We start from the raw sequence: 288,358 nt of genomic DNA, 5'->3' as shown, positions 1-288,358 counted from the left end.
CCCTCTTTTTTTTTTAAATTCTTTATTTATCTTTTTTTTTATTTTTTTTAACAGATATATAACAAATAGAACCCAGAAAAAATAGCAATTAACTCTACCAAGTACCATTTGTAGACCTCCCACCACTCCCCCTCCTAAAAAAATTAAAAATAAAAAAAAGGAAAAAAGTCAAGTGTTATCAGTTTTAAAGGGGTACTCCACCCCTAGACATCTTATCCCTAATCCAAAGGATAGGGGATAAGATGTCTGATCGTGGGGGTCCCGCCACTGGGGACCCACGCAATATAGCAGAAACAGGTGGGTGCCGCATGCTATATTGCGGGGGTCTCCAGCGGCGGGATAAGATGTCTAGGGGTGGAGTACCCCTTTAATATCACAGACAGTATTTGTGAGATTCTTGAAACCTTAACCAGGGGAACCATGTTTTAAGAGTAGTTGAGGTCAGGGGATGATATTTATCAAGATCATTTCTCGGATCACCCCAGACCCAAGTTGTCAGGGGTCTCTCCGACACAACAATCCGCTGAACAAGGTAAGGTTCCTATGCTGCCATTTTGTTAAGTCTGATTTAATTGAACGTATAATGGGGGTAAAGTTAGCTTCAAATATGTCCAATATTTTAGATGTTAGATTGATTCCCAAGTATTTTAACCATGTTGTTGACCATTGAAGTGGAAAAGCCTCCGAGAGAGGCCACCATTGTAGGGGGAAGGGAAATGTTCATTGCTTCCGATTTTTAACATTAACCTTATAATTGGAAAAATTTGTATATTTCCTGATTTCTGACATTAAGTTCTGGAGAGAGACAATTGGATTTGTGATAAAAACAATAAGTCATCGGCATATGCTGCCACCTTATGTTCCATCTCCCCTACCCCCACTCCTGCTATATTCTTATTGTTTCTTACATGATTCAGGAAAGATTCCATAACTAAATTAACAATAAGCGGGGACAGGGGACAACCCTGTTGGGTCCCATTTGAAATAGAAAAGATCTTCGAGCTTATACCATTTATTGACACCAGTGCAGTGGGAACAGAGTACAAAGCTCCTATCCACCGACACGTATTGAGACCAAGCCTAATTTGTAGGAGAGTCCCCTTTTTCTGCATCGGTGGATGGGAGCATTGCTGGGTATGAACCAGAGGAGACATAGTGAATAAGGTTCAGGGCCCTGACCGTATTGCCCCTTGCCTCCCAAGAGGGCATAAAACCTGTCTGATGTAGATGAATAATTCCCAGGAGAAAAGGGACAAGGCAGTCAGCGGAACCCTAGAAAAAATCTTAAGATCGACATTGAATAGGGAGATCGGCCTTTAGTTAGAACAGATTGATAAAGCTTTTCCTTCTTTTGGAATCACCCTAATACCAGCTCGCAAAAAGTCCAGTGGAGGAGTTTGTCCCGACGCAAAGGAATTTAATCAACTGGTCAGATGTTCCTGGATTGTTGGAAGAAATGTTTCATAATAAAATAAGGTAAGGCCATCAGGGCCTGGTGCTTTCCCCCTCTTCATGGCCTGTACCGCATCATGAAGCAACGCGGCCTCCTTCAGGTAGTCTGTCACTTCCTGAGAGCGAAGTTTATCTGCATCATGTGATCGTTTTGTATCTAAGTTATATAGGGTCTGATAATAAGACCGAAAGGAAAGGCTATTTTTGATGGCAGTGACACTTTCTCTCCCCCTGAACTTGGATATGTGAAATAAAAGATTGAGCCCATATTTTACTTGGTTAACCACCAAATTCATAGATTGTCTGCTTGCATTTTGCAATAGCAATATCTGCTTTGGCTTTATTGAGGATCTCATGTCGTAGCTTAACCCTTAGGATTTGCAATTCATCTCACACCTGCAAGGCCAGAGATCTTTTATGAATTGCTTCTAGTTCTGCAATTTTAGAGAGTAATGCCATCCCCCATGCTGCCCGTTCCCTCTTCATATGTGTGGCGATTTTTATGAAAGTCCCTCTGATAAAGCCTTTATGAGTTTCCCAGAGGGTAGGAGGTGTCACCTCCTGAGATTTATTCAGCTCAAAAAAGATTATGGCTCCTCTGTGATTGATATAATCACCTCTAGTGCAAAAAGGTTCTCATTCAAACATCATTGCCAGGGTTGCTTGGTTCTAGTTGTCACCTCTATTGTCAGGTGGATCATGGCGTGGTCCGAAAAGATGATAGAATCGATACTTGCAGCCACCACCAAGGAGAGAAAAGCATGAGAAATAAACAGGTAGTCTAGTCTAGAATAAAGGTTGTGGGGATAAGAAGGGTCAGAAGGGTGGAGGAATCGCCATGTATCTATTAGCTTATATGAATTAAGAGTGCGTTTGATCCTACGAAGGTCCGAAAAAGAGAAAGAAGAAGAGCCAGAAGAGGTGTCCACCAAAGGATCCAATGCTATATTAAGGTCCCCCCCCAAGAACTACCATGCCGTCCAAAAATTCCTCCACTCCTGCCAAAGTGCTCTCCAGTACCCTGACTTGACCCATATTAGGGAGGTAAACTGACCCTAATGTACACAAAAAACCCTGTAATTTCCCTTTTACAAAGAGCCTCCGGCCCTCCTCAGCTCCACACTGATCTAGAAACTCCCTTTGCAATTGTTTTGAAATCAGCATAGCTACCCCTTTTACTTTTGCTAATTGGGAATAGCTATAGTAAGCTTCTTAAAAAGGCTGGTTAGTCAGAGAGTGTGTTTGAACACACCAAAAGGAAATCTAAAAAGTGGACCCATAGGGTAGGTCAAGAGGGGGCCACATTGGGCAATGCCATAGTATTAGCAACCAGTATGGAAAGAACAAATAGTATATTGTCTCGAAACAGTTATTTAATTTCTCCCTCAACTATTCCTGTATGCCAATAATAACCCAAGAATCATTAATATTAACAACTTTAAGTTATTTATATATATATATATATGTATATATATATATATATATATATATATGAGATTATTGGCGCAATGTAGGTACAGATGGTCCAAGAACTGGGTAAAAAAAAAACTGTTGTGCCACCCATAAGTCTCGACTCTTTTGGGGTAGTAGTTTCAGGGCTGTCCAATCTTGAATGTCCAAATACTCAGAGTCCAGGAATTTAAATGCCTCCGCCAAGTCTGCTGGATCTGCGGAGGACTAGGTGGAAGGGATGTCCCCACTGGTAAGTCCCCCCCCCCCACTGCTTTTGTTTTACCCAACAACGGTTTTAATATCTGTCTCATGGCCAGAGTTCTTCTGGAGAGGTCTGGTAGGAGATGTATCTGAGAGCCATCCAGCTCCATGGGGCCCATATCCCATGCTTTCCCCATGATTGTTTCTTTTATCTGTATCTTTTATATGAGATTATTGGCGCAATGTAGGTACAGATGGTCCAAGAACTGGGGTAAAAAAAAACTGTTGTGCCACCCATAAGTCTCGACTTTTTTGGGGTAGTAGTTTCAGGGCTGTCCAATCTTGAATGTCCAAATACTCAGAGTCCAGGAATTTAAATGCCTCCGCCAAGTCTGCTGGATCTGCGGAGGACTAGGTGGAAGGGATGTCCCCACTGGTAAGTCCCCCCCCCCCACTGCTTTTGTTTTACCCAACAACGGTTTTAATATCTGTCTCATGGCCAGAGTTCTTCTGGAGAGGTCTGATAGGAGATGTATCTGAGAGCCATCCAGCTCAATGGGGCCCATATCCCATGCTTTCCCCATGATTGTTTCTTTTATCTGTTAAAAGTGTATCCTACAAAGAACATCATGGGGTCTGTTTCTTTCTAGTGTATGGGGTCCAGAGGTTCTATGTACTCAATCCAGCTCCATCTTGGTGTCATCAGGCCTTCCCAAATAACGATTGAAAATGGCCCTAACAGCCTTATGCAGCATGTCTCCACTCTTAGACTCTGATAGGCCCCTCACTTTTATGTTATTTCATCGATTTTCAAGATCGTCCACCTGTATGATAAGCTCTCTTAGGATAACTGTATGTGTTGTAGCCTGTTTGGTAAGATTATTATGGGCTGAGCCCAGTGCCACTTGCTGTTGTGACAGATTGAAGACCGTTTCCCCCAGTGATGCCAATGATTGTCTAATTTCATCCATATCTTGTGCATGTATTTATCGGCATATAACATGCACCCCAATTTTAACAGGGAAATTTAAGTAAAAAAAATAAATGTAAAATAAATGACTTGGACTCCCCTGAACCTCAGTTTGGTCCCGTCCCCCCAGTATCACATCACATTGGAGTAGGACCAGAATCAGGGACATGCAAAAACCCCTGAAGAGACAGTACGTGCATGCGTGAGCCCCCTACAGCATGCACCAGTAACTATAGCCATCTGCGATAGTACAGAGGTGGAAGTCCGGAGACTGCAGCAGGAAGGGGAAGCGAGCAACGCAGCCAAGGTAAATAGCTGGAAACACTGCATGTGTCAGGAAATCAACTTGGGCACAGCCCTGCATACACGATGCATACAGTGACAATGCTAGGTTGTGTTTCAGTGAAGTGTATGAATTATGAAAAGTACGGCGTGTTGAAATACAAACCAGTATACAGTTTAATGTAAACAGTAAAAAGGTTGTGGTGCTTACCTTAACTAAAATAGCTGATTGGCAGCGGGAACCTAGAATTAGACCCCTACCAATCTAATATTAATGGCCTACCCTGAAGATGAATCATCAATTTTAAAGCCTGCAAAAAAAAGTAAACAGTGACTAAGATCATATCACAATATCTGTATAAAAAAATAAATATTAAACAGTTAGATAATAGAAATGTACTGTTGTATATGACATGTATTCATGGCGACTTAATAAGTATTCATTTTTAAGATGAAGACTGTTATAAGAAACGATATATAGGCTTTCCTGGAGCTGTTACATATGCAACACCTATATATTAGTGTACAGCTGCTGGCGTTCAGATGAGAGGACAACTACATGAAAAGCACAGTACATGTAGTGATGGAAAGATAATGCAATACTCCACTCTCCCATTGTGTAATTAATTTACAAAGCTTTTAAACTCACTAGTATTTAGGAAAATGTAATTGATTAAATAGGAGCATCAATTAGGAGTCTTTTAAGGGATGGCTGTTTGACCGGCAAACAAATGTATGTATTCTTCATTTAAGGCTGTAGTGACTTATTTCTTTATAAGGGTAGGAAATATTTAAGAGAGGTATCTATCTATCTAATGTGGATATGAGGTGACTTATAGAGAAATCTAACTGTTGAGAAGTTGCTTTAACACTTAAGATCGTACTATGTTAGACTATAATTATTGTACACAAAGACTGCAAAGAACACATTTTAGGCTGGGTTCCCACAATGTAAATTTTAGTGCTTTTATAAACAGATATCACGCAAAAGGCAGGCACATATTTTTTTCCCTGAACTCAATTTAAATATTACTACCAAATTTTTCTGAAAATCTTCACCTAAATTAAAATATGCTATAGTACAGCATTAAACAATAATTTTCCAAATTATTAGAATATGACGTTAAGTAAAATGCATGGTCAATCACGTAAACCTAAAAAAAATACAGAAGTCCAATTTCACGTATGGGCATGGAAGAGTAAAGCCCGGAACTCACCCGCTCTTGCTTGCCCTGCCTACTTGCGTACCTGCCCAGGCGATGGGTCCACAACCACGGTGACAGTCCCTGCGTCAACAAAATAAACTTACAATACATATGGAGGATGGGACACAGTATGGAATAACACAAACTAACAGAAATAATAACTAAACACAATATCTCACAAGCCACAAGCCAAGTCAGTACCAAGAAATAACAGAAAAGCCAAATCGCAGAAACAGGAGTAGAGTGATAGAGCGGAGCCAATGGATCAAATATGCCAGAAATACAAGATACAGTACAAACGCTAGCTAGGAGCAATAGCTCTTTAGCAGGCAAGGTGTGATAGCAGACTACCAGCTTATATAGGAGCCAGAACAGGTGCTCCAATCAAGGTCAGCTGACCAGTCTCAGCATACAGGTGTAACCACAGCAACAAGAATAAACAAAACAGTACAAACGCTAGCTAAGAGTATGAGCTCTTTCGCAGGCAAGGTGTGAGAGCAGACTGCCAGCTTATATAGGAGCAAGAACAGGTGCTTCAATCAAGGTCAGCTGACCAGTCTCAGCACACAGGCATAACCACAGCAAAAAGAATAACCTCTTAAGGACCAGTCCCATTTTGGCCTTAAGGACCAGGCCAATTTTATTTTTGCATTTTTGTTTTTTCCATCCACAGACCTTACGAGGCCTTGTTTTTTTCATCACCAATTTTACTCTGTAATGACATCACTTATTTTACCATAAAATGTACGGCACAACCCCCCCCCCCCCCCAAAAAAAAATTTTTTGGGATGCTTTTGTTTTCACAGTGTACACTTTATGGTAAAAATGACATGTTCTCTTTATTCTGTGGGTTAATACGATTAAAATGATACCCATGTTATATGCTTTTCTATAATTGTACTGCTTAAAAAAAAATTCAAACAATTTTAACAAAATTAGTATGTTTGAAATTGCCCTATTTTGACCACCTATAGCTTTCAAATTTTTCCGTATACGGGGCGGTATGAGGGCTAATTGTTTTGCACCGTGATCAGTAGTTTTTATTGGTACCACTTTTGCTTAGGCTTTATTTTTTATACATTTTTTATTAATTTTTTTGGGAATAAAATGTGACAAAAAATTGCAATAATTTTGGATTTTTAATTTTTTTTTACGTTTACACCGTTCACCATACGGAATAATTAACAAAATATTTTGAAAGTTTAGACTTTTACGCATGCAGTGATACCAAATATGTTTATTAAAAATTTTTTTACGCTTTTTTGGAGGAAAAATGGGAAAAAACATTATTATTTATAGCAATCATTTTATTGCTAACAGTGTTCAGTGCTATGCATAGGGCATAGCACTGATCAATGTGATCGGTGATCTTCTGTTCTGGTCTGCCTGATCTTAGACGAGAGCAGAAGACCCCTGGAGACGGACAGAGGCAGGTGAGGGTACCTCCGTCCGCCATTATGGATGATCGGATCCCCGCTGCAGCGCTGTGGGCGATCCGATCATCCATTTAAAGTACCACACTGCCGCAGATGCCGTGATCTGTATTGATCACGGCATCTGAGGGGTTATTGGCGGACACCACACAATCACGGATGCCCGTCATTACCGGTGGGTCCCTGGCTGCTGATAGCAGCCGGGACCTGCCACGCATGACGGGAACACCGGTCCAGTGCTCGTGGTCATGGCGAGGCGTAAATGTACATCATAGTGCGCTAAGTACCATGGCACCATGGCGTACATTTATCTCCATTGTCGATTAAGGGAATAAATGAAAGCTCTCAGTACAGATTAACCCTTCAGGTTCTTACATCCAAGGTGCATATTTTTGGTCACTTCATATACTAGAAAATAATTAATAAAAAGAGATCAAAAAGTCCCACCCAAACAAAAATGGTACCGATAAAAACTACAGATCGTGGCGCAAAAAAAAGCGCACTCATACATCCCTGTAAATGGAAAAATGAATGAGTTATTGGGGTCAGAATAGGACAATTTTAAGCATACTGATTTTCCAATAAAAAGTTATAATTTTTTTAAAAGTGGTAATATGAAACAACACCAATGTAAATTAGGTATAATTTTAATCATATGGACCTACAGAATAAAGATTACATGTCATTTAAAAAAAAAAAAAAAAAGAGCACTCCCCCTATATCCCCTTCATTGCTTACACAGATTTAGAACATCATTAACAGTAATACAATTTTAATGGACATTTTGGGGGCTTTGGGGTGCTGAGATAGCACTCACTTCAAGCCCTGGTGTCTGGGGGAGCTCAAAGTGATTGTGAGAAACCAGTATTAAAAAATACACATTCAAATTCACATACAAATGCACACTACGTTTGCAGACTACTGCTGCCGTGTTCGGCTGGGAATTTTCAAAACCGGCGCTCCCATGATCACAAAATCAGATACGGGGCAAAAATGAGCCAACCGGTGTCACTATGTGACTCTGGTCGGCTCATTAAAGAGAATGGGAAGGTACGCAGGTCCATAGGCTGCAAACATAATGTAAATGCACCCTTACAGATCTTGCATCAGGGCCCAGGTGCTTCAGGTTATTGGGATTATTTTTGGGATCCCCAATGGGCCCTTAATTAGGAAAGGAGATATTAAGACTGAAGGACCTCTTTACACCATTATTCTTAATTCAATTTTTCTTAGAATACGTTTTTGGTGGAGAAATGTATTGTAGATCACAGCAGTGTGAAGATTGAGTCATTGTGGATATGCTTACATTGTACATTGTGACACCTTTGAAAACAGAAGATTTCAAGTTTTCATGTCTCTTCTATTTATCATAGTTTGTATCACTAAAGTTTGTCATCTGAAATACTGTGATGTTTTGGGGAAAGGCATTTTAAGAATCTTTGTGGTGCCTGTATTACCCATTAACTCTTCTGTTTGACTTTAGAGGACATCCATTTAACATTGTGATTTTTAGGACTTCCCTACAACATTCAGCCTCCTATTGCAATAGGAAAAATGCTAAACAAAATTAATCTTTTTTTTTTGTTATTGATCACAGAAAAATATTAGTATTTTGTGGGACAAGAAATAGAAAAGAAATCTGACATCACCTGCACTAACCTTCTTATGCTGGCTAATAGTGTTGGTGACACTCATTACTAGGGACTTTAACTTTTTTCCTATGTGGTGCTGTTCCTGAGGTATGGGCAAAAATCCTAATATGTAAATGTGGTTCTTTGGTGCACTTGCGGCGTTCTCTAGTCCCTTGGTGCACTGGTATGTCTATCCAGCTGCCCCCATGTACAACATCCCCATAAAAATTCACAACTCTGCCCTGAAGTACCTAGGTGGTGTTGTCCAGAGTAAACAGCAACTGTAGCTCTATATAAGCAGGCTAACATGGCATGCTGGGAGTTGTAGAACTTTGCAGAGAATGGCATCACAAACTGCTACACTGAACGACACTAACATAGCATACATATAAAGTGTGACATAAGCTCTACCTTATGTGTATAGAGAATATTTTTCCCATGCAACATGTGTCAGAAATTCCTTCAGTAGCCATGGATTTCTGCTGCCTACTTTGACACTTTGGGCTGCATTTTTAATTGTGTGAAATTAAGTGAGAAATCAAACTGTTACATTCCACCCACCAAAATCACAACACTTACCTCAGGTCAGAGAGTGCTCTTTCTGCATCACTACCTTATTGTAAGATTCGCTGGCCTGGGCTCTCCTTCATAAAAACCTACAAGAAGCAGCCTGTTTGGTCACAATTGGTTGGGGACCGCAGGAAGAACTGGAGTATGGCACTGGGAGGAGGCATGAACTTGATAAAAGAAAATGTGGATATTGGGGGAAGGACACAATCCCAGTTTCTAATGTGTTGATGGCAACATCATGGCAAATTGAAAAACGGCGGGACCCTCATGATCAGGCATCTTATCCCCTATCCTTTGGATAGGGGATGAGATTTCTTAGCGCCGGAGTACCCCTTTAAATAGCATACATCTATAAATATAATGCACTAAACCATATCTAAATCTGTTCTAATTTGGTTTCTATATTTCTGTGGGTTAGCATTTAATGGCACATGTATGGCCTTTATTATTTACACATGAAGTGGGGCAAAAAAGTATTTAGTCAGCCATCAATTGTGCAAGTTGTCCCCCTTAAAAAGATGAGAGAGGCCTGTAATTTTCATCATAGGTATACCTCAACTATGAGAGACATAATGTGAAAAAATCACATTGTCTGATTCTTAAAGAATTTACAGTATTTGCAAATTATGATGGAAAATAAGTATTTGGTCAATAACAAAAGTTCATCTCAATACTTTGCTGTATACCCTTTGTTGGCAATGACAGAGGTCAAACGTTTTCTGTAAGTCTTCACGAGGTTTTCACACACTGTTTCTGGTATTTTGGCCCATTTCTCCATGCAGATCTCCTCTAGAGCAGTGATGTTTTGGGGCTGTCGCTGGGCAGCACGGACTTTCAACTCCCTACAAAGGTTTTCGATGGTATTGAGATCTGGAGACTGGCTAGGCAACTCCAGGACCTTGAAATGCTTCTTACGAAGCCACTCCTTCATTGCCCTGGTGGTGTGTTTGGGATCATTGTTATGCTGAAAGACCCAGCCAAGTTTCATATTCAATGCACTCGTTGATGGAAGGAGGTTTTCACTCAAAATCTCACCATTCATGACCCTATTCATTCTTTCCTTTACACGGATCAGTAGTCCTGGTCCTTTAGCAGAAAAACAGCCCCAAAGCATGATGTGTTCCCCCCCATGCTTCCCAGTAGGTATGGTGTTCTTTGGATGCAACCCAGCATTCTTTCTCCTCCAAACACGACGAGGTGAGTTTTTACCAAAAAGTTCTACTTTGGTTTCATCTGACCATATGACATGCTCCCAATCCTCTTCTGGCCCAACCAAATGCTCTCTAGCAAACTTCAGATGGGCCCGGACATGTACTGGCTTAAGCAGAGGGACACGTCTGGCACTGCATGATTTGAGTCCCTGCCGGCATAGTGTGTTACTGATGGTAGCCTTTGTTACTTTGGTCCCAGCTCTCTGCAAGTCATTCACTAGGTCCCACCGTGTGGCTCTGCCATTTTTTCCCACCGTTCTTGCGATCATTTTGACACAACAGGGTGAGATCTTGTGTGGAGCCCCAGATCGAGGGAGATTATGATTTATCTTGTATGCCTTCCATTTTCTGATAATTGCTCCCACAGTTGATTTCTTCACACCAAGCTGCTTGCCTATTGCAGATTCAGTCTTCCCTGCCTGGAGCAGGTCTACAATTTTGTTTCTGGTGTTCTTCAACAGCTCTTTGGTCTTGGCCATAGTGGAGTTTGGAGTGTGACTGTTTGAGGTTGTGGACAGGTGTTTTTTATACTGATAACAAGTTCAAACAGGTGCCATTAATACATGTAACGGGTGGAGGACAGAGGAGACCCTTAGAGGGGTACTCCGGTGCTAAGACATCTTATCCCCTATCCAAAGGATAGGGGATAAGATGCCTGATCACGGGGGTCCCCAGCGGCGGGACCCCCGTGATCTTGCACGCAGGACCCCGTTACAATCAGTCCCCGGAGCATGTTCACTCCGGATCTGATTACTGGTGATTACGGGGGGCTGGAGCATTGTGATGTCATGGCCCCGCCCCCGCGTGATGTCATGCTCCGCCCCCTCAATGCAAGCTTATGCAGGCATTTTATCAATGCAGGCATTTTATCACCTATCCTTTGGATAGAGGATAAGATGTCTTAGCGCCGGAGTACCCCTTTAACCCCAGGACGTCCTGGCGCTTTCCGGTCCCTGCTGCGCGCCGGGCAGAGATCAGAAGCAGATGCCTGCTGAAATGCTTTAGCAGGCATCCAGGGCAAACGGCGAGGGGGGCCATGTCAGCCCCCCATGTCGGTGATCGTCGCAGATCGCGAGGGAAATCACCCCTGCGATCTGCGGCGTTACCGGGCTGATCGGGTCTCTGGGACCCATCCTTCCGGTAATTTTGCATGATCCCAGTTGTCACAGACAGCCAGGACCATGCCGAAGTATAGGAGCGAGGTGACAAGCCTGCCACCTACTCCTATCCCCTGCGATTCCTCGGTTAGCTAACCGACCAATCGACCAATCGTTTACTTCCTCCCGCCCTGCCCGGCCCCTGGAAGTTCGAAGAGAACGGGAGGAAGACCGGAGGACGCGGCGGGGGACGGGGGAGTGCTAGGGCCCGGCTCCGGTACTTATCTCGTCCCTGAAGACCCGGATCCCAGCGGCGGTGGCTACAGGTGAGTAGATCTTTGGCGGCGTTGCCGGACCTTTGCAGCAGTCCAGACTGCCGTAAAGCGATCTGGACTGCTCCATCTGGTCCCCTTACACTACAACTCCCAGCATGCCCAGACAGCCCTTGCCATCTGGGCATGCTGGGAGTTGCAGTTTTGCAACATCTGGAGGTCCACAGTTTGGAGACCACTGTGCCCTTCCAGATTTTGCAAAACAACACATCCTCAGCATCCCCTTACTGTCCAGGCATGCTGGGAGTTGTAGTTCTGTAACATCTGGCCTTTCAGATGTTGCAGAACTACAACTCCCAGCATGCCTGGACAGTTTTGGCATACTGGGAGTTGTAGTTTTGCAACATCTGGAAGGGCACAGATTGGGAACCACTGTATTAGTGGTCTGCAAACTGTAGTCCTCCAGATGTTGCAAAACTACAACTCCAAGCATGTTCAGACTGCCCAGGCATGCTGGGAGTTGTAGTTCGGCAACATCTGGCTCTAAAGATGTTGCCGAACTACTACTTCCAGCATGCCTGAGAATGTTTGGGAGTTGTGGTTTTGCAACAACTGAAGGCACACTGGTTGGGAAACATTGTTTGTTTCCTAACTAAGTGTTTCCCAACCCGTGTGCCTCCAGCTGTTGCAAAACTATAACTACAAACACGCTCCGTGCTCCCTTCAGTCATGGCCCATGACTGCAGGGAGCACGGAGCATGTTTTCACCTATGCTGCTTCAATGTATTGCTGCTAACCTGATGTCCTGCGAGACAACGAACCACTTGAAAATACTTGAATAAACCGAAAAGAAATTTTCTACTAAACAGTGAGTCACTTATGATATGTGTACACTCACCTAAGTCCTAGTTGCCGGCGTGTCAGCTGGAATTGTGCCCTATACACATGTGTCTAATTATTTCCAAAATGGAGTCTCCAGCTGTTGCAAAACAACAACTCCCAGTATTGCCGGACAGCCTTTAACTGTCCAAGCATGCTGGGAGTTTTGCAACAGCTGGAGGCACCCTGTTTGGGGATCACTGGCGTAGAATACCCCTATGTCCACCCCTATGTAAATCCCTAATTCAGGCCTCAAATGCACATGGCGCTCTCACTTCGGAGCCCTGTCGTATTTCAAGGCAACAGTTTAGGGCCACATATGGGGTATCGCCGTACTCTGGAGAAATTGCCCAACAAATTTTGGGGGGCTTTTTCTCCTTTCACCCCTTATGAAAAGGTGAAGTTGCGGTCTACACCAGCATGTTAGTGTAAAAAAATATTTTTTTTAACACTAACATGCTGGTGTTGCCCTATACTTTTCATTTTGACAAGAGGTTAAAGGGAAAAAGCGCCCCAAAATTTGTAATGCAATTTCTCCCAACTATGGAGATACCCCATATGTGGGTGCAAAGTGCTCTGGGGGCGCACAACAAGGCCCAGAAGGGAGAGTGCGCCATGTACATTTGAGGTGATTTGCACAGGGGAGGCTGATTGTTACAGCGGTTTTGACAAACGCAAAAAAAACAAAACCCCACATGTGACCCCATTTCGGAAACTACACCCCTCACGGAATGTAATAAGGGGTGCAGTGAGAATTTACACCCAACTGGTGTCTGACAGATCTTTGGAACAGTGGGCTGTACAAATTAAAAATTCTGACCCTGATGTCCCCATAGAACAGGTCCCATTTCTAACAACTTGTCTGGAAACAGTCCTTAAAAATAATTTTTTCCAATATGATGGACAAACATTCCATCAAATACGCGGCACTGCCATGGGCACGAGAGTAGCCCCTGCGTATGCCAACCTATTCATGGGGCGTTTCGAAGATACGTTTATTACCAGCAACCCCCTGTTCACCAAATATGCCAGACTATAGACAACCTCTTTATCCTATGGCAAGGTCCGATGGACAAAATAAACCAATTGGTGGCAAAGATTAATAACAACGACTGGGAGATTACCCTCACCCCAAATTTCTCCGCAGAAAAAGTGGAGTTTTTGGATTTGGAGATCACCCATAAGGAGGGAGCTATTATAACATCTACGTTCTTCAAAACTGTGGACTCAAACAGTTACATCTCTTTCCACAGTGGCCATTACAAAAAATGGAGGGAAAATACACCCTTCGGACAATACAAAAGGGTCAGAAAAAATTGTACACGACCTTCGTGACCCAGGCTAAGACACTGGAAAAACGCTTTGTGGCCAAAGGATACCTGAAAACACTGATCCAAAATGCTTATTGCAGGACCAAGGCACTAAGCCAAGAGGAGTGCATGGATAAAAAAACAAAACCACCGACCCAGCAAAAAGAAAGGAGCGATGCAAAAAAGAACCCCTACAACTGCAACTTCATCACAACATACTCTGCCGGCCAACAAGTCGTAAAAAACATTCTACAGAAGCACTGGCACATTTTACAGTCTGATCCCTACGTGAAAGAAATCGTCGCAACCAAACCCAGGATTACATTCCGCCGAGCTCCCGCCCTTAAAGGAATGATTGCCCCAAGCAAATTTAAAAGACATACCCTAAAACAGGAACAGGGACATCAAAGGAATAAAGGATCATTCCGGTGCAACAAACCAAGATGCCTATGTTGCCAAACCATCCGTCATGACGAATCACACTTCAGAAAAGTTCAGATGTTCAGATGTTTTGGATCTTCAGCCTGAATTCCTTACAGCCTCAGGGCCTGAATGAAATAACAGAATTAATACACTGACCTCTACATCAATTTTCTCCTCTCCGTCCTACAAATTGAGCATCCCCAGAAATATCCCAAAACATTGAGTCTATGCCAGGAGCTAAACCCCCAACTCCTCGGCCCCTAAGTCTTACACCGTTTCATTCTGCCCTTAGACAGGCATGCATATCTGGACTGAGCAATGCATCCGATCCAGGACACTTCCACTCCCGAGCTGCCCCACTTAGGCACCCTAGACTTGTATGCACTACATCCAATAACACATGTCCACGTCTACTAATCACCATACCTTGGTGATTATTCCTACCATGATATGCGCCTAATAATACCACCCACTAGGACATATAAACCTTTGACCCACTGTTTCATGCTTCTGAACAGTAGATGTCCACATCATGGGCACCTACTGTGCAGTATTTATGGGTACCCACATCTTGCTGTCATCTTGCCAGCATGCCACCTAGATGTGCATTATACCAGCACATATTACACAGATACCTCTTCACCCCCGTGTATTATGCCACTGACAATATGTGGTACTCTGACTCCAGCGCCACTGATAATATGTGGGACTGCGAACCCAGCGCTCATAACTGCAAACTGATACATTGTCCTAATTGCTTTATGAGTACAATCCTTCTGCTAAAGTTGTAGTAAACATCTGTTACAATATGTCCCATCTTGTAATTGCCGACAGCGTAATCTTCTTGAATCTGCGATCCACTTACTTTCACTCAGCCTCGCTGACAGACGTCCGCCCGCGCATGCGCAGGACAGCGGTGGTCCGCAGGCAGGGAGACTACAGCGGCTTCCAGGCACCTTTATAGCCCCCTGCACGCCGACCCTCCGACTTGCCAACTGCAGCGGAGAATGGCGGCAGTCACCAGGGACCCCAACAACATCACAGACACGCAGCACCAGCACGCGCCTATGATTGGTGGACACTGGGTATCAGCATTGGACTATCTGACACCTGGTGAATCTACCTCCATAGAAACATCACAAAACTCAAAATCACCTAGCAAACTTGTTCCTCTCTTTCATATACCTACAGAATAATGACTTTATGATAATTTTTAATACTGTTGTCAACATAGCAAAGCACATGGTTCCTTTGTTTTACCTTTTCTTTCTGTTCCTCCCTTACACACACGCATGCCAGTGACGTCACCCGACCTGCCCACATACCGAGCTTTTTCCCGGGTTTTTTTGAATATAAAAAGCATTATGTTATCTGTCACTGTACCCATGACCTTAGGAAGAGGGGCGACCCCTCAAAATGCGTTGTCAGTTTTATATGAAGAAATAAAGACTGCATTCTTTATCAAACCTGAAGTCTTCACCTGATTGTCTACTAATACGGATCCTGCGAGCGCCAGAGAAGTGTCTACTTTTGATCTGTGACCTCTGCCATGAGCACAGAACTTGCATCTTGACTGGACCACCTCGACTATTTGAGAAACGGAAGGACACAGGCTGCTGCGGATCATCATCATTCTATACAAAGCCTACAACGGTGTCACGCTCGCAGCGCGACACCACAAGGTGAGCAGTATTATTCCCATTTCACTTTACTCTAATCCCCATGAGGTAACGGCACAGGGTGCGCTGGTTTTTGTCCCCTTTTTTTTGTTTTTTTTCTCGAATCAAGGCAACAGTTTAGGGCCACATATGGGGTATCGCCGTACTCGGGAGAAATTGCCTAACGAATTTTGGGGGTCTTTTTCTCCTTTCACCCCTTATGAAAAGGTGAAGTTGCGGTCTACACCAGCATGTTAGTGTAAAAAAATTATTTTTTTACACTAACATGCTGGTGTTGCCCTATACTTTTCATTTTGACAAGAGGTAAAAGGGAAAAAAGCCCCCCAAAATATGTAATGCAATTTCTCCCGACTACAGAGATACCCCATATGTGGGCGCAAAGTGCTCTGGGGGCGCACAACAAGGCCCAGAAGGGAGAGTGCACCATGTACATTTGAGGTGATTTGCACAGGGGTAGCCGATTGCTACAGCGGTTTTGACAAATGCAAAAAAAAAACCCCGACATGTGACCCCATTTCGGAAACTACACTCCTCACGGAATGTAATAAGGTAGTGTCTGACAGATCTTTGGAACAGTGGGCTGTGCAAATAAAAAATTTTGTACAGCCCACTGTTCCAAAGATCTGACAGACACCAGTGGGGGGTAAATGCTCACTGTACCCCTTGTTACGTTCCCCAAGGGGTCTAGTTTCCAAAATGGTATGCCACGTGGGGGTTATTTTGCTGTCTTTGCACCATAGGGGCTTCCTAAATGCGACATGCCCACCAAGCAAAATTTGCTCTCAAAAAGCCAAATATGACTCCTTCTCTTCTGAGCATTTTAGTTCGCCCGTAGTGCACTTCAGGTCAACTTATGGATACCTCCATACTCAGAAGAGATGGGGTTACAAAAATGCTATTAACCCTTGCAAAAATGTGAAATTTGGGGAGAAACACACATTTTAGTGAAAATGATTATTTTTTTTTTTACATATGCAAAAGTCGTGAAACACCTGTGGGGTATTAAGGCTCACTTTATTCCTTGTTACGTTCCTCAAGGGGTATAGTTTCCAAAATGGTATGGCATGTGTTTTTTTTTTTTGCAGTTCTGGCACCATAGGGGCTTTCTAAATGCAACATGCCCCCAAAAACCATTTCAGAAAAATGTACTCTCTAAAATCCCCTTGTCGCTTCTGAGCCCTCTACTGCGCCCGCCGAACACTTTACATAGACATATGAGGTATGTCCTTACTCGAGAGAAATTGGGCTACAAATATAAGTATACATTTTCTCCTTTTACCCCTTGTAAGAATTAAAAAATTGGGTCTGCAAGAACATGGGAGTGTAAAAAATGAAGATTGTGAATTTTCTCCTTCACTTTGCTGCTATTCCTGTGAAACACCTAAAGGGTTAAAACACTGACTGAATGTCATTTTGAATACTTTGGGGGTTGCAGTTTTTATGATGGGGTCATTCGTGGGGTATTTCTAAGATGAATACCCTTCAAATCCACTTCAAACCTGAACTGGTCCCTGAAAAATAGTGAGTTAGAAAATTTTGTGAAAATTTGTAAAATTGCTGCTGAACTTTGAAGCCCTCTGGTGTCTTCCAAAAGTAAAAACATGTCAACTTTATGATGCAAACATAAAGTAGACATATTGTATATGTGAATTAAAAAAATTATTTGGAATATCCATTTTCCTTACAAGCAGAGAGCTTCAAAGTTAGAAAAATGCAAATTTTTCAAATTTTTCATCAAATTTGGGGATTTTTCACCAAGAAAGGATGCAAGTTACCACAACATTTTACCACTATGTAAAAGTAGAATATGTCACGAAAAAACAATCTCGGAATCAGAATGATAACTAAAAGCATTCCAGAGTTATTAATGTTTAAAGTGACAGTGGTCAGATATGCAAAAAATGGCCGGGTCCTAAGGTGTAAAATGGCTGGGCCCTTAAGGGGTTAAAGAAGTTATAGGTCTGTGAGAGCCAGAAATCTTGCTTGTTTGTAGGTGACCAAATACTCATTTTCCACCAAATTTGCAAATAAATTCTTTAAATCAGACATTGTGATTTTATGGATTTTTTTTTCTCATTATGTCTCTAATAGTTGAGGTATACCTGTCACGATTCGGCTTCCAGGTAGTGGATCCTCTGTGTCAGCGAGGGATTGGCGTGGACCGTGCTAGTGGACCGGTTCTAAGAGGCTACTGGTTTTCACCAGAGCCCGCCGCAAAGCGGGATGGTCTTGCTGCGGCAGTAGCAACCAGGTCGTATCCACTAGCAACGGCTCTACCTCGCTGACTGCTGAGAAGGCGTGGGACAGAAGGACTAGGCAGAGGCAAGGTCAGACGTAGCAGAAGGTCGGGGGCAGGCGGCAAGGTTCGTAGTCAGGATGGGTAGCAGAAGTTCAGGTACACAGGCTTTGGACACACTAAACGCTTTCACTGGCACAAGGCAACAAGATCCGGCAAGGGAGTGCATGGGAGGAGGTCAGATAAAGGCAGGGAGCAGGTGGAAGCCAATTAAGCTAATTGGGCCAGGCACCAATCATTGGTGCACTGGCCCTTTAAGTCTCAGAGAGCTGGCGCGCGCGCGCCCTAGAGAGCGGAGCCGCGCGCGCCAGCACATGACAGCAGGGGACCGGGACGGGTAAGTGACCTGGGATGCGATTCGCGAGCGGGCGCGTCCCGCTGTGCGAATCGCATCCCCAACGGCCAAGACAGTGCAGCGCTCCCGGTCAGCGGGACTGACCGGGGCGCTGCAGGGAGAAAGACGCCGTGAGCGCTCCGGGGAGGAGCGGGGACCCGGAGCGCTAGGCGTAACAGTACCCCCCCCCTTAGGTCTCCCCTTCTCTTTGTCCGGTAACTGCCTCCCCTGGGATGAGGACACCGGGAAAGAATGGAGGGTTTCCTCAACGGCAGGCAGTACAGCAGGAGTGGGAATGGGGAGGGAGGGCAGAGGGCGAGGCCTGGCACGGGGCAGTGTGACACCAGGACGGGGGCCATGGGGAGGCACAGAGGCTTGCCTGACGGGACTGGGAGGGGGGGAGAGGCACTTCCTGTGGCAGGCAGAGTCCCAGTTCCTGATCTCCCCGGTGGTCCAATCAATGGTGGGGGAATGAAGCCGGAGCCAAGGCAGACCGAGGAGGACCTCAGAGGTACAGTTGGGGAGAATGAAGAACTCAATCCTTTCGTGGTGGGGTCCGATAGACATCAGGAGGGGTTCTGTGCGGTAACGCACGGTGCAGTCCAATCTGGCTCCGTTGACCGCGGAAATATAGAGCGGTTTGACGAGACGGGTCACCGGGATGCTGAATTTATTAACAAAGGACTCCAGAATAAAATTTCCAGAGGCACCGGAGTCCAAGCAGGCCACGGCTGAGAGGGAGGAGTTGGCTGTAGAAGAAATCCGCACGGGCACCGTGAGACGTGGAGAAGAAGACTTAGAACCAAAAGATGCAACACCCACGTGAGCTGGGTGCGTGCGTGCGTTTCCCAGGCGTGGAGGACGGATAGGGCAATCCACCAAGAAATGCTCAGTACTGGCACAGTACAGACAGAGATTTTCTTCTCTACGGCGATTCCTCTCTTCCTGGGTCAGGCGAGACCGATCCACTTGCATGGCCTCCTCGGCGGGAGGCCCAGGCGAAGACTGCAAAGGATGCTGTGGGAGAGGTGCCCAGAGATCTAAGTCTTTTTCCTGGCGGTGCTCTTGGTGTCGCTCAGAAAAACGCATGTCAATGCGGGTAGCCAAATGGATGAGTTCTGGGAGGTTGGCAGGAATCTCTCGTGCGGCCAGCACATCCTTGATGCGACTGGATAGGCCTTTTTTAAAGGTCGCGCAGAGGGCCTCGTTATTCCATGATAACTCGGAGGCAAGAGTACGAAATTGGATGGCGTACTCGCCAACGGAAGAATTACCCTGGACCAGGTTCAGTAAGGCAGTCTCAGCAGAAGAGGCTCGGGCAGGTTCCTCGAAGACACTTCGGACTTCAGCGAAGAAGGACTGGACTGTGGCTGTGGCAGGATCATTGCGGTCCCAGAGCGGTGTGGCCCAAGACAAGGCCTTTCCTGAAAGAAGGCTTACTACGAACGCCACCTTAGACCGTTCTGTAGGAAACAAGTCCGACAACATCTCCATATGCAGGGAACACTGAGACAAAAATCCACGGCAGAGTTTAGAGTCCCCATCAAATTTGTCCGGCAGGGACAAGCGTAGGTTAGGAGCGGCCACTCGCTGCGGAGGAGGTGCAGGAGCTGGCGGAGGAGATGGTTGCTGCTGTAGCAGAGGCAGAAGTTGCTGTAACATGGCGGTCAACTGCGACAGCTGCTGTCCTTGTTGGGCAATCTGCTGCGATTGCTGAGCGACCACCGTGGGAAGATCAGCGAGACTTGGCAGCGGCACCTCAGCGGGATCCATGGCCGGATCTACTGTCACGATTCGGCTTCCAGGTAGTGGATCCTCTGTGTCAGCGAGGGATTGGCGTGGACCGTGCTAGTGGACCGGTTCTAAGAGGCTACTGGTTTTCACCAGAGCCCGCCGCAAAGCGGGATGGTCTTGCTGCGGCAGTAGCAACCAGGTCGTATCCACTAGCAACGGCTCTACCTCGCTGACTGCTGAGAAGGCGTGGGACAGAAGGACTAGGCAGAGGCAAGGTCAGACGTAGCAGAAGGTCGGGGGCAGGCGGCAAGGTTCGTAGTCAGGATGGGTAGCAGAAGTTCAGGTACACAGGCTTTGGACACACTAAACGCTTTCACTGGCACAAGGCAACAAGATCCGGCAAGGGAGTGCATGGGAGGAGGTCAGATAAAGGCAGGGAGCAGGTGGAAGCCAATTAAGCTAATTGGGCCAGGCACCAATCATTGGTGCACTGGCCCTTTAAGTCTCAGAGAGCTGGCGCGCGCGCGCCCTAGAGAGCGGAGCCGCGCGCGCCAGCACATGACAGCAGGGGACCGGGACGGGTAAGTGACCTGGGATGCGATTCGCGAGCGGGCGCGTCCCGCTGTGCGAATCGCATCCCCAACGGCCAAGACAGTGCAGCGCTCCCGGTCAGCGGGACTGACCGGGGCGCTGCAGGGAGAAAGACGCCGTGAGCGCTCCGGGGAGGAGCGGGGACCCGGAGCGCTAGGCGTAACAATACCTATGATGAAAATTACAGGCCTCTCTCATCTTTTTAACCTCTTAAGGACCCAGGGCGTACGGGGACGTCCCCGCACCCTGGGCCTTAAGGACCCAGGACGTCCCCGTACGTCCTGGCGTTTTCCGGTCTCTGCCGCGCGCCGGGCAGAGATCGGAACTGGATGCCTGCTGAAATCCTTCAGCAGGCATCCAGGGCAAACGCCTAGGGGGGCCATGTATGCCCCCCATGTCGGCGATCGCCGCAAATCGCAAGGGAAATCGCCCTTGCGATCTGCGGCAATACCGGGCTGATCGGGTCTCTGGGACCTGACCGCCCGGTAATTTCGCATGATCCCGGCTGTCACAGACAGCCAGGACCATGCTAATGTATAGGAGCGAGGTGGCAAGCCTGCCACCTCCTCCTATTCCCTGCGATCTGTCGGTTAGTTAACCGACCAATCGCAGGAGGGTGGGCGGTTACTTCCTCCCGTCCTGCCCGGCCCCTGAAAGTCGGAGAGGACGGGAGGAAGACCGGAGGACGCGGCGGGGGACGGGGGAGTGCTGGGGACCGGCCCCGGTACTTACCTCGTCCCTGAAGACCCGGATCCCGGCGAGGAAGATGGCGGCGGCGGCGACAGGCGAGTAGATCTTCAGCCGCGGTCGGGCCCTTTACAGCAATGCACGTCGCCGTAAAGCGACATGCATTGCTGTATTGGGACCCTGTAAACTACAACTCCCAGCATGCCCAGACAGCCCTTGGCGTCTGGGCATGCTGGGAGTTGCAGTTTTGCAACATATGGAGGTCCACAGTTTGGAGACCACTGTGCCCTTCCAGATGTTGCAAAACTACACATCCTCAGCATGCCCTTACTGTCCAGGCATGCTGGGAGTTGTAGTGCTGTAACATCTGGCCCTTCAGATGTTGCAGAACTACAACTCCCAGCATGCCTGGACAGTTTTGGCATACTGGGGGTTGTAGTTTTGCAACATCTGGAAGGGCACAGATTGGGAACCACTGTATTAGTGGTCTGCAAACTGTAGTCCTCCAGATGTTGCAAAACTACAACTCCAAGCATGCTGGGAGTTGTAGTTCGGCAACATCTGGCTCTAAAGATGTTGCCGAACTACTACTCCCAGCATACCTGAGAATGTTTGGGAGTTGTGGTTTTGCAACAGCTGGAGGCACACTGGTTGGGAAACATTGTTTCCTAACTCAGTGTTTCCCAACCCGTGTTCCTCCAGCTGTTGCAAAACCACAACTCCCAAACATTTTCAGGCATGCTGGGAGTAGTAGTTTTGCAACAGCTGGAGGTCCCCCCCCTGTGAATGTACAGGGTACATTCACATGGGCAGGGGGCTTACAGTGAGTATCGGGCTGCAAGTTTGCAATGCATCAAATTTTGCGCGGCAGCTCAAACTCGCTGTAATCCCCGGCCCGTGTGACTGTAGGCTAAGTGTATGCTGGGAGTTTTGCAACAGCTGGAGGCACCCTGTTTGGGAATCACTGGCGTAGAATACCCCTATGTCCATCCCTATGCAAATCCCTAATTCAGGCCTCAAATGCACATGGCGCTCTCACTTTGGAGCCCTGTCGTTTTTCAAGGCAACAGTTTAGGGCCACATATGGGGTATCGCCGTACTCGGGAGAAATTGACTAACAAATCTTAGGGGTCTTTTTCTCCTTTCACCCCTTATGAAAAGGGGAAGTTGGGGTCTACTCCAGCATGTTAGTGTAAAAAAAATAAACTTTTTACACTAACATGCTGGTGTTGCCCTATACTTTTCATTTTGACAAGAGGTAAAGGGGAAAAAAGCCCCCCAAAATTTGTAACGCAATTTCTCCCGAGTACGGAGATACCTCATATGTGAGCGCAAACTGCTCTGGGGGCGCACAACAAGGCCCAGAAGGGAGAGCGCACCATGTACATTTGAGGTGATTTGCACAGGGGTGGCTGATTGTTACAGCGGTTTTGACAAACGCAAAAATAAACAAAACCCCACATGTGACCCCATTTCGGAAACTACACCCCTCACGGAATGTAATGAGGGGTGCAGTGAGAATTTACACCCCACAGGTGTCTGACAGATCTTTGGAACAGTGGGCTGTGCAAATTAAAAATGTTGTACAGCCCACTGTTCCAAAGATATGACAGACACCAGTGGGGGGTAAATGCTCACTATACACCTATTTACGTTCCTCAAGGGGTCTAGTTTCCAAAATGGTATGCCATGTTGGGGTTATTTTGCTGTCCTGGCACCATATGGGCTTCCTAAATGCGACATGCCCCCCGAGCAAAATTTGCTCTCAAAAAGCCAAATATGACTCCTTCTCTTCTGAGCATTGTAGTTCGCCCGTAGTGCACTTCAGGTCAACTTATGGGGTACCTCCATACTCAGAAGAGATGGGGTTACAAATTTTGGGGGGTATTTTCTGCTATTAACCCTTGCAAAAATGTCAAATTTGGGGGGCAAACACACCTTTTAGTGAAATTTTATTTTTATTTTTTTACATATGCAAAAGTCGTGAAACTCCTGTGGGGTATTAAGGCTCACTTTATTCCTTGTTACGTACCTCAAGGGGTCTAGTTTCCAAAATGGTATGCCATGTGGGGGATTTTTGCTGTCCTGGCACCATAGGGGCTTCCTAAATGCGACATGCCCCCGAGCAAAATTTGCTCTCAAAAAGCCAAATATGACTCCTTCTCTTCTGAGCAGTGTAGTTCACCCATAGTACACCTCAGGTCAACTTATGGGGTACCGTCATACTCAGAAGAGATGGGGTTACAATGTTTGGGGGGTATTTTCTGCTATTAACCCTTGCACAAATGTGAAATTTGGGGGGAAACACACATTTTAGTGACATTTTATTTTTATTTTTTTACATATGCAAAAGTCGTGAAACTCCTGTGGGGTATTAAGGCTCACTTTATTCCTTGTTACGTATCTCAAGGGGTCTAGTTTCCAAAATGGTATGCCATGTGGGGGATTTTTGCTGTTCTGGCACCATAGGGGCTTCCTAAATGCAACATGCCCCCCAAAAACCATTTAAAAAAAACGTACTCTCCAAAATCCCCTTGTCGCTCCTTCGCTTCTGAGCCCTCTACTGCGCCCGCCGAACACTTTACATAGACATATGAGGTATGTGCTTACTCGAGAGAAATTGGGCTACAAATATAAGTGTACATTTTCTCCTTTTACCCCTTGTAAAAATTCAAAAATTGGGTCTACAAGAACATGCAAGTGTAAAAAATGGAGATTGTGAATTTTCTCCTTCACTTTGCTGCTATTCCTGTGAAACACCTAAAGGGTTAAAACGCGGACTGAATGTAGTTTTGAATACTTTGGGGGGTGCAGTTTTTATAATGGGGTCATTTGTGGGGTATTTCTAATATGAAGACCATTCAAATCCACTTCAAACCTGAACTGGTCCATGAAAAATTGTGAGTTTGGAAATTTTGTGAAAAATTTTAAAATTGCTGCTGAACTTTGAAGCCCCCTGGTGTCTTCCAAAAGTAAAAACACGTCAATTTTATGATGCAAACATAAAATAGACATATTGTATATGTGAAAAAAAAAATTATTTGGAATATCCATTTTCCTTACAAGCAGAGAGCTTCAAAGTTAGAAAAATGCAAAATTTTAAAATTTTTCATAAATATTTGGGATTTTTCACCAAGAAAGGATGCAAGATACCACAAAATTTTACCACTATGTTAAAGTAGAATATGTCACGAAAAAACAATCTCGGAATCAGAATGATAACTAAAAGCATTCCAGAGTTATAAATGTTTAAAGTGACAGTGGCCAGATGTGCAAAAAATGGCCGGGTCCTGAGGTGTAAAATGGCTGGGTCCTTAAGGGGTTAAACCACATCTGGCAAGTCTTTCACAATGGGAAAGCTGCCACAGACTCTCGACCACAGTGGGCATTGATAATTCTAACAGAGCTGCACTGCTATTTGTGTAACAACCTGAAGCCTTTATGAAAGCTAATCATCGTTTGTTTACCTTTATTAAATAGATTTTACTGTTGTAATTGTCTGTATATCTCTCTGCAATTCTTGTAACATGTTGTGTTACACTATGCCCCTTTAATACTCCAGGAATGCTGAAATGTGTAGGTAAATATTACTTAAAGGGGTACTCCGGTGGAAAACTTTTTTCTTTTCTTCAAATGAACTGGTGTCAGAAAGTTAAACAGATTTGTAAATGACTTCTATTAAAAAATCTTTACCCTTCCAGTACTTACTATCAGTTGTATGCTACAGAGGAAATTCTATAATTTTTTTCTTTTTTTCTTTTCTTTTTTGTGTCCACAGTGCTCTCTGCTGACACCTCAGTTCGTGTCAGAAACTGTTCAGAGCAGCATAGGTTTGCTATGGGGATTTTCTCCTGCTCTGGACAGTTCCTGATATGGGCATCAGGTGTCAGCAGAGAGCACTGTGGACAAGACAAAAAAAGAAATTAAAAAAGAATATAATTTCCTCTGTAGCATATAGCTGTGAATAAGTACTGGAAGGGGAAAGATTTTTTTTCAAAGTAGAAGTTTTATTGTTTTCAAAAATGGTATACAAGTGAAAAAATGTTAATCAATAAACATAAAAGTAACTCGCTCCATATACAGATAGAAGAACCTTTCCGTGACACAACTGAATTCAGCAAACCTATTAAGCTAGGTCTTGCAGTAAGACAATATAATAGATGAACAGCAATTAGCAAATTAAACAGCAATGGTATGGATAACCCAAAGTCAGCCAGGCAAATGGAGGATGAGGAAGGGCTATCACGTAGGACTATTTGAGTGGTCCAAGTGTTCAGGGAGGGATAGAGTGGCGTAGATGGGAAAAGAAAGGCATAGAAAGAAAGAGGAGAGAAAAAGGACAGATGGGGAAAAAGCAGGAGTACATACCTCACAAACTGGGCCAGTACCAGTCCCCTCCAGATCTGAAACTGCAACGGTAGAGCATTACCCAGTACAATGACTCTAAATGAAAGGACCCAAAATCCGCAGACCCCATAAAAGAAAGCAAGGGACCCCAAATAGCCTGGAATTTGTCAGCCTGCTGTCTTGAATCAACAAGTAACTCCTCCATCCTACATATACGTGAAATCTCCTGAAGCAAGGACGAGAGCGTAGGAGGGTGGGTAGATGGGTAAAGAATTTTTAATAGAAGTAATTTACAAATCTGTTAAATTTCTGGCACCAGTTGATTAAAAAAAATAAAAAATGTTTTCCACCGGAGTACCCCTTTATAAGAAATCTGTCATCAGTGTCATCTGCACTAACCTGGCGGTACAGACACTGTAGGTGACACTGATGACAATGATGCTTACCTGGCCCGTTCTGTTCTGTGGTTCTCTGGCTATCCTCTTCGGTATTTTCAGCTCTGGACCCAACTTGGAGCATGAGTGGAGCTTAGTGACGTCACCGCTGCTGTTTGCTAGCAGTGGGACCCAGCAGTGGTGACATCATTAAGCTCCTCCCATGCTCCAAGTTGAGCCCGAGGCGGAAGATACCGAAGAGGACAGCCAGAGATCCACAGCATGGAACAGGATCAGGTAACAGGTTAGGTGACACTGATGACAGATTTCCTTTAAAGGGAACCAACCATCAGATTTTACCATATATAACACTTGGCAAAGTGTTATATAGGGTAAAGTCTTTATCTTTACCATCCCCGGGGGACACTCCTGCCTGCGGGGATGGTGAGGATATGAACTTATAAACTGTGACTTACGGGCGCGGCGGGGAGCTCCTCTCTAAAATCTTTATCCTCACCATCCTCAGGGGACATTCCTGCCTGCAGGAATGGGTAGGATATGAACTTATAAACTGCTCCTCTCATCTAGTCCTGTGTCTTCGGCAGGCAGCAATGCCCCTTCTGCTTGATTGACAAGCCGCATCATTGTTCTGCTCACTGAACAGAAAGAGCAGAGCGATGATGCGCCTCATCAATCAAGCGGAGGGGGCATCGCTGCCGGCCGAAGACACAGGACTAGGTGAGAGGAGCAGTTTATAAGTTCATATCCTACCCATTCCTGCAGGCAGGAATGTCCCCTGAGGATGGTGAGGATAAAGATTTTACCCTATATAACGCTTTGCCAAGCATTATATAGGGTAAAATCTGATGATTTGTTCCCTTTAAACAAAATCTGTCCGCTGTATTTGCTGCTAAAAGCTGCAGACACTGTTAGACTGTTACGGTATAAAAGCAACTTGAACCTTTCCCATAGCTGATGGTGGTTTCGAAAATAATAAAAGCCTAATTGGCAAAGACAAGCTGCCACAGCCTGGCATGCCTTTTTGACCACGCTCACCTCGCAGCCTCACCTTGACTAAGGTACAGAGCTCTGTCCATCAGTGAAGGAGGAGCTGGGGCAAAGTGAAGGCATGCCAGCTTATCTCTGCCAACTTGACACTTTACTGAGAAATACAAAGGCAATGCAAAGGCAAAAATTCTAAGTATTTTTTTTTATATAGAAACATTTAGTCATTTAATTACTTATATGTCCAATTTTAACCGGCAAATACACCAGGCATTACCCTTGAAGGGTAAATTCTATACTTCATGATTAATGGCCTATCCACACGATAGGCTATCAATCTGGTGATCAGCAGGGTGCCAACATATGTCAGTCCTGACAATCAGCTCTTCACAATACAGTGATTGGGGATTGACGCCATGTGCCGTTCGTTGTATATGTGGTGGCACCAGGTAACTGTAGCTCAGCTCTCATTCAAGTGATGACGACGAAGGAGAGCGCCGGCAATGGACGGGATCCCGAAGAGGATGCTCCGGAGCCCCGAGGACAGGTAGGAGACCATCACCGGAGCACACGAGGCACCGTAAACGGCTATCCGGCAGCAGCTGAAGCAGTCAGCACTGCCGGATAGCCGTTTATGCGATGGCCCCGACATACAAAGCATTGTATGAAATTATCGTATGTCGGGGCCATCGTAGGTCGGGGGGGGGGGGGTCACTGTATATATAAAACTTAATGTGTGTGTGTATATGTGTGTGTGTGTATGTTCCAGCATCAAGTCCAAACAGATAAAGTTATTAACATGAAACTTGGCACACATGTTACTTTTATGTCAACAACAAAAATAGGATAGGTAATTTAACCCTTACCCACCCCCATTTGCCAGGGTCAGGGTTTTTGTTTAAAGTCCCATACAAGTCTATGGGAAATATATGTTACTGCATAACTTCCAAACAGCTGGAGATATTTCGATAATACTTGGTCACAGGTTACTTATATGTCCACTTAAAATATAGGATAGTTAATTTAACCCTTAAATACCCCCATTTGTGAGGGTCGGGTTTTTTGTTTAAAGTCCCTTGCAAATCAATAGGAAATGTATGTTCCCACATAACTTCCGTACGGCTGGAGATATTTCAATGATACCTGGTACACATATTACTTATATGTCAAATAAAAATATATAATAGTTAAATTAACCCTTACCTACACCCTTATATAAAAGATGGGTTTTTATTTCAAGTCCCATGCAAGTATATGCGACTTCCAGTACCTCACTCCACAAGCTCCGCCCTGCATCTCCTGGTGAATGTGTCAGTTCGGCTTGCAAGCCACACCTCATCTCACAAAGACGTGCCCACAGTTTAAGCACCATCCCTTTATTATCTACCCTTTTTGTGAATCGGTCTGGCTTGCAAATCACGCCCAGTCCCACAAAGACCCATCCCCTTCTATTTTCAGCTTACAATATCTTCAACACAAATCAGTCCCACCTGAGGACAGGATATAAGGATGGGACATAAGGACGGGATATGAGGTCGAGATGTGAGGACGGGATATGAGGACGGGATGTGAGGTCGGGATATGAGGACGGGATATGAGGACGGGATATGAGGTCCGGGATATGAGGACGGGATGTGAGGTCGGGATATAAGGACGGGATAGGAGATTGGGATAGGAGGACAGGATATGAAGTCGGGATATGAGGTTGGGATATGAGGTCAAGATAGGAGGACAGGATAGGAGGTCAGGATGTGAGGACAGGATATGAGGTCTAGATAGGAGGTCAGGATAGGAGGAAAGGATATGAGGATGGGATATGAGGATGGGATATGAGGTCGAGATATGAGGACAGAATAGAAGGATGGAATATGAGGTTGGGATAGGAGGTTGGGAAATGAGGACGGGATATCAGGACGGGATATGAGGTAGGGATATGAGGTCGGGATATGAGGATAGGATGTGAGGACAGGACATGAGGTCGAGATAGGAGGACGGGATAAGAGGTCAGGATATGAGGATGGGATATGAGGTCAGGATATGAGGACAGGATATGAGGTCGAGATAGGAGGACAGGGTAGGAGGTTGGGATATGAGCATGGGATAGGAGGTCATGATATGAGGTCAAGATATGATGACGGGATATGAGGACGGGATATGAGGTTGGGATATGAGGATGGGATATGAGGTTGAGATATGAGGACGGGATATGGGGATGGGATATGGGGATGGGATATGACAACAATATATGAGGATGGGATATTAAGTCAAAAGCTTCCTTCTTTGTTGATTTTCCTCCCCAAAAAGATTCGGAAGGAAAAACCGGGGCAACACCAGGTACTCAGCTAGTTCCCTATTTAGCTGATCGACAGGGTTGCTGGGTGATGGCACCCTAAAGATCAGCGATTGATGGCCTTTTCTGTGGATAAGCCATCAATCATAAAGTCTCAGAATACCCCTTTTAACATACATAGGAAAAAATGACAACATGCAGCACAACAATATAATTTTTTAATACATTTTAGTAGTGATTGAATGTCCCACATATTTGGCGTTGGCAGCACTATTGTATTTGCTTATTTTACAGAAACCAAAAATAAAAAACACCACAAAATGAAGACAAACCATACAAATTATCTTAGTATTTTATTACCAAAAAGTATGTAAAAGGCTGGAACCCATTTTATAAGTGTTGTGCACTCAGATGATTTTCCTCAGTCTATGTTTTGTGAGCGAGAATGGTGTTAGAAATGCTGTTAGTTTCAAAGGGACAATATGTGAGAGGCCAGACTGCTTCCTTGACGGAGGCTTTTATCGACTGTTTCAGTTCTCTGTGGCCAGATGATTTTCAAAGAGCCGCTTAGAGATTTAAAACACTGATGTGACACAGCTCTTTGATTTTAATGCTTCTAACTTCATCTTGCTGCCAATGTTTATGCACACTCAAGGAAAACTGCCACTACTGTTCACTTCTCTCATTTTTCAGTTTCTTGCGTTAATACAGTCTGGATCTAACAGCATATTAAGGCAGCCACTGGAGAAGCTATTTTGTATGTTAAATGCAAGCATACTTTTATAACCTATAAACTAATGACAGACAGAGACACACAGAGACATACACACACACACACACACACACATATATATATATATATATATATATATATATATATATATAAAACTCAACGTGTGTGTGTATGTATGTATGTGTGTATGTTACATAGTTAGTATGGTTGAAAAAAGACATATGTCCATCAAGTTCAACCAGGGAATTGAATGGTAGGGGTGTGGTGCGATATTGGGGAAGGGATGGGATTTTATATTTCTTCATAAGCATTAATGTTATTTTGTTCCAGGAATGTATCTAATCCTGTTTTAGAGCTGTTAATTTTTCCTGCTGTGACCAGTTCCTGAGGTAGACTGTTCCATAAGTTCACAGTTCTCATGGTAAAGAAGGCGTGTCGCCCCTTGAGACTAAACTTTTTCTTCGTCAGACGGAGGGAGTGCCCCCTCGTCCTTTGGGGGAGTTTAACCTGGAACAGTTTTTCTCCATATTTTTTGTATGGGCCATTAATATACATTTATCATATCCCCCCCTTAAACGTCTCTTCTCAAGACTAAACAATTGTAACTCCTTCAATCGCTCCTCATAGCTAACATGTTCCATGCCCCACATTAGTTTAGTCGCTTCTCTGCACCCTTTCCAGCTCCACAGTGTCCCTTTTATGGACTGGTGCCCAAAACTGAACAGCATATTCCAGGTGAGGCCGTACCAATGCTTTATAAAGGGGGGAGTATTATGTCCCTGTCCCTCGAGTCCATGCCTCTTTTTATACATGACAATATCCTGCCGGCCTTGGAAGCAGCAGCCTGACATTGCATGCTATTCTGTAGTCTGTGATCTACAAATACACCCAGATCCTTCTCTACCAGTGACTCTGCCAGTTTAACACCCCCTTAGACATACGACGCATGCAGGTTATTAGTACCCAGATGCATAACTTTACATTTATCCACACTGAACCTCATATGCCAAGTGGATGCCCAGACACTTAGTCTATCCAAGTCATCTTGTAACCTATACACATCCTCTATAGACTGTACCGTGCTACAAAGCTTGGTGTCATCTGCAAAGATAGAAACAGAGCTATTAATGCCATCCTCTATATCATTGATAAATACATTAAACAGCAGCAGGCCCAGTACTGAACCTTGGGGTACACCATTAATAACCGGGGACCAATCAGAGTACGAATCATTGACCACCACTCTCTGGGTACGATCCATGAGCCAGTGTTCAATCCAGTTACAAACTAAAATTTCCAAACCCAAAGACCTTAACTTACCTGTCAGACGTCTATGAGGGACAGTATCAAACGCTTTAGCAAAATCCAAAAACACTATATCCACAGCCATTCCTCTGTCAAGGCTTCTACTCACCTCTTCATAAAAGCAAATTAGATTGGTTTGACAACTTCTATCCTTAGTAAACCCATGCTGGCTATCACTTATAATACAATTATCCCCTATGTATTCCTGTATGTAATCCCTTATAAGTCCTTCAAACAATTTACCCACAATGCACGTTAAACTTACCCGTCTATAGTTTCCTGGGGAAGACCTAGAGCCCTTTTTGAAGATTGGCATCACATTCGCCTTGGCGCCAGTCCCTTGGCACAATACCAGACACCAGTGAATCTTGTTTTTTTGTTGTTTATTGCTCTTTTAACCCCTTAAGGACATAGGGCGTATCCATACGTCCCCGTTTCCAAGTCCTTAAGGACCGAGGGCGTATGGTTACGCCCTGAGCATTTCCGGCCCCCGCCGCTAGCTGGAGCGGAGCCGGTGCCGGATGCCGGCATATCGCCCAGGGGGGTCATTATGTCCCCCCATGTCGGCGATTGCTGCAGATCGCTGGACAATTCAGTCCAGAGATCTGCGGCGGATTCCGGGTCAATCGGGTCTCCAGTGACCCGGTGACCCGGAATTATTGGCTGATCGGGGCCGTCAGAGACGGCCCCGAACAGCCAGAGCCAACAGGGGTGAGGTGGCACCGGTGCCACCTCACGGTCGGCCTGATTCGTCGGCCGGATTACCGGCCGACCAATCAGGGCGCCTGCTTCGGGTGTCACTCCCGCAACCCGCGCCTCCCCTCTTCCGGAGGACGTGAGCGGGTGCGGGACGTGCACCCCGGGTGCTGGGGACCCCGATCCCCGGCGTCCCTGTTAGGATCGGGGCCCCAGGAGCAGCGGCGGCGAGGGACTGACCTGATGCGGCTGGATCGTTGGAGGTGAGTGACAGCCTCCTGCTGTTGCTTAGCAACAGCTCCCAGCATGCAAAAAGGGCAGTTATGCAACAGCAGGAGGCAGACCACCACAACTCCCAGCATGCCCTTATGGGCATGCTGGGACTTGTAGTTTTGCAACAGCTGGAGGCACATTTTTCTATGGAAAAGTGTACCTTCAGCTGTTGTATAACTACAATTCCCAGCTTGCACAATCAGCTAAAGTGCATGCTGGGAGTTGTAGTGGTGCATCTGCTGGTTGCATAACTACAACTCCCAGCATGCCCGTTGGCTGTCGGTGACTGCTGAGAGTTGTAGTTTTGCAACAGCTGAAGGCACACTGAGTTAAGCAGCAAATCAGTGTGTCTCCAGCTGTTGCGTAACTACAATCCCCAGCATCCCCAGCCAAAGTAGTATGCCTCCGGCTGTTGCATAACTACAAGACCTAGCATGCCCTTCCGCTGTCTGTACATGCTAGGGTTTGTAGCTTTTGCAACAGCTGAAGGCACACTGGTTGCAAAACACTGAGTTTGTTACCAAACTCGGTGTTTCACAACCTGTGTGCCTCCAGCTGTTGCAAAACTACAACTCCCAGCATGCACTGATAGACCGTACATGCTGGGAGTTGTAGTTTTGCAACAGCTGCATGTTTCTCCCCCCCCCCAATGTGAACGTACAGGGTACACTCACGTGGGCAGAGGATTACAGTAAGTATCTGGCTGCAAGTTTGAGCTGCGGCAAATTTTCTTCCGCAGCTCAAACTGCCAGCGAGAAACTACTGTGAACCCCCGCCCGTGCGACTGTACCCTAAAAACACTACACTACACTAACAAAAAATAAAATAAAAAGTAAAAAATACTACATATGCACATACCCCTACACAGCCACCCTCCCCAATAAAAATGAAAAACATCTGGTACGTCACTGTTTCCAAAACGGAGCCTCCAGCGGTTGCAAAACTACAACTCCCAGCATGCACTGATAGACCGCACATGCTGGGAGTTGTAGTTTTGCAACAGCTGGTACACTCACATGGGCGAAGGTTTACAGTAAGTATCCGGCTGCACGTTTGAGCTGTGGCAAATTTTCTGCTGCAGCTCAAGCTGCCAGCGAGAAACTACTGTGAACCCCCCGCCCGTGCGACTGTACCCTAAAAACACTACACTAACAAAAAATAAAATAAAAATAAAAAAACACTACATATACACATACCCCTACACAGCCCCCCTCCCCTCCCCAATAAAAATGAAATTGTCTGGTACGCCACTGTTTCCAGAACGGAGCCTCCAGCTGTTGCAAAACAACTACTCCCAGTATTGCCAGATAGCCACTGACTGTCTAGGCATGCTGGGAGTTTTACAACAGCTGGAGGCACCCTGTTTGGGAATCACTGGCGTAGAATACCCCTATGTCCACCCCTATGCAAGTCCCTAATTTAGGCCTCAAATGCGCATGGTGCTCTCACTTTGGAGCCCTGCCGTATTTCAAGGCAACTGTTTTTAAAAATGTAAATTTTTGGGAAAACAAGCATTTTAGGTAAAAAAAAAAATTTTTTTTTTACATATACAAAAGTCATGAAACACCTGTGGGGTATAAAGGTTCACTTAACCTCTTGTTATGTTCCCCGAGGGGTCTAGTTTCCAAAATGGTATGCCATGTGTTTTTTTTTTGCTGTCCTGGCACCATAGGGACTTCCTAAATGCGGCATGCCCCCAGAGCAAAATTTGCTTTCAAAAAGCCAAATGTGACTCCTTCTCTTCTGAGACCTGTAGTGCGCCAGCAGAGCACTTTTCACCCCCATATGGGGTGTTTTCTGAATTGGGAGAAATTGGGCTTCAAATTTTGGGGGGTATTTTCTGCTATTACCCTTTTTAAAAAGGTAAAAATTTTGGGAAACCAAGCATATTAGGTAAAAAATATTTTTTTTTTTTACATATGCAAAAGTTGTTAAACACCTGTAGGGTATTAAGGTTCACATTACCCCTTGTTACGTTCCCCGAGGGGTCTAGTTTCCAAAATGGTATGCCATGTTTTTTTTTTTGCTGTTCTGGCACCGTAGGGGTTTCCTAAATGCGGCATGCCCCCAGAGCAAAATTTGCTTTCAAAAAGCCAAACGTGACTCCTTCTCTTCTGAGACCTGTAGTGCGCCAGCAGAGCAATTTTCACCCCCATATGGGGAGTTTTCTGAATCGGGAGAAATTGGGTTTCAAATTTTGGGGGGTATTTTCTGCTATTACCCTTTTTAAAAATGTAAAATTTTTGGGAAACCAAGCATTTTAGGTAAAAAAACAATTTTTTTTTTTTACATATGCAAAAGTCGTGAATCACCTGTGGGGTATTAAGGTTCACTTTACCCCTTGTTACGTTTCCTGAGGGGTCTAGTTTCCAAAATGGTATTCTGGCACCACAGGGGCTTCCTAAAGGTGACATGCCCCCCAAAAACCATTTGTCGCTCCTTCCCTTCTGAGCCCTCTACTGCGCCCACTGAACACTTTACATAGACATATGAGGTATGTCCTTACTCGAGAGAAATTTGGTTTCAAATACAAGTAAAAATTTTCTCCTTTTTACCCCTTGCAAAAATTCAAAAATTGGGTCTACAAGAACATACGAGTGTAAAAAATGAAGATTTTGAATTTTCTCCTTCACTTTGCTGCTATTCCTGTGAAACACCTAAAGGGTTAAAACACTTACTGAATGTCATTTTGAATACTTTGGGGGGTTTAGTTTTTATAATGGGTTTTTTTTATGGGGTATTTCTAATATGAAGACCCTTCAAATCACCTTCAAAACTGAACTGGTCCCTGAAAAATAGTGAGTTTGAAAATTTTGTGAAAAATTTCAAAACTGCTGCTGAACTTTGAAGCCCTCTGGTGTCTTCCAAAAGTAAAAACTCATAACTTTTATGATGCAAACATAAAGTAGACATATTGTATATGTGAACCCCAAAAAAATGTATTTTGAATATCCATTTTCCTTACAAGCAGAGAGCTTCAAAGTTAGAAAAATTCAAAATTTTCATTTTTTTTTCATCAAATTTGGGGATTTTTCACCAAGAAAGGATGCAAGTTACCTTAAAATTTTACCACTAAGTTAAAGTAGAATATGTCATGAAAAAACAATCTCGGAATCAGAATGATAACTAAAAGCATTCCAGAGTTATTAATGTTTAAAGTGACAGTGTCAGATTTGCAAAAAACGCTCTGGTCCTTAAGGTGTAAAATGGCCTGGTCCTTAAGGGGTTAACATCATTTGTCAGCCATGTAGGATTTAGTTTTAATCGTTTATATTTGTTCCCCTTTGGTATATATTTAACTGTATAGTTATTTAGAGTTGATTTAAAGATGTCCCATTTACCTCCTGTATCAGTATTTGAGAACACCTCCCCCCAGTCTATGTCCTGTAGTGCAGATCTCAGCCCAGGGAAATTTGCCTTTTTAAAGTTATATGTTTTTGCTTTCCCCGCCTGTCTTTGTTTTCTACATTTTAAGTCAAAAGTAACTATATTGTGGTCGCTATTACCAAGGTTTTCCCTCACAGTTACATTACCAACCAGCTCTGCGTTGTTGGAAATGATCAGATCCAACAAGGCATCACTTCTTGTTGGGTCATCCACAAACTGGCCCATAAAATTATCCTGCAATAAATTTAGGAATTGTCGCCCCTTTGTAGTTTTAGCCAACCCCGGACCCCAATCTATATCTGGATAGTTAAAATCTCCAATTATTACCACTGTACCTGCCCGGATGGCCCTCTCTATTTGTTTATGCAGCTGACCTTCTATCTCTTCAGTGATATTAGGGGGTCTGTAGATTACACCAAGTATTATTTTTTCAGTATTTCCCTCCTTTTGTAATTCTACCCACAGTGATTCCACATCCTCAGAATCATCCCATCATCCCACACACTATGGCATCGTTCACACTGACTTTCATACCACTTCTAACATACAGACAGACTCCACCACCTTTTCTGTTCATTCTATCTTTGCAAAACAATGTAAACCCCTGCAGATTGACAGCCCAGTCATGCGAGGAGTCCAGCCATGTCTCAGTGACCCCAACTATATCAATATGTTTCTCCAGTATCAAGGCCTCAAGCTCCCCAATTTTATTTGCTAGGCTTCTGGCATTTGTGAACATACACTTTACATTTCCATCCTTTATGTTATTGGAGTTAAGGGGATTCAATGGTGTAAGTTTTATTTTCCTATGAAGCCTATTCCTATTAACTATTCTAACCCCTCCCTCCGCTCCACCCCCAGGTACATTTATAATTCCCAGCTCTCTATCTTCACTATCTTCCCCCTCTTTGCTGTAGGTTCCCTCCCCCCAAGTCCCTAGTTTAAATACTCCTCCACCCTTCTAGCCATCTTCTCCCCAAGCACAGCTGCACCCTCCCCATTGAGGTGCAGCCCGTCCCTACGGTAGAGCCGGTAACCGACAGCGAAGTCAGCCCAGTTCTCCATGAACCCAAACCCCTCCTTCTTACACCAGCTTCTGAGCCACTTGTTTACCTCCCTGATCTCCCGCTGCCTCTCTGGTGCGGCTCGTGGTACTGGCAGTATTTCAGAAAATACTACCTTAAAGGTGCTTGTCTTAAGCTTGCGGCCTAAGTCCCTGAAATCATTTTTAAGGACACTCCACCTACCTCTTACTTTGTCATTGGTGCCAATATGTACCATGACTGCTGGGTGCTCTCCAGCCCCGCCCAGCAACCTGTCAACCCGATCCGTGATGTACCGAACTCGTGCACCAGGCACCTCCCATCTGTCCCATGTTTAATGGGACACTCATGTTGACTCCATGCGGGGAGCCCAGTCTCCCAACCCTAGGTTTATGTCTCAACCTAGGGCCCAGTCCGACAGGCGAGGCTGGGAAAGAAAGTTGCCAATATAACTTGTGTACAGTAACTTCACCAAATTTGGTTGTATGACTAATTGACTTGTGTGTGTAAGTACAAACTCTTGTTGTTCCAGGTTCTACAGTATAGTTTAAGCATCACGCATGACGAACTAGTCAAGAAAGTTTTTGCAGTAACCAAGCTAGTAAGTGTTGTGCCCGGCTATGGTCGTGATTCTCAGGAACCTGACAGAGTATGAACTCTACAGAGTATTTGGACTGTTGAGCAATACACGGACATTTGTGTAAATATGTCATAGTAATATATTTTGCTCACCGTTATGCACAAGGAAAATGTGGTCGGTCTTGCACTATAATTGTTGTAGTGTAATAAAATGTATATAATTTGTTGTACTCCAAAAAGTCATAGTGTACCGTATTCTCGAATATCTGGTAGTTTTCTTGGAGGGGTTGTCCTGAACCAATTGGGAGAAGAAACAATTGGGAGAAGAAACATTTCACCCCATCATCAGCATCACGTTTCAGAAGACAGGAACACCGGTGGATGTGGATCCGCTGGACCTGTGTGGCAGATGACACGGACCGTACCAGGGTGCAGAGTCTAAGGTGTCGCTGGTTTTCACCAGAGTCCAAAGTGGGATGGACTTGCTGCGGCAGGCGGCACCCAGGTCGCTAACCCTGGCACGCCTCGACCACACTGGCGGCTGAGGAGATGTGAGGAACAGGAGGGATAAGGCAGCTCGTAGTCAGGACAGCAGAAGGTCAGTGCAGGCGGTACAGTAGCGTAGTCAGGACGTAGCAGGAGGTCAGTAGGTCGGCGGCAGAGGAGCAAGGTCAGGTCACAGAGCAAAGGATCAGATACACGGCAAGGCAACTCTCAGGTATGCTTTCTCTTAGGCACAAGGCAACAAAGATCTGGCAGGGAAGGGAGGAGGAAGAATATATCAATGAGCCACAGGTTTACTACACTTATGGGTGCACTGGCCCTTTAAATCCCAAAGCTCCGGTGTGTGCGCACCCTAGGTGGTGGGGACACGTGCGCCAGAGCAGAGAGGCAGAGGCAGGGGCAGGAGAAGCACCTGGTGAGTGATGGATTGGGATTCACATGCGGGGCGCGTCCCTTGATGCAAATCCCAGCCCTGCCAGCAGCAGCAGGTAAAGGGACCATACGCTCCCAGCCAGCGCGTGCGGCCGGAGCGCATAACGTAACACAGTAAACAGTAAAGTCGTGTACTACACAAAGTCATGTACAGAGGCGGCTCTAGACTTTTTGAGGCCTTAGGCGAAAATAAATCTGAGGCCCCCCCAAGCGCGATAAAAAGAAGAGAAAAAAAAAAAGTAAGCAGGCAATATTAAAATGGCACTGTATAACTGTATAAATTGCAAAAAAAAAAAAAAATGTTTTCTAATTCCAATATCTATTTATCAGTGGGTATGTAGTTTAAAGTGCTGCTTTATACAGCAACTCACATATGACGTCTTCTCTGATCAGCATCGTTCTTCTGGTCTGGACTGTCCTGACCACTTCTTCCAGCCACAACTCTTCACCGTTAAACCTGCAAAACAAATCTATTAGGCTCCGCACTTTACCAGCATCAGCCTCCAGATTCCCTTTTTACAAGTGAAGAGGAATACAGGGGCGTATAGGTGTAAAGGGGTAACAGAGGGGTGTACATGGGAGACAGGTGTAGAGGAGGGCTGTAGAGGAGTGTACATGGGTGACAGAGGGGTGTAGAGGAGTGTACATGGGTGACAGAGGGGTGTAGAGGAGTGTACATGGGTGACAGGGGGGTAGAGGAGTGTACATGGGTGACAGGGGTTTAGAGGAGTGTACATGGGTGGCAGAGTGGTGTAGAGGTGTGTACATGGGTGGCAGAGGGGTGTAAAACACTGTACATGGGTGACAGGGGGCGTCAGGGGTGACAGGAGTGACAAGGTGGTAACAGGGGGGGCAGAGGGGTGTACATGGATGACAGAGGGGTATAGAGGAGTGTACATGGGAGGCAGAGGGGTGTAGAAGAGTGTACATGTGTGACAGAGGGGTATAGAGGTGTGTACATGGGTCACAGAGGGGTGTAGAGGAGTGTACATGGGTGACAGAGGGGTGTAGAGGAGTGTACATGGGTGGTAGAGGGGTATAGAGGAGTGTACATGGGTGGCAGAGGGGTGTAGAACAGTGTACATGGGTGACAGAGGGGTGTAGAGGAGTGTACATGGGTGAAAGAGGGGTGTAGAGGAGTGTACATGGGTGGCAGAGGGGTATAGAGGAGTGTACATGGGTGGCAGAGGGGTGTAGAAGAGTGCACATGGCTGACAGAGAGGTGTAGAGGGGTGTACATGGGTGACAGGGGGGCGTTGGGGGTGACATTGGGTGGACAGGAGTGACAAGGTGGTAACAAGGATGACAAAGGGACAGAGGGGTGTATATGGGTGACAAGGATGTAGTCAGAGGGGTGGACAATGAGGGGTGAACATGGGTGACACAGGGATGGACAGGGATGACAGAGTGATGGACAAGGGTGACAAGCGGTTAAAAGAGGGGTGGACTGGAGTGACAGAGGGGTGAATGGAGGGTGGACATAGGTGAAAGGTGTAGACTGGGGGGTGGTCAGAGGGGTGGACAGGGGTGGCCAAGGTGGACATGGATGACAGTAGGGTGGACATGGGAGATATGGGGGTAAACAGGGATGACAGGAGGGTGGACAAGGATGACAAGGGGGATAAAAGAGGGGGACAGAGGGGTGAATAGGGGGGGTGGATATGGGTGACAGGGGGGTGAACATGGATGGACAGGGGGGTGGACAAGGATGAAAGGAGGATAAATATGGGTGGGGGGGAGGATGAACATGGGTGAGGGGGGATGGACATGGGTGAGAGGAGGGGATGGACATGGGTGAGAGGGGGATGGACATGGGTGAGAAGGGGGGGATGGACATGGGTGAGAGGGGGGGTGGACATGCGTGAGAGGGGGGTGGTGGACATGGGTGAGAGGGGGGGTGGACATGGGTGAGAGGGGGGGGGATGGACATGGTACAGTACCTTCAGCAGGCCATTTTTCTTCCCCGTTTTCCCCTCTCCGGCAGGGCACCAACTCAGGACTCCGGCAGGGCAATCATTCACTGTGCCACGGGAGGGAGGGGGACGCTGGGGCACAGGGCACTACACTGGGCTGGCGCAGCTTCCGCATACTTCCCCTCTCCGGGCAACAGGGGGGAGAGTGAAGCTAAGGGACGCCTGGGGACGTAGGGGTACGCTGAGGGCTAGAACAGCAGCCCCTGATCATCAGCATTAATATTTAGGGGTGGCACATGGGGGGGCCAGTGACAAAAGTGGGGGGGCAATTTTAAAAGGTATACACACACACCATGCAGAACATGTTTCATAAAAAAAAATAAAGTTTCCCTCTGCAGACTTTACTCTCATATCCACCATATCCCTGCATACACACATATACACAGCCCTGCATACGCACATATACACAGCCCTGCATACACACATATACACAGCCCTGCATACACACATTTACACACATATACACAGCCCTCCATACACACATCTACACAGCCCTGCATACACACATATACACAGCCCTGCATACACACAGCCTATCCCCATATACACCACACCCATCCTCATATACACAGCCCCCATCCTCATATACACAGCCCTCATAAGTAAATACCTCATGTGTAATTACTTTTGCCACGGCCCTTGGATGTTTTCAGCGATTGAATGCCTGTACAGTGCTGATCATGTGACTCCTCCTCCTCCATGTGACTGATCACATGACGGTGACATCATTGCAGGTCCTGTTACAGCCTCAGGCCAGCGCACACAAACTTCCCTTCCCCTGCGGCGACGGGGAGGGAAAGCACTGCTCTAATTACATGATTTAGGCGGCCGCGAGGCCCCTTTTAGCGCGAAGCCTTAGGCGGCCGCCTAAATCCCCTAATTAGAGAGCCGCCTCTGGTCATGTACACATAGAAGTCATGTACATTAGGACTGTAACGCTCACAACCACACAGTCCATACAAATGTCATGTTTCAAATGTCAAATGCGATATTTCTTGTGTTCTCGTGCTCAGGATGCTTTCCTGGCCAGAAGATATTCCTGTTACTTCCAGAAGCACGTAATAAAAGTGAAAGGTAACAGAATGTCAAATGTTATCTACAAAAATGTCTAGCATAAGAAAATTTCTAGCATAAAAATGACTAGGGTTCTGGGAAGAAGTGTGTTATGCCAAGGGACCCCAGTAGCCAAGGATTTGGGCAGAGAGCCTCCGGCAACCCAATCCGCCGGTGACATGTCTAGTCTTGTATAAAGTATTGTTATAGTCAAATCTCATAATATGCATAGTCAACTGTCATAGTATATATAGTCATAGTCCATAAGTCTTGTTATACCATAGTCATAGGTATGTTGTTATCCTCTGTTAAAAAAAAAAGTCTACCAGAGCATGTAGGGACCTTTATACACAGACTCTGTTGCATTATCAGTTTTCGTTAAACAACATCCTGGAAATAGAAGTTGGGTTACAATGTCCCAGGACTGCATTCAGCCCCAAGGCCGCTTCGCTCCTTCAGCCCGACAGAACTATTCGTCGAGGGCGACTTCTGTTAAGTAGGGGAATTGTGATGTCCCAGTACGGGATGTAGTCCCATACATTACTTAGACCCTGTCAGGTCGAGTCCCTCTGTGTCCTAGGGGCTCTCCTGCAGTATCTCCCCCATAGTAATATATATCATGTATAGTGTTATGTGTGTTATGTATAAAGGACCTTTAAGGACCTTTGAATTAGTCACATGATAATGTGTTCACATGATGTGTTTGTTACCCAGAGAGCACAGCTAACCAGGTGACCTGCAGCTTGACCTATGGGCTTCTGGCTCAGCCCCCCTTTATAATTGGGGAAGCCATTACAATCTCTCTCTTGTCACTCCTGCTGGGTAACAGTAAAGTCCAGACGTCTAAGAACTAGTGTCCAGCACATCTGGAGGCCTCTGTCATCTGTCACTACCTACAGTCAAGTCAAGTCTATGGTCAAGTCTATTATAGTCAGCGTGGCTGTCCTAAAGTTTGTCAAAGTCACTACAAGTCCCAGCAAGTTGCAAGGTCCCCTCTGTGTTACTGGCCACCTCTCTGGGATCCTGGCCTAGCTGTAAAGACTATTATCATCTGTCTACCTCAGTAAAGCTACCGTTAACCCTAACCTGGTCTTGGAATATTATTACCTTGCCAAACCTAGGGATATCGGTGCTACTGTTTGGGTGGTTACCGGGAAAACCACGCCCTGGCATCACAAACATTTAGTGGTTAACCCCTTAAGGACTCAGCCCATTTTGGCCTTAAGGACAATTTAATTTTTACGTTTTCATTTTTTCCTCCTTGCCTTCTAAAAATCATAACTCTTTTATATTTTCATCCACAGACTAGTATGAGGGCTTGTTTTTTGCGCGACCAGTTGTCCTTTGTAATGACATCACTCATTATATCATAAAATGTATGGCGCAACCAAAAAACACTATTTTTGTGGGGAAATTAAAACGAAAAATGCAATTTTGCTAATTTTGGAAGGTTTCGTTTTCACGCCGTACAATTTATGGTAAAAATGACGTGTGTTCTTTATTCTGAGGGTCAATACGATTAAAATGATACCCATTATTACTTACTTTTATATTATTGTTGCGCTTAAAAAAAATCACAAACTTTTTAACCAAATTGGTACGTTTATAATCCCTTTATTTTGATGACCTATAACTTTTTTATTTTTCCGTATAAGCGGCGGTATGGGGGCTCATTTTTTGCGCCATGATCTGTACTTTTTTTTTATACCACATTTGCATATAAAAAACTTTTAATACATTTTTTATAATTTTTTTTAAATAAAATTTATTAAAAAAGTAGGAATTTTGGACTATTTTTTTTTTCGTTCACGCCGTTAACCGTACGGGATTATTAACATTTTATTTTAATAGTTCGGACATTTACGCACGCGGCGATACCAAATATGTCTATAAAAAATTTTTTTTACGCTTTTTGGGGGTAAAATTGGAAAAAACGGACGTTTTACTTTTTTATTGGGGGAGGGGATTTTTCACTTTTTTTTTACTTTAACTTTTACATTTTTTTTTATTTTTTTTTACACTTGAATAGTCCCCATAGGGGACTATTCATAGCAATACCATGATTGCTAATACTGATCTGTTCTATGTATAGGACATAGACCAGAGCAGGAGACGCCGGGAGCCGCACGGAGGAAGGAGAGGGGACCTCCGTGCGGCGTTATGAATGATCGGATCCCCGCAGCAGCGCTGCGGGCGATCCGATCATTCATTGAAATCGAGCACTGCCGCAGATGCCGGGATCTGTATTGATCCCGGCACCTGAGGGGTTAATGGCGGACGCCCGTGAGATCGCGGGCGTCGGCCATTGCCGGCGGGTCCCTGGCTGCGATCAGCAGCCGGGATCAGCTGCGCATGACACGGGCATCGCTCCGATGCCCGCGGTTATGCTTAGGACGTAAATGTACGTCCTGGTGCGTTAAGTACCACCGCACCAGGACATACATTTACGTCCTGCGTCCTTAAGGGGTTAATGGGGTACTCCGGTGAAAACCTGTTTTCTTTTAAATCAACTGGTGGCAGAAAGGTAAACATATTTGTAAATTACTTCCATTAAAAAATCTTATTCCTTCCAGTACTTATTAGCTGCTGAATGCTACAGATGAAATTCCTTTCTTTTTGGAACACTGATGACATCACGAGCACAGTGCTCTCTGCTGACATCTCTGTCCATTTGAACAACCATGCATAGCAGATGTAAGCTAAGGGCAGCATGGTGGCTCAGTGGTTAGCACAGCTGCTTTGCAGTGCTGGCGTCTTGGGTTCAAATCCCACTAAGGACAACAATAAATAAAGCGTTATTATTATTATAAAAATGTCAGCAGAGAGAACTGTGCTTGTGATGTCATCAGAGAGCATTCCAAAAAGAAAAGAATTTCCTCTGTAGTATTCAGCAGCTAATAAGTACAGGAAGGATTAAGAATTTTAATAGAAGTAATTTACAAATATGTTTAACTTTCTGCCACCAGTTGATTTAAAAGAAAAAAGGTTTTCACCGGAGTACCCCTTTAATAACACCTGCCCCAGGGCTACAACATCTGCCCCATACACCTCACCTTCACACCCCGTGGCTCACCACAAAAATCTTAACCCTTCCAGTACTTATCAGCTGCTATATGCTCCACAGGAAGTTCTTTTCTTTTTTAATTTACTTTCTGTCTGACCACAGTGCTCTCTGCTGACACCTCTGTCCAGAGTAGGAGCAAATCCCCATCGCAAACTTATCCTGCTCTAGACAGTTCCTAAAATGGGCATAGGGGCCAGCAGAGAGCACTGTGCTGAGGCAGAAAGGAAATTCAAAAAGAAAAGAACTTCCTGTGGAGCATACAGAAGCTGATAAGTACTGGAAGGATTAAGTAATTTACAAATCTGTTTAACTTTCTGGCACCAGTTGATTAAAAAAAAAGCCAGCTTTGAGTTTGAATAGATTTCTGCAGCTAATGCATGAGAAAGCCTCAGATGTGCCATGATTTATCAATCGGCATGTATCTCTTGATAAACCCACTAACAAACCATACTGGTGGGGGTTTACTTTAGGCATGCATATAATATCTCTTGGTAAATCCAGTCTTGGTAAATCCCCCCCTATTGGCCCTGATTTATTAAACTGGAAAGATTTTTCCTACAGTGACCAATCACAGCTCAGCTTTCACTTTACCAGAGCTTGGTAGGATAGGAAAGCTGAGCTGTGATTGGTTGTTATGGTAAGATCACTCCAACTTTTAATTTACAACTAAGTGTCACAGTAACGAGTTCAGTCTCATGACGTCACCGCTGACTGGATGTTTACACCTTTCAAAAAAAAAAAAAACAGAGTCTGCTTTGAAATGAGCGTAATTCAGATGTATTATGGGCGCAATCCTAACTTGAATGTGGGTAATGACCCAAACTGACAGCATTGGCCTGAGGCTATGTTTTCACAGTTTTTTCAGCCATTGTTTGTTTTTATTTACTTTTTTTCTCCGCAATTTGCAGCTCAGAAAATGGCAAAAAATAGTGTGTATAAAGACATTTTGAATATGTATGCTTAACAGTCTAGCATAATTATCACAGATGCAAAATTGAACTGAACGTGGCTTGACAGACGTTTTACCAAAAAAAATCAGTTATTTGGCTGTTTATAAACACCTTTATACCACCTTCTAGCCATTTTTATTTTCTACAATCTGGTAGCAACATCACATTTGTCAATGGGGGTCTTATACAAGATTACAAGATAAACTCTGGTGAGGTGTTTAGGGGGTATACCTGTTATATACCTGGTTGTACCTATATTTGAGACCAGTTTGGATGATTCTAGAAGAAGTAGGGTGAAATGGGTTGCAGTAGGGGTCCCTGAAAATGGGTTCCATGAGAACAAATCTATCCATTAGCTGTGGTAGGGGAATTGATAGTCCACTTTAGTGAGGCCTGGTGGGACCCGTAGAAGGAGATAGCCTATTGTGCAATGATATGGGGGCAAATTACGTCTAGATCAGTGATCTGGAGAAAAGATTCTATCAAAAGAAAGTAGATGTCAGATATTAGGGGGAAACTGAGAAATGCATGTGGTCTTGGGTGAAGTAACACAGACCTGGGAGGAACTCCTGTGAAAGAACAGGAACCTGAGACTAAATGAATTGCTGAATATTGATATTTTTTTGGGAAAATGTATAATCATAAATGTATAGTAAAATTGCAGCCTAGTGTAACTGGAACCACTTAGTGTTTGTGCTTTGCAACCACCAAGATTGTTGTGCCACATATGAGCTTAAAGGGGTACTCCTGTGGTAAATTACTTCTATTTCAAAATCTTAATCTTTCCAGTACTTATCAGCTGATGTATGCTCCAGAGGAAGTTATTTTCTTTTCTGTCTGATCACTGTGCTCTCTGCTGACACCTCTGTCCATGTTAAGAACTGTCCAGAGCAGGAGAGGTTTGTTATGAGTATTTGTTGCTGCTCTGGACAGTTACTGACATGGACAGAGGTGTTTGCAGAGAGCAGTGTGGTCAGACTGAAAAGAACTCCAGAAAGAAATACAACTTCCTCTGTAGTATGCAGCAGCTGATAAGTACTGGAAGGATTATATTAACTTTGTGGCACCAGTTGATTTAAAAAATAAAACATTTTTTTTCACTGGAGTACCCCTTCAAGACTAAACCCCATTCTGCAAGTGAATTAGTGTGGGTTTTCTGTTAGGACAAACCCTATATTAGTTGGGACATTTAAACATCTTAGTGAGTGATCTGTTGACCTTCTTTTATAAACCAGAGAAGAGAGCTGCTAATAATCTTATTATGTATCATTATTATGTATATTGTTTTTACATTGTGTGTCTTTGCATTGTGTGTCTGTGTGTGCCACACTAAGCATGGACAACAGAAAGAGGAGAAGAGAACTGTCTGAGGACTTGAGAACCAAAATTGTGGAAAAATATCAACAATCTCAAAATTACAAGTCCATCTCCAGAGATCTAGATTTGCCTTTGTCCACAGTGCACAACATTATCAAGAAGTTTGTAACCCATGGCACTTTAACTAATCTCACTGGGCGTAAGGAAGAGAAAAATTGATGAAAGGTGTCAATGCAGGATAGTCCGCATGGTGGATAAGCAGCCCCAAACAAGTTCCAAAGATATTCAAGCTGTCCTGCAGGCTCAGGGAGCATCAGTGTTAGCGCAAACTATCCTTCGACATTTCATTGAAATGAAACGCTATGGCAGGAGACCCAGGAGGACACCACTGCTGACACAGAGACATAAAAAAGCAAGACTACATTTTGCCAAAATTCTTCTGGGAAAACATCTTGTGGACAGATGAGACCAAGATAGAACTTTTTGGTAAAGCACATCATTCTACTGTTTACCGAAAACAGAATGAGGCCTACAAAGAAAAGAACACAGTACCTACAGTGGAAAATGGTGGAGGTTCAATGATGTTTTGGGGTTGTTTTGCTGCCTCTGGCACTGGGTGCCTTGAATGTGTGCAAGGCATCATGAAATGTGAGGATTACCAATGGATTTTGGGTCACACTGTACAGCCCAGTGTCAGAAAGCTTGGTTTTGGTCCGAGATCTTGGGTCTTCCAGCAGGACAATGACCCCAAACATATGTCAAAAAAGCACCCAGAAATGGATGGCAATTAAAGGGGTACTCCGGTGAAAACCTTTTTTTCTTTTAAATCAACTGGTGGCAGAAAGTAAAACATATTTGTAAATTACTTCTATTAAAAAAATCTTAATCCTTCCTGTACTTATTAGCTGCTGAATACTACAGAGGAAATTATTTTCTTTTTGGAATGCTCTCTGATGACATCACGAGCACAGTTCTCTCTGCTGACATTTTTATAATAAAAATAACGCTTTATTTATTGTTGTCCTTAGTGGGATTTGAACTCAAGACCCCAGCTCTGCAAGGCAGCAGTGCTAACCACTGAGCCACCATGCTGCCCTTAGCATACATCTGCTATGCATCTGCTATGCATGGTTGCTCAAATGGACAGAGATGTCAGCAGAGAGCACTGTGCTCGTGATGCCATCGGTGTTCCAAAAAGAAAGGAATTTCCTCTGTAGCATTCAGCAGCTAATAAGTACTGGAAGGAATAAGATTTTTTAATGGAAGCAATTTACAAATATGTTTAACTTTCTGCCACCAGTTGATTTAAAAGAAAAAAGGTTTTCACCGGAGTACACCTTTAAGTGCTGAAGAGTTCTGAAGTGGCCAGCAATGAGTCCAGATCTAAATCCCATTGAACACCTGTGGATAGATCTTAAAATTGCTGTTGGGAAAAGGTGCCCTTCCAATAAGAGAGACCTGGAGCAGTTTACAAAGGAAGAATGGTACAACATTCCGGCTGAGAGGTGTAAGAAGCTTATTGATGGTTATAGGAAGCGACTGATTTCAGTTATTTTTTCCAAAGGGTGTACAACCAAATATTAAGTTAAGGGTGCCAATAATTTTGTCCAGCCCATTTTTGGAGTTTGGTGTGACATTATGTTCAATTAGCTTTTTTCCTCCCTTTTTTGGTTTAGTTCCAATACACACAAAGGGAAGAAACATGTGTATAGCAAAAAATGTGTTACTGCAATCCTTTTCTATGAGAAATACTTCATTTTCTTGAAAAATTTCTGAGGTGACAACATTTACTGCCATGACTGTATATATATAGACTGTATATATGTTAGTCCAATAAAAAAGGTATTACAAGATACTGCAACTACCGATGATTTTGCTTTTTGCATCACTGGACTAATACGGCTACTCCTAACTAATATATATATATAATTTTATTAATGTATGCAGCTAAAGTATTTCAAAAGGTGGTTTGCCCTAGTGATGACCTTTCACTCTCTACCACTTTTTAAACCTCAGCCATTAGTGTTACGCCTAGCGCTCCGGGTCCCCGCTCCTCCCCGGAGCGCTCACGGCGTCTTTCTCCCTGCAGCGCCCCGGTCAGTCCCGCTGACCGGGAGCGCTGCACTGTCTTGGCCGTTGGGGATGCGATTCGCACAGCGGGACGCGCCCGCTCGCGAATCGCATCCCAGGTCACTTACCCGTCCCGGTCCCCTGCTGTCATGTGCTGGCGCGCGCGGCTCCGCTCTCTAGGGCGCGCGCGCGCCAGCTCTCTGAGACTTAAAGGGCCAGTGCACCAATGATTGGTGCCTGGCCCAATTAGCTTAATTGGTTCCCACCTGTTCCCTGCCTATATCTAGTCTCCTCCCTTGCACTCCCTGGCCGGATCTTGTTGCCTTGTGCCAGTGAAAGCGTTTAGTGTGTCCAAAGCCTGTGTACCTGAACTTCTGCTACCCATCCTGACTACGAACCTTGCCGCCTGCCCCCGACCTTCTGCTACGTCTGACCTTGCTTCTGCCTACTCCCTTGTACCGCGCCTATCTTCAGCAGCCAGAGAGGTGAGCCGTTGCTAGTGGATACGACCTGGTCACTACCGCCGCAGCAAGACCATCCCGCTTTGCGGCGGGCTCTGGTGAAAACCAGTAGTGGCTTAGAACCGGTCCACTAGCACGGTCCACGCCAATCCCTCTCTGGCACAGAGGATCCACTACCTGGAAGCCGAACCGTGTCAGTAGATCCGGCCATGGATCCCGCTGAGGTGCCGCTGCCAAGTCTCGCTGATCTTCCCACGGTGGTCGCTCAGCAATCGCAGCAGATTGCCCAACAAGGACAGCAGCTGTCGCAGTTGACCGCCATGTTACAGCAAATTCTGCCTCTGCTACAGCAGCAACCATCTCCTCCGCCAGCTCCTGCACCTCCTCCGCAGCGAGTGGCCGCTCCTAACCTCCGCTTGTCCCTGCCGGACAAATTTGATGGGGACTCCAGACTCTGCCGTGGATTTTTGTCTCAGTGTTCCCTGCATATGGAGATGTTGTCAGACTTGTTTCCTACAGAACGGTCTAAGGTGGCGTTCGTAGTAAGTCTTCTTTCAGGAAAGGCCTTGTCTTGGGCCACACCGCTCTGGGACCGCAATGATCCTGCCACAGCCACAGTCCAGTCCTTCTTTGCTGAAGTCCGAAGTGTCTTTGAGGAACCTGCCCGAGCCTCTTCTGCTGAGACTGCCTTGCTGAACCTGGTCCAGGGTAATTCTTCCGTTGGCGAGTACGCCATACAATTCCGTACTTTTGCTTCTGAACTATCCTGGAATAATGAGGCTCTCTGCGCGACCTTTAAAAAAGGCCTATCCAGTCGCATCAAGGATGTGCTGGCCGCACGAGAGATTCCTGCCAACCTCCAAGAACTCATCCATTTGGCTACCCGCATTGACATGCGTTTTTCTGAGCGACACCAAGAGCTCCGCCAGGAAAAAGACTTAGATCTCTGGGCTCCTCTCCCACAGCATCCTTTGCAGTCTTCGCCTGGGCCTCCCGCCGAGGAGGCCATGCAAGTGGATCGGTCTCGCCTGACCCAGGAAGAGAGGAATCGCCGTAGAGAAGAAAATCTCTGTCTGTATTGTGCCAGTACTGAGCATTTCTTGGTGGATTGCCCTATCCGTCCTCCACGCCTGGGAAACGCACGCACGCACCCAGCTCACGTGGGTGTGGCATCTTTTGCTTCTAAGTCTTCTTCTCCACGTCTCACGGTGCCCGTGCGGATTTCCCCTACAGCCAACTCCTCCATCTCAGCCGTGGCCTGCTTGGACTCTGGTGCCTCCGGGAATTTTATGTTGGAGTCCTTTGTTAATAGATTCAGCATCCCGGTGACCCGTCTCGTCAAACCGCTCTACATTTCCGCGGTCAATGGAGCCAGATTGGACTGCACCGTGCGTTACCGCACAGAACCCCTCCTGATGTCTATCGGACCCCACCACGAAAGGATTGAGTTCTTCATTCTCCCCAACTGTACCTCTGAGGTCCTCCTCGGTCTGCCTTGGCTCCGGCTTCATTCCCCCACCATTGATTGGACCACCGGGGAGATCAGGAACTGGGACTCTGCCTGCCACAGGAAGTGCCTCTCCCCCCCTCCCAGTCCCATCAGGCAAGCCTCTGTGCCTCCCCATGGCCCCCGTCCTGGTGTCACACTGCCCCGTGCCAGGCCTCGCCCTCTGCCCTCCCTCCCCATTCCCACTCCTGCTGTACTGCCTGCCGTTGAGGAAACCCTCCATTCTTTCCAGGTGTCCTCATCCCAGGGGAGGCAGTTACCGGACAAAGAGAAGGGGAGACCTAAGGGGGGGGGTACTGTTACGCCTAGCGCTCCGGGTCCCCGCTCCTCCCCGGAGCGCTCACGGCGTCTTTCTCCCTGCAGCGCCCCGGTCAGTCCCGCTGACCGGGAGCGCTGCACTGTCTTGGCCGTTGGGGATGCGATTCGCACAGCGGGACGCGCCCGCTCGCGAATCGCATCCCAGGTCACTTACCCGTCCCGGTCCCCTGCTGTCATGTGCTGGCGCGCGCGGCTCCGCTCTCTAGGGCGCGCGCGCGCCAGCTCTCTGAGACTTAAAGGGCCAGTGCACCAATGATTGGTGCCTGGCCCAATTAGCTTAATTGGTTCCCACCTGTTCCCTGCCTATATCTAGTCTCCTCCCTTGCACTCCCTGGCCGGATCTTGTTGCCTTGTGCCAGTGAAAGCGTTTAGTGTGTCCAAAGCCTGTGTACCTGAACTTCTGCTACCCATCCTGACTACGAACCTTGCCGCCTGCCCCCGACCTTCTGCTACGTCTGACCTTGCTTCTGCCTACTCCCTTGTACCGCGCCTATCTTCAGCAGCCAGAGAGGTGAGCCGTTGCTAGTGGATACGACCTGGTCACTACCGCCGCAGCAAGACCATCCCGCTTTGCGGCGGGCTCTGGTGAAAACCAGTAGTGGCTTAGAACCGGTCCACTAGCACGGTCCACGCCAATCCCTCTCTGGCACAGAGGATCCACTACCTGGAAGCCGAACCGTGACAATTAGTTGATAAATATATATTTTGTATAAAGATATATGTCATCTAAAATGAAGTACACATCATCATGAAATGATTCGGCAGGATGTCCTGTTTAATAGAAAAGGCACTGTGTACAAATTCCATTAGCTTTCATTTTAAAATTGCAAACTACGTTTTAAAATTCTAGATTGGTTCCAATGATCTTTTCAGTGATGCTTTTTTAGAGTTTAACTCTTGGCTTTCAGAAGATCAGCTTTTAAATTAAGGGCACTTTCAGTGATTCCAGTAATGGAAATGGAAATCCTGCTTGTCCTCATTACCATCATTAAAGTTATCATTGTCATCGCTCCTTCTTTACCACAGCTATGTGTGTCTTACATACACAAAGCTTATGCCATTTTAATAGTGGAAAAATATTCCCTGAAGAAACAGAACTTTACTGGGTTTGGATTTATCCACTCAAGATAAAGTTGAATGCATTAGTAAACACTGTAAAACATGTAAACCTAGAGAGGAAGTCACCATCAGAAATCTTCAATTCACCAAAGATGGAATGCAAGGTAAATGGGGGCCCAATGGCACATTTCAAAGATAGCTCAAAGATCAAAGGTCATGCTGTAGGTCATCCAGCGAACAATACATTCACACATCCATTCTGTTTGCAAAAGGAAAGTCAAAGTGCTGTCAAGCACCTAGACATTTCTAGTTCTATGATCATGGCTAGAGATGAGTGAATTTTTGAAAAATTTAATTTGGCCGATTCGCCGAATTTTCCCAAAATCGCTGTTAACTCCCTAAGGACCAAGCCCATTTTCACCTTAAGGACCAGAGTGTTTTTTACAATTCTGACCACTGTCACTTTAAGCATTAATAACTCTGGGATGCTTTTACTTTTCATTCTGATATTATTTTTTCGTGACATGTTCTACTTTATGTTAGTGGTAAATTTTCGTCGATACTTGCATCACTTCTTGGTGAAAAATACCCAAATTTCATGAAAATGTAGAAAATGTAGCACCCCCTTTTCCCAAATTCCAGATAAAAAAATATATAAGCATAATAAAAATAAAGATATGTGGTATTGCCGCGTGCATAAATGTCTGAACTATAAAAATATATAATTAATTAAACCGCATGGTCAATGGCGTACGCGCAAAATAATTCCAAAGTCCAAAATAGTGTATTTTTGGTCCCTTTAAAAAAAAAAAATGAATGAAATGCGATCGAAAAGTCTGATCAAAACAAAAATGCTACCGATAAAAAACTTCAGATCATGGCTGAATGACAGTGTGGAGGTGGTGGCCGCAGGAGGAGAACATATAGTGGCTGAGTGACAAAGCCTGGAGGTGACAGCAGCATGAGGAGAACATATGGTGGCAGTATGAGACATCTCGGAGCTGGTCTCAGCATGAGGAGAACATATGGTGGCAGAATGAGAGAGCCTGTAGATGGCATCAGCACAAGGAGAACATATGGTGGCAGAATGAGACAGCCTGGAGGTGGCAGCAGTAGCATCAGAAGTCCTGAAAGTGACCCTGTGACAGAGTGGTGTGGTTGGTGGCAATACCAGTACCCGGTGACGATGGTGGGTGAAAAAAGGAGAACTTGGCATCAGATGTGTGGCATCAGGTGGGTGGCAGGATCAGAATAGTAGCTGAGACAGGTCGGCAGAAGAAAATTGTCTTTTTTGTAAAAGTGTTAGTGTGCACAAGTAAGTATTGAGGATATGCATTACGTAAAACGTAACTTTTAATAATATGCTTAGGATAAAATATATGGACCCAAATTTTTTTTTTAAATCAAACAAAAGGAAAGGTGTGCAAAAAACACCATGTGCCACCTACACCACCAAGTATTGATGTGATGCAAAGACCTCTAAAAGGTGGAAGGGAACAACGTATGGTTCATTTTAACCGGTGGGGGTAAAAACTTCCCTTGTAAGGCTCTACTCTCGCATTATTAACACCTTAAGGATCATGGACGTGTATACATGTCCAGGCTTGATGCACGTTCCGCCATTAGGACTTGTATACTCGTCCATGGTTCTCGTGGGTGCTGCCCAGTGCACCCACGAGATCGCGGCAGGGACTCGGCTCTAACACACAGCCGGGACCCTGCCGCACTGCCGGGACCTGCAGTTTAATCCTTACAGCAGCGGTCGGAAGTTACCACTGCCTGTAAGTGTTATGACAGAGGGAGGGAGCTCCCTCTGTCTTCCCTGCAGCACCCCCCCAGCAGTTTAACCCTTACAGCCGCAGTTGGAAGCGACAGCGAGCTGTAAGGAGTTTTGACAGAGGTAGGGGGGTTCCCTCTGTCTCTCTCCTGTAGCACCCTGCAACGATCGTGGGTGGTGCTGGTTACCTGGGCAGCCAGGGGTCTTTACAAGGACCTCTAGGTCTGCCCGGTTATTGCCTGTCAGGACGTGCCGGAGGCAGCATATTTTTGCACTGCTTTGGAATACTAAGTATTCCAAAGCATTAAAAAAAGTGAAAAAAAATAAAGTAAATAAAAGTGTATAAAAACAATAAGTATAAAAAAGTGTAAAAAGTGTACAAAAAAGTGTAAAAAGTGTACAAAAAAGTGTAAAAAAATTGTAAAAAAAAATTGTAAAAATACATTTATTAAATAAATATAATGAAAAATAAAAATGTATAATGGGTAGGATCATACGTGCACATCCGCAGCATATTACATGCTGCGGATGCCTGCCAACAGTCACAATAATGAGCTCCCTGCTGCGGCTGGGTAGCTTTGCGTGTCCACTTATAGCGGAGGATTTCCCGCCGGCGGTCATGAGCGGACACACTGAGCTACCCAGTCACAGCAGGGATCTCTCCCTTGTGACTGTTGGGGGGCATCCGCTGGGTGAAATATGCTACGGATGCGCTCTATGTGAAACTACACTGCGTCCTGTTCATACTACGTTTCCGCAGTGTTAGAGGTATCCGTCAGCATCACGTCAAAAAGAGTGATGCTGACGTATACTGTAGCAGCTCCATTCATTTCTGAATGAGACTGCTACCGTATACTTTGACATCCCTTTTTTAACATGACAACAGACACCTATACTGCAGAAATGCAGTATGAATGGGGACTATTCATATAATGATTCCCTGAAAGCCAAAGGGGGCTCCTCTCCTTCTTAGTCCTACCAGGCAGTCAGGCAACCAGATAAGGCCTAAGAAGGGGTACTGCCTGGCCCGGGACGAACAGGGTGATAAAATGATGGGCGTATTTCCTCCATTTCAAAAGCGACATACCAAAATGATGTCCCACAAATAAAGAATTTGTGGGAAAAAAAGCTAATTGCTATTTTTTCCACTGACTTTGAAATAATTCTAGCCATGCAATAAGGGCTCAACGTACTCACTTTTGCCCTAGGTGAATACTTTAGGGGGTGTAGTTTTGAAAATCGGGTCACATCTGGGGGTGAAGTATTGTTCTGACAGCTAGAATGCTTTGCAAGATGAAGTGCGGCCTATAATTTGTATATTGATATCCTGAAAGCCAAATGGTGCTCCTCTCCTTTTGGATCCCACCATGTGGCCATGCAACCAAATATGGCCTAAGCGTATTACCGAACACGGGACAAACAGCGTAATAAAATATGGGGTGCATTTTCTACTTTTCAGATGCAATGTACAAAAAATATGTCCCACAAATAATGCATTTGTGAAGAAAAAAAAAGAAAATAAAATTTTTTCCACTGAATTTGTATCCATTCCAGCCACACAAAAAGGACTCAAAGTACTCACTTTTGGTCTAGATGAATACTTTAGGGGGTGTAGTTTCCAAAATGGGGTCCCTTGTGGGGGTTCTGTATGGTTCTGACAGCTAAAACCCTTTGCAGGCATGAAATGCGGCCTATAATCCATTCGGCCTAAAATGATGATGATGTGAAAAAATGCAAATTTCGAATTTTCAACACTGACTTTGTAATAATTCCCGCCAAAAAACTATGGTATTAAAATACTCACTGTACCCCCTAGCGAATACCTTGAGGGGTCTAGTTTTTAAAATGGGGTCATTTGGGGGGGGGGGTGTTCCAATGTTCTACAACCTTCAAATGTCTGCAACCTTGCATAGCACAGAATAAAAACATATACTTTTCAAATTTTCTAAATTTTCTAAATTTCTAGTTAAATTGTTAGTCTTCTAATTAATTTAAAATGTTAATTAACCCCTTAAGGACCAAGGACGTACTGGTCCTGCTCCGGTGATATAACGCGGGGTTACACGGTAACCCCGCATCATATCACGGCGGGCCCGGCGTCATAGTGAAGCCGGGACCCGCCGCTAATAGCCGATCGCGGCGCCGTGCGCTATTAACCCTTTAGCCGCGCGCTCAGAGCTGAGCCGCGCGGCTAAAAGCGAAAGTGAAAATTGCCGGTTAACTCAGTGGGCTGTTCGGGATAGCTGCAGCGAAATCGCGGCATCCCGAACAGCTTACAGGACAGCGGCTAAAAGCGAAAGTGAAAGTTGCCGGTTAACTCAGTGGGCTGTTCGGGATAGCTGCAGCGAAATCGTGGCATCCCGAACAGCTTACAGGAAAGGGGCTAAAAGCGAAAGTGAAAGTTGCCGGTTAACTGAGTGGGCTGTTCGGGATAGCTGCAGCGAAATCGTGGCATCCCGAACAGCTTACAGGACAGCGGCTAAAAGCGAAAGTGAAAGTTGCTGGTTAACTCAGTGGGCTGTTCGGGATAGCTGCAGCGAAATCGCGGCATCCCGAACAGCTTACAGGACAGCGGCAGGTAGGGCCCCTACCTGCCTCCTCGCTGTCCGATCGCCGAATGACTGCTCAGTGCCTGAGATCCAGGCATAAGCAGTCATGCGGCAGAATCATCGATCACTGGTTTCCTATGAGAAACCAGTGATCAATGATAAAGATCAGTGTGTGCAGTATTATAGGTCCCTATGGGAGCTATAACACTGCAAAAAAAAAAGTAAAAAAAAAAGTGAATGAATATAATTTAACCCATCCCCTATTAAAAGTTTGAATCACCCCCCTTTTCCCATAAAAAAAAACACAGTGTAAATAAAAATAAACATATATGGTATCACCGCGTGCGGAAATGTCCAAATTATAAAAATATATCATTAATTAAACCGCTCTGTCAAGGGCGTGCGCGCAAAAAAATTCCAAAGTCCAAAATAGTGCATTTTTGGTCACTTTTTATATAATTTAAAAAGGAATAAAAAGAGATCAATAAGTCCTATCAATGCAAAAATGGAACCGTTAAAAACTTCAGATCACGGCGCAAAAAATGAGCCCTCATACCGCCCCATATACGGAAAAATAAAAAAGTTATAGGGGTCAGAAGATGACAATTTTAAACGTATTAATTTTCCTGCATGTAGTTATGATTTTTTCCAGAAGTACGACAAAATCAAACCTATATAAGTAGGGTATCATTTTAATCGTATGGACCTACAGAATAAAGATAAGGTGTCATTTTTACCGAAAAATGTACTACGTAGAAACGGAAGCCCCCAAAAGTTACAAAACTGCGTTTTTTTTCCAATTTTGTCGCACAATGATTTTTTTCCCGTTTCACCGTAGATTTTTGGGCAAAATGACTGACGTCATTACAACGTAGAATTGGTGGCGCAAAAATAAGCAATCATATGGATTTTAGGTGCAAAATTGAAAGAGTTATGATTTTTTAAAGGCAAGGAGCAAAAAACGAAAATGCAAAAACGGAAAAAACCCCGGCCCTTAAGGGGTTAAAAACAAAAAAATGCTGTCAAAATAAAGTAGACATCTGAAAGTATAAGTTTCATAAACTATTTGGTCAGTAAGTATAAATATATGTAACCTTTAGTGTTAAAATAGCCAAAAATCGTAATAAAAAAAAAAATGTCATGATTTTTAGCATTGTAAAAAAAAACTACAAATGATATCGGCTTACTTTTACTATGTACATGAAGGACAACTTGTGACAAAAAAACAGTGTCAGAATTATCGAGATTGGCAAAACGTTACCAGAGTTATTCTCTAATAAAGACAGACATCCCCGATTTAAAAAATCAGGCCTGGTCTTTCAGGGGCATACAGGTTTATTTGTATTGGTCCTTTAGGGGTTAATTCCCTTCTTGGCAAGTGTTACTCGCCCTAAAAAGGGCGGCCCCACACAGGAACTTCTCCCTATTTTCACCTACAAACACTGCCATTTCCCAGGGTTTTAAGGTGGAAGTAGGGATTGGTACTTATTTGGTTACATATATTTTATCCTGAGAAACGTTAAGTTTTAGCTAATGCATATCCTCAATACTTACTGGTGGTCTGATGCGGAGGAATGTCTGTATCTGGGGAGCAGCACATTAGATATGTTTAGCACTATCCATATTTGTGAAGTGTTGTTGTGGCACCATGGTCAATCTACTCTGATGCATCAGGCATTGGTGGGTGGAAATCCTGGCTGATCCATCCCTGATTCATCTTCACAAAGGTCAGTCTCCCCACATTTTTCGTGGACAGACGAGTTCTCCTTGGGGTTACCATGGCCCTTGCCCCACTAAACACCCGCTCTGATGGCTCACTACTGGCCTGGCAGGACAGCTTTTCCAGGGCAAACTCTGCTAGTTGCGGCCACAAATCAAGTTTGGCTGCCCACAAATCCAGCGGATCTTCAAGGTGTGTTGGCATGGTCATGTCAAGGTATGCCACCACCTGCTGGTTCATGTCCTGCTCCAGGTCTACCTGCTGCTGATGGTGTTGCTTCACTATGCGGGTGAAGAAAGCTACTCATCAGCGACAGTAGACTCAGGCTGCTGCTGATGGAGCTGGTGCTGCTCCTGCCACCCCACCCCTCCCAAGCAGCCATGGCAGTGGAAGGTGAGCAAAGAGGGCCCCCCGAGTCAGACCTGCGAGGGGAACGACGATGGCTCAGATAGGCATCGGCCAACTGACTGCGTAGGATGTCTCTGTAGTAGATGAGTTTGTCCGCCCTCTCATTGGGTGTAAAAAAGGCCCCCAATAAGGTCCAATAAGGTGGAGAGACAGAAGTCACCCCGCTGCCAAATGGTGACAATTTGACGGTCACTACGCAAGCGAGCATGCATCGTGCCATTTGGGCCCTGCCTCCATCTCCACTGCAAACTGCCACGGTGTGTCTGGGTCCTCTGTCTCGCCTTCCTCTTAACCCTCTAGCTTCTCTGGCTGCTTCTGCTCCTCCTCTCGTGCCAAATGACTAGAAAAACTGCCCATCTCAGAAAACCTAAACTGTGCTCCACTCCGCCCCCCCCCCCCCCGTCTCCAGTTCAGCCCCCACAGGGCTCATGTGGCCCTGAGATGTAGGCACCACATCTCCAGTACCCTGACCAGCCATCGTTTTCAACACGTGTTGAAGTAGATGAAGCATAGGAATGACGTTGTTCATCCCGTAATTCTGGCAACTGACTAATAATGTGGCTTCCTCAAAGAGCCTGAGCAAACGGCAGGTGTCACGTATGAGCTGCCACTGGTTGACATTGAAGTTACAAAGGGGATGGCTTTTCAGTGATGGCTTTTCTCTGTTCGTATAGTCGGTCCAACATATGGAGGGTGGCATTCCATGTGTGCAAACGTTGCAAATCAGACTATGTTGGTGGATGCCGTTTTGACGGCAGGGTGTGCTTTGTGGTGTACGAGTGGCTGAAGTGCATGCAAAGTTTCCTTCCCATTGTTAGGATGCCTTGTAGATTGGGGTACACTTCAGGAACCGCATGACAACCAAATTGAACACGTGTGCCATGCAGGGCGCATGGCTCAGGCTCCCTTGTTGCAGCACAGACAAGATTCTCTTCCCGTTGTCGGTCTCCATGGTTCCGATTTTCAGTTTTCGTGGAGTAAGACATGATTCGATTTCTTGATGAATTACTTTTAGAAGTTCCTCTCCTGTGTGACTCAGTTTGCCAAGACAAACCATTTGAAGAACAGCGTGACACCGCCGTGCCCTGCACACATGGTATGCTGGTGGGGCACTGAGACTTATCCGTGCAGTGGAGGCTGAGGACATGGTGGAGGATGAGGAGTTGGAGTCATACACTGTAACAGGACTAACGGCCTGAGAGCGTGGAGGCGTGGGGACTGGTCCCGGGCCATGCCAAACTGAGGGTTGTCTCTGAGGAACCCACCGACTGTTGACTGGGGGTGTCAGATGTCACTTGTGATGATGTGGGTGACCGTGTTAACCAATTAATGATGGCAGATGGGTTGCTGATTGAGACACGACCACTAGCTGATACGGGAGCTCAGGCCTCTCACTGCGACTCCTGCTGCTACTTGCCCTAGTCTGCTGCGACCTCAGCCTGATGAATTTAGGCCTCTGCCACTCCTCTGTGCATGTCCTGGCACTTCTCTGCCTGACACACTTAGTGCGTAATTAAGGGAGGACAATGCGCTTCACCACGCCTAAAACAGTATTTGTCTACAACACCACAGGTGTGTACTTTTGGCTGGCCTTTCACAGTATCTAAGCCCTTAAGACTTTAACAGGAACAAAATAGTACACCACCGAGAAGTACGTATGTGGTAGGCATTTATAAGGGGAGGACAATGCGCTCCAGTAAGCTTAACACAGTATTTGTGTACAACACCAGCCAGGTGATATTCGCATTTGCATTTGTTGCGAATCAAATCTTTCCTGGAATTCGTAACAAATTCAGATTCCTCAGATTCGATTTGCTCATCCCAAATCATGGCCTCTGTGAAAAATGTTATGGTCACCTATTGGGATGACTAATAAAATGTAATATTTAAAGCAATGCACTATATAAATCTAGAGCCAATGATGCAAGTTCCTAAAGATCTCCAAAAACATTAGAGTTAGCAAAAATAAAAAAAAGAAGTAAGGCGAGGTCACAATTTACAGTCTGAGGATACCAAAACTAAGATAGGGCTCAATGAGGTGGTTGTAAAGGAGCAAAGGTTAACAACTACAAAGGGCAGGGGTTAACAATGAGGTAATTTGTCTTTTAACTATGAAGGGTAGGTAGACAAGTCGCTGAAAGTGGCCATGATCAGACAGCACAGACGTCGTTCCATGGTAAGGAAATCTTGATAATAAGACCATGTTTCCTTTCAGTATTTTGTGACAAATAATTTTCCGTTCATAATTTTTACAGCTGCAGGCTATTAGCTGCAATTTTATGGCTGGCTCAAAAAACATGTATTTTGTTTTTGTTAGCAAACACAGCTGATATTATATCCGTATTTTTAAAGACCCATTCACATGGCAAAATATCCAACATTTTGTGCAAGGCAGGACCACTCGGACTAGCGCCAAGTCCTTAGATGTCTTTTTTGGTACATTTATTTCCCAAAATACAGAAATGTTTTTTAGCTGCATGTATTTAGGGCTGTATATCTCACAATAAAAATTTAGATTTTTAGGTTATAGCTTTTGCTATAAATGGCCATAAAAATAGATAGAAAAACAGGCCAAAAATTACTCTAAAACAAGAAACTGCTGAAAATACAGTTATCATTTCAACCATTTTTTTTTTACTTTTTATCATTACAGCTCAAAAGCGCAGTCCTACCTCTGGACGGAGGTAAAGTGCAGTCCTACTTCTGGACGTAGATTCCATAGTGTAAACCTAACCTTAGTGTAAATAGTCTCTGACCAAAATTGGGATATTGTGGCCAAACTGTGGAGACAGAAGGGGGCATATTCAAAAACTTTGTTTTACGTAGACTAGGCAGTCTAATATTGCATCAGATTTTAATAGTGACAATCTAGTACATCTTACACTGAATGCTCATTCTACACCACCTCTGAGGTGGCATAGTTAAAGAATAGAGGATAAGATGTCTGATTGCGGTGGTCCCGCAACTGGGTCCCGCAATCTCAGTGCAGCACCTGCCATTCTAAACAGTATGTTTAGACTGCTAGGTTCCCGCGATGGGGGTCATCATGTCACACCAAGCTCTCGTGACATAGCTTAAATTGCGCCAAACTTTTGAAAGTCTGTGCAAATAAAAAAAAAGTCCCTAAAGAGGTACTTCGCCCCTAGGCATCTTATCCCTTATCCAAAGGATAGGGGATAAGATGTCTGATCACGGGGGTCCCTTAGAAATGAATGGGTGGGGCGCGGTGCGACATCACGACCCCCACCGTGGGAACACACTGTTCAGAATGCCAGGTGCTGCACAGTGATCGGGGGGGGGGGGGGGGGGGGGGGAGCCCTGTGATCAGACATCTTATCCCCTCTCCTTTGGATAGAGGATAAGATGTCTAGGGGCGGAGCACCCTTTTAAGAATTTTGCGCAGACTTTCAAAAATTTGTGGCAAATTAAGCCATTTCCCATTTTATGAGGTCAAGCACATGGTGCAAACAAGGCAAAACATTTTTTTTAAATGTGTGTGCACCACTGTTTTAACAAATCTGGTGCAGTCTACACAAAAGACGACTTAGTATTGAAAATTCCCCCCAGACATCATTAGCTGTATGGATACTTTAAAAGTTTGCTGTTTTAACAACTTTTCCTGCTCCCAATGTAGCCATGCATATGACATAGCTGTCGGCAGATCCCACCATAAACATATAAGTTCAGCTTGGCCAAGTGTTCATGTGTTCTGAATGGAAGGGAGTGACCATTTCCAGACTTCGATAGCTCCGGCCTACCTCAAGAACAAAAGGATAGCAGAATTTAATTTCAGCACGTCTGATCCATCTCTCCTCAAATTTTGGAGTTTGGAGGCCCCACCAACATTAGATCTGGGGGATTGAATGTGCTGATGTCAGCTGACACATGTCTGATGTGTTTGAAAGCCCCAACATGTTTTGTCTATTGTAATTTGCCATCAAGAGACAAGTTTATATCTCTTTTATTTTATTTTACTGCATTTTAAAGTAAATGCTCAATATTAAACGGGTATTCCAGTGTGGGAAAACATTTATATATTGCTTACCTACCTCCAGTCATCTGCTAATCCCACAGTATGTTTCATTCCAGTCCTTTCGGTCACTCCTTGCTTCTGTCTTCTTCCTGCTTCCAAGATAAGAGCTTGGTGCAGGACCTGCCCTCTCAGCAATTCACTGGCCACCGTGGAGTCCCATCCTGGCCAGTGTTTAGCTGAGAGGGCAGGTCATGCTCCTAGCTCTCGTCTCTGGAGCAGAAGACAGGAGCATCAAGGGAACTTAACTGGAGGGAGATGAACAGGGGGGACAATACTTGGTAGAACCCCCTTTGACTGCATATGAAAGCAACACTTTTCAGATTTGTATTTGTAAATAATTTTAAAATCCATATAATATTTCCCCCACTTCCAATGGACTATTTTGTGTTGGTCAAATAAGTAAAAATGCAATCAAATAAATTTGAATTTGTTATACCACAACAAAATGTACAAAATAGTTAAAGACTTATGCAAGGCACTGTAAGCATTTTTTTTTCCATTTTACTACCTCCCCAGCACAATATACATTTTTGCCCACACTGGAATACCCTTTTTACTTTTTATCCTCTATGAGATTAAGAATGTTCACCTTTAGGGTTGTAAACTCTCCTTTATGTTTGAGGATGTCATTTCTTTGTTCTATACAGTTTTGTGTTTCCATTATTTTGAGGACCTGTTAGGGATTTTGATATTTGTAGGACACATTAAAGGAAATCTGTCATCAGTTTAACCTGTACTAACCTGTCGGTACAGACAGGTAGTGCAGGTGACACTGATGACAATACTTACCTAGTCCTATTCTGTGCTCTGTTTCTCTGGCTATCCTCTTCGGTATCTTCCGCTTGGGGCCTGACTTGGAACAGAAAATGTCCATTCATTAAAGTTTAAACTGTTGTAGAAACAAACATACTTGCTTCCACAATACCCCATTGTAATTTTCACGCACACAAATTTCTGCTACATGTGAACTTCAAGTATGTGTATAACTTTTTCTCTACATTTTTACATGTGGTAAATGATTGATGGATCAATTGACCGATAATAAATATACTGGTTTGTGCCCCTTTGTGCTCAACAATATATTTTTTTCTTTTTTGAAGTGTTAATCCTTTGATGATTATCACTTTGCTGAGGTTACACCAGATCACCTGGTTATGGTTGTCTAGGTAGTTGCAAAGAAACTCTGTGCCACATATACATTAGCAACAAAATCAAAGGGAAACATTTTGTGCACTTATTGTACAGTAACCCCCCGACATGCGATGGCCCTGACATATGATCAAATCGACATACGATGGCCTCTCAGAGGCCATCGCATGTTGATGTCAGCATCGTCATACGATGCTTTTACATGTCGGGGCCATCGCATTAACTGCTATCCGACAGCGCAAAATGCTTAAACTGCTGTCGGATAGCAGTTTAAGCATCCCGGACAGGTTCACTTACCTATTCCCCCTGCTCCGGGTCCACTTCGCCGGCCCGGACACCGGAGAAGATGCGGGAGAAGCCGGAGGATCCCGAAGAAGATGCCGGAGCAGCGGGACAACATCGGGAGCCCCTGGGACAGCATCGGGAGTGGTGAGGACGCGGTCCGACGCAGCGGGGACAGGTGAGTATTAAATGCACTTTTTACATTGCACGAATCCCTCAACATACGATGGATTCGACAAACGATGGGTCGTTTGGAACGAATTACCATTGTATGTTGAGGAACCACTGTACACAGTTGAATGTTGCTTTGTTCACCTGCTACTCCTGGCCAATGATTGCAGATCCTAGAGTTTCTAAATAAACCTCTCCGGAAAAAAGAGGAGGACCTAAACCTGTTAGAATTAAAGGGGTACTATGACCCTAAGACATCTTATCCCCTATCGAAAGCATAGGGGATAAGATGTCTGATCGTGGAGGTCCCGCTGCTGGGGGACCTCACGCCCCCTCACATAGACTTGCATTGTGGGGGCGAGACATAACGTCACATGGGGTCGGAGTCGTGATGTCACTTTACTCCGGCCCCATAGTTGTGACCCGGCAGAGGCTGCAGCGCTGCGTGCAGCTCCCACAGGTGGGTGCTGCATGCAAGATTGCGGGGGTCCCCAGCAGCAGGACTCTCGTAATCAGACATTTTATCCTCTATCCCCTTTATCCCCTAGATGTCTTAGGGCCAGAGTACCCCTTTAATCCAGGCCTGGCTTTGGCCAGAGTAACATCTCCTAGTCCTGTACTTGCTGAGAGTTCCAGTCAGCCAGCAAAGTGTCCATTTCCTAGCCCCTGCTATTGCTAGACATACACCAAATCCACATGTCTTTTACCTAGGTTTATAATCAAGTCATTGTTCCTGCTCCTTTGTCGCTGTGAGGATACCACCTTACAAGTTTTCGGTCTCCAAGAGAAATAATGTTGTCATTGCAAGAGAAGAGAAGTTAAACAAGGGCTTTCCTGAATCAAATTGATCTTTGTAGTCAATACTGCCTGGTTGCAACATTAGGAAGACTTCCCTGGATGTCACAGAAAAGGTTGAATATACATTCTTCTGGATGACAAGTTGTAACATTCTGAGCAATTCCAAAATAACTGCATGTTAACTGAACTGCACCAGAATTGTGACAAATGTTTTACAAGTTTCTTCACTGAATCCTAATGTCCAGTGGTCTAATTCCTGCACTTTGTATACTTCAACAGCTTCATTGGCAAAAAGGGAAGGATCACAGAGGAACACTGAGTTAGTACGCCACTCTGTCATGTGACTTATACATTGAGTACTACTACTCCCAACATAACCCTTAGCATCTCACTAACTACCACTCATCCATGGCAAATAATAAGTGTTGTCACAACTATTAATATTCTAGTAGAACTGTGAAGAACAGTTGTTTATCATCTAAAGCTAAACCACAAGTGATTATTGGAAAATAGAAGAAATAACACAAACAATACAATGCCGTTTCATCTACATTAAAAATGCCTATGGAAAATAAAAAAGTAAACAGCCGGGTTTTTTTAAAAGAACACAAGAAAATACAATTATATTCATTATTGTTTCAGAGGACCTGATAATAACAATGGAATATGTCCTGCTCATGAACCATAAGAATTCTTAAGGTGCACATACACCTTAGACCAGGGGTCTCAAACTCGCGGCCTTCGGGCTATTTGCGGCCCGTGGAACGAAATTTTGCGTCCCGCTGCACAGGGCAAAATGGAGCTACAGCTCCAGGCTCCTATATTAAAATAGGCCCAGAGGCCCGCATAGGGGGCCTGCTGCATAGGCCGCCAGGCGCTTGCACTGCGTCTGCCGTTGCGACCGAGGTCACAGAGCACTGACTGCTGCCGTGAGTGGTGTTAATAGAGCTTGTAGTGGCGTGACTGCTGCCACACATCAAACGTAGAGCTTGTATGCTTGTACGTCAGTGGGCAGAGTCTAGCTGCGCCGCGCTGAGGACGGGGCCGACGTCCGGAAGGAAGACAGCATTATCAAACACAGCATCAGTGGAGCCACAGGAGCCTGCTTGGTACGTTACATAGTGGTTGTTTTAGGGTAGATCGGGCATGGGGAACAGTAATATAGAGAAGGGGGTGAGGGAGTGCAGGAAGAAGGCACAGTGAAAGGGTGTGAGAGCAGTGCAAGATTGAAGAACTGTAATGGAGGGAAAGGGGGATGCAGGCATGAGGCACAGTTATGAAGGAGGTGCAGGCAGGAGGTACAGTAATGGAGGGGAAGAGGGGGTGCAGACATGAGGAACAGTATTGGATAGGAAGAGGGGGTGCAGGTATGAGGAACAGTATTGGAAGGGGAAGGGGGGATGCAGGCATGAGGAACAGTATTGGATAGGAACAGGGGGTGCAGGCATGAGGAACAGTATTGGCTAGGAAGAGGGGGTGCAGGCATGAGGAACAGTAATGGAGGGGAAGGGGGGATGCAGGCATGAGGAACAGTATTGGATAGGAAGAGGGGGTGCAGGCATGAGGAACAGTAATGGAGGGGAAGGGGGGATGTAGGCATGAGGCAGAGTTATGAAGTAGGTGCAGACAGGAGGCACAGTAATGGAGGGGAAGAGGGGGTGCAGGCATGAGGAACAATTTTGGATAGGAAGAGGGGGTGCAGGTATGAGGAACAGTAATGGAGGGGAAGGGGGGTGAAGGCGTGAAGCATTTTAATGTGTATAAATTCAGAGGGCGCAGAATGTGACAATATTATACTCATAGGACGCAGTGTGTGGTATTATTATATTTATAGGATGCAGTGTGTGGCAGAACAGGATAAGGGCATTATATGTGAGGGGTGCATGATGGGGGCATTATATGTGAAGGGCACATGATGGGGGAATTATATGTGAGGGGCGCATGATGGGGGCATTATATGTGAGGGGCGCATTATGGGGGCATTATATGTGAGGGGCTCATTATGGGGGCATTATATGTGAGTGGCGCCTGATGGGGCATTATATCTGAGGGGCGTATGATGGGGGCATTATATGTGAAGGGCACATGATGGGGGAATTATATGTGAGGGGCGCATGATGGGGGCATTATATGTGAGGGGCGCATGATGGGGGCATTATATGTGAGGGGGGCATTATATGTGAGGGGCGCATGATGGGAGACTTATATGTGAGGGGCGCATGATGGGGCATTATACGTGAGGGGTGCATGATGAGGGCATTATATATGAGGGGTGCATGATGGGGGCATTATATGTGAGGGGCGCATGATGGGGCATTATATGTGAGGGGCGTATGATGGAGCATTATATGTGAAGGGCGCATTATGGGGGCATTATATGTGAGGGGGCATGATGGGGCATTATATGTGAGGGGGGCATGATGGGGCATTATATGTGAGGGGCGTATGATGGGGGCATTATATGTGAGGGGGCATGATGGGAGCATTATATCTGAGGGGGGCATGATGGGAGCATTATATGTGAGGGGCACATGCGGCCCAGCCTCACCCAGGTGCTACCTCCAGTGGCCCCCAGATTATTTTAGTTTGGGACCCCTGCTTTAGACCAAATGTGGTGACTGACTGTCTAAGGTGTATGGCGGTCTCCCGAAGGGGGTGTTGGATTTTTTCCACCCAACCAAATATATATCATGTGATATTTCAATGTAGCTGTTGGGTGGCTCCCTAGAATTAATTCCCCTGGTGGATGACCAATGTGGACAGAGACATGCTGAGTAATTGAGTCCTAAAAACAAAACAAAAACCTTTAAAAAAAAAATAACAAAGATCCTTACAAAACTGACACAAGCTGATGTATTTTTTTTAATAATTTACGTTTATAGAATTGTTAAATATTTTACCATTTTTAATAGATGTCAAAAACTGTACAGGCAACCGTTAGTGTGAATGGGGAATTAATTAGTGTTAATATATATATCGCTTTGTGAGCAGCTTCTGAAGTTATACAACTGTTTCATGGAAAACAAAATTCTAAGATTAAATCTGACAGACTGCTGACACACCATCATAGGCCAATAAAATGATCAAAGCCCTGCTAACTAAGAATGAAGGTACACCTGTTCCTGAGGGACATGTTTTGTGCTAAGAATAAGCCAAGCTCATGTTTTCCCTAAATCTAGACTGTATTGACAGGAGTATCACTAAACCAATGAATATCAGATTACAAAAATAGGTATAATATTATCTAATGAGGATGTTACTATAGATGTGATATATTTGATTTTTGGAAATATCTGACACAGTTCATGTGCACAACTGTTGAGTATAAAATGTGTAAGTAAGGGTGCGCTCACATATGTGTATCTTTCATTTCATGTCCCCCTGTCTTAATAGTGACCTCATTTTTAGGTATAAATACATTCAGGATTAAAGGGGTACTCCACTCCCCAAAGTCCGGAACATTTAGTCCCGAATGTCACACCGCACTCCCTCAATGCAAGCCTAGGGGAAGGGGGCATGACGACCGTCATAGACTTGCATTGAGGGGGCGTGGTGTGACATCACTGGGGCGGAGCGTGACATCACAAGGGGGCGGGTGACCATGGAAGCCCGCACCCAGCGTTCGGAACTAAATGTTCCGGATGCTGGGGAGCAGAGTACCCCTTTCATAGAAATATTTCTCATATAATCTGAAAAATCATAGAAAGGGGGCATCAGCTTGTCCAGAATGGTCATGTTCATTAATGTTATGCAAAGTGGTTATACAGTAAGTGCAATAAAGTAAAATACCCTTCCACTAGGAAAATTAGCAAAATCTATAGCAGAACTGAAAATAAGGACAAGACACCTACAACTAACAGTTTTTAAATGCTAATGGGAGGTTTGGAATTAACTTAAAGGGGCATTTAAGTATCATAGTTTAAAAAATATATATATTTAATGCTGGGGATGTGATGAAAAAAAAGTTATACTTCCCTATCCCCATCCATTGCAGCAACTCCTGTCCCTGCTGGTCCCTGCTGGTCACACCGGTCATTGCCGGTGTCCTGCCAGTAATGGGCTGAGTGGGCAGGACAAGCTGAGATTGCTTGCTTCAAAAGAAACCAGCAGGGAAAGGAAGCTGCTGAAAAGGGTGATGCAGAGTAGTGGGGTAGGAAATAATAAAAAAAATGTTTTACCCCATGCCCAGGATCTTTAGTTGAGAACAGGCTGGGACAGAATAATGGCAGCAAATGACATTAGAAGATGACTTTCACTTACCACTGTGGTCTGTTTCTTATTGGTTGATTCACAAATAATCTATTAATGTATTCTACATATAAAAAGCATCAACCAGCACCAGTAGAGAAAAAGTGATAGCTCTGGACGAGAGTGAGAGGGGTATAACTATATTGGGCACAGCCGTTGCAGTCATATGCAGACCCTGTGGGCTTCAGGTTATGCCTCTGGGTAAGAGTTACCTTTTAGAATTGAGTGCATTTAACTTGTACATTTAACTCATAATACTCCATATCACTCCATAGTTCACCTTCATAAATATAGCTACAGATGTTTACCACATCTGGTAGGGAGTGAAATGTTTCACTTAGTTCTTTTCTGCAATAATAAATCTCTCTTTGATTCAATCACCCATACATATGCATACACGTGTTCATAGTCATGAAAAAGATATCAGTCAGCACATGAGTATGTAAAATATAATAATATAAACATCATAATGCTAAGGTTCTACAATGACATGTAAATCATTTTCCTGAGCATAGAATTTGTTTGTATTTCTTTAGTGATTTTCAAAACACATAATATTAAAGGGGTATTCCACCTCTAGACATGTTATCTCCTATCCAAATGATAGGGAATAAGATGTCTGATTGACCCCCACGATCTTGGCTGTGGCACCGTGCTGGATGACTGGCGATGCGGGGTGGAGGCTCGTGATGTCACGGCCATGCCCCGCTGATGATGTCATGGCCCCTTCCATTAAATGCAAGTCTATGGGAGGGGCTTGACGGCCATCACAGCTGTGGCTGTGATGTCACGAGCCTCCAGCGCTGCACCCGATGCTCTAAACGAATGTCGGGTGCAGCAGGGAGATCGCGGGGGTCCCTTTGGATAGGGGATAAGATGTCTAGGGCAAGAGTGCCCCTTTAAGGGGATATTATACTGGAATTCATTTGTAGCCCAGAGGCAACAATTCGAATTGGGTGCTACTTTCCGATACTGTGTATGCCATAAGGCAATCTTGCTTCCCTAAACCAATTGCAGGTGAGGGGGGGGGAGCGGAGTTAGTAGAAATTGTCAAGATGCACTCTCCTATTTGCATCTTTAACAACATCAATAATTGTGTAATAGCGGCATGGCTGCTAATTGTGTTGATTTTCAACAGTATAGACACTAAAGATGCCTGAACCCAATAATCTATAACAAGATCTCTAGTGCACAAGGAGAGTACTTCCCTAACCTTTAGCTCTACCTCCATCAGCACAATGGAAATGGGTAAACATTCTTAACATTTTTCTAACCTTTTTAAGTTGACTGGGTTCTACTTTAAAACACAAAGTAAACGAGAAGTATTTAAGCACAGTAGACAGCCATATTGAATATGCCTCATCTTTCAATGGAATTGCTATGGAGCAGATCACATCTGTTATAACAAGATTTCAAATGACAAACTCATTGGAACATTAGCGGACGGTTAAATGCTAATTAGCTAAGTCACTGCTAATCTTTCTCAGTCCAGTTCACAGACACATGTGTCAATTAAACAGAAGTCAGTCCCTGAAGAGAAGAGAGGTCATAGGGTAGTGCTCAGTCAGCTGTGAGATCAAATTAAAACAGATTGAGCTGTTATAATCTCAACAGGAGATAAAGGCGACTTTTCCATGCTCACTGTGTAATAAAATAGTGCTACAGTATGCATAGTATTAGCAAACAGCAGCTGTATGACTTGCATTGACTAGTGTCAAGTCTCAGATGCTTTGGAGATCACTTGGATAAAGGGAAAGTCGGTTGTTAGATTTTTTGCTCACCAAATCATCTGTCCTATTTATCAAGATTGAAATATGGTCAATGAACCGGGGTACAATGTACACAGCAAATGTCTTACTGTATCAGCAGTACATTTTCAACGGACCTGACAGAATGTCCACGATTTAGAATAGTAATAATAATAATCATCATCATAACAATAATTATATTAATGATTTTACTGCACTGTAATGGGGAATGTCATTATTCACATCAGTCCATGTCCTCAGTGGGGCTCCATAATTTAAATTCTGGATAATCTATCAGTATTCTGTCGTTTGTTTTATGGAGTATGGAAGTAAAGGGTAATACCTGGAAAAACCCAAATAAACATACAAAAACAGGACCCGGGTTCTGCAAGGTCAAATTGGTAACCACTGTGCCTCCATGCTGCCAGCCTTGAATTTAATTTATTCTAAATATATTCAACGTTCTTTGGTGATCCCAATCCCATACAGCCATAGCCATACAGGGAAATTATAATATTCAGGATGCCTCTGTAAACAAATAAAAAACAAACAACAGTCTCTTAGCACCATTTCTGCAGGTTTTTAGGGTATTAAAGGGGTACTCCGCCCCTAGACATCTTATCCCCTATCCAAAGGATAGGGGATAAGATGTCAGATCGCCGGGGTCCTGCTGCTGGGAACCCCTGGGATCTACCATGCAGCATCTGCCTTTAGCGGCTTCCGGTACCTCTGGGGGTCCTCAGGCTGAGTCCATCTCGACCACGAGGATGGAAGATCGTGATGTCACGACTCCGCCCCGTGTGACGTCACACCCCTCAATGCAAGTCTATGGGAGGGGGCGTGACAGCTAATAAGATATCTAGGGGCGGAGTACCCCTTTAAGTAAGGGCATAACTGTATAAGGCTTTTGGGGGTGATTCATCAAGACCTGTGCTGAGAAAAGTTGGCCAGTTGCCCGTAGAAACAATCAGATTGCTTCATCGCTTCTTTTGTTTTTCAGAGGCCTTTTTTTTTTAAATTAAATAAGAGACTAGGCAATTGGTCAAGTTATCCTCACTTTTTATAACAGAATTTAGAGATAGGCTTTACAGCAAGCCCCATGGACATAGACAACAAAACAAGGATAGGAGAGATTTCTGTAAGTACTCTGTGGCCTGGTTGTAAGCTTCATTTATTATTGTCTTTTCTATCTACTGGTGACACCTTTCACTGGAATATGTGATGATAAGGAAGAGACTGCTGAAAAGGGATCTGTACAGAACAAGAATTCTCAGTTTAGTTTTAGGCTTAGTGGTCAGAATGAAAACTTCAAGATTTCAGGAGTATTTTATAGTATAGATAGTAATATTAAAAATTTGAAAAAATATAAAAAAAATAGGTTTAACATAGTGTAAATGTGATATAAACAATAGGTCATCGACATAGTCCCTTTAAATCCCTGTGTAAATAAAGGCCAAGCACTCACCAAGTATGTTCTGGAATAAGGAACTTTATTGCATATCCTTCAAATCAAACAGGAAGGCTACAGCCGAAACGCTTCCTGTTTGATTTGAAGGACATGCAATAAAGCTTCTTGTTCTTGAATATACTTGGAGAGTGCTGAGATTTTATTTACACTGTTTCTTGACCTGATCCACCTATAACCTTTAAATCCCTGACTGAAGAGAAGAAAATCGACAGTATAAATGTGATTGAACAAAGTTTATCCAATTCAGAATGGAAAGCTGGGGATATTGTTGAAATATGATATATAGTTGCCTAAAATTAAAATAAATAAATAAATAAAATAAATAAATAAAGAATGTGTTTTCTCTTTAAAGTTAAAGAGTTAGCGTATTTTTCACCCTATAGGACGCTCCGGCATATAAGACGCACCCTATTTTAAATGAGGAAAATCTAGAATACAATGTAAAGTATAGGTCACAGTGATCTTCAACCAGCGGACCTCCAGATGTTGCAAAACTACAACTCCCAGCATGCCTGGACAGCCGTTGGCTGTCCGGGCATGCCAGGAGTTGTAGTTTTGCAACATCTGGAGGTCCGCAGGTTGAAGACCACTGGTATAGGAGGTAATACTCATGTGTCCCTGCCGCTCCGGACCCGTCACCGCTTGTCACCGCTGCCCTGGATGTCGCCGCGTCCCCGGGGTGTCCCCGTCGCTCCGGAACGTCTCTGCTGCCCGGTATCCTCGCTCTCCGTCGCGGCCATCACATCGCTACGCACACCGCTACGCACGCCGCTCCTATTGGATGAGGAGGCGCCATGCGCGACAACGTGATGATGACGAAGGAGAGTGCCGGCCATGCAGGAGATCCCGGCACAGAGCAGACACCGAGGATGCAGGTAAGGTCCCTCCCGATGCAGCCGGGTTAGTGTCACTTTCGCTACATAGTGTCACTTTCGCTTCGTCTGAAGGGTTATTACAGGGCATCACCACGATCGGTGATGTCCTGTATTAGTCGCGGGTCCCGGCAGTTGATGGCCTCAGGAACCGCCGTGATAGGTGTGTATTCGCCGTATAAGACGCACCAACTTTTCTGCCCCAGTTTTGGGGAAGAAAAAGTGTGTCTTATGTGGCGAAAAATACGGTATGTGTTGAGCATGATAAACAATCATGCTAAGGTGTTTAACCTTGTGAACTTTCCTCACTTTTAAGTTGCATTATTTCCCAAAAATATATTATGTATCTTTTAAGAAATAATGGCTTAGCTGTTTTTTTTTTCTGTTAGCTCAATAATTCTGTGCTATAATCCCTAGGATTATGCATAAAATCTTAATGTAGCCCTAATGTCTGTAGAATATACAGTACATACTGAAAGATGAGATGTATTACTCACAAGAGATAAACTCTCAGCATCTCAAGAAACTATTAGCGTTCAGCAGATTTCTCACTAGTCCATTTACTAATGATTAGTGGAAGGAATGTCAACTATGTAAGTGATAGCATAAGCAGGGGAGTTGTAAACACAAATAATAGAAATGTCTGTCAAGTTGGCACATGCCAAAGAGAAACTGACATGTTTATCCCGCTTGTCAGCAGTCTGCTAGCCACTTTCCCAATTCTACCCATTTCATAGAGACATCTATTAAGATTATTTCACATTCTCTTGAGCAGTCAGAAAGACTGTACTGATAAGTCTGTAGAACAGATGCCTATATATATATATATATATATATATATATATATATATATATATATATATATATATATATATGTTTCTATAGCTAAAGTATGATATTTCAAATTGAAAGAAACAGAAAAAAATATATGCCATGTTTCTACACAAGCAAAAACCATTTGATCAAAAGATAATATATAAGGGCCCAGAATGTAAGTAGGTCTTCTGCACGTGGATCACTAAAGATCCGTTCTACACCGTGTAAACAGAGAGATTGCAGTGTTTGAGCTTTGGTCTATGTGTTAATACTATGTGAAGTGGAACCTGGAGCACCCTTTAAAGTGGTCATCCAGGATTAGAAATAACATGGCTACTTACTTCCAGAAGCAGCATCCCTCTTATTCTCAGTTTCTGTATGACATTGATGCTCAGTTTAATTAAAAAGAATGTCCAATATAAAAAAAACGTATCCTTATCCGGCGGATAGGGGAGGAGGGAGGGGGATGTTTCTTATTTTTCCACTGGACATCTCCTGTATAAGGACTCAGCTTGGCCCAGGCTCTGCTAGTGTGATGATGTTTATTTACAGTAAATTTAGCCAAGTTGTAATACCACACACGACCTGAGGACAGTTGTGGCCCTTTTGTTTTTAGGAAAGCAGTTATGTTTTTCCAACCCTGGATAAACACTTTAATGCTTTATAACAGTTAACAGTTGTCTTCAAACTGTGGACCTCCGTATGTTGCAAAGCTTCAACTGGTAAACCAGTTTAGAGAGAGAGAGAGAGAGGGGGGGGGGGGGGGTTATCAAAACCTGGGTAGAGGAAGTGTGAAGCAGATGTCTATGGCAGCCAAATAGATTGATCCTTTCATTTTTAGCAAGGACACTTTCTCTCTGTTTTCATAAATCTCTCCCTGAGAGTCTGCTACTGCCTGTACTTAGCTGTGTATGGGCAGTAGCAGGGGATGCCGGAGCTGCGTGAGATATAGAGGCCTAAGCCAAGAACAGTGAGCCTATAGTGTAGCGAGTGCATATTGCAGCTTTGCTACTGCCTGTATACAGATGGTATAGGGACCGTAACTCTCATAGTCCAGGATACCCTTAAAGTCCATCTAAACTGAAATAGAAAGTTTCTACTCAAAGGCTCCTGTTCTGAATTACATCTGGTGTAAACCACAAAGAGCAGACAGTACTTAAAAATGAAAAGATTGAAAGGCAATAATGTTTAAACAAAGTACAATTCATTTCAATATATTAAAAAATATTCACTGATCATTAAATTGGCACTGTCAGATACAAAAACTTTTGATATGTTGTAAAGCATGCAAAACTTATAGGTTTTGCATTTGCTTTCATTAGAAAAGGTTCAGTATTTCATACCGAAAAAGCCAGTCAAACAACTGCCCCCCCTGCCTGCTTGGACACATTCTAGTCCTGCAGTGTCCATGCATTACCCATGTCATGGACACACTTCCTTGATTGACAGCTGTGAGTGCAGGGCTCTCAGCTGGAGGAAAAATCCTCCCACTGTCAGCTTGTGTCCCGCTATTGATACGCTCATAGAGGGAGGAAGCAAACTGTCTTCCTGCTGTGAGTGTGCTGTGCTCGGGCACACAAGTTGCTTCTGCGGGGAACATTTCTCAGCATCTGTACCCCTGATCTCCACACTTGGGGATTGGGGGACAGACGTGCTGCACTGTGGGGGAGATAACCAACATGTGTTCCCAGTGGGGATACATTGCGCTGAAGCCGGGTGACAGGTTACTTTCACTTTGCCCGCTCCGCCACTCACTTTCAGCCTCTGGCGCCGCTGGCTCTCTGCCGGCATCTCACTGTCCGCCACTCACTGTCCGCCGCTCACATCTTTTCCCCCTGCCCCCCCTCTCCCCACTCACTGTCTGCCTGCCCGCCGCTCACATCTCCCCTAGGGTTAGCTATACTACAACACCCAGCATGCCTTGACACTGTGCACATGCTGGGAATTTTAGTTTTGCTAATGATAGGGGAGATGTAACCATTTGCCTGCTCACATCTCCCGTAGCATTAGCAAAACTACAACTCCAAGCATGCCCTGACAGTGAGGACAAGCTGGGAGTTGTAGTTTTGCTAATACTAGGGGAGATGTGAGCAGACAGCATACTGAGGGAATGGGCGGAGACCTGCACAGTGAGGCCACGCCCCTCCCTTTGAGATGAATTCATACTAGTGAGCATTAAAAGTGTAATAAAAAAATAAATAAAGGTGCTAGACACATACAAATTAGATGTACATGGTCAGGATTAGGTACTGAGTGATATATTTAAATTTAAATTTAAATTTGTTGGATCTGCAAGGTACGCTTTAAATAAAAATGATACAAATAAAAAAATCCCCAGTTTTTTTATGTTTTCATTATTCAGCAGTGCTACAGCTAATATTTACTTCTGTGATTGTTGCTTCTTTGATACTTTGTAATGTTGTCTACCATTGTTTATTTCATATAGTTACTAAATTATAACTACATTTAATTCCTTAAAGGGGGACTCTGGTGGTCAATGTGTTTTTCCGTTTGTGACTTACCCTATTGACTTACCCTATTTGTTTTGTTTAATTTCTATTCTTGTTGTTTAGCCTACTCTATTGCCGTTCTTTGTTGTCTTTTTATCCCCCACTTTGTTTTCCTATCTTTGCTTCTATTTCCTGTTTCTTGCTGTACTGAAAACTACAAATCCCAGCATGCCACATGCCTTGCTGGTTTGGGGCGGCTCCATTTTTTTTTTGTTTGTTTGTTCCGCACTTTACCCATCCTACTACTTTCCCGGGTCAGCCCCCTTATACACAGCACACTAATATAATCAGCCTTGGTTGGGATACACTGGCATACACACACAAAAGGGACTACAACTCCCAGCATGTGTCATTCAGGAGTCTTCAGTCTGTGGTATAACACCAGCATGCTGCCTCTGTAGTCTCCTGGGGTTTGTAGTTCACCACACCTCTGTAGGGCATACACCAGTGTTTCCCAACCAGGTTGCCTCCAGGTGTTGAAAAATTACAACTCCCAGCATGCCCTGACAGACTTTGGGCATGGTAGGAGTTGTAGTTTTGCAACAGCTAGAGGCACACTGGTTGGGAAACACTGGTGTAACATGATGTGTATGCTGAATAGGCTAGAACAGTGTTTCCCAACCAGTGTGCCTCCAGCTGTTGCAAATCTCCAACTCCCAGCATGCCCAATGTCTGTCAGGGCATGCTGGGAGTTGTAGTTTTGCAACAGCTGGAGGCACACTGGTTTGTAAACACTAGCATGCACACACACAACAGGGACTACAACTCCCAGCATGTGTCATTCAGGAGTCCCCCCTCCCCCTTCACATATAGAGATCATTCCCAGTGTGAGATTTATTCCCCTGCAGTCCATACATCCCCAGCCCGTGCACCTTCTCATCCTCCCCTTCAGATAACACTTATCTTCTCTGTGAGGTCCTTCTCCTGTGCAGACCTGTGTCCTTAGAATACAGAGCAGGGGAAGGGGAGGTGAGGAGCTGTGTACTCAGCTGGATGAGATGAGGGGCGTGGCTTATTCCTCTCATGCAGACAGAGGAAAAAAAAAAAAAAGCTGTGACATCTTGTCCACAACAGACTCAGAACTGCGGACAACAGTAAAAGAAAACCCTCTGAACTACAGAACTTCCTGCCCAACAAACAGGTAAGAAAAACACATACATGCTGCCAATGCTGAGTGAGACATATATATTCATCTCATGCAATTGCAGCAGGTCATTTATCACTGACTTTTATAGTTTACGTTGCCTTAGTTAGAGATGGCATCTTACTTTTATCTTAGGTTCTTCAGTTGATTCCCCAATATTTATCACAGACATCGGGCTCTATGGTACTATAGAGACTGTTAATAATACTCCTAAAAAATCATATCACAGACGGAAGAAAAGGTATTACTAAAACTTAACTTTTAATTGCAGATAGCTAAAAGGTCATTCACACTAACCCGTGGTGATATGGACAAGACCCTCAGGTCAGAAATACATGTACATCCATGTTAAAGGGGTATTCCAGGAAAAAACTATTTTTTTATATATCAACTGGCTCCAGAAAGTTAAACAGATTTGTAAATTACTTCTATTAAAAAATCTTAATCCTTTCAGTACTTATGAGCTTCTGAAGTTTAGGTTGTTCCTTTCTGTCTAAGTGCTCTCTGATGACATGTGTCTCGGGAAACGCCCAGTTTAGAAGCAAATCCCCATAGCAAACCTCTTCTAAACTGGGCGGTTCCCGAGACACGTGTCATCAGAGATTACTTAGACAGAAAAGAACAACCTAAACTTCATAAGCTCATAAGTACTGAAAGGATTAAGATTTTTTAATAGAAGTAATTTACAAATCTGTTTAACTTTCTGGAGCCAGTTGATATATAAAAAAAAAGTTTTTTCCTGGATAACCCCTTAACGACGCAGGACGTATATTTACGTCCTGCGCCGGCTCCCGCGATATGAAGCGGGATCGCGCCGCGATCCCGCATCATATCGCGTCGGTCCCGGCTCTAATCAACGGCCGGGACCCGCGGCTAATACCACACATCGCCGATCGCGGCGATGTGCGGTATTAACCCTTTAGAAGCGGCGGTCAAAGCTGACCGCCGCTTCTAAAGTGAAAGTGAAAGTGACCCGGCTGCTCAGTCGGGCTGTTCGGGACCGCCGCGGTGAAATCGCGGCGTCCGGAACAGCTGATCGGACACCGGGAGGGCCCTTACCTGCCTCCCCGGTGTCCGATCGACGAATGACTGCTCCGTGCCTGAGATCCAGGCAGGAGCAGTCAAGCGCCGATAATGCTGATCACAGGCGTGTTAATGCACGCCTGTGATCAGCATAGGAGATCAGTGTGTGCAGTGTTATAGGTCCCTATGGGACCTATAACACTGCAAAAAAAATGTTAAAAAAAAGTGTTAATAAAGGTCATTTAACCCCTTCCCTAATAAAAGTTTGAATCACCCCCCTTTTCCCATAAAAAAAATAAAACAGTGTAAAAAAAATAAAAAATAAACATATGTGGTATCGCCGCGTGCGTAAATGTCCGAACTATAAAAATATATCATTAATTAAGCCGTACGGTCAATGGCGTACGCGCAAAAAAAATCCAAAGTCCAAAAAAGCGTATTTTGGTCACTTTTTATACCATTAAAAAATGAATAAAAAGTGATCAAAAAGTTCGATCAAAACAAAAATCATACCGATAAAAACTTAAGATCACGGCGCAAAAAATGAGCCCTCATACCACCCCATATGTGGAAAAATAAAAAAGTTATAGGGGTCAGAAGATGACATTTTTAAACGTATACATTTTCCTGCATGTAGTTATGATTTTTTCCAGAAGTGCGACAAAATCAAACCTATATAAGTAGGGTATCATTTTAACCGTATGGACCTACAGAATAATGATAAGGTGTAATTTTTACCGAAATATGCACTGCGTAGAAACGAAAGCCCCCAAAAGTTACAAAATGGCGTTTTTTTTTCGATTTTGTCGCACAATGATTTTTTTTTCCGTTTCGCCGTGCATTTTTGGGTAAAATGACTAATGTCACTGCAAAGTAGAATTGGCGACGCAAAAAATAAGCCATAATATGGATTTTTAGGTGGAAAATTGAAAGGGTTATGATTTTTAAAAGGTAAGGAGGAAAAAACGAAAGTGCAAAAACGGAAAAACCCTGAGTCCTTAAGGGGCTAAGCAAGACAAAACTCACGAAATGAATGAAAATGCCCCAATTGCCATAGCACACCAATGTATCGGCATGAACCGATCAATCGTAAGGTAAATGCCCCTGGCTAAACGGTAAGGGCAAAAACACAGTACTTATGATGCGTAACTATACAACAACCCAATGTATTTCCCACCAACAATAGACAAGCTTCATCAGGGGTGTGTATCTAAAAAGGGAAATAAGTATCCCAGCAATTCTTGCTACAAATGAAATCTTAGTAAGTAAATAAAATACGGTCCTCTGGAGGACCACTCACTCAGACACCCATGAGCCTGTAGTGATGTAGTGATGCAGCAGGATAATTTCCGCAGGTACAGTCCCAGCCTGTCATAATGTTGATGAAAATCCCCAGTAGCTGCACGTGGGATATTTGGAGCAGAAGCTTCCCCCAAAACACGCGATCCCAAGTCATTCCTGTGTTCATGGGTAGCTATTCACTTAATGCGCACGCAGGCGCACTGGTCAGACATGGACCGTGCTCACCGCCTGCTTCTACTCCGTGGGCCCAAATCAGACGCACACGAACAGACTTGAGGTGCATGCCCCCAAGTCAGCCACACGTAAACAAACCAGAGGCGCATGCGCCGATGATGTAAACAGTGGACATGTGTGCCAGATTATTCAAGAGTCGGGTGCACGACCATCTCCACCCTGTATGATACGAAGAACAGCACGGAGTATTGCTACATGCACATGCACCATTAAGCCAAGCTGTGACCATGCTCTTATGATAATGTAGGAATCAATGTATCAGATATTAAGAGAATAACAAAATTACCAAATGTAAACATAAGATAATAATATACAACTATAATAATATACAGTTAATCAGTGAGTATAGACAACTATTCAATGGGTATAGGTGAATTATCTCACAAATGTACCCCATGATAATGGTACCAAACAGTGTAAGACAACAAGTCTATACCTAGGAGGTCTTTATTAACTATGGTCAATAGACTGTGCCAAGTGGGTTAAACTACCAGAACTACAATACTTTAGTAACCATGTGCTGTGTACTTAATTAAAGGGGTATTCCAGGAAAAAATATATTTTTTTTATATATATCAACTGGCTCCAGAAAATTAAACAGATTTGTAAATTACTTCTATTAAAAAATCTTAATCCTTCCAATAATTATCAGCTGCTGAAGTTGAGTTGTTCTTTTCTGACAACAGTGCTCTCTGCTGACAACTCTGTCTGTCTTAGGAACTGCACAGAGTAGGATAGGTTTTCTATGGGGATTTACTTCTACTCTGGACAGTTCCCGAGACAGGTGTCATTAGAGAGCACTTAGAAAAGAACAATTCAACTTCAGCAGCTCATAAGTACTGAAAGGAATAAGATTTTTTAATAGAAGTAATTTACAAATCGGTTTAACTTTCTGGAGCCAGTTGATATATATATATCTATATATATATATATATATATATATATATATAATTTTTTTTCCTGGATAACCCCTTTAAGATATAGTACATGTTGGTTGAATGAACAGCCCTGAGGATGGGTAGGGCATGCCCATGTGAGGAAAGGACATGTCAAGGGGGAAGGGGGAGGGGAACGGTGGAGGGGCGGGGAAACAAAAAGGTTGTCAGGTGAATCGGATGGGGTCAAAAGGAGTGGTGTGGAGGTTGATAACGAAAAGTCGGTATGGGGATGATATGGGATTTTGGAGTAGGTCCAATGGACGAAAAATAGTAGTGTAGAAGTCTGAGATAATACAGTTCAGCATGCCATGTGTAGACAATAAAAATAATAAGCTAATAATGGCACATATAACTTGGAGGCAAAACACAATAATAGTAACTGTGGGTTTAAGGCCACAGGGTAACCACCCAATTAGAGTGGGGTAATTAGCCCTATCTACTGCGGGGCAAACGTCCTAAGAAGGACGACCCCACCAGGAACCTTTCCCTCAAATGTCCCTACCTATCTAACACAGAGCACTTCCCCTTAAAAGGGCGACCCCGTCCAGAACCTGACCCTAAAGAAGAACCCTATTGTACCGTAACGATGACATAGGAGGTATAAGCAATGGGAAGGGTGGTTAGGGACATTAGGCTGGTAAGAGGTCATGCATAGACCCATGGGATTCTCAGAGTAACCGGTCCCCAGCGGACCAATGGGGAGGGCAAAAAGTGTTTGTAATAACCCGACAGTTGCCCATCCCATTGAAATGAAACCAGGGGGTTGTGCATTTATGCACTGTAGACCCCACAATATATAGGCAGATCTACAAAATTAGTAGCTTCACAGAATATGAAGAAAAGAACGGAGCATATACCACTTTTATGATGCCTTCATTATCTTTATTGCTTCACATCGGGGTGAACGGTGCAGGGTTCAGGAGGGTGGACGGGTGCTTGGGGGGAGCCATGGGCGATGGTCCATATCATGCTAGATTGCGCTTCATCAGGGCCTGATGAAGCACGATCTAGCGTGATACGGACCATTGCCCGTGGCTCCCCCAAAGCACCCATCTGCCCTCCTGACCCCTGCACCGCTCACCCCGATGTGATACAATAAAGATAATGAAGGCATCATGAACGTGGTATGTGCTCCATTCTTTTCTTCATATTCTGTGAAGCTACTATGTTTATATGGAACTGTTTAGATGCGTGAGCACTACCTAGCATTGCCTGAAGAGGGGAAGTCTATGCACACAGGTGCTTCATACCATAAGGTTGCTAATTACGACAGGAGACTCATATCTTGCTATGTTGTGAGATCTACAAAATTATATGACAAAATATAAATTAACAATAGAAGGTGAAGCTAGAGAAAGTAAGGAATAAACATAAAGGGAAATACTTCATTAGTCAACATTCTATAAAGGCCGTAAAAACGACCAAAATCGTTATATCCGGGCGGCCTCCTTTTGCAGTATAGCATTATCAAAATCACCTCCCCGGAGGGATGGCCTTATCACCTCAAGGACTGAGAAATTGAGGACTCTATTACTGCCCTTGTGTACCTCATTGACATGCCTAGTTACCGACGTATCCCTCTGGTGCCGGATGTCCCCTAGGTGCTCACGGATAGGTCTACGCAGCTCTCTTTTGGTTTTCCCTACATAGTTCATAGGGCAAGTGCAGCTACATAGGTAAACCACTCCCTTAGTCTTACTGTTAGCATAATCACTTATGGTGTAAGTATTACCCGTTACCGCACTTTTGACCATTTTAGTAACATTAATCAAGGGACATGCCAAACAACCACCGCACCTAAACATCCCCAGTGGTTTGCGATCTAGCCAAGTATCCTGAGGGGGAGGCCATTGATAGTGGCTATAAACCAGACGATCTCTTAGACTCCTCCCCCTTCGGTATGTAACACTTGGGTTGTTCTGATATCATTGTCACCTCTCAGGATCGGCCAGTACTGCCTCATGATTTCTTTAATCCTCCGGGACTGGTCATCAAAGGTACCAATCAACCTAATTTGATTAGTCTTGGCGATCTTGACCAGTGGCATACCTATACACCTTCATAAGAGGTATCAAGGGATAGTCCCTTTTAAGGAACCTTCTATTTAAGTCATTGGCTTGCCTGTGGTACTCACTCTCTGAGGAACAGTGTGTGGGGGAGGGGGGGGTTCTGTCTCCTTTTGGTGCCAAGGATGGGACATTTAAGTAGCGATCCACAGATCCCACGTGCGTCTACTGGGGATTTTCATCAACATTTTGGCCGGCTGGGACTGTACCTGCGGAAAGTATCCTGCTGCATCACTTCATCACTAAACGAGGTGCACGGGCTCATGGGTGCCTGAGTGAGTGGTTCTCCAGCAGACCGTATTTTATTTACTTACCAATATTCCATTTATAGCAAGAATTGCTGGGATACTTATTTCCCTTTTTAGATACACACCCCTGATGAACCCTGTCTATTGTTGGGGGAAACGTGTTGGGTTGTTGTATAGTTGCAAGTTGTAAGTACTGTATTTTTGCCATTGTTGTTTAGTCAGTTACTGAACCCCCTCACCTGCTATGCAAAGCAGTGGTCAGTAACCAAGATTTACACCTGTAAACAAGTGAGAGAGAAGTGAGCCTTTCTTAACACATAACATACAGTTACATCATTGGTCAGGTGGGGAAGTATGGCACAGGCTCAGGAGCTGCCATCAATGACTGGCATCGGAGATCCCTTTAATGCTGGACATTCAGTTGTATTTCCTAATCAATAGATCAATGTATTGCATTGATCTATACAGTATAAGCAATTAAAAGATGATTACAATAGTTTCCTAAAAAAAACTTTTTTAATATTAAAAACCCCTATAAAACCCCTAAATAAAAAATTTGAATAAAAAAATGAACATGCTTGATGTCACTACATGCCAAATTTTTTCAAACGATTAAAATATAATGTTGTTGAATTTTGATCCTGTATTACTGGTGTAAGTGACAAAAAATACCAAATGGCAGAATTGCTAATTTTAGGAATAAAAATCAAATAGTCAACTCTACCCCAATATGGTACTGACAAAACTACAGATCATGGAGTACTCTGTCCCTCAGTGTAATATGAAATATAGGTCCCTTTTTTCAAACAATAGTAAAGTAAAATTTGTGGCATTTATCATTGTCCTAAATCACAATAGTTTGGAGTGCGTGAAAGAGCGACAGAAATGGTGGTCAGGGATTGGTATATTTTCCCCACCCTGACCCCCATAAAAATTCATAAGTTTTTTTTTTTCCATCCACAGACCCATATGAGGGCTTTTTTTTTTTTGCGTAACTAATTGTACTTTGTAATGACACCTTTTATTTTACCATAAAATGTATGACACAACCCAAAATTATTTTGTGGGGAAATTAAAAAGAAAACCACAATTTTGCAACTTTTGGAGGGTTGTGTTAATGCGTAGTGCACTTTATGGTAAAAATTACATGTTTTATTTATTGTCAGTTAACACCATTAATGTGATACCCATGTTTACATGCTTTACTATTATTGTACTACTTAAAAAAATATATATATTTTTAAACAAAATTAGTATGGTTTAATTTTCTCTACTCTGACGACTCTAATTCTCCCATTTTTTTGTGCAGTGATCCTTAGCTTTTATTAGTAAAATTTTTGCATATATGTAACTTTTTGATCACTTTTTATTATACTTTTTTCTGGGATGTGATTTGGCCAAAAAGCTGTAATTTCTGACTTTTTTTTACATTTACGCCATTCACTGTACGGGATCATTAACATTATATTTCACTGTACGGGATCATTAACATTGATACTGTTCAGTGCTATGCACCAGCTTCTACTGCACCCAAAGTTCCCAAAAGCATAGTAGCCCCCACAATTGTTAAAGGGAGGAAGTTTGAAACAACCAGGATGCTTTCTTAAACTGGCCTCCCACCAAACAAAGTAATCAGAGGAGACGAGCCTTCCAGAAGGTCAACCATCACCGCAGTCCTCCCCCAAACCAACCAACATGAGTTTATGGCAGAATGGTCAGAAATAAGCCTATCCTCAGTACAAGACACATGAAAGGCCACCTGGAGTTTGCAAAAAAACAAAACAAAACAAAAAAAAAGCATCTAAAGGCCTCTCAGACTGTGATAAACAAGATTTTCTGATATGAGAAAACCAAATTAAACTTACATTCTAAGTGTCATGTCTGGAAAAAACAGGCACTTCTCATCACCTACCAAATCCGATCCCTACAGTGAATCATGGTTGTACATGGTTGTACAATGCTGTGGGTGTGTTTTTCAGTGGCTGGTACAGGAAGACTAGTCATGGTTGAGGGAAAGCCTAATGGAGCAAAGTATAGAGGTATTGTTAATGAAAACTTGATCCAGAGTGCTCTTCAGACTGGGCAGGAGGTTTACCTTCCAACAAGACAATGGAGGAGATTTATCAAAACCTGTCCAGAGGAAAAGTTGCTGAGTTGCCCACAGCAACCAATCAGCTTGCTTATTTTATTGTTTACCCTGTTAAAGGGGTACTCCGCTGCACACATCTTATACCCTATCCAAAGGATGTTAGATCGCAAGGGTTCCGCCGCTGGGGACCCCTGCGATCTCGGGCCGGCACCCCTCATTCGGGGCACGGAGCAAACTCCGCTTCGTGCTTGATGACTGGGGATGCAGGCTGCCAGGCCCCCTCTATTCAAGCCTATGGGAGGAGGCGTGATGGCTCTGTACTAGCCGTCACACCCCACCTCCCATAGCTATGAATGGAGGGGGCGGGGCGTGGAAGCTGCAAGCCGGAGACTGGGGACCCCCGCTATCTAACATCTTATCACCTATCCTTTAGTACCTCTTTAAGGACAAAGGGTGTACCTGTAAGCCCTAATTCCTTAAGTGTATTTGAAGATCCCAGATGACGGTGCAAAAAATTAGCCCTATACATAGTTATGGGGGTCAAAAAAAGAACAATTTTATGCATATGAATTTTGTTAAAACAAAGTTTGCATTTTTTTAAAAGTAGTACAATAAAAGAAAAACGATATACATTGGGTGTTGTGTTTATCGCATTGACCTACAGAATAAAGATAATGTATCATTTCTACCATAAAGTGCACTGCGTAAAAACCAAACCCCCCAAAAGTTGAAAAATTGCAGTTTATCATAAACTTCCGCTCACAAATATAATTTTTGGGGTTTCATGGTACATCTTATGGTAAAATGAAAGAGGTCACTACGAAGTACTTTTGGTCTTGCAAAAAAAACAAGCCCTAATATGAGTCTGTAGGTGAAAAAATTAAAAAAATTAAAGAGAGGAGGAAAAAACTAAATGCAAAAATTAAAATTGCCCTGGTCCTTAAATGGCCACTGTGACAAAATTTTTTTTGTTCAATATAATGCAGTCGTGGCGGTTTGGAAATTCTTTATGCCTACCAAACAGCAGCGTTTGCATTTTTCCTCTATTTTGCACTTCCTTTTGTTTATCTGCACCCTAGGGTAAGCGGAAATGGGCCTTAAGTTGCATACTGTCCATACGAAAAACATTATATTTATTTTTGAGTTGGGTTTAAGACATAGTCTGACCCAGTAAGGTCAGTACAGCACCACTGGTGTGGTGGTGGGTCAATTATATCTGGCAATATTACACAAGGGAGCGCCCTGGTGTTTTTCTCCCTTTTTCTGCTTCCGAGATAAGCACCTGACCTGCCTGCTCAGTCAGTTATTGGCCACAGTGGTGTCTGGTTTCAGTGATGTCCTGATACAGGAAGAAGAGAAAAGATCGGGGGACCAGATGGAGCCAAATGGGAGCTGTGGGAACCAGCTGTGGACTAGGGCTGGGTAAGTATGCCCCCCTTCACCCAGCAGCAAATTGTTTATTTTAGCCAACACTAGTTAACCCCTTTAAGGTCAAAACAGTAACGGCTATCCTGATTGTGAAGCATTTGGACTTTCCTGCTTTAATAACCTCTTCTGGCCTTGGAGAAATTTCCATTCACTAACAAAATAATAAACTTAAAGTCTCTGAGAAAGTTTCACAGCAAATGTGTCAATGACACAAGAGTAAATTTGCCATTCACATGACATTAGACAATACAGTTTGCAGACTGAGTTTGATTACAAAGGATGTTATCAGCTGTTGGAGAGGTCCTGTCCATTTTAAGACACAAGCCTTTTTCCCCATGATCAGGTTTACTAACTTAATGTAAAATGAGAGATATGTGATAAGACCTGGAGTCCAACAATGCCGTACCTTGCCTATCTACACACTATGTGGCATATTTTCCACAAGGCCGCTCTTGGAAAGTCTGTTTTTGGATTATGTCTAGCAGAACTAAGTTAAAAACCGAATAAGTGGTTCAAGTAAACTTCCTTTTACAGTCCCTCTGGGAAATGGCATCTCCAGTATAGAAAAAAAAACTATTTTGGTTCTGCTTTTAAGTGGAGCCAGACTTCTCTGCATGGAGCCATGAAGAGAGCAGGAGTGAGTAAGGGAAAGCGACAGACTGCCTATCAGTAAATCCCTGCCAGAGATTAGCAAGCAGGAAAAGCCTGTAGTCTATACTAGTGATACCAATGGCCTCCATTGGCCTCACCAATAAAATATTTGACTCTTTCCTACAGGAAGACGCTGGTGTGAAATGACAGCAGCTGCTTAAGAGAATATAACAGAATATATTATACAGTGTGTACACAAATATCACATATTGGAATGGAGAAATTATATTTCTATATAGACAGCTAAACAGGGTGACTGGACTTTATGGGGAATAAGATAAAAATAATTTATACCAGTTTTTAAATAATTCTAAGCAAAATATTCCCAATAAATCTATAAATAAAAGGTACATGACGACAGTTATTTTATGATACTGATATTGAACGATGAACCTTAATTCAAATTATTATTCTACATTTTTTTTTTATAATTGCATAGTACCAGTAACATTGATTCTAATAATACTATGCCACATTTACTGTACTACCCCCTACCTGGGCCTTCTATATGTAATGTACTGTCCACTGTTCTGTATGTATATTGTATTGATCTCAACATGAGCTGCATCTACTGTACTATTATCTATTTGTGCTACCTTCATTATATTGCTCTCTACCTATTTTTCATGTGAACTGCGATCTATATATATATATAAGATAGAAAGTGATCCATTGTCTTCCAGTAGCTCAATATGACTTTTACATAACATTTTCCAATATCAGTTATGTGATCAATTTACTAATTGTTTTCAGGCTAAAGATTTTAAGGCTTTGAAGCCATGTATCAGTTTTTCCCTGAGTCTCAAGTTGAAATATTTTCAAGTAGCAAAGGTTGCCCTGTGAGGCATTATTACTGTAAATTCGGCAATTAATACACTTATATTCATAACGTGTTCTTTTGGTTGTTAATATAATGCAGAATTAACAAATATACAATAAAGCTGTAAAACAATGAAGGTTAGAACTAATCAGATCTGTCTGTGTACACCAGGTTAATGGTGGCTGAACCTGCCATTCTCATTGGGACCGACCACTCTTCTTATGTGTTAAGAGGTCTGATCATTCTGTCCCAGTGACCGATTTCTGAAAAGAGAAGGATAAACTACCATAAAACATGCCTGACATCATCCTGCTCCACTCTTCCCATTCAGAACGCTTGGCAGAGTATAATAGGGGGAACTCAGGAGAGTATCTAAAGTGTATCGCCAGCTATTCTGCCTAGTGCACTGGCTCCAATTGAAGAATTAAACCATGTTTTCAACATTAAAGAAAAGTAAATAACTAGCAATATTGAAGTATTACGGTATATACTAGGCTGGTTACTAATACACTGCATGATGCTATGCAAAAGCTTTATGTACATATTAAACAGTGTTAATATCATTTTTATTATTACCACCACTAACTTATTGTTCATTAAATAAAATAAATAATCTGTAAAATAACCAATCATATAAGTTATCAAACTTTCTGTCTCGAGTTCTGTCTCCGAGCAAAGGCAGACATCACGCTATCAAACCTTCAGACAAGTAAAGAACTAATTAGTGACATTATCACTTAGAAGAGAAATAGCATAAACTTGCCAAGTACGTCTCTGGTACATATCATGTTGAACATGACATGATCACAAGGTACATACAGTAATATAGGGACAAGTCATTTATGCAGGACAAGAGCTAAAAAAAAAAAAAATTGCGTCACCTTTTATTTGCATGCATGTTATTTAAGTGTATTAAAATTGTAATGGATATTTATGTATGATCACTTTATTATTAATATTATTTAGAATATTACAAAAATATGTTTTTTAATATGTTAATAACTTGTTATTAAGCTGCTCTCTTACAGTGTTTCTGTACTTTAAATTGTATAAAAAAGAAAAAGGTGAGACGAATTGCACAACTATGTGCCGTTACTCAAACATAGGTAAAATCGTGAACAAAAGATATGGTTATGCTAGCATTAAGATGTTATACTAAGAGCACAACATCTAATGAAGCGTAGAGCCCAATCCATTGGGCGAATAACCGGGAAGCTGCCAGGAGATGTCTCGTGCCGGAGAAAGCCTCGGGTCGGTGGAGCGCAGCTTAGAAAGATCCCACGAAAGCAGGTATAGAAATATCCTCCTAATGGCGCTCACCCGTGGTAGTCGTATTCTTTATAAAGAACTGCATCAATGGGAAATGACCAATGCGGACAACTGAAATAATAAATAAATAGGGTTTAATCGATAACAGCTCTAGGACTATACGCTGTTTTATACACATAAAAAGCACACGAAAATAAGCGGTATTAAATAATAATACATATTCAATTACAAATACTGTATATACTCGAGTATAAGACGAGTTTTTCAGCACGATTTTTCGTGCTGAAAACGCTCCCCTCGGCTTATACTCGAGTGAACTTTCCGCCTTTCAATCCCTTCTCAGTGGTCTTCAACCTGCGGACCTCCAGATGTTGCAAAACTACAACTTCCAGCATGCCCGGACAGCCATTGGCTGTCCAGGCATGCTGGGAGTTGTAGTTTTGAAACCTCTGGAGGTCCGCAGGTTGAAGACCACTGCCGCCTTCATCCAGACCCCCCCTTTAGTTTTCTACTCACCTCCCCTCGGTGGGAAGGGGGAGCTGGTCCGGGCCATCTATGCTGCAGGGACCGTCCGGTGGGGAGGGTTAGTCATTCCGGGCTGTCCATTTTCACCGGGGGGGGGGGGGCCTCTTCTCCGCGCTCCGGGTCTGCCCCGGACTAGTGATGTTGCCTTGACGACGACGCACAGGGACGCGCGAAAACTAAAGGGGGGTCTGGATGATGACGAAGGCCGCAGTGGTCTTCAACCTGCGGACCTCCAGAGGTTTCAAAACTAAAAGTCCCAGCATGCCCCGACAGCCGATTGCTGAAGGGATTGACAGGCGGGGATGATGAAGGGGGGGGATGATGACGGGGGTCTGGATGATGACGGGGGTCTGGATGATGACATGGAGGGGATAATGTATTTCCCACCCTAGGCTTATAGTCGAGTCAATATTTTTTCCTGGGTTTTCGAGGTGAAATTAGGGGCCTCGGCTTATATTCGGGTCGGCTTATACTCGAGTATATACGGTAGTGAAAAGATGTAAAAACACAGTAAGTTAAAACCAACAGGCTTATAATGCAACATTAATATAAAACTCAGAGCAGTAGGTGAAAATAATATTATATTTGTATGAATTGCTATTTGCTGCCTTCTGAAAGAATTGAAGCTGCAGCTCACAGGGTCCATTCACTGGTCCCGTGCAGAATTCGCAGCGGCAGTGACTCAGGCTAAAATCATATGGGAGTCAGCAAGTTTACTAACAAGCAACTCCTAAAATATGTATCCAAGAAGACCTGTTGCGATTTTCAACCAGTCACTTCCACAGATCATCTTTTTAAAGTAAGTATTCTGAATAACACAAAGCATCCAATAACATGATCGCATCCTAAGGGGAGAGAGCAGCAAAATGGACACCAGTGCATGGAAAATAACGTGGGGCCGTGCACAAAAAATCTGCAGAGCTCCCAAACAATGTGGAAAAAGTAGCCAAATACACAAATATTTTCGTGGGTTTTTTATGTGTATAAAATGACACCATTTAATACTGACCAATCATTGGACCTGAAAGAACAGGGGGTCCCACTCCTTGAAACACGTAGTCCTAGCGCTTTTATTGATTAAACCCTTTTTATTTATTATTTCAATTGTCTGCATCGGTCATTTCCCATTGATGCAGTTCTTTATAAAGAATATGACGACCACAAGTGAGCGCCATTAGGAGGATATTTTTATACCTGCTTTCGTGGGATCTTTCCAAGCTTACAGTGTTTCTGTCATTCAAAAATGTACTTTTTAAAAACCTGCATTGCTTTGCAGGATTTACCTTTTAGAGTGGGGATAAGGTGTTTTTCATGCTCCATCTACTGTTATTGAGCATCTAAAAAGAGCGTCCCTCATGTTGCACAGCTATTTCTACTTCTCTACATTTTAGGCAATGAGACCAGTGCTGCGTTGTTTGCCAGTAGTACACACACAGGTTCTTCTTTTCCTGGCTTCTCTGGCCACAGCACATTCTCCTCTTTGCTATGTCATAACATAGTTTTGGTGAAAGTACGCTGAAAGTATGCTGGTAAATGAGTTGCACAGTACACTACAATAGATGGCAAGTGGAGGAAGAAGGGGTTACTGATGTACTGCATTTGCAGTTGCTGTTTTAGCATAATGGACAGAAACAACAGCAAAGAAGGGGTTACACTAAGCACTGAGCTACTGCTGCAGGTGCTGCTGAGAATTTCAAAGAAGGACAACATTGCAGCACTATGTATATACAGCAGTAAGCATGCAGATATTTCCCAGGACTTTTCGGGTGATGAGAGGAAAGCCTTGATTCACCCGTCAAGAACAATGTGGATCATCTTCAGAAGGTAAACTGACTCAGCTTACAGGTACACAGCCAGGCTTTCTCTGGCTCTCTCTCATGTACATAGCACATGTAAATCCCTGTCCCTTCCTGTGTTTTGTATCGCTATGTTTGTTACTAGAGACAGATTTCCCCTAACAACAGGCAGTGGACAGAAAATTGCAGAGAATGGAGACATCTATTAGCCAAGACTTTATGTCTATGTTAAAGAGTCATTTTTGGTTATTGAAATCATTTACTAATATGTTAGGAATTACCTAAACTATGACAAGGAAGGAAGTTGTTTAAATTAACAGTGACCATTTAGTAGTTTTTGTAAAGGGGCTGTCTGGTTTAGTCTTTGATTCAGGTCCCTCATCTATAAGCCTTAGCAGAGAGCAGCTACAAAGGGCATCTCTTGCTTTGGAGTACATGTGCATTACATGGGTAACTCATTGATTTCAAACCATGAACCATGTAAAAGGCTATAATTATCAATTATAAAGAGATTTTTGGAAAAACTCTTTTGACTGATTGAAAGGGATATGGTCCTGAGGAGAAAATATTCCAATGAGTTCCATGGGAAAACATTTATGCTGCAAAACTCATAAGAAAATTTCATGTGAAATATCCCTTCAAAATTTAGAAAATCTATTTAGGTAAGGGAACGACCAGTGGCCACTGATAAAGGGGAATCAACCACGCCATAAGAGCAGACAACTATATATCAACATGTAACTGTAACTTTTGCATCTTTTTTGAGACAGGAGAGATGGCCACGTGTGAGCATTACCCGTCTTAATAAGGAGTTGTGGATAGCGGTGAATAGTTTGTGGAAATACAAAAAGAGTCCAAATTAGGGAAACCTCGTTGTTAAAGAAACAATAGATGCTATCACATTGTACATCCCAATGATAAGAGTAAAGTGAGGCATTAAATGTATGGCAAAAGGAAGAGTTTAACTGAAAAGGAAATTAGATGTGATCAGAACTGTCTCTGTAAACATAGCTGCATGAGATGGTGCCAGAGACAAAACAAACAAGCATTAAAAGGGTGATTTCATAAGGAAGTAGAAGGAAAGAATTGCTTTAGAACAGACTATGGGCAGAGCAAAGAAAGAAGCTTAGGCAATGGGTAAAACAGAAAACTAAGAATCAGCCTATACATTACAAAAGTTCACGTAAAGGTACAGGTATTGAAAATAATTTATTTCCAAATCATAACAATGATTTAGTTAATGGCAAATGAGACACTTTACTAAAGCAAACTTGTCTCAACCAGCATCACTCTTTCATCCTTGCTTGCAGAGCTACTATAACATTTAGCACAAATAACAAATAGCACATGAATATGCATCAATTACATTATTATTCTTATCATAGTAATATTGTATCAATCCAATTTTCTACAATTTAGTTTAAAAACTTAAAGTATGGAATTAGGATGTCTTTGCTCAAATGAGCTTACAATTTACGGTACTGGGGGATCTTCTTCTTTAGGTATGTGCAGGCACTACCAACAAACAATTCATTATAGACACTGGAGTAGTGTTTGTGCGTATGGGAAGCCACAGCAGTGCTTACCTTGTGCGCAAAAGTCTTAAGGATGCATAATGTGACATGTAATGCATTCTCTAAACTGGTCCAGAAAACGTGAATCGAGTGGTGATGCATACAGTGTATGCATTGCCATGTATGCAATGTCGCTTACTTGGCAGGCTGGGTGCTCATGCACCTGGCCCAGTGAATGTGAATAGAATGGCAATGCATAGTGTATACATTGCTGATCAGTACTGTATAGGAGCAGGGAGTCTTGTGATAAACAGGAGTTCCAGTTCCTGTACATAAATTCTGTGGTGCACTACACTGTACTGTATGCATTACTGCTCACTTTACTGGCGAGGCAAATTTTGCGCCCCCCTGACACATGTCAATTGAGCAGCGATGCATACATTGTATGCTTTACCACTCACTTTACCTTTATATTAGTTAGCTTAGGTTAGAAAGTGGAATACTTACCTTGCCTCAGGCACTGGCAACCCACCCGACACCACTGAGGGAAACATATATATGTGACAACATGATTTCCAAATTTAATATGCATATCAAAGAAATAATAACTTTTTCTAGTTAATGAAGTAGTACTGTTGTCCCCCATGTTTACAAGTGTTACATATCTATGCTTATAGTGCTTCCATAGATACCCTAAAAGAATATTTTGTTATTGAGTATTTTGATAGAAAAATATCAGTAGTTTATATTCCAAATACATGTCTTCTTTTTAACAAGAAAAATATACTCAATTATTCATTTTTCGAAGGCAATAGACCTATTTATGCTTTTGGAGTGTGAATGGAGACCTTTATACCCAAATGAAACTTACACAAGCCCTAAGCAAATAGGTAATTTTAAGTATTGTTCACAAGTGTAATATGACTCTATACAACCTCTAAGATGTACAGTGCTGTACTATGGCACCCATTGAGTGCTATGAAGCCCTAATGTACATACATATGCCCCAGTTTCAGATTCCATTTAAAAACATGTATTTTTCTAGAAGATTATATCTATGTAATGCAGAGAAGTATGGAAATACAATACAGCATGTGTGCCTCTGTCCAGCCATTGTCCACATAGTTTTACTGTGTACAAGAATCACAAATCGAATAATTCTTAATACTGTTTTATACCTTATACTAGTGGTTAAAATAATATTACATTGAGCAGGCTAGAATATAAAACCTGCAAGATAAAGACAAAATAATAATAGGGCGAAACTATGAATAGTATTGAAAAACATGGACAATAAATACCCCAAGATTTTTATTACTGCATTGGTGACCAGCAGCCATCCCATCTAAAAATGATGAATTTAAACAATGATCCCTCTATAGTGGATGTTTGTGTTGGCTTGGACACTAGTATGAAGTTATTCAAGTGCTGTTCAAAAACCACAGTGCACATAAATATTATTTATCAGAATATGTTTTTGTGTAAAAATAATAATATAAAATAATAAAATATAACATACAGTGAAAACTCCCAAGAAGTCCACCCCTTAAAGAAAACCCCACCCCAATCTAGCTCACTTGTTGTATGACCAATTTTTCTATTATTCGTGTATGAGAGCTGCCCTCTATAAGTGGACCACCGTATCTGACCAAAGACCGCTTTTTAGGGCAAATTTTTCGGTTGGAACTGCTTTGAAAAAAACAATAGACTTACATGCGCGCTCAATCATCTGAAAGTAGAACCACATTGTACCACATCAACAACCCAAAGGAGGGGGATGCTGCATTGGGCTACATTATTGTCGCTAATAAGGCAGGAGAAAGCCTTCAGAAATGTAAAGGGTGCAGCACACGTCAATTGCAATGGGAATGGAAGCCATGATGGGGATAAAAAAAAAAAACGACACAATAAGCCATACTGGGGGCCAACAATGAAAGGTAAAGCCATGCTGGGGGCCAGAAATAAGAGATGGGGCTATACATAGAGCCAGGAATGAAAAAGGGAGTAATGCTGGTTGGTCAGGAACGGAAGGGGAGCCATGTTGGGAATCAGGAACGAGAGAGACAGCAATGCTGGGGATTAGGAATGAGATAGGAGCCATATTGGAAACTAAGAATGAGAGGGGGAGCCATGCTGGGGAGCCTAAATGAGATGAGAAGCTATGATGGGGACTTGCAAAGCTATGGGGAGCCATGCTGGGTTCTAGGCATGAGATGGGAAGCAGGGTTTTAGGAATAAATATGAGAGCCATGCTGGGGGCCATAAATGAGACGGGGAGCAATGCTAGGGACTAGGAATGAGAGGGGAATCATGCTGGGGACCATAATTGGGAGGCCGTACCATGCTGGGGAAACATTATTTATACTGTATGTGTGCTTACTGACTATATATATAGTGTACTGTATATAGTGATACTGTAACCAGCATTCTGTATACTTTGTGAAGACCACCCGCATAAAGACCACTTTTTGTGCAAGTTTGGGTGGTTGACAGAAATATGTTTTACTGTACACCAAATTGATGCATAAAAGAAAAGCTCAATATTCTGTGTAACTAGTCACAGTAAATATTGAATTCATAGAGAGAAAAGAATAATGTTGCTTTAGTCATAAAGTTTAACCTTACTTGACATTATGTTTTGCATACTATGTTCTAGAAATTATTTCTTTGTTTTCTTTATCTTTAGGTGATAATAAAAAAAAAAACAGGAAAACTTGAAGGAATGAAAGGCTTCAAATTATGTCATAGCACATCAACACCTTTAGGTCAGGAAATGGGCTGGAGGAAAAGAGCTTGTCCAGTCACAGACACAATTACTGTAATTCATCACTTGCAGCTCTTTGTCCTCCTCATTGTCCCTTACAAAAATCTGGTTTCACTTTTTTCTTCTTCTCACTCTTTTTTTCTTCTAAAGAGGTCAGGTTAAGTTAATTTCCAGTTCTTCACAATCTGTCTATGCCTGGTTAGAGGAGTGTTGAGAGGGGAAAAGGTTTCATTGTCCGCTACTGGCATATGGCTCTTCAACACCCACAGCCCTGCCTCATGTCAAAGGAATGAAAATGGCTATGGCAGACAGAGGAACCAGGCAGAACATATTGAGGCCGCAGTAGACATCAAATAAGTACATTAGTGGTGGAGGCCATATCTCAGGGATATCAATAATTTTCTAATCAAAACTTTCAGTATTTTATTCTCCGGACATCTACATTGTTCACTTACATTTTTTTACTTGAGCTGTCAGTTTCTTATTTTTATGATTGGTAAGGATACAGTAGTCTGATGAAAAGTAGGTTTCCTTTTTTGTAGCTTGCATTATTACACTAAGAAATATATATTTTAATGAAACTGCACAGGGATAAAATAATGTGATAAATAAAATGTTTTAAACATGCACCAGTCACATATTTAACATTTTAGTTTTTGGCCAATAATTATTATTTCTAGGGTTCTAGTGTGGTGGCCCAGTACGGGAGTTGTTACACTGTACCCTTGCTGTCCTGTCAAATAGCCTCCCTGCAGTGTCCCCTGGGCCCCCTTGCATCTGTTCTACTGTAATTGTATATTATTCCCTATGTTATGCATATAAGAATGTTGTATCTTTAAGAAAGGTTAACATGGGATCATCAGTTGTCATGTGAGTTGTCATGTGATTGTTACCCAGGAGGTATCGGTAACTAGGTGAGTTAAGGGTGACCAATGGGACCCCACCAGAGTCTCCCCCATAAAAGCCCTGGGAGGAGTCTCTTCTCTCTCTTAGTTCCTAGGAGTGTGTCTGGAGTCATAGGAAACCTTAAGCCAAGTCTGCAGCCACAAGCTACAAGTCTACAAGTAAGCTAAAGTCACAGCTTAGTCTGTCTCCACTCAAGTAAAGTCAGTCACTGTCATCTATAGTGTTGAGCGGCATAGGCCATATTCGAATTCGCGAATATTCGCGAATATATGGACGAATATTCGTCATATATTCGCGAATATTCGCATATTCGTAATATTCTCGATTTATTTTCGTATATGCGGAAATCCGTGTATGTGAAAATTTACATATGCGAAAATTAGCATATGCAGAAATTAACATAAGCGAAAATTCGCATATGCGAAAAGTAGCATATGCAAATTTTCGCATATGCGAAAATTCGCACGCCGGTCTCACACAGTAGTATTAGAGCCTTCTTTACACCACACAAGCTGGAAGCAGAAAGGGATGATCATGATCAGTGATATGTACTGTGTAAAATAAAAAAATGAAAAAATAAAAACGAATATTCGTAATTACGAATATATAGTGCTATATTTGCGAATATTCGCGAATTCGCGAATATGCGATATTCGCGAATAAAATTCGCATTGCGAATATTCGCGAGCAACACTAGTCATCTATTGTCATGTCAATGTGGTATGCACTAAATTGTCCAAAACCACTGCAAGTTCCAGAAAGCTCTTAAGGTCTCTGAAGTCACTGTTCACCTATGTGGGCCTGGCTACACTGTATAGACTGTACCATCTGTGTCACTCAGTAAAGCTACCGTTGTCCATAACTTGGCGTTGGAATCATTATTGCCCCCGTGCCTAGCCCAGGATGCAGCGGTGTACCTTCAGCCTTGCGTCATGAGTACAAGGGGTTAATGCCATCTGCCCCTAGGGTAATTCCACCTGCCCTACATCTCACACCCCATACCACACTAGGATTACCTCAAACATTGTACTATAGAGCTATACTCCTATAAAAGTGGCACAAGAACAGTCTTTTCCACAACCAGAGATTAGCTGAGCAGCAATGTCACATGTCAGGCCCCAAAAGCAGGAAGAAGAGGACGGAAGAAGGATACCAGTGGCACCAGGGGGGTGGCTGGAGGGTTTTCAAAGTTTATTATTTTATTTGTGGCAGCCTGGGCCAAATGGAACAATTGAAAAATTAGCTGGATAACCCCTTTAACTATGCAGGCTAAAGTCTACCTTATATGGATCATTGTTTCTGAAGATTTCAAATAATCAGAGACTCCAAAAGCATTGCAAGGATTACATTATTATTTTTATTTATGTACACAAATCTGCAGTAAAAATAGAACAACTTGTTTAACCCCTTAACAACGCCGGACGTCCTATACATAAACGCGAGCATCGGATCGATGCTTAGGTCATGCACGGCAGGTCAATTATTTGTCCCATTCTCCCTATTTCACCCCCAAAAAGTGTAAAAAAAATATTTTATATACATATTTGGTATGGCCGCGTGCGTAAAAACTAAAACTATTTGTGATGTTCCTCTAACCATTCTGAACAATTTTCACATTATGTCAATGTACTGCTGTCCTGCTGAAAGAGGCCACTACCAATAGGGAATTTCGTTAAAGGGGTGTACTTGATTTGCAGCAATTTTTAGGTAGGCGGTAAATGATACAAAGTAGCTAATCGCGGAGAGTCGGCACATGCCCTCCATTCATCTCTGTGGGAGAGCCGAAGATACACAAGCACTGTACTTGTGTATCCCCGACTCCCTCATTGAGTTGAATGGAGGATAGCCGTTAAGTAAGTTTTCTCTGCTCAACCCCTTTAAAGTAACCTCCACATTAATGTCAGGGCAACATAAGGTTTCCCAGAACATTGTCCAGAACACTTCACTACTTCTGCTGGCATGCTTTCTTTTCATACTGTGTTCTGGTGCAATATCTTCCTCAGGTATGCTATGCACGTGCAACTTGCGTTCCACCTGATGTAAAAGAAAATGTGATTCATCAGATTAGGTCACCTTCTTCCACTGTACTATAAACCATGTATTCTCACGTATCCATTGTAGGCATTTTCGGCAGTGGATAAAGATCAGCACACACACCCAGCTACACATTTCTACATGTGTCTATCATAGCCAGTATGAGCAATTTGCTCTACAGAAGCTCTTCCATGGGATTAGACCAAATGGGCTAGCTGTCCCTTCCCAAATGGATCATCATTGTCCTAATTTTTGTTCAGTTTTGGTATTAACTATTAAAAACCAAGAACACCCCTGCCATTTTGGAGATGCGCTGACCCATTTGTCTAACCATCAGCATCACAATTTGGCCCTTGTCAAATTTGTTGTTATGTTTGCCTAAGCAAAAATGTCATACACAATATCAAGGTATATTGTTCTGCAGACAGGTAGGATACATTGAATATTCTTCTGACACCAATAGAATGGAGATACAGTGGGGCAAAAAAGTATTTCCACAGTCAGTTCTCCTACTTAAAAAGATGAGAGGCCTATAATTTTCATCATAGGAATACCTCAACCATGAGAGACATAATGAGAAAAAAAATAAAATCACATTGTCTGATTTTTAAAGAATTTATTTGCAAATTATGGTGGAAAATAAGTATTTGGTCACCTATAAACAAGCAAGATTTTTGGCTCTCACAGAGCTGTAATTCTTCTTTAAGAGTCTCCTCTGTCCTCCACTCGTTACATGTATTAATGGCACCTGTTTGAACTTGTTATCAGTATAAAAGACGCCTGCCCACAACCTCAAATAATCACACTCCAAACTCCACTATGGCCAAGACCAGAGCTGTTGAAGGACACCAGAAACAAAATTGTAGACCTGCAGCAGGCTGGGAAGACTGAATATGCAATAGGCAAGCAGCTTGGTGTGAAGAAATCAACCGTGGGAGCAATTATTAGAAAATGGAAGACATACAAGACCACTGATAATTTCCCTTGATCTGGGGCTTAAGCCAGTACATGTCTGGGAGAATGTAATATGGTCAGATGAAACCAAAGTAGAACTTTTTGGTAAAACTCAACTCGTCGTGTTTGGAGGAGAAAAAATGCTGAGTTGCATCCAAAGAACACAATACCTACTGTGAAGCATGGGGTGCAATCATGCTTTGGGGCTTAAGGGACCAGGATGACTGATCCATGTAAAGGAAAGAATGAATGGGGCCATGTATAGTGAGATTTTGAGTGAAAACCTCCTTCCATCAGCATGGGCATTGAAGATGAAACATGGCTGGGTTTTTCAGCATGACAATGATCCCAAACACACTGCCTGAGCCACGAAGGAGTGGCTTTGTAAGAAGCATTTCAAGGTCCTGGAGTGGCCTATCCAGTCTCCAAATCTAAACCCTATAGAAAACCTTTGGATTGATTTGAAAGACCGTCTTGCCCAGCGACAGCCCCATGGAGGAATGGGCCAAAATACCAGCAACATTGTGTGAAAATCTTGTGAAAACTTACAGAAAACATTTGACCCTTTGGCCAACAAAGGGTACATAACAAAGTATTGAGATTAACTTTTGTTATTGACCAAATACTTCAGATACAGACAATGTGATTTTATGGATTTTTTTTCTCATTATGTCTCTCATAGTTTAGGTATACCTATGATGAAAATTACAGGCCTCTCTCATCTTTTTAAGTGGGGGAACTTGCACAGTTGATGGCTGATTAAACACTTTTTTTGCCCCACTGTAACTCCTATATATTCTTATTAATTCGGTAAACTTGATTCAATGACATTTTTGCTGTAGACAATTCCATATAGCAAGATGTAATGAAACATACCTCGGTCAGATGGAGATAGACAAGAGTACAAACCTTGAAGAGAACCCACAAGAGTAGGTATAGAAAAATCCTCCTAAAGGCGCTCACCGTGGTCCTCATGTCCTTCATACAGGGATACATCAATGGGAAGTAACCGATGCGGACAAATAAAATAATGAATAATAAAAGTGGTTTAATCAGTACCAGTGCTAGGACTACGCGTTTCAAGGGGTGTGACCCCCTTTTCCTCAAGTCCAATGATAGATCAGCATTACATGAGGTAATTTTATACAGTTAAAAAGCCAGCTAAAATGGGCGGTAATTAAAACATAAATGGTATAGAGCCCATAAAAGTTATAAGTATGCAAAAATCACATGGAGTTAAAAGCTGCATATAAACGGCATCATTTTAACGTAATAATAATTACAATTCCAAACGATTAATGGAAAGATGTATATATATAATGTTATATTTGTCTGTGTAACTATTCACCGCCTTTTAGAGGATATGAGGTGGTGGCTCACATGATCTATTCCCAGATCTCATAAATAATTCACAACAACAGTGGCTTGGGCTGGGATCATATGGGACACTACAAGTTTGCCGGGCCGCGGCTTCTGACAAGTGTATCGCAGGGCATCTGTTGCAGTTAGCAACTGGTCATTTTGACAACTCATCTCTTTAAGGACGGTATTCTGGACAGCACATATCGTCTGATGGAGTGATCTGTAAGTAATGTAGAAAAAAATCATGATAAATGGTGCGAAAAGATAGAGATTGGATATTGGAAAGAATTGATATGGCTCATTCAATGAATTAACTCGGTGGCCTCATTCAGTCCATTTGGTTGTAAAGAGTGAAGGGTATGGATCCAGAACATCTCCTTTCTGGATAGAGTCTCACACCTATTATTAGTGTGTGGTGAAATTAAATCAATAGGCAATATGGAAATGATGTTGTCTTCATTTTCATCTTTATGTGAAAGAGTAATATGTCTGGAGAGGCTATGGAACATGAAATTTTTTTTTATATTACTGCGGTGCTGATTTAGCCGGCAATGAAGTTGTTGGGTAGTGCGCCTCACATATTGTTTTCCGCATTTGCAATTTATAAGATAGATAATATAAGAGGACTGGTAGGTCATATTGTACTTAATGGGAAATGATTCCCATGTGTGCATGCTCGTAAAAATAGTTTTGTTATTTTCTATAGTTGAGCAGCACAGACATCTTGGCCGATTACATTTGTAGGCACCCTTCTTGAGAGAAAGGGAGTTATGAGTCTGGGTAGGTTTGGTCTGCTTTTTAATTCAGCTGGGTGCGATAATATTTCACAAGGAAGGGGCTCTTCGGCAGGAGAGACCAGGGTTAACAGGTAAAATATTTCTCAAGTAAGGGTCAGATATAAAGATGCCCAAGTGTTTTTTGATTGTTTGGTGGCCTCCTGAATATGTTGTAATAAAATTAGTACTGTACCTCTGTTGGAATTTTTTTATTGTTGTTGTTTCCAAATTCGCTATATCACTTTTTTCTCTGAATCTAGAGAACCATGGTGAGTAGAAGACAAACAGTCTTCCTGAGTGAGTACTTTCGTTCTCATAAAGGCATCTTTCACTAATTGTTTGGAGTATCCTTTTTCAAATAAGCACGCCTTCAAAACCTCTGCTTGTGTGACAAAAGTGGAGTCTTTGGTACAGTTTTTTCTTATTCTACGGAATTGACCAAATGGCATATTCTCTCGCCATTTCTGGTAGTGACCACTTGAAAAAAGGAATGTAACTGTTGGAGTCAACAGGTTTAAAATATGTAGCTGTGATTATTTCTTTGTCTTCATGGGAAACAATTAGATCAAGAAATTCTATGGAGGTTTTGGAATATTTTGCGGTAAAGAGAATGCCCCAGTCATTCTCATTCATTTCTTGGATTAGGGTGTCGAACTTTTTGATGTCGCCCCGCCATAAGATAAACAGATCGTCGATGTATCTTCTGTAAATAACAGCATGTTCTAGGAATGATGGATTGTGGGTGATGAACGGGTCCTCAAAACACCTCATAAAGAGGTTAGCGTATGACGGGTCCCTATAGCTGTTCCTCTTATTTGTTGGAAGGTTATTCCATTATAAACGGCAAAAAAAAATTCCGAAATTATTTGTAGCCATTTTATTAAAAAGTTTGATTGTGCAGCGGGGATCCGTGGGTCAGCTTCTAAAAATACTTGTGTGATCTGAATACCAACAGTGTGTTGTATATTGGTATAGAGAGCTGTCACATCTAAGGTGACTAGTACCATGTAATATGAGAGCTGTCACATCTAAGGTGACTAGTACCATGTAATCTTCCCATGTTATATTTTTTTAAATGGAAATAAGCTCATCTGAATTTTTCAGATAGCTAGGTAATTGCTGTACGTACGACTGTAATTTAATATCTAAATACTGAGAGATATTGCTGGTGGCACTGTCAATGCCCCCAAATAATTGGTCGTCTGGGTGATGTTCAGCCTTATGGACTTTAGGCAGGTAATTGTAGAATGGGGTAGAGGGATTAGGGATAAATAGAAACTTTTTTTCTTTTTAAGATATAAGTTTTTGTGAAAAGCCCTCATTTAAAAGGAATAAAATATTCTGTTGGAGTTGGGGAAAGGGATCCTTGGTGACCTGTTTATAGTATTAGGTGTCTCCCAAAATTTTCCATGCTTCGCTGTCATAATTGCTGTAGTCTTGGATAACAATTCTGCCTCCCATTATTGGCGGGGCGGATTAAAATATTCTCATTTGCCTAGTATTTGAGGCACGGAGTTCTTCCTTCATGAGATGTCCTTCCTTGGTGTTATTAGAAAAAGTCTCAGGAAGGTTTCTATATTCTCCGGCAACTAAATCATGGAACGCTTTAAGGCAATGTCCTTGGCTGTCTACAGGATAGAATTTAGATTTAGGTCTGTAATGAAAGAAAAAGATGGATCACTCACTCAGTTGTTGCTGCAGTGCCTTCTTTATTTGTTCATCAGAACACAACAAGAATTCAGCGGTGTAGAGAGGCAGGTGGCGAGGACGCGGGGGTATGGAGCGAAGGGCCGTTCTCATGCCGAGGCGCTTCGTCAGGCTCAGGTAGTCATGCTCAGGTAGGCTCAGGTAGCCTTCGTCAGGCTCAGGTCACCTGAGCCTGACGAAGTGCCTCGGCGCGAGAAAGGCCTGTCGCTCCATACCCCCAAGTCCTCACCACCTGCCTCCCTACACCGCTGAATTCCCATTGTGTTCTGATGAACGAATAAAGAAGCCACTGCAGCAACATCTGAGTGAGTGTTCTGTCTTTTGCTTTCATTACATTGCTATTGCTTCTGTACCGGATTCGCACGGTGACAGCACCTGAACAGATTGTTATGAGCTTCTAGGGAACCACACTGCGGCCTATGAACTGTATTAGTCCATACTCACACAGGTAGTGCCAAGTGTATTTTTTTTCTTTAGATCTTTATTAGATTTAGGTCTTATTTCAGGGTGTACTCCTGGTAATGAGTCTTCCGTTTGAGCTGTTTTTGCAGTGGTGCTAGGAAGCACGAAGTGACATTGTAGTGTCAACCGTCTAGTGAATTTGTGTAATCTAAAAATATTGATCTATTTAAAACTAGATCAAACTTTTTCAGATTGTAGTGCGGGCAGTATGATAAGCCCTTTTGTAAGAGGGACATCTCCCCTTTCTTCAGGACATGTTGGGATAAATTGAAAACCCCACGTCCCTGTACCATTCCCCCTCTGCTACCAAACAAACAGATACATCTCACAACAATTCTCTGTTTACCATTCACGATATAAGTGGAGGGAGATTATCTAGTCAGACTAGTCTACCGACTGTCATAGACAACACCACAGCCAGAGAGGAAGTGTCAGTTCCATTTCTGCAACCTCTCACTACAATGAGACAAATGTCATCATAACACAAGCCATGTTACACCACCTACCAGAACCTGATACATTAGTTACTGCTAGGAACACGAGCCCATCCCATGTACCTTCTTCTATTATACATGCGGATCCCCATACTGTAGTCCCCTCTCCTCCATCCTCAGGACTGTTTGTTCTTTTTTAGTAACAGACCCCATAGCATTGGTCAAATTAAAAACTATAACAGACTACTTCACCAAAAAATCCATCAAAAGAAAATTAGAGGAGGCAGAAGAGGAGGATCGCGCCCAAGCAAATGGAAAAATAGTAAAGAAGGATTAAAATTCACCCCATTGGCAACTACAGGGTTAAATACACTGGCCAATGTAAATCCTGAAACGCACAACATAGAAATAATGGATAATACAGAATTACAAATCAAGCCATCCAAAATAAAGATTTTCAATTTATCCCAACATGTCCTCAACAAAGGGGAGATGTCCCTCTTACAAAAGGGCTAATCATACTGCCCACAACACAATCCGAAAAAGTTTGATCTATACCAATTCACTAGACGGTTGACACTACAACATAACTTCATGCTTCCCAGCACCACGGGAAAAACAGTTCAAACGGAAGACCCATTACCAGGAGTCCACCCTGAAATAAGACCTAAATCTAAATTCTATCGGGTAGACAGTCAAAGACATTGCCTTAAAGCGTTCCACGATTTAGTCGCCGAAGAATTTAGAAACCTTCCTGAGACCTTTTCTAATACCACCAAGGAGGGACATCTCACGAAGGAAGAACTTCGTGCCTTAAATACTCGGAATTGTTATCCAAGACTACAGCGATTATGATGCTGAAGCGTGGAAAATTTTGGGAGACACCGAATACTATAAACAGGTCACCAAGGAACCCTTTCCCCAACTCCAACAAAATATTTTATTCCTTCTAAATGAGGTCGCAAAAACTTATATCTAAAAAAGAAAAATGTTTCTATTTATTCCTAATCCCTGTACCCCATTCTACTATCACCTGCCTAAAGTCCATAAGGCTGAACATCACCCCCCGGACGACCAATTATTTTGGGCATTGATAGTGCTACCAGCAATATCTCTCAGTATTTAGATATTATATTACAGTCATACATACAGCAATTACCTAGCTGTCTGAAAAATTCAGATGAGCTTATTTCCATTTAAAAAAATATAACTTGGGAAGATGACATGGTACTAGTCACCTTAGATGTGAAAGCTCTCTATACCAATATACAATACACTCTTGGTGTTCAGAACACACAAGTATTTTTAGAAGCTGACCCACGGATCCCCTTTGCTCAATCAAACTTTTTAATAAAAGGCCTACAAATAATTTTGGAATTTTTTTTTTTCGTTGACAACGGAATTAACTTCCAACAAATAAGAGGAACAACTATGGTGACTTGTGTGGCCCCGTAATACGCCAACCTCATTATGAGGTGCTTCGAAGACCCGTTCATCACCCACAATCCATTATTCCTAGAACATGCTGTTGTTTACAGAAGATACATCGACGATCTTATGGTGGGCCGACATCAAAAAGATCGACATCCTAATCCAAGAAATTAATGAGAATGACTGGGGCATTCTCCTCACCCCAAAATATTCCAAAACCTCCATAGAATTTCTCGATGTAATTGTTTCCCATGAAGACAAACAAATAATCACAGCTATATATTTGAAACCTGTTGACTCCAACAGTTACATTCCTTTTTTAAGTGGTCACTACCGAAATGGTGAGAGAATATGCCGTACGGTCATTTCTGGAGAATAAGAAAAAACTGTACCAAAGACTCCACTTTTGTCACACAAGCAGAGGTTTTGAATGCGCGCTTTTTTGAAAAAGGATATTCCAAACAATTAGTGAAGGATGCCTTTATGAGAACAAAAGTACTCACTCAGGAAGACTGTTTGTCTTCTACTCACCATGGTTCTCTAGATTCAGAGAAAAAAGTGATATAGCGAATTTGGATTCAGGTGATCAAAACATTTTTAACTAAACACTGGAGCATCTTAAGATCTGACCCTTACTTGAGAATTATTTTCATGTTAACCCTGGTCTCACCTACCGAAGAGCCCCTTCCTTGTGCAATATTATCGTACCCAGCCGAATTAAAAGGCAGACCAAACCTACCCAGACTCATAACTCCCTTTCTCTCAAGAAGGGTGCCTACAAATGTAATCGGCCAAGATGTCTGTGCTGCTCAACTATAGAAAATAACAAAACTATTTTTACGAGCACGCACACAGGGGAATTATTTCCCATTAAGTACAACATGTCCTGCCAGTCCTCTTATATTATGTATCTTATAAATTGCAAATGCGGAAAACAATATGTGGGGCGCACTACCCAACAACTTAATTGCCGGCTAAATTAGCACCGCAGTAAGATAAAAATAAAAAAAACGTTTCATGTTCCATAGCCTCTCCCGATATATTACTCTTTCACATAAAGTTGAAAATGAAGACAACATCATCTCCATATTGCCTATTGATTTTATTTCACCACACACTAATAGGTGTGAGACTCTATCCAGAAAGGAGATTTTCTGGATCTATACCCTTCACTCTTTACAACCATGTGGACTGAATGAGGCCACCAAGTTAATTAATTGAATCAGCCATAACAATTCTTTCCATTATCCAATCTCTATCTTTTCACACCATTTATCATGATTTTTTCTACATTACTTACAGAACCCTCCATCAGACGATATGTGCTGACTAGAATACCTTCCTTAAAGAGATGAGTTGTCAAAATGACCAGTTGCTAACCGCAACAGACGCCCTGCGATACACTTGTCAGGAGCCGCCACTCGGCAAACTTGTCCCGCATATGATCCCAGCCCAAGTCACTGTTGTTGTGAATTTTGCATGAGATCTGGGAATAGATCATATGAGCCACCACCTCATATCCTCTAGGCGATGAATAGTTACACGGACAAATATAACATTATATATAGACATCTTTCCATTAATCGTTTGGAATTGTAATTATTATTACGTTAAAATTATGCTGGTTTATATGCTGCTTTTAACTCCATGTGATTTTTGCATACTTATAACTTTTATGGGTTTCTTTTCCATTTATGTTTTAATTATCGCCCATTCTAGCTGGATTTTTAAGTGTATAAAATTACGTCTTGTAACGCTGATCTATCATTGGACCTTAGGAAGAGGGGGTCCCACCCCTTGAAGCGCGTAGTCCTATCACTGGTACAGATTAAACCACTATTATTATACATTATTTTATTTGTCCACATTGGTTACTTCCCATTGATGTATCCATGTATGAAGGACATGAGGACCATGGGTGAGCGCCTTCAGGAGGATTTTTCTACACCTATTCTCGTGGATTCTCTTCAAGCTACGCTCCACCGACCAGAGGCTCTCTCCGGCATGGGACATCTCCTGGCAGCTCCCTGGTTGTTTGCCCACTAAATTGGGCTCCACGCTCCATTAGATTTTGTGCTATTAGTAAAACATCTCAAGGTTAGCATAACCATATCTTTTATGCACGAGTCCATGTATATCTGAGTAACGGCACATAGTTGCGCAATCTTTTTTTCTTTTTATACATTTTACAAGTACAAACCTGCCATGCTACGTTTTAGGGGCATGGACCCTTAGTCACCCCCTCTTTACCACCCCCTGTGCCATTTCAATCCCCCTGTGTCATTTATTTTTCTTCTTTGTCAGAGGTGTGCCATTTCATACCCCTGTACCATTTCATTCTCCCTCTATCCCCCTGTTTTACTTTATTCCCCCTGTGCCAAATCATCCCCCCTCACCCCCTGTACAACATCACTTTTCCCCTTCCCTCCTCCCCCTGTTGTTCTTCTTACCTGGCTTTGTTCCCCCAGTGAGTGTCCACTATTGGGAGATTCTACTATATATCACAGATACACTTGCTGTTATACCAGTCCTTTGTAATATTTGTCAGGCTATTAGTCAATGTTTATGCATCCTGTAAGGAATGCCCAGTCTCCTTTTGTTAGATTGATCATCTGATGATAAACCACAGCCCTGACAATTATTAAGTGGGAAAATGGTTAGGCACTGAACTACCACAATATACATAAAGATGTCAACACAGGACAATCTAGGCCATTTGTAAAATTGTAACTTGCCCTATAGTTTATAAATAGTGCCATCATCTTTAAAGATCCAAAACTTTTTATATGTTGTTACTGATGAAAATTAATGACCTTTTGTAATATGGTTGTTACATTTTTTTTTTAAATATTTAATAAAGAAAACAGCACCTGATAGTCCCACCACTAGGGGTCCCCATACCTACTGGGACACTAACCAGTCCTGCAGCAGCATCAGCTTGTCCATGAGTCATGGACAAGAGATGACTCATGGACAAGGCTGAATGAGCAGATATACCAATCCCCTCCCTCCACAAGGGTCGGACACACTCTCTTCCCCTGAGAGGATTTCTAACACTGTGAGCTAATGAAAAGAGGTATATATAATAAATATAGGTGAAAGATGCATAAAAATTAGATGTACATGGTCAGGATTAGGTACTGAGTAACATATTTTATAATTTTTTTTGTGGGATCTGACAGGTCTGCTTTAAAGGGGTATTCCAGGAAAACACTTTTTTTTTTATATATCAACTGGATCCAGAAAGTTAAACAGATTTGTAAATTACTTCTATTAAAAAATCTTAATCCTTTCAATAATTATCAGCTGCTGAAGTTGAGTTGTTTTCTGTCTAGCAACAGTGCTCTCTGCTGACATCTCTGCCTGTCTCGGGAACTCCCCAGAGTAGAAGAGGTTTGCTATGGGGATTTGCTTCTAAACTGGGCGGTTCCCGAGACACGTGTCATCAGAGAGCACTTAGACAGAAAAGAACAACTCAACTTCAGCAGCTCATAAGTACTGAAAGGAGGAGAGTGGGGGCTGCTCTTAGAGAGTGAGCTGTCTGGCAGCGCAAAACTGCAATCATTTATGGGAAATGTAGGCAAGGGTAGAAGGATGGCAGAGAATATCAAGCAACCAGAGAAGACAACAGAGGCCACAGTAGCGAAGCATTTTAGGCAGGATGGTTTACAAGGAACATATGCAGGTAGTGTGGTGGCTTTGGAGTAAAAAAAAAAAAGTATATATATATATATATATATATATATATATATATATATATATATTCCCCACGATCAACCGGTTATCCCCTATCCTTTGGATAGGTGATAACTAAAGGAGTTGGGAATAATAGTTATAAAGTCGTATAGCCCCTTATAAATTTATAAAATAGGCTATTACTAGAGATGAGCGGACTTTTGAAAAATGTGATTCAGACGATTCGCCTTATTTTTCAAGAGAGGGGTGTAGAACACTTTGCTTTGTTCTAACACGCATATGGAGTGTGCTGGGGTAGTGGAATAATACTGTTACTCAGTATGACATGCAGATTACAGGCATCGCTTTTAGAATCACTGCCACAGAGCGGCACAATGACAGAGCCTGGAGGTGGCATCAGTATGAGGAGACCATATAGTGGCTGAATGACACAGTGTAGAGGTGTTGGCAACATGAGTAGACCCTATAGTGGCTAAATGACACAGTGTGAAGGTGTTGGCAGCATGAGGAGACCATATAGTGGCTAAGTGACACAGCGTGGAGGTGTTGGCAGCATGAGGAGACCATATATTGAATGAATGACACAGCTTGGATGTGGCTGAAGCATGAGGAGACCATATAGTGGCTGAATGACACAGCATGGAGGTGTTGGCAGCATGAGGAGACCATATAGTGGCTGAATGACACAGCGTGGAGGTGGTGGCAGCATGAGGAGACCACATAATCGCTGAATGACACAGCCTGGAGCTGGCAGCAGCATGAGTAGACACTAGGGTTTAACAATCCCTAAGATTATAAGATGAATTTTGAAATTTTAATTGAAGATTTCTGGTAGCTAGTGATACCATAAAAATGTTTGGGCCCAGGCCCAGCATTTATTGGCTGAATGACACAGCCTGGAGGTGGCTGAAGCATTAGGAGACCATTGAAATTTAAGATTTTTTAATAGTAATTTAAGATTTTGAAATTGAAATTGAGGATTTTGAAATTGAAATTTTAACTCTCAAGATTTAGTGCCCCGGGCCCCGGCGCGTGGGTACAAAAGACCAAATTTAAGTCACATGTTACATGGCGGCACCAGACAGAGCCTGGAGATGGCATCAGTATGAGGAGACCATATAGTGGCTCAATGACTGCCTGGAGTTTGTGGCAGCATGAGGAGACCATATAGTGGCTGAATGACACAGCCTGGAGTTGGCTGAAGCATGAGGAGACCATATAGTGGCTGAATGACACAGCCTGGAGTTGGCTGATGCATGAGGAGACAATTGAAATCTAAGATTTAGAAATTGAAATTTAAGATTTAGAAATTGAAATTGAGGATTTTGAAATTGAAATTTAACTCCCAAGTTTTAGTGCCCCGGGCCCCGGCAGCAGCAGCATGAGGGCCATGCCAACTGAGGGTTGAGTCTGAGGAACCCACTGACTGTTGACTGGGGGTTTCGGATGTTACTTGGGATGAAGTGGATGACCGAGTGAACCAATCAATCACGGCTACTGGGTTGCTGGTGGAGACATGACTGCTAGCTGACCCCGGGAGCTCAGACCTCTTGCTGCGAATGCGGCTGTCATACGCCCATACTCTGCTGCAACTTCTGCCTGCGCCTGATGAATTTAGGCCTCGGCCACTCCACTTTGCACGTCCTGACACTACTCTGCCTGACATACTAATTGCGTATATGAGGGGAGTACAATGTTCGCTACTGTTCGCTTCAAAAATTATTTGAGTAAAACACCAGCTGGTGATTACTTTTGGCTGTCTTTTCACAGTATGTAAGCCCATGACAGATTAACAGGCACAAAATAGTACACCACTTAGATGTAGGTATATGGTATGCACTCATGAGGGCAGGAAAATGCACTACTATACACTTAAAAAACATATTTAATTAAAACACCAGCCGGTGACTACTTTTGCCTGGACTTTCACAGTATCTAGGCCCTCGACAAATTAACAGGTACAAAATAGTACACTACTTAGATGTACGTATGTGGTATGCACTTATGAGGGCAGAAAAATGCGCTACTGTACGTTTCAAAAATTATTTGAGTAAAACACCAGCCAGTGATTACTTTTGCCTGGAATTTCACAGTATCTAGGCCCTTGACAGATTAACAGGTACAAAATAGTACACTACTTAGATGTACGATGTGGTATGCACTTATGAGGGCAGAAAAATGCGGTACGGTACGCTTAAACACCAGCAGTACACACCATACACAACAGTGCAGCACAAAAAAGCACACAATATTCACTCTGTCAAAGACTATTAGGAATGGACTGCTGGGTATCATACCATTTACAGACTAGCATAACCAGCAGATGATTTGTTGTGCAACAAAGATACAGAATTTCGGTGAAAAATTATTCCTGCCTCCTCTGCTAAGGTTTATAAAGTTGAGGCAGCTTGTTGAAATGTATGAGGCAACACACAGCTATCTGCCCCTCTCTGTAATACAATGCTGAAGAAAGTGACTGGGAGGTTTATGGCTGCAGTAAAAATCATTTTCAGTGAAAAAAACACTGCTCTCTGTCCACCAGAACGCTGATGTGACTAGGATGTGAAACACTGCTGGAATGAGCTTTTCTGTGTAACACACACACACACACACACACACACACACACACACTGCAATGTCCATCCTATTTGTATGCAGTATAATGAGTGATATGACAAGCCGCAAAATGGCTTATGGCAAATATATAGGGCTATGACATCACAGGGGTGACTGGCTGCTGATAGGCTGCATCCTGCATGTGATTCAGAGTCATCCCGCCTACTTCCCTTCCCGCTTTGCCTTCCCGCCTTTCCAGCATTCCTTGCCCCATGTACTGACATGTGGATCCGCCATTTTAGATGCCCTGGAGCCTGGACCGCAGTAAATGGAGTTTAATGAAGCGATTCGTGCGATAGAATTGCGGCGATATTCGCATCCGTTGCGAATCAAATATTTCATGAAATCTCTAGCTCATCTCTAGCTATTACAATGAAATTAGAAAGTGAGGTGTGAGAAAGTGTTGTCAGCCGTTAAACAGTCTTTACCATAATGACCTTCATGGATCTTTTAGTTCTCCTGTCCCTGTACACTGCCCTTTACCGTGAATCTACAATAAAGCTTGGATTTTAATGCTACAGAGCCAGTGGGTGCAGCAACATTTTTGCCTTTAATGCGTATATGACAGAAAGGGTAGTTTGAATAGATAGGTAGGATTGTTTACACAAATGTGCAATGTTAATATAAGGCCAACCTTTAATACGATAGAATCTCTGCATTCTATAAGAAGGTATTTAGACGTGCCGCAGATGAACACACTTTACTTTCTGCAATACAGGGCTCTGAAAATAAGATATCAATTGACAACACAAACTGAAAGATGTGTTCAGCTTTTCTTTGTTACCTTGGTTTGAAGGGGTCCTATAATTCATTTATCCTCTAGTCTTTGGCCAGACACAGTTATTGTAAAGAATCCCTTAATTCTATTTAGACCTGTGACATGCTGGTCTTTTCTTTACCGCTTGCATCTCTATATAATTGATGTTAAAATAAAATGTCAATTATCCCTTGTAAAATTTATTTGCCACTAACACAGTTCAATAAACCTGAAAGCCATATTGTAAGAGAAGATCTAGCTTTTAGTGGCAGTTTCCAATGGGAAAAAAACAAATAATCATCTTGATTAGTTATCACTCTTATACATTGAAAGCTGACAGCGCCTTTATTAGCCCTGTCATATTAGTTGTCTACTTACGTAGAAAGGACTGAGTCAGCCAGCTGGCTACATCTTCAATGATAACTTGGCCATAATGAAGATTAAATCAGTATGTTAAACAGGAATACCAACTGTTTACTTTTCCAACATCCTGGTGGCTTGGCTTGCTTATATAGATAAATGAGCGACTTGCATTTATATTGCTGTCAGTCTATATTATTTATATACCGTATTTTTCGTCCTATAGGACGCACCGGCGTATAAGACGCACCCAATTTTTAGGGGCAAAATCTTAAAAAATAAAGATTTTGAACCCAATAGTGGTCTTCAACCTGCGGACCTCCAGATGTTGCAAAACTACAACTCCCAGCATGCCCGGACAGCCGTTGGCTGTCCGGGCATGCTGGGAGTTGTAGTTTTACAACATCTGGAGGTCCGCAGATTGAAGACCACTGCATGAGGAGGTAATACTCACGTGTCCCCGCCGCTCCGGACCCGTCACCGCTGCCCTGGATGTCGCTCCATCGCTGTCACCGTGTCCCCGTCGCTCCGGAACGTCTCTGCTGCCGGCCGGGTATCCTCGCTCTCCGTCGCCGCCATCACGTCGTTACGCACGCCGACGTACGTACGCGACGACGTGATGACGAGGAAGGAGAGCGCCGGCCATACAGGGGATCCCGGCACGGAGCAGACACCGAGGAGGCAGGTAAGGTCCCTCCCGGTGTCCTGTAAGCACTAACCCGGCTATTCAGTCGGGCTGTTCGGGACCGCCGCGGTGAAATCGCGGCGGTCCCGAACAGCCCGACTGAACAGCCGGGTTAGTGTCACTTTCCCTTCAGACGCGGCGGTCAGCTTAAGGGTTAATACAGGGCATCACCGTGATCGGTGATGCCCTGTATTAGCCGCGGGTCCCGGCCGTTGATGGCCGCAGGGACCGCCGCGATAGGGGTGTATTCGCCGTATAAGACGCACCGACTTTTTCCCCCCAGTTTTGGGGAAGAAAAAGTGCGTCTTATACGGTGAAAAATACGGTACATGTTTCAACTTTTCAGTTGAATGCAAGGATTTTATTCATTAAGAAATACTGTATATAAAAATCCGAGCTTCAGAGTTCAACCTAATGTATATATCTACTATGTTGATCCAGAGTAAGGCAAAAACCCTTATGAGACTGATGCCAATTGCCCCACACTAGGGAAAAATTCCTTCTCATCTCCAAATATGGATTTATTATTAATGTCATATTTGCCGTAATCTAGTATCTATAACTAATGATATTATTGGGAAGAATTCTCAAAACCTGTGCAGACGTTGCCCATAGCAACCATTTAGATTTGTTCTTTCATTTTTTTTAAAGCCATAAAAAAAAAAAGAAGCAATCTGATTGGTTACTATGGGCAACTGCACCACTCTTCCTCTGCACAGATTCACATATTTTGATAAATCTCCCCTTATATTATCCAAACATTCAGCCCCCCCCCCTTAAACTTGTTTATTGAGTCATTAAGACATTACAACTAAAGTGGCAGAGAGTTCCGTAGTCTCACTGCTCTTACAGTAGATAATCCCCATTTTTGATGATGGTAAATCCTTCTTTTCTCTAGATGTAGAGGATGCCCCTTCGTCATGGTTTCTTGCCTAGGGGAAAAAAGATCACTAGTAAAATCTCTATACTGTCCATTAACACATTTGTACATGTGATCAGATCACCCCTTAGATGTTTAAATAACCCCAAGTTTGATAACCTGTCTAAGTGTTCTAATCCTATTTTCCTATTTTGCCCTCCTATGGACTCTCAGTTGATAAGCCATGTCCTCCATGCCCAAAATTGGACACAATACTTCATATGTGATCTAACAAGGGATTTTTACAGAGGCAAGCTATGTGTTTGTCATAAGCCTCTATTGAAGCATTCCATGATTTTATTATCATTGGCAACTGCCGCCCAGCACTGATCACTAATGTTAAGATAAGAATCACATATATACACACATATATATATATATATATATATATACATATATAGCCCTTACAAAAGTGTGAGCATAGAATGAAATCATGCAATCAGCTCACCAACATAGGTATGTATATGGAATTCCAGCAGATCCTGCAGTGATGTTCATATGGAGCAAGGACAACATGGAGCAGTATGGGCTGAGTCCTGTATGTTAAAGTGTATCTGTCATCAGTGTCACCTACACTCACCTGTTGGTAAAGGCTGTCAGTGTGGTTGACACTGATGATGATGATGATACTTTTCTATACGTGGTCCTGTTTGCCCATTATCTTCCTTATTCAGGCAGCAGGCTTGGTGCACAGGCGGAGCTTTAGGACAACACTGACATCACCGCTGCTTCCTTACTTGGCCCAGCTGCAAGTAGGCTTGAAGAAGCAACAGAGATAACCTCAGCATGCTCTTGGAACTCCACCCCTGCACCAAGCCTACCATCTGATTAAGGAAGATAATGGATGATCGGGGCCACTGATCAGGAAAAGGTAAGCATCATTATCATCAGTGTCACCGCACTGTACACCTGTAGCAACAGGTTAGAGCGGGTGACACTGTTGATAGATTTCCTTTAAGAATGTGAATAGGATTCAGACACCTGGAACTTACAAAAGTGTACATTATACATGATTTAATTTGGGATGAGCGAATTGAATATGACGAATCCGTATTCGTTACGAATTTCAGGAAAAATTTGATTAGCAACGAATGCGAATATCGCCGCGATTCGATTTTTACAGCAGCGATTCACCTCCCAGTCACATCAGCGTTCTATTACAGAGAGATAGGCCCACATTTATCATTGTCTTTAGACAGTTTTTTGTGTCTAAAAAAGGGGCAAAAAAGGCGCAAGCAGGGTTTTTTGCCCCTTTTTTTGCCCCTTTTTGTTTACACATTTCTGCTGATTTTGAGTTGCAATCCAGGGGTGAAGTTGTAGTTTTGCCCTACCCCACGTGAATGTACAGGGTACATTCACATGGGCAGGGGTTTACAGCAAGTTTCCAGCTTCAAGTTTGAGATGCAGCAAATTTTCCGCTGCAGAGGGAAACTCACTGTAAACCCATGCCCATGTTAATGTACCCTAAAAACACTACACTAACCCTAAATAAAGAGTAAAACACTGCATATACACACACCCTTACACTGTCGTCGTCGTCGTCCCCCCCCCCCCCTTTAAGTCAGTTTTTCCAAAACGGAGCCTCCAGCTGTTGCACAATAACATCTCCCAGTATTAACGGACAGCCATAGATGCTTCCATCCGGGTACACCCCTATAAAAATCCCTAATTTAGGCCTCAAATGTGCATGGCGCTCTCTCACTTCAGAGCCCTGTCTTATTTCAAGGCAAAAGTTTAAGGCCACATATGGGGTATCTCCATACTCGGGAGAAATTGCACTAAAAATTTTGGGGGGCTTTTACCCCTTATGAAAAGGTAAAGTTGGGGTCTACACCAGCCTGTTAGTGTAAAATGTTCTGACATAAACGCAAAAAAAAAAAATACCTACATGTGACCCCATTTTGGAAACTACTTCCCCTCACGGAACGTAACAAGGGGTGTAGTGAGCCTTAACACCCCACAGGTGTTTGACAGATTTTTGAAACAGTGGTACGTGAAAATGAAAAATTGAATTTTTAATTTGCACAGCCCACTGTTACAAAAATCTGTCAAACGCCAGTGGGGTGTAAATGCTCACTGCACCCCTTGTTACAATCCTCGAGGGGTGTTGTTTCCCAAATAGTGCTGTGTTTTTTTGCTGTTCTGGCACCATGGGGGCTTCCTAAATGTGACATGCCCCCAAAAAACCATTTCACCTAAATTCGCTTTCCAAAAGCCCAATGACGCTCCCTCCCTTTTGAGCCCTCTAGTGCACCCTCAGATCACTTTACATCCACATATGAGGTATTTCCTTACTCAAGAGAAATGGGGTTTAAAATTTTGGTGGACATTTTCACCTATTACCCTTGTGAAAATGAAAAATTTGGGGTAACATCAGCATTTTAGTAAAAAAAAAAAAATTTCACGTCCAACTTCAACGCAAAGTCGTCAAACACCTGTGGGGTGTAAATGCTCACTGCACCCCTTGATACATTCCTTGGGGGGTGTAGTTTCCCAAATAGTATACCATGTGGGGTGTTTTTCGCTGTTCTGGCACCATAGGGGCTTCCTAAATGCCACATGCCCCCCAAAAACCATTTCAGCAAAATTCGCTCTCCAAAATCCCATTGTCGCTCCTTCTCTTCTGAGCCCTCTAGTGCTCCCACAAAGCACTTTACATCTATATACGAGGTATTTTCTTACTCGAGAGAAATTGGGTTACATATTTTGGGGGGCTTTTTCTCCTTTTACCCCTTGTAAAAATAAGATTTTGATTTTTCGCCTCCATTTTGCTGCTATTCCTGTGAAACACCTAAAGGGTTAACAAACTTTCTGAATGTCATTTTGAATACATTGAGCAGTGCAGTTTTTATAATGGGGTCCATTATGGGGTATTTCTAACATAAAGACCCTCAAATTCACTTCAAAACTGAACTGGTCCTAGATTTAGAAGTTTACTTGAAAAATTGGAAATTTACTGCTATACTTTGAAACCCACTGGCGTCTTCAAAAAGTAAAAACATGTCAACATTATGATGCCAACATAAAGTAGACATATTGTATATGTGAATCAATATATAATTTATTTGGAATGTCTATTTTCCTTACAAGCAGAGAGCTTCAAAGTTATAAAAATGCTAAATTTTCTAATTTCTCATGACATTTTTTGATTTTTCACCAAGAAATGATGCAAGTATTGACAAAAATTTACCACTAGCATAAAGTAGAATATGTCAGAAAGAAAAACAATCTCTGAATCAAATTCATAAGTACAAGCATCCCAGCAACTTGGACAGGTCACGCTGCTTCCACCTCCACACTCTCAGGCCGTTGGTCCTGTGACAGTGTGCAACTCCGCCTCCTCATCCTCCACCATGTCCTCAGCCTCCACTGTATGGACAAGTCTCAGTGCCCCTCCAGCATACCATGTGTGCAGGGCACGGCTGTGCCACGCTGTTCTTCACATGGTTTGCCTTGCCGAACGGAGTCACACAGGGAAAGAACTGCTTAAAGTCATTCATCAAGAAATCTAATCATGGCCTAATCATGGCTTACTGCACGAAACTTGGAAATGGGAACCATGGTGACCGACAATGGGAAAAACATCTTGTCTGCGCTGCGACAAGGAAGCCTTAGACATGCGCCCTGCATGGTACACGTGTTCAGTCTGGTTGTCAAGCAGTTCCTGAAGTGTTCCCCCCATCTGCAAGACATCCTAACAATGGGAAGAAAACTTTGCATGCACTTCAGCCACTCATACACCGTAAAGCACACCCTCCTTGAGCTGCCGCATCAGAACGGCATCCCCTAACATAGTATGATTTGCAACTTTTCCACACGTTGGAATTCCACCCTCCATATGTTGGACCGACTATACGAACTGAGAAAAGCCATCATCGATTTCTTGATGATCCAAGTGGATAGGAGGACTCACCTGTGTAACTTCATTGTCAACCAGTGGCAGCTCATACGTGACATTTTTAGTCAGTCGCCAGGATTACGGGATGAACAACGTCATTCCACTGCTTCATCTACTAAAACTTGTGTTGGAAACAATGGCTGGTCAGGGCACTGAAGACATGGCACCTACATCTCACAGCCACATGAGCCCTGTGAAGGCCAAACCGGAAGAGGAGGAGGAGGGTGAGCGGCACAGTGGAGCACAGTTTAGGTTTCACGAAATGGGCAGTTTTTCTAGTCATCTGACAGGAGAATTAGAGGGTTATGAGGAAGGCGAGACAGAGGACCCACATACACCGTAGCAGTATGCAGTGGAGATGGAGGCAGGGAGTCCCTCGGAGTCACTTTCACAAATGGAATGATGCATGCTCACTTGCTTGCGTAGTGGCTGCTGAATTGTCGCCATTCAGCAGCAGGATGACTTCTGGCTCTCCACCGTATTGGTCCCTCGCTACCGGCACAAAATAGGGGCCTTTTTTACACCCACTGAGAGGGAGGACAAACTGACCTACTACAGAGACATCCTACATAGTCAGTTGGCCGATGCCTATCGGCGCCATCGTCCATCCTCTCGCAGGTCTGACTCGGGGGGGCCCTCTGCACTCACCTTCCACTGCCATGGCTGCTGGGGAGAGGTGGGGTGACAGGAGCAGTACCAGCTCCATCAGCAGCAGCCTGAGTCTACAGACGCTGATGAGTAGCTTTCTTCACCGGCATAGTGAAGCAACTCATCAGCAGCAGGTAGACCCAGAGCAGATGAATAAGAAATAAAGTTCTCTCAGCTCACCTCCTCCACGGTCTGCAAGGACCCGAGCCCGGCCAGGCTTGAAACTTGTAAGTAAATGAAGAAAAGTAGTCCAGCAGTCCCTTAAAACGTAGATCCTTTATTTCCCTTTTCTTTAAAAGTACAGAGCACACACCATCCACCTTCACCTGGTCAGCAAACAACTCCTATGGACGCGTTTCGAACGCATGCGCGTTCTTGATCACCAAGGTGGTGATCAAGAACGCGCATGCGTTCGAAACGCGTCCATAGGAGTTGTTTGCTGACCAGGTGAAGGTGGATGGTGTGTGCTCTGTACTTTTAAAGAAAAGTGAAATAAAAGACCCAGAGCAGGACCTGAACCAGCAGGTGGTGGCATACCTTGACATGACCATGTCAACACACCTTGAAGATCTGCTGGACTTCTGGGCAGCGAAACTTGATTTGTGGCCGCAACAAGCAGAGTTTGCCCTGGAAAAGCTGTCCTGCCCGGCCAGTAGTGTGCAATCAGAGCGGGTGTTTAGTGTGGCAAGGGCCATAGTAACCCCAAGGAAAACTTATCTGTCCACGAAAAATTTGGAGAGACTGACCTTTGTGAACATGAATCAGGCAGGGATCAGCCAGGATTTCCACCCACCAATGCCTGATGCATTAGAGTAGATTGACCATGGTGCCACACCAAAATTTCACAAATATGGATAGTGCTAAACACTGCTCCCAAGTTACAGACATTTCTCGGCATCAGACCACAAGTAAGTATTGTGGATATGCATTATGTAAAACTTAAAAAACACCATGTGCCACCTACACCACCAAGTATTGATGTGATGCAAAGACCTCTAAAAGGTGGAAGGGAACAACGTATGGTCCACTTTAACTGGTGGGGGTAAAAACTTCCCCTGTAAGGCCCTACTCTCGCATTATTAATTCCCTTCTTAGGGCGAGAGTAGGGCCTTACAGGAGAAGTTTTTAGCCCCACCTGCTACAATGGACAATACATCGTTCCCTTCCACCTTTTCAAGGAAAGTGTTACTCATTTTAAAAAGGGCAGCCCCACACAGGAACCAATCCCTATTTCCACCTAAAAACCCTGGGGAATGGCAGTGTTTGTAGGTGGAAATAGGGTTCCTGTGTGGAGCCGCCCTTTTTAGGGCAAGTAGCACTTGCCAAGAAGGGAATTAATAATGCGAGAGTAGGGCCTTACAGGGGAAGTTTTTACCCCCACCAGTTACAATGGATCATACGTTGTTCCCTTCCACCTTTTAGAGGTCTTTGCATCACATCAATACTTGGTGGTGTAGGTGGCACATGGTGTTTTTTGCACACCTTTCCTTTTGTTTGATAAAAATAAAATAAAATAGGGTCCATATATTTTATCCTAAGCATATTATTAAAAGTTACGTTTTACGTAATGCATTTCCTCAATACTTACTTGTGTACACTAACACTTTTACAAAAGAGACCGCTTTCTTCTACCTACCTGCCTCAGCTACTATTCTGATCGTGCCACCCATCTGATGGCACACATCTGAAGCCAAGTTCTCCTTTTTTCACCCACCGTCATTACCGGGTACTGGTATTGCCACCCACAGTCACCGGGTCACGTTCAGGACTCCTGATGCTGTTGCTGCCACCTCCAGGCTGTCTCATTCTGCCACCATATGTTCTCCTCATGCTGATGCCAGCTCCAGGCTGTCTCATACTGCCACCATATGTTCTCCTCATGCTGCTGCCACCTCCAGGCTGTGTCATTCAGACACTTTATGTTCTCCTCATGCTGCCGCAAACTCCAGGCTGTGTCATTCAGCCACTATATGCTGCGGCCATAGGCTGCCACTATATGCTGCGGTCTCATAATGCTGCCGCCAACTCAAGGCTGTGTCATTTAGCCCCTATATGCTCTCCTCATGCTTCTGCCACCTCCAGGCTGTGTCATTCAGCCACTATATTGTCTCCTCATGCTGCCACCACCTCCAGGCTGTGTCATTCAGCCACTATATGGTCTCCTCATGCTGCCACCACCTCCACACTGTGTCATTCAGGCACTATATGGTCTCTTCATGCTACCGCCACCTCCACGCTGTGTCATTCAGCCACTATATGGTCTCCTCATACTGATGCCACTTCCAGGCTCTGTCATTGTCCCTCTGTCAGTGATTCTAATAGCGTTGCCTCTGATCTGTATTTCTTACTGAACAACAGTATTATTTCACTAACCCAGCACACCCCCTATGCGTGTTACAGCAAGGCAAAGTGTTCTACACCCCTATTGAGGGTCTCTGTAGACCAGAAATAGCCAATTTTAAAAGCGATTTGCTGCAAATAATTTTGTACCGAAACACATTTTTTAGGAAAATTTGGCGAATCGGCTGAATCAAATTTTTTTTAAAATTCGCTCATCTATAGACTTATGGCAGTAATTGTTTTTACATTGATTTGAATTCACTGGCACTTTATTGTATGTATCTTGTAACACGTGATGCACTATATGCACTTTGGATTATGCAAGATTTTATGTGCACTACTTGAAAAAGACTGGGAGAGCCTAGTCGAAATGTCGCTTGCTGTGAAAACACTTTTTAATATGGAATAAGCCACATCAATTTTTTTCACTTTACTCTGTGTGCTGTGGAATTATCCTTTTTTTGATTGTATCAATGGTGAGCTCCTGATCACAGCTCCATATCTGCGTGCACCGCCAGCATTTTTTCCTTTTGGTGTGCTGTTCGTCTCCTGATTGCCATCTATTTATCTATCTATCTCCTAATATTCTTTAGTGACGATATTCCAGAATATGAGGATATTCGTGAATATTCGCATATTCTCATATTTGCAAAAAAATCGCTCTCCAGTCTAATACAGTAAATAGTATAGGAGCCTCTTCTTTAGACCACAAGCTGAAAGCAGGGAGGGATGAGATCACTGTGATATGTTCTGTAGGGAAAAAAAAATTACGAATATTCGTAATTGCAAATGTATAGTTGTATATTTGCCATATTCGTGAATATGCAAAATTCGCTATAAATATTCGAATTGCGGATATTGGCACTCAACACTAGTGAGCATTATTAGATCCCCTAAAACAAACATTTAAAATGCATGTCTAAATGTGAAATAACATTGGCAGGACAGTTCAGGTGAAATGCAAATTGGAATGGGATACCTGTGGCCAGGTTGGGTGTTGTGATTCCACAGGCTTGTCATGATAACAGGCACAAAGTGTTACCACAGATATATTCTGTGCCAAAGGGGGGGGGGGCTCTGCTGAAGGTGTAGAGGGTAGAGTAGAGCAGTATACATAGTGGAGGAGATTTATCAAAACCTGTCGAGAGGAAAAGTTACCCAGTTGCCCATAGCAACCAATCAGCTCGCTTCTTTCATTTTTAACAAGGCCTCTGAAAAATGAAAGAAGCAATCTGATTGGTTGCTATGGGCAACTCAGCAACTTTTCCTCTGCACAGGTTTTGATAAATCTCCCCCAATGTGATTAAGATAGCAGCCAGACAACGCATGCTTAACATGAGACACAGTCTCTCTTTATACTTCTCTGATAAAACAGGGATAACAACAGTTTCCAGTTGTAAGGCACTGCAGACAATCCAGAATTCAGTAAATGTGACAGCATCTAAATAGGCATGAGCGAGTGAACTCCCTTAGTTTTAAGGAAACATGGGGATCCCTAAGTCTCTTTCCTGCTCAAATGATTAATTTTATTCACATAAGTCTCTTCTTGAAAAGTATGCAAGCTCCTCCACAATTCTCAACTGATGGGTAAAGACAGACAGATTTAGCCAATTTAATCCCTTTAGACTAAGAGTCTATTCACACGGCGGAATTTCCACCAGCAGAATCTGCCAAAGGAATTCCGCCTGAAATGAAAGCCAAATATATTTGTATGGGATTCCGCACTCCCGTTGACACTTCGGAAATCCTGCTATTCCGCAAACGGGATTTCTGGATTCCACCGATGGAAATTCCGCCATGTGAATAGACCCTAACACTTCCAGCCTGAAGTCCTTACAGGTCCTGAAATGCAGCGAGGCAGTTGGGCAGTCTTGTCCTTACTGACTAGACAGATATTGTCCATCAACCACTGGCACTTGTTACTTAGAACATGAATGAAGAACACATTCTGCACAAGACTGGTATCTCTGGGTATCTGTGGTATCTGCAGGAACATCTACATTCTTTTCCATGCATGTGTCTAGTGCATTGAAATAACTTGCTCTTTCCATGTCACAATACAAGCATGTAGAGAAAATACTAAGTGCTATTTTGGGGGTTGGAGTAACCAATAACCAGGTTGTGCAGAATATTTAGACAATTGGACACTGCATGAATAATAAAATATCTCTTAAGTACTTCTGAAGTTTTGGGCAATGCCTCATGGTATGGAATCAGTCCACCTGGTCACCCAAATACTTAGGACCCATTTCAATACCTTAAAGGGGTACTCCGGTGCTTACACATCTTATCCCCTATCCAAAGGATAGGGGATAAGATGCCTGATAGCGGGAGTCCCGCAGCTGGGGAAGCCCGCGATCATGCACACGGCACCCTGTTTGTAATCAGTGCCCGGAGCGTGTTCGCTCCGAGTCTGATTACGCTCGACCGCAGAGCCGGCGTGGTGTGACGTCACGTCTCCGCCCCCGTGTGACGTCACGCTCCGCCCCTCAATGCAAGCCTACGGGAGGGGGCGTGATACCACATGAAAATGCCATGGCTTCTTACAAAACCTCTGTGTAAATTTTGGACATTCATTTTAAAACATAAAAAGTACAGTGTGTTTTTATTAAACCTGTAAGTTACCAGTGGATACCATCCGTTTACCTATACACATTACTCCTACATGTTGCCATTAGTTTGAAATTAACTTAAAAGCATACCTGTCTAGTGTTGAGCGGCATAGGCCATATTCGAATTCGCGATATTTTGCGAATATATGGACAAATATTCATCATAAATTCGCTAAATTCGCATATTCGTCATATTCGCGTTTATTTTCGCATATGCTTAATTAGCATACGCGGAAATTCTTATATGCGAAAATTAGCATATGCAAATGTTCGCATATGCGAAAATTCGCACGCCAATCTCACACAGTAGTATTAGAGTCTTCTTTACACCACACAAGCTGGAAGCAGAGAGGGGTGATCACTGTGATGTGTACTGTGGAAAAAAAACAAAAAAAAAAGAATATTCGTAATTACGTATATCTAGTGCTATATTCGCGAATATTCGAGAGCAACACTATACCTGTCATATCACAGAAAAATTTAGGCTTATATCTGTTACTCATTGGATCATGCAGATGCTTTACATGTCTTTTTTATGTGTCTAGCTTATGTATTTGGCCCACAAATCGCTCTGTTCTACTACTCACTCATTCTAAAATCCACTGCTCAGGAATGGGCGTGTCCCAGTATCCCAGGCAAGCACTGAGCCTGCCCTCACTCACTATGTGTTAACTTCCTCCCTGAGTCTGCTGTTCTGTGCTGGGTCTCTTCATCCAATCACTGCAGGCTGCTCTGTAACCTACTCTCTGCTTTTATTCTGCAATCCGATAGGACAGGAGTAAGTGCTACATGAGTGCTTCAGCTGGGACAAAAGAGATGCTGCTGCCAGACAAGATTATGTCCTGTTTGGTACAAGGACCCTAGAGGTCTTTTTATAAGCCTCGATTTATATACAAAAGGACAACAAATCTTTTCATGAAGCATTTAAGAAACATTAATGTTTTTCTGACAGTGCCCATTATAAAAAGTGTAGAAAAACCTACATACACTCCTAGGTGATCTAACAGTATTATACAGGGCTTACAGTGGGGCAAAAAAAGGTTTTAGTCAGCCACCAATTGTGCAAGTTCTCCCACTTAAAAAGATGAGAGGCCTGTAATTTTCATCATAGGTATACCTCAACTATGAGAGACATAATGAGAAAAAAAATCCATAAAATCACATTGTTCGATTTGTAAAGAATTTCTTAGCAAATTATGGTGGAAAATAAGTATTTGGTCACCTACAAACAAGATTTCTGGGTCTCACAGACCTGTAACTTCTTCTTTAAGTACATGTACATGTCCGGTATATGTCTGGGCCTGTCTGAAGTTTGCTAGAGAGCATTTGGATGATCCAGAAGAGTATTGGGAGAATGTCATATGGTTAGATGAAACCAAAGTAGAACTGTTTGGTAAAAACTCAACTCATCGTGTTTGGAGAAGAAGGAATCCAAAGAACACCATAACTACTGTGAAGCATGGGGGTGGAAACATCATGCTTTGGGGCTGTTTTTCTACAAAGGGACTAGGACGACTGATCCATGTAAAGGAAAGAATGAATGGGGCCATGTATCGTGAGATTTTGAGTGAAAACCTCCTTCCATCAGCAAGGGCATTGAAGATAAAATGTGGCTGGGTCTTTCAGCATGATAATGATCCCAAACACACTGCCCGGGCACCGATCAAGTAGCTTCGTAAAAAGCATTTCAAGGTCCTGGAGTGGCCTAGCCAGTCTCCAGAGCTCAACCCCACAGTAAAACTTTGAAGGGATTTTAAAGTCTGTGTTGTCCAGCGACAGCCCAAAAACATCACTGCTCTAGAGGAGATCTGCATGGAAGAATGGGCCAAAATACCAGCAACTGTGTATGAAAACCTTGTGAAGACTTACAGAAAATGTTTGACCTCTGTCATTGCCAACAAAGGGTATATAACAAAGTAGTGAGATGAACTTTTGTTATTGACCAAATACTTATTTTCCACCATAATTTGCAAATACATTCTTTAAAAATCAGACAATGTGATTTTATGGATTTTTTTCTCATTAGGTCTCTCATAGTTGAGGTATACCTATGATGAAAATTACTGGCCTCTCTCATCTTTTTAAGTGGGAGAATTGTACAATTGGTGGCTGACTAAATACTTTTTTTTCCCCACTGTGTAGGGCTCTAGGACAGTGTAATACACATGTTTTTGAGCTATTGGTAAAGTACAGGTTCAAACAGAACAAATTTGGTCAGAACCCATACTTTTCCCCAGACTTCGGCGAACCAGCACAACCAAGCTTTTGAAAAGTTTGCTCCTTTCTAATACAGGTATATTGCTATTGCAATGCACTTAATCGATTTCTCTGTGATCTGCTATTCTGCCTGTAGCAGGCTGTAGAAGCAGATCTGTCACAGCAGTCACAGAGTGCAGAGAGAAGCCATACAAGCCATCTGCTGGCATTACAACTTGATGTTTATGGTGGGACCAGAAACTCTCCCAAAGACAGATGTTGGAGAATAGAGGCAGCAGCTTGCCACCCTCCATAAAAATACATGCAATACATGCTAACGACATTGCAAACAGCAACCAACCAAAACGCAACATTTGTATTCATTTGAAAAATGAAAGCTAAGTTCTCATACTGTGCATAAAGTGATTTTTTTCCCCTTTACTTCTGCTATAGAGGTCCATTGTTTTTTTTTTATTCACTTTCGTTAAAAATACAAGTATCTAAACCATTGCTGTCAATATTAATTCCGACTGTAAATTGTCATTTTAGTTCTGTCGTCTGTGAAATCTTATGGCTCAGATGAAAGTCTGCTTGCAGAGAACTTTGCTCAAATGTAAGAAACATTTCATATAAACAGCTGAAGTGTCACCTATGCATTTCTCTTTACATTGTCGCAGTGTCCCCCAACCTGTGTCTCTGCAGCTGTTTCAAAAGGACAACTCTCTCCATGACTGTCAGGGCATGCTGGGAGTTGTAGTTTAGCAACAGATCAAGAGTCACAAATTGGGGTACGCTGCATTATCATATAAGAAAAGAAAAAGCTTTATTTACAATGGAGAATACATTTACACTAGGGGGCAGTTGTATCTAATGCTCTATTCACACGGCAGAATTTCAACTTGCGGAATTCCGTGTCAAATTAAAGACCATAGACTTCTATTGGATTCCGCACGTGTGCGGAATCCAATAGAAGTCTATGGGCTTTAATTTGAGGCGGAATTCCGCAAGTGGAAATTCTGCCGTGTGAATAGACCCTAAATCTACCAGTGCAAACAACACCTTCTTAAATTAAAAAATGAAATGCACAGGTCATATATTAGATCTGATTTATTGGCGGTTTGTAATTCTCAAACAAAGGATACCAATATGTGTTAAAGTTCCGCCTGAAAGCAATAGTTTTGTTTATATATTAATCAATCAATGACCCAGTTTGGGACTCTGGTTGACTTTAATGATAATTATCCTTGAAAAAACACAGCAATCAATAAGTACTCCCCTACCGAGGATTAAACAGTGTGTTTTACAAGTGTTCAATTACCCAGACGGTACTGATGAAGTAGCATGTCAGGTGAGAAAGTAAACCAGGCTTCAGTTAAAGTAAGATCGACACTTCACCCCCTGTGTGTTGCTGCTGTTGAAATGCTGCTGTCACTTAGTGGCAGATTATCAGAAAAAAAGTGACAGATTGCAGATGCCACCCACATACTGCAGTCACAGGGTAAACAAAACACAGTGCAAACAGTGGTCATGGAATAACAATTGTACACAAATAAAGCTGACTGTTTTGTCCCCTATGAATTGTAGTGATTCAGTGTCCACTGCCTGAAAGCTTCCATCACAGAGAGCTGCTGTGTTCTGCGTCTGTGTTAGGGGTTTCTGGTCGAATTATATGGACGGACAACTTCACACTTTTTTTTTTTTTTTACATCAGTAAAATCGTACATACCATCATAACAACCTCAATTGCAACGGTACTCTGGTGAAAAAAAAAAAAGTTTTTTTTTTAATCAACTGGTGCCCGCAAGGTAAACAGATTTGTAAATAACTTCTATAAAAAAAAAAAATCTTAATCCTTCCAGAATTTAGCAGCTGCTGTATGCTCCACAGGAAGTTCTTTTTTTATTTTTTTTATTTCCTTTCTGTCTGACCACAGTGCTCCCTGCTGACACCTCTGTCCATGCCAGGAACTGTCCAGAACAGGAGAGGTTTGCTATAGGGATTTGTTCCTGCTCCCGACAGTTCCTGACATGGACAGAGGTGTCAGCAGAGAGCACTGTGGTCAGACAGAAAAGAAATTCAAAAAGAAAGGAACTTCCTCTGTAGTATACAGCAGCTTATAAGTACTGGAAGGATTAAGATTTTTAAATAGAAGTCATTTTCAAATCTGTTTAACTTTCTGGCACCAGTTGATTTAAAAAAAATATATAGTTTTCCACCAGAGTACCCCTTGAACAAGTGTAAGTACAACTGCTAGAATGGGGGTGCACGTGATGGCCTCAACTCCAAAACATGGAAGAATTAAAAGCACAAAATCCGATGCAAATAGAAGTATTTATTGGTAAGGAATCACATAGAATATAGGATGCTTTTGGAGCAAATGGCCTTTCTCAGTTGTGGAAAGACAGAAATGTCAACTATTTTACAAATTAGATCTTCTGGTTTTAAAGCTTTGCTATTAGAGAAATAAAAAGTAATGGAGATAATTTTTTTATTTAAGTGTTGCAAACTGCGTTATGTGAGGTGTAAGCAGTCATGATACAGAAAAGCTACATGTGTGGTACTTAACAGTATATCGGGCATTTACCCTTATCATTTCCTGTATCTTTATGTCTGTACATTGCATCATGTTTAAGTGAACACTCCATAGATATTATTATACAAGAAAAAAATTAGCTCAGATAAACCTCCTTTATATTAAAATATTTAACATTTTTATTGATGAATTCAAAAATACATCTCATTCATCTCAATCATTACAGTTAGGCTAGGTTCAGACTACGGAATTTCTGCCTGCAATTTCGCTTTGAAATTGCAGGCGGAAATTCCGCTTGCTAAAATGTCTAGTGTAGTGAATGGTTTTCCGTTTACAAATTCACACTTCGGAATTTATGAAGCGGAATTTGTGAATGGAAAATCCGCATGGAAATTTCCGCCTGAAGAAAGGAGTTGCTGTTTCTTCAGGCGGAAATCCGCGCGGAACACATTGCAGTCTATTGGAGACTGCAGTGTCCACGCGGTCCTAGCGCCGACTGATTCAGTCAGCACTGGCCGCACTCGGAATCTCCGGACAGAAATTTTCTGCCTGGAGATTCCGTAGTCTGAACCTAGCCTTAAGGGTCTATCCACATGGCAGAATTTCTGCTTGCGGAATTCCGCCTCAAATTAACGCCCATAGACTTCTATGGGATTGCCCACTCCCATTCACACTTCTGGATTTCCCCTTGTGGAATTCCGCAAGCGGAAATCCAGAAGTGTGAATGGGAGTGTGGAATCCCATAGAAGTCTATGGGCATTAATTTGAGGCGGAATTCCGCAAGCAGAAATTCTTCCGTTTGAGTAGGCCATTATGGACGAGCACTAAGTCAGAGGAGCACTAAGTATGCATACATGACTTATAGCTACCTAGTGTAGCTAATCATCATTTTATACTACCAAAATATTATTGGTACCTATGTCCAAACCGCATTATCCCTATTGCATAATACAGCTATAATAAGCCACAATCGTTATATGCACAGATGGGGGGACATACATTGTAACCATATGGGGCAATTCAAAAAGTATTCCTACAAAGCTAGACTGGCAGAAGGCAGTATTGGAACATCTTATCCCAGAGGCGACATAGACAGCAGAGGGCCCCTGTGCAAAGAATGTGCCTGCCCCCCCCCCTCCAAAAAATGTACTATGCCATAAAGTTGCACTGCAACTCACATTAATCTGCAGCATTAGGTAGGCAGCAGTTCCCCCACATTAGGTAGCATAGTTTCCCCACATTAGGTAGCAGTTACCCCACATTAGGTAGCAGTTTCCCCACATTAGGTAGCATATATTCCCCACTTTAGGTAGCATAGACTCCCCACATTAGGTAGCAGTTTCCCCACATTAGGTAGCATAGTTTCCCCACATTAGGTAGCAGTTTCCACAGATTAGGAGGAATAGCGCCCCCCCCCACCCACCCCCCAACACACACACAGACACACACAGAGACAAACACATAGACACACACATAGACACACTTACCTGGCCTGCGCAGCAAGCACATGCGATATGTCTGCCCCTGTCTTATCCATAATGGTATGTGGATCATGCTCCTCCAAACCTCTACGTTCATTTCAGTACAGCTTTTTTCAAGGGTCCAGTATCCTTACCTGGCATCTGTTACTATTAAAATAGTGTCCCTAATAAGCTTTCAGTATATACAGTCATGGCCGTAAATGTTGGCACCCCTGACATTTTTCAAGAAAATGAAGTATTTCTCACAGAAATGGATTGCAGTAACACATATTTTGCTATACACATGTTTATTCCTTTTGTGTGTATTGGAACTAAACCAAAAAAGGGAGGAAAAAAAGCAAATTGGACATAATGTCACACCAAACTCCAAAGATGGTCTGGACAAAATGATTGGCACCCTTAACTTAATATTTGGTTGCACACCCTTTGGAAAAAAATAACTGAAATCAGTAGCTTCCTATAATCATCAATAAGCTTCTTACACCTCTCAACCGGAATGTTGGACCACTCTTCCTTTGCAAACTGCTCCAGGTCTCTCTTATTGGAAGGGCGCCTTTTCTCAACAGCAATTTTAAGATCTCTCTACAAGTGTTCAATGGGATTTAGATCTGGACTCAATGCTGGCCACTTCAGAACTCTCCAGCGCTTTGTTGCCATCCATTTCTGGGTGCTTTTTGATGTATGTTTGGGGTCATTGTCCTGCTAGAAGACCCAAACGGATTCAATCCCAGCTTTCTGACACTGGGCTGTACAGTGCGACCCAAAATCCTTTGGTAATCCTCAGATTTCATGATGCCTTGCACACATTCAAGCCACCCAGTGCCAGAGGCAGCAAAACAACCCCCAAAACATCATTGAACCTCCACCATATTTCACTGTAGGTACTGTGTTCTTTTCTTTGTAAGCCTCATTCCTTTTTCAGTAAACAGTAGAATGATGTGCTTTACCAAAAAGCTCTATCTTGGTCTATCTTTACCAAAAAGTTCTCTGTCCACAAGACGTTTTCCCAGAAAGATTTTGGCTTACTCAAGTTCATCTTGGCAAAATGTAGTCCTGCTTAATGTTTCGGTGTCAAGAAGGGGGTCCTCCTGGGTCTCCTGCCATAGCGTTTCATTTCATTTAAATGTCGACGGATAGTTTGCGCTTACACTGATGCTCCCTGAGCCTGCAGGACAGCTTGAATATCTTTGGAACTTGTTTGGACTATTCTGCGTTGACACCTTTCATAAATGTTTCTCTTCCGTCCATGCCCAGGGAGATTAGCAACAGTGCCATGGGTTGCAAACTTCTTGATAATATTGAGCACTGTGGATAAAGGCAAATCTAGATCTCTGGAGATGGACTTGTAACCTTGAGATTGTTGATATTTCTCCTCTCCTTTTTGTGTTGTCCATGCTTAGTGTGGCACACACAAACACATAATGCAAAGACTAAGTGAACTTCTCTCCTTTTTATCTGCTTTCAGGTGTGATTTCTATATTGCTCACACCTATTACTTGCCCCAGGTGAGTGTAATGGAGCATCACATGCTTGAAGCAATCTTATTTATCCACAATTTTGAAAGAGTGCCAATAATTTTGTCCAGCCCATTTTTAGAGTTTGGTGTGACATTATGTCCAATCTGCTTTTTTCCACTCTTTATTGGTTTAGTTCCAATATACAGAAAGGGAATAAATAAACATGTGTATGGCAAAGCATGTTACCGCAATCCTTTTCTGTGAGAAATACTTCATTTTTTTGAAAAACTTCAGGGGTGCCAACATTTACGTTCATGACTGTGTATGTATATATATATATATACACATGTGAATAAAGTGCATACTTGGAAAGTGCAATGAAATAATTTATATAGTTGAGGACAAATATATACGTAATTTTTATTTATATATATATATATATATATATATATATATATATATATCTCAATTCATACATTATACATTGTACATATAAGAGCATCATGCAAAGTCCATCATCTATCATCTACATAATAAATAAATAAAACAAAAATCATTAAAAACTAACAATACTCATTAGTTCATCTCAAAACTAGGTTAAAAGCCCTGTCAACTACCTCAGGTTTTGAAGATTGAAAATTGGTATTTAAAATAGGAAATAGAGGAAAAGCTAACATTATTAAAATAAAGTCCTCTGTGTGTCCTCTTCTGGGTACAAATAGGTTGGATGGAGCCATAATACGGATATGTGTATGGACCCATACAGTCCTAACATGGAAAGTTTAAGAGTATTAGGGAATTATCTAAAAAATTAAGTCTGAGAGGAAAGAAAGCTTTTTTTTTGTTTGTCTTCTGTAGATAAGCAAAGAGGAAACAACATAGACAGCAAAGTTTAAGGGATTAGCAAAAATGTCCAACATATGTTTAATCCAATAATTTGTATGAAGCACTTGAGATGACTATTAAACCAGTGTGAATAAAAAAGAAATAACATCATATGGGCAAAAATAAAATACATCTTTTTTTTGTACAGTATAAGGGCATTCTGGTTTTGTTCCATGCAGGTAATGGTTTTGAAAGGACTAGCAATGTTTTGTTTCTTTGGTGACAGCCTGCATTAGTCTGGTGATGTCAGATAAGATAGGCACTTGAGTCTGACTCTGCTACTGCAGACACAAGGTCTATATGGAAAAGGACACAGCAGTCATTTGGCAGTAGCCAGATTACAGTACAGGATGTGTCAGCAAAGGATACAACCTGGGATACGGTATACAGTGACCCCTCGACCTACGATGGCCCCGACATACGATCATTTCAACATGCGATGGTCTCTCAGAGGCCATCGCATGTTGAAGGCAGCATCAACATACGATGCTTTTGTATGTCGGGGCCATCGCATAAACGGCTATCTGGCAGCGCTGGCTGCTTCAGCTGCCGCCGGATAGCTGTTTACGGTGCCCCGTGTGGTCCGCTGACGATCACTAACCTTTCCTCGGGGCTCCGGCGTGTCCTCTTGGGATCCCCTGCATCGTCGGCGCTCTCCATCGATGTCATCACGTCGCTGCGCACGCTGTCCCGTCATCCAACAGGAGCGGCGTGCGTAGCGACGTGATGGCGGCTACAGAGAGCGCGGATGCCGGGGAAGCAGAGGCCTTGCCGGAGCGTCGGGGACACCTCGGGGACGCGGCGACAGCGATGGACGGCGACATCCCGGGCAGCGGTGACGAGCGGTGACGGTCCGGAGCGGCGGGGACACGTGAGTACAACTTCCTCTAACAGTGGTCTACAACCTGCGGACCTCCAGATGTTGCAAAACTACAATACCCAGCATGCCCGGACAGCCAACGACACCTCGGGGACGTGGCGACAGCGATGGACGGCGACATCCCGGGCAGCGGTGACGAGCGGTAACGGTCCGGAGTGGCGGGAACACGTGAGTACAACTTCCACTAACAGTGGTCTACAACTAGAGATGAGCGAACTTACAGTAAATTCGATTCGTCATTAACTTCTCGGCTCGGCAGTTGATGACTTATCCTGTGTAAATTAGTTCAGCCTTCAGGTGCTCCGTTGGGCTGGAAAAGGTGGATACATTCCTAGAAAAGAGTCTCCTAGGACTGTATCCACCTTTTCCAGGCCATCGGAGCACCTGAAAGCTGAACTAATTTATGCAGGAAAAGTCATCAACTGCCGAGCCGAGAAGTTTGTGACGAATTGAATTTACTGTAAGTTCGCTCATCTCTATCTACAACCTGCGGACCTCCAGATGTTGCAAAACTACAACACCCAGCATGCCCGGACAGCCAACGGCTGTCCGGGCATGCTGGGTGTTGTAGTTTTGCAACATCTGGAGGTCCGCAGGTTGTAGACCACTGTCCTATACTTTACATTGCACGGATCCCTCAACATACAATGGTTTCAACAAACGATGGTCCGTTTGGAACGGATTACCATCGTATGTTGAGGGACCACTGTATTGGAAAAAAGTAAGAAAACATATAAAGGGGTGGGGATAATCGTGATCATTATTTTTATTCCTAAACCCCAATTGTCTCTATTTGAAGGATACTATGATACAGTTAATGAGTTCTGTATGAACTTAGTGCAGAATGGAAAGAATCACAGTACACTAACTCAAGAAGCATTGCGCAATGAGCTGACTGATAAAAGAAAAGATTTGGGAAAGAAGACAGCCAGCCTCCCACAGAGATCTGTCCTTCATGCCTGACAAGGATATGTTAAATCAGGATTCCATGATCTGCTCTCATGGGCTTTTTTTTTTTATCAAAGCAATATATTATCCAAATAAAATACAACATACCACCTACATTAACTCAGGTGATGAAAACATTTGGAGCCAACTAGTAAGCATTGTTATCTACAGTAGACGTGCATAATCAGCAATGCCTGTTGTTCCTCACAATAGACATGCAAATGGATTCCTACAAATACAAGGAATGAAATAGCATGACATAATGGAGTAGTCTGATAGGCCAGCTAGATGAATACATTGGCTTTATAATACCTGGGGCCAGCAATAAAGTGGAAACGGCAGCTTACTGCATAAAAGAGAAGTAATAGAAATTATCATAGACAGTTATTTAAAAAAATAATAATAATAATAAAAAATGTACAAAAACTATAATCTGATGTCTTGATCTGATCTTTAACAGAATATTAAAAAGTTAGGGCAGCTTAATTATTAAAATCTGTTTGATTCATAGTCTCTAATAAGGTCTACATTTACATGTAGTGTATATGCTGCGGATTTCACACTGGAAAAGCAGCAAGTAAAATTCCCAGCAAATTTTATCTTCACCTTGTTCTTCTTTTATCCATTAAACAGAGCATAAAATCTGCAGCAAAAAGTGCAGTCCTCACCATGAAGTCCACTGCATTGAGTGCAGACAGGGCCGACCTTAGGTGTTCAGGCGCCCTGTGCGAGCTAACCTTGTGGCGCCCCCCCCCCCCCCCCAATTACCCCATAAACATACACAAAGAGGAAAAAAAGTCCCCTGCCCCCTTAATCAGTCCCATGTCCCCCTTCACCAGTCCCCTGCCCCCCTTAATCAGATGCAGTATAGTTCCCCCACATTAGGTGCAATATAGCTCCCCACATTAGGTGCAGTATAGTTCCCCACATTAGGTGCAGTATAGTTCCCCACATTAGGTTGGCAGTATAGTTCCCCCACATTAGGTGCAGTATAGTTTCCCCACATTAGGTGCAGTATAGCTCCCCACATTAGGTGCAGTATAGTTCCCCCACATTAGGTGCAGTATAGTTCCCCACATTAGGTGCAGTATAGTTCACCACATTAGGTTCAGTATAGTTCCCCACATTATGTGCAGTATAGTTCCCCACATTAGTGCTATATAGTTCTCCACATTAGGTGGCAGTATAGTTCCCAACATTAGGTGCAGTATAGTTCCCCACATTAGGTGGAGTATAGTTCCCCACATTAGTGCCATATAGTTCTCCACATTAGGTGGCAGTATAGTTCCCCACATTAGGTGGCAGTATAGTTCCCCACATTAGGTGCAGTATAGTTCCCCACATTAGGTGCAGTATAGTTCTCCACATTAGGTGCAGTATAGCTCCCCACATTAGAGCAGAGAGGTAACGAGACATCCTTGTGTCCCAAAAAGATCTCTTGAGACACAGGGGTGTCCAGAATGTGACGGGGGCCCCTATGGGCTGCTTAGTGGTGGCCACGGATTCCCCCCCCTGGGCTTGATTAGGGTGTGCCCAGGCACACCCGGCACACCCCGTGCACACGCCTATGGCTTCTCCCCATCTTCGGCCGGCCTGTTACAATGCAAGCTGTGTCGGCCACCCGGCGCCCCTGTTGCTATGGCACCCTGTGTGGCCGCACAGCTCGCACACCCCTAAGGCCGGCCCTGAGTGCAGATTTTATACATGCTGCTGATTATGTGCTGAAGGTTTTACTTGCAGATTTCCTTGCACCAAATCTGCAGTATATGTAATACCTGTGAACATAAGGGTCTGTTACACGGTCAGATTTCCTGCAGATTTTCCGCATCGTATTTGCTGCAGAAAATCCGCAGTGGACTTTACTACCATTGACTTCAATGGGTTGGCAGAAAATTAGCAAATCTGCCAATATTGCATATTTTCTACTGGCCCATCGAAGTCAATGGTAGCAAAATACCTTGCAGATTATATACAGCAAATACGCTATGGAAAAACCCCAGGAAAGCCAGTATGTGTGAACAGACCCCAAATCAGATTGTTTTGCACTCCAATGAATGACAGAAAATGCAATTCTTAGGATTCGCTCATCTAATCTTTCGGTTCAAAACTTGCAGGAAATCAGTAATTTGCATTTTAAAGAATCGGTACAGAACAGCATTTTTTAAGACTTATGTCTGTTTTTAAGGACTTACATTGCATGTATCCTCACTATGGGGGAGGTTTATCAAAACCTGTCCAGAGGAAAAAATGTTGAGTTGCCCATAGCAACCAATCAGATCACTTCTTTCATTTTTGATGAGGCCTCTGAAAAATGAAAGAAGCGATCTGATTGGTTGCTATGGGCAACTCAGCAACTTTTCCTTTGGACAGGTTTTGATAAATCTTCCCCTATGTTTTTAGTGAAAAGCTAATACTTTCTACACTTACTCTACCCAGTGTTTTATCAACATTCTCTCAAGTCCTGCTTTACATGTTTTTTGGATTTTTTTTTAATCCATTGTGCCTGGGCTGCAATAAATAAAATAACAAACTCTAACTCACCTTCTGCAGCTCCACCAGTGTGCCGATACTGGTCTTCCATCTTCAGGGCCTGGTCTTCTTCCACATATTCAAGCCCGACTCATCACACTGCGATCAGCTTATCACTGGCCACAGCAATGTCCCGCCTTAGCTGGTGATACGCTAAGTGCAGTGTCAGGTTACAGGCCCCGGTAGCAGGGAGAAGGAGGCCTGGGCTCTTTACACGATAGTGCGTTCAATGTATGATGGGTGTGGGTATCATTTTGTGAACCCTGGACCAATGCACAAAGTGCACAAAAATGTCGCCAATTATTTTCAGAGCAAAGAAAAAAAAAAACTGAAAATGTAGCCAGCACCTAAACCCAATACACGGGTGCACACTGCTGTGGCATGTACAAAACATGTAAAAAAAGAAAATGGCAGCAGCACACTTGGTCAACAAAATGGAGGCTCTTAGCGCACTTTTTGATCAAAACGTGTCCCCCCATCCACCACGCGGAGGTGGCCTCTTATCGGATGGGTCCCTAAACACTCACCTACCTCAGGCTTGGTGACATGTTGGATCCACTAACGATCCAAACCACCTCCTGTGAAAATAGGGGAGGGGATGCACGGCTACAGAGGGAGCCACTCCCCCCAAATTTGCACAGCAAAGAAAAAAAAACACTGAAAATGTAGCCAGCACCTAAACCCAATACACGGGTGCACACTGCTGTGGCAAGTACAAAACATGTAAAAAAAGAAAATGGCAGCAGCACACTTGGTCAACAAAATGGAGGCTCTTAGTGCACTTTTTGATCAAAACGTGTCCCCCCATCCACCACGCGGAGGTGGCCTCTTATCGGATGGGTCCCTAAACACTCACCTACCTCAGGCTGGGTGACATGTTGGATTCACTAACGATCCAAACCACCTCCTGTGAAAATAGGGGAGGGGATGCACGGCTACAGAGGGAGCCACTACACCCAAATTTGCACAGCAAAGGAAAAAAAAAACTGAAAATGTAGCCAGCACCTAAACCCAATACACGGGTGCACACTGCTGTGGCAAGTACAAAACATGTAAAAAAAGAAAATGGCAGCAGCACACTTGGTCAACAAAATGGAGGCTCTTAGCGCACTTTTTGATCAAAACGTGTCCCCCCATCCACCACGCGGAGGTGGCCTCTTATCGGATGGGTCCCTAAACACTCACCTACCTCAGGCTGGGTGACATGTTGGATCCACTAACGATCCAAACCACCTCCTGTGAAAATAGGGGAGGGGATGCACGGCTACAGAGGGAGCCACTCCCCCCAAATTTGCACAGCAAAGAAAAAAAAAACTGAAAATGTAGCCAGCACCTAAACCCAATACACGGGTGCACACTGCTGTGGCAAGTACAAAACATGTAAAAAAAGAAAATGGCAGCAGCACACTTGATCAACAAAATGGAGGCTCTTAGCGCACTTTTTGATCAAAACGTGTCTTTTTTTTTCTTTGCTGTGCAAATTTGGGGGGAGTGGCTCCCTCTGTAGCCGTGCATCCCCTCCCCTATTTTCACAGGAGGTGGTTTGGATCGTTAGTGGATCCAACATGTCACCCAGCCTGAGGTAGGTGAGTGTTTAGGGACCCATCCGATAAGAGGCCACCTCTGCGTGGTGGATAGGGGGACACGTTTTGATCAAAAAGTGCGCTAAGAGCCTCCATTTTGTTGACCAAGTGTGCTGCTGCCATTTTCTTTTTTTACATGTTTTGTACTTGCCACAGCAGTGTGCACCCGTGTATTGGGTTTAGGTGCTGGCTACATTTTCAGTTTTTTTTTTCTTTGCTGTGCAAATTTGGGGGGAGTGGCTCCCTCTGTAGCCGTGCATCCCCTCCCCTATTTTCACAGGAGGTGGTTTGGATCGTTAGTGGATCCAACATGTCACCCAGCCTGAGGTAGGTGAGTGTTTAGGGACCCATCCGATAAGAGGCCACCTCCGCGTGGTGGATGGGGGGACACGTTTTGATCAAAAAGTGCGCTAAGAGCCTCCATTTTGTTGACCAAGTGTGCTGCTGCCATTTTCTTTTTTTACATGTTTTGTACTTGCCACAGCAGTATGCACCCGTGTATTGGGTTTAGGTGCTGGCTACATTTTCAGTTTTTTTTTTCTTTGCTGTGCAAATTTGGGGGGAGTGGCTCCCTCTGTAGCCGTGCATCCCCTCCCCTATTTTCACAGGCGGTGGTTTGGATCGTTAGTGGATCCAACATGTCACCCAGCCTGAGGTAGGTGAGTGTTTAGGGACCCATCCGATAAGAGGCCACCTCCGCGTGGTGGATGGGGGGACACGTTTTGATCAAAAAGTGCGCTAAGAGCCTCCATTTTGTTGACCAAGTGTGCTGCTGCCATTTTCTTTTTTTACATGTTTTGTACTTGCCACAGCAGTGTGCACCCGTGTATTGGGTTTAGGTGCTGGCTACATTTTCAGTTTTTTTTTTCTTTGCTGTGCAAATTTGGGGGGAGTGGCTCCCTCTGTAGCCATGCATCCCCTCCCCTATTTTCACAGGAGGTGGTTTGGATCGTTAGTGGATCCAACATGTCACCCAGCCTGAGGTAGGTGAGTGTTTAGGGACCCATCCGATAAGAGGCCACCTCCGCGTGGTGGATGGGGGGACACGTTTTGATCAAAAAGTGCGCTAAGAGCCTCCATTTTGTTGACCAAGTGTGCTGCTGCCATTTTCTTTTTTTACATGTTTTGTACTTGCCACAGCAGTGTGCATCCGTGTATTGGGTTTAGGTGCTGGCTACATTTTCAGTTTTTTTTTTTTTCTTTGCTGTGCAAATTTGGGGGGAGTGGCTCCCTCTGTAGCCGTGCATCCCCTCCCCTATTTTCACAGGAGGTGGTTTGGATCGTTAGTGGATCCAACATGTCACCCAGCCTGAGGTAGGTGAGTGTTTAGGGACCCATCCGATAAGAGGCCACCTCCGCGTGGTGGATGGGGGGACACGTTTTGATCAAAAAGTGCGCTAAGAGCCTCCATTTTGTTGACCAAGTGTGCTGCTGCCATTTTCTTTTTTTACAATTATTTTCAGCTCAGACAAAAACTTTCTGGGAAGAACTGATATATGTAAACCAAGTTTTACATTATAATAGAGAATGTGATGCTGAAAATATATTTGCAATATTGTAAACAAAAAAAATGAACACAGGGAATGTCATAAAAGTCAAAGCAGAAAAATACATTTTTGACTGTTTGTACTCCCCTGTACTGGCACGGTATATAGATACTGTCGTTCAGCACTGTACATAACAAGAGTAAGTTTTACAGACCAATTCTTTACAACTAGCAACCTTTGTTAAGCTTTTTTACTTTGTTATGGTTTTTAATTGTTATCGGATAGACCTTTCCTTCAATACAATAAGAATACATTTCATAAATCAGAGATAAAGAAATACGTTTTATCTGGAAACTTGGAATACTTTGAGATAAAAACACAAATAAAACTAGCTAAATATATACATTTTGGAAACAAAGCTTCACCAATATTTTACCAACAGGGGAATTTCCTATTGCTGATCAGTCTTCGCTAAGTTTAAAAAGAGCAACTGGCTTTTCCTGGCATATCTTGTTTAGCAAATACTTGTCTTTGTCCATAAAACAACAAACTGAGAACAATTTTACTTAGAACTATGTATTTTACCAACATAGGCATATTCCTATATAATGTATAAGTCTACCTGTGCACATCCTATTGACAAGGGAAATGATAAGCACCTACCTCTAAAGCTTGGCATACAGATTTAATGTTGGACGAGCCAGCTTATTTCTACTTGACTAGCCAACCATTTCATGTGTATGGTGGTTCCTTCACTCTCCCCCGACAGATGTTGTTCGGAGGGAAGATGCCTTACCCGCCCTCTTTCTTTATAGGAAACATATGCATAGTTGGCCATAGTTGGCCAAGTTTACACGTGTGGGTCAAGCCAATGGGGCAAACAACTGAACACAAAGGAGGTCATTTACTAATGCGATCCTGAAAGTTTTTTGTCAGGTTTTGAACCCATGCGCTTCATGCAACAGAATTTGCGACCAAAATAAAAAAAATTAAAAAAACCTGATCAACTCTCCATTTTACACAGAAAACTTGAATAAGGGGTGTGGCTGCCATTAAAAGGGAGTTTGGCGCCTAAATGGATTGTGTTCCTTACAGTTAGGAAAAATCCCAACAAATGAAGTAATGTTTGAGCTCTGGAAAACCAGACAGCCCAGAGCAGTTGTAAAAGTTGTAAAAATACCTGTCGAGAAAAAAAATCCACCAAGAAAACAACACTCCACTCATATTAAATCAGAGCCAAAATGCGATGTATTTATAGTGGATAAGAGGTGGGTTGTATTAGGCTGGGTTCACATATGTGCGTTAACCGACACAGTTTCCCTCCGGCGTGCACCGGAGGGAAAATTATGCTAGAACTGATCCCATTCTTTTGAATGGGACAGTTCCCAATCATCCTGCATCTAAATTTTGACGCCAGATGGTTGGACACTTCGGAGGGCAGTGGACAGGGATACATAGCTTGCTGTATTCCCCTGTCCTTTGCCCAGAAACAATGGATGCCGGATGCCATACAACTGGACATATGTGAACCCTGCCATAGTCAGTAAGGCAAAAAACTTTAGTATTTTCTTTTTTTACTAAGTAAGGACAAGGGACCTCTGTTAAAGAATGGCTATCACTTAAAATTGAAAACAATATGGGGGAAATGGTACAAAGTTAGAAAGTAAAGAAAATCCTTTTTTTTTTTTACCTTCGCCAATATCTAAGGGCAGATTGGAGTGGATTTTATTCTAAGTATGTATAAGAATGTAATGAAATTATATGTGATGACATTTTATGCAATTAATTTTTGTAAATAGAAAAAGGAATAATAAAAAAAAAAAAACTCAGTTGTAGTCTTTTCAAAGTTGTTTTATCCCAAATTTGAGTAAATGCTTATGAGATAAATGTTGTAGCAAACCTAATACCTTGTAGCAGTATATTAATTACATTTGGTTCATTCTGCATATATTTTGGCAGAGAAAAATACGAATCTGCAAATTTACAAGACAAGAAAATTAAATTACTATCATTTTTGCTTTGGATTTTACATTTCCTTTGCCAATGAAACAGTATTAGATGTCTATAGAAAGCAGTACTGATAAGCTTCTATATGCTCCACAGGAAGTTCTTTTCTTTTATAATTTCCTTTTTGTCTGACCACAGTGCTCTCTGCTGACACCTCTGTCCATGTCAGGAACTGTCCAGACCAGGATAGGTTTGCTATGGGGATTTGCTTCTACTCTGGACAGTTCCTAAAATGTACAGAGGTGTCAGCAGAGAGCACTGTGGTCAGACAGAAAGGAAATTAAAATAGAAAAAATTTCTTGTGGAGCATACAGAAGCTTATAAGTACTAGAAGGATTAAGATTTTTTAATAGAAGTAATTTACAAATATATTTAACTTTCTGGCACCAGCTGATTAAAAAAAAAATGTTTTCCAGCGGAGTAGCCCTTTAATGTGCAGGAGGGCAAAAAGAGGGGGGAATAAACTCTGAATGATATCCAGCCACCTGTAGAAGAGAAATGGCCCATTTTGTAATTAAAACTATTTTTAGAATATATATTAAAAATAAAATGTGTACATTGCAATAACAAAACTTTTTTTAGGGGGTTTCACACAGTACATTTTTTGTGGCAGTTTTTTTTTTTAGTATTTTAAACCAAAAACATTTGTTGAGTTGAAAGGAAGTATAAATATAAGGGTACGTTCACCAATTTTTTTGCGGGTTTTCCGCTGCGTATTTGAAATTGGGCTGGCTCTTCTCGGCTGTCCGCAGCAGATTTTCCGTGGCGGAATTTATGCTGCGGAAAATCCGCCACAGTCCCTACTGACTTCAATGGGGCTTGCGGCGGATTTTTCGCAGTGTACATTCCGCCGCGGAAAATCTGCTGCGGACAGCCGAGAAGAGCCCACCCACTTTCAAATACGCAGCGGAAAACCCGCTAAAAAATCTGCGAGTGTGAACGTACCCTAAAGATGGATTTCTTTTTCTCCTTCCTGCTGAATCTATTTTTTATTTGGCTTAATGGTGCAGGGCATGTGATAAATATTGTGCTAATTACATTTCTTACCTTAGTACTCCACTTTCTATGATGCTTCCTCTGCGACTTTTTTGTGCGACCTTTTAACCCGTACAACAAATGTGCCACATTTTAATAATGTTGTACACAGTCAGTTTGTTAGCCAAGCCAGGTCTGGTGTACACCTAAGTTAGCACAATTGCGCCAAACAATGCTACAAACTGAAAAGTCGCACATCATGAATTCCTGACAACTGCATTATATCAACTGAATTTATGACTTGGTATAATCTTTTAAAAAAAAAAATCTTCTAAAGCAAAAATCACTGTGAAAAGTCTGCAAACAGCATCTAAGACAAACTGTACGACAAAATTTAACCCAGAAAACCAGGGTATAACCAATGATATCTTCTCCTATGTCCAGAGTAGACATGCCCTTTAATGGTCTATTCACACGTACAGTATTCTGCGCAGATTTGATGCGCAGGATTTTCTGCTACAGATCTCAATGTAAACTGAATGACTGAACACCGCTTAAAATCCTGCGCATCAAATCTGCACAGAATTCTGTACGTGTGAATAAACCCTAAAGGTGTATTTCAAAGGTATTTATCATTGTAGGTGTAAGTGAAGCATTTATCATTGTAGGTGTAAGTGAAGCATTTTTCTACACCTTTTTTTTGTGTGTGCTGGTAATGTGTAGGAGCACCAAATTTTTTAAATGGTCACAGAGCATTTTGTGCAGGTCACATTTTGTAAAATTTATCTCTTCACATACACCAAAAAGCTAAGCTAAGTCTGGGCTGGTGTAGTTTTAGAGACTTTTCAGTGGCTTTGCACCTTTTTTGCCTCTTTTCACAAAAAGGCGCAGTTCATAAAACCCTTCCATATCATGTGTATTCCAAAAATCAATGGACTGCAACTTAAAATCAGCAGAAATTTGTAAACCAAAAGGTGCAAAAAAGGCGCAAATTAACCCTGCTTGCGCTTTTTTTGCACCTTTTGTAGACACAAAAAACAGTCTGAAGACAATGATAAATGTCGGCCATTATGTTTAAGTGAGCACTGGTGCTTTAAAAATAAGAAAGAAAGCATTCTCGCTTGCCCCGATCCCCTGTCACTCCGATGGCTCCTGCTCTTTACCACTTCCTCCTTCCTCTAATATGTTTACTCTGCCAGTCACTAAATAGTCATCGGGAAGGAATAAAAGTAATGTGTAAATAAGTAACCGTTTTATAGTTATGTGCTGTGAGAAATCTTGACCCTCTTTGCAATACACAGATATACCGATTCACGACTTTAGCCATAGAAATATTGGAGCATATATTTGTGACAGTAGTGAAACTGCTCTCTGACAATAGCCTATAAGACAAATGATGTGCTTTTGTTGCTTAATAGACTCTCTAGATTTTCATGTCATATCTTTGCTAGAATGTAAATATTATGACACATAGCCCTAAACATTTAGATACCATTAATTATTAATGCAAAGTTAGCCATTTTCCAATAAAGACTTCCGCCGTGTTTTATAAATGGGGCCAAACCTTGACATTGCTTATGTAGTCCAGGCCAATTAGCGCTCATCATTAATACAGAACACAAGACATCTCGGAACGTGTGGGGATTTCACTGCATCTGAATAGGAAAGCAATCCGGGAAGGCTTTGCCATTGTGAGTTAAGATAATTGAGTCATTAATTCTTTTCATTTGTATATATAGAATTTATGTGTGGGTTTATAATCTATGGGAATGACATATCTTAATGCTGAGCAGGAAAAAGTGCAGGAGACACAAGGCTTATTCAGCACATAAAAGAATATCTGGAGTGCATTCATTTGTAAATATTTAGAATTCTATATATACTATGTGCAAAGGGGTTGTGCGCATCCTTGACCAATGCAGTCTATGTCCAAATGTGTCTGTTGTTTGTAAAGGTATTTATTTACATTTGTGAATTGCCTTTTCTTGTAAGATGTATTGCCTCTGAATCATTTTTTATATAATGGCAAAACTGTATTGTAAAATTTGGGACCAAAAGAACCATATGCTTTTCATCACACTGTAAAGATGTTGTTGTTTAACCCCTTAAGGAATCAGCCCATTTTGGCCTTAAGGACTCAGACAATTAAATTTTTACGTTTTCGTTTTTTCCTCCAAATATGTCTATTACATTTATTTTTTTACGCTTTTTGGGGGTAAAATAGGAAAAAACGGACGTTTTACTTTTTTATTGGGGGAGGGGATTTTTCACTTTTTTTTTCACCTTTACATTTTTTTTTACACTTGAATAGTCCCCATAGGGGACTATTCATAGCAATACCATGATTGCTAATACTGATCTGTTCTATGTATAGGACATAGAACAGATCAGTATTATCGGTGATCTTCTGCTCTGGTCTGCTCGATCTCAGACCAGAGCAGAAGACGCCGGGAGCCGGACAGAGGCAGGTGAGGGGACCTCCGTGCGGCGTTCTGAATGATCGGATCCCCGCAGCAGCGCTGCAGGCGATCCGATCATTCATTGAAATCGCGTACTGCCGCAGATGCCGGGATCTGTATTGATCCCAGCATCTGAGGGGTTAATGGCGGACGCCCGCGAGATCGCGATCAGCAGCGATCAGCACACGGGATCAGCTGCGCATGACACGGGCATCGCTCCGATGCCCGCGGTTATGTATAGGACGTAAATGTACGTCCTGGTGCGTTAAGTACCACCGCACCAGGATGTACATTTACGTCCTGCGTCCTTAAGGGGTTAATAAAAGAAGAGTACTCTGGAATAGAGCTGACCCCAAGGCATGTGGCCAGCTTGTGATCAATGGGCCTTATAGTGAATCATTTATATACAGTGGTCCCTCAAGTTACAATATTAATTGGTTCCACGACGACCATTCTATGTTGAAACCATTGTATGTTGAGACCAGAAATGTCATTCAAAAATAGGAAAAAGTGAGAATTAAAGAAAAATAAGTAGATAACTAATACAGATAAAGCAATTCCTTACATATAAAAGTAAGAAAGATCTGCTGGGGGCTGTAAATCACTGTCTATGTAAGTGTTTCCCAAGCAGGTAGCCTCCAGCTGTTGCAAAACTACAACTCCCAGCATGCTCGGACAGCCCAAGGCTGTCCGGGCATGCTGGGAGTTGTAGTTTTGCAACAGCTGGGGCAACCCTGCTTGGGAAACACTGGTTTATGTAGAGGACATGAGCTTCTTCAGGGTCCTGTACAGTACACAATGTCCTAAAAAAGTAATATGGAGTCGCCCTCACCTGGTGTCCAAAGAAGCAGCTAACCCTGGTACAGGTAAAGTGTACAGAACATGTAATACCTCCCTATACTGTAGGGGGCGCTATCAGACACCAGTCAGTGCATGCACTTCAATAATACAGCTGTTTTACCAGTAAATTGCCCATTCTGATTGGACATTTCTTCCGCCCATTAACACGTTTCACAGATCTGGACGCTCGGTACATTTTTGTTGAGTCTGGTTTCAACTTACAATGTTCAAGAAAAGACCATTGTATGTTGAAACTATTGTATGTTGAGGCCATTGTAAGTTGAGGGATCACTGTATTTGTTACATCGTTGATAAAACACTTATAAATAAAGTGATGGCAATAGTTTAAAGATAAAATCAATACTTAATAATAATTAAATGTTGTTTTGCAACTTATTATTGAATCTTTATTGTATGTCCACATCTCAAATAATTTTTCTTGAACAAACACAAAAAAAAGGAAATGAGTATTAAAGGGAAACTCCATGACATTCCATGTGAACTCTCATCTGTGATGATGATGTCTAATCCCACTGCTACCTCTCGTAGGCTCAGCTATAGTGTGCCTGGGCTGCTTCATAGCAACCATCCAGAAATGTACTAAGTGACAAACTTAAATCTTTTAAACCCCTTTTATTCTGTTGTTGTCGCTGGATCTCCTCCAGTCTATTACTAAACCTTCATCTCTTCCTCTCTCTGCAGTAGACTAGAGTTTATGTGTATCCTATGACATAAATGCTGCTGCAAAGAGCAAAGTCTACAACTTTTCCATAAAGAACAAGTCTATATAACTTTTGATATATAAACTAGATACTTATATGAGATCAGGCAAAATGGTACGCATGAAAGAGGGTAAATATTACAACTCTCCCTTATGTAAAAAAAAAAAAAATATGTCCTTTTTAAATATCCTCTCTATACTAGAATTTCATGTGTCTCCTGATGTTTATTTTTCTGTTAAGTTACATAATTTAATAGATCCCATCATCCCTCAGTCCCAGTGTCCCATTCTTTCTTGGCCAAGGCTATTTGAACAGGATACCTGATGGCTGCAGGTGCCTATTACCGCTCTTACTAGGCTTCACTAGCGTTCTGATCAGTCCATTATGCTGTGATCCTGACCTTTGCTTTTGTTACCCATTTGGCTTCTGATTTGGAATATGGTGTACACTACTGAATTTGAATATTGGACTACATTTAGAGTACCATTGCCTACCTATACTTCTACTTTGTGACCTCCTGGCTTTGACCTTGAATGACAGCTCTTATCTACTCTCTTCTGATTATGCTACCATGTTCCCTCCAGGTACTGACCCAGCTTGCCAGACCATTCTCCCCTTAGGTTCCCTTGGCACTTAGGAAGGAACCATTGCCCAGTTGGGGAAACTGGGGAGAGGGTACTCCATATAGGTAGGGGCAGGATCCAGGTGGAGATTTGGGCTGTGCATTCCTGTCCCCCATAACAGGTGTGCTCCCTTCCCTACTATAGCATTGTATCACAAGGTAACAATTGCATACAGTAGGCAACAGACAGTCGTGAAAGTAAGGACAACAGCTAGACAGCCTAGGTTAGAAAAGACGATAAAAAATGATTCAACAAATATGTTAAAGTCATGTATAAGGAGCAGCAGGTAACTGTACAACACTGAAAGGGAACTTTATTGGATGGTGACTATCTCTATGATCAGATTCCACAGATAGAAACCAAATTATAAGAAGGATTTCTTGGATGTTAGTGTCATTCTTTGATAATCGAGTTACTGTAAATTTACAGCAATAATCAGTTATTTTTTATCTGCTGCATTTACATTTTTTATTTTCATTTCAGTTCTCTATTTTGTCAAATTATTACGGGCTATTTGCTTAATGAGGCAGTGCAAATGAAACATTTGTTATTTTCTTGGGGGCCAGTCATGCACCCTAAATATATTCATTACCCACTGCTGAGATTGTGGTACCTATAGATCTAAACATGTAAGGATCATGTTTTTTTAATCCATATTAAGAGGATATCACCTCTAGTCAAATTGCTATATATTCCTCTACTTTGCATAAGTATGTTGGAAGGTATTCAGTCATAAATGGATTAGTTTATTTATTAATTTATTTATTTATTAATCATTTATTTTTTATTTTTTAAATGATGATGGTTTTAATGAATCAAGAACTATATGAAGTATATGTAAAGTATATATATTATCTGTATGCTATGAACAAAAATAAATAACAAGGCATTTCCATTCCCTCTCTGCTGTGACATAACCCTTACAGTTGAGCATTCAGTCTGGACCACTAATCGGGTTGTGATAAACATTGTATCATGAACTCTGATGGTCTGGAAAATATGAAGACAGTACATAGTGTAATGACATGTTTGCCGTAAAGTGTTACATGTAGTTCATATAATGTCAGCATGCTTTTGATTCCAGTTGATGTGTTTTATTTTCAGGAACATTAAATGTCATTCATTGGAGGTTGGAGATAAAGGATAAAAGGATGGCTTAAGGACCTGAAGACATTCTTTTGGAAGGTCAAGAGCATATAGTGTTGAAGAATGCAATATAATCATGCCTTAGGAAAAGTAATGACAGCTGTTAACCAGGCATTGTACTTCATCACATGCTGAAACTACTCCTTTATAAGTGCCTGTTTGCCCTGATATGGTAGACTTACATATGCATAGATGATCATTTGCAAAGCAGCATTCTTATCAGCTCCTCTTCCATGGATAAAATGTTAAAAATAATCCTTCAAAGTGATGACAAAAAGCTTCAAATCACTGCAGGGTGTTTTTTGTGAACTATGTAATATGTCATATTTGTATTGAAAATGTAAGAATATCACTTGGAAGATCAGTTAATTAGTAAACATTAACGTCCATTTATGCTCCATATGAGCTCCATGTTTCTATGTGATTTTAATAATAATAAGTTCCTGTTGTCTATATATCGTACATCAAACAATGATAACCATGAATTATGGTTATTTGTGCATAAACACCATCAGTTATTGGAATTTTCTGTTTCCTATGAAGGTACATTGTGGGAACAATCACATTTTCCAAATAGCAGCATCACTGTGATAAATGTAATGATACAGGTATCCAATAGTATCCAATATTAGGTGGAATGGGGCAGTGGCAATCCGGGACTTACCCTGAGTAGGACAAACGAATGCTGCGTGAAGCGGCGAGTCCGTTTGCACCAGAGCGGCACTTCCGTATCAAAAGTGCTGAGCCAATGAACATACCGGAGTTGAGCATATCCTTGATAGGCCCTTACACTGTGCCTGGCTATATTATGGCCGCGCGGCGTGCTCTCCCCTATTGCGCATGCTTGGGTAGACTCACCGCATGACCTGTCACGCAGCTTGTACTCTGGTATGGTCATTGGCTCAGCACTTTTGATACGGAAGCACCGCTCTGTTTAAAGAAAGAGACTGTAATTCTATTCTACATTTTGACAGTTGTCATCCACGACCAATGATGCCTTCTCTCCCGGGCAGTCAAATGCTCCAGGCCAGATGCATCATGGAATCGGATGACAAAGTTTCAGTTACACTTGACCGTATGATCCATAGCTTTTGACAATGAGGGTATCCTCTTCCCCTCCTCCATCAGGAGAAATCCCGGGTTATGTCCCTGGATAGGACTAAACTCTTAAACCCTCAAAATAAACGTGACTCTAAAATACGAATTCCTTTTGTGTCAACCTTTTGCTCTCATTCCAAGATTATTGGTGGCGCCTTAAATAAACATTGGAACATTTTAAAAACGTGCTATCCAGACATTAATGAATTAAAGGAACGTCCATTACTTTCAATCCGTAGACCCTCCAACTTAAAAGATAGGCTGGTAAAATCCGATATTTCCCCTAAATTGCCATCACAGAGGTACTTGTCGGTCAGAAGTAGGGGCTCCTACCTCTGCCAACAATGTGTCAATTGTGACTATATGACAAAAGGGCCGTGCTTTGTGGATCCACATTCTGGTAAAAATTACAAAATCAACCACTATCTGACCCGTACATCAGATTACGTGATTTATGTCTTGACGTGCCCATGTGGTCTCCTCTATGCTGGGGAGGCCACATGGGACTTCAAGACACGCATGAATCAACACCAGTACAGTATCAGGAAAAGACACACTGATCTACCGGTTGCAAAACACTTTACCGATACGCAGCATGTGGAGAGGGATTTGAAATTCACCTTAGTGGACCAAAGAGGTGGAGACTGTGCCAGTGTTCTTAAGAAGAGGGAGCTGAAATGGATCTATGAGCTTCAATCCCTGAAACACACATCAAATCTATAATGCCTAGCAGTACACTGATATATATTTTTTCCTGTTTTTCTTCCCCCCCCCCCCCCGCCTTGTTTTAAGAAAGTACACTGAGATCGTTACTAATTGCTATATTGTTTTTTCTTTCTTTCAGTAACGAATGTGGACCAGTGGCAAAACTGGACGATCCCTGAACCTGGACACAAGAATTTAATAAAAAATTTTTTGAGTACTACATTTATCATTATTTATATTACATATAGTAATTTTTGGACTTTATATATTTTTGTCTTTTATCCATGGATATATGCTAAGCCAGTGAACATCTGGGCATACGTTGTTTCCTGTAGACCGCAATTGCTCTATATATAAAAAAAAATGCTTTTTACTTTTAAGGGCTGTATATTATAATACATTGATTGACTATATTCATCATTAATCGGGTATCCTGTGGTGTACTTGAAATATGAGAGTGAAGCATTATAAAACTTGTAATTCAAAACCCGTATATCCAGGGACCACTGATTTAGTCCTTGGGGGATCGACATTCAACTGTTGGACCCCGGATCCGGCTACCACCTGTACCCCTCCCTTTTTGGAAAGACACAGTGTGGTTGGGTCACCTTGATTGGGTTAATTTAATTTGCCTAGTGTGTCTGGATTCTTTGATTGGTAGCAGGGACCCTATATATAAAAAAATTTCCTCAAATAGTCTTTTTACTATAATCTTTTATTTCTTTCTATTTACTATATATATTTTTTTATTTAAAAAAATATTTTTCCTCCTTTGTGCATTCGTGCAACGCGGCATTCGTTTGTCCTACACAGGGTAAGTCCCAGATTACCACCGCCCCATTCCACCTAATATTGGATACTGTTGGATACCTATATAGACATGTATTTATGTGTGGTTACGCCCCGGTCTATGTATTATCTTGTTTTTAAGTATATTATATATGATGCACTATGCTATATCACTGTATATGCACCTTACACTTTAAGGTGTATTATGTCCCTTCTATTATTTTAACATGCATGATTGTACATTATGTACATATTACATATTTTACATATTTGATATTATGTATGTAAATGAGTGAGTCACATGATTATGTGTATTTAAACCCCATTGGATCACTTGCACTTTGACTTGACGATGGTGGTGTGAGACCACAGAAATGTAGTCCTTGTATCTATGGAATAAAGCTACAACTTGTTAACTGGAGATGCTGGTGTGCTGCAGTCAACTTCCTTTTATATATATATATATATATATATATATATATATATATATATATATAAAAAGAAAGCTAAATACGTAGCACTCACAAGATACAAGATGAGGTGAAGGAGTAGCTTTATTCCATCACAACCAAATGGCCCCCGCGATCTCCTGTACGGGGCCCCGACAGCCCGCTGGAAGGGGGCGTGTCGACCACCGCACAAAGCCGACACGCTCCCTCAATACAACTCTAAGGCAGAGCCGGAGTGCTGCCTTTGGCAATCTCCAGCTCTTCCATAGCGATGTATTGAGGGGCATGTTGGCCGCTGCTTTGTGCGGTGGTCAACACCCACTATCTGGCCAGAGAGCCTGGCCCCCATACAGAGAGATCGCAGGGGGCCCCAGCGGTCGAACCCCCCGCGATCTCAAATATATCCCCTATCCTTAGGATAGGGGATACGTTTTTCACCACTGGACTACCCCTTTAATATACAAGGTGGGCCATTTATATGGATACACCTTAATAAAATGGGAATGGTTGGTGATATTAACTTCCTCTTTGTGGCACATTAGTATATGTGAGGGGGGAAACTTTTCAAGATGGGTGGTGACCATGGCAGCCATTTTGAAGTCGGCCATTTTGAATCCAACTTTTGTTTTTTCAATAGGAAGAGGGTCATGTGACACATCAAACTTATTGGGAATTTCACAAGAAAAACAATGATGTGCATAACTTTATTCTTTCATGAGTTATTTACAAGTTTCTGACCACATGTAAAATGTGTTCAATGTGCTGCCCATTGTGTTGGATTGTCAATGCAACCCTCTTCTTCCACTCTGCACACACTGATAGCAACACCGCAGGAGAAATGCTAGCACAGGCTTCCAGTATCTGTAGTTGCAGGTGCTGCACATCTCATATCTTCACAGCATAGACAATTGCCTTCAGATGACACCAAAGATAAAAGTCTAAGGGGGTAAGATCGGGAGACCTTGGGGGCCATTCAACTGGCCCACGACGACCAATCCACTTTCCAGGAAACTGTTCATCTAGGAATGCACGGACCTGACACCCATAATGTGGTGGTGCACCATCTTGCTGGAAAATCTCAGGGAATATGCCAGCTTCAGTGCATAAAGAGGGAAACACATCATGTAGCAATTTCACATATCCAGTGGCCTTGAGGTTTCCATTAATAAAGAATGGCCCTGTCACGATTCGGGCTGGCAGGAGGTGGATCCTCTGTGCCAGAGAGGGATTGGCGTGGACCGTGCTAGTGGACCGGTTCTAAGTTACTACTGGTATTCACCAGAGCCCGCCGCAAAGCGGGATGGTCTTGCAGCGGCGGTAGTAACCAGGTCGTATCCACTAGCAACGGCTCAACCTCTCTGACTGCTGAAGATAGGCGCGGTACAAGGGAGTAGACAAGAGCAAGGTCGGACGTAGCAGAAGGTCGGGGCAGGCAGCAAGGATCGTAGTCAGGGGCAATGGCAGGAGGTCTGGAACACAGGCTAGGAACACACTAGGAAACGCTTTCACTGGCACAATGGCAACAAGATCCGGCGAGGGAGTGCAGGGGAAGTGAGGTATACATAGGGAGTGCACAGGTGAACACACTAATTAGACCAACTGCGCCAATCAGTGGCGCAGTGGCCCTTTAAATCGCAGAGACCCGGCGCGCGCGCGCCCTAGGGAGCGGGGCCGCGTGCGCCGGGACAGGACCGACGGAGAGCGAGTCAGGTACGGGAGCCGGGGTGCGCATCGCGAGCGGGCGCCACCCGCATCGCGAATCGCATCCCGGCTGGAGGCGGTATCGCAGCGCACCCGGTCAGTAGATCCGACCGGGGTGCTGCAGTAGCGAGGATGTTGCGAGCGCTCCGGGGAGGAGCGGGGACCCGGAGCGCTCGGCGTAACAGTACCCCCCCCTTGGGTCTCCCCCTCTTCTTGGAGCCTGAGAACCTGAGGACCAGACTTTTGTCTAGGATGTTGTCCTCAGGTTCCCAGGATCTCTCTTCAGGACCACAGCCCTCCCAATCAACCCAAAAATTTTTTTTCCCTCTGACCGTCTTGGAGGCCAGTATCTCCTTCACGGAGAAGATGTCAGAAGAACCGGAAACAGGAGTGGGAGAAACAAGTTTGGGAGAGAAACGGTTGATGATGAGTGGTTTAAGGAGAGAGACATGAAAGGCATTGGGAATACGAAGAGAAGGAGGAAGAAGAAGTTTGTAAGAGACAGGATTAATTTGGCACAAGATTTTGAAAGGACCCAGATAGCGTGGTCCCAGTTTGTAACTGGGGACACGGAAGCGGACATATTTAGCGGAGAGCCATACCTTGTCTCCGGGAGCAAAAATGGGGGAAGCTCTTCTTTTCTTATCGGCAAACTTTTTCATGCGAGAAGAAGCCTGTAAAAGAGAATTTTGGGTCTCTTTCCATATGGTGGAAAGATCACGAGTCACTTCATCCACAGCGGGCAAACCAGAGGGCAAAGGAGTAGGGAGGGGGGGAAGAGGGTGACGGCCGTACACCACGAAAAATGGGGATTTAGCAGAAGATTCAGAGACTCTGAAGTTGTACGAGAATTCGGCCCATGGTAGAAGATATGCCCAGTCATCCTGGCGGGAGGAAACAAAATGCCGTAAATAGTCACCCAGGACCTGGTTAATTCTTTCTACTTGCCCATTGGATTGAGGATGATAAGCAGAAGAGAAGTTTAATTTAATCTTGAGTTGTTTACAGAGAGCCCTCCAGAATTTTGACACGAATTGGACGCCTCTATCCGAGACGATCTGCGTGGGCAAACCGTGAAGACGAAAAATGTGTACAAAAAATTGTTTTGCCAACTGAGGCGCTGAAGGAAGATCAGGAAGAGGAATAAAATGTGCCATCTTGGAAAATCGATCAACGACCACCCAAACAACAGTGTTGCCACGGGATGGGGGTAAGTCTGTAATAAAGTCCATACCAATCAGAGACCAAGGCTGTTCGGGGACAGGCAGAGGATGAAGGAGACCAGCAGGCTTCTGGCGAGGAGTCTTATCCCGGGCACAGACAGTACAAGCCCGCACAAAATCAACAACATCCGTCTCCAGAGTCGGCCACCAATAGAAACGAGAGATGAATTGCAAGGACTTTTTGATGCCCGCATGGCCTGCGAGGTGGGAGGAGTGACCCCATTTGAGAATCCCGAGACGTTGGCGTGGAGAAACGAAGGTCTTCCCTGGAGGAGTTTGCCTGATGGAGACTGGAGAAGTGGAGATCAGACAGTCAGGAGGAATGATGTGTTGCGGAGAGACCTCTACTTCCGAGGCATCCGAGGAACGAGAGAGAGCATCGGCCCTAATGTTCTTGTCGGCAGGGCGAAAATGAATTTCAAAGTTAAAACGGGCAAAGAACAACGACCACCTGGCCTGGCGAGGATTCAGCCGTTGGGCAGACTGGAGATAGGAGAGATTCTTGTGATCGGTGTAAATGATAACTGGAAATTTTGATCCCTCCAGCAGATGCCTCCATTCCTCAAGTGCCAATTTAATGGCCAGTAGTTCTTGATCCCCGATGGAGTAGTTCCTCTCCGCCGGAGAGAAGGTCCTAGAAAAAAACCCACAAGTAACAGCATGCCCGGAAGAATTTTTTTGTAGAAGGACCGCTCCAGCTCCCACTGAGGAGGCATCAACCTCCAATAGGAAGGGTTTAGATGGGTCAGGTCTGGAGAGCACGGGAGCAGAAGAAAAGGCAGACTTGAGCCGTTTAAATGCGTCTTCCGCTTGGGGAGACCAGGACTTAGGATTGGCATTCTTCTTGGTTAAGGCCACGATAGGAGCCACAATAGTGGAAAAATGTGGAATAAATTGTCTGTAATAATTGGCGAACCCCAAAAAACGTTGGATAGCACGGAGTCCGGAGGGGCGTGGCCAATCTAAGACGGCAGAGAGTTTATCTGGGTCCATTTGTAGTCCCTGGCCAGAGACCAAGTATCCTAGGAAAGGAAGAGATTGACATTCAAACAGACATTTCTCCATTTTGGCATAAAGTTGATTGTCTCGAAGTCTCTGAAGAACCATGCGGACATGCTGGCGATGTTCTTCTAAGTTGGCAGAAAAAATCAGAATATCGTCCAGATACACAACAACACAGGAATATAAGAGATCACGAAAAATTTCATTAACAAAGTCTTGGAAGACGGCAGGGGCGTTGCACAGGCCAAAGGGCATGACTAGATACTCAAAGTGTCCATCTCTGGTGTTAAATGCAGTTTTCCATTCGTCCCCCTCCCTGATGCGGATGAGATTATAAGCACCTCTTAAGTCTAGTTTGGTAAAGATGTGGGCACCTTGAAAGCGATCAAAGAGTTTTGAGATAAGAGGTAGGGGGTAGCGGTTCTTTACCGTGATTTTATTAAGTCCGCGGTAATCAATGCAAGGACGTAGGGAGCCATCTTTTTTGGACACAAAGAAAAATCCAGCTCCGGCAGGAGAGGAGGATTTGCGGATAAACCCCTTTTTTAAATTTTCCTGGATGTATTCAGACATAGCAAGAGTCTCTGGGGCGGACAGAGGATAAATTCTGCCCCGGGGTGGAGTAGTGCCCGGGAGGAGGTCAATAGGACAGTCATAAGGCCTGTGAGGAGGTAAAGTCTCAGCTTGTTTTTTGCAAAATACGTCAGCATAGTCCATATAAGCCTTAGGGAGACCGGTTACAGGGGGACCCACAGGGTCACGGCAGGGAGTACTGGGAACCGGTTTAAGACAGTCCTTGAAACAAGAAGTACCCCAGCTCTTGATCTCTCCTGTGGACCAATCAAGGGTTGGGGAATGGCGTTGAAGCCACGGTAGTCCAAGGAGAATTTCGGAAGTGCAATTGGAGAGGACCAAAAACTCAATTTTTTCGTGATGAGGTCCGATGCACATTAGGAGGGGCTCCGTGCGGTAACGCACGGTACAGTCCAATCTTTCATTGTTAACACAATTGATGTAGAGGGGTCTGGCGAGACTGGTCACCGGGATGTTGAACCTGTTGATGAGAGAGGCCAAAATAAAATTTCCTGCAGATCCGGAATCCAAGAAGGCCATAGTAGAGAAGGAGAAGGTAGAGGCAGATATCCGCACAGGCACAGTAAGGCGTGGAGAAGCAGAGTTGACATCAAGAACTGTCTCACTTTTGTGCGGAGTCAGCGTACGTCTTTCCAGGCGGGGAGGACGGATAGGACAATCCTTCAGGAAGTGTTCGGTACCGGCACAGTACAGGCAAAGATTCTCCATGCGGCGTCGTGTCCTCTCTTGAGGTGTCAAGCGAGACCGGTCAACTTGCATAGCCTCCACGGCGGGAGGCACAGGAACGGATTGCAGAGGACCAGAGGAGAGAGGAGCCGGGGAGAAAAAACGCCTCGTGCGAACAAAGTCCATATCCTGGCGGAGCTCCTGACGCCTTTCGGAAAAACGCATGTCAATGCGAGTGGCTAGATGAATGAGTTCATGCAGGTTAGCAGGAATTTCTCGTGCGGCCAGAACATCTTTAATGTTGCTGGATAGGCCTTTTTTAAAGGTCGCGCAGAGGGCCTCATTATTCCAGGATAATTCGGAAGCAAGAGTACGGAATTGTATGGCGTACTCGCCAACGGAAGAATTACCCTGGACCAGGTTCAGCAGGGCAGTCTCAGCAGAAGAGGCTCGGGCAGGTTCCTCAAAGACACTTCGAATTTCCGAGAAGAAGGAGTGTACAGAGGCAGTGACGGGGTCACCTTAGACCTTTCAGTAGGAAACTGGTCCGACATCATCTCCAAGTGCAGGGAACATTGCGAAAGAAAACCACGGCAAAACTTAGAGTCCCCATCAAATTTATCCGGCAAGGATAGTTGTAGGCCGGAAGCGGCCACTCGCTGCGGAGGAGGTGCAGGAGCTGGCGGAGGAGATGATTGCTGGAGCTGTGGTAGTAGCTGCTGTAGCATCACGGTCAGTTGAGACAGCTGGTGGCCTTGTTGCGCTATCTGTTGCGACTGCTGGGCGACCACCGTGGTGAGGTCGGCGACAACTGGCAGTGGAACTTCAGCGGGATCCATGGCCGGATCTACTGTCACGATTCGGCTGGCAGGAGGTGGATCCTCTGTGCCAGAGAGGGATTGGCGTGGACCGTGCTAGTGGACCGGTTCTAAGTTACTACTGGTATTCACCAGAGCCCGCCGCAAAGCGGGATGGTCTTGCAGCGGCGGTAGTAACCAGGTCGTATCCACTAGCAACGGCTCAACCTCTCTGACTGCTGAAGATAGGCGCGGTACAAGGGAGTAGACAAGAGCAAGGTCGGACGTAGCAGAAGGTCGGGGCAGGCAGCAAGGATCGTAGTCAGGGGCAACGGCAGGAGGTCTGGAACACAGGCTAGGAACACACTAGGAAACGCTTTCACTGGCACAATGGCAACAAGATCCGGCGAGGGAGTGCAGGGGAAGTGAGGTATACATAGGGAGTGCACAGGTGAACACACTAATTAGACCAACTGCGCCAATCAGTGGCGCAGTGGCCCTTTAAATCGCAGAGACCCGGCGCGCGCGCGCCCTAGGGAGCGGGGCCGCGTGCGCCGGGACAGGACCGACGGAGAGCGAGTCAGGTACGGGAGCCGGGGTGCGCATCGCGAGCGGGCGCCACCCGCATCGCGAATCGCATCCCGGCTGGAGGCGGTATCGCAGCGCACCCGGTCAGTAGATCCGACCGGGGCGCTGCAGTAGCGAGGATGTTGCGAGCGCTCCGGGGAGGAGCGGGGACCCGGAGCGCTCGGCGTAACAGGCCCTACTATCTTTGTACCCCATATACCACACCGTACCATCAATTTTTGTGTTCCAACAGTCTTGGAGGGATCTATCCAATGTGGGTTGGTTTCAGACCAATAGCGGGGGTTTTGTTTGTTAACTTCATCATTCACATAAAAGTTGAGATGCTGCAGTAGCTGGAGTTTGTAAGGGTGCCTGTTACGCCGAGCGCTCCGGGTCCCCGCTCCTCCCCGGAGCGCTCGCAACATCCTCGCAATCGCAGCGCCCCGGTCAGACCTGCTGACCGGGTGCGCTGCGATACCTCTTCCAGCCGGGATGCGATTCGCGATGCGGGTGGCGCCCGCTCGCGATGCGCACCCCGGCTCCCGTACCTGACTCGCTCTCCGTCGGTCCTGTCCCGGCGCGCGCGGCCCCGCTCCTTAGGGCGCGCGCGCGCCGGGTCTCTACGATTTAAAGGGCCACTGCGCCGCTGATTGGCGCAGTTGGTTTAATTAGTGTATTCACCTGTGCACTTCCCTATATAACCTCACTTCCCCTTCCCTTCCTTGCCGGATCTTGTTGCCATCGTGCCAGTGAAAGCGTTTCCCAGTGTGTTCCTAGCCTGTGTTCCAGACCTCCTGCCGTTGCCCCTGACTACGATCCTTGCTGCCTGCCCCGACCTTCTGCTACGTCCGACCTTGCTCTTGTCTACTCCCTTGTACCGCGCCTATCTTCAGCAGTCAGAGAGGTTGAGCCGTTGCTAGTGGATACGACCTGGTTGCTACCGCCGCTGCAAGACCATCCCGCTTTGCGGCGGGCTCTGGTGAAAACCAGTAGCAGCTTAGAACCGGTCCACTAGCACGGTCCACGCCAATCCCTCTCTGGCACAGAGGATCTACCTCCTGCCAGCCGAATCGTGACAGTGCCATTTGTGAGTAGCTAATATCCGCCGAAGGGATGCTCGACTAATGCCACTCTCCAGTGACATGCGGCGAGTGCTACGCTGTGGACTCTTGCTGAATGAAGCTTGGACAGCCACTGATGTTTCTTCATTAGTGACAGATTTCATGCGTCCACATTTTGGCAAATCCAACACTGAACCAGTTTCACGAAACTTAGCAAGCAGTTTGCTAACTGTAGCATGGAAGAAGGGTGGTCTCGTAGGGTCTCTTGCATTGAAATCTGCTGCGATACCCGGTTACTGCGTTCACCAGACATCAACACAATTTCTATCTGCTCCTCACATGTTAACCTCGACGACATGTCAATGGCTGTAAACAAAGAGAAACTTGTAAATTACTTATGAAAGTATAAAGTTACGTTAAAACCAAGCACACCCGTGTTTTTCTTGTGAAATTCCCAATAAGTTTGATGTGTAACATGACCATCTTCCTATTGAAAAAACAAAAGTTTGATTCAAAATGGCCAACTTCAAAATGGCCACCATGGTTACACCCATCACATATATTAATGTGCCACAAACAGGAAGTTAATATCACCAACCATTCCCATTTTATTAAGGTGTATCCATATAAATGGCCCACCCTGTACATTTGCCAGGATGAGTATAAGAGCACCCGGCCTGGTGAATGTAAAATCATTGCCAATTCATACAGTACTGTATGCATTTCCCCTAACTCTTATATCAAACCCAGAAGCACTTGTACATTCATGGGTCTGGGTGCTCTTTGACCGAGTCCAGCCAACATGCAGTAAGAGGCAATGCATACAGTTTATGCATCACTGCTCACTATTCTACAGGAGGAGGGAGTCTTGCAATAGACAATCTAGACAATCCCTGCTCCTGTACATACATTCCATGGCTGATAGCATAGTGTGCCATGAAAACAGAGCACCATTCCTCAAATAACCTCAGTGACCACTTCATGTATATGTACTGCTGCTCCAGACTGATGGAACGCTAGTGATAGGTGATAGTGGTGGTGGGGATCATAAACTGTATCACCTATTAAAGGGGTACTCCTGTGGAAAACTTTTTTTTTAAATCAACTGGTGCCAGAAAGTTAAAACAGATTTGTAAATTACTTCTATTAAAAAATCTTAATCCTTCCAGTACTTATTAGCTGCTGAATACTACAGAGGAAATTATTTTCTTTTTGGAACACAGAGCTCTCTGCTGACATCACGAGCACAGTGCTCTCTGCTGACATCTCTGTCCATTTTAAGAACTGTCCAAAGTAGGAGAAAATCCCCATAGCAAACATATGCTGCTCTGGACAGTTCCTAAAATGAACAGAGATGTCAGCAGAGAGCACTGTGCTTGTGATGTCAGCAGAGAGCTCTGTGTTCCAAAACCAAATGCCATAGCTTGCTGAACCTATCTAATGCTTCCCATAACAAAGTTTTACCCTCTGAGGTTGGCGGATTGTTCATGAAGTCTATGAAAAAATTAGTTCAGGGTCTCACTGGAATGGGTAGAGACGACATAATTCACCTGCAGGTCAGATTCGGGGGTTTTGGCCAGAGCACAGGTCTTGCAGGTAAGCATGAAAGCCCCCACATCTCTATTTACAGTAAGCCACCAGTACTTGCTTTGAACCAATCTCTTAGTGCCTGATACCTGGATGCTCTGCCAGTGGACAGTTATGACACTTCTCTAAAAGACAAAAAAATGAAATTGGCTGGGTACAAAAGTCTTGTCACAGGGAACAACTGGGGGAGATGAATCTTGATTTGTTTCAGTCTCATGAAAGACTCCTGAAACCACTAACCCCTTTAGGTAGAATGGTCTCAGTGTCTGAATCTCAAAGCAGATTAGCAGAAAAGTTTTGGGACAAAGTATAAACTTTCACATTTTTAGGACCTGGACTATAGGTAATCACAAAATAAAACCAGAAAAATAAAGCCCACAGGCTTGACAAGGGTTGAGGCATTTGGCCAACTTTAAGAAGGTCAAATTCTTGTGATCAGTAATGACTGTCACAGCATGAACAGCACCTTCCAGGAAGTGTCTCCACTACTCGAAAGCCCACTTGACAGTCAGTAATTTTTTATTACCAATGCCATAATTACATTCAGCATTAAAATTTTTTTAAATAAAAGAAGGTGTAGGGGTGAAGATGGGTGTATGAAGAAGTTGCCCGGAAGCTTAAACACCCACCTACAATGCATCCACTTCAACCGTGAGTTTAGGAAAAATTTGGCTGTATTAACATGGGGGCGGTGATGAAGCTGTTCTTGAGATACTCAAAAGCTTTCATCACCTAAGGTGACCATTTGACCAGATCCGCTCTCTCTTTCTTGTCAGGTCTGTAAAAGGCTTAGCAATTGCAGAGAAATTTACAATAGTATTTACAAAACCTAAACACCTCTGCAGTGCATTTGAGGAGTATAGGCGCACCTACTCTGTCATGGCATGGACCGTGGCAGGATCCAATTTGAACACATTAAATAGGGATGAGCGAATCGAATTTGACGAATTCAAATTTGTTACTAATTTCATGAAAAATTTAATTCGCAACGAATGTGAATATCGCCGTGATTCGATTGTGCAAAATGCTTAATTAAACTCCATTTAGTGCGGTCCAGGCTCCAGGGCATCTAAAATGGTGGATCCATCCACATGTGAGGACATGGGGCAAGGAATCCTGGGAAGACGGGAACAAGGGTAGGTGGGATGACCCTGAATCACATGCAGCATGCAGCCTATCGGCAGCCAGCCACCCATGTGATGTCACAGCCCTATATAATCAGCAGCCAATTGTAATTAGTAACAAAATTGTATTTAAATCTGTTTTTATTTTTATTTTTGGATTTAGCATTTTCAGTATCATTCTTTTGTACTGTTATAGTTTTATCCTGGGAAGTGACCAATTCTAGCATTTTTTTTTTTTTTTTTATGGTCACTTTTGGTCACTTCCCAGGATAAAACTATAACAGTACAAAAAAATGATACTGAAAATGATAAATCCAAAAATAAAAATAAAAACAGATTTAAATACAATTTTGTTACTAATTACAATTGTCGGGCTAGCGAAATTAAAAATATTCTACAACGTAACTGGCCGATACTTTGTGGTGACCCGTTATTGAAAAATAATATACCTAGGAATCCAGGTGTAACTTTTCGGCGATCTAGAAATTTGCAGTCTAATAGCTCCTAATAGATTTAAAACCGACAATCAAAATCAAACTCCTTTTGGATTAAAATTGGTCTGCTTCCCTTGCAATAGAGCACAATGTTTATGTTGCTCCATGATTGACACTCCAAAATTCACTTTTTCATCTACTCAAACTAAGCGAACATTTTCTATTGAACATAAAGTTAGTTGTGACACCCAATTTGCAGTGTATCTTCTGAGTTGTAGTTGCCAACTACAGTACGTGGGTCGCACAATTCAAACTGTGCGATCACGAATGTCTAAACATAGATCTAATATAAAAAATAGTTTTTTTTACATAGTATATCTCATCATTTTTCCACAATACACAACAATAACATCAATGATTTGCAACTTATTATTTTAGAAACCATTCCGGTAATAACCCCTAACCGTTACCAAAAATTGATAAATCGAGAATCCTATTGGATCTTTAAATTAGCTACACTTACCCCTCAGGGACTTAATGAATCAATAGAAAATGTTCGATTGTCGTCATTTATATAAACATATTTCATATTTTGTAATTATTTTCAAATTTTTTCCCTTTTTTGTTTTGTTTTGTATTTTTGTAATTTTTATATGTTCATACTTTTATAACTAATGATTATATCAATGAAATTACCTGCATATTTATGGTAAAAATTTTCCATGTATATCACACAGTGCGGCTTGCCGTAGATTCGTCATTTGATGTTTCCCCAGGCAACTCGCAATGTTGATATATGATGAGAAGAACATTTTAACTATATATTTTTATTTAATTTTTGTATGTTTTATTGGTGGTATTGCGGCTATCCGGATCCTCTGCTGGAGTGCAGCAGTGGACCCTAGCGACTTGCAATACAGGTTAATGTTAAATGAAGAAATCTTCTTTGTTAATGAAATAGTTAAATTTTATCTATTCTCTTTGTTAATCAAAGGGTTAAATCTTACCTATTAAACCTGCTGTGTACTCTATCTGTCATGCCTGATGAAGCTGCACATGCGCAGCGAAACGCGTTGCTTTCTGGACAATAAAATCCTTTTAATCCTTCACCTGTTGTGGTCGTTCAGCACCGTGGAACCAGGTTCCTTCTGAAGCCTTTTATCCTCTTGCCTTATATTTACCGGAGGGCATCAGACAACCTAATATCTTTCTACGCCTACATCATTGTTGTGTATGAAGTTGCACAACCACCCAGGGTGAGCAATTCATTTATATATTTGTCTCACCATTGGATCCTAAACGTTACTACTCTATGGAGCGCCTGTTTTCCTTATTCCTAGTACATTGGGCAGGGGATGCTGGGAAGGTGGGAAGGCAAGGAAGGGAGGTAGGCAGGATGACCCTGAATCACTTGCAGGATGCAGCCTATCAGCATTTAGTCACCCCTGTGATGCCACAGCCCTATATAATCGGCAGCCATTTTGTGGCTGCTCATTTCATGCCATACACATACACTGCAGAGTGATAGGACAGACTGCGTGTCTCTGTGTGTTACACAGAAACGCTGAATTGATCATAGCGCAGTGTTCCACTTCCAACTGCTAGTCACATCAGCGTTGTAGACAGAGAGCAGTGTTTGGTCTCACTGAAAAGGATTTTTACGTCAGCCATTAACCTCCCAATCCCTTTATTCAGCATTTTATCAGAGAGGGGCAGATAGCTTTTAGTTGCCTCCTACATTTCAACAAGCTGCCTCAACTTCATCAACTTTAGCAGAGGAGGCATGAATGATTTTTCACCGCAATTCTGTGTATTTTTTCCACAAGAAATCATCTGCTGCTTATACTAGTCTGTAGATGGTATAATAATAAGAAGTTCACTCCATTCTTAATACTCTTCTACAGAGTGCAATTTTGGGTTTAATACACAATTTTTTTGTGGTGCTGCACTGTTGTGTCCTGCTGCTGTTGTGCAAAAATATGTCTTTTCAGCGGACTGTAGTGCATTTTTCTGCCCTCTTACGTGCATACCACATACCTACTGTTACGCCTAGCGCTCCGGGTCCCCGCTCCTCCCCGGAGCGCTCACGGCGTCTTTCTCCCTGCAGCTCCCCGGTCAGTCCCGCTGACCGGGAGCGCTGCACTGTCATGGCCGTTGGGGACGCGATTCGCACAGCGGGACGCGCCCGCTCGCGAATCGCGTCCCAGGTCACTTACCCGTTCCCGTCCCATGGTGTCATGTGCTGGCGCGCGCGGCTCCGCTCTCTAGGGCGCGCGCGCGCCAGCTCCCTGAGATTTAAAGGGCCAGTGCACCAATGATTGGTGCCTGGCCCAATTAGCTTAATTGGCTTCCACCTGGTCCCTGACTATATCTAACCTCCTCCCATGCACTTCCTTGCCGGATCTTGTTGCCCTTGTGCCTAGTGAAAGCGTATTGTGTGTCTAAAGCCTGTGTACCAGAACTTCTGCTATCCACCCTGACTACGAACCTTGCCGCCTGCCCCCGACCTTCTGCTACGTCCGACCTTGCTTCTGTCTACTCCCTTGTACCTCGCCTATCATCAGCAGTCAGAGAGGTGACCCGTTGCTAGTGGATACGACCTGGTCACTACCGCCGCAGCAAGACCATCCCGCTTTGCGGCGGGCTCTGGTGAAAACCAGTAGTGTCTTAGAACCGGTCCACTAGCGCGGTCCTCGCCAATCCCTCTCTGGCACAGAGGATCCACTACCTGCCAGCCGGCATCGTGACAGTAGATCCGGCCATGGATCCCGCTGACGTCCCTCTGCCTTATATCTCTGATATCACCACGGTGGTCGCCCAGCAATCCCGACAGATCGCCCATCTAACCCACCAGCTGTCGGAAGTATTCACCATTGTGCAGCAACTTCAGTCGCAACTTCAGCAGCAATCATCTCCTCCGCCAGCTCCTGCACCCCTTCCGCAGCGAGTGGCCACTCCTAGCCTCCGCCTGTCCTTGCCGGACAAATTTAATGGGGACTCTAAGTTTTGCCGTGGCTTCCTTTCGCAATGTTCTCTGCACTTGGAGATGATGTCGGACCAGTTTCCTACTGAAAGGTCTAAGGTGGCTTTCGTAGTCAGCCTTCTGTCTGGAAAAGCTCTGTCATGGGCCACACCGCTCTGGGACCGCAATGACCCCGTCACTGCCTCTGTACACTCCTTCTTCTCGGAAATTCGAAGTGTCTTTGAGGAACCTGCCCGAGCCTCTTCTGCTGAGACTGCCCTGCTGAACCTGGTCCAGGGTAATTCTTCCGTTGGCGAGTACGCCATACAATTCCGTACTCTTGCTTCTGAACTTTCCTGGAATAATGAGGCCCTCTGCGCGACCTTTAAAAAAGGCCTATCCAGCAACATTAAAGATGTTCTGGCCGCACGAGAAACTCCTGCTAATCTACATGAACTCATTCATCTAGCCACTCGCATTGACATGCGTTTTTCTGAGAGACATCAAGAGCTCCGCCAGGAAAAAGACTTAGATCTCTGGACACCTCTCCCACAGTCTCCACTGCAATCTGCGCCTAGGCCTCCCGCCGAGGAAGCCATGCAAGTGGATCGGTCTCGCCTGACCCTGGAAGAGAGGAATCGCCGTAAGCAAGAGAATCTTTGTCTGTACTGTGCCAGTACCGAACATTTTTTGGTGGATTGCCCTATCCGTCCTCCACGTCTGGGAAACGCACGCTCGCACCCAGCTCTCGTGGGTGTGGCGTCTCTGGATGCTAAGTCGGCTTCTCCACGTCTCACGGTGCCTGTACGGATTTCTACTTCAGCCAGCTCTTCCCTCTCAGCCGTGGCCTGCCTGGACTCTGGTGCTTCTGGGAATTTTATTCGGGAGTCCTTGGTGAATAAATTCCGCATTCCGGTGACCCGTCTTGTCAAGCCACTCCACATTTCCGCGGTCAACGGAGCCAGGTTGGATTGCACCGTGCGTTACCGCACGGAGCCCCTCCTAATGTGCATCGGATCTCATCACGAGAAAATTGAATTTTTTGTCCTTCCCAATTGCACTTCCGAAGTTCTCCTTGGACTACCCTGGCTTCTACACCATTCCCCAACCCTGGACTGGTCCACTGGGGGGATCAAGAGTTGGGGTCCCTCTTGTTCCAAGGACTGCCTTAAACCAGTTCCCAGTACTCCCTGCCGTGACCCTGTGGTTCCTCCTGTATCCGGTCCCCCTAAAGTCGTTAGGGACTCTGCCTGCCACAGAAAATGCCTCTCCCCCCCTCCCAGTCCCTTCAGGAAAGCCTCTGTGGCCCCTCATGGCTCCCGTCCTTGTGTCTCCCTGCCCCGTGCCAAGCTTCACCCTCTGCCCTCCCTCCCCATTCCTACTCCTGCTGTACTGCCTGCCATTGAGGAAACCATCCATTCCTTCCCGGTGTCCTCATCCCAGGGGAGGCAGTCACCGGACAAAAAAAAGGGGAGACCTAAGGGGGGGGGGTACTGTTACGCCTAGCGCTCCGGGTCCCCGCTCCTCCCCGGAGCGCTCACGGCGTCTTTCTCCCTGCAGCTCCCCGGTCAGTCCCGCTGACCGGGAGCGCTGCACTGTCATGGCCGTTGGGGACGCGATTCGCACAGCGGGACGCGCCCGCTCGCGAATCGCGTCCCAGGTCACTTACCCGTTCCCGTCCCATGGTGTCATGTGCTGGCGCGCGCGGCTCCGCTCTCTAGGGCGCGCGCGCACCAGCTCCCTGAGATTTAAAGGGCCAGTGCACCAATGATTGGTGCCTGGCCCAATTAGCTTAATTGGCTTCCACCTGGTCCCTGACTATATCTAACCTCCTCCCATGCACTTCCTTGCCGGATCTTGTTGCCCTTGTGCCTAGTGAAAGCGTATTGTGTGTCTAAAGCCTGTGTACCAGAACTTCTGCTATCCACCCTGACTACGAACCTTGCCGCCTGCCCCCGACCTTCTGCTACGTCCGACCTTGCTTCTGTCTACTCCCTTGTACCTCGCCTATCATCAGCAGTCAGAGAGGTGACCCGTTGCTAGTGGATACGACCTGGTCACTACCGCCGCAGCAAGACCATCCCGCTTTGCGGCGGGCTCTGGTGAAAACCAGTAGTGTCTTAGAACCGGTCCACTAGCGCGGTCCTCGCCAATCCCTCTCTGGCACAGAGGATCCACTACCTGCCAGCCGGCATCGTGACACCTACATCAAAGCAGTATATTTTGTAGCTGTAAATCTGTAACAAGTCCAGATACTAGGTGTTGTTTTATGAAAATATGTTTTCCAAGTGTACTGTAGTGCAATTTTTTGCCCTCATACAGGAGCATACCACATACCTACAGCTAAGTAGTGCACTTTTTTGTACCTGTTAATCTGTAACAAGCCTACATACAGTGAAAGGCCAGGGAAAAGTAATCACTGGCTGTTGTTTTATGAAAATAAGTTTTCCAAGTGTACTGTTGCGCATTTTATTGCCCTCATACGTGCATACCACATACCTACATCTAAGTAGTGCACTTTTTTGCACCTGTTAATCTGTAACAAGCCTACATACAGTGAAAGGCCAGGGAAGAGTAATCACTGTCTGTTGTTTTATGAAAATACGTTTTCCATGTGTACTGTAGCGCATTTTTTTGCCCTCATACATGCAAACCCCATACCTACATCTAAGTAGTATTTTTTACTTGTTAATCTGTCCAGGGCCTACATACTGTGAAGGGACAGCCAAAAGTAATCAGTGGCTGGTGTTTTATAAAAATACAGAGTTTTATTGGCGCATTGTAGCGCATTTTTCTACCCTCTAAGTGCATACCGCATATGTACATTTAAGTACTGCACTATTTTTACCTGTTAATCTGTCAAGGGCCTACATACTGTGAAAGAACAGCCAAAGGTACTCATCGACTGGTGTTGCACTCAGATAATTTTTTAAGTGTACTGAAGAGCATTTTTCTGCCCTCATGAGTGCATACCACATACCTACATCTAAGTAGTGTACTAATTTGTACCTGTTAATCTGTCAAGGGCCTACATACAGTGACCCCCCGACCTACGATGGCCCCGACATATGATAATTTCAACATACAATGGCCTCTCAGAGGCTATCAGAGCCATCGCATAAACGGCTATCCGGCAATGCAGACTGCTTCAGCTGCCGCCGGATAGCCGTTTAAGGTGCCCCATGTACTGCGGTGATGATGACTCACCTGTCCCCGGCGCTCCGGACCGTCCTCTTCAGGATCCCCTGCATGGCCGTCGCTCTCCTTCGGCATCATCACGTCGCCGCGCACGCCGTCCCGTCATACAATAGGAGTGGCGTGCGCAGCGACGTAATGACGGCGAGGAAGAGCGACGATCCCGGGCAGCAGCGACTGCCAGAGCGGCGGGGTCACCCCAGGGGCGCGGCGACAGCAATGGAGGCCGACACCCAGGGCAGCGTTGACGGTCCGGAGAGGCGGGGACAGGTGAGAATAACTTCCTATACTTATCATTGCACAGATTCCTCAACATACGATGATTTCAACTAAAGATGGTTCATTTGGAACAAATTACCATCGTATGTTGAGGGATCACTGTACTGTGAATGGACAGACAAAAGTAATATCCTGCTGGTGTTTTACAAAAATACAGAGTTTTTAGGCATTTTGTAGTGCATTTTTCTGCCCTCAAAAGTGCATACTGCATACGTACATCTAAGTAGTGTACTAATTTGTACATCTTAATCTGTCAAGGGCCTACATACTGTGAAAGGACAGACAAAAGTAATCACCAGCTGGTGTTTTACAAAAAGACAGAGTTTTTCAGCGCATTGTAGCGCATTTTTCTGCCCTCATAAGTGCATACCACATACATACATCTAAGTAGTGTACTATTTTGTACCTGTTAATCTGTCAAGGTCCTACATACTGTGAAAGTCCAGCCAAAAGTACTCATCGGCTGGTGTTGTACTCAGATACTTTTTTAAGTGTACTGTAGAGCATTTTTCTGCCCTCATCAGTGCATACCACATACCTACATCTAAGTAGTGTACTATTTTGTTCCTGTTAATTTGTCTAGGGCCTAGATACTGTGAAAGGACAGCCAAAAGTGCACACCTGCTGCTGTTCTAGACAAATACTGTTTTAAGCATAGTGAAGCCTATTGTACTCCCCTCATATACGCACTAAGTATGTCAGGCAGAGAAGTGCCAGGACATGCACAGAGGAGTGGCAGAGGCCTAAATCCTTCAGGCAGAGGTCGCAGCAGACTAGGGACAATTGGCAGCAGGAGTCGCAGCGAGAATCCTGAGCTCCCATTATCAGCTAGCGGTCGTGTCTCAACCAGCAACCCATCTGCCGTTGTCGATTGGTTAACACGGTCATCCACTTCATCACAAGTGACATCTAACACCCCCAGTCAACAGTCGGTGGGTTCCTCAGACACAACCCTCAGTTGGCATGGCTAGGCGGGCAAGTAGTGATGAGGAGAGTGACGTGTGTTGCCAGGGTTCAGGGTCCTGAAGCAGACACTGTTGAGGAACCTGAGGAGGACATCAGTGACATGCAGACACAACTCGATGATGATGAAGCCGATCGCAATTGGGAGCCGGGTGCAAAAGATGCTTCATCATCTTCAGGAGAATAGAGTTGCAGGTTGCCCTTGATGCAGCAGCTGTGCCAGCAAGGTGGTAGTATGGTTGGCAGTCAGCGTGGTGGCAGAAGTGGAAATTCTGGAGCCAAACATGCCTGGGGTAGAACACCTGCTTTGCGGCAGCCTACCTTCCCGGGAGGTAGTGGAACAGGGGTTCCTGGAGACAGCTGCAGTAGCAGTCAATTAGTGCAGACTGTTGCTAGGAAAATCAGCTACTCGGTGGTGTGGCAGTTGTTCATCAAGCATCCGGAGGAGGTTCACATAGCCACATGCAAGATACATCGGCAGGGCGGCCATCAGAAATTTTGGGACCCCTTACACAGCTTGTAGTCTGGGGCTCTACTGCAGAGTTCACCCCTTTGCTCACCTTCTATTGTCTCATATAAATGCATTGTATATATTGTGTATGTATGCATATATATAATTCCAAAGAAAAACAGGGCGGTACTCCAGCGATCCAATATAAAACATATTTATTCACCCAAAATGTGAAGCAACATATATATATATAAAGTTTGTACAAATGTGTACTAAAGTTTTAGTCATGTGAAACACTGTCATGTGACATACCAAGAGTTCCTTAGGTACAGGATACACAGGCTTTGCCACCAATGGGTTTTAGTCCAGCCCCCTTAGTATATAAGGGGCTGTAGTCTCTAAACTCTCTCTCTTATCTCCTGGATTTCAGCCAAACACAATACCTGTACTTTTTAAATTCATCTCAGCTAGGCCAAAGCCTAAAGAACCTGCAGCCACTTCTAAACATGAGTTATCAAGCTCTATCTACAATTCTAGTGACTACTACTCAACTCACAGTGGCCTACATAGATATTCTCAATACTACAAGTCCCAGCAAGCCTGTGAGGTATCCTGTGTCCCGGTTGCCTCTAGTGGGACTACATAACTGTATAGACTGTTTCTTAAGAATTACAAGTAAAAGTTCCAGTTCTTGCATAATTCCTGCTGTGGACATTCCTTTATTGAAAACCGTTTTGGGTTGGTTGACGGCGGTTACCATACCGGAATAACCACATCCTGGCATCACAAACTTTAGGGGGTTAACAACATCTTGCCCCCCAGGGTTAATACCACCAGACCCTGCTAAATTATAGCAACACCCCAGCTCGCCACATAGCTTTTGGTGTCCTACGAACAGGATACAGGTGTGTGCCTTTAACCCCTTAAGGACTCAGCCCATTTTGGCCTTAAGGACTCAGACAATTTAATTTTTACGTTTTAATTTTTTCCTCCTCGCCTTCTAAAAATCATAACTCTTTTATATTTTCATCCACAGACTAGTATGAGGGCTTGTTTTTTGCGCGACAAGTTTTCCTTTGTAATGACATCACTCATTATATCATAAAATGTATGGCGCAACCAAAAAACACTATTTTTGTGGGGAAATTAAAACGAAAAACGCAATTTTGCTAATTTTGGAAGGTTTTGTTTACACGCCGTACAATTTATGGTAAAAATGACATGTGTTCTTTATTCTGAGGGTCAATACGATTAAAATGATACCCATTATTACATACTTTTATATTATTGTTGCGCTTAAAAAAAATCACAAACTTTTTAACCAAATTAGTACGTTTATAATCCCTTTATTTTGATGACCTCTAACTTTTTTATTTTTCCGTATAAGTGGCGGTATGGGGGCTCATTTTTTGCGCTATGATCTGCACTTTTTTTTGATACCACATTTGCATATAAAAAACTTTTAATACATTTTTTATAATTTTTTTTTAATAAAATGTATTAAAAAAGTAGGAATTTTGGACTTTTTTTAATTTTTTTTCGTTCACGCCGTTCACCGTACGGGATCATTAACATTTTATTTTAATAGTTCGGACATTTACGCACGCGGCGATACCAAATATGTCTATAAAAATGTTTTTTACGCTTTTTGGGGGTAAAATAGGAAAAAATGGACGTTTTACTTTTTTATTGGGGGAGGGGATTTTTCACTTTTTTTTTACTTTAACTTTTACATTTTTTTACATTTTTTTTTACACTTGAATAGTCCCCATAGGGGACTATTCATAGCAATACCATGATTGCTAATACTGATCTGTTCTATGTATGGGACATAGAACAGATCAGTATTATCGGTCATCTCCTGCTCTGGTCTGCTCGATCACAGACCAGAGCAGGAGACGCCGGGAGCCACACGGAGGAAGGTGAGGGGACCTCCGTGCGGCGTTATGAATGATCGGATCGTTCATTTAAATCGCGAACTGCCGCAGATGCCGGGATCTGTATTGATCCCGGCACCTGAGGGGTTAATGGCGGACGCCCGCGAGATCGCGGGCGTAGGCCATTGCAGGCGGGTCCCTGGCTGCGATCAGCAGCCGGGATCAGCCGCGCATGACACGGGCATCGCTCCGATGCCCGCGGTTATGCTTAGGACGTAAATGTACGTCCTGGTGCGTTAAGTACCACCTCACCAGAACGTACATTTACGTCCTGTGTCCTTAAGGGGTTAATAACTCACCCTGACCACCCACAATGAAAAACTTTTCCAAGACTTAGCTGACCGCTTGCAGCAGTTTTCCCTTGGGGTCGAAGAGGCCTGCAACCTGTCCCCGCTTCCAGAGGAAGATTAGTGGCCAGCCACCCCGAGAGGGGAATCACCACAGACTTCAGCGACAGCATTGCCGGTGAGGCTGTCCACTCACCACAGATCCTGGGGATCCTGGGCGGAGATCGCAACGGAGGAGTCGGATGTAAGTACGCCGGCCGAAGCCACTTTTTCTACTTCTTCATCCTCCTCCAGCCCCAACAGGGAGCCCCTAGTGCAGAAGTCCACTCCAGTTAGCGCACGCTCGCGGTCACCCCCCTTCCTCAGTGGGTGTTCGGCGACGAGCCTGCGCTTATACAGTATATGTGGGACCATATCCTTCCCTTGCCAGGGAAGTCCCATCCACTGGTCCCCACAGCACAGGCAGAGAGAGCCCGCAGGGAGGCCGAAACTACCGGCATCATTGAAAAGCTAAAAGCCCAGAACAGAGAAAGATATGGGCCGAAATGCCTCCGTATGAAGTCCAAGTAGAGCAACAGAGGGACACCAAAATGCTGGAAGCTCTATACATACGCATGCTGGACTATCCCTGAGAGGGCGAGCCACCCTTAGAGTGCCACCGTGGCACAGTCGTTGAATTTCAGAAAGCACGTGGCTTTGGTACCCTCCAGGACTGCCGACATGGAGGGACCATTTTAGTCAACAGAAGGGCTGTTCAGCGAGACTACTTGCCTACAAAGTATCACTCCCTAGAGTGAGGGGAGATAGTGGAGTACACCCCAGTCAAGAGTCTACAGGGTGAATGGGCTGCAGCCATAACTAGGCCCAAAAACCCCACTCAGATATCCTTCACTTATTTTCCATCGGAAGACTGGGACGCAGATCCCCATGGAATTCCACCAATGAGGTCTCCAGACACTGCCCTGGAGGAAGTGTATTTGTCCGAAGCGCCTGTCATGGGCCATGGGTCTAGATTTAAAAATGGGGTCATTTGGGGGGGGGGGGGTGTTCCTATGTTCTACCACCTTCAAATTTTTGCAAACCTTGTATAGCACATAAGAAAAATATGTTCTTTTCAAGTTAAATTGTTAAGCTTCTAATTAATTTAAAATGTCAATAAAAAAAAAAGAAATGATTCAAAATTAAGTAGACCTCTGAAAGTATAAGTTTCATAAACTATTTGGTCAGAAAGTATAAATATATGCAACCTATTAGTGTTAAAATAGCAAAAAATCATAGCTTTTTTTTTTAAACATTTTCATGATTTTTGCATTGTAAAAAAAAAAACTACCAATTATTTCGGCTTACTTTTAATATGTACATGAAGGGCAACTTGTGACAAAAAAACAATGTCAGAATTATCGTGATTGGAAAAACATTACCAGAGTTATTCCCTAATAAAGTCAGACATCCCCAATTTGAAAGAACAGGACTGGTCTTTTAGGGGCGTACAGGTTTAATTGTATTGGTCCTTAAGGTGTTAAATGGATATGATATCTCACTAATACATTTATAAATAAAAAAAAATCACAATAATAGTCATGCAACAATTCTATTTTTATTTTCATGTTTATTTTTATTTATTTTTATTTGTATTTTTATTTTATTTTTACTTTTATCTTTATTTTTTGTATATTTTTATTTATTTTTTATCTCTATTTTCATTATTTTATTCTACTAATTTCATGTATTATTTATGTGGCATTATTTTCTTTCTTTCTATTCTCCTCTAACATCTTCTATTTAACATATTATCATCTAGTTCTTCTTTAACATCTTTCTCCTGATGTTCTGTATTAGTATACATATATACACTTATACACTTCCACTTTATATTTACGGTCTTGAAACATTTAGCATATATATATATATATATATATATCTATCTATCTATCTATCTATATATATATATATATATTATCCTTCATCTATTTTCCCATTTTTATAAGTATAACTAAACTGTTAGCCATTATATTTTAGGATAAACAGTGCTCTGTTTATCCTAAATAAACATTGGAACATTGCCTTACAAAAAGACAAGAGACTAACATTCTATGCGCAAGAACTATAAGTGGCACCATGTCCTATTAACATTCTGCACTTTATAATTATTAGAGCACTAATATTGCACTTTATTACAGCAGCAGTTCCCAGTATATTTTATCTTATTTAATACATTATTTTATTTCTTGAATTATTGAGATATCATATCCATTTAACTTTGAGCACCATTATTTTTTTCCTCTATTTTACATGTGGTATGAATATGGCTTCATGTTATGTGCTTCATGCTATGCTCTTGGAGAAATAATACTACGGTGTGTTAGTGTAGAGGATGTGCATTGTCAAGTCCAAAGTGCATTCCTTGGAACCCTTTCTTATTGTATCAGCAGGCACATTGATAAAAGATTTGCCTATGGCAGAGGTTAAAGCTTTTCAATCATAGTGATCGCAAAGGGAGAGTCAGCTGCTATTGATTCCCATCTTGTAGTCATTGCCCTGGCTAGGTCACAATAGAGACCCATCCTATTGTTTAGTAAATACAGCATTATGTTCACTACATCAATTACTATGACCCTAGGGGCTCCAAGGGGTTTCCACTCAGCCTATTTGCAGTGACAGCTGTCATACTAATGAATCCACTGTGACATCGTAATTAAACCATTTTAGAAATTCACTTTCCTTCTTTATCCTATGAGCTAAAATGATACTACCAGGAAGTAATACATACGGAAAACATGCATTCGAGTAAGTCAACATATTGGAACTTTTAAGCTTAGAGATACAATGTGGAGACTCAATACAAAACAGCAATTAATATTATAACACCTGTTTGAAAAAACTATAATAAAAAAAGATGGTAATCCAAGTATACTGTTTTATGTGTAAAATTAATCCCTGCTACAACTAGAAATAAAATAAAAAAGTATTTATACTCCAGCCTCTGGTTGGTTAACATACTTTTTATTTAAACAGTTTTGTGCAATTTATGCACATATATGTCTAATATTGTATTTATCATTTTTATAATATATTTGTAAACCTTATATTTGATGTCAATTTTATTATTTCAGCTCCATGTGGGAGCCTTATATTTTTTTGTCATTAACCATATTATCAACACAAAATATTTGGATCCTGTATGGGGCTCATATTTTGTTGTATTGAGGAAAGCTGTAATTTGACAAGTTTGTGATAGTAATTTTTGATACTCCTCCTGAATATCTTAACTTCTTACCTTGGTATCTTTTGGCAAAAACATTATAAAAATCTAACTCTTAAATTTAAGTTTTTAACACCTTTGTTCATCTTTCTCAATTTTCATGTTTTTTTCTGATTGAGTAGGTTTTATTATAAAGCTATGGTCACACATCCTTTTTTTCCTGTTTCTATGTGGTCAAAAGATGCTTTCTTAGTTATAGTCCAAAAGAACTCAATGGACAAATGTCTGGTAATGCTCACATTGTATTATTCAAAGCGCATATCGCTCCCTGTAGAAGCGAGCAACTCATAGCAACTCAGAAGCTACAGCGTTTCTGGCAATGTAAAACATATATCCTTTCACCGAAACATAATTTGGGTTGCGCTTTAATGGCTGTTATTTGAGAAAAAGATGGCTGCAAAATCACAGTCATTTTTTTTTGTAAATAGATGGGATGTGTGTGAACATGGCAAATTAATACAGGTTTTTTTCTTATTTTAATTTTAGCTTAAATGTTCAAAAATAATTCATGTGATCTGTTCTCCATAGCATCCTTGATTCTGTCCTGAAAGGAAATTCAAAGATAACCCAACTTTTTCTTTTAACATTTTTTATAGCTTTCACATCTACACGGAAAAAATGTTGATGTATTTTTTTTAACAGACATGTCAGTACTACTATGCACCTGTTTCTGGTAGCTTATGACAGTAGTATTTGAAAGAAAAAGTAATCTATTTTAGAAGAACCAAATCCTGTTCTTTAATGTCACATGGTTCCACAAAAAAGCTTATATTGGCTAGGATATCTAGATACAAGGATAAGGCAGCATAATGAACCTTTCACCTGGGTAAAGAAAATCCTGTAGCCCTGCTCAATCTATATCCTCTCAGCATTTTAGTTCAGCCATATATTTCAGTATCTTAAAGTATCCCTTTCACTTGAACATAAGTCATAAGTTTTGATCAGTTGGGGTCTCAGTGCTAAGACCCCCACCGATCAGGAGAATGAGCAGGGATAAGAGTATGCCAGCTCACTTTATTCTACTGCCTTCATCGATTTGTCTCACTGCTTTTTAATAAGTCTGTGGGGCAGCAAGACAAAGATTGCTGTTAGCCAGGAAAGTAAACTGTGATGCTGCATTAATTCTCCTGACCTGTGGGAGTCTCAGCCAACTCAATGAACAAAACTTTTGACATGTCCCTACGACATGTCAAAAGTTTTTTCAAATGACGGTGCCCATTTATGCTTATTCCTTAATTATGCTGAATTGCATATATATATATATTTTTTACCATGGCAGCTCTTGTTCCTCTATTGTGTTTAGTATCTCTATTCCTTACATTCATGTCCAGCAAGCTCCATGCCCAATTCCTTTCCTTAAAGGGGTACTCCAGCCCTAAAAACATCTTATCCCCTATTCAAAGGATAGTGGATAAGATGTATGATCGCGGGGGTCATGCCTCCTCCCATAGACTTGAATTGAGGGGGCTGAGTGTTACATCACATGGGGGCAGAGTCGTGATGTCACGATGTTCCGGTCCCGTGGTCATCACGCTTCACACTCGGAGCCTCCAGCGCTGCAAAGAGCTCACAAAGGTGGGTGTGAAATGACAGATTGCGGAGGTCCCAAGCGGCGGGACCCCCACGATCATGCATCTTATCCCCTATCCTTTGGACAGGGAATAAGATGTATTAGGGCCGGAGTACCTCTTTAATTATTTGACTCATGCATGGAACTCAGTGAGCATCATACTGTTGTCTCGGCATCTTTACTGCTCAGCATGGACTATGAGGCCACTGGAGCTGGAAATCGCCAAGACATAAACTTTGGAGGTACACTTGATGTACTTACAAAACTTAAAGTAAAGATTCAACTTGACTCAAATTCCAAATAAGAAGAGAAGAAGGAGTTTAAAAGCTTCAAGCCATGCTGAATTCCAAACAGAAAAGGAAGCAGTGTTCTAAAAAACACCTAAACACAGGGAATATGTTTATTGTTTCCTAATGAATATAGTGTATTGCATAATTGTATATAATTTGTAATATAATAATATAATAGTGTATATTTTAAATGTTTGTAAGGTAGGAAGAAAAATAACTTTTCACAGCGCTGGTCCTTTCATTCAAAGTAGAAGCTCAGACATTGAGTCTTATTCTTTAAGATCGGTTTATTAGCACAAAACAACGCGTTTCCAGTCCGTAACGGACTCTTCGTCAGGCAAGTGCATGCATACTAAAACAAAAGGCCAACTTAAATATACTTCTTACATGTTTGTAAAGGTTACATGCATCAGGGTTTTCACAATGACATGAGTAGCGCATCTTAAAAGCTAATAAATCCACACTGATTATTAGAAGCAAGGTTACAATTGGAAGTATCAAAACAAGACATTTTTTAGCATATGTGACTATATGCATTTACAAATATTTTTATTTTTTTTGTTTATAGGTGTAGGTAACCTTATATTAGCTCGCGCTCCTAGCGGACTCGAGCAAGCATACTGAGCGGGATTATACAAGTGCCGTAGCGCTATAGCAAGGTAAAAAGAATAAAACTTGTCTGAAGCTTTTTTCTTTTTACCTTGTGTGATGACTCGCTCTTGCAAATAGGTGCGGTTGCAGTATAGAGGCAAGGAAATAGTACTTTTCAAATCAAAGTTCAGTGTTTTATTCACATTTGGCACACAGCAAACAGTCTTTAAATGTAGAACCAAGGAATTTGTAACAAAAGTCCACCTGTATTCCTTAGGTGTTTGTTCACACCTGAGTCCATGCCATGCGGCAACAAGCAAGTCTTTTCCAGGCCTCCAGGCAGATTGTTCACCAGCTTCCAACCTTGGAGAAAACACAGGGAAGATCTTCACATTCAGCTCTCTCTGGCAGTAACCTTGATTCTAATAATCTGTGTGGATTTGTTAGCTTTTAAGATGCGCTACTCCTGTCATTGTGAATACCCTGATGCATGTAACCTTTCCGAACACGTACAGAGTGTATTTAAGTTAAGTTTAAGTATGCAGGCACTTGCCTGACGAAGATTCCGTTACGGACTGAAAACGCGTTGTTTTATGCTAATTAACCTATCTTAAAGAATAAGACACGATGTCTGAGCTTCTACTTTGAATGAAAGGACCAGCGCTATACAAAGTTATTTTTCTTACTACCTTACAAGCTTCTTTCATGGGGAGAGCCAAGTTTCCACCGATTGGACTACAGCAGCAGGTCTCATTGTGATTTTGAAGGCCCTTCAAGGTATTGTGCTCAATTCTATGAGCTCCATCTTTTGTATGTTTATGAACGTAATACACTAGGGGCGCATATTCCCATTTTTTGTTTCCTTTCTATTTTAAATGTTTGACATGTCTATTACATTGAGCATTTATAGCCATGAAATCCAAACATTGAACTAACTTAGTAAATATTACCAATACAGTACATACAATAAGGGAAAGACATATTTTGTTCTCTAAATTAATTTTTAGGTAGACACCATCATCAGGCATGCTAATCCTTATTGTAGGAACTTTCATGTCATTATATTGCAGTTATTATATAAGAAAATATCACTGGATGTCAGATATCTCCTGATAATCAAGTTCATGCTTTGCTGTTGACTATCTAAATAAAAAGAAGCAAAAGTTGCTATTGTGAATTATGTCCACCCTGAGTTATGGTCAGCAACCTGTCAGACCTCCAGAATTAGAAATTCACTTAACTCTTGTTTGGGATTGTGCCAAGGCCCAACCTTTTACTTCTAATGACAGCCAGCTGAGGGGACACTGAGAGAAACTCAATTCAATTTGTAGGACCTCTAATCTGATTACGGATGCAGAGTCTTTTATTTTCTCCAGAATTTACCAAAGGCAGAATGAAAGATGGCCAGGGGATGACTGTCAGCATGAACAGAAGCGTAGAAAACAAACTAGAAATACATTTACGTTTGGATGTTAGAAGCAAGAAAAGTGAGAACCTAAGTGAATTGTTGCAGCGACAATATTATGTTTGCAAAGTGTCACTTCTATTTCCTTTTCAATGCAGATCCCTCCGGCTTTAGTGTTTTAAAATTGTAATACTTTTTTTCATCACAAATCCAAACTAACAGTAACCTAAAAGAGAAGCTATGTATAGGCTAGCCATAATCATGACAAGTCGAACAGTTTCTCACATAGGTAAGTACATGATATCTTTTCATGTGACAACACTGAAGAAGAGACACTGCTACAGTGTAGTACGTAGTGAGTGCACAGTTGATATAACAGTGTTTATTGTTGCTGTCCCCTCAAAATAACTCAAAACTAGATGCTCAATAGGGTTTAGGTCTGGAGACATGCTTGGCCAATCCATCACCTCTACCCTTAGCTTCTTTAGCAAGGCAGTGGCCATCTGAGAGGCCTGTTTGGGGTTGTTATTATGTTGGAATACTGCCCAGTATCCGAAGGGAGTGAATCATTCTCTGCTTCAGTATGTGACAGTACATATTGGCATTCATGGTTCCCTCCATGAACTGTAGTTCCCCAGTATCAGCAGCACTCATGCTGACTCAGACCATGACATTCCCCCCACCATGCTTTATTGTTGGTGATACACCTGTCTTTATACTCCTCATCTGGTTGCAGACATACAGCTTGACACCATCTAAACCAAATACGTTTATCTTGGTCTCATTGGACTACAGGATATGTTGCCAGTAATCATAGTCTGTTTGTCTTTTTTTTTGTTGGCTTTGTTCTGCTTCATCGGGGATGGCAGCAATGCAGACCAATTTGATACAGTGGCCCTCATTTACTAAGAAAATCGGGTTGTAAGTCTATCTTGCTTTCTTACCCGACTGCTTTTTTCCCCTGGTATTTATTATTATGTCGCATCCTGTTTGTCGCACGTGGGTTTTGTAGGTTTTGGTTTCCAACTCCTCTGAGCTGTCGGGAAAAAATCCACAACAATTCAACAAATTCGGGTTGGAAACCTTTATAAATACGTGGGAAAGCTCAGAAATGTCGGGTTACGCCCCTTTTTCGGGTTTGGGAGAATCCACATCGGGTCCGTTGGGAAAAAATGTCGCATCGTGTCGCAGACTGGCGCACGATGTCTGCGACATGGCGCAGACAAAGATGCGACAAAAAAACCCGACAAAAGAGGTCGGGTTTAGAATAGTAAATGAGGGCCAGTGTGTGACTTATGGTTTGAGAACTGGCATGCTGCCCCCCACCATTTAAACCTCTGCAGCAATGCTGGCACCATTCAAAAATCTATTTCCCAAAGGTAACCTCTGGATATGATGCTGGGCATGTGCACTCAACCTCTTTTGTGGATTATGGCAAGGCCTGTTTTAAATAGACCAGGTCCTGTGAAACTACTGCATGGTCTTGCCACCATGCTGCAGCAACAACCTTTTTTTTTATAGATGCTCAGAGAGTTCTTTTCCCTGAGGTGCCATGTGGACCTTCCAGTGACCAATATTAGAGTGTGAGTGTGATAACAACAAATTAAAGACACCTACTCCCGATTAACCCCTAAGACCTTGCAACACTAAAGAGTCACATGACATTGGGGAGGGAAAATTTATTATTGGACCCAATTTGTAAATTTTCACTTAGGGGTGCACTCACTTTTGTTTCCAAGGTTTAGACATAAGTTATTTTGAGAGGACACAACATTAAACACTGTTATACAGGCTGTACACTCACCACTTTACATTGTAGCAGAGTATAATTTCTTAGTGTTGTCACTCACTTATGTGAGATACTGTGCATATATATCCCAATCAACAGTAGCAACTGTCAAGCATAAAATGAACAGTCCCTGAACCATGGAGGTTCAAACAAATGGGACCTCCCCACGGGGACACCCAACAAAACAGAAATATGCCAATGCATATACAGTGGGGATCAAAAGTTTGGGCACCCCAGGTAAAAATTTGTATTAATGTGCATAAAGAAGCCAAGGAAAGATGGAAAAATCTCCAAAATGCATTAAATTACAGATTAGACATTCTTATAATATGTAAAAAAAAAGTTAGATTTTATTTCTATCATTTACACTTTCAAAATAACAGAAAACAAAACAATGGTACATTTGGAGAAGAAGGGGAACAGAATTTAATGAAAAGAACATCTGTCCAACTGTTAAGCATGGGGGGTGGATCAATCATGCTTTGGGGTTGTATTGCAGCAAGTGGCACAGGGAACATCTCACGAGTAGAAGGAAAAATGGATTCAATAACATTTCAGCAAATTTTGGATTCTAACTTGATGCCATCTGTGAAAAAGCTGAAGTTAAAGAGAGGATGGCTTCTACAAATGGATAATGATCCTAACCACACCTCGAAATCCACGGGGGATTACATCAAGAGGCGTAAACTAAAGGTTTTGCCATGGCCTTCACAATCTCCTGACCTCAACATAATTGAAAATCTATGGATAGACCTTAAAAGAGCAGTGCGTGGACAGACAGCTCAGAAATCTCAAAGAACTGGAAGACTTTTGTAAGGAAAAATGGGCAAAGATACCTCAAACAAGAATTCAAAGACTCTTGGCTGGCTACAAAAAGCGTTTACAAGCTGTGATACTTGCCAAAGGGGGCAGTACAAGATATTAACTCTGCAGGGTGCCCAAACTTTTGCAGACACCATTTTTTGGTTTTCTGTTATTTTGAAAGTGTAAATGATGGAAATAAAATCTAACTTTTGTTGACATATTATAAGAATGTCTAATCTGTAATTTGATGCCTTTTGGAGATTTTTCCATCTTTCCTTGGCTTCTTTATGCACATTAATACAAATTTTTACCTGGGGTGCCCAAACTTTTGATACCCATTGTACAGGTATACAATCACAATAGTAAGTCTTTATATACAATACCCTCCTAATTTCGGGCTGTAAAACCTGATAGTATGCACAGGGTCCAAATAGATCAATCACCAAGAATAGGTTACAATAACAGTCATCAGAGCGGGTGTCCCCCCCAGAGTCTCCACATGTTCTGTCACCCAATGGAAGTTTTTTCTATTTTTGAATTCGTTTTCTGTCTGACCACAGTGCTCTCTGCTGACACCTCTGTCCATATCAGGAACTGTCCAGAGCAGAAAAAAAATCCCCATAGCAAACCTATCCTGCTCTGGACAGTTCCTGACATGGACAAAGGTGTCAGCAGAGAGCACTGTGGTCCGACAGAAAAGAAATTCAAAAAGAAAAGAACTTCTGGTGGAGCATACAGCAGCTTATAAGTACTGGAAGTATTAAGATTAAGTAATTTACCAATCTGTTTAACTTTCTGGCAACAGTTAATTTATATCTATCAATTTTGACAGTTCAGTAATCCCCTAAACCCCCTCCCCCTACTTTAAAACTGAGAAAAATATACCTCATCTTTTGTTTTCCTGCCTTTTTCAATAAAAACCACAGTAGGCGCATCACACCACCCCACACTTGTGTTGCTTTTTAGAATCACATGGCCGTGCTGCTTCTCCTTGTAACGCCGAGCACTCCGGGTCTCGCGGCTTCCCCGGAGCGCTCGCGGCGTCTTGTTAACAGCAGCGCTATGGTCTCTGTCTATGACCGCGAGCGCTGCTGTGTTCATACCGGCGGGGACGCGATCCGTGTGGCGGGTCAGGCCCGCTCACGGATCGCGCCCCATTCCACTCACCCTCCTCCTCCATCTGTCTCGTCCCGGCACGCGCGGCCCCGCTCCCTAGGGCAGGCGCGCCGGCTTTCTAAGATTTAAAGTGCCAGCGCACCGCTAATTGGTGCCTGGCCCAATCAGTTCAATCACCTCCCTACACTATATAAACTCACTTCCCCTTCCTATCCCTGCCGGATCTTGTTGCCTTGTGCCCTAAGAAAGCGTATAGTGTGTTCCCTAGCCTGTGTACCCAGACCTACTGCTGTTGCCCCTGACTACGAACCTCGCTGCCTGCCCTGACCTTCTGCTACGTCTGACCTCGCCTCTGCCTAGTCCTTGTGCACCACGCCATATCAGCTACCAGTGGGGTCGAGATGCTACTGGAGGATACGACCTGGTGGTTACCGCCGCAGCAAGTCCATCCCGCCTTGCGGCGGGCTCTGGTGAAAACCAGTGACCACTTAGAACTGGTCCTCTGGTACAACCCGCATCATCACCTCACTGGTCCAGAGGATCCACTACCAGTCCTGCCAGTATGTGACACTCCTGTCACTCCAGTCTGCTACTACTGTCGAATATTGCAACTGCCCCACTCTTCCCCTACGAAAGTTTTTATAAATCTCCCCCAATGACTATGGCATGAGTGTATGACAGTGCGCGCGTCAAATGTAAGCAACAAACACGAATTACAGGACCACATTGGGGCACTGCTTCTTTCCTGGCTGGTATTTAAACAACTAGTTTGGGCGAAATGAGGAAATCTGTCAGGATTCTCCTACAGCATGTGCATTTCTACCATTGGACCTCGAAAAAAGTATATCATGCACTATTGGAGGGGCATATTGTCCATGATATCACACTACACAGGGGAAAGAAAAAATATTATAAAGAATAATCACTTACCAGTAATGTTACAACAGAACAGAAGATGTGCCTTTTAAAATTGAATATATTTTATTTAATAAAAACAAGGAAGTGTAAAACATAACCCTATTAAATGTGGTAAGCCTTGGACTGTAAAAATCTCTATTGTGCCTATATAAACTAAATTTGTGTAATTCCCAATGCCATCTGCAGCCTAGTCTGTAATGCCTACAGGGCAACATCTATGCACTACTATTATTTAGTATGATGTTTGTATATACTAAGTGATAGGCTCTTAACATATTACAGCTGTATATAATATTATAATATAAAGCTTGAAATACTGTAGACTGTGCCCACCTACAAGGTAAAACAGCACTGCTAGCCACAATCCAGGAAGAAAAGCCATGCCATTTAGACATATTATTGCAATTCATTGCTAATAAATCTTTTTTATACTCAATCTTAATTAAACCCCTTCCTTAAGAAAATTCCACAGCCCTGCTTTCAACATTTCCTCCTCCAGAGTTGGCCATGGGTGTAGGAACCAATGAGACTGCATGACTTCCTTGTACCCTGTAAGATGTGGTCCTATGGAGATCATCCAGTGATCCTCCATGGATGGTCATCGTGTAAATCAGTGGAAGAATTGTGAGTCACATGTGGTAGCCAATGGCAATAAGGAGGCAGGCTATTTTTGCTGTGCAGTATGGCATAGTGGAATTTGGCACAGCAAAAATAAAGTGGACTGCAGTGGACCATTTTGTATCTTCTATGAACACATTACCATTGTCCAGCAATACTGGACATCTTGTGTGCAGAAAACAGTAATAAATGTTATCAAGTAACTTACCACTTAGCCTCCTGTCTCCTCTTCAAGCCACTGTTCATTGAGAAAGAGGTGGATGCCTCGAAACGCGTCTGATTTGGCTCAATAAAGAGGTTTTATCCATAATGGATGTTTGATTGTTTCCGCGGCACGCACCTGAATACCCGTTTTTTTTCCTTTCCTCTATCTGATTAAAAAAAGAGAGGGAGGATGGACCATAGCTATAAGTACTGTTGCATAGTTGGACAGAGAGAGACTGGGAAACAGCATAAGTTTGGAGTAGCATGGCAGCAGCAGACGGACTCATAGTTCAGTATCCCACATATTCTGATCGTATTTTTGTGTTTGTTACATAATTGGTAATTTCTGTTTAGATTTACACAAGTAAATAATAAAATAGTGATTGACTACCTAAATTTTATTCTCCGGATATTTATTAAGCTATTTAAAAAAATTAATGAATGAACAAAAAGTTTCTTTGGCTTTTATTCTTTAATTTACAAAGATATACTTGTTGGCTATTGCATAGACATCTAAATATTATTATCGGTACTTTAGTCTTAACTCACAGACTTGTTTCTTCTGAGGCCTTGACACTTTTTTTTTCATATTTATATCTTGGTGGCTCAGTTGCAAAGGAGCTCTGAGAGAAAGCAGAGTCAAGATAAGTTCTAATCCACCTAACTGTGATAATATGCTGTGGCGCAAGTGAAAAAAGCCAGGGAGGCCCTAAGTGCTTACGCTACTCCCTGCATGCTGAAGACATTAACCCCTTTGCTTCTGGCAGAGCCGTGTTCATGTGGGTTTCTTGGTAAATTGTCATTACTAATACTTAGCAAAATAAATGTCATAGAATTATTAGACAGCCAGCTGTTGATTATATCATTATATCCGTACACTGTCTGTACAATAAGAATGGTGAACAATTTCAAATTCTTCATTAAAATATATTTTGAAGATATTTAGTGCATTTTTGTTTGTTTGTTTTTAATTAATTCTGCTTCAATATTATATTATGAAAATTGTGTTTAACAAATTGCTTAAAGGATAAGAAAGGTAATCGCAGTACTATGGCAATGCAGCAAATTAAAATTGATGTGAAATGTTTAAAGTAAATAAAGAATGATCACCTGATCAACTGTTTGTATATGTTAAGCATTTATACTTCATCCAGACCATTACCCTGAGTGTATTTCTGATAAGAGGAGTGGGATACCTGTAAACAAAACAAAGTCTTCATTCAACATAAGAATGAAACATTTTTCCTCTGGGAAGCATAGACCAGGCACTGTAGACGTATCTGTAAAAAATGGATTACCTATCAATAAAATGTCTCTATTTTTTCCTATACTTCTAGGACATATGTTAGTCAAATCTCCTACCACTGTACCTCTGCAGCAATAAAAGAAAATCCTATATCCTGTAAATGGCATTTAATTTGATAAATAGATAAAACATACCTTTTAAAGGGGTTATCCAGCTAAACAGATTTGCTAAACAGATTTGTAAATTACTTCTATTAAAAATTCTTAATCGTTTCAGTGCTTATGAGCTGCTGAAGTTGAGTTGTTCTTTTCTGTCCAAGTGCTCTCTGATGACACCTGTCTCGGGAACTGTCCAGGGTAGAAGCAAATCCCCATAGCAAACCTCTTCTACTTTGTGCAGTTCCTGAGACAAGCAGAGATGTCAGCAGAGAGCACTGTTGCCAGACAGAATAGAACAACTCAACTTCAGCAGCTGATAATTATTGGAAGGATTAAGATTTTTTTATAGAAGTAATTTACAAATCTGTTTAACTTTCTGGAGCCAGTTGATATATAAAAAAAGTTTTTTCCTGGAATACCCCTTTAATTAAATATTGTTATACATTTAACGTACAGTACACACATGGGGGCATATTTATCAAAACCTGTGGAGAGGCAAAATTGCCCAGTTGCCCATAGCAACCAATCAGATCGCTTCTTTCATTTTGCAGAGGCCTTGTTAAGAATGTAAGAAGTAAGCTGATTGGTTGCTATGGGCAACTGGGCAACTTTGCCTCTGGACATGTTTTGATAAATATCCCCCATCATCTTTAGTAAACTTTTGACATAGAGACATGTCAGAAGTTTATATTTGTGGGATCCATACACCGTGACCACCATTGATCACTAGAAATATACATTTTTATAGCCTGTAGAATATTCTTTTTGAAAAAAAAAATAATACTTACCTTTGTTCTGGATATTGGTGGGGATCTCGACTCCACTATATAAACTTTTAACATATCTCTTTTACATGTCAAAAGTTTATTTAAGTTACCCTTATTTGCTGTAACATATATGCAGGTACATCTAAAGTATACTGTATGTTTCCACTGTTGTACACCATGTCTATGTGTAATTCTTGTCTGTTCATTTTTAGTGAGCTAGATGGTAAAATGAATGCTCATGCACATATATGGGGGAATTTATAAGTGGTGGTATAGGTGAACGATTTTTTTACACTTTTCATTTTTTTGTGGTGGTAATGTAAACGTGCGCCAAATTAATTAAATGATTACCTGGCATGTGATCAATATGGTGCTAGTACACATTTTTTAAAATTAACCCCTTAGAGACTCTATTTTCACCTTAAGGACTTAGCAAATTTTCGTTTTTGGATTTTCATTTTTTCCTTCTTCCCTTCTGAAAATCATAACGCTTTCAATTTTGCATCTACAGACCCATATAAGGGCTTGTTTTTTGCATCACCAATTGTACTTTGTAATGACATCACTTATAATATAACCTGCGGTGAAACAAAAAAATTATTTGTGGGGTGAAATAAAAAAAGAAACGCCATTTTGTAATTTTGGGGGCTCTCATTTCTACACAGTGCACTTTTTGGTAAAAATGACACCTTATCTTTATTCTGTAGGTCCATACGGTCACAAGGATACCTAATTTATGTAGGTTATATTTAATTTTAATTCTTAAAAAAAATATATAAACTACATGCATCTTATGACCCCTATAACTTTTTTATTTTTCCGTGTACGGGGCGGTATGAGGGCTCATTTTTTGTTGCCGTCGTCTGTAGTTTTTATCGGTACCATTGTTTTGATGGGACTTTTTGATCGCTTTTTATTAATATTTTTATGGTATATGAAGTGACCAAAAATGCACAATTTTGGACTTTGGTATTTTTTTTTACTTATACGCCATTGACCGTGTGGTTTAGATAACCTTATATTTTAATAGTTTGGACATTTACGCATGCGGCGGTACCACATATGATTATTTTTTATTCTTTCTTACATTATTTTATTTAAAATTTGGGAAAATGGGGGTGATTTAAACTTTTAATAGGGAAGGGGTTAATTAACTTTTATAAAAAAAAAATTACACTTTTTTTTTCTATTTAGCCCCCATAGAGGACTAAAACATGCAGTCTTCTGGTTGCATACACTGTTCAATGCCATGCCATTGCATAGCATTAATCAGTGTAACCAACGCTCTGCTGCTCTAGCCTGCTGCACAGGCATGGAGCAGCAGATCACCGATCGGACGATGGAGAGGCAGGTGAGGACCCTCACGTCATCCAATAAGCTGATCAGGACATCGCAATTTTGTTGCAATAGTCCCGATCAGCTCCGCTGACCTGCCGGGATCCTTTTACTTTTTCTTTAGATGATCACGGTGTCTAAAGGGTTATTGCCGGGCATCGGCCCGATTGGCCATGCCCAGAATTAGCCGTGGGACCTGGATGCCCGGACCCACGGGGCTTAAGCCAGTCTCCACCAGTGAGAACGGTTTAAACCTGTTAAACTGGACCAGGGTGTGCAGGTATGCCCTGAGTCCTTAAGGATCGGGGTTGCAGGGCGTATGCATACGCCCTGTGTCCCCAACAGGTTTTTTTTTTTTTTACAACATGCTATCCACAGCCAGTTTAAGCTGGGTAGATTTAGGACAAATTCATGGTTTTGTGACAAATCCACATGGACAATTAATGAACACTGGAAAATGTTGACCAGACTATGGCATAGCTACTCAATTTTAGAATAGGCTTCTAATGTAAAAGTTGCAATAAAAATTCTTCAAGCAGCAACGGAGACAGATCATGGAAGAAAACACCACCACAAAAATAGGATAAAAGCAATGATCCATCCCCTCCCCCAATAGAATGCTTGTGGTTTGCTGCAGTGTGCACGGCAGAATTTCAGGTCAGATTTTTGTGCCATGGAAATCCTGATCAGGTAGTTTGAGTCTGGAACACCCATCAATCGTGACCTCTGCTGATCATAAAGTAATGGCATAACTGGATAGGGTTCATTAATTGGGTATTCTGGCCAAAGACATCTTATCGCCTATCCAAAGGATAAGGGATACAATATCTGATCGCGGGAGGGACACTACTGGGACCCCTTGCATTCTCCTTGCAACACCTGCATTCTATGCGGAGCTGTTGCTCCAGTCTCAGAAACCTCTGTATTTCTGGGACTGGAGACATCACACCATGCCCCCTAGTGACATCAGGCCACACCTCCTCCATTCATGTCTATGGGAGGGGGCTTGACGTGACATGATTAGTGGGGGCATGGCTTTATGTCACAAGGGGCGTGGTGTGATGACACGGGGGCATGGCATGACATCACGTCTCCAGTCCCAGAAACACAGAGGTTTCCCAGCGGTGTGCCAACCAGCTCCGCCCATCAATGCAAGCCTACGGGAGGGGGTGTGACAGCTATCATGCCCCCTCCCGTAGGCTTGCATTGAGGGGCGGAGCATGACATCACACGGGGGCGGAGGCATGACGTCACACGCCGCCGGCCCGGTGGTCGCCTGTAATCAGCCCCGGAGCGAACACGCTCCGGGGACTGATTAAAAATTGGTTGCCGCGTGCATGATCCCTGGGGTCCCCAGCAGCGGGACTCCCGCGATCAGGCATGTTATCCCCTATCCTTTGGATAGGGGAAAAGATGTGTAAGCACCCGGAGAACACCTTTAAACTTATTTAATATCTATCATCCCTAAACCATTTCTGCTTGTCTTCCTAGATAGGGAGGAGTCTTAAATATGTAGTGTTCTTGTGTGATTTCATTTTTATTGTTTGTTTCAAATGAACATCAATATTTGAACATTCATTTTAAATTTTAAAGGTGTTCAATGTAATTTGAACATAAAATTTGTCTAATAGCATTACAACGAGGGACATGCATGGCATAGAAAGAAAAAGTCTCAAACTTTACCATCCACCTACTGCTGCAGATAGCAGAGTCTCTTTATCTCTCACCACTCCCTCTCACTGTCCCCAATCTATTATTTACACTTAACATAATTTACCCACTGACAGCTGGAACTCACAGTGCTGTCTTGTTGGCACTGTCAATGTCTAGGGAACAGGGACATCTTGATAAAGTAAAAACCTAATGCTTCAGATAACCAGCATTCTCTTAGACATGGCTTTCTGTCAACAAAGTGTTTTAGTCCCAATTCATAAAACATATGTCATGAACTTCTTTCTCTCCCTTGTTTAATGAAGACTTGTCTACAGGTTTGGAATTATCTGTACCCTGAAGCAGTTAACATATTACATTAACCTTCCCTTTATTTCTCTGCTGAAGTACACATACTAATATACAGCATTAGAAGCTAGTGAAACCACAAGATTTTATGGCAGTAAAAAGTTTATATCCTTTCTTGCATAAGCATTTCGAAAGACATTTTATGGTTAGGTCTTTATAATTGTTCATATGGCAGAATCTACAGAGTAAAGGGGTATTATTAAGTAAGACACTTGTACCCTATCCCCTACCTTGGGGGTCTTATCCCCTATCTTGTAGGGGTTTGACTGCTGGTATCCTGTTACGATATTGAGAACTGGGGCTCAAGTCACACCTCAGAATAGAGGACAGTTATCTATGGAAACACCAGAGATGGCCGAGTGCTGTACTTGCATATCTCCTGTGCTCTCTCAGACAATGAAAGGAGCAGCCTTTGGAGTGAATGACCAACTGCTCCATTTCAAAGTGCAACTTGGGTCCTTGTTTTCAAGATCACTGGGGAAAAGAGGGGTGGGGTGGGGGTGATCCCCAGAATCCCGACTCCCAGCTATTAGACACTTGTCTGCCAAATGGGAAGGTTTTAAATTGGAATACCCCTTTATTAGATAAAGCCATAGTCTACAGTTTATAGACACATGCTAACATCCTACCTATTTCTCAGTTTTTAGAAACTCCTGAGGCAAAGAAATATGTCAGAAAAATTTCAATGTTTCACGTGACCCTTTTTTCAATTTAACTAAAATATGGATAGGGGATAAGATGCGGGGGTCCCGCTGCTGGGGACCCCGTGATCTTGCACGCAGCACCCCAGTTACAATCAGTCCCGGAGCATGTTTGGGTATGATTACTGGCGATCACGCGGGGGCCGGAGCATTGTGACGTCACGGCCCCACCTCCGTGTGATGTTCTGCTCCATCTCCTCAATGCAAGCCTATGGAAGGGGGCGTGACAGCTGTAACCGGGGTGCTGCATGCAAGATCACGGGGGTCCCCAGCGGCTGGACCCCTGCGATCAGGCATCTTATCCCCTATGCTTTGGATAGGGGATAAGATGTCTTAGCGCCGGTGTACCCCTTCAAGAGGGGCTGCTTAGATATTCCTGGTTGCAAATAAAACTGGCTTTGAGTATTTCATAGAAATGCAAAGAGAAAGGGACTTTCACTTTCACACAATAAGGGAGGAACAACTGAGGGACTCATTGGTGACTAGAGATGAGCAAACTTTTGGCAAAAAGTTTGGTTTAGACGGAATAAGTTTAAAGCAAACTTGGACCTTGGCAATAGCCCTAAAATTCATGTATAACACTGACTAAAAACCTCAAAAACACCGTGTAACCTAGAAGTGTGTCCAAGTACTTGAGAACAATTTTTAAGGCAAAGGTAATGTTAAAGTTATGGTAAGATATATGGCTTTGAGTAAACAGATGGTGGTAACTAACACCATGTTAAAACAACACACTGGACTAGTAGCTTTTGTATGTTTTTTAACATCATAAAAGGTACAAACATGGTAACTTTTTGGTAGCACTTGCCTGCTAATGGCAATATGAACATAGAGGTATTGAAAGAAGCAATGGGTTTTTCCAAGCGATGCAAAAATGATCACTTTTTAACACCTTAAGGATCATTTTGGCCTTAACCACTTAAGGACCCAGGACTCAGTGGCATGGGTGCTACCTCAAGATTGCATGATTGATCACTCCGGACAACCGATCTAAATAGGTGGCCTTGACGTGGCGAGTGAGCTTGTACTTTTTGATCAAAAATGTATACTAACAACCTGTTGGTTTTTGATATTATGCTGACAAGCAGTCAGATCATTATGCAAGATTGTAGATGTGCACCATGTCTGTTTTTCTACTCCTTTTTTTTTGTTTTAACATGTGCTGCACTCTTCCCCACCCCCTCAGCCCAACCCTATATAAGTAGTAGTTAGCTACACATGGGTAATTTCTTTCCTAGCAGCCTCCCAGTCTGACTGAGAGAGCATGGTAAGTGAGCCATTGGACCTTGTTCACACTGGTGTGGTGCTGTGCGGTGTCCGTTGCTGCCGTGGCGCCGTGTCTGCGGGGGGGTGCGGCCCATAGACTGGTTTGAGTGGCATTGGGGCCGCTCTACCGGTGGGTCGTTCCCCCCTGTGGGCATTGGTGTCGCGGCGGTGGTGGTCGCCGCCCGGTGCTGCGCCATTTTATGCTAGGGACGTTAGGGACCCACTCTAAATAGGTGGCCTTGACGTGGCGAGTGGGCTTGTACTTTTTGATCAAAAATGTATACTAACAACCTGTTGGTTTTTAATATTATGCTGACAAGCAGTCAGATCATTATGCAAGATTGTGGATGTGCACCATGTCTGTTTTTCTACCCGAATTCACACTGTGATTTCTATCCCCTCCTTTTTTTTTTGTTTTAACATGTGCTGCACTCTTCCCCACCCCCTCAGCCCAACCCTATATAAGTAGTAGTTAGCTACACATGGGTCATTTCTTTCCTAGCAGCCTCCCAGTCTGACTGAGAGAGCATGGTAAGTGAGCCATTGGACCTTGTTCACACTGGTGTGGTGCTGTGCGGTGTCCGTTGCTGCCGTGGCGCCGTGTCTGCGGGGGTGCGGCCCATAGACTGGTTTGAGTGGCATTGGGGCCGCTCTACCGGTGGGTCGTTCCCCCCTGTGGGCATTGGTGTCGCGGCGGTGGTGGTCGCCGCCCGGTGCTGCGCCATTTTATGCTAGGGACGTTAGGGACCCACTCTAAATAGGTGGCCTTGACGTGGCGAGTGGGCTTGTACTTTTTGATCAAAAATGTATACTAACAACCTGTTGGTTTTTGATATTATACTGACAAGCAGTCAGATCATTATGCAAGATTGTAGATGTGCACCATGTCTGTTTTTCTACCCGAATTCAATCACCGAGCCTTCTGGGAGGTGATCGGGCAGCGATCAGGCAAGTTGGGGGTCCCTTACCTGTCCATCGGGGCAGGCGGGGGTCCCTGGCATCGACGTGGAGGGTCCCTGGAGTCAGTGGCGTCGGCGGAGGCCCCCGGGAGGCAGCGGCAGCGGAAGCAGCGTCCTCAGTGGTGGCGGCAGGATACAGCAGGAGGTGAGTTGTTTGCCTCCTGCTGTTGCTAAGCAACAACTCCCAGCATGCACAGCCAAAGGGCATGCTGGGAGTTGTAGTTTTGCAACAGCTGTGGCAAAACTACAACTCTCAGCCCACCCTTTGGCTGTTTGTACATGCTGGGGCTTGTAGTTCTGCAACAGCTGGAGGCACTTTTTTTCTATGAAAAAGTGTGCCTCCAGTTGTTGCATAACTGCAACAACCAGCATGCACAAACAGCCAAAGGGCATGCTGGACGATGTAGTAGTGTGCCTCCAGCTGTTGCATAACTACAGCTCCCAGCTTCCGCTGTCAATGCATGCTGAGAGTTGTAGTTTTGCAACAGCTGAAGGCACACTGGTTTGCGAAACACAGAGTTCCCACTGACAGACCGTACATGCTGGGAGTTGTACGGGGTGGGCCATTTATATGGATACTCCTTAATAAAATGGGAATGGTTGGTGATATTAACTTCCTGTTTGTGGCACATTAGTATATGTGAGGGGGGAAACTTTTCAAGATGGGTGGTGGCCATTTTGAAGTCGGCCATTTTGAGTCCAACTTTTGTTCTTTCAATAGGAAGATGGTCATGTGACAAACTTCTTGGGAATTTCACAAGAAAAACAATGATGTGCTTGGTTTTAACGTAACTTTATTCTTTCATGAGTTATTTACAAGTTTCTGACCACTTATAAAATGTGTTCAATGTGCTGCCCATTGTGTTGGATTGTCAATGCAACCCTCTTCTCCCACTCTTCACACACTGATAGCAACACCGCAGGAGAAATGCTAGCACAGTCTAGCACCAGATTGGAATAATACTACTTAAGACACCACTCCTATCTGGTGGCACATTAGATTGCACGCGCAGTGCCCCAAATTTGAAGTAGGAGGACTGACCAAGCATCTTTTTCCATCTCCCGGTTCCTAAAATCGATGCCATACACACATCCCCTGATAGGGGACGTAACAGGGATTAAACTGATAAGAATAGTACTACTTAACACACCACTCCTATCTGGGGGCACATTAGATTGCACGCACAGTGCCCCAAATTTGAAGTTGAGGACCACCCAAGCATCTTTTTCCATCTCCCGGTTCCTAATATCGATGCCATATAGTGATGAGCGGCATTGCCCATATTCGAATTTGCGATATTTCGTGAATATATGGACGAATATTTGTCCTATATTCGCAAATTTTGCGTATTCGTTATATTCGCATATGCGAATATTCGCGTATTTGAGGAAGAAAACAGTGAGGGGGTGTGCAACTTTACTATTGGTTGCTAGAGATGTTGTTGATAACCTCTGACAAGTGTATTTGCATCATTCTAATTGGCCCACAAATGAAAAGAAGGAATATGCGAATCACGCCCAACACTAATGCCATACACACGTCCCCTGAAAGGGGACGTAACAGGGATTAAACTGATAGGAATAGTACTACGTAACACACCTTATAATAACGCAGAGAGAGGCAACGCAGAGAGAGGAGTCTGAAGAAGAGGAGTCAGAGGAGGAAGGTGGCTTTGAGGAGTTGGAAGACCAAACACAGCAGGCGTCCCAGGGGGCTTGTTGTCACCTTTCGGGGATCCTTGGTGTTGTACCTGGCTGGGTGGAGGAAGAGACTTTCAATGACATCAGTGAGGACAAGGAACGGGACATGGCTAGCTTGGTATCCAACCTTGTGCAAATGGGGAGTTTGCGGTTGTGCAAATGGACTGTTTGCGGTTGTTTGCGTTAAACGGGGAGTTTGGTCTGTCACTGCGAAACGGGCGTAACCCTTACACTACCTGATCGATACAACATCATGCCTGATGTTTTAAAGCACGTTATTCCAAACAATTTAGGAATGTTAGGTGATTTATGCCCTTTATGGATTAAATCCAGACCCCGCATCAACTATGTAATTTTCCATGGGAGTTTTGCCATGGATCCCCCTCCGGCATGCCACAGTCCAGGTATAAGTCCCCTTGAAGCAACTTTTCCATCACTATTGTGGCCAGAAAGAGTCCCTGTGGGTTTTAAAATTCGCCTGCCTATTGTAGGCTATGGTGGTTTGCCCGGTTTGCCGTTAGCGAACATTTGCAGAAATTCGCGTTAGCGAATGGAAAATTTTATGTTCTCAACATCACTAATGTACATTACTGTTACACCAGATATGAGTTGCACTGGTGTGAATCTGTGCTCTGGCAGGCCCTGAAACTCACACGTGTGAAGGAAACTGACTGCTATTATTTCACAGTCAAAAAAGTTTAGTTTTTTTATGTACACTACTGTTACACCAGATATGAGTTGCACTGGCATGACACTGTGCCCTGGCAGGCCCTGAAACGCACACGTATGAAGGAAACTGACTGCTATTATTTCACAGTCAAAAAAGTGATTTTCTTTTTTTAATGTACACTACTGTTACACCAGATATGAGTTGCACTGGTGTGACACTGTGCCCTGGCAGGCCTTGAAATGCACACGTGTGAAGGAAACTGACTGCTATTATTTCACAGTCAAAAAAAGTGTTTTTTTTTTTTTTTAAATGTGCACTACTGTTACACCAGATAGGAGTTGCACTGGTTTGACACTGTGCCCTGGCCGGCCCTGAAACGGACACATGTGAAGGAAACTGACTGCTATTATTTCACAGTCAAATTTCAACTTTTTTTTTATGTACACTACTGTTACACCAGATATGAGTTGCACTGGTGTGACACTGTGCCCTGGCAGGCCCTGAAATGCACATGTGTGAAGGAAACTGACTGCTTTTATTTCACAGTCAAAAAAGTTTTTTTTTTAAACCCCTTAAGGACCCATGACATACCGGTACGTCATGAGTCCACTCCCGATCTATAACGCGGGGCCACGGAGTGGAAATGTTCGAATTATAAAAATATATAATTAATTAAACCGCACGGTCAATGGCGTGCGCGCAAAAAAATTCCAAAGTCCAAAATAGTGCATTTTTGGTCACTTTAAATATCATGAAAAAATGAATAAAAAGCGATCAATAAGTCCTATCAATGCAAAAATGGTACCGCTAAAAACTTCAGATCACGTTGCAAAAAATGAGCCCTCATACCGCCCCATATGCAGGAAAATAAAAAAGTTATAGGGGTCAGAAGATGACAATTTTAAACGTATACATTTTCCTGCATGTAGTTATGATTTTTTCCAGAAGTACAACAAAATCAAACCTATATAAGTAGGATATCATTTTAATCATATGGACCTACAGAATAAAGATAAGGTGTCATTTTTACCGAAAAATGTACTGTGTAGAAACGGAAGACCCCAAAATTTACAAAATGGCGTTTTTTTTTTCAATTTTGTCTCACAATGATTTTTTTTCCGTTTTGCCATAGATTTTTGGGTAAAATGACTGATGTAATTACAAAGTAGAATTGGTGGTGCAAAAAATAAGCCAGCATATGGATTTTTAGGTGCAAACTTGAAAGAGTTATGATTTTTTAAAGGTAAGGAGGAAAAAACGAAAATGCAAAAACGGAAAAACCCCAGGTCCTTAAGGGGTTAAATGTACACTACTGCTACACCAGATATGAGTTGCACTGGTGTGACACTGTACCCTGGCAGGCCCTGAAACGCACACGTGTGAAGGAAACTGACTGCTATTATATTACAGTCAAAAAGTTTATTTTTTTAAATGCAAGCTATTGTGACACCAGAAATGAGTGGTGACACTGAGCAAATGGGCACAGTATATGCTATGAGCCTGACACACACGCTGGCAGGCAGGCAACTGCAATTAGATTACACAGGGGGAAAAAAAGGCAGACTGATGTACTAGCCCTAAAAATGGCTTTTTGGGGTGCTGTCCTTACAGCAGAGATCAGATGAGTCCTTCAGGACTGTAGTGGACACTGAATACACTAGCCTAGCTATCAATTTCCCTATTAAGTCAGCAGCAACTACACTGTCCCTCCTCGTCGATACGTCGATAAGGCACTACAGTTCAATTATTTAAAGCTGGTGGGTCCGCACTGCTTCTGACTCCGTTGTGGCGTCTCCTGCGTCGTTGCTGTGAGGCGCAATGCGAGTGCGCAATGATGAGTGACATCGCGTTGAAGATGACGCAGGAGATGCCACACCGGAGCCAGAAGCAGCGCGGACCTTACCCACGGCAGATGGGGGAGGCAATGGGCAATGGGCTCTAGACCCCAGGAAAGGCAGGGGGAGAAAAGCGGGCAGCGACAGTTTCTCTCCCGCTGCCTTTCCTGGGGGCTTCTGTGGGGTCAGAAACAGTGTATACACATGCACACAAAACTTTTTTTTACCCAAATATCCTTGGTAAAATGAGGGTGCGTGTTATAGGCCGGTGCGTGGTATACCCCGATAAATACGGTATATTAATTATCACACTCAAAGTATTTGTTGTGACATCACAGCACTATGTCTGTGGCATGTACGTATGGACAGCATAGAAATATATCTCACATTCACATTGCACATCCATTTTCCTACCTCTCACTTTATACCCCCCCCCCCCCCACACACACACACACGCACACACACACACACACACACAGACAGTCTATAGATCAGGGGTCCTCAACTATTTTTAGTGAGGGTCTGCATATTCAGATCTGACATCCGGTAAGGCCTGGTTCACACCTAGCAGCCTCAGTGCCATTAAGGAAAGAGCAAATGAGCGAATGAAGTGTGGACCTGAATACCTCCACACACTGTACCCCTGAATATAATACTACCACACACTGTACCTTCTGAATATAATACTACCGCACACTGGGCCCCAAAATATAACACTGCCACACACTACACACCCTTAATATAATGCTGCTGCACACTGGGCCCCTGGTATATTACTGCCACACACTATTCCCCAGCAATATTACTGCTACACACTATTCCCCTGAAATATTACTGCCACAGGCTATGCCCCCCAAATATATTTTCGACAAACACTGTGCACTAATTGTAGTTCTGTGCACCCAGAATTATTGATGCCACTGTGCCCCCAGAATTAATAATACCGCTGTGCCCCCAGAATGAATGATGCCTCTGTGGCCACTGAATTCATGATAACGCTGTGCACCCATGATTAATGATGCCGCTGTTCCCCCAGAGTTAATTATGCCGCTGTGCCTCCAGAATTTATGCCACTGTGCCCCCAGAATTAATGATGCCACTGGCTCCCCAGAATTAATGATGCCGCTGTGTCCCCAGAATTAATGATGCCGCTGTGCCCCCAGAATGAACTATGCCACTGTGCCCCCAAAGTTAATATTGCCGCTGTGCCTGCAGAATTAATATTGCCGCTGTGCCCCCAGAATTAACTATGCCACTGTGCCCTCAGAATTAATGATGCCACTATGTTCCCAGAATTAATTATGCCGCTGTAAATCTAATATTTCCCCTTCAAAGACTTAATACTGATTGGTGCACTATTATCTACTACAACTGATATATCTATTGTGAAATCATTTTCGCATTGCGATTTTCACATGGGCAAATATATTTTAACACTATAAAGAGATTGACCTAACATGCATGTGAAGTGTAATAAAATACACTGGTGTAATGTGAAAATATTTACACTGATTAGGAGTTTTTCCTCCTTCCTTGAAAAGTTGCTGCCAACCATGTTTGTTGCTTGTTGTCCGCACCTGGTTGGAGGCTGGAAGTCAATCCTCCACCTGTGTGGCTGATGACTTGGACCGTATAGGAGAGCGGAGTCTTAGGTGCCGCTGGTTTCCACCAGAGCCCGCTGCAAGGCAGGATGGGCTTGCTGCGGCAGGCTACACCCAGGTCGCTACCCCCGACACGGCTCGACCACGCAGGTAACTGGGCAAGGCGAGGTACAGAAGGATGAGGCTGTAGCACAGTCAAACGTACCAGAAGGTCAAGGCAGGCGGCAAAGGTTCACAGTCAAAAACGAAGCAGGAAGGTCTAGATACACGGGAATGGCAATCAGGCAAAGGGTACGCTTTCTATCAGGCAAATGGCACTGAAGATCCGGCAGGAAAGTGTGGGAGGTGCAGGGACTTTATAAGGTAGTGTCAGGTGCAAACAGTAATTATGAGCATACTGGCCCTTTAAATATCAGAGCTCCATTGCGCACGCGCCCTAGGAGACAGGGGCGCGCGCAACGGAGTCGAGACACAGGATCGGAAGCGGCAGCAGTACAGGGTGAGTGATGGGCTGGGATTCGCATGCGGGCACGTCCCGCGATGTGCACCTCGGCCCCGCCGGTAGTAGGGACAATGCGCTCACGGACGACATGTGCTTGGTTGCTTTCTGGAAAGTAAACTTTGCTGCCGAAGATTACATGATATTGCCCATGTCACGCGATATTGCGCATGTTCAGGTAAATTTTATGGCGAATGCAAATTTGATGGCACATAGAAAATAAGGTAGCGAATTTTGCGAATATAGGACGAATATTCACCCATATATACGCGAAATATCGTAAATTCGTATATGAGCTATGCCGCTCATCCCTATTTACAGTGAGTTTCCCGCTGCAAGTTTGAGCTGTTGCAAATTTTCCGCCGTAGCTCAAACACCCAGTGGGAAACTCGCTGAAAACCCCCTCCCATGTGAATGTACTCTAAAAACACTTCAACTACACAAAATAAAAAGTAAAACAACTACACTACACCTACACAAAATACAAAGTAAAACACTACAAATACACATACCCCTACACAGTTACTCCCCCCCCTTGTTACTGTCCAGGCATGCTGAGAGCTTTGCAACAGCTGGAGACACCCTGTTTGGGAAACACTGCCATAGGATATTTTGGTGGCGGATGCAAATCCCCTATTTAGGCCTCAAATGCGCATGGCGCTCTTTCGCTTTGGAGCCCTGTCGTATTTTAAGGCAACAGTTTTGGGCCTCATATGGGGTTTTTCCGTATTCGGGAGAAATTGCGTTACAAATTTTGGGGGGCTTTTCCTCCTTTTACCCCTTATGGAAAGGTAAAGTTGGGGTCTACAAAGTATTATTTTTTACACTAACATGCTGGTGTCTTAATTTTCACAAGCGGTAAAAGGGAAAAAAAAGACCCCCAAAATTTGTAACACAATTTCTCCTGAGTACGGAAATACCCCATATGTGGGCGTAAAATGCTCTGCGGGCGCACCATGTGAGTGAGAGCGCACCATGTGGTCTTAATTGGTAGTTTGCATAGGGGTGGCTGATTTTACAGCGGTTCTGACATAAACACAAAACAATAAATACCCACATGTGACTCCATTTTAAAAAAACTACACCCCTCATGGAATTTAACAAGGGGTATAGTGAGCCTTACACCCCACAGGTGTTTGACGAATTTTTGTTAAAGTTGGTCCGTGAAAATGAAAAAATTTATTTTTCTTTTGCACAGCCCACTGTTCCAAAGATCTGTCAAATGCCAGTGGGGTGTAAATGCTCAATGCACCCCTTATTAAACTATGTGAGGGGTGTAGTTTTCAAAATTGAGTGACATGTGCGGGGTCCACTGTTCTGGCACCACGGGGGGGCTTTGTAAACACACATGACCCCCAACTTTTATTCCAACCAAATTCTCTCTCCAAAAGCTTAATGGAGCTCTTTCTCTTCTGAGCATTGTAGTTCGCCCGCAGATCACTTTACATCCACATATGAGGTATTTCCATACTCAGAAGAAATGTTGTTACAAATTTTGGAAGGATTTTTCTCCTAATGCATTGTGAAAATGAAAAATTTGGGGTAACACCAGCATTTTTGGGGGAAAAAATAACATTTTTCATTTTCACGTCCAACTTTAGCAGAAATTTGTCAAATACCTGTGGGGGGTAAAGGCTCACTGTACTTCTTGTTACATGCCTTGAGGGGTGTAGTTTCCAAAATAATATTCCATGTGCTTTTTTTTTTTTTTGCTGTTCTTGCACCATAGGGGCTTCCTAAATGTAGTTTGTCCGCAGAGCACTTTACATCCACATATGGGGTATTTCCTTACTCAGAAGAAATGGTGTTACAAATTTTGGGAGGCTTTTTTTCCTAACCCCTTGTTAAAATAAAAAATGAGGGGTAACACCAGCATTTTCGTGAAAAAAATCCAATTTTTCATTTTCACATCCGAATTTAGTGGAAATTTGTCAAACACTTGTGGGGTGTAAAGGCTCTCTGTACCCCTTGTTACATGCCTTGAGGGGTGTAGTTTCCAAAATAGTATGCTATGTGTTTTTTTTTTTTGCTGTTCTGGCACCATAGGGGCTTCCTAAATGCGACATGCCCCCCAAAAACCATTTCAGGAAAATTTGCTTTCCAAAAGCCAAATGTGGCTCCTTCTCTTCTGAGCATTGTAGTGCATTTGCAGTGCACTAAATGTCCACACATGGGGTATATCCATACTCAGAAGAGATGGGGTTACAAATTTTGGGAGGCATTTTCTCTTATTACCCCTTGTAAAAATAATTTTTTGGGGGGAAAACCAACATTTTAGTGAAAAAAAAATTCATTTACACATCCAACTTTAACCCCTTCACGACGAGTGACGTACATGTACGGCGCCGCGAAGTGTCACTTGGCGCGCGGCGACGTACATGTACGTCGCGGGGTTCCGGGAGCGCCGCGTCACCAGTAGCGGTGATCGGATGACTGCTGTTATCTAACAGCAGGCATCCCGGCACATCGCCGAAGGGGGTCCTGAGACCCCCCATGACCGCGATGCGCGCAAATCGCAGGTCAATTCAGACCTGCGATCTGCGCGATTCCGGGTCATACGGGTCACTGGTGACCCGGTGACCCGGAAAATAAGAGGGATCGGGGGTGTCCGAGACACCCTCGATCCCCCTGAAGGGATAGGAGTTTGGTGGCAGGGGTGCCACCCCTCCTATCCCTGCTATTTGTCGGCGGAGCGACCGACCGATAGCAGACCGGGGGAGGGGGGGGGTTAAAGTTCGGTTCCCCCGCTTTGCCCACCTATTGGTGTCCGGGCAAAACGGGGGAACCATCCAGGGAAGGTCAGCGCCGAAGGTCCCTTACCTGGATCCCGGATCCCCGTTCGCGATCCTCCATGCGCGGATCCCCCACGTGCGGCGGCAGCGGCAGCAATACTTCCGGATCCTGATAGGTGAGTTGTTGCCTAGCAACATCTGGAGGGCCACAGTTTACAGTGGTCTCTAAACCGTGGCCCTCCAGATGTTGCAAAACTACAACTCCCAGCATGCCCAGACAGCTGTTCGCTGTCTGGGCATGCTGGGACTTGTAGTTTTGCAATATTTAGAGGGGTTCAGGTTGTAGATCACTAAGTGGTCTCAAACTGTAGCCCTTCAGATGTCGCAAAACTACAACTTTCAGCATGCCCAGACAGCAGTTTGGTGTCTGGGCATGCGGCGAGTTGTAGTTTTGCAACATCTGGAGGGCCACAGTTTTGAGACCACTGGACAGTGATTTACAACCTGAACCCCTCTAAATCTTGCAAAACTACAACTCCCAGCATTCAGGAACAGCATAAGGCTGTCTTGGCATGCTGGGAGTTGTACTTGCGTGCCTCCAGCCATTGCATAACTACATCTCCCAGCATGCCCTTCCGCAATCAGTACATGCTGGGAGTTGTAGTTTTGCAACAGCTGGAGGCACACTGGTTGGAAAATACTGAGTTAGGTCATAGAACCTAACTCAAGGTTTTCCAGCCAGTGTGCCTCCAACTACAACTCCCAGCATGCATGGTCTGTCAGTGCATGCTGGGAGTTGTAGTTTTGACCCCCCTCCCATGTGAATGTACAGGCAACATTCACACTGGCGGCAGATTACAGTGAGTTCCCCGCTACAAATTTGAGCTGCGGCAAATTTTCCGCAGCAGCTCCAACTCCTAGCGGGAGATTCAGTGTAATCTGCCTCCAGTGTGAATGTAACGTAAAAACACTACACTACACTAACATAAAATAAAGAGTAAAACACTACATATACACACGTACACTGCCCCCCCCACCCCCCCCTCCCCAATAAAAATGAAAAGCGTATTGTTCGGCAGTGTTTCTAAGATGGAGCCTCCAGCTGTTGCAAAACAAAAACTCCCAGCATTTCTGGACAACAATTGACTGTCCAAGCATGCTGGAAGTTTAGCATCAGCTGGTGGCACCCTGTTTGGGAATCACTGGCATGGAATACCCCTATGTCCACCCCTATGCAAGTCCCTAATTCAGGCCTCAAATGTGCATGGCGCTCTCACTTTGGAGCCCTGTCGTATTTCAAGGCAACAGAATAGGGTCACATATGGGGTATCGCCGTACTCGGGAGAAATTGCCTAACAAATTTTGGGGGGCTTTTTTTCCTTTTACCCCTTATGAAAAGGAACAGTTGGGGTCTACACCAGCATGTTGGTGTAAAAAAATAAACATTTTTACACTAATATGCTGGTGTTGCCCTATACTTTTCATTTTCACAAGAGGTAAAAGGGAAAAACGCCCACCAAAATTTGTAACGCAATTTCTCCCGAGTACGGAGATACCCCATATGTGGGCGCAAAGTGCTCTGGGGGCGCACAACAAGGCCCAGAAGGGAGAGTGCGCCATGTACATTTGAGGTGATTTGCACAGGGGTGGCTGATTGTTACAGCGGTTCTGACAAACGCAAAAAAAAAAACACACCCACATGTGACCCCATTTTGGAAACTACACCCCTCACGGAATGTAATAAGGGGTACAGTGAGAATTTACACCCCACAGGTGTCTGACGGATCTTTGGAACAGTGGTCCGTGAAAATGAAAAATTTTGCACAGCCCACTGTTCCAAAGATCTGTCAAACACCAGTGGGGGGTAAATGCTCACTGTACCCCTCATTATTCTGTGAGGGGTCTAGTTTCCAAAATGGTATGCCATGTGAGTTTTTTTCTGCTGTCCTGGCACCATAGGGGCTTCCTAAATGCGACATGCCCTCGAGCAAAATTTGCTCTCAAAAAGCCAAATATGACGCCTTCTCTTCTGAGCATTGTAGTTCGCCCGCAGTGCACTTCAGGTCCACTTATGGGGTACCTCCATACTCAGAAGAGATGGGGTTACAAATTTTGGGGGGTCTTTGCTGCTATTAACCCCTGCAAAAATGTGAAATTTGGGGGAAACCCACATTTTAGTGAAAATTTTTTTTTTTTTTTTTACATATGCAAAAGTCGTGAAACACCTGTGGGGTATTAAGGCTCACTTTATCCCTTGTTACATTCCTCAAGGGGTCTAGTTTCCAAAATGGTATGCCATGTGTTTTTTTTTGCTGTCCTGGCACCATAGGAGCTTCCTAAATGCAACATGCCCCCCCGAGCAAAATTTGCTCTCAAAAAGCCAAATATGACTCCTTCTCTTCTGAGCATTGTAGTTCGTCCGCAGTGCACTTCAGGTCCACTTATGGGGTTCCTCCATACTCAGAAGAGATGGGGTTAAAAATTTGGGGGGGTCTTTTCTGCTATTAACCCTTTAAAAATGTAAAATTTGGGGGGAAACCAACATTTTAGTGAAACATATTTTTTTTTTTACATATGCAAAAGTCGTGAAACACCTGTGGGGTATTAAGGCTCACTTTATTCCTTGTTATGTTCCTCAAGGGGTTTAGTTTCCAAAATGGTATGCCATGTGTTTTTTTTGCTGTTCTGGCACCATAGGGGCTTCCTAAATGCGACTTGCCCCCCAAAAACAATTTCAGAAAAACGTACTCTCTAAAATCCCCTTGTCGCTCCTTCGCTTCTGAGCCCTCTACTGCGCCCACCGAACACTTTACATAGGCATATGAGGTATGTGCTTACTCGAGAGAAATTGGGCTACAAATATAAGTATACATTTTCTCCTTTTACCCCTTGTAAAAATTCACAAATTGGGTTTACAAGAACATGCAAGTGTAAAAAATTAAGATTTTAAATTTCCTCCTTCGCTTTGCTTCTTTTCCTGTGAAACACCTAAAGGGTTAAAACATTTACTGAATGTCATTTTGAATACTTTGGGGGGTGCAGTTTTTATAATGGGGTCATTTATGGGGTATTTCTAATATGAAGACCCTTCAAATCCACTTCAAACCTGAACTGGTCCCTGAAAAATTGTGAGTTTGAAAATTTTGTGAAAAATTGGAAAATTGCTGCTGAACTTTGAAGCCCTCCGGTGTCTTCCAAAAGTAAAAACTCGTCAATTTTATGATGCAAACATAAAGTAGACATATTGTATATGTGAATCAAAAAAAAAATATTTGGAATATCCATTTTCCTTACAAGCAGAGAGCTTCAAAGTTAGAAAAATGCTAAATTTTAAATTTTTTCATCAAATTTTGGGATTTTTCACCAATAAAGGATGCAAGTTATCACAAAAATTTACCACTATGTTAAAGTAGAATATGTCACGAAAAAACAATCTCAGAATCAGAATGATAACTAAAAGCATTGCAGAGTTATTAATGTTTAAAGTGACAGTGGTCAGATTTGCAAAAAAGGGCTTCGTCCTAGAGGTGAAAATGGGCTCCGTCCTTAAAGGGTTAAGGAAAGTCGTCAAACACCTGTGGGGTGTAAAGGCTCACTGTACCCCTTGTTACGTTCTTACATTCCTTGAGGGTTGTAGTTTCCAAAATAGTATGCCACATGGATTTTTTTTTTTTTTTTTTTTGCTGTTCTGGCACCATAGGGGCTTCCTAAAATAGACATGCTCCCCAAAAACCGTTTCAGAAAAACTCACTCTCCAAAATCCCATTGTCGTTTCTTCCCTTCTGAGCCCTCTTGTGCACCCACAGAGCACTTAAAGGGGTACTCCAGTGCTTAGACATCGTATCCCCTATCCAAAGGATAGGGGATAAGATGCCTGATCGAGGGAGTCCCGCCGCTGGGGACCCCCGTGATCTTGCACGTGGCACCCCGTTTGTAATCAGTCCCCGGAGCGTGTTCGCTCCGGGACTGATTACCGGCGACTACAGGGCGGGCGGCGTGTGACGTAACGCCCCTGTGTGATGTCACGCTCCGCCCCTCAATGCAAGCCTACGGGAGGGAGCGTGATAGCTGTCACGCCCCCTCCTGTAGGCTTGCATTGAGGGGCGGAGCGTGACATCACACAGTGGCGGGCCCTGTAGTCGCCGGTAATCAGTCCCAGAGCAAACACGCTCCGGGGACTGATTACAAACGGGGTGCCGCGTGCAAGATCACGGGGGTCCCCAGTGGCGGGACTCTCTCGATCAGGCATCTTATCCCCTATCCTTTGGATAGGGGATAAGATGTCTAAGTGTGGTGTCCCAGTACCGCATTCTATACGGTACGTGTTTATTTATGGGTCCCCATAGCCAGAGTCCCTAGGACTTGGGGATCCCTGTTAGCCAATCTACCCCTGGTCGCCTCTATTCTAGTGTATAGATCTCTAATTTATTCATAGGTTAATATAAATAGAATAACAAGTGCAAATAAATGGTTAATTACTTGTTTCCATTTGCGTTGCGGGACCTGCGGGTCATTTGACGAGATGAACTCTGTGGTATTGGGCTTGGGGATCTTTGGAGGCCCTGTGACGTAAGCAATCCCATCTCACCATGTAATGGTGAATGGCAGACATTCGGACCAATCAGATTCACCACGCCCCCTGCCCATATAAGGGAGCGGCGGCCATCTTCTCGCTCTCTTGTTCCTGGGTTGCTAAACTAGCAACAGCTCTCTTGTTCCTGGGCAAGCAAGCAAGACCTGCGCAGCAATTATCGCAGTGAGTTAGGCCTGAGCCTTGCGGTTCAAGTTCAAATCTCCTTGTGGACCTTCAGTTATTTTATGCACCTATCGTTACCGGGAAGGGCGGCGATAGGCCGGAACATTGATTTAGCATACCAGCCCTCAGCCTGGCATATAGAACTCTAGGGTTAACATTAACCCCTTATATACTTATACCATACCACCACTAACATACACCCCCCAAGGGCTACCACATAAGCACCGGAGTACCCCTTTAACATCCACATATTAGGTATTCCCTTACTCGAGAGAAATTGGGTTACAAATTTTAGGGTGATTTCACTCCTTCTACCCCCTGTAAAAATTTATAACCTGGGTCAACAAGAACATGCGAGTGTAAAAAATGAAGATTTTGAATTTTCTCCTTCACTTTGCTGCTATTCTTGTGAAACACCTAAAGGGTTAAAGGAGTACTCTGGAGCAGACTACTCCTGCTCCGTCCTGCCCGGGCTGCAAAAAAATGAAAATAAACCATTACTCACCTTCCTGGGTTCCCGCGGAGCGCCACTACAGCTGATTGGTCCTCCGGTCCATCTTCTTCATACTTCCGTGTGAACGAAGCGTCACATGGCACTCTGCCTATTGCCGGCCGCCGCAATGTTCTGCATCGGCCCATAATAGGCTGAGTGCCATGTGAGGCGTCGTTCACATGGAAGTATGAAGAAGATGGACCGGAGGACCGATCAGCAGTAGTGGCTCTCCGCTGGAACCCAGGAAGGTGAGTGATGGTTTATTTTCATTGTTTTTGCAGCCCGGGCAGGATGGATGTTACGCCGAGCGCTCCGTGTCCCTGCTCCTCCCCGGAGCGCTCGCGGCGTTCTCCTCTCTGCAGCGCCCCGGTCAGACCCGCTGACCGGGAGTGCTGCACTGACACTGCCGACAGGGATGCGATTCGCATAGCGGGACGCGCCCGCTCGCAGATCGCATCCCAATCCACTTACCTGTCCCGGTCCCTGGCTGTCACGTCCTGGCGTGCGCGGCTCCGCTCTCTAGGGCGCGCGCGCGCCAGCTCTCTGAGATTTAAAGGGCCAGTGCACCACTAATTGGTGCCTGACCCAATCAGTGTAATTAGCTCCCACCTGCTCCACGCCTTTATAACCTCGTTTCCCCTTCCCTGCATTGCCGGATCTTGTTGCCCTTGTGCCTAGTGAAAGCGTTTCCTGTGTTTGCCATACCAGTGTTTCCAGACCTTCTGCCGTGGGACCTGATGAAGCAAGGTACCCCTTGCGAAACGCGTCGTCTGAATAAAGCTTTTAAAACTTTCAATTGCTCCCGTACCTTCCTCCTTCTCCAACCCCCACCTGGGTCGGGAGTTGAAACATCCACGCATCCGGAGGCGCCCCAGAGAAGCATCGCCGTTTTTACCAGGACTGGACAAGCACCTTGCCGAGGTTATCCAGCATCCACACCACTATTTTCATAGTTCAGACACTTATGCGGTGATGCCACATATGTTTATGTTTATTTTTTATTACATTATTTTATTTTTTTTTTAAAAGGAAAATGGGGGGTAGTTCAAAGTTTTATTAGTGAATAGGCTTATCACATTTATTAACGCGTACCCGTCAGATCCAACAAAAAACATTTATTTTTAATATATCACTCAGTACCTAATCCTGACCATGTACATCTAATTTGAATGTGTCTAGCATCTTTATTATTTTTTTTATTACACTTTTAATTTAGCTCACTAGTCTGAATTCCTTTAAAAGGGAGGGGGCGTGGCCTCACTGTGCAGGTCTCTGCCCCCTCCCTCAGTATGCTGTCTGCTCACATCTCCCCTAGCATTAGCAAAACTATAACTCCCAGCTTGTCCTCACTGACAGTAGTGGGACACAAGCTGGCAGTGGGAGGATTTTTACTCCAGCTTGGAGCCCTGCACTCAGAGCTGTCAATCAAGGAAGTGTGTCCATGACGTAGGTGATGGCGCATGGACACAGCAGGACTAGTATGTGTCAAAGCAGGGGGGGGGGAAGTTGTTTGACTTGCTTTTCAGTATGAAATTCTGAAAATTTTCTAATGAAAGCAATTGCAAAACCTATTGGGTTTGCATGCTTTACAACATATAAATTTTTTTTGTATCTGACAGTTTTTTTAACACTTTTTTTAGCCCCCATAGGGGGCTATACCATGCAATTCCATGCTTTAGATTCCATCCACTGATCAATGTTGCTCCATAGAACAGCATTGATCAGTGTTATCGATGTTCTGCTGCTCCACCCTGCAGAGCCTGGCTGGGGACATGTGAGCACCAATCGGACAGCGAGGAGGCATGTAGGGGTCCTCCCCCCATCCTCTCAGCTGATCTGGACATCACTGTTTCACCAGCTCCGCTGAACTGCCAGGGTCGTTTTTTATGTTTCAGATGCTGCCATCAACTTTGATAGCGGTGTTTAAAGGGTTAATGCCAGGCATCGGCCCCATCGGCGATGTCCGGCATTAACCCTGGGTCCTGGCTGCTGATAGCAGTCAGGATCCACCAAGCTCGTGAGCATGCTTCAAACATCGATACCAGGACACAAGGGCGTACCCATACACCCTGCCTCCTTAACGGGTTAAGAATGGCAATAGATTGGCATCTGATTAGGTTAATTTGTTTTATTACTTTTTATAAATTTTCTGATTCTTATTATTATTATTTTTTTTAGTGCATTGCTATGGGGACAGCCATCTTGCCAGAGCTGTGTGTAACATAATTTAGAGATTTGCTTTACAGCAAGCCCGAGGGATAAAGTTAGACCCAATTCACTAGAATGGGAGAGTATTCTAAGCATGCTCTATGACTTGAAAAGGTGAAAAGGTCATTCAACAAAAAGGGAGTCTGAGCTATGAGAATTAGCTATTGTAAAGATCCTTTTTTATATATACACCTTTCACTATTATCATGTCTGCGATTATAAGGAAGAGGGTGCTGGAAAATTATCTGTACCAGAAGAGGAAGCCTCAGCCTAGTTTTAGACTTAGTACTCAGAATGCTACCTGCACAATTTTAGGAGTGTTTGATACTGTGGATAGCAAAATAAAAATTAGGTTTAAGACAAAAAATATTATTATGACAATATGACATTTTCTGACAATACATTCCCTTTAATTAACTAAAGCTACTAACATAAAATAAACAAAATATCTCCGAATATTGCTTTAAGGTATGCAGTATGTGTTTTTTCAGTAAATGTAAATTGCATTTACATGCAGCTATACTGATATATACTTGCATTACCCAAAATTTACCAAACATGGTGTAATAAAAGCCTTATTTTTCCATGGACACTATGATTCATTCTAGGTTTTTATCTATATAATGCGCTCAACTGTAATACACATGGGGTTAAATATGTCTGTTGGCCTCTGTGCCACTTCCTAAATCTAATCTTGTTCTATACTTTTTTTGCTTTCATCTAATATTTTTTAATTCTATTTTTAGCAGTTACTTTATTGTCTGGCCCGAGCACATCACAAATTACTAACTAGTGTGTCCTTAATCTGTCTTCCTAATTTACTGCACTCTATCCAGCTTTGTGCTATTAATGCTTAACATTTCACAGAAGTCATTTTTGAGAACATTTTCATACATTGTACATAATATTATGAAAATGTCTTTGAACTTATTTAAGAAACGTAATTTACTTTCATTACACTGTATGCCAGGAGATACGGTACTCTTGCCAACATCTAGAGGCAGATTACGTCTATCAGTTGTCTTATTCTTATGCATGTTCAGCACGTATGTTTTAATAACTGTGATATCCCAATAACTGCTCTTCAAAGTCCAGTTAAGCTTATACTAAAAAGTATTTGGCAAGGTATAATCACGAATATGGTAATATTAGTACCAGGAGGTGATGTTACTAAAACTCTACTTTTACTGACCATTGGGTCTCCTTGGCAACATCTAACTACAATCCCATTATCTTTCACCTTCTCCCATTTTGAGTTAACAAAATTAGCTAAATCATCCAGGCACTGAAGCAGTAAAGCATCCTCACACATCCCAATTCCACTACCATGTTTCTCTTTTACACTGTGTTTGTTCAAATTATTTTGGTTAATTTATAATTATTTTTCAAGGCTTAGCAAAAGATTTTTCCATTCAACTAAGCTATAAATGTCTTAACCAAAAGCAGAAACCACATTGTGTATCCAATGTATACCTTACTAAGCTAGGTCAAGCTCTTGCAATTATTAAAATTGCTGGAAATTTCTGGGGGTCTTATGATTTTGTAACTTGATTTTGCTGGGGATCTTATGATTTTGTGTACATTTAGGATCATGGGCATACATTTAGGATAATGGTTGGCCAAAAATGGCTGATATTGGCCAATGTCAACTGACAACTGATTGTAAATTACAAATGATAGATTAACAATAGTCAATGGCATCTTACCAATGGAATTGTTCTTACCAATGATCCCACAGACTGCTGATGGCGGTCATTAATTATGGTGTTTAGCCTTTTTTTATGTGTAAATCAGACCCTAATAATGTTGCAGTAAGCTGTAATGCAAAAAATTGTTGTGCCATTTCACATAGAGCAATTTTTACACATCAATTCATGTGTGTGATTTAGAAGTTTTTTTGCAGTGCACAATTTATGCACAATGGTCCACATTTATGTCATATCTAGTCTGACCACATCGTAAAAATTGTTTATACCACACAATGTTTCCTGTCATCATTAAAAACTGATGCTACTGAATACAATTCATGAAAAGCCATACAACTTTTGAATAAATTAGTCCCCAGACACATCAAATACACCATAAAGAAAGCAGAGTAGAAAAACATATACATCACACACAAAATGATAAATCCCCCCCCCCCAATGTGTCCTGTGTATGGTCCCCTTTACTTTTCTTATCACATTTGGATGTTCTTTCATCATGGCTAGAGATGAGCTAAGATTTTAAAAAGTTCAGCTCTGGCAAAAAGTCCTTGTTCTGACCAAATTTGTTCTGTCCTAACCTGTAATTCACCAATATCCCATAAAACAGACTGTCTTATATAAGCCCTGGATAACAATGATAGGTCATGTACCTTTGTACTTCTGAGCTGTTTTTAAGGCAACGTTAACTACGAAGTAATGGCAACATGTATGACTATGGATAACTGAATGGGACCTGGTGGGAACTTACAGGTCAAATAAAGACACGTGGCATAAGAGAATTTTCTTACGCTTTTTACAATTTGTAAAAAAGTATTCCCTTTTTGAGGCAGAGGCCTGCCAGTGTTTATATGCGCGAAAAAAAATCCCTGTACTGAAGTAGCAATAGAATTTCTGCCTGGAAAGTGAGTAAGCAATGGCTCCCATTTTACCATATAGCAAAAAGATTGTCACCCTAGAAAGTGCACAAAAAAAGACCTCTATGCAGGAATATATATATATATATATATGTATATATATATATATACATACAGTGGGACAAAAAGTTGTTAGTCCACCAATTGTGCAAGTTCTCCCACTTAAAATGATGAGAGAGGCCTGTAATTTTCATCATAGGTATACCTCAACTATGAGAGACATAATGAGGAAAAAAAAATCCATAAAATCACATTTTTAAATCATTTATTTGCAAATTATGGTGGAAAATAAGTATTTGGTCAATAACAAAAGTTCATCTCAATACTTTGCTATATACATTTTGTTGGCAATGACAGAGGTCAATTGTTTTCTGTAAGTCTTCACAAGGTTTTCACACACTGATGATGGTATATTGGCCCATTCCTCCATGCAGATCTCCTCTAGAGCAGTGATGTTTTAGAGCTGTCGCTGGGCAACACAGACTTTCAACTCCCTTCAAAGGTTTTCTATGTGGTTGAGATCTGGAGACTGGCTAGGTCACTCCAGGACCTTGAATTACTTCTTATGAAGCCACTCCTTCATTGCCCAGGCAGTGTGTTTGGGATCATTGTCATGATGAAAGGAGGTTTTTTATTCAAAATCTCACGATACATGGCCCCATTCATTCTTTTCTTTACACAGATCAGTCGTCCTGGTCCCTTTGCAAAAAACAGCCCCAAAGCATGATGTTTCCACCCCATGCTTCACAGTAGGTATGGTGTTCTTTGGATGCAACTCAGCAAAAGTTGAGCTTTTACCAAAAAGTTCTACATTGGTTTCATCTGACCATATGACCAAACTTCAGATAGGCCCTGACATGTACTGACTTAAGCAGGGGGACACATCTGGCACTGCATGATTTGAGTCCCTGTCGGTGTAGTGTGTTACTGATGGTAGCCTTTGTTACTTTGGTCCCAACTCTCTGCAGGTCATTCACTAGCCCCCCCCCCCCCCATGTCATTCTGGGATTTTTACTCACCACCGTTCATGTGATAATTTTGACACCATGGGGTGAGATCTTGTGTGGAGCCCCAGATCGAGGGAGATTATCAGAGGTCTTGTATGTGTTCCATTTTCTAATAATCACGATAAAAGCAGAAAGTCTCCAAACAACGGGGTGGGATGGATAGGAGCGCTGAGAAAAGGTTTATTTCCCACAATGCAACGCGTTTCATGGTTACCCGCTTCATCAGGCATATTGAGTTTAGCAGATTACAAGGTATATATAAAGGGAAAAGGGGTTAACCCCTTCAAGGAGGAACATTTTTTTTTTTATTAACCCCTTGAGGGGCCAAGCCCTTTTTACCCTTAACAATGATATAAAACCACATAACAAAAATTGTGTCCAATAGAACAAATACAACACAATTAAAAACAAATATATTATAACAAATAATTAAAAATATTATAATACTATATAAAAAGAAAAAAGAAAAATATATATTTTAGCGAGCATTTTCCAATGTCTCATTAAGACCATCTGGAAATAAAGTGGCCAAAGAAAAAATCCAAAAAGATTCCCTATTATTTAATTGCTGTATACGATTATGACTAAAAGCTGGGATGGTTTCCAGTATAGTCAATTTTAAAGCGTCAATGCATCTATCATGCTTAAAGGTTTACTCCGCCCCTAGACATCTTATCCCCTATCCAAAGGATAGGGGATAAGATGTCAGATCGCAGTGGTCCCGCTGCTGGGGAGCCCCGGGATCCCTGCTGCGGCACAGCACTATCATTACAGTTCGCTCTGTGCGTAATGACGAGCGATACAGGGGACGGAGCAGCGTGACATCATGGCTCTGCCCCTCGTGACATCACGCCCCGTCGCCTTAATGCAAGTCTATGGTAGGGGGCGTGACGACAGCCACACCCCCTCCCATAGACTTGTATTGAAAGGGGCAGGCCGTGACATCACGAGGGGCGGAGCCGTGACATAACGATGCTCCGGCCCCTGTATTGCCCGTCATTACGTGCAGAGCGAACTCGCTCTCTGCTGTAATGATAGCGCAGTGCCGCAGCAGGGATCCCGGGGCTCCCCAGAAGCGGGACCACGACGATCTGACATCTTATCCCCTATCCTTTGGATAGGGGATAAGATGTCTAGGGGCGGAGTACCCCTTTAAGGAGTAAGTGGCGTGAGACACTATGCAAAGCAAAACCATTTTTAATGTTGGATCTATGTTTATTCATACGGGACCGCACCGTCTGTATGGTGCGGCCAACGTATTGAAGCCCGCATGAACAGGTAAGTAAATAGATAGCAAACAAACTATCACAGGAATGGTGGTTTTTTATTTGAACTTTTTTTAGATACTGTAGATTTGAATGAAGCAGAAGGGGTACCAATCATAGCGCAACACAGGCACCTAGATCGCCCACATGGAAAAGTGCCCGGAGCATTGGAACTAACAGAAACATTAAAAAAGATATTAACAATAAGATTATAACAGAAACCTTTTTTTAAAAGGTAGACAATAGTCTTCTTGAGTACAGTAGCTCTCATTATCCCAAGTGGATCAAAAATGTGCCCTATGGGCAGTATTTGCATATACGCAAAAACTGTATCAATAGACAAGATTTTTTAAAACAGTCGGGTATTCTTCGTGAACGTTTTCTATCTAAGGGCTATCCCCCCTCCATCCTAACCAATGCATTTAATAGGGTGAAGGATATACCACAGGAAACACTTGTTAGGAAAAAAGATTTTATTCATACAGCATCTAAGGAGTCCTATAAATATAATTTTATTACAGTTTTTATTTGTGGAGCAGGCAATATTCGCCGAATATTAAGTAAAAATTGGTCCATCCTATTGGATGACTCCATTTAAAAAAATCTTTTACCATTCCAACCAGCTATTACGTTTCGTCGGTCCCCGAACCTGAGAAATATGGTGGCTCCGAGTAGGTTCAAATCTGAATCCCTCCAACAAAATTTTTCTGTTAGTTCCAATGCTCCGGGCACTTTTCCATGTGGGCGATCTAGGTGCCTGTGTTGCGCTATGATTGGTACCCCTTCTGCTTCATTCAAATCTACAGTATCTAAAAAAAGTTTTCAAATAAAAAAACACCATTCCTGTGATAGTTCGTTTGCTATCTATTTGCTTACCTGTTCATGCGGGCTTCAATACGTTGGCCGCACCGTACAGACGGTGCGGTCACGTATGAATAAACATAGATCCAACATTAAAAATGGTTTTGCTTTGCATAGTGTCTCACGCCACTCACGCCCTAAGCATGATAGATGCATTGACACTTTAAAATTTACTATACTGAAAACCATCCCAGCTTTTAGTCATAATCGTATACAGCGATTAAATAATAGGGAATCTTTTTGGATTTTAATTTTGGCCACTTTATTTCCAGATGGTCTTAATGAGACATTGGAAAATGCTTTCTAAAATATATTTTTTTCTTTTTATATAGTATTATAATATTTGTAATTATTTGTTATAATATAATATTTGTTTTTAATTGTGTTGTATTTGGGTTAATAAAAAAAATTCCTCCTTGAAGGGGTTAACCCCTTTTCCCTATATATACCTTGTAATCTGCTAAACTCAATGGGGGACATGTATCAAAGATTTTACCCCTGTTTTGTGTGTATTTTTTTTGCACAAAATTTTGTGCAAGCCCTTTTTTAGCGCAATTTTTTTGCGCACGTTTTGGTAGAGCATGTCCTCCAGATGTGGCTGAATCAGGGTACCTTGGAGTGACATCTATAGTACACATGGATTTATTAACTGCGTACTTTTTTTTTACACCAAAAATTTTGCCGCAAGAGCTGTTTTTTTTTGCGCAAATATAAGTCCTCTTGGACTTAACGTAGCAAGATGCTCTAAATCATTGATTCTATTTTCCAAAGAGTGGATTTAGGAGATTACTATATTTACCCGCAATTTATGAAGCTCATTGCACTTGATTGATAAATTTAGCGCTTCTGCACATAATTTAGAATTCGGGAAAAGGGGTAAAATGCTTCTACCATACACAAATAATGATACATGTCCCCCACTATGCCTGATGAAGCGGGTTACCGTGAAAGACGTTGCATTGTGGGAAATAAACCTTTTCAAGCTCTTACCTGGTCTCAGCGCTCCTATCCATCCCGCCCTGTTGTTTGGAGACTTTCTGCTTTTATCGTGATTTTATTCCAGCGGGAAGAAGCTGCAGAGACACTTTGATAATACGCTCTGATCCATTGTTGTACTTGGCTGTAGTACAACTTCATGTGGTAAGCGCAGTTCACACATAGCGTTACCGATTGTACTCTGGTGTTACACTACGGAGCGCATCCGTTTGTGCTTTTTTATTTCAATTTTCTAATAATTGCTCCCACAGTTTATTTCTTCACACCCAGCTGCTTGCCTTTACCTGCCTTTGACAGCTCTTTGGTCTTGGCCATGGTGGAGTTTGGAGTGTGACTGTTTGAGGTTGTAGACTGGTGACTTTTATACTGATAACAGGGGCCATTAATACAGGTAACAAGTGGAGGACAGAGGAGACTCTTAAAGAAGAAGTTACAGGTCTGTGAGAGCCAGAAATCTTGCTTGTTTGTAGGTGACCAAATACTTATTTTCCACCATAATTTGCAAATACATTGATTAAAAATCAGACAATGTCATTTGCTGGATTTTTTTTCTCATTATGTCTCTCATAGTTGAGGTATACCTATGATGAAAATTTCAGGTCTCTCTCACCTTTTTAAGTGGGAGAACTTGTATAATTGGTGGCTGACTAAATACTTTTTTGCCCCACTGTATGTGTGTGTGTGTGTGTGTATATATATATATATATATATATATATATATATATATATATATATACACACACACACACAATCACAAAATTAAATACAAGAATCAATGAATGACTGAATGAATAAATAAATTCAAGTTGGAAAAAATTTGAAAGATGACCCAATTTAACCCCTTAAGGACCAAGGACGTACCGGTACGTCCTTGGTCCTGCTCTTCTGATATAACGCGGGGTTACACAGTAACCCCGCGTCATATCATGGCGGGCCCGGCGTCATAGTGAAGCCGGGACCCGCCTCTAATAGCGCGCAGCGCCGATCGCGGCGCCGCGCGCTATTAACCCTTTAGCCGCGCGCTCAAAGCTGAGCCGCGCGGCTAAAAGTGAAAGTGAAAGTTCCCGGCTAGCTCAGTCGGGCTGTTCGGGATAGCCGCGGCTAATCGCGGCATCCCGAACAGCTCACAGGACAGCGGGAGGGCCCCTTCCTGCCTCCTCGCTGTCCGATCGCCGAATGACTGCTCAGTGCCTGAGATCCAGGCATGAGCAGTCATCCGGCAGAATCGTTGATCACTGGTTTCTTATGAGAAACCAGTGATCAACATAGAAGATCAGTGTGTGCAGTGTTATAGGTCCCTATGGGACCTATAACACTGCAAAAAAAAAGTGAAAAAAAAAAGTGAATAAAGATCATTTAACTCCTCCCCTATTAAAAGTTTGAATCACCCCCCTTTTCCAATAAAAAAAAAAACACAGTGTAAATAAAAATAAAAATAAACATATGTGGTATCACCGCGTGCGGAAATGTCCGAATTATAAAAATATATCATTAATTAAACCGCTCGGTCAATGGCGTGCGCGCAAAAAAATTCCAAAGTCCAAAATAGTGCATTTTTGGTCACTTTTTATATAATTTAAAAATGAATAAAAAGTGATCAATAAGTCTTATCAATGCAAAAATGGTACCGTTAAAAACTTCAGATCACGGTGCAAAAAATGAGCGCTCATAATGCCCCATACACGGAAACATAAAAAAGTTATAGGGGTCAGAAGATGACAATTTTAAACGTATTAATTTTCCTGCATGTAGTTATGATTTTTTCCAGAAGTCCGACAAAATCAAACCTATATAAGTAGGGTATCATTTTAATCGTATGGACCTACAGAATACATATCAGGTGTCATTTTTACCGAAAAATTTACTACGTAGAAACGGAAGCCCCCAAAAGTTACAAAACAGCGTTTTTTTTTCAATTTTGTCGCACAATGATTTTTTTCCCGCTTCACCATAGATTTTTGGGCAAAATGACTGACGTCATTACAAAGTAGAATTGGTGGCGCAAAAAATAAGCCATCATATGGATTTTTAGGTGTAAATTTGAAAGAGTTATGATTTTTTAAAGGCAAGGAGCAAAAAACGAAAATGCAAAAACGGAAAAACCTCCGGTCCTTAAGGGGTTAAAAAGGTATTTTAGAGGCACTTTGTGCTGTTAATTAAACAAGTTTTTTAAATGAAAAACTAAAACTTAGTTTTCTACCCCTCGTAACTTACAAATCTGCATAAACTAAACAAGGGGGGGGGGGAATCGTCTTAAACGTAAACTGATTAATTGCCAAAATAGGTAATCTTTCATGGTTAATGTCATTGGTGGATCGATAAATTTTAAATAGAGGAATTTTATATGCAAAGACTTTTTATGTCACTGTTTATACTTAAATTCCATTAATCTATTTTTTCAGCATTTATATCTCAATTTTTGTCTTAACAGTGGTTACAATTATGCAAATACCTCTTCTGCACAAGCATTTTAAGTCTACATAACTGTCTTCCCTTTTTAGCATTCAGTGAGTTAAATATTTTCTACTTCTCACTTCATATAATACACATCTGTGTTACTTTTTCCCCATGCACTTAAAGTCCTGGGTCAGTAATCTTATAAGGTGGTTATAAATTGAGAGTGAGGATTTCTTAGAGATAAGCGCATTAACTGTACCATAAGGTGGAAACCTATAGACTACAACTAATAATAAATAATTTGGGGAAAAATATCTCTTGGCACACAGCATTAAATCACACTTTACTGTATATACTGCTTTTGAGCCCGCCAGAGACTCTTAATAATTCAAGTGAATTTTTAAAGGGCTCTGTTTTTCTCAGTTTGTGGGTTCAGGACAGGAGGGAATTGATAACAGTTGCAGAGTACATAAAAATGCTAGCAAACAGTGAATATATAGGAATGAAATGTTGTGTACAAGAGTATTGCTGGTCTCACAGTGGCTGTGGAGGAAAAGTGCTGACACCAATAAAATAAAAAAAAGCTCTTTCTGTCCAGAGCCAGACGTAGTACACATCTGGGCCAGTGCTTGGCGGAGATATAACAATTGGGATTGGTTAAACTAGTTGATTACAACTGGAAATATGCATTTTTATCTGTGAAATAGTTGCTAAATCGATTAAGAATTTATTTGTTTTATTTTATTTGTTTTTAAACCTGAATACAAAGTTTCACCTCTTGGATAACTAAAGCTGGCCATATGCAACAACTCAGGATCCAAGGGAGGGCTGGAAAAATTTAGTCTGGGGGGCAAGCACACTGGTAAAACCAGACAATTTTGGTTTCAGGCAGATGATACACCCCAAAACGTTAAATAAAAAACTGCCAAGAACAAGGTACATAAGTAATCATGGGGGTGGTCCCCGCAGTGGTTCTCCACCCTCTAACCTTGAGTAAAACATCTCTTTCTATATACACAGACTTTGATGTATTTTGCACAAATGAACAATCCCCTTAGAACTTGCTGTAGGATGCCACTTTTGTAAGACAAAGCAGATGTGATACGCCATTTGCACATAATTTTTTGCACCTTTAAAAAAAAAAAAAAAAAAAAACACAGTTAAAGGGGTAAAAACATTTTATCCTCTATCCAAAGGATAGGGGATAAGATGTCTGATCGCGGGGGGCCCGCTGCTGAGACCCCCGCTATCTCCCTGCAGCACCTGCATTCTATGCTGGGACTGCGTCTCTAGTTTCAGAAACCTCTGGGTTTCCAGGACTGGGGACGTGATGTCACGCCACGCCCCCTCCATTCATGTCTATGAATGTGGGTGCTGCAGGGAGATCGCGGGGGGTCTCAGCAGCGGAACCCCCGCGATCAGACTCCTTATCCCCTATCCTTTGGATAGGGGATAAAATATTTTTGCCCGTAATACCCCTTTAATAAATCTCATCCCCGGCATAGTCAAGAATGAGGCACTGCATGTCACAGTTACTTTTGCCAAAGGTGTCTATTTGAAAAAGGCGCAATTTTTTTGCACAAAGACTGAGCAAAATTAATGTGCCAAAAATTACAGCCAAAAAAGTGGCATTGATAAATCTCCAAAATAGAAAAAAGGGCAGTCCTCAGGTGTTCTATTCTGGGATAGTCTGGAAGAGGGGGGGAGGGGAGAAAGAGGACAGTAAGTGGAGACAGGAAGGGGGGGGGGGCAAAGCAACAGAGAAGGAGAGGGAAGAAAAAAAGAAAAGAGGGGAGAGAAAAGAAGGATAGGGCTTGGGTGGGGGAGAAATTAATAAAATAAAAAGGTAAATCAGACCGTATATATAAAATATTAACGACATTTAATAACCCCTTAAGGACCCATCCAATTTTCAGTGTAGGACCCGGCCATTTTTTGCACATCTGACCACTGTCACTTTAAGCATTAATAACTCTTGGATGCTTTTACCTTTCATTCTGATTCCGAGATTGTTTTTTCGTGACATATTCTACTTTATGTTAGTGGTAAATTATCGTCGATACTTGCATAATTTCTTGGTGAAAAATTCCATAATTTTATGAAAAAATTTAGCATTTTTGTTTTTACTTTGAAGCTCGCAGCTTGTAAGCAAAATAGACATACCAAATAAATCATATATTGATTCACAAATGCAATATGTATACTTTATGTTGGCATCAGAAAGTTGACATGTTTTTACTTTTGGAACACATCAGGGGGCTTCAAAGTTCAGCAGCAATTTTCACAAAATTTTCAAAATCGGAATTTTTTAGGGACCAGTTCAGTTTTGAAGTGGATTTGAAGGGCCTTCATATTAGAAATACCCCACAAATGACCCCATTATAAAAACTGCACCCCTCAAAGTATTCTAAAGGACATTCAGTAAGTGCGTTAACCCTTTAGGTGTTTCACAGTAATCGCAGCAAAGTGAAGGAGAAAATTCAAAATCTTCATTTTTTACACTGGCATGTTCTTGTAGATCCAGTTTTTGAATTTTTGCAAGGGGTAAAAGGAGAAAAAGTCCCCCAAAATTTGTAACCCAATTTCTCTTGAGTAGGGAAATACCCCATATGTGTATGTCAAGTGTTCGGTGGGTGCAGTAGAGGGCTCAGAAGGGAAGGAGCAACAATGGGATTTTGGAGAGTGAATTTTGATGAAATGGTTTTTGGGGGGCATGTGTTATGGTGCCAGAACAGCAGAAAAAAACCCACATGGTATACCATTTTGGAAACTACACCCCTCAAGGCACGTAACAAGGGGTCCAGTGAGCCTTAACACCCCACAGGTGTTTGAAGGCTTTTTGTTAAAGTCGGATGTGTAAATGAAACAAAAATAAATTTCACTAAGGTGCAGTTTTTTCCCTCAACTTTACAATTTTTTACAAAAAGTAATTGGAGAAAATGCCCCCCAAAATCTGTAACCACATCTCTTCTGAGTATGGAAATACCCCATGTTAGGACGTAAAATGCTCTGCGGGTGAACTACAATGCTCAGAAGAGAAGGAGTCACATTTGGCTTTTGGAAAGCAAATTTAGCTGAAATGGTTTTTAGTGGGCATGTCGCATTTAGGAAGCCCCTATGCAGGGCCGGCCTTAGGGGTGTGCGAGCTGTGCTGCCGCACAGGGTGCCATAGTAACAGAGGCGCTGGGCGGCCGACACAGCTCGCACCAAGTATATATAATTTGTATTGCCCGACGCCCGGGATATAGCCCTGCTTCGTGAAAGCAGCGCTAAATGCCGATGTAATGAAAACTGTGCCCTGTAGCAGAATGTGACCTTCTGCACAGGGACACAGTTTTCTGCTTTGCTGGCCGCTCCCTCTCATTACATTCCCACTACCCTCCCTCAACTGTGTCCCTATGCGGAGGGTAACATTCCGCTTCAGAGCACAGTTTTCTTCGTTACACTGGAAGGCTTCACTTACCCCAACCTCCTCCGCGTCTCCGGTTGGCTGGCGGCCCGAGTCTGAAGAGGGACGTCGCACATGTGACGTACCTCCGCAGACCCGCACAGGATGTCAGTGATGTCACTTGTCAGGGTGCTGCCGGAGAGAAGAGAAGCGCAGCGCAGGTCAGGTAATGTTGTCTATGTGTATGTGTGGGTGTCTGTGTGTGCACATGTGTGGGTGTGTGCGCATTTGTGGTTGTCTGTCTGTGTGTGTGTGCATGTGTGGTTGCCTGTGTGTGTGTGTCTGTGGGGGGAGGGGGAGATGGGGGAACGACAATGCTACCGAATTTGGGGAACCTGCTACTACCTAATGTGGGGAAACTGCTTTTTCCTAATGTGGGGCTATACTGCACCTAATGTGGTGAGCTATACTGCACCTAATGTGGGGAACCTGCTTCTTCCTAATGTGGGGCTATACTGCACCTAATGTGGGGAGCTATACTGCACCTAATGTGGGGGACTATACTGTACCTAATGTGGGGAGCTATACTGGCAACCTAATGTTGGGGAGTTATACTGCTCCTAATGTGGGGAGCTATACTGCACCTAATGTTGGGAACTATACTGCACCCAATATGGAGAACTATACTGCACCTAATGTGGGGGACTATACTGCACCTAATGTGGGGAACTATACTGCACCTAATGTGGAGAACTATACTGCACCTAATGTGGGGGACTATACTGCACCTAATGTGCCTAATGTGGGGGAACTATGCTGCACCTAATGTGGGGACTATACTGCACCTAATGTGTGGGAACTATACTGCACCTAATGTGGAGAACTATACTACACCTTATATGGGGACTATACTGCACCTAATGTGGGGAGCTATACTGCACCTGATGTGGGGAACTATACTGCCAACCTAATGTGTGGGAGCTGTACTTCACCTAATGTGGGGACTATACTGCACCAAATGTTGGGAACTATACTGCACCTGATGTGGGGAACTATACTGCCAACCTAATGTGTGGGAGCTATACTGCACCTAATGTGGGGAGCTAAACTGCACCTAATGTTGGGAACTATACTGCACCTAATGTGGAGAACTAAACTGCACCTAATGTGGGGGACTATACTGCACCTAATGTGGGGAACTATACTGCACCTAATGTGGGGAGCTAAACTGCACCTAATGTGGGGGAACTATACGGCACCTAATGTGGGGACTATACTGCACCTAATGTGGGGGAACTATGCTGCACCTAATGTGGGGACTATACTGCACCTAATGTTGGGAACTATACTGCACCTAATGTGGAGAACTATACTGCACCTAATGTGGGGACTATTCTGCACCTAATGTGGGGAGCTATACTGCACCTGATGTGGGGAACTATACTGTACCTAATGTGGGGAGCTATACTGGCAACCTAATGTTGGGGAGTTATACTGCTCCTAATGTGGGGAGCTATACTGCACCTAATGTTGGGAACTATACTGCACCTAATGTGGAGAACTATACTGCACCTAATGTGGGGGACTATACTGCACCTAATGTGGGGAACTATACTGCACCTAATGTGGAGAACTATACTGCACCTAATGTGGGGGACTATACTGCACCTAATGTGCCTAATGTGGGGGAACTATGCTGCACCTAATGTGGGGACTATACTGCACCTCATGTTGGGAACTATACTGCACCTAATGTGGAGAACTATACTGCACCTAATGTGGGGACTATACTGCACCTAATGTGGGGCTATACTGCACCTAATGTGGGGAGCTATACTGCACCTAATGTGGGGGACTATACTGCACCTAATGTGGGGAGCTATACTGCACCTGATGTGGGGAACTATACTGCCAACCTAATGTGTGGGAGCTATACTGCACCTAATGTGGGGAGCTATACTGCACCTAATGTTGGGAACTATACTGCACCTAATGTTGGGAACTATACTGCACCTAATGTGGAGAACTATACTACACCTTATGTGGGGACTATACTGCACCTAATGTGGGGAGCTATACTGCACCTGATGTGGGGAACTATACTGCCAACCTAATGTGTGGGAGCTGTACTTCACCTAATGTGGGGACTATACTGCACCAAATGTTGGGAACTATACTGCACCTGATGTGGGGAACTATACTGCCAACCTAATGTGTGGGAGCTATACTGCACCTAATGTGGGGAGCTATACTGCACCTAATGTTGGGAACTATACTGCACCTAATGTGGAGAACTAAACTGCACCTAATGTGGGGGACTATACTGCACCTAATGTGGGGAACTATACTGCACCTAATGTGGGGAGCTAAACTGCACCTAATGTGGGGGAACTATACGGCACCTAATGTGGGGACTATACTGCACCTAATTAGGGGAACTATGCTGCACCTAATGTGGGGACTATACTGCACCTAATGTTGGGAACTATACTGCACCTAATGTGGAGAACTATACTGCACCTAATGTGGGGACTATTCTGCACCTAATGTGGGGAGCTATACTGCACCTGATGTGGGGAACTATACTGTACCTAATGTGGGGAGCTATACTGGCAACCTAATGTTGGGGAGTTATACTGCTCCTAATGTGGGGAGCTATACTGCACCTAATGTTGGGAACTATACTGCACCTAATGTGGAGAACTATACTGCACCTAATGTGGGGGACTATACTGCACCTAATGTGGGGAACTATACTGCACCAAATGTGGAGAACTATACTGCACCTAATGTGGGGGACTATACTGCACCTAATGTGCCTAATGTGGGGGAACTATGCTGCACCTAATGTGGGGACTATACTGCACCTAATGTTGGGAACTATACTGCACCTCTTGTGGAGAACTATACTGCACCTAATGTGGGGACTATACTGCACCTAATGTGGGGAGCTATACTGCACCTGATGTGGGGAACTATACTGCCAACCTAATGTGTGGGAGCTATACTGCACCTAATGTGGGGAGCTATACTGCACCTAATGTGGGGAGCTATACAGCACCTAATGTGGGGGACTATACTGTACCTAATGTGGGGAGCTATACTGCCAACCTAATGTTGGGGAGTTATACTGCTCCTAATGTGGGGAGCTATACTGCGCCTAATGTTGGGAACTATACTGCACCTAATGTGGAGAACTATACTGCACCTAACGTGGGGGACTAAACTGCACCTAATGTGGAGAACTATACTGCACCCAATGTGGGGGAACTATACGGCACCTAATGTGGGGACTATACTGCACCTAATGTGCCTAATGTGGGGGAACTATGCTGCACCTAATGTGGGGACTATACTGCACCTAATGTTGGGAACTATACTGCACCTAATGTGGAGAACTATACTGCACTTAATGTGGGGACTATACTGCACCTAATGTGGGGAGCTATACTGCACCTGATGTGGGGAACTATACTGCCAACCTAATGTGTGGGAGCTATACTGCACCTAATGTGGGGAGCTATACTGCACCTAATGTTGGGAACTATACTGCACCTAATGTTGGGAACTATACTGCACCTAATGTGGAGAACTATACTACACCTTATGTGGGGACTATACTGCACCTAATGTGGGGAGCTATACTGCACCTGATGTGGGGAACTATACTGCACCTAATGTGTGGGAGCTGTACTTCACCTAATGTGGGGACTATACTGCAACAAATGTTGGGAACTATACTGCACCTGATGTGGGGAACTATACTGCCAACCTAATGTGTGGGAGCTATACTGCACCTAATGTGGGGAGCTATACTGCACCTAATGTTGGGAACTATACTGCACCTTATGTGGAGAACTATACTGCACCTAATGTGGGGGACTATACTGCACCTAATGTGGGGAACTATACTGCACCTAATGTGGGGAACTATACTGCACCTAATGTGGGGAGCTAAACTGCACCTAATGTGGGGGAACTATACGGCACCTAATGTGGGGACTATACTGCACCTAATGTGGGGGAACTATGCTGCACCTAATGTGGGGAGCTATACTGCACCTGATGTGGGGAACTATACTGCCAACCTAATGTGTGGGAGCTATACTGCACCTAATGTGGGGAGCTATACTGCACCTAATGTTGGGAACTATACTGCACCTAATGTGGAGAACTATACTGCACCTAATGTGGGGACTATACTGCACCTAATGTGGGGAGCTATACTGCACCTGATGTGGGGAACTATACTGCACCTAATGTGTGGGAGCTGTACTTCACCTAATGTGAGGACTATACTGCACCAAATGTTGGGAACTATACTGCACCTGATGTGGGGAACTATACTGCCAACCTAATGTGTGGGAGCTATACTGCACCTAATGTGGGGAGCTATACTGCACCTAATGTTGGGAACTATACTGCACCTTATGTGGAGAACTATACTGCACCTAATGTGGGGGACTATACTGCACCTAATGTGGGGAACTATACTGCACCTAATGTGGGGAACTATACTGCACCTAATGTGGGGAGCTAAACTGCACCTAATGTGGGGGAACTATACGGCACCTAATGTGGGGACTATACTGCACCTAATGTGGGGGAACTATGCTGCACCTAATGTGGGGACTATACTGCACCTAATGTTGGGAACTATACTGCACCTAATGTGGAGAACTATACTGCACCTAATGTGGGGACTATACTGCACCTAATGTGGGGAGCTATACTGCACCTGATGTGGGGAACTATACTGCCAACCTAATGTGTGGGAGCTATACTGCACCTAATGTGGGGAGCTATACTGCTCCTAATGTTGGGAACTATACTGCACCTAATGTGGGGGAACTATACTGCACCTAATGTGGGGGAACTATGCTGCACCTGATGTGGGGACTATACTGCACCTAATGTGGGGAGCTATACTGCACCTGATGTGGGGAACTATACTGCCAACCTAATGTGTGGGAGCTATACTGCACCTAATGTGGGGAGCTATATTGCACCTAATGTTGGGAACTATACTGCACCTAATGTGGAGAACTATACTGCACCTAATGTGGGGGACTATACTGCACCTAATGTGGGGAACTATACTGCACCTAATGTGGGGAGCTAAACTGCACCTAATGTGGGGGAACTATACTGCACCTAATGTGGGGGACTATACTGCACCTAATGTGGGGGAACATTATACTGCACCTAATGTGGGGGAGCTATACTGCACCTAATGTGGGGAGCTATACTGCACCTGATGTGGGGAACTATACTGCCAACCTAATGTGGGGGAACTATACTGCACCTAATGTGGGGCGCTATACTGCACCTAATGTGGGGAGCTATACTGCACCTGATGTGGGGAACTATACTGCACCTAATGTGGGGAACTATACTGCACCTAATTTGGGGAACTATACTGCACCTAATGTGGGGGAACTATACTGCACCTAATGTGGGGAACTATACTGCACCTAAGAAGGGGAACTATACTGCACCTAATGTGGAGAACTATACTACACCTTATGTGGGGACTATACTGCACCTAATGTGGGGAGCTATACTGCACCTGATGTGGGGAACTATACTGCCAACCTAATGTGTGGGAGCTGTACTTCACCTAATGTGGGGACTATACTGCACCAAATGTTGGGAACTATACTGCACCTGATGTGGGGAACTATACTGCCAACCTAATGTGTGGGAGCTATACTGCACCTAATGTTGGGAACTATACTGCACCTTATGTGGAGAACTATACTGCACCTAATGTGGGGGACTATACTGCACCTAATGTGGGGAACTATACTGCACCTAATGTGGGGAACTATACTGCACCTAATGTGGGGAGCTAAACTGCACCTAATGTGGGGGAACTATACGGCACCTAATGTGGGGACTATACTGCACCTAATGTGGGGGAACTATGCTGCACCTAATGTGGGGACTATACTGCACCTAATGTTGGGAACTATACTGCACCTAATGTGGAGAACTATACTGCACCTAATGTGGGGACTATACTGCACCTAATGTGGGGAGCTATACTGCACCTGATGTGGGGAACTATACTGCCAACCTAATGTGTGGGAGCTATACTGCACCTAATGTGGGGAGCTATACTGCTCCTAATGTTGGGAACTATACTGCACCTAATGTGGGGGAACTATACTGCACCTAATGTGGGGGAACTATGCTGCACCTGATGTGGGGACTATACTGCACCTAATGTGGGGAGCTATACTGCACCTGATGTGGGGAACTATACTGCCAACCTAATGTGTGGGAGCTATACTGCACCTAATGTGGGGAGCTATACTGCACCTAATGTTGGGAACTATACTGCACCTAATGTGGAGAACTATACTGCACCTAATGTGGGGGACTATACTGCACCTAATGTGGGGAACTATACTGCACCTAATGTGGGGAGCTAAACTGCACCTAATGTGGGGGAACTATACTGCACCTAATGTGGGGGACTATACTGCACCTAATGTGGGGGAACATTATACTGCACCTAATGTGGGGGAGCTATACTGCACCTAATGTGGGGAGCTATACTGCACCTGATGTGGGGAACTATACTGCCAACCTAATGTGGGGGAACTATACTGCACCTAATGTGGGGCGCTATACTGCACCTAATGCGGGGAGCTATACTGCACCTGATGTGGGGAACTATACTGCACCTAATGTGGGGAACTATACTGCACCTAATTTGGGGAACTATACTGCACCTAATGTGGGGGAACTATACTGCACCTAATGTGGGGAACTATACTGCACCTAAGAAGGGGAACTATACTGCACCTAATGTGGGGAACTATACTGCACCTAATGTGGGGGAACTGTACTGCACCTAATGTGGGGGAACTGTACTGCACCTAATGTGGGGAACTATACTGCACCTAATGTGGGGAACTATATGGCACCTGATGTGGGGTAACTATATTGCACCTAATGTGGGGGAACTGTACTGCCAACCTAATGTGGGGAACTATACTGCACCTAATGTGGGGAACTATATGGCACCTAATGTGGGGGAACTATACTGCGCCTAATGTGGGGAACTATACTGCACCTAATGTGGGGAACTATACTGCACCTACTGTGGGGAGCTATACTGCACCTAATGTGGGGAACTATACTGCACCTACTGTGGGGAGCTATACTGCACCTAATGTGGGGGAACTATACTGCACCTAATGTGGGGACTATACTGCACCTAATGTGGGGAGCTATACTGCACCTAATGTGGAGGAACTATACTGCACCTAATGTGGGGAGGTATACTGCCAACCTAATGTGGGGAACTATACTGCACCTACTGTGGGGAGCTATACTGCACCTAATGTGGGGGAACTATACTGCACCTAATGTGGGGACTATACTGCACCTAATGTGGGGAGCTATACTGCACCTAATGTGGAGGAACTATACTGCACCTAATGTGGGGAGCTATACTGCAACTTATGTGGGGGAACTATACTGCATCTGATTAAGGGGGACATGGGACTGATTAAGGGGGCAGGGGAATGATTAAATATAAAAAAAAATATTTGTTACAAAGATTTTTTTCCTCTTTGCGTATGTTTATGGGGTAATAGGGGGGGGGGGGGGCGCCACAAGGTTAGCTTGCACAGGGCGCCTGAACACCGAAGGCTGGCCCTGCCCCTATGGTGCCAGCACAGCAAAAAACAACCAACATGGCACAGCTAAGTAACACATCAATACCACTACTCCTGTAACACTCCTCAGGACTCTGATCAGAGGGCCAACCATATATACTCCAAAGTGGTGCTCACAGTCCACATACAGTAGAAAATGAATAGGGCACTCAACAGAGATCATGCGGCAATAGTTTATTGGAAACAATTAAGTAAAGACATCCAAACTTCAGTACAGGACGGACAGACAAATAGCAGCACGGCTAACCTAGTGGACGACGGTGCCATTTTGTGCACAATGGTGCCTCGAATGGCCCTTTTGAGACTACTTCATCAGATAGTTGACCCTTCACGTAATGCTCTTGCAAGATGAAGGTTTTGGGAACAACCAGCCATATGAGAGCCACATTTGAAATCTGGCTGTAAGAAAAGATGACTGCATATGCATGTAACATCAATATATTTATTTTCACAGAACAAAAAAAAGAAAAAAAAAAAAAAGGCAATGTAAACAATTTATGTACTAATATATGCTGTAAGTGGATATTGTATCTGTGACATGATAAAAGTTTCTGTGTAGACTTAGCCTTACAATACCACTTCTTGGCTCCAGTTTTAAGACAGTGATGAGTCTTATTTTAAATGGGACCATTTAGTGATGATGTCTTCCCTTAAGCTCCAGCATTTCTGCATCTGTGCTGTATCTTCTGAGCAGATTTAAACCATTCTTTGTCCTATCAGTAAAACAACTTGTGTCTATAAATCCCTCATTGGTGTCTTCACAGCAAAGGCAACAGGTGCAGATACCTGACAGCTCCTTGTTTATTGCCCAAGACTGCATGCCCAGCAGGGAGGTTTCACCAAAGTTCTATTCTAAATAATAACAATGGCAGCCGGCACTAAATTAGTAAAGTCTTGTTCTAGAGATGTCTAATTTGGAAAGCTTACACAGCAGGTCTGGTATCAATCATTGCTACATTCCAAAGAGGTTTATGTGCTTTTCTCATGTAAGGAGAATCACCCCTAGAATGACAGACACATGCACACACTAGCCGAACTCACATAAGCATATTGAAAAATGGTAAAAACACAGCAGGTAAAGGGTATTTGCCACTAATATACTTCCTTCTATTTTTTCTAAATGGTCAAAATTTGTTTTGAGAGGATTTGCTATGAATTGACCATTGATTTTATTGGAATCAACAACCCATTAGAATTTATCCCTACACTCGCTAGGCCAGATGTAGAGTGTCTAGACCAGCTAATGTAAGGCTGTGTTCACACTATCGAGTGTCCGCATGGAGAATCTCTGTGCGGACATTCTGTAAACTGTGGACCACACGGGAATGTGCCGTCTCCTAGACAGCTATGCATTCCGTGCGGAGTATGCAGAAAGAACATGGAAATAGAAATGTATGTGCTGGAAACATCTGTCACAGAAATTCCGCTGTGTGCACAGCGCTAAAGATTCCCGTTGAATTCAAAGAGCTGCAGCAGAATCCTTGTGCCGAATTACAAGGCAGAATTCCGGCACAGAAATTCCAACTCGTGGACATGGCCTAAGGAGTGTAAGTGGGGATATTATTGCCAGCAGGGCTTTGCACCTTTAACTGAAGCAAAGAAGGTCTATAGTTTTATAGATGTCCCATCTTGGTCCCTTTGCTATTGTCTAGATCAGTGATGTCCAAACTGTGACCCTCCAGATGTTGCAAAATTACAAATCCCAGCATTCCCAGACAGCAAACGGCTGTCTAGGCATGCTGAAGGCATTCTGGGAGTTGTAGTTTTGCAACATCTGGAGGGCCACAGTTTGGACATGCCTGGTCTAGATAAGTGATCCAATATACAAGACCTATAGAGATGGTGCATATTTCTGCTACTTTAGGTGTTAAGAAGTGGGCCCTAATGTCACATGTGAGGAAAGTGCTTTGACTTCCCCTCTATCCAAGGCTGAACCACCATCCACCCCCTTGGCGCGAGTAGTGTAAATGCCATAAGTCGCCCATTTTTATGTAGAAGTTTGTTGTTTCATTGCTATTTCTGCACCAACATGTACAACTATAGAGGATTTGCGCTGGTGGTGCGGCTTCAATAATGCCCCCCTTTGTATATACTTTGGCTATCTCTGTCTAACCTTAACCCCTTAAAGGAAATCAGTGTCATGGACAGGGAGTGCATGTGACACTGAAGACAACGGTACTTACCTTGTCCCATTGCTTGCAGGAGACCTCCGGTAATCTTTTCTGTTAACTTCAGCTCCGGGCACCCGGCAAGGGGCATGGCCGCAGCTTAGTGACATCACGGCTGCTGCTCTCTGCTGGGTCCCGCTGCTAAAGAACAGCAGCAGTGACGTCACTAAGCTCTGCCTGTGCCTCAAGCCGGGTGCCCGGAGCTGAAGCTAACTGACAAGATTACCAGAGATCCCCTGCACGGAAAGGGACAAGGTAAGTACCGTTATCATCAGTGTCACCAGCACTACCTGTCGGTACAGACAGGTTAGTGAAGGTGACACTGGTGACAGATTTCCTTTAATCCCTTAAGGACCAAGCTTTTTTCAGTTTTTGCACTTTCATTTTTTCCTCCTTACCTTTTAAAAATCATAACCCTTTCAATTTTGCACCAAAAAATCCATATGATGGCTATTTTTTTGCGCCACCAATTCTACTTTGTAATGACATCAGTCATTTTACCCAAAATTCTACGGCAAAACCAAAAATCATTGTGCGACAAAATTTCGGCAAAAATTACTCCTTACCTTTATTCTGTAGGTCCATGTGATTTATTTAGGTTTGACGTTGTGTTAATTACATACACGAAAATTATATGTTTAAAATTCTGACCCCTATAATGTTTACATTTTTCCACATATGGGGCGGTATGAGGGCTAATTTTTTGCGCCGTGATCTGAAGTTTTTAGTAGTACCATTTTTGTATTGATCAGACTTTTTCATCGCTTTATTAATTTTTCATGATATAAAAAGTGACCAAAAATACGCTATTTTGGACTGTGGAATTATTTTGCGTGTACGCCATTGACCGTGTGGTTTAACCCCTTAAAGATGCAGGGTTTTTCGGTTTTAGCACTTTCGTTTTTTTCTCCTCACTTTTTAAAAATCATAACCCTTTCAATTTTGCACCTAAAAATCCATATGATGGCTTATTTTTTGCGCCACCAATTCTACTTTGCAGTGACATTAGTAATTTTACCCCAAAATCTACAGCGAAACAGAAAAAAAAATCATTGTGCGACGAAATTGAAGAAAAACCGCCATTTTGTAACTTTTGGGGCTTCCCTTTCTATGTAGTACATTTTTCAGTAAAAAACCTGACACCTGATCTTTATTCTGTAGGTCCATACGATTAAAATGATACCCTACTTATATAGGTTTAATTTTGTCGTAGTGCTAGAAAAAATCATAACTACATGCATGGAAATGTATACGTTTAAAATTGTCATCTTCTGATCCCTATAACTTTTTTTTTTTCTATATATGGGGCGGTATGAGGGCTCATGTTTTGCGCCATGATCTGAAGTTTTTAGCAGTATCATTTTTGGATTGATCGGACTTTTTGATCGCTATTTTAACGTTATTTTGGACTTTGGAATTTTTTTGCACGTACGCCATTGACCATGCGGGTAATTAATTATATATTTTTATAGTTAAGACATTTATATGTTTATATTTATTTTTATTTACATGGTGTTTTTTTATGGGAAAAGGGGGGGGGGGTGATTTGAACTTTTATTAAGGAAAGGGTTAAATCACATTTATTAACTTTTTTTTACCCTTTTTTTGCAGTGTTATAGCTTCCATAGGGGGCTATAACATTGCATACACTGATTGCCAGCACTGTTCACTGCAAAGCCATAGCTTTGCAGTGATCAGTGTTATCAGCGGTCAATTGCTCAAGCCTGCATCTCAGGCTTGGAGCAAACAATCGCCAAAGGGACACGCCGGTGGAAGGTAAGAGGACCTCCGCTCGAGTTCCAGCTGATCGGGACACCGCATTTTCCCTGCGGCAGCCCTGAGCAGCCGGGCAGCTTTCACTTTTGTTTTAGAAGCGACGTTCAACTTTGAATGCAGCGTCTAAAGGGTTTATAGCGTGATCGCTGCCGCACGCTATTAGCCCCGGGTCCCGGCTTCAGATACATGCCGGGACCGACCCAATATGACGCGGGGTCACTGAGTGACCTGGCGTTATATCGCTGGAGCCGGCCAAGGACGTAAATATACGTCCTTGGTCGTTAAGGGGATAATTAACTTTATATTTTTATAGTTTGGACATTTACGCACACGGCGATACCACATATGTTTATTTTTATTGACACTGTTTTTTTTTTAATGGGAAAATGGGGGTGATTCAAACTTTTATTAGGGGAGGGGTTAAATGATCTTTATTTACTTTTTTTTAACTTTTTTTTTTTTTTGCAATGTTATAGCCCCCATAGGGGACTATTACATGCATTACATTGATCTCTCATACTGTTCAAGGCTATGCCATAGCATAGCATTGATCAATTGCAGTTTCTCCATATTGTGCAGCCCTACTAGCTATGTACCTGGCTACCTAACTACCTACATCAGTGCTTCTCAACCAGGGTGCAAAACTAAAACTCCACAGCCAGAGGCCGTCTGGGCATGCTGGGAGCTGTAGTTTCGCAACAGCTAGAGGCACCATGGTTGGGGAAACGGTGACCTACCTACATACCTGGCTACCTGCCCTTTTACTGAGTAGGACACCAAGGGGGACATTATTAATGGCCTATAGATGGGGAGATTGTGTAGCATTAAGGAGAGCACTAAGATGTTTGTTCTGCAGATGAAGAGAGAAAGTTTTGGCTGGAAAAAGACATCATGGCAGTCTGAGTTGGAAACTACACCCCTCAAGACACGTAACAAGGGGTCCAGTGAGCCTTAACACCCTCACTTAATATTTTTCCACTTAAGTGCAGATTTTTCCCCAAATTTACAATTTTTACAAGGGGTAATGGTAGAAAATGCCCCCCAAAATTTGTAACCCCATCTCTTCTGAGTATGGAAATACCCCATGTTAGGACATAAAATGCTTTGCGGGCGAACTACAATGCTCAAAAGAGAAGGAGTCACATTTGGCTTTTGGAAAGCAAATTTTGCTGAAATGGTTTTTGGGGGGCATGTCGCATTTAGGAAGCCCCTATGGTGCCAGAAAAGCACAAAAGATAAAACACATGGCTTACTATTTTGAAAACTACACCCCTCAAGGAACGTAACAAGGGGTACAGTGAGCCTTCACACCCCACAGGTGATTGACGAACTTTCGTTAAAGTGAGACATGAAAATGAAAAATTTGATTTTTAACACTAAAATGCTGGTGTTACCCCAAACCTTCATTTTCACAAGGAGTTATAGGAGAAAATGCCCCACAAAATGTGTAACCCCATTTCTCTAGAGTAAAGAAATATTTCATATGTGGATGTAAAGTGATCTGCGGGTGCACTAAAAGGCTCAGAAGGGAAGGAGTGACATTGGGCTTTTGGAGAGCAAATTTTGCTGAAATGGTTTTTGGGGGCATGTCGCATTTAGGAAGCCCCCATGATGCCAGAACAGAAAAAAAAAAACACATGGCATACTATTTTGGAAACTACATCCCTCACAGAATTTAATAACGGATGCAGTGAGCATTTACACTCCGGCCGGAGGAAGCACGGTGGTCCGTGCGAAACCGAGTCTGTTGCCAGTTTGTCCCCCCACTGCACGTCCTGACCCCCCAAGTTTGTGAGTATTTGTCTATGCATTGCTGACGCAAATAAAGAAGAAGAGAATCGTGGTGAGTCTGCCGGTCTGATCTTTTGTCTTCATTTCATTATATCATCTGTGTCTCAGCTTTGACCAGAGCACCACCACCCTCATTCACATTCATCCACCTATACCACATCGAGTCCATCAGTGAGAGCAATGCCGTGCCACTCGCGCTATCTTCTAGCATTTACACCCCACTGGCATTTGACAGATCTTTGGAACAGTTGGCTGTGCAAATGAAAAAAATGTGTCAGACACCTGTGGGGCGTAAATGCTGCTCACTGCACCCCTTGTTACATTCCGTGAGGGGTGTAGTTTCCAAAATGGGGTCACATGTGGAGGGGGTCCACTGTTCTGGCAGCATGGGGGCTTTGTAAACACACATAGCCTTCAATTCCAGCCTAATTCTCTCTCAAAAAGACCAATGGTGCCCCTTCTCTTCTGAGAATTGGATTTCACCCGCAGATCACTTTTCATCCACATATGGGGTATTTATATACTCAGAAGAAATGGGGTTACAAATTTTAGGGGGCTTTTTTCCTATTACCCCTTGTGAAAAGGAAAAATTTGGTGTAACACCAGCATTTCAGGATTTTTTTTTATTTTTATTTGCATGTCCAACTTTAGCGAAAATTTGCTAAAGACCTGTGGGTTGTTACGGCTCCCTATACCCCTTGTTACATTTCGTGAGAGGTGTAGTTTCTAAAATGGGGTCACATGTGGGTGTTTTTGCGTTCATGTCAGAACTGTTGTAACGATCAGCCACCCTTGTGCAAATCACCAATTTAGGCCTCAAATGTACATGGCGCTCTCTCACTCCTGAGCCATGTAGTTCGTCCGCAGAGCATTTTACGTACACATATGGGGTATTTCTGTGTTAGAAATTTTGGGGGTCTTTTTCTCCTTTTACCTCTTGTGAAAATGAAAAGTATGGGGCCACACCAGCATGTTAGTGTAAAATTTGTAATTTTTTTACACTAACATGCTGGTGTAGCCCCCAACTTTACCTTTTCATAAGGGGTAAAAGGAGAAAAATCCCCCCAAAATTTGTAACGCAATTTCTCCCAAGTATGGAAATATCCCATATGTGGCCCTAAACTGTTGCCTTGAAATACGACAGGGCTCTGAAGTGAGAGAGTGCCATGCGCATTTGAGGCCTAAATAAGGAATTTTCAATAGGGTCAGACCCGGTTACAAGGATGGGGCTTGTCCCCACCAAAACCCTACAGCAGTGTTTCCCAAACAGGGTGCCTCCAGCTGTTGCAAGACTCCCAGCCTGCCAGGACAGTCTATGGCTGTTCGGCAATACTGGGAGTTGTGGTTTTGCAACAGCTGGAGGCTCCGTTAAGGAAACACTGCCGTATGAGATGTTTTTCATTTTTATTGGGGGGGGGGGGGGGACGTGTAAGGGGGTGTATATGTAGTGTTTTACTTTTTATTATTTGTTAGTGTAGTGTAGTGTTTTTAGGGTACATTCACACAGGCGGGGGTTCACAGTAAGTTTTCCACTAGGAGTTTGAGCTGCGGAGGAAAATTTGCCACAGCTCAAACTTGTAGAAGGAAACCCACTGTAAACACGCCCGTGTGAATGTACCCTGTACATTCACATGTGGGGGGGGGGGGACCGTACGTGCTGGGAGTTGTAGTTTTACAACAGCTGTAGGCACACTGGTGGGGAACCACTGAGTTAGAAAACAGACTCTAGCTCAGTGATTCCAACCCGTGTGCCTCCAGCTTTTGCAAAACTACAACTCCCAGCATGTTCGGTCTGTCAATGCATTCTGGGAGTTGTAGTTTTGCAACAGTTGGAGTCACACGGGTTGGAATCACTGAGTTAGGAAACAGACTCTAGCTCAGTGTTTCCTAACCAGTATGCCTACAGCTGTTGCAAAACTACAATTCCCAGCATGGCCAGACAGTCAGGGACGCTGGGCGAGTAGTTCTGCAATATCTGGCCCTTCAGATGTTGCAGAACTACAACTCCCAGCATGCCTGGACAGTCTGGGCATGCTAGGAGTTGTAGTTATGCAACAACTGGGGAAGAACAGTTTGGAGACCACTAAGTAGTGGTCTCAAAATTTTAGCCCTCCAGATGTTGCAAAACTACAACTCCAAGCATGCCCAGACTGTCCAGGCATGTTGGAAATTGTAGTTCTGCAACATATGAAGGGCCAGATATTGCAGAACTACATTACCAGCATCCCTGACTGTCTGGACATGCTGGGAATTGTACTTTTGCAACACCTGGAGGGCTACAGTTTGGAGACCACCGTATAGTGGTCTTCAAACTGTGCCACTTCAGATGTTGCAAAACTACAACTCCCATCATGCCCAGACAGTCAGTGCATGCTGAAAGTTATAGTTTTGCAACATCTGGAGGACCACAGTTTAGAGAACACTACACAGTGGTCTCCAAACTGTGACCCTCCAGATGTTGCAAAACTGCAACTCCCAGCATGCCCAGACAGCCTTTGGCTGTGTGGGCATGCTGAGAGTTGTAGTTTTGCAGCTTTTAGAAGGCCACAGTAAAGATCACTAACTGCGATCTTCACTGCAGCCTTCACTATGCCGCACTTTCCGGCCGCCGCTCCGATTATGCTGCCGATGCCGCCGCTGCACCAGGATGCCACCACCTCCGCCAGTCCGGGTAAGCCGGCCATGCTCGCCCTCACCACCCGTGTTCACCCCGCTCTGCCCCACCTTCGATCGGTGGGCAGAGCGGGGGAAATGAACTCTAACCCATTGGCAGGGGATAGAAGGGGGTGGCAACACTGCCACCTCGTTCCTATCCTTTAGGATGGTCGGAGCTGTCTCTGACAGCTCCAATCATTCTTTTTTTCTGGGTCACCAGTGATCCGATTGGCCAGGATCGCAGCAAATTTGCCGGTCTGAATTGACGGGGTCTCCCCAAGACATTGCCACAGAGAACATATGAAGATAAGTTAAATATTTTGACGGTTGCTGGGTTCTGCTGAACGCACCATGATCACATGGCCACCAAACATTGCAACGCATCCTGGACAACCAGCCCATCACTGCGCGTGCACACAGCGTACCGCGCTCCACACATGGAGCTAGTGTTTACACAGTTCACACACCACAGCGTGTCACTTCTGGCCCACTGTGGTTCTGCAGCAGCTACAAACCACACCTGCATACAAGAACTCTATATTGTTTCTGTACAAATCTTCAATAAATATGTTTATTTATGTATGTCCAGAACATCTATTATGTAATGTTATTGTTTTTTACACTGTATCTTGATTTTAACTTTTAACTGTATACCCTCCCCTTATTTTTTGGGCGCCCATTTTTCGGCTATATAAACCTGTTACTACTGTTACCACCGCACCCTGATCTGAAGAAGGGAGGGTTCATCCCGAAACACGTAATCTTGTCAATTTTTTATTTTTTTTTCTAATGTCCTGAGGACCTTTTCACCATCTCTGGCATTTGCCTCATCCTTCTCCCAAGAGTCAGCAGCGCTGACTTCAAGGGTTTTTTCTGGCCTTGCTTCTACTACTATGAAACTGAGATGCTGGACAAACCTTTGTTCAAGCCTGTGGCAAAAGCTAGCAAAACATCCTAAGACACAGCTGGGCTCTCACTCACAAGGACTGCTATACCATTATACTGTAAGGACTTTCTTTTTATTTTCTGAACTTGTCTCGCTGAACTCTTTTATATATTTTTGTACCTGTATGTCATTTGTTTATTTTATACCTAGCACTGTGATACCTTTATTCAGATTAAATGTTTAATTAATCAGCTCTGGTCTTTGATCTCTAAATATAGAAGCTCACCTTTATGAAGGAAGCTGTGGTGAAACTCGTTTATCAAAGGGTTAATTTGGTGACTTGCTGGGACTAGTAGTGGATACTCAGAGGTCTGGTGGCTTTAACCCTTGCTCCATCACACTCTCTCTAGCATCTTAGCTGGACCGATAGGGTGTGATCGTGATAACCCATCTTACAAAAGAAAGAAACAAATAAAAATAATACACATATTTTGTATCATCACATGCATAATTGTCCGAACTATTAAAATATCACGTTTATGGTCCTGTGTCTGGATTTCTTATTCCTGCACTTATCCCAGAGGTATTACCTGTTTGGTTAAAGAGTACTCAAGCTCACAGGAGAACATCAAGTTAGCAAGGCCCCCCTGACATGTGAGATTTCAAAAGGGACTACTATTCCCAGTTTACCAGCACTAACACCCAACATCCTGTTGAGTACTACATGTGGTGGGAAGAAATATTGAGTTTTAGTGACTTCAGTCAAAGGGTATGTAAACTTATTCCAACTATCAGAGATATTTTATATCCAGAATACTTTCTATACACCACAGGACAGCCTATCTTTTGCCATTTCCTGCAATTAATTCTTTAAATCCTTTGAACATGTGAAATGATCCAGGTACAGCAGGCATTCTTTTCTCAAGCCACTGTGATGTCACACTGTGCAAATATCTTTGTAACATAAAAAACAGACAGGGAAAGCTTAAGGTGGACTAGCTGTTTGATTCTTCAGAATGGTGGGGGCGATCATATGGATTTTTGAAACTGAGGGATACATTTTCTGAGTTCCCACAGGAGGACCATAGCTTACACCCAGCCTTACATCTTCATTTAATATTTACACTGGGAATCAGACTCAAAAATCCCACATACTGATTTACATGTTGAGCTGTAATGTACATGCACGAGTGTGCTTAACCCCTTAAAGACCCAGCCATTTTACACCTTAGGACCCGGCCATTTTTTGCACATCTGACCACTGTCACTTTAAACATTAATAACTCTGGAATGCTTTTACTTATCATTCTGATTCTGAGATAGTTTTTTCGTGACATATTCTACTTTAACATAGTGGTAACATTTTGTGTTAACTTGCATCCTTTCTTGGTGAAAAATCCCCAAATTTGATGAAAAATGTGACATTTTGCATTTTCTAACTTTGAAGCTCTCTGCTTGTAAGGAAAATGGATATTCCAAATAATTTTTTTAATTCACATATACAATATGTCTACTTTATGTTAGCATCATAAAATTGACATGTTTTTATTTTTGGAAGACACCAGAGGGCTTCAATGTTCAGCAGCAATTTTCAAATTTTTCACAAAATTTCCAAAATCACAATTTTCCAGGGACCAGTTCAGGTTTGAAGTGGATTTGAAGGGTCTTCAAATTAGAAATACCCCACAAATGACCCCATTATAAAAACTGCACCCCCCAAAGTATTCAAAATGACATTCAGTCAGCGTTTTAACCCTTTAGGTGTTTCACAGGAATAGCAGCAAAGTGAAGGAGAAAATTCACAATCTTCATTTTTTACACTCGCATGTTCTTGTAGACCCAATTTTCTAATTTTTACAAGGGGTAAAATGTATACTTATATTTGTAGCCCAATTTCTCTCGAGTAAGCACATACCTCATATGTCTATGTAAAGTGTTCGGCGGGCACAGTAGAGGGCTCAGAAGCGAAGGAGCGACAACGGGATTTTGGAGAGTACGTTTTTCTGAAATGGTTTTTGGGGGCATGTTGCATTTAGGAAGCCCCTATGGTGCCAGAACAGCAAAAAAAAAAACAACACATATATACCATTTTGGAAACTAGACCCCTTGAGGAACGTAACAAGGAATAAAGTGAGCCTTAATACCCCACAGGTGTTTCACGACTTTTGCATATGTAAGAAGAAAAAAAATCCCAAAAATGTGTGTTTCCCCCCAAATTTCACATTTTTGCAAGGGTTAATAGCAGAAAATACCGCCCAAAATTTGTAACCCCATCTCTTCTGAGTATGGACGTACCCCATAAGTTGACCTGAAATGCACTACGGGCAAACTACAGTGCTCAGAAGAGAAGGAGTCATATTTGGCTTTTTGAGAGCAAATTTTGCTCAGGGGCATGTTGCATTTAGGAAGCCCCTATGGTGCCAGGACAGCAAAAAAAAGAACCATATGGCATACCATTTTGGAAACTAGACCCCTTGAGGAACGTAACAAGGGGTACAGTAAGCAATTACCCCCCCCCCCCCCACTGGTGTCTGTCAGATCTTTGGAACAGTGGGCTGTACAAAATTTTTAATTTGCTCAGCCCACTGTTCCAAAGATCTGTCAGACACCAGTGGAGTGTAAATTCTCACTGCACCCCTCATTACATTCTGTGAGGGGTGTAGTTTCCAAAATGGGGTCACATGTGGGGTTTTGTTTTTTTTGCGTTTGTCAAAACCGCTGTAACAATCAGCCACCCTTGTGCAAATCACCTCAAATGTACATGGTGCACTCTCCCTTCTGGGCCTTGTTGTGCGCCCCCAGAGCACTTTGGGGTATCTCCGTAGTCGGGAGAAATTGCATTACACATTTTGGGGGGATTTTTTCCCCTTTTACCTCTTGTCAAAATGAAAAGTATAGGGCAACACCAGCATGTTAGTGTAAAAAAATTATTTTTTTACACTAACATGCTGGTGCAGACCCCAACTTCACCTTTTCATAAGGGGTGAAAGGAGAAAAATCCCCCCAAAATTTGTTAGGCAATTTCTCCCGAGTACGGCGATACCCCATATGTGGCCCTAAACTGTTGCCTTGAAATACGACAGGGCTCCAAAGTGAGAGCGCCATGCGCATTTGAGGCCTGAATTAGGGATTTGCATAGGGGGGACATAGGGGTATTCTACATCAGTGATTCCCAAACAGGGTGCCTCCAGCTGTTTCAAAACTCCCAGCATGCTTGGACAGTCAACGGCTGTCCGGCAATACTGGGAGTTGTTGTTTTGCAACAGCTGGAGGCTCCATTTTGGAAACAGTGGCGTACCAGATGTTTTTCATTTTTATGGGGGAGGGGAGGGGGGCTGTGTAGGGGTATGTGTATATGTAGTGTTTTTTACTTTTTATTTTATTTTGTGGTAGTGTAGTGTAGTGTAGTGTTTTTAGGGTACAGTCACACGGGCGGGTGCTTACAGCAAGTTTCCTGCTGCGAGTTTGAGCTACCGCGCAAAATTTGCTGCATCGCAAACTTGCAGCCTGATTCTTCTCTGTAAGCCCCCTGCCCATGTGAATGTACCCTGTACATTCAGGGGGGGGGGGGGGGAGAACCTCCAGCTGTTGCAAAACTACAACTCCCAGCATGCACAGTCTAACAGTGCATGCTGGTAGTTATAGTTTTGCAACAGCTGGAGGCACACAGGTTGGGAAACACTGAGTTAGCAAACAGACACTGTTTCCCAACCAGTGTGCCTCCAGTTGTTGCAAAACCACAACTCCCAAACATTCTCAGGCATGCTGGAAGTAGTAGATCGGCACCATCTTTAGAGCCAGATGTTGCTAAACTACAACTCCCAGCATGCTTGGAGTTGTAGTTTTGCAACATCTGGAGGACTACAGTTTGCAGACCACTAATACAGTGGTTCCCAATCTGTGCCCTTCCAGATGTTGCAAAACTACAACTCCCAGTATGCCAAAACTGTCCAGGCATGCTGGGAGTTGTAGTTCTGCAACATCTGAAGGGCCAGATGTTACAGAACTACAACTCCCAGCATGCCTGGACAGTAAGGGCATGCTGAGGATGTCTAGTTTTGCAACATCTGGAAGGGCACAGTGGTCTCCAAACTGTGGACCTCCAGATGTTGCAAAACTGCAACTCCCAGCATGCCCAGACGCCAAGGGCTGTCTGGGCATGCTGGGAGTTGCAGTATAAGGGGACCAGATGGAGCAGTCCAGATCGCTTAACAGCGGTCTGGACTGCTGCAAAGGTCCCGCAACGCTGCCGAAGATCCACTCACCTGTCGCCACCGCTGCCATCTCCACCGCTGGGATCCGGGTCTTCAGGGACGAGGTAAGTACCGGGGCCGGTCCCCAGCACTCCCCCGTCCCCCGCCGCGTCCTCCGATCTTCCTCCCGTCCTCTCCGGACCTCCAGGGGCCGGGCAGGGTGAGAGGAAGTAACCGCCCCCCCCCCCCCCCCTGCGATCGGTCGGTTAGCTAACCGAAGAATCGCAGGGGATAGGAGGAGGTGGCAGGCTTGCCACCTCGCTCCTATACTTTAGCATGGTCCTGGCTGTCTGTGACATCCGGAATCATGGAAAATTACCGGGTGGACCCGATCAGCCCGGTATCGCCGCAGATCGCAGGGGCGATTTCCCTCACGATTTGCGGCGACATCGGGGGCAGACATGGCCCCCCCTCGGCGTTTGCCCTGGATGCCTGCTGAAGCATTTCAGCAGACATCCGCTTCCGATCTCTGCCCGGGGCCCGGCAGAGACCGGAGAAACACCAGGACGTACCAGTACGTCCTGGGTCCTTAAGGGGTTAAAGAGAATGTGTAACAGTGTTTCTTACAAATAGGTTACACAACCAGATGATATGTAGTGGAAAAAAGTTTAATTCCTTATATACAGTACATGGTTCCAGTGGTTGGGAGAAAAGAATGGGCCCCCCACTGCATCAGAAAAGCTGTGGAAAAAAAGCAGTGAGCCGACAATACATATTAGATAGCTCTCCCCACTCCCACATAAACAGTCATGCTTAGGACAGCTAGTATATATTTATTTGAGGGAGGCAGTGCCTTATCTTCCAGGAAACAAAGGATCAGCATGGCAAAACCTAACATGCAGGTCCATGTCTATTCTAAAGGCAAACATGAGGGACTTATAAAGTTGAATCCCAAATAAATAAAATAATCTTCAGAATATGTAATATGCGGAACTGGAAGAAAAAAACAGAGGCGATTCATAGGACAGTATACTGTCTCTGCAGAATAAAGAAGGAGGTGGCGTGCACCAGCATATGGGTTCAACTTACTGAAATGCATGACATATATACTGGCATATAGTTAAAAGGTGCTCTTGGATGTTATTAAAAAAGAACGAGCTGAGCCCAAAGAACATGCATTTGATCCAAATTTCGAGATGACAGCAGCTTTTGCCACCGGCTTTTGCCACATTGTGCTCGCGGGGAACTTGCAGTTTCTTTAATAATAATAAATTGGATGAGGAACACATGGTGTTTGGCACATAAATGAAAGGAGAAAGTACTGGGAACAGTGAGACGACGTCAGGGTAGCCCAACATACCTTGCAGCTATCAAATGACCCAGGTTATCCAATCATTTGATTGTATTGATGTGTTAAACTGCTTCCAGACCATTAGGGCACATCACAGAAGTGAGTTTAAGAGGCTGATAGAGCCCTGTGCACTGCATTGTGGCCACCATTTTGGAGAGAAAAAGCTAGTAAGTAAGTTCAGTGGACTGACCTCCTGTCACTTGCAATACATTTGATGCACTACAAATCCCAGCCAGCAGTGAACCAGCCCATAAAAGTTATCACATTACCAGCAGAGAAAAGCATCATTCAGTGGGGTAACCTCAGACAGAGACTTCCTTTCATGTGCAATACAGTTGGTGCACTAGAAATTCCAGCCAGCAGTGAACCAGCCCATAAAAGTTATCACATTACAAATACTTAGAAAACTAAGTAAAGCAGTGGGCTGACCTGTGTTTTAGTAATACGTATTAAAAGTGTTGTGAACGCAGTATGGCCATCTAAGGACCAGTTATGTCTATTTCTGGGTTTAATCAAACAAAGTATTTTTTGCTTGGGTTTAACACAACAATGTAGTTAATATAGTTGAAAGTGAACGTGGCATAACTAAGTGTTAGTTAAGTGTATTTTCTGTGCTTAATCAAAGTCTTTTTACCAGTGTATAACATAACAACACAATTAAAAGAATTGAAAGTGAACGTGACATAGCCATCTAAGTGTTAGTCATGTGTATTTTCTGGGTTTAATTGAATGAAGTAGTTCAACCTGGGTTTAACATAACAAAGCAGTTAAAAGTATTGTAAACTCGGCATAGCTAATCTAAAGCAGTTATTTGCATTTTTCTGGGTTTAATCTAACATATAGCATTGCTACCTTGGTTTTGCATAACTACACAGTTAAAAGCATTGAAAGTGAATGCGACATAGCCATCTAAAGCAAAGCAATGTTTCTGGGGGGTTTAAGCTAACATATAGCATTGTTACTTAGGTTTTGCATAATTATGCAGTAAAAATCATTGAAAGTAAACGCGGCTTAGCCATCTAAAGCACAATCATGTGTATTTTTGGGTTTATTCTAAGTTAGTATTCATACCTTCGTTGTGCCCCAAATTCTTTACCATCCTACCAGATGCAGCAAACCAGGCACAGTGTTGTTTATACAAAAAGAAAGTAAGGCATAGCCAGGGTCTGACTTTACGAATTACTGCTATGTGCAAGCACATGGAGATGCATCACAAGGCCTGGCTACCAGTATCGGTAGTCCACCAATATCAGATGGCTGCTGGCTACAGCTAACACTAGTCCACTACTTCCTGCTGTCCACTGGCTACAGCTACCATTAGCCCCCTCCTTGCACTATCATGTGGCAGAGAGGATTGGCCACTCCATGCAGTTGTGCTGCACAGTGCATGGCACAGTAGATACTTAGAATAGTAGCTATGGCAAGGGTCTGCAATGCAGGATTCAAAATAAAATAAAAAAGCGATTTCTCTATGTGTACAGATCTGTTGCAACTCCCAAAAAGGAGAATTTGGCTAGTTTTTCCCCTTGAACTAATTGATAACCTTGGAGCATGTTAAGGGTTTACCCCCTTAACGACGCAGGACATAATGTATGTCCTGGTGCAGTGGTACCTAAAGCACCAGGATGTACATTTAAGTCCTGTACATGACCGCCAGCATCGGAGTGGTGCTTGGGTCATGCACGTCAGGTCCTGGCTGATAGCAACCAGGGACCCGCCAATAATGGCCGACATCCGCATATGCGCGGATGTCTGCCATTAACCCCTCAGATGCCGTGATCATTGCAGATCACGGCATCTGCGGGAGTACGGTCACAAAAATGGATGCCTCAGGGATCTGATCATCCATAATGGCGGACGGAGGTCCCCTCACCTTACTCCGTCCGTCTCCCGGCGTCTCCTGCTCTGGTCTGAGATTGAGCAGGCAAGAGCAGAAGATCGCCAATAATACTGATCAGTACTATGCACTATGCATAGCACTGAGCAGTATCAGCAATCAAATGATGAGGACTATTAGTGTAAATATAAAAGTTAAAAAAAGTTAAAAAAAATAAAAGCAAAAAAAAATTGGAAAAATCCCCTCCACCAATAAAAATTAAAATTGTCCCTTTTTCCCCATTTTACCCCCAAAAAGTGTAAACATTTTTTTTAACCCCTTAAAGGGGTACTCCGGTGGACAACGCGTTTTTCCGTTTTTGAATTACCCTATTTGTTTTGTTTCACTTCTATTCTTGTTGTTTAGCCTACTCTATTTCCGTTCTTTGTTGTCTTTTTATCCCCCACTTTGTTTTCCTATCTTTGCTTCTATGTCCTGCTTCTTGCTGTGCTGAAAACTACAAATCCCAGTGTGACGGATCCTAGAGTCACCCTAACTACTTGGATGGACTTTGGGATTTCGCTATTTGTACCCCTCAGTTGATGTTGTCCAGTGACATAAAGCTCAGAGTTAAAATACTTTTATTTACTGTTTTCATACACTTTCTGCACACGGTCCACTTTCTGTGCTCAATACATCTTTTTGTACGTGGTCTACCTTTTGCACACTGTCGACCTTTTGCACACGGTCCACCTCCTTTACACAATACACCTTTTGCACACGGTCCACATTTTGCACACGGTCCACTTGTTGCACACTGTTCACCTTTTGTACAATGCACTAATTCTACAAATGCTTCTCCCTTTTGTACACAGTCCGACTTCTGCACACCTCCACCTTTTGCACTCAAGGCACTGTATAGAGAGAGCTATTTTTATTGGATTATCTCCCAGACTCGCTGTCACCTGTATTGTCTTTACTGACCCTTCCCCATGTGATGTCCTTCCTATAAAAGGAGACACTTGTTCCACAATAAAGAGTTCTGATTTGATACCTGAAGACTGGTGTTGCCTGGTTCTTTGGGTACAAGGATGCAATAATCTCTAGTACTGCCTGGGGATATTGCCTGCGATAGGCTGGGGCTTGTCATTCGGAAGGAGAAGTCACTTTCGGCAGAGTCCGTCTGTCACAATCCAGCATGCCACATGCCTTGCTGGTTTGGGGTGGCTCCTTTTTTTTTGTTTGTTTGTTTGTTCCGCCCTTTACCCATCCTACTATTTTCCCGGGTCAGCCCCCTTATACACAGCACACTAATATAATCAGCCTTGGTTGGGATACATTGTCATACACACACAAAAGGGACTACAACTCCCAGCATGTGTCATTCAGGAGTCCTCTTTCAGTCTGTGGTATAACACCAGCATGCTGCCTCTGTAGTCTCCTGGGGGTTGTAGTTCACCACACCTCTGTAAGGCATACACCAGTGTTTCCCAACCAGGGTGCCTCCAGCTGTTGCAAAACAACAACTGCCAGCATGCCCTCACAGCCTTTGGGCATGCTAGGAGTTGTAGTTTTGCAACAGCTGGAGGCACACTGGTTGGGAAACACTGGTGTACCATGATGTGTATGCTGAATAGGCTAGAACAGTGTTTCCCAACCAGTGTACCTCCAGCTGTCACAAATCTACAACTCCCAGCATGCCCAAAGTCTGTCAAGGCATGCTGGGAGTTGCAGTTTTGCAACAGCTGGAGGCACACTGGTTTGTAAACACTAGCATACACACACACACACACACAACAGGGACTACAACTCCCAGCATGTGTCATTCAGGAGTACCCCCCCCCCTCCCCCTTCACATATAGGGGTAGATTTATCAAAACCTGTGCAGAGGAAAACTTGCCCAGATGCCCATAGCAACCAATCAGCTTGCTGCTTTCATTTTTATGAAGGCCTGTGAAAAATGAAAGAAGCGATCTGATAGGTTGCTATAGGCAACTGGGCAAGTTTTCCTATGCACAGGTTTTGTTAAATCTCCCCCATAGAGATCATTCCCAGTATGAGATGTATTCCCCTGCAGTCCATACACCCCCAGCCCGTGCACCTTCTCATCCTCCCCTTCAGATAACACTTATCTTCTCTGTGAGGTCCTTCTCCAGTGCAGACCTGCGTCCTTAGAATACCGAGCAGGGGAAGGGGAGGTGAGGAGCTGTGTACTCAGCTGGATGAGATGAGGGGGCATGGCTTAAAAAAAAAAGCTGAGACATCTTGTCCACAACAGACTCAGAACTGTGGACAATGGTAAAAGAAAACCCTCGGAACTACAGAACTTCCTGCCCAACAAACAGGTTAGAAAAAGACACATATGCTGCCAAAACATATAACACATGTATATTGCAAAAAAAACTAAACTTACAAAGAAGATGCCATATAGTCAAAAAAATTAACCCCTGGAGTACCCCTTTAAGGTTTTTCCTCATCACCTTCTAAAAATCATAATGCTTTCAATTTTACACATAAAATTCCATATGATGGCTTCTTTTTTGCGCCACCAATACTACTTTGGTCATTTTACCAAAAAATCCACGGCAAAACGGAAAAAAAATTCATCGTGCAACAAAATTGAAGAAAAAATTTCATTTTGTAACTTTTGGGGGCTTCCGTTTCTACGCAGTGCATTTTTCTGTAAAAATGACAACGTATCTTTATTCTGTAGGTCCATACGGTTAAAATGATACCCTACTTATATAGGTTTAATTTTGTCATACTTCTGAAAAAAATCATAACTATATGTAGGAAAATTTATACGTTAAAGATTCTCATCTTCTGACCCCTATAAAACTTTTTTATTTTTACTGATACCACCTGTTCCAGCCCCTGCCTCACAGTGCCCCACTGGTTAATTGTCATTGCTCCAAGCTGTTTCATTGGATTCTTGTGATAATTCTACAGGCAATATGATGTCGACGACCATAGGGCCTCAGTCTTGAAAAGATTACATTGATTTTTTAAATTAAAATTTAAGATTTATATTAGATTCCCAAGTTTAATGTCCCATCGTTTACTTTGAACTAATACTGTATGACCACAAAACCCAGAAGATATAGTAGCTGAATAACACAGCGTGGAGGTGGCGACAGCACGAGGAGACCATATAGTGGCTGAATGGCACAGTCTGGAGTTGGCAGCAGCATGAGGAGAACATATAGTGGCTGAATGACACAGCGTGGAGGTGGCGGCAGCATAGGGGACCATATAGTGGCTGAATGACGAAGCCTGGAGTTGGCGGCAGCATGAGAAGAACATATAGTGGCTGAATGGCACAGCCTGGAGTTGGCGGCAGCAGGAGAAGAACATATAGTGGCTGAATGACACAGCCTGGAGTTTGCGGCAGCAAGAGGAGACCATGTAGTGGTTGAATGACACAGCCTAAGGTGGTTGAAGCATGAGAAGACCATATAGGGGCTGAATGGCACGGCCTGAAGTTGGCGGCAGCATGAGTAGAACATATAGTGGCTGAATGACACAGCGTGGATGTGGTAGTAGCATGAAGAGACCATATAGTGGCTGAATGGCACAGCCTTGCATTGGCGGCAGCATGAGGAGAACATATAGTTGCTGAATGAAACAGTGTGGAGGTGGCGGCAACATGAGGAGACCATAAATGGCTGAATAGCACAGCCTGGAGGTGGCAGCATGAGGAGAACATAGAAGGGGAGATTTATCAAAACCTGTGCAAAGGAAAAGTTGTCCAGTTGCCCATAGCAACTAATCAGCTTGCTTCTTTCATTTTTAACAAGGCCTCTGCAAAATGAAAGAAGGGATCTGATCTGATCTGGGCAACTTTTCCTTTGCACAGGTTTTGATAAATCTCCCCCATAGTGGCTGAATGACACAGCGTGGAGGTGGCGGCAGCATGAGGAGACCATATAGTGGCTGAATGGTACAGCCTGGAGTTGGCGGCAGCATGAGGAGAATATTTGCGGTAGCAAGAGGAGACCATATAGTGGGTGAATGGCACATCCTAGAGGTAGCAGAAGCATAAGGAGACCATATAGTGGCTGAATGGCAAAGCCTGGAGTTGGCGGCAGCATGAGGAGAACATATAGTGGCTGAATTACACAGCCTGGAGTTTGCGGCAGCAAGAGGAGACCATGTAGTGGTTGAATTACACAGCCTAAGGTGGTTGAAGCATGAGGAGACCATATAGGGGCTGAATGGCACAGCCTGAAGTTGGCGGCAGCATGAGTAGAACATATAGTGGCTGAATGACACAGCGTGGATGTGGTAGTAGCATGAAGAGACCATATAGTGGCTGAATGGCACAGCCTTGCATTGGCGGCAGCATGAGGAGAACATATGGTGGCTGAATGAAACAGTGTGGAGGTGGTGGCAGCATGAGGAGACCATAAATGGCTGAATGGCACAGCCTGGAGGTGGCAGCATGAGGAGAACATAGAAGGGGAGATTTATCAAAACCTGTGCAAAGGAAAAGTTGTCCAGTTGCCCATAGCAACTAATCAGCTTGCTTCTTTCATTTTTAACAAGGCCCCTGCAAAATGAAAGAAGGGATCTGATCTGATCTGGGCCACTTTTCCTTTGCACAGGTTTTGATAAATCTCCCCCATAGTGGCTGAATGACACAGCATGGAGGTGGCGGCAGCATGAGGAGACCATATAGTGGCTGAATGGTACAGCCTGGAGTTGGCGGCAGCATGAGGAGAATATATAGTGGCTGAATGACACAGCCTGGAGTTTGCGGCAGCAAAAGGAGACCATATAGTTGCTGAATGAAACAGCCTGGAGGTGGCGGAAGCATGAGTAGACCATAAAGTGGCTGAATAGCACAGCCTGGAGTTGACAGCAGGATGAGGAGAACATATAGTGGCTGAATGACACAGCCTGGAGTTTGCGGTAGCAAGAGGAGACCATATAGTGGGTGAATGGCACATCCTGGAGGTAGCAGAAGCATAAGGAGACCATATAGTGGCTGAATGGCAAAGCCTGGAGTTGGCGGCAGCATGAGGAGAACATATAGTGGCTGAATGACACAGCATGGAGGTGGAGACGGCATGAGGAGACCATATAGTGGCTGAATGGCACAGCCTGGAGTTGGTGGCAGCATGAGGAGACCATATAGTGGCTGATTGGCACAGCTTGGAGTTGGCGGCAGCATGAGGAGAACATATAGTGGCTGAATGGCACAGCCTGGAGTTGGTGGCAGCATGAGAAGAACATATGGTGGCAGAATGAGACAGCTTGGAGATGGCAGCAGCAGCATCAAGAGTCCTGAAAGTGACCCGGTGACAGAGTGGTGCGGTGGGTGGCAATACCAGTACCCAGAGACGAAGGTGGGTGAAAAAAGGTCTGATGCAGAGGAATGTTTGTAACTGGGGAGCAGTGCCTTAAATCTGTTTGGCACTATCCATATTTGTGAAGTGTTGGTGTGGCACCATGGTCAATCTACTCTGATGCATCAGGAATTGGTGGATGGAAATCCTGGCTGATCCCTGCCTGATTCATCTTCACAAAGGTCAGCCTCCCCAAATTTTTTGTGGACGGAAGAGTTCTCCTTGGGGTGACTATGGCCCCCGGCGCACTAAACACCACCTCTGATAGCATACTACTGGCCGGGCAGGACAGCTTTTCCAGGGCAAAGTCTGCTAGTTGCTGCCACAAATCAAGTTTGGCTGTCCAGAAGTCCAGCGGATATTCAAGGTGTGTTGGCATGGGCATGTCAAGGTATGTCACCACCTGTTGGTTCAGGTCCTGCTCCAGGTCTACCTGCTGCTGATGAGTTGCTTCACTACGCAGGTGAAGAAAGCTACTCATCAGTGACTGTAGACTCAGGCTGCTGCTGATGGAGCTGGTACTGCTCCTACCACCCCACCACTCCCCAACAGCCATGGCAGTGGAAGATGAGTGCAGAGGGCCCCCCGAGTCAGACCTGCAAGAGGATGGACGATTGCGCTGATAGGCATCTTCAAACTGACTACATAGGAGGTCTCTGTAGTAGATCAGTTTGTCCTCCCTCTCAGTGGGGGTAAAAAAGGCCCCCATTTTGTGCCGGAAGTTAGGGTCCAATAAGGAGGAGAGCCAGAAGTCTCTGGAGGGACTCCCTGCCTCCATCTCCACTGCATACTGCCACTGTGTTTCTGGGTCCTCTTTATCACCTTCCTCATAACCCTCTAGCTCCTCATGATGCTCCTGCTCCTCCTCTCCTCTCAGATGACTAGAAAAACTGCCCATTTCGTGAAACTTAAACTGTGCTCCACTGTGCCCCTCCCCCTCCTCCTTCAGTTCACCCCCACAGGGCTCAGGTTGCCGTCAGATGTAGGCGCCACGTCTCCAGTGCCCTGACCAGCCATCGTTTCCAAAACGTGTTGTAGGAAATGAAGCAGCGGAATGACGCAATTCATCCCGTAATCCTGGCGACTGACTAAATAATGTGGCTTCCTCAAAGGGCCTGAGCAAATGGCAGGTGTCACGTATGAGCTGCCACTGGTTGACATTGAAGTTACACAGGGGAGTAACCCATCCTCTTGGATCATGAAGAAATCGGTGATGTCTTTTCTCTGTTTGTATAGTCGGTTCAACATACGGGGGGTGGAATTCCAACGTGTGGCAAGTCGCAAATCAGACTACAGTATGTTGGGGGATACTGTTCTGACGCTGCAGCTCAAGGAGGGTGTGGTTTGTGGTGTACGAGTGGGTGAAGTGCATGCAAAGTTTCCTTCCCATTCTTAGGATGTCTTGCAAATGGGGGGGAACACTTCAGGAACCGCTTGAAAACCAGATTGAACATGTGTGCCATGCAGGGCGCATGGCTCAGCCTTCCTTGTCCCAATGCAGATAAGATGTTCTTCCCGTTGTCAGTCACCATGGTTCCCATTTCCAATTTTCGTGGAGTAAGCCATGCTTTGATTTCTTTATGAATGACTTTTAGCAGTTCCTCCCCTGTGTGACTCTGTTCGCAAAGGCAAACCATGTGAAGAACAGCATGACACAGCCGTGCCCTGCACATATGCTTTGATGAAGGGGCACTAAGACTTGTCCGTGCAGTGGAGGCTGAGGACACAGTGGAGGATGAGGAGGCGGAGTCGCACACTGTCACAGGACCAATGGCCTGAGGGCGTGGAGGAGGAAGCGGCGTGACCTGTCCAAGTTGGTGTTGTAGCTGTGCAGGAACCACATTCACCCAGTGGGCCATAAAGGATATGTATTGTCCCTAACCATAGTTACAGCATCAGACGTCGGTGCTAACGTGCACTTTGGTACACACCGACAGGCTCAAGGACTGGCCCACCTTCTGTTCCACAAAATTGTGCAGGGCTGGTATTGCCTTCTTTGGAAAGAAATGATGGCTTGGGACTCTCCCCCTTGGGTCGGCACAAGCCATCAGTTCTCTGAAAGGTGCAGTGTCCACCACTTGAAAAGGGACGGACTGCAGCACCAGCAACTTGGACAGGAGCACATTCAGCTTCTGCGCCATTGGATGAGTGGGCACATACTTTTGTCTCTTGGACATGGCTTTGCCAATGGATTGCTGGTGGAATGACTGACTCAAAGTAGGAGGAGCAGGAGCATCTGGAGCGACAGAAGGAGGGTATGACACACAGCTCCCTTCAGCTGTGGTGGTGGAGCCTTGGCTGGCTGAAAGAGGGATCAAAGTGCCACTGGGTGATTCAGAAGGCTGGACCACTACATCGGAGCCATGGTTCTCCCAGGCCACTTTATGGTGGCGCAGCATATGTTGATGCAGGGCAGTGGTGCCAACATTGGGACGCTGGCCACACTTCACCTTCTGCCGACACATCTTGCATGTGGCTATGTTAACCTCCTCCGGATGTTTGATGACAAATTGCTCCACCAACGAGTAGCTGATTTTCCCACCAACAGTCCGCACTAATTGACTGCTACTGCCACCGTCTCCAGGAACCCCTGTTCCACTACCTCCCGGGAAGGTAGGCTGCCGCGAAGCAGGTGGTCTCCCCCAGGCACGTTTGGCTCCAGACTTTCCACATCTGCCACCATGCTGACTTCCAACCATGATACCACCTTGCTGGTATCTTCTTCTGATGATGGTGAAGCCCCTTCTGCACTCGGCCCCCAAGTGCAATCGGCTTCATCATCATCAAGTTGTGTCTGCACGTCACTGACTTCCTCCTCAGGTTCCTCAACAGTGTCTGCTTCAGGAGCCTGAACGCTGGCAACACCACCTCCCACGTCACTTTCCTCATCACTACTTGCCCGCCTAGGGGAGGAAACAGCGGATGTCTCCTCCACTTCTTGGCTGGGCAGTAGCTGCTGACTGTCCTCTATTAGATCGTCCTCGCAGAATAGTGGAGCTGAATCCACAGCATAAGATACTTCTGCAGGGGAGGGAACAGCATAGGACAGAGGCAATGGGAGGACAGGGACTGCTCCCGGGCCATGCCAACTGAGGGTTGTGTCTGAGGAAACCACCAACTGTTGACTGGGGGTATCAGATGTCACTTGTGTTGAAGTGTTAGACCGTGTTAACCAATCGATGACGGCAGATGGGTTGCTGGTCGAGACACCGAGACAGCTGATACCGGGAGATCAGGCCTCTCGCTGCGTCTCCTACTGCCACTTGCCCTTAGTCTGCTGCTGAAGGGAGCTGTGTGTCATACCCTCCTTCTGTCGCTCCAGAGGCTCCTGCTTCACCTACTTTGAGTCAGTCTTTCCACCAGCAATCCAACGGCGAAGCCATGTCCAAGAAACAACTGCCTGCCCCTGATGAATTTAGGCCTCTGCCACTCCTCTGTACACGTCCTGGCACTTCCCTGCCTTATATACTTAGTGCATATATGAGGGGAGTACAATACACTTCACTATGCTTAAAACAGTATTTGTCTAGAACAGCAGCAGGTGTGTACTTTTGGCTGGCCTTTTACAGTAACTAGGCCTTTAAGACTTTATCAGGAACAAAATGGTACAGCATTTAGATATACGTATGTGATATGCACTTATGAGGGCAGAAACATTTGCTACAGTACGCTTAAAAAGTATGTGTACAACACCAGCCGGTGAGTACTTTTGGCTGTCCTTTCACAGTATCTAGGCCCTTAAGACTTTATCAGGAACAAAATGGTACTATACTTAGATGTACGTATGTGGTATGCACTCATGAAGTCAGGAAAAAGGGCCGGTGTTAGGGGGGGCAACCCAGGCAATTGCCTAGGGCCCCCATCCCCCAGGGGGCCCCCTGCCGCCTCCTCAGTAGGGGGGGGGGCAACTGTTTATAAAGCGTCCGCAGCGCCGGCTGCTTGTTAAAGTTTAGCAACCCGGCCACGGCCAATTTAAAACCATGGCCAGCGGCAGACCCGGACACTTCTGCTTTCACTATTTTTCACATTTCCTTACCTGGCCGCGCTCCGCAGGCTCATGTAATGCGGCGGGTTTTGTGGGCTGTGTGGATAATATGTCGAGTGACGTGTCCTGCTGGGTCCTCTATGCTGCGTCAGGGACGTCACTCCTCATTTCCCGCAGCGCCGGTGTAGTGAAAAAAACTGTGTCTTGAAGCATTTTGTGTCTGCGGCTGCAGGAAATGAGGAGTGACGTCCCTGACGCCGCATAGAGGACCCGGCAGGACATGTCACTTCTCATATTATCCCCACAGCCCACAAGACCTGTGGGGATACTGCCTACCTAATGTGGGGGAACATACTGCCAAGCTAATGGGGGGAACATACTGCCAACCTAATGGGGGAGAACTGCAAACTAATGTGGGGGAACATACTGCCAACCTAATGGGGGGCAGAACTACAACCTAATGTGGGGGGGGGCTATACTGCCAACCTAATGTGGGGGAAACTATACTGCCAACCTAATGTGGGGGAAATGAGGAGTGACGTCCCTGACGTCGCATAGAGGACCCGGCAGGACATGTCACTTCTCATATTATCCCCACAGCCCACAAGACCCGACACATTACCTGATCCTGCGGAACACAGCCAGGTAAGGAAATATGAAAAATAGAAAAAGTGGGGGGGAGAGGGGAACAATACTGCACACCTAATGCCAAACTAATTGGGGGGTTGGAACATTCTGCCAACCTAATGTGGGGGAGCATACTGCCAACCTAATTGGGGGGGGGACTGCAGCCTAATGTGGGGGAACTGCAACCTAATATCGGGGAACATACTGCCAACCTAATGTGAGGGAACTATACTGCCGACCTAATGGGGGGGGGGGACTGCATCCTAATGTGAGGGAACATACTGCCAACCTAATTGGGGGGAACTGCAACCTAATGTGGGGGAACATACTGCCAACCTAATGGGGGGAACTGCAACCTAATGTGGGGGAACATGCTGCCAACCTAATGTGGGGGAACTATACTGCCTACCTAATGTGGGGGAACATACTGCCAACCTAAAGTGGGGGAACATACTGCCAACCTAATGTGGGGGAACTATACTGCCAGCCTAATGTGGGGGAACATACTGTACCTAATGTGGGGAAACTATACTGCAACCTAATGTGGGGGAACATACTGCCTACCTAATGTGGGGATACATACTGCATCTAATGTGGGGAAACTATACTGCCTACCTAATGTGGGGGAACATACTGCCAACCTAATGTGGGGGAACTATACTGCCTACCTAAAGTGGGGGAACATACTGCCAACATAATGGGGGGGAACTGCAACCTAATGTGGGGGAACATACTGCCAACCTAATGGGGGGGGGGGGGGGGGGACTGCAACCTAATGTGGGGGAACATACTGCCTACCTAATGTGGGGGAACATACTGCACCTAATGTGGGGAAACTATACTGCCTACCTAATGTGGGGGAACATGCTGCCAAGCTAATGGGGGGAACATACTGCCAACCTAATGGGGGAGAACTGCAACCTAATGTGGGGGAAACTATACTGCCAACATAACGTGGGGGGAACTATACTGCCTACCTAATGTGGGGAAACTATACTGCCTACCTAATGTGGGGGAACTATACAAAAATATAAAATTGTTCTATTCTGATCCCTATAACCCTATATTTTTCTGTATATGGGGATATATGAGGGTCATTTTTTTCAATGTGATTTGTGGTTTTTATCGGTACCATTTTTGTTTTGATGGGACTTTTCAATTGCTTTTTTAGATATTTTTATGGTATTTGAAGTGACCAAAAATGTGCAAATCTGGTTAGTGCACTACTACGACTTTTGGGGCCCCTCTTTTGATTTTGCCTAGGGCCACGCTATGCCTGAAACTGGCCCTGAAAGTATGTGTGCAACACCAGCCGGTGAGTACTTTTGGCTGTCCTTTCACAGTATCTAGGCCCTTAAGACTTTATCAGGAACAAAATGGTACTACACTTAGATGTACGTATGTGGTATGCACTTATGAGGGCAGAAAAATGTGCTACAGTACGCATCCTGCATGTGATTCAGGGTCATCCCACCTACCCTTGTTCCTGTCTTCCCAAGATTCCTTGTCCCATGTCCTCACATGTGGATCCGCCATTTTAGATGCCCTGGAGCCTGTACCGCACCAAAGGGAGTTTATTGAAGCAATTTGTGCGATAGAATTGCGGTGATATTCGCATTCGTTGCAAATAAAAATTTTCCTGAAATTTGTAACGAATTCGGATTCATCAGATTCGATTCGCTCAACTCTAGTACAAGTATTTTAGGTAGAGAGTAGTGCAGCCCATGTAGCACAGGCACAAAGGCTTACTGAAGCCTCTGGCCCTACTGCAAAATCTATATCTGGGCCGTCAGACCAACTATACACCATTAAAGTGGTACTCCAGTGGAAAACACATTTTCCAATCAACTGGTGGCAGAATGTTAAACAGATTTGTAAATGACTTCTATTTAAACATTTTTATCCTCTCAGTACTTATCACCCCCCTGCAGCAGCCCCAGCACAGAATACTGCTGTTTAAGCAGCAGCCTCCTGCTTTCACTGGCAGCTGCAAAATACTTCCTGCCATCTGTCCTCTCCTCCCTGGATAAGGCTCTCACAGACAATAGCAGCACAATGGAGGGATAACTGCCGAACAAGGGGCTGTGTGTGAGAGGCAGAGGACCTTTGGTGATGTCATTACCATGTGATCAGTCACATGGGTGGGAGGAGCCTGACTACTATGCAATGGAGGCCCAGGAAGAAGTTCCTGTATATGGGAATGTGTATCATGTGAAGGTAACCTATACTACATACTCACACACAAATTACTATGTCTGTGTTTTCCAAACAGTGTGCCTCCAGCTGTTACAAAACTACAACTCCCAGTATGCCCAGAAAGCCAACAGCTGTCTGGGCATGATGGGTGTTGTAGTTTTGCAACAGCTGGAGATACATTGTTTGGAAAACACTGCACTATATAATTCCCACACACTGCATTTAACACACCCACCACATTTATTGATTTAAGAATCAATAAATAAATGTCCAAACTATTCCAATATAACGTTAATTATCCCACACGGTCAATGGCATAATTGTTAAAAAATACCAAAGTCCACAACTGCTAATTTTTAGTAATTTCATATACCATAAAAAATAAATTTAAAAAAAGCGATCGAAAAGTCGCATCAAAACAAAAATGGTACCAGTAAAAACTACAGATCAAAGCGCAAAAGATGAGCCCTAACACATCCCAGTATATGGAGAAATGCTAAAGTTATAGGGGTCAGAAGAGGATGATTTTAAGTATACTACTTTTTGTTTAAACGGAAGCCTCCAAAAGTTGCAAAATGGCGTTTTTTTTACGGTGAATTTCATGGTAGCATGATTGATGCCATTACAAAGTAAAATTAGTGGCACAAAAAGCAACAAGCCTCATATAGGTCTGAAAGTTGAAAATGAAAAGTATTCTGGCTGTAATACACAAGTGGTATAAATATCATGGTCGCAGCTGTCACAATCATGACTGAGCCCCCTGTGACCGGCCACCACTGCTGCCACAATATCTGGCTGATCTGCCGGCGACTGTAACTGTAAGGGTAAAACTCCAAAACAAAGTACCTACACAAAACAAAAAAAGGGTCCACATATCACTAAAAGTTTATTTTGTTAACACCAACCAAATTAAAAACATGTATATGAGGCATCAGGAGAAAACCACAAGTAATCACAGAGGCCACAACACACATGAAATTCAGAGATAATGGGGGAGATTTATCAAATCCTGTGCAGAGGGAAAGTGGAGCAGTTGCCCATAGCAACCAGACTGTTCCTTTTTTTTTTTTTTTAAAGGCATCTGAAAAATTAAAGAAGCGATCTACAACTGCTCCACTTTCCCTCTGCACAGAATCTGATAATTCTTCCCCATTATCTATGAATAAAGTGGCAGGGGGGGGGGGATCAGTCAGGGGGAATAAAGTGGTAGGGGGGGGGGATAAAGTGGCGGGGGGATCGGGGGGGAATAAAGTGGCAGGGGGGGATAAAGTGGCAGGGGGATCAGAGGGGGATAAAGTGGCAGGGGGGGATCAGAGGGGGGGATAAAGTGGCAGGGGGTGGGATCAGAGGGGGGGGGGAATAAAGTGGCAGGGGGGGATCAGAGAGTGGAAATAAAGTGGCATGGGGAGGATCAGGGGGGTGGCAAATGATATTGCACAGTGGGGAGTGGTTGAAATGGCACAGGAGGTTGATCAAGGGGGAGAATGCATGGGGGTAGCAGCCCAATTTGTAATGCTGACACTGGTATCATGTTATACGTCGTAGGACATGCAACGCGATATGTGCAATTGGCGGTACTTTAAGAGGTGTCCAGGGGGCCCAGGCCTGAGCTGCGTAAGGGGCCCCAAAATTTCTGATGGCAGCCCTGGCTGACACCTCTGTCCATGTCAGTAAGCAAATCCCCATAGCAAACCTATCCTGCTCTTGACTATTGTGGTCAGACAGAAAATAACTTCTTAGCTTTCTCTGTAGTATACAGCAGCTAATAAGTACTGGAAAGATTCACATTTTTAATAGAAGTAATTTAAATTTTTTGGCACCAGTTGATTTAAAAAAAAATATATATATATAAAAAATATATATATATATATATATATATATGTTTTCCACTGGAGTACCCCTTTAACCCCTTAACGACCAAGGACGTATATTTACATCCTTGGCCGGCTCCCGCGATATAACGCAGGGTCAGGCGGTGACCCTGCGTCATATTGGGTTGGTCCCGGCATGCATCTGAAGCCGGGACCTGGGGCTAATAGCTCACGGTAGCAATCGCGGTGCCGCGCGCTATTAACCCTTTAGACGCAGCGTTCAACTTTGACGAAAGTGAAATCTGCCCGGCTTCCTCCGGCGTGTCCCTTCGACGATTGATTGCTCCAAGCCTGAGATGCAGGCTTAAGCAATCGACCGCTGATAACACTGATCAATGCAAAGCCATGGCTTTGCAGTGAACAGGGTATAAGATCAGTGTGTGCAATGTTATAGCCCCCTATGGGAGCTATAACACTGCAAAAAAAAAGTGAAAAATAAGTTTAAGGAGTATTCCAGGCAAAAAAATTTTTTATATATCAACTGGCTCCGGAAAGTTAAACAGATTTGTAAATTACTTCTATTAAAAAACCTTAATCCTTCTAATAGTTATTAGCTTCTGAAGTTCTCTGTCTAACTGCTCAATGATGATGTCACGTCCCGGGAGCTGTGCATGATGGGAGAATATCCCCATAGGAACTGCACAGCTCCCGGGAGGTGACATCATCATTGAGCAGTTAGACAGAAAACAACAACTCAACTTCAGAAGCTAATAACTATTGGAAGGATTAAGATTTTTTTAATAGAAGTAATTTACAAATCTCCAATAATATAAAGTAGAAAAAGATAGTGGCAGTGGCACCTAACGGTATATTAAAAAATGCAATAAATTGAACTATTAGAGGTCCCACAAATATCCCAAAAAATAGTGGTAGTCCGTATACATGAAGAATGTCCTGCGTAACAGTGGTGCCTGGACAGAATCAATGCAATTCAATAAATATCAGTAACAAAGAAAAAAGGGGGTCCGGCAACTCACAGTAAGACGCTAGCTGCTAATCGACACGAGGTCCATCCATGGGGCAGGAGGGAGTGAGGGAAGCTCAGGAGGCGATTAACTGGTTGATTACTTGCACATGCACTTCATCGTATGGACCTACAGAATAAATATAAGGTGTCCTTTTTACTGAAAAATGTACTGCGCAGAAACGGAAGCCCCCAAAAGTTACAAAATTGTGTTTTTTCTTCAATTAACAAAAATAAAGCCTACATGGAAAAGCCATGTGTGAAAAAATAAGTACACCCTATCAATCAATAGCTTGTAGAACCAGCTTCAGCGGCAATAACTTGAAGTACTAGTTTCCTGTATTAGGCTAGAATTCCATTGAGGATTTTCATGCAAAAACGCCGTAAAAAAATGCCCATTTTGCTGCACGAAAAAATGCCAAGAAGAAGGCCATGTGGGTTTTAACTTTAGCATTTTTATTCTTTCTTGGACTTTTGCAATCCAAAAAAGTGATGGAGATACCTTTTTTTAAATAACATTTCGTAGGGTACCATAAAAAAAATTATAAAAAAATATACAGTACTGATGGAAAAAATTGTATTTAATGAAATGTATCTTTTTTTTTATAACAAATTTTTTATTAATTTTTAAACAGGGATCAATTTATGTGTGCAGGCAGGGCACTAAAAATGTAGCTGACAATAATAAAAATGTAGTGTGTGTGTGTTTTTTACTTTTTTTTTCTTTTTTTGTTTAACATTTTTTAGGTAGTACTACTACTCCCAGCATGGAACACACTGTTCCATGATGGGAGTAGTAGTACCTGTACTAATTCAGAGATCGTCCGGGGTCCGTCGCGATCTTTCTGTATAATTTATAGATGGGGCCGGCCCCTCTTCTATGGTCCCTTGCACTGCTGTATATATATATATATATATATATATATATATATATATATATACATATATATATACCTATTCATATTTCCCGCAGAGAGCTGTGATTGGCCAGATGGTTCCGGACAATCACAACTCTTTGTGTGAAATATGAGTAGGTGTATATACGTCAGTGCAGGGGACCATAGAAGAGCATCCTGCCGCATGTATACATTATACAGGAGGATCACAGCGGGTGTCAGGAGTAACATCAGCTGTGATCTTTCCTTAACTGCAGGTACTACTGTTCCCAACATAGAGCACACTCTGATCAATTCTGGGAGCTGTAGTACCTGCATTAATAAACAGACAGATCGCAGCAAGTATAACTTCTGACACCTGTTGCGATCTTTCTATTAATGCAGGTACTACAGCTCCCAGCATGGAGCAGAGTGTGCTCCATGTTAGGAGTAGTAGTACCTGCAGTTAAGGACAGATCATAGAGGGTGTCACTCCTGACACCCAATGTGATCGTTGTATCTATTGCAGAAATGCAGAGCGGGTTTCTCCTGCGCTCCGCATCTCTGCACTATACTCCAGACGGCCACGCACTCATTCATATTTACCTCTGAGTGCGGGGATTGGCTGCAACCATCTCACCAATCCCCACTCTAGGCGGAAAATATGAATGGGTGATGTGAATTTTGATTCACATCACTGGCCGGCCGGAGTACAGAGCAGAGATGCAAGCGCTGTTTAGAGCCGCTCCGCATCTCTGCAATAGATAGGATCGCCCCAGGTGTCAGGAGTGACAACTGGGCGATATGTCTTTTAGCACAGGTACTACTACTCCCATCATGGAACAGTCTGTTACATGCTGGGAGTGTAGTACTACCTAAAAAATGTTTAAAAAAAATAGAAAGAGAACAAAGTGAAACACACACAATTTATAAAAAATTTATAAAAATGTCGTCATAAAAAATTAATTATATAATTTTTTTCCATCCCTACTGCATCCTTTTTTTTTTATTTAATTTTTTATTTTAGTACCCAACAAATTTTTGGGGGAAAAAACTAAAAATGCCAAAGGGTCCAAAAAAGGCAGATTCTACACAAAGGTAAAAATGCCAGAAAAAACGCATGAAAAAACACCAAAACGCAGGGAAAAACAGTGGCAGTTTTTCTGCAATGCAAAAACCTCAGTGGAATCCTAACCTTACTTTATATATCTCTCACACAGTTCTGGAGGAATTTTGGTAAACTCTACAAGGTACAGGTCTCACCACATCATTTTAATTGGGTTGGGGTCTTGACATTGACTGGGCCGTAGCAATAACTTGATATTTTGACCATTCTTGCCCTTCTGTAGTAGATTTGCTGGGTGCTTGAGATCATTGTCATGTTGTATGACCCATTTTAAACCAAACTTAAGCTGTTGGATAGATGGATTTCCATTTGACTCTAGAATACATTGACATAAATAAGAGTTCATGATCGACTTAATGACTGAAAAATGTAACAGCCTGTGGCTTTAACAAAAACTCATATCATGATCCCTCTACTTTCATTTCATTTGTTCATCACTTACATCTCCTGGTTTTTGCTGTTTGTTTATTCCATGTCTGCTCTTGTTCATTTATTCATATCTGCTGTTTATCTTGGTTCCGGTTTCTGAATTGTTTGTTAGTACGCTATATCCTGCCCTGTTTGTATATTTATATCCTGCCTGATTTATCTGGTTGTTTGGTTGTTTTCTCGTTACATTTCTGACCTGTCCCTGACTATATACTGTATTATGTATTGAGTTTTACGCTCATTGCAATTAGCACAGGAAGGGACCGGCTCCAAGTTGTTGATCTTCTGTTTAGGGCGGATGGGCAAGTAGGCAGGGCTAGCTAGGGATAGCTTAGGGCTCACTCTCTAAGTCCACCACCATTCATGACAGCTAACCTAAACTGATAGAACGTTTGTCTTTTTGTCAGCTTTACAAACATTTTAACTATGTAACTATGGCTTGTAGAGTCTGAGATGTAGCTCTCGGAGTTTTTGCAATTTCTTTGATCATTGCATGGTCTGATCTTGATGTGATGGTCTGATTTGCTATCTACTTCTGTGAAGATTGTCGACTGTTTTAAACCCATTATCAATGTGACCAATTTGCATTTTTGTATTTTATTTTTTGTCTCTTCCTCCTTGCCTTCTAAGAGTCATAACTCCTTTATTTTCCCATCCACAGATCCATATTAGGGCTTGTTTTTTTGAAGGACTAATTGTACCTTGTAACTTTCATTTTAACATAACGTATACTATAAAACTAAAAAAATATATATGTTTGTGGGATGAAATTTTAATGAAAATGCAATATTGCTCATTTTTACACAGTGCACTTTATATAGCTATTGTTTTATTTTAACCCCTTCAGGACCAAGCCCATTTTGGCCTTAAGGACCAGAGCGTTTTTTGCACATCTGACCACTGTCAATTTAACCATTAATAACTCTGGAATGCTTTTAGTTATCATTCTGATTCCGAGATTGTTTTTTCGTGACATATTCTACTTTAACATGGTGGTAAATTTTTGTGGTAACTTGCATCCTTTCCTTGTGAAAAACCCTAAAATTTGATGAAAAATTTGAAAATTTTGCGTTTTTCTAACTTTGAAGCTCTCTGCTTGTAAGGAAAATGTATATTACAAATAAAAATAATTTTTATTCACATATACAATATGTCTACTTTATGTCTGCATCATAAAAGTGATGAGTTTTTACTTTTGGAAGACACCAGAGGGCTTCAAAGTTCAGCAGCAATTTTCCAATTTTCCACAAAATTTTCAAACTCACTATTTTTCAGGGACCAGTTCCAGGTTTGAAGTGGATTTGAAGGACCAGGTTTGAAGTGGATTTGAAGGATCTTCATATTAGAAATACCCCACAAAAGACCCCATTATAAAAACTGCACCCCCCAAAGTATTCAAAATGACATTCAGTCATCATTTTAACCCTTTAGGTGTTTCACAGGAATAGAAGCAAAGTGAAGGAGAAAGTTCACAATCTTCATTTTTTACACTCGCATGTTCTTGTAGACCCAATTTTTGAATTTTTACAAGGGGTAAAAGGAGAAAATGTATACTTATATTTGTAGCCCGATTTCTCTCGAGTAAGCACATACCTCAAATGTCTATGTAAAGTGTTCGGCGGGCGCAGTAGAGGGCTCAGAAAGGAAAGAGCGATAAGGGGATTTTGGAGAGTACGTTTTTCTGAAATGGTTTTTGGGGGGCATGTTGCATTTAGGAAGCCCCTATGGTGCCAGAACAGCAAAAAACCCTCACATGGCATACCATTTTGGAAACTAGACCCCTTGAGGAGCATAACAAGGAATAAAGTGAGCCTTAATACCCCACAGGTGTTTCACGACTTTTGCATATGTAAATTTTTTTTATTTTTTTTCACTAAAATGTGTGTTTCCCCCCAAATTTCACATTTTTCCAAGGGTTAATAGCAGGAAATACCCCCCAATATTTGTAACCCCTTCTCTTCTGAGTATGGAGGTACCCAATAAGTTGACCTGAAGTGCACTATGGGCGAACTACAATGCTCAGAAGAGAAGGAGTCATATTTGGCTTTTTGAGAGCAAATTTTGCTCGGGGGGCATGTCGCATTTAGGAAGCCCCTATGGTGCCAGAACAGCAAAAAAAAAAACACATGGCATACCATTTTGGAAACTAGACCCCTTGAGGAATGTAATAAGGAATAAAGTGAGCCTTATTACCCCACAGGTGTTTCACAACTTTTGTATATGTAAAAAAAAATAATAATGTTTCCACTAAAATGTGTGTTTCCCCCCAAATTTCACATTTTTGCAAGGGTTAATAGCAGAAAATACCCCCAAAATTTGTACCCCCATCTCTTCTGAGTATGGAGGTACCCCATAAGTTGACCTGAAGTGCCCTATGGGCGAACTACAATGCTCAGAAGAGAAGGAGTCATATTTGGCTTTTTGAGAGCAAATTTTGCTCGGGGAGCATGTCGCATTTAGGAAGCCCCTAAGGTGCCAGAACAGCAAAAAAAAACATACCATTTTGGAAACTAGACCCCTTGAGGAACGTAACAAGGGGTACAGTGAGCATTTGCCCCCCACTGGTGTCTGACAGATCTTTGGAACAGTGGGCTGTACAAGTTTTCATTTTCACGGACCACTGTTCCAAATATCCATCAGACATCTGTGGGGGGTAAATTCTCACTGCACCCCTCATTACATTCCGTGAGGGGTGTCGTTTTCGAAATGGGGTCACATGTGTTTTTTTTTTTTTTTTTGCGTTTGTCAAAACCGCTGTAACAATCAGCCACCCCTGTGCAAATCACCTCAAATGTACATTGTGCGCTCTCCCTTCTGGGCCTTGTTGTGCGCCCCCAGAGCACTTTGCGCTCACATATGGGGTATCTCTGTAGTCGGGAGAAATTGCGTTACAAATTTTGGGGGGCTTTTTTCCCTTTTACCTCTTGTGAAAATGTAAAGTATAGGGCAACATCAGCATGTTAGTGTAAAAAATTAAATTTTTTTACACTAACATTCTGGTGTAGACCCCAACATTTCCTTTTCATGAAGGGTTAAAGAAGAAAAAGCCCCCCAAACCTTGTAACGCGATTTCTCCCGAGTACAGTGATACCCCATATGTGACCCTAAACTGTTGCCTTGAAATACGACAGGGCTCCAAAGTGAGAGCGCCGTGCGCATTTGAGGCCTGAATTAGGGATTTTCATAGGGGTGGACATAGGGGTATTCTACGCCAGTGATTCCCAAACAGGGTGCCTCCAGCTGTTGCAAAACTCCCAGCATGCGTGGACAGTCAACGGCTGTCCGGCAATACTGGGAGTTGTTGTTTTTCAACAGCTGGAGGCTCTGCTTTGGAAACAGTGGTGTACCGGACGTTCTTATTGGGGGAGGGGGGCTGTGTAGGGGTATGTGTATATGTAGTGTTTTTAACTTTTTATTTTATTTTGTGTTAGTGTAGTGTAGTGTTTTTAGGGTACAGTCACATGGGCGGGGGATTACAGCGAGTTTCCCAGCGCAAAATTTGCTGCATCTCCAGATGCGAGAAACCCACTGTAAAAGCCTCGCCCATGTGAATGTACCCTGTACATTCACAGGGGGGGGGGGGGGGGGTGCACCAGCTGTTGCAAAACCACAACTCCCAGCATGCATGGTCTGTTAGTGCATGCTGGGAGTGATAGTTTTGCAACAGCTGGAGGCACACAGGTTAGGAAACACTGAGTTAGAAACAGACAATGTTTCCCAACCAGTGTGTCTCCAGTTGTTGCAAAACTACAACTCCCAGCATGCCCAGACAGCTGAAGGGCATGCTGAGAGTTGTAGTTCGGCAACATCTGAAGGGCCAGATGTTGCTGAACTAAAACTCCCAGCATGCCTGGACAGTCAATGCATGCTGGGAGTTGTAGTTTTGCAACAGCTGGAAGAGCACAGATTGGAGACCATTATACAATGGTCTCCAAACTGGGGCCCTCCAGATGTTGCAAAACTACAACTCCCAGCATGCCCAGACAGCCAAAGGCTGTCTAGGCATGCTGGGAGTTTTAGTTTTCAGACTTCTAGAAGCAGCAGTGAAGATCTTCACTGCTGCCTCTGAGGACCACATACTTACCTGCCGGTCCCGTCGCTGCTCGTCCACATGGCCGGTCCTGCCGCTGCTCCTCGGTCCCGCCGCTGCTCCAGGTAAGGCCGCCGGTCCCCTCGTGTTCCCCCCCTATGCCGCAGGTCCCCACGGGGGATCTGAACTTTCACCCCAGATCACTGTGATTGGTCCACAGGGACCAATCACAGTGATCGCTGACCAGGACCATCAATGGATGGTCCTGGGGGGTCAAGCAGAAGTTGTCCCCTGCTGGAAACAGCGGGACTTCTGCCAGTTAACCCGTGCAATGCTGCGCATCGCCGGGTTAACTGAATGTCATTTATAAACGCCGGGATGCGCGAACGCACTGCACAACCCGGCGTTTATATATGCCATTCTGCAGGAAGGGGTTAATACTAATAAAAAATTAAAAGCTTACTAAAGAAAGTTTAATTTTTTAATACTTTTTAAGTTTCTTTAGGGTACTTTTATAAGCAATGTGTACATTGCTTACACTGATCAATGTAATGCTATGAAGTGAGTTCAGTGAATAAATGGCTATCCACAATCTTTCTCACTGTAGAAGGATGCACTTCAAATTCTTTGAAATTTTTTTGAAAATATATAGTATATTCCATTCCAGACTAATTGACAGCAATATTTGCTTCTCTAAGATTATTGCTGACATGTTTCCTTCTTGCCATTGTGTTAACATACAGTATGCCTGAATGCTTAAAGGGGTTATCCAGGAAAAAACTTTTTTTTATATATCAACTGACTCCGGAAAGTTGAACTGATTTGTAAATTACTTCTATTAAAAAATCTTCACCTTTCAGTACTTATGAGCTTCTGAACTTGAGTTGTTCTTTTCTGTCTAAGTGCTCTCTGATGACACCTGTCTCGGGAACCGCCCAGTTTAGAAGCAAATCCCCATAGCAAACCTCTTCTACTCTGTGCAGGTCCTGAGACAAGCAGAGATGTCAGCAGAGAGTACTGTTGCCAGACAGAAAACAACAACTCAACTTCAGCAGCTGATAATTATTGAAAGGTTTAGGATTTTTTATAGAAGAAATTTACAAATTTGTTTAACTTTCTGGAGCCAGTTGATATAAAGAAAAAAGTTTTTTCCTGGAATACCCCTTTAAGACTAGCAAAGTGGCAAAAGCTTCTGCTTTTATAGAGGTGGTCCCACTTTCTCCAGTTGATTAGCAGCACTGGCTGCTACTTACCCTTTTAATTTCTAAGGAAGCCGTAAGGGCATGTTCACACCACAAAATCTCCACCTGAGATCCATTGGCACTAGGACTACGCAGCCCTGTGCCATTATCATTCATGGCAATGCAGTCTGCATGTAAATCTGCCCAAATGATGAACATGTTCATTCTTTCAGCGGGTCCAGAGTCTTGAATTTTCATTGAAATCCAGCCGTGTAAATGGGTTATTGGAAAACTCATTCACAAAAATGTTTCCTATTTTCATGTATTGAGATTTCAGGAGGGATTTCAGAGCAGAATTTCCTTTGTATGAATGTACCCTAAGACTATGTCCACGCAGAATTCCACCCAAAAATTCTGCTTGCAGAGTCCCATTGACTTTAATGGGATTCTGTTGCACTGTGCGCATGGTGGAATTTCCATGGCAGATGTTTCTACAGCTTGTCTATTCTTTGTGCGGAATCCGCTCGAAAATGCATTCCTGTCTATGGAGGCAGTGCATTTCCGAGCGTTCCTAGCACCAGCATGTTCTGCCAGCGCCCGCTGTCTGCGGAATGTCCGCCTGGAAATTTTCCGGCCAGACATTCTGCCATGTGAACATAGCCTAAGGTTGCACTTCATTCTTCACACACAACTTCGTGTTACTTCATGTGTCATTCATTTAAGGTTGCTTTTACCTAATTTAAGACATTCAATAAACCAGTTATTATGCCCTGATATATAGAAATCAAAAAGTATTTACTTTATTTTTCTCATGACTATAGATAGAAGTATAGTACATGTACTGCAGATGCAGAGAAATACAGTACAGTACATCTAACAGGGACAGATAACAGAACACAATACTTGTAGGTAGCAGTACAGTGCATAGGTAGAGAGTACTATACCCACTCTATTAAGCCATCACAAAAGCTCTAACCAACTTTTGAAGTTTTGCAAAACCCCTGACTTTGCAGGACACCTCCTTTTAAGATACAGAAATTGTCAGCACTCACGATGGTCCCTATTGTTTTTAGAGAACAGACAAGCTCTGTGCTGGTGTTGCCATTGACTGGATTTCAACCCAGAACCCTAGTTGTTAAAAGACAACAGTGCAAACCAGTAAGCTACCATGTCATGCTACTCATCTCCTTTTTTACAGAACCTCTTCATATTGCATCATGGGTTGGGCTAGGGCAGCTGTCCAAAGCATTTGTTATTAAAATTAAAATGCCATGACAATTTCCATACATAATCTGTAGTAAGAAATTTAGCATCAAATATGCAAATTTTTAAAAAAATTTTATATGTTCATGTACAACTCAGAGTATTTACTACTCTATATGCAATATCCAATAATTACATTCAGGCCAGTTTACTCAACAAAAAACATGATACAGATTTCAGTACTATTAGTAAGATAAGATCAAAACAGTGTAATGAGAACACATGTTACAAGTCTTTTGATGGTAAACCTTCCTAAGATCTTAGCTTTCCTAGGATTATTACTTGAAACAGAAAAGAAAGTTTGCAAAGAAGACATAAGCCACGCGCTAAAGCCCTTGATGTCCATGGATCGCCATTAGAAACAGTCATTTAGGGGGGCATTTACTAATCTTTTACTATGTAGTCTGGTTTTTACCCTGTTTTTTTCTACTTCATTTTTGACTATGTGCGACAAATTTACTAAATTGCTGCACGGCATTAATAAATTTGGCACACATAGGCAAAAGTGGGAAATTTACTTCATGTAGTAGAAAAAATAGTCTGTTCCTTTTTCCTGCTGTCTGAATAGGTTTGGCTGCTGGTTTCCTTCTGGATCTTTTGTTTTTGAGTTTTTTTTAGCTTTTTCACCACATCTAAATAATTCAATAACTACAGTGGTCCCTCAAGTTACAATATTAATTGGTTCCAGGAAAACCATTGTAAGTTGAAACCATTGTATGTTGAGACCATAACTCTATGGAAACAGGGTAATTGGTTCTAAAGGCACCAAAATGTCATCCAAAAATAGGAAAAAGTGACAAAGAAAAATAAGTAGATAACTGATATAGATAAAGCAAATCCTTACATATAAAAGTAAGAAAGATCTGCTGGGAGCTGTAACTCACTGTCTATGTCAGTGTTTCCCAAGCAGGGAGCCTCCAGCTGTTGCAAAACTATAACTCCCAGCATGCCTGGACAGCCAAAGGCTGTCCGGGCATGCTGGGAGTTGTAGTTTTGCAAAAAATGGGGCCACCCTGCTTGGCAAACACTGGTCTATGTAGAGGACAGGAGCTTCTTCAGGGGTCCTGTACAGTACAGGCAATGTCCAAAACAAGTAATGGAGTTGCCCTCACCTGGTGTCCAAAAGAGCAGCTAACCCTGATACAGGTAAAGTGTACAGAACATGTAATACCAGTCAGTGCATACACTTCAGTAATACAGGGGTTTTACCAGTGAATGCCCATTTTGATTGGTTGGTTCTTCCAGCCATTGACACGTTTTACAGATCTGGACTGTCTGTAGCATTGTATGTTGAGTCTGGTTTCAACTTACGATGGTCCAGAAAAGACCATTGTATGTTGAAACTATTGTATGTTGAGGCCATTGTAAGTTGAGGGATCACTGTAAATTGTAGTCATGGCTCAGAAGTGGTAAACGGCGTTTAGTGTGTGTGTGTGTGTGTGTGTGTTTATTACATTTTTTTAACACCGTTTTTTTCTCCCTAAATGTACTTACACTTTTTTTTTTTTTGGTTACTTCTTCTACAGATCTGTGTATCCTGTGGACTCCTTCGGATTCGGTGGACTACTTCGATGACCAGCGTTTTTCTTTGCTTGATGTTAATAAAATGGTTAACGAGGGCTTGTGGGGGAGTGTTTTTTGTAATAAATTTTTTTTAAAACCTGTTGTGTTTTATTTTTATTTTACTTTACTAGACAGGCTTAGTAGTGGAAGCTGTCTTATAGACTGAGTCCATTACTAAACCGGGCTTAGCGTTAGCCACAAAAACAGCTAGCGCTAACCCCCAATTATTACCCCGGTACCCAACACCACAGGGGTGCCGGGAAGAGCCGGTACCAACAGGCCCGGAGCGTCAAAAATGGCGCTCCTGGGCCTAGGCGGTAACAGGCTGGCGTTATTTAGGTTGGGGAGGGCCAGTAACAATGGTCCTCGCCCACCCTGGTAACGTCAGGCTCTTACTGTTTGGTTGGTATTTGGTTGAGAATAAAAATAGGGGGACCCTATGCTTTTTTTTAATATATTTAATTATTTATTTAAAAAAAAAAAACGCATAGGGTCCCCCCTATTTTCATTCTCAGCCAAATACCAACCAAACAGTAACAGCCTGACGTTCCCAGGGTGGGCGAGGACCATTGTTACTGGCCCTCCCCAGCCAAAATAACGCCAGCCTGTTACCGCCTAGGCCCAGGAGCGCCATTTTTGACGCTCCAGGCCTGTTGGTACCGGCTCTTCCCGGCACCCCTGTGGCGTTGGGTACCGGGGTAATAATAGGGGGTTAGCGCTAGCTGTTTTTGTGGCTAGCGCTAAGCCCAGGTTAGTAATGGACTCTGTCTATAAGACAGCTTCCACTACTAAGCCTGTCTAGTAAAGTAAGAAAAAAACACAACAGGTTTTAAAAAATTTTTATTACAAAAAACACTCCCCCACAAGCCCTCGTTAACCATTTTATTAAAATCAAACAAAGAAAAACGCTGGTCATCGAAGTAGTCCACCGAATCCGAAGGAGTCCACAGGATAAACGGATCTGAAATGAGAAGAAAACAAAAAAAATGGGTTAGTACATTTATTATCACCTGCTCACACATCTCCCGCCCCGCACGACTACAACTGCCAGCATGCCCTTACAGTAAGGACATGCTGGGAGTTGTAGTTGTGTGGTGCAGGAGATGTGTGAGCAGGTGATAATAAATGTGACAAGCTTGTCCCCTGCCCCCAGCTGCAGGACTACAACTCCCAGCATGCCCTTACAGTAAGGTGGGGCGGAGGCCGGGCACAGTGTTTCCCAACCTGGGACTTGTAGTTTTGCAACATCTGGAGGCACCCTGGTTGGGAAACACTGTTTTAGGCCAGTGTTTCCCAACCAGGGTGCCTCCAGATGTTGCAAAACTACAAGCCCCAGCATGCCTGGACAGTCAAAGGCTGTCTAGGCATGCTGGGAGTTGTAGTTTTGCAACATCTGGAGGCACCCTGGTTGGGAAACACTGTTTTAGGCCAGTGTTTCCCAACAAGGGTGCCTCCAGCTGTTGCAAAACTACAACTCCCAGCATGCCCGGACAGCCAATGGCTGTCCAGGCATGCTGGGAGTTGTAGTCTTGCAACATCTGGAGGCACCCTGGTTGGGAAACACTGTTTTAGGCCAGTGTTTCCCAGCAAGGGTGCCTCCAGCTGTTGCAAAACTACAACTCCCAGCATGCCCGGACAGCCAAAGGGTGTCCAGGCATGCTGGGAGTTGTAGTCTTGCAACATTTGGAGGCACCCTGGTTGGGAAGCTTGCGCAACTTACCGGCTTCCGTAGGATCCAGCGCTGCACGACACTGCCGCGCGACAGTGCCGCGCGACGATCTCCGTCAGCGATCGTCGCTGGAGCCTCGGAAGGGTAAGTGAACTTCTTCGCCGGTCCCCTTCAGCTGTTTAGTTTTGCAACAGCTGGAGGACTACAGTTTACAGACCACACACCAGTGGTCTGCAAACTGTGGCCCTCCAGCTGTTGCAAAACTACAACACCCAGCATGCCCTGACAGCCAAAGCCTATGGCTCTCAGGGCAGGAGCCCGGGCTGACATTACAGTGCAGCCGCCCGGGCTCCTCATACGGCCTCCCCGCTACCCCCCTTGTCTCCCGTCCGGGCTCCTCATACGGCCTCCCCGCTACCCCCCCCCCCCCCCCCTTGTCTCCCGCCCGCGCCGCTCAGCTCCCGCTGCTCCAAGACTACAACTCCCAGCGTGTCCTCACTGTAAGGCCATGCTGGGACTTGTAGTCTTGCAACAGCAGACAGATGGGAGTTGTGTGGCGCTGGCAGGTGAGAGGGGTGGGATGTAAATCACTGTAGTGACTGTAGTGTCCTGGTAGCGCAGTGAGGGTAGCGGGGAGAAAGTATGTCGGAGCCCGGGCGGCAGCAGCTTTTCCTGCTCCATGTTGGAGCTGGAGTAAATTTAGTCAATTTTTACGGCCGTTGCGACAGTTTATTGCGCAACTGCGACTGTCTCAGTTAATAAATTCCTGACCACTGTAAGTCAAAACTGAAAACTTGCGTAAATTAAGCGGGAAAAAAAAATTTGACTTTCTAGCTCTTGCTAGGGAAAGTCGCACAATTTATAGGGTAGGCGCAATTGCGACAATTTTGCGCCAAAAATAGTCAGAAAAAAATGACTAAACCCCTTAGTAAATGCCCCCCTTAGTGTTTTCAGGCCTCACGTTTGCAGCAGATAAGTAGCTTAACTTTTCACTCCAAACTTTTTTAAGCAAGTCAACAAGTAGCGGTAAAAAACAACCAACATTTATTTTTCTTAATGTTTAACTGCAAATCTTTGCAAGGAGACCTAAATAACTTCCCAATGTGATAACTCATAGTATGGGTTCAAAGCATGTTAGCAATAGTAGTAATAGTAGTAAATAATCTGTTTAGCAAGGTCCTGTCCATAGAACAGTTTATCATGGTCTCTACAGTTAGGAAAGAACGTTAATCTTAGTCTATGCATGGGGGTGATTTAGAGAAGTGGCATAACATTAAGTTTTTTTAGCAAATCTTTTATCAGGTAAAGTGTATCAAAATTAGGACTGCACTTTTTTTTGTAAATGTTATATTACTACTTTTTTCCTAAAAACACACACACACACACACACACACACACACATACAAAATAAAGGTCAACAAGGGGGGGATATTTATAGTGGCAAACCATATGGAATGCTGAAGATCTTAATGCACTATTTTATAAATAACACAGATGAGGTGTAAAATGGATGGCTTTGTGCATTTTTGAAAGGTTAAACCCCCTTAATTTTAGTACAAAAAATGACATATAGCCAATGGAATCCAGGATTATGAGTCAGCACACAAGGAGTGTGGTGTTAAGCTACCCAGGAATTGAAAAAACTAAAATATGGTGCAAAAAAAATCAGTACAGTGGTCCTTTAAATGTTTTTAGTTTTTTTCACTTTAGACATTCATGGCATTTATACAATGTTTTGTATTAAATGCTTAGTTAAAAAAAAAAAAACCCTGACCCACATTCTACAAGTGAAAATGACCATCAACAGCTTGTACATAAGAAGACTATCTACAGAGGTATTCTGGGGCGGACTGACACCGCTCAGGGCCCCTGGACCAAATAAAGCAAGGGCCCCCAGCAAGACTCCACCCCTGGCACCACCTCTGCCCCACCCCTATTCCCACCCAGTATGTATATGAATATTTGCCATAGAAAGGAATAGGGGGTGCAGTGCACTTGAGGCTATGGTGTACTTTGAGGGATGGCAATGCCAATCACCTTAACTACACCAAGTGCCTTGAAACACTGAACTCCTCCTTTTTGAGCCAACTTGGGATCTCTGTCTGTGATACCCAGTCGAGCTTGGCTCCAGCCTCAACTCACTTTTAACCTCTTCAGGACCCATGACGTATGCATACGTCATCACACCTTGGGTCTTAAGGACCCATGACGTATGCATACGTCATGTCTTTTCCTGGTCTCCGCCGCTCACCTGGCGGAGATCGGAAGCGGATCCCTGCTGAAATCCTTCAGCAGGGATCCAGGGCAAACGCCGAGGGGGGCCATGTAGGCCCCCCATGTCGGCGATCGCCGCAAATCGCAAGGGAAATCGCCCTTGCGATCTGCGGCTATACCGGGCTGATCAGGTCTCTGGGACAGACAGCCAGGACCATGCTAAAGCATAGGAGCGAGGTGGCAAGCCTGCCACCTCCTCCGATCCCCTGCGATCTGTCGGTTAGTTAACCGACCAATAGCAGGAGGGGGGGGCGGTTACTTCCTCCCGTCCTGCCCGGCCCCTGGAAGTCCGGAGAGGACGGGAGGAAGACTGGAGGACGCGGCGGGGGATGGGGGAGTGCTGGGGCCCGGCCCCGGTACTTACCTCGTCCCTGAAGACCCGGATCCCGGCGAGGAAGATGGCGGCGGCGACAGGTGAGTAGATCTTCAGCCGCGGTCGGGCCCTTTACAGCAATGCACGTCGCCGTAAAGCGACATGCATTGCTGTATTGGGACCCTATATACTACAACTCCCAGCATGCCCAGACAGCCCTTGGCATCTGGGCATGCTGGGAGTTGCAGTTTTGCAACATCTGGAGGTCCACAGTTTGGAGACCACTGTGCCCTTCCAGATGTTGCAAAACTACACATTCTCAGCATGTCCTTACTGTCCAGGCATGCTGAGAGTTGTAGTTTTGTAACATCTGGCCCTTCAGATGTTGCAGAACTACAACTCCCAGCATGCCTGGACAGTTTTGGCATACTGGGAGTTGTAGTTTTGCAACATCTGGAAGGGCACAGATTGGGAACCACTGTATTAGTGGTCTGCAAACTGTAGTCCTCCAGATGTTGCAAACTACAACTCCAAGCATGCTGGGAGTTGTAGTTCGGCAACATCTGGCTCTAAAGATGTTGCCGAACTACTACTCCCAGCATGCCTGAGAATGTTTGGGAGTTGTGGTTTTGCAACAACTGGAGGCACACTGGTTGGGAAACATTGTCTGTTTCCTAACTCAGTATTTCCCAACCCGTGTGCCTCCAGCTGTTGCAAAACTATAACTACCAGCATGCACTGATAGACTGTGCATGCTGTGAGTTGTAGTTTTGCAACAGCTGGAGGCCCCCCCCTTGTGAATGTACAGGGTACATTCACATGGGCAGGGGGCTTACAGTGAGTATCAGGCTGCAAGTTTGCGATGCAGCTAATTTTGCGCGGCAGCTCAAACTCGCAGCGGGAAAATCGTTGTAACCCCCCCCTGCCCGTGTGACTGTAAACTAGAAACACTACACTACACTAACACAAAATAAAATAAAAAGTTAAAAACACTACATATACACATACCCCTACACAGCCCCCCTCCCCTCCCCAATAAAAATGAAAAACATCTGGTACGCCACTGTTTTCAAAATGGAGCCTCCAGCTGTTGCAAAACAACAACTCCCAGTATTGCCGGACAGCCGTTGACTGTCCAAGCATGCTGGGAGTTTTGCAACAGCTGGAGGCACCCTGTTTGGGAATCACTGGCGTAGAATACCCCTATGTCCACCCCTATGCAAATCCCTAATTCAGGCCTCAAATGCGCATGGCGCTCTCACTTCAGAGCCCTGTCGTATTTCAAGGCAACAGTTTAGGGTCACATATGGGGTATCGCCGTACTCGGGAGAAATTGCCTTACAAATTTTGGGGGGCTTTTTCTCCTTTCACCCCTTATGAAAAGGTGAAGTTGGGGTCTACACCAGCATGTTAGTGTAAAAAAATAAATTTTTTACACTAACATGCTGGTGTTGCCCTATACTTTTCATTTTGACAAGAGGTAAAAGGATAAAAAGCCCACCAAAATTTGTAATGCAACTTCTCCAGACTACGGAGATACCCCATATGTGGGCGCAAAGTGCTCTGGGGGCGCACAACAAGGCTCAGAAGGTAGAGTGCACCATGTACATTTGAGGTGATTTGCACAGGGGTGGCTGATTGTTACAGCGGTTTTGACAAACGCAAAAAAAAAAACCCACATGTGACCCCATTTCGGAAACTACACCCCTCACGGAATGTAATGAGGGGTGCAGTGAGAATTTACACCCCACTGGTGTCTGACAGATCTTTGGAACAGTGGGCTGCGCAAATTAAAATTTTGTACAGCCCACTGTTCCAAAGATCTGACAGACACCAGTGGGGGGTAAATGCTCACTGTACCCCTTGTTAAGTTCCTCAAGGGGTCTAGTTTCCAAAATGGTATGCCATGTGGGGGTTATTTTGCTGTTCTGGCACCATTGGGGCTTCCTAAATGCGACAAGCCCCCCGAGCAAAATTTGCTCTCAAAAAGCCAAATATGACTCCTTCTCTTCTGAGCATTGTAGTTCGCCCGTAGTGCACTTCAGGTCAACTTATGGGGTACCTCCAGACTCGGAAGAGATGGGGTTACAAATTTTGGGGGGTATTTTCTGCTATTAACCCTTGCAAAAATGTGAAATTTGGGGGGGGAAACACACATTTTAGTGAATTTTTTTTTTTTTTTTACGTATGCAAAAGTCGTGAAACCCCTGTGGGGTATTAAGGCTCATTTTATTCCTTGTTACGTTCCTCAAGGGGTCTAGTTTCCAAAATGGTATGCCATGTGGGTATTTTTTGCTGTCCTGGCACCATAGGGGCTTCCTAAATGTGACATGCCCCCGAGCAAAATTTGCTCTCAAAATGCCAAATATGACTCCTTCTCTTCTGAGCATTGTAGTTCGCCCATAGTGCACTTCATGTCAACTTATGGGGTACCTCCATACTCAGAAGAGATGGGGTTACAAATTTTGGGGGGTATTTTCTGCTATTAACCCTTGCAAAAATGTGAAATTTGGGGGGAAACACGTTTTATTGAAATTTTTTTTACATTTTTTTACATATGCAAAAGTCGTGAAACATCTGTGGGGTATTAAGGCTCACTTTATTCCTTGTTACGTTCCTCAAGGGGTATAGTTTCCAAAATGGCATGCCATGTGTTTTTTTTCCTGTTCTGGCACCATAGGGGCTTCCTAAATGCAACATGCCCCCCAAAAACCATTTCAGAAAAACGTACGATCCAAAATCCCCTTGTCGCTCCTTCCCTTTTGAGCCCTCTACTGCGCCCGCCGAACACTTTACATAGACATATGAGGTATGTGCTTACTCGAGAGAAATTGGGCTACAAATATAAGTATACATTTTCTCCTTTTACCCCTTGTAAAAATTCAAAAATTGGGTCTACAAGAACATGCAAGTGTAAAAAATGAAGATTGTGAATTTTCTCCTTCACTTTGCTGCTATTCCTGTGAAACACCTAAAGGGTTAAAATGCTGACTGAATGTCATTTTGACTACTTTGGGGGCTGCAGTTTTTATAATGGGGTCATTTGTGGGGTATTTCTAAGATGAAGACCCTTCAAATCCACATCAAACCTGAACTGGTCCCTGAAAAATTGTGATTTTGGAAATTTTGTGAAAAATTGGAAAATTGCTGCTCAACTTTGAAGCCCTCTGATGTCTTCCAAAAGTAAAAACTTGTCAATTTTATGATGCAAATATAAAGTAGACATATTGTATATGTGAATAAAATAAAATAATATTTGGAATATCCATTTTCATTACAAGCAGAAAGCTTCAAAGTTAGAAAAATGCAAAATTTTCTAATTTTTCATCAAATTTTGGGATTTTTCACCAAGAAAGGATGCAAGTTACAAAATTTTTTTACCGCTAAGTTAAAGTAGAATATGTCACGAAAAAACAATCTCGGAATCAGAATGATAACTAAAAGCATTCCAGAGTTATTAATGTTTAAAGTGACAGTGGTCAGATGTGCAAAAAATGGCCGGGTCCTAAGGTGTAAAATGGCTGGGTACTCTGGTTAAAGGGGTACTCTGGTGGAAAACCTTTTTTTTTTTTTTTACTCAACTGGTGCCAGAAAGTTAAACAGATTTGTAAATTACTTCTATTAAAAATTCTTAATCCTTCCAGTACCTATTAGCTGCTGTATACTACAGAGGAAATTCTCTTCTATTTGGGATTTCTTTTCTGTCATGACCACAGTGCTCTCTGCTGACACCCCTGCCCATTTTGGGAAATGTCAAGAGCAGCATATGTTTGCTATGGGGATTTTCTCCTGCTTTGGACAGTTCCTAAAATGGACAGAAATGTCAGCAGAGAGCACTGTGGTCGTGACAGAAAAGAAACCCCAAATAGAAAAGAATTTGTTCTGTAGTATACAGCTGCTAATAAGTACTGGAAGGATTATAAAATTTGAATAGAACTAATTTACATATCTGTTTAACTTTCTGGCACCAGTTGATTTAAAAAAAAAGTTTTCCACCCTAGTACCTGCCTTTCACCGCTCACTACATGATGGCACAGTCAGATATATAACTCATATCTCATATAGTGAGTGGTGAAAGGCAGGTAGAAAATAGCAAGTAGTCCATTCATAACCCACACACTTTACCTTTTTTGCCCCCTGTTTGGATGAGGCTGAGGTCTCTTAGATTTATTACAGAAATAGCACAGCAGCACAGAGTATTTCTGGAGGGAACTGTAGTGAGGCAGGCTGTGTGCTTCACTACAGTTCCAGTTAGAAATACTCTGTGCTGCTGGGAAGCCTACTCCATCTTCTACCTGCCTTTCACCACCCCCTACATGATGGTACAGTCAGAGATATAAGTTATATTTCCCATATAACTTATATCTCAGACTGTGCCATCATGTAGGGAGCAGAGAAAGGCAGGTAGAATATACATAGAACTATACAATTCATAAGCCACCCACCTGCCTGGCCAGGTAGCCTGTTTATGTGTCCATGCAGATTTATAATAACAATGTGTGTGTTTTATAATTTATTTTCTTTCCCTAGATACGTATCTGTAATATTGTGTTAACGGGATCTGTCTATGCTACCCTTAGTAGATGAAGAGGGGTATACCTATAGGAGATACAATATTTGTGAATCTGGAGAAAGACAGGCTTTCACTCTTTCGCATGGGAGGGGATGAACACCTGGAATTATATTAACATCTGGCCCAAGACCCACAATAGGAGTTGAAAAGTACCTATTGCCTTGCAATGGTGTCGGAAGGGGACACTTGGATCTTCCGACCAATGGACAAGTTTTGATTTCTCTTGCCTAGCTGTATGAAAATTCACAAAAACATCATACCTTTCCTGCTGCATCGGCAACATATACATTTGTATCTATCACTCTGGATCTTCGTTACCCATTATGGACTCTCTTTTGAGAGCACAGATTGGAGGTGGGAGACCTAAACATGTGCTGATCCTGTGTAATTATGGACAAAGACATATGTATATACACGTATACACATTTTGTGGACACCTGACTTTAAACTTGACTCTTTAAGGGTTGTGGACTCTTCTGCTAACTAATTTTTGGATGTTTGGCCTATATTTAGATTTTGGGTCATAGCTGAGGTGTGGAATATAAGACTACTTGCATTCCACACAGCAAGTCTCACATTGGATCACACATGTAGTAATTGAATAAGTGGAGTGTTGAATTATGCTGTGTATCACGTGGGTTGGAGTCACTGTGTTAATATTTCCTTGGGTGGGCCTCTTGGATAGCATTTTGTGAATCATATTTTTTTTTTATTTTTTTTTTCTCTCTATATGGATATAGTCATGGCATTTAGAAAATAAATTCCTTACATTCCATATATTTATAATTTATTTAATATGTATGTGTTTTTTTAAATCAATTAACATATATATAAAAAATAACGAAAATATATAAAAATATATAAAAATAGAAAAATTTATAAAAAATATAAGAACAAAACAAATAATAAAAAAACAAAAAATAAAGAATATATTTATTACTTATTTCTATTGTTCTTTAATCAATTATATTTATTTAATTATACGTATATCTCACTCTAACTTGATTAGTTTATTATTAATTTAATCTTTATTCACTAATCACAAATTTAAAGGATTATTGATATAATGTATGTCAACTATTATTGTTTACATATCAAATATCATTGTATTTTCACATAATACAATATGAATTATTAGTAATCAATATTTACACATATTTAATTATTTATTTTTCACTAATATTAATTTATTGTATATATTATTTAATCCATATTATTATATTATTTGTGACACCCAGCTATCATTATCTACATATGGCCTTTTTTTATTAGCTGTCCTTTGAACGTAAATTTTGCCATGACAAAATATTTGTTTTTTCAGTTATTATTATTTCTGTATTGATGTAGTATATACACTTACAAGATCCACCATGCTGTAGTACGTACGGCTTTAACACAGTGGCTCCAATTCTTGTGACATTAATGCAGTGTATCCTGACTTTTCAATGTGGCTCATCTTTTTAGATTGTGTGTGTACTCTCTTCTGTTGTTGTTTTTCTATATTTATCGATGTATTGCTATGTTCTAACAAAGAGTATTTGTGCATGCGCAGTTATCCTACTATTTACTAGTTTGAAGGGTCATGTGATCACATGCCTGACACACGTGACTCGTATCTGAGTCACGTCTGTCAACAAACCTACACAGCTAAAACCATCGCAGTGATGCCAACTACGCATGCATATGATTATACCTTGAGTGGGAATTGGCGCATGCGCATAGTGCTGGCATTGGCGTTGTTACGATGCCAGTGCATGCGCATGACAGTCGGCACTTTAACGGAAGTGCCATGTATAGCTGCGGCAGAAGTCCACCTGACAGGTATTTATACTCAGTATTTGTGTATATATAAAGGGGAACATGGTTATTTTGGCACAACACCCCTGAGGAAGTCACCTCAGAGTGACGGAACGCATGTGGTTCCAGCCTCCCTGCCCTGTGTTCATCTGTGCATCTGCTCCTCTGTCTGTGGTTTGCCTCACTAATATTGTTTATTGATTATTTGTGTTATTTAGGCAGCGGCATACTTTCTTCACATTTATTTGTCATTTATTATTTGTTTCAGTATATACTGTTGGAGCATCAATATATTATTATTTTATACACCTGCAGGGCAGGGTAGGGGAGAGGGAGTTCATGGCCCCTCCCCCAGTTGTTGTGCTGAGCTCACTTTTGAGGTCTTTTAAATGATTTTAGAGGTTATGTCTCCTTTTGTATTTCATGTGGTTAACATAATAAAGATGTGAATTATTTATTTATTACATTATCTGGGTGTGCACTTTATACAGTAGAAAAATTTCTCTTTGCTACCATTGTGTGCCCTCTTGCTGTCAGTAGCACCCCGGTTTAGATTATATACGGGTTGAGCCCTCTCTTCTTTTTTCTTCACAATCCATGCAGATGTTGACTGAGAAAGCAGGCAGAGAGATCAGGGCACTTCTTCGGCAGGGTTCTGTACACCGAGGACAAGCAGGGATCTGTACATTGATGACCACCCGGGCTCTGTACACTGAGGACAAGCAGGGCTCTTTATACTGAGGACAAGCAGGGCTCTGTACACTGAGGACAATCAGTGCTCCGTACACTGAGGACAAGCAGGGCTCTATACACTGAGGACAAGCAGGGCTCTGTACACTGAGGACAAGCAGGGCTCTGTACACTGAGGACAGGCAGGGCTCTGTACACTCAGGGTAGGCAGAGCTATGTACAATTAGGACAGGCAGAGTTCTGTACACTGAGGACAGGCAGGGCTCTGTACACTGAGGACAAGAGGGGCTCTGTACACTGAAGACAAGCGGGGCTCTCACATATAAATTATAATAACCCGCTGACATGTGCCCCTCATAATTTGCCCTGCAAATTCTTCATAATTTCCCTGTACCGCGAGCAGCTCTCTCTAGTGGTCACCTTTCACGCTGCTCCTTAAAAGGAGCAGCCGCAGTTTATGAGAAAGGTGAGGCAGTGATGGAGCGGGACAGCTGACAGCTTCCGCCCCACCATGCTATAGGGGAAGGGTTATGCTTCCGGTGACTGCAGGGGAGTGCTGCCGGTGATGGCAGGGGGGGTGCAGCTGGTGGTGACTCCGCACCCCCCCTGCGAGTGGCACCCAGGCGCTCTGCCCCCCCCCTGGGTACGCCACTGGGGCTCTGTACACTTAGGACAAGCAGGGCTCTGTACACTGAGGACAAGCAGGGCTCCGTACACTAACGGCAAGCAGGGCTCTTTACATTGAGGACAAGCAGGGCTCTGTACACTGAGGGGACTCCATCCACTGACAGCAAGCAGGGCTCTTTTACATTGAGGACAAGCAGGGCTCTTTACATTGAGAACAAGCAGGGCTCTGTACACTGAGGACAAGCAGGGCTTTGTACACTGAGGGGGCTCCGTACACTGACATCAAGCAGGACTCCTGTACACTGAGGACAAGCAGGGCTCTGTACACTGAGGACAAGCAGGAAAAGCGCCAGGGATAAGCTACGTATAAAATATTACTGACTTATCCTGTGGATATGTCAAAAATGTCTAAAGTGGGGAAAACCTCTTTAGGGTAAATCTACAAATGGCAGATTTGTTGCAACAATTTCTGAATGGAGATATTGCAGGTAAATAGGACAGGTGTGCTAAAGACGTATTCTCAGGTATTTTTTTCTATTCACATATTTGAAAACAAAGGTGTTGGTAAGCAATATTTGATTGTTCCCCACCTAGTGCTTTGGAAGTCACATATGACTCCATGGGACCTCAAGCCAATTGAAAGCCACAACAATGGCCCTGATTTACTAAGAGTGGAGTGGAGTTTTATTTGTGTTTTTTTTTTCCCTACAGATATTTTTTTTAAAGTATTTACTAAGGTTTTTACTAAGGAATTTACTAAGGTTTTGCACATTTCCCTACATTTTGATTTTTTTACACATGCTCTGAGCTGTTGGGTTTTCCTCGTCTTAAATCCACCACATTTACTGTGGAAACCTTAGTAATTATGTTGAAGATGTCGGAAACACGCCCCCTTTTCAATAAACATGCCCCCTTTTCTTGATGGTCATGCCCCATTTTCGTTTTTTCTCAGTAAAATGGAGAGTTGGTCGGGTTTGGGTTTTTTCTCAATTCTGGCACAAATTCTGCCACAGACAGAATTTCTGTCGCAATGTGCCAGAATCTGGCACACACCCCAACAAGACATGTTGGGTTTACAATAGTAAATCAGGGCCAATGTCTTGCTTCAGCTGTTGATTGGCTAAGCTGGTAATACAAGTGCTTAACGACAAACAGAATAAGTGCTGTGCAACAGGACTGGCTCTGGAAGAACGTGGGAGCGAGTAAGGTAAGTATAGGATTTTTTAAATGCTTTGTACCAGACTGAGCACATTTTTTGAAATAAAATAAAACTTGGAATATCTCTTTAAGCTTTAAACAATGTACTAAGTTTTGGACATATTTGGTAGAATTGCTTTGCAATAATATCAGCAACTTCAAACTGCTAGGGGGCACAAGTATGAGGCACCATAGAGTTACAAGTGTCTTCCAGACACTAGTTAGAGAACACTTAGATCTTGCATACCAAAACCTTTGTGACCATACTCATAGGTTATATCTTGGTTTTCTACCGTACTATTCAAAACGTTTAGTCTTTTATTAGAATAAAAAGCACATCTATCTATCTAATCTATGTAATCCATCCTATTTATCCCTTTATATCCTATGGTGCAATATGATGTAACTGCAAAGAACATAACTAAGTTAACAACGTCCAATCAGTCACTAGATATTTCTCATTATCCTTTCCTGTCTGTGACTAGGTTAATCCCAGTGTACAGTAGAGCAGGTTCACTTCTCTTTGATCATTTTGATGCCTTTCTGATTGGTTTGTTCAGATTACAGAGAGACTTCTGTAGCTGACATCCTGAATACCTGATTTTCAGAAACCTGGTTGAATTTTATTTTAATATGTCAAGGGAGCACTTCTAGACAAGACACATGGAATTTTACTAAAGTATGCTGCATTGAACAGATTTGCTTTTATTTTTGCTTATTTATGAACAATGTCATTTATATTAAAATATATAACAATAACAATAGAGATGAACAAAGTGGACTGAAGTTCAAAAAATATTTGGATTTCTGCTATTCCGATTATTAAAGGGGTACTCCAGGCAAAAAATTTTTTATATATCAACTGGCTCCAGACAGTTAAACAGATTTGTTAATTACATCTATTAAAAAATCTTAATCCTTCTAATAATTATCAGCTGCTGAAGTTGAGTTGTTCTTTTCCGTCTGACAACATTGCTCTCTGCTGACATCTCTGTCTGTCTCAGGACCTGCACAGAGTAGAAGAGGTTTGCTATGGGGATTTGCTTCTACTCTGGACAGTTCCCGAGACAGGTGTCATCAGAGAGCACTTAGACAGAAAACAACAACTCAACTTCAGCAGCTCATGAGAACTGAAAGGATTAAGATTTTCTAATAGACGTAATTTACAAATCTGTTTAACTTTCTGGATCCAGTTGATATATATATGTTAAAAAAATTCCTGGATAACCCCTTTAAGTAACCCCTTTAATGACTTTTTTTTGGGGGGGCAAATTGTAAAATGACAGCTGGCATTTTACAATAGATAAGAAGGATTACTTGACCTCAGGAGGCAGCCCAATCGGCTTCCCCATATTTAC

The 288,358-nt window shown here is 43.3% G+C and overlaps 1 long non-coding RNA gene across 1 annotated transcript; it reads left to right on the top strand.

Moving 5' to 3' along the window:
* Nucleotides 1–77,828: 77,828 nt before the first annotated feature.
* Nucleotides 77,829–283,175, top strand: LOC130273518 (uncharacterized). Its single transcript, XR_008844016.1, has 3 exons — nucleotides 77,829–77,967; nucleotides 250,596–250,747; nucleotides 282,647–283,175. It is a non-coding gene; the product is annotated as an uncharacterized LOC130273518 (long non-coding RNA).
* The last annotated feature ends 5,183 nt before the right edge of the window (nucleotides 283,176–288,358 follow it).

Source organism: Hyla sarda, chromosome 5, assembly GCF_029499605.1.
Source record: "Hyla sarda isolate aHylSar1 chromosome 5, aHylSar1.hap1, whole genome shotgun sequence".
Classification (NCBI taxonomy): domain Eukaryota; kingdom Metazoa; phylum Chordata; class Amphibia; order Anura; family Hylidae; genus Hyla; species Hyla sarda.
This window is presented reverse-complemented; position numbering and strand designations above follow the sequence as displayed.